At 40.1% G+C, this 288,358-nt stretch overlaps 1 protein-coding gene and 1 pseudogene across 3 annotated transcripts; one reads left to right on the plus strand and one right to left on the minus strand.

Moving 5' to 3' along the window:
- The first annotated feature begins 27,055 nt into the window (after positions 1-27,055).
- EPHA4 (EPH receptor A4) lies at positions 27,056-175,663 on the plus strand. 3 transcript variants are annotated; one of them, XM_071216105.1, is made up of 19 exons: positions 27,056-27,596; positions 29,146-29,269; positions 32,259-32,326; positions 36,583-37,246; positions 98,291-98,446; positions 113,609-113,947; positions 137,653-137,777; positions 138,738-138,897; positions 140,169-140,280; positions 148,538-148,596; positions 150,531-150,644; positions 151,166-151,351; positions 155,158-155,219; positions 155,671-155,880; positions 159,430-159,579; positions 163,072-163,268; positions 166,139-166,294; positions 166,625-167,623; positions 173,212-175,663. In XM_071216105.1, exons 2-18 carry the CDS (start codon positions 29,179-29,181, stop codon positions 166,737-166,739), a joined length of 2,964 nt encoding a protein of 987 aa, XP_071072206.1. In that variant the 5' UTR covers positions 27,056-27,596; positions 29,146-29,178; the 3' UTR covers positions 166,740-167,623; positions 173,212-175,663. The 3 variants fall into 3 exon arrangements, with proteins under 3 accessions (XP_071072206.1, XP_058156028.1, XP_071072205.1); XM_058300045.2 differs by lacking the exon at positions 27,056-27,596 and having other exon boundaries at positions 29,037-29,269; positions 166,139-166,323; XM_071216104.1 differs by lacking the exon at positions 27,056-27,596 and having other exon boundaries at positions 29,037-29,269.
- On the minus strand, positions 156,200-157,515 carry LOC139439334 (SUMO-activating enzyme subunit 2 pseudogene; annotated as a pseudogene).
- Positions 175,664-288,358: the final 112,695 nt, after the last annotated feature.

Genomic DNA, 288,358 nt, shown 5'->3' on the forward strand with positions numbered 1-288,358 from the left:
ACAGGATGTCGCAGAGAGAGGGAGAGTGAAATGGAGTGAAAGAGAGAACTGCAGGTAAGCAGATGATGATCAGAAATGCAAACTAATACCTGCAGAAAGAGGAAAAATAGCAAATTAATAATCCATGATTCTATTAGATTTCTAGAGTGAAGACAAGTTTCTGACTTAAGGTTAAGTTTAATTTGTTATGTTACCACTGCAAGTAAAATTTCTGAATTTAATTCTTTACAGTAAAAAAATGGAGGGGGGACAATAAATTTCTTAATGGTATTTAGCCTTAATGATTTACATTAACATACACAAATTTTTGTACCCTTAGAATATAGATATAATAATAGTGAATACTTTAAAAAAAAATAATATGAATTTGGAGTGATCTATTTCAGTACAAGTAATGACCCCAACAAATATACCTGAATTCATTTTTGGACTATTCCTTATATTGTGTTATGAAGAGGAATAGTTGTATTTTCAAATCATTCTAGATCCTGAGTATTTTCCTGACTTTTATTCTTACCAAATTTCTTTTCATGTTTAATAAGCTTCACCTGAAAGCAAAATACAGCCTTCACCTGCATGAAACAAAGAATTGTTCAAGGACATGGTTCCTTACTGCAGCAATTTCCATTGTGTAAGAAAGCAGAAGAAACTACTGCCACATCTAATGTAATATGCAAGGGACAGCATCATGCGGAAGAGGGATAAAAGCCGTTGTAAATAAACTCAGAGAGACACTAGGAGCTATACCCCCTTATTCCTAACCATACCCAGAAAAAAGGAGACACCTCCCAATAGCCAATATTTCCATATTGTTTGTCTGAAGCACATGCCTGGACCACTGAAGAAGCAAATCCACTTTGTGCAGCGTCCAGTTTCTAAAGGAAACACTCTTTTTCCCAATCCACCTGTTAGTGTTAATATCGCTATGGTCAGGCTACTTTAGGGGCTTCTGTTGATTCCATTTTCAGGGACTGTAGAAATGACAGGATGAGATAAAAATGGACACTGTCTCATAGCTAAAACAAAACAACAAAACAACAGAAGCTTTGCTCTAGGATTGATCACCAACAGGTTTGGGACCATTTTCTTGGCAATGAGTAAGTAGAGACTGGTAAAGTGGAATAGTCTCCTTCAAGTGATGGTCACAGTAGCGTAGTGAGTCTCAACCAGAGGGTGTTGGGCCACCCCTACTCCCCCAAATCCCTGTTGCACCCAATTCCCAACCCCTGGCCAGGGGCTTTTTTATTTTATTTTTTTAATTGTCATATCTGTGGGCAGTGGAGATGTGCTATTAGCATCTTGTGGGGAGAAAACTGGGAAGTTGCTGAACCTCTTACAATGCACAGGCTGGCCTTCCCAAGAAAGAATTATTCAGCCTCAAATGTCAATAGCGCTGAACTTGAGAAACTCTTCACTTTTCTCTCCATTTTTCCTGTGATTTCATGGAAGCATTTTTACCAAAAGATAAAGTTTGAATTTTCTTTAAAGGTAATTAAATCACAATTTTGCTTAGGGAAAAATCACATCCTCATAATCCAGTCACTGTAATGGCACTTTTGAAGTCTCAAATTCATGTATTGGAAAATTCAAAGATTAATATATGCTCCTAATTTTTGGACTTATAATTTAGGGTCTAGACTGAAGCACAAATCTTTGGTTGAAGTGAAGTAATTCTCCACGTACTTGTTTCACTTTGCATTCTTATTGTGTTTAGAGGTCAGGTGCCCAGAAATGTCTTGGCTTATCTACAGACTGTCCTCCGCATTCTTCTTGGCATGGAGAATTCTTTGAAAGCAAGATGTAGTACCGATAACATTTTGGAAATAATTTGATTTTCACAATTACTACCTCTACAAAGAAAGAAGCAATGATTTTCACCTTTCTACCCCATGCTTTCCTGTAGCAAAGAAGTAGCCTTCTGATCATTAACTCAGAGCTGAACAAGAGACTTTGTTCCACAAGAGACTTGCTGTGGTAGGAATTTCCGACAACTAGAGTCTTCTTTCCTAGTCTTTTTGACTCACAGGGTCCTGCTAATTCAAGTCAGTTGTTACATAATGGGAGTTGACAGGAAAGGGAGATGTTAACTTTGCCTGTGTAGTTTAATGGAGAAGCACTTTTGAATGCTATCATCCTCTTATGGAGGTTCAATGACAGAAATTCACTAGACATCAGCTTGGCCACAGAGAGCAGCCTTGATTCACTACACCATGAGCCGTGAGGTCATTTCTTAACATGCACGTTAGTAATTACTGAAAGTTCTACTTAAAGCCGATTAGGCAAAACTTTTACTTGAAAACTGCTTTTATCCATTGCCAAACTAATCCTGAATCTTAGACTGCATTTCTTTAGTAATATTCTATAATCTAAGGTTTCCATGGAATTGTTCAATGATATGTATTGAGTGTCTAATAAATGTAAATATATATATGTGAAATATAAACCTTGCTCTGCTTACCTCTGGCTGTGGAAGTAGTATCTTTAAAAAGCAAAAATTCTCAGAAGAGTTTTTCCCCTAAATGATCTGAGAATAAGAATTATCTGGATTGCTATGAAAAGAAGAGGCTCTGGAGCCCTACTAAGAACTCTGGGATAAGAACATAAGAATCTGCATTTTTAAACTAGATCTCAAGGATTCTAATGGTTTGGTAGTTTGGGAAACAATGCCTTAGGCAAGTGCATGAAAATGGGAGACCAGAACACCATTATAAACTATTGATTTAAAATTTATCCTCCAAAGGTTGTTGGACACATACTTAGAAAAGTGTCTGGCACATAACAATCTCTTAGTAAGTGTTAGAGGTTATTGCTATCCTTTGTGTACCTACTATAGATAAGGGTTATCATTTCACTAAGGCAGCCTCCAAAAACCATTAGCCTTCCTAGGTCAATGGGCTAGAGCCACAGTTGGAGTCTGTGTTTATTACATCCATGAATTCTTTTGTCTTCTACTTAGGTGCTTGCAACAGTCCCTTTTTTCATTAACTCCACTATTTTGGTTGCTTTCTTATCTCTCCTGTTAAACTGGTGTTTCTGCAGATACTGAATTATCTGAGAGTCTGTATCTATGCACACAAGGAGCACTTCCTGGGAATTCTCACATTCCATTGATTATCATCAAGGTATGCACCTTGATCCCACCGTCTAAACCCTATTTACCTGTACCCTGGAGTGTGAGTCTGATTATTTAAAATTATTCTGAGACTCCCTGAGATTCATGTGCCTAGTGCTGCTCCAACCCACACTACTTGGTGTTGATCACTGCTTCACATTGCCCCCTCTTTCTGTTATGAAGATCATCAAGAGTTTAAAGAGAAATCATGCAATGTCCTGTTAAAAAGCATATTATTCTGACATACTCAGTGGATTCTCAACTCTGGATTATGGCAACTAATTTCCACGGTTAGAGAGAAGAGTAAGTGAGTTCAAAACAAGCGCAGTATTTACTAGGTTCTTTAATTACTGCTCTGTAGTTGGGTTGTACCTGGAAACGTGTGCCTTACAATTTGTGAAAAGCATTCCCTCTAGATATATGCTAACTTAACTGTTATTGAGTTGTTATAGTGTAAGTGTAGATTTTCAGTCCAATAATTTAAAAAAGACTACTTTAAAGACAATTGTGGAAGAAAAAGGAAGTAGCTCTGTGGGTAAAATTCCTGGGTATTTGTTGGAATGCAGTACAGTAGAATCTCCCAGGTAAGACCTAGAGATCTAGATATTGATTAGGGAGAGAGATCTCCTCTACTCCCCTCCTCTTCTTTTCTCCATTCTCCTCCCCCCCCCCTTCCTATCCCTTCTCTTCTCTCCCACTTGGTGAGAAACATCTCTCTTCTTCTGCCCTCTCCCTTCCTCCTTTTCTGTCATCTCCTTCGCCTTCTCTTCCCTCTCCCTCTCCCAGTCCACCCCTCCCCATTCCCTCTCACTCTTCCTCTCTCTCACCTGAGGAGAAAGGCTTCATCAAGAATTGACCCACAGTCCACAGGCTGGAGGAATAGAGTATGGGCTAAAGTGGACTTACCTATAGTCTACTATGGAACTATTGTGATTAGTAATAGAAGAAATTGTAGCATTGACTTGGAGAAAGTGGCCATGGTAGCTGCTGAGGGTAGGGAGAGGGAAGAAGAAATATGATGTGGGGGCATTTTCAGGACTTGGAGTTTTCCTGCGTAGTACTGCAGGGACAGATGCTGGACACTATATGTCCTGCCATGGCCCACTGAATGGACGTGGGGAGAGCGTAAACTACAATGTAAACCATTATCCATGTGGTGCAGCAGTGCTCCAAAATACATTCTTCAAATGCAGTGAATGTCCCACGATGATGACAGAGGTTGTTGTTGTGGGAGGAGTGGGGTGAGGGGAGTGTGGGGTATATGGGGACCTCTTAAATTTTTTGAATGTAACATTAAAATAAATAAATAAAAAGACGGAAGGGAAAAAAAGAATGGACCCACAGCTATAAAATTCTCACAAATGAATTCTGTTGTGTGAAGTCAAAATGCCTGATGGTTTTTAGTATAACTTCTTTTAACTTGACAACATACAGTATTTTTTACCCAGTAAGTTGGTAATTATAAATAATATTTCATAAATTATTATACCCATCATTTGATTTGCTGTGTTGTACAAGCTGAAGGAATAATACCTGAGTCCAAGTTAGCCCAGGTCATCCCAACAGGAGCTTCCTCTGGAAGCAGTGTCTTTGTATGAATGCAAATCAAGTAAAGGTCCCCTGGCCCTGCTTGTGCTTTAAACACATATGATTATCATAATCTTGATTTATTCCAGAATGTAAAACTCAGCCAGAAGTGTGTTCTGTATCCTCATACTCCTCATCAGTGCAGAACATATTAATTACAGAATGAAAAATCAACTTCTGAAATGAGGGCAATAGAAAGAAAATTAACAAATATTTTCTGCTGCATTTTAGGGAAGGGTCTTTTATATTTGCAAATATTTAAGCAGTTATTTTGAGTTTGCTGTTTAAGCGGTCTCAGCCAGCCATAGGTTGCACATATCCAGCATATTGAACCTGGAGCTCCTGGGTAGCATTTTGCTTTTCTCCATAATTTAGAAGAAAATCTATGTACCCATCCACTGGTTTATCTATAACTATAGCTAATGTTCTATTTTCAGCATAATGCTTGGAAGAACCATAAGAAATGAACAGGAGAAGCTGTGTGTAGCCAGTCTGCTCCCTCCCACATTACTCATCATTGCAGCTTTTCCTAAGTAAAACATATTTGCTTCAAAAATCAGATTTGTCAAATCTGTCATGGAACTAAAGAGAGAGTGAAAGACAGAGCTTTAGCTTTGGCCTGCTATTAACTCATGTCTGTTTAACCTCTGTCCTTTATATGGATTATTATATTGCCAGGCTGAATTTTGCAATTGAGAGTTCATTTCACATTTTGTTAGGAATTCGTGTATGTATAGAAAAGGCTTTAGTTATAAAAAGAAGATGTTTTCTTTGTAAGAAAATCTAACTGAAGTGGTAGGAGAAATAACTGAATTTATTTTATCTACTAATTCTATCCTTTCCAAATCTTAATGAAATATATCAGTGACACCTCAGGAAATTCCTAAACGGCCGGAGTCACTACCATTGCTCCGTGTTAAAAGAGGTTAAACTGCCCAAAGCCATAATTTCAAGTCTTAATTGAATGCTAACAATTCAACCAAGAGCAGGATCCCAGAAGAATGGCAAAGTTCTCTGTAGGCTTCACACAATGGGAATGCGTGGGTAGATGCCATCTGCAGCTCAGTGGTGGGGGAACAAAAAGACATTTGAGGAAGAGGGAATTTCTTACAGATATGATATAATGGGAAAGATCTGAAAGTCATCCATCATGACGGTGACATACATCACAACCAACAACAGCCAAAAGCCATGGGATGTCACGTACCGCCTGCAGCGTGTCAGGCCTTCTGGCATCAGCACTTTTGTGCATCCTGCCACCTCTCCTTTGTCGCCCACTCTGCTGCACTGCATGGGGAGGTTCAAGAATGCCTCTGTCCACCCCTGCCCCCAACATTTGCTAATGCCGGCTTTATCATCACATAGCCCAAAAGGCACTCCGGACGCATTCATCCGGTGACACGGAGTGACACCGGGGCTGAACAAGGATGCCAACACCGCCAGATGTTGCTGGAGCTCGTAAATTGGGTTAGCGCCACAAGACTGTTGGAAAAAAAAGGTCAGGACACTGTAGGCTGGGCAAGGGCACATGGCCACTTGGAGGCTTTCATGTGGACAGCTGCTCAGAGACAGAGAATAGGCCACGGCTTCTAGCCACTTCTCTTTCCTTGCAGGTCTTAATTTTAAAGTGTTATCTCAAAAACTAAAATATAGGTTGGATTAAAATGAGCAGGAAAAAAAAACATACAAGCTATGTTTTTAGACCACTCTGTAATATCGACCTGTCACATATCCACGTGTTATTTGATTTCAAAGTACCACATAGCATACAGGCATACATATTTAACATTAGAAGAGTTATAATTAAATTTGCAGTACATTGTCTTGATTTGACATCTGAATGCTATTTGCTTTATCTCATCTTCTCAATGATATTTTAAGATCTCCAAGAGCTGGGTCCATGGCTAGTGGCTCCTTCTTGGTCCTCATAGGACCTAAGATAATATCGAACCCATATTAGTTGTCTGGTGGTCAATTTTTAAAATTGTTTTTTTTTTTTAATTTTTTTGAAAAGACTTTATAAGTAAAGAAAGAACCTACAGTGTGAAAAAATAGAGGTTTAAAAGTATTGGCTTGGACTATTGCAAAGAGGTATAAACTAAGCAGTTAAGTTTTGTCTCTTGAATTGAGTATATTAGTGGCTTGAAAGTCCCTTGATTGGCCGGAATGATTTTCTAGGTTAATGTCCTAAAAGTTGTGCCAACAATTCATGTCCCAAGCTTGTTAATAACCACAGTATAAACAGCCCCATTGCAGGTGTATGAAGGTGTATTTTTTCCTAACTCATAAGAATCCATAAACTCTACAAATAAAGGCACCACTCCCAGAGTGATAACCTGGTTGAGTGCAAAACGATTGGAACTCTTGCTTTAAAAACTCAACAAATTGTAGTGTTTGGAGACTACCCTGCAAAATGCTAACCACATTCTGAAGCTGGTACTTCAAATTAAATAGGGAATTCCATGTCATCTAGGCCTGTGTACGATGTTCAGTTCTATTCCAGCATCCTGTGTGTCTGTCCATAAATTGTCTTCTTATATATTAATTACTATTCATGTTTCCTCTGGCATTTTGTGAATTCCTGCCTACCCCCTCCACACACACGCAAATAGTTCATTTATACGGAGGTCAAGTTGTTGTATCCATTCCCGAATATATTCTCCTGTTTGAGTTCCGTAGGTTGCAACAACTTTAATATGGTGTTGCATCCTGAAGCAGCTTTCATTTGGGGCATTGAGGCAATAAAAATATTTCATATGTATCAGGTATGCTGGTGGAAATTATAAACTCTTACTCTGCTTGATGAGAAACTTCACATTAGGTTCCAATTTATAAACTGTGGGCAAAAATGTCAGTTGGGGGAGATAATAAAACAAAAACACATCATTATTAGTAACTATTAAGAACAAATTGTTATTTGTTAAGTGCTGCTGAAGGTACAGTGAAGATACTGTAGGGAACTGTGCACTTAAACTTGAAGTCAGAGAAAAAAACATGAATCTAAAGGCAGTAAAGATTTATTCTTTCGAGTTTTGTTTATTCTTTCCCATAAACAAAATTTTCTTGTTAGAATTAAACAATAATTTAAATATCTAGATTAAGTGTAAGCAAGGGATTATATTAAATTATATCAGCACTTGGAGATTGCTCTTCTAACTTGGATGAGCAAAGGGTCATTGGCATTTGCCCTACAGAAGTTTTTTTTAACTTGGCATCAAAAAATACATGAAACTGTAATTTACATGTTACATATATAAGCCCTGAGTGCACACAGGAGAACATATTACACATATGCAGGTATCACGTCTTCCAAATGACCTTTTCTGGCATTGTATCCCCATAGCAGTATCACTCCTCCACCTTAGCACAATTGCCCGTATCACTCTCTTACATTCTGCTGTTTGCTCATAACCCTGATTATTCCACTCTCATCCCCGTAGAACATTAGCTCCAAGAGGGCAGGGACATTGCTGCTTTGGTCTGTACAGCATTTCTAGCATCTAAGCAGTGCCTGGCACTCAAGAGATACGTGTGAATGTTTGAATATGTAAGGAATACATGTGTTCTTTTGTAAAACAATAAAAGAAAAAGAACACCAAGAAAACTTTATGTATGATAGAAGACTAGAGATTGTTTCTATCTTTAAATTCTGTGTGTGTGTGTTCATGTGCAAGGTTCAGTCACCTCATTTATCAGCACTTTTCTACACAGCTGTACCAAAGACCAGCATGTGGAAATACTACTGTCATCCTCATTAGGTTCATAAAGATGAGAATAAGTCCAGCTTAACTTTGAGATGTTAACACATGGGACGATGACAGTACAAACCATGAGATTAATAATTGGATAAGTGAATATATGAAAGGCAAATAACTGCAACAATAAAAGAAAGAAGAAAATAAAGAGCTTCACGTAAAATCCAGAAATGACATGATAAATAATATGTTGATTCATGTTTTCATTGTAAATATGTATCAGTAGACAGATGTTTCTGTACAAAGTCTGGGTATTATCCATAAAATCACAACTAATTTTATAAAGAGTTCACATAAATATCTGGAATCAAAAATGGTCTGATTATAGATCCTTTTAGAAAGTGGACATATCAAACTTGAGAGGTATTATTTCAAAATATGTCATTATGATCTTATTATGTCAGTTGTAATATAAAATAAAATATTCCACTCAAATTCAATGCTTTCCACAGAGTATTTTAGTATGCATTGCAAAAATAATCTCTTTCAGTAAGTGATTTTCAATAAGCATTTTTCCTTAGAGCAATTGAAAAAGGAATGTAAAAGAAAGTTATAGATAAAATACAATAAAGCTTTATAATGAAAATTTCTGAAACCCTCAAGGTATTATTTCATGATTTAGGAAATAAAAACTTACAAAAATTTTCTGAATTTTATAAAACCTTTGTTTGTCCCAAAGGTTGCATTATTCATGCCTACATTAGATCTCCTGATGATAAGAGATCAGTAGTGAATGGGGAGATTTTCTTGATCTCAGGGAGTATCAAGAAAGTATTCTTTTAAAAGGTTAAGCCAATGAGTATAATTTTAGAAGAACATAATAAATGTACAATAACCTGAAATTTTTGTGTGTAGCAAGCACCTGATCTAGCTAGCTTAGACAGATGGAATTGTTGATAAAAAAACAGAAAGTAAATTCCATGAGATGTTTTAGTTGTTGAAAGATCCTTCCTCTAGGGGTCTTAAGATTATGCTTTGGACAAACTAAAGAAAACTGGATGATCCCATAGTCTTAAGATCTACTTTTCTTACCAGTTGTCTAAAATATATCCCTTCAGCTGCACTTACTTATGACCATCACAGTCCTCTAGCTTCTATAACATTCAAATGACCCACTCAGGCAATTGGCAGAAGACCAATTTTATACAACCCAACATAAATGGATAATGTGTATTTTAAAAATTGCCCAATGTCATTTTAGAATTCTCCCTTTGAGAGAAGACCAAAAAAAGATACTTTATTCCTCAGCATTTGCATTCCTTTAAATAAAATTGTTTGATTTTTTTCATAAAATTAATATAAATTTATAAGAGTCAGACATCAAAAAGTACAAAAAAGCATGTAGTGAAATGTCTTCTTCCATTATAAAATGTTTTGGGCCCAGTTCCATCAAGTAAATTTGTGTATTTGCTTTCTGCTCTCCATATTGCTCTTGGGAGCTTCTAGAAAGAGGTGTTTACAGGATGATGTTCAGCCTGGAATTCCTGCCTGTTTGTTTGAAGGCTCAATCCTGGACCCTGATCTTTCTCCAAAGCCCTAGCCTCTTAATTGTCCCCCAATATCTCCCACCTGCCCCCTTGCCTGAACATTTGCTCTGGTATTTTATATCCTTAAAAAGGAAAATCCTTCCACTGACCTTGCCATTTTCTAAATTGCCCTAGTTTTCCTCAGGTTGTCAGGGTCAAATTCTTCAAAGAATAATCCAGAGTCACTGCCACCATCTCTTTTTCACCCTGGAGTCACTCCTCAACTCATTGAAACCTAGTTTCTACACTCCCTTCACTGACACACATACACACATGTGCCATCGTGGGCACACTTTAGTGTAATTTTCCCTCCTCCATGTAACTGTCTCCCTTCAGGATTATCATATCTCCCCTATTGGCTTCCTTCTTCCTCCTCAGAATACTGCCTCTCCGTTTCCTTCACTGGTGGTATTTCTTCTTTTTAACTTTTGTCTATTCCTGAGCTCTCAGCTTTTTTTTTCCTAAAGCCCCACTTCATACGTCTCATCCAACATTGTTTCTTGAAAGATAATACAAAGCCTACATATTCAACCCTTATCTCTCTCTGGAATTTAAGTTTTGGGCTTCCCACTGCCTGCTGGATATCTTTACCAGATAGTCCTAATCCTCTTTCGAAGCCTATTAAACTCAAGCTCTAACTTCCTAAAGTAGCTGTTGTCAAATGGGGACCATTTTGCCTCTACCCCCGGGGACATTTATTTGGTGATGTCTGGAGACATTTTTGGTTGTCACAGCTTGGGGGGTGTTACTAGCATGATGGGAGGAGGACAGCGATGCTGTGTCCGACAATGCACAGGACGTCCCCACAACAGAGAATTATCCAAATGTAATAGTGCCAAGGCTGAAAGTTTCCTCTAAACCAAATGACTGCAAACTTTTTCATTTCAGTTATCTTGTCACCTTGGCAGAAAGTCCTACATGTATTTCTGAACTGCTATCCTTCTTTTTGGTTTTTGGGTTTTTTTCTCCTTTTTCTTACTTCACTCAATATCCAGAGTCTCACTTGGGTTTTCCCCTTGGACATTTCTGTTTGTTAATTCACGCAGCACTTTATTATGAATTGCAGTTTAACAGTTTAACTAGTCTTAGGATCTCAAGCATCTCCCCCTCCCCCATCCTTACACTCTACTGCTAAAATAAATTTTCTCAAATACTGTTCTCATATCAGAACCTGAAATGGAGTTTTTCTGGAAGCTCCCTGTTCTAGGATTCCTTAGCAGTCAGGCGCTTACCAGAACCTTCAATATATGCCCTATTTGAACCTTCTGTTCCAGTCAAACTCTCCGACTCATTCTTCAATTATTTTATTCTAAGTGTGATAACAATATCAAATAATTTCACTCTATTAGTAATTCTATTAGATAGCAAAATAGTCGATTAGTTAGTCATTAACCAAAATTGGTTTATCTATTTGAAGGCTTTATCCTAGACATTTTGTAATTCACATCTGTTGATTTTACAACTGAGCCAACTGGGTTCAAATCTTGGCTTTGCCACTAACAAGTTTGGGAAAGTTGCTTTGTGTCCCAGTTTCCCCATCCGTAAAATGGGGATAGCAATTATGCCTACCTCACAGGGGTGTTGTACAGCTTAGAACAGGGCACAGCATATAGTGAGCACTAGCTAACAATTGGCCATTGGTATTCCAAAATGAAAGAGGCAAGCACTATATGTATTTTTATTTATTTATTTATTTATTGACTTTGTAATAATATTACATTAAAAATATATATGTGAGGTCCCATTCAACCCCACCCCCCCACCCCACCTCTCCCCCCCCCCCCCCAGCAACACTCGTTCCCATCATCATGACACATCCATTGGATTTGGTAAGTACATCTTTGGGCACCTCTGCACCTCATAGTCAATGGTCCACATCATGGCCCATACTCTCCTCCATTCCATCCAGTGGGCCCTGTGAGGATTTACAATGTCCGGTGATTGCCTCTGAAGCACCATCCAGGGCAGCTCCATGTCCCAAAGACGCCTCCACCTCTCATCTCTTCCTGCCTTTCCCCATATCCATCAGCCACCATGTCCATTTTTCCCAATCCAATGCCACCTCTTCTATGTGTACATTGGATTGGTTGTGTCCATTGCACCTCTATGTCAAGAGGAGGCTCAGATTCCACATGGATGCTGGATGCAATCCTCCCACTTTCAGTTGTAATCACTCTAGGCTCCATGGTGTGGTGGTTGTCCTTCTTCAACTCCATCTTAGCTGAGTGTGGTAAGTCCAATAAATCAGATTGTAGGTGCTTGAGTCTGTTGAGGCTCAGGACCTGGCTATCACATTGTCAGTCCAGAGATTCAAATCCCCTAAATATATCTTAAACCCCAACATTAACTGCACCTCCAGCACATTAGCATGAAAGTCTTATGAAGGAAGATCCCATCTGAGTCCAGATTCATCACACATAAACACCATTTCCAAAGAGGGGCCATCTGACCTGGTAGTTAACCCCATCGGCCATGACCATAACTCCCATGGGTCTCTTTAGCCCTCAAAGGAACTAATATCTGGGGGTTGTATCTGCTTTATCTGTCTCTCTGACTCTGCTCAGTTGTGCATGAGGGCAATCCTTCTGCCAGCCTCCAGACTCTTTTTTAGAAACTTGTAGCTATATAAACTCATTTCTCCTTTCCATTTCCCCCTTACTTTAGGTCAAACAGCATTTTAAAGTCATGTTATTTTATGTAGACAGGGATATTCTGCTGATCCGCATTGAACCTTCCATATAAGGTCATTTTCCAGTTGCATCATCAGTTGGTAGTTGATAGTGGTCCTTCGGTGCCAGGGAGGCTCATCCCCGGGTGTCATGTCCCACACTGGGGGGAAGGCATTGCATTTACATGCTGAGTTTGGCTTCGAGTATATGTATTTTTTTTAAACCCACATTTGGGGTTGTAAAAATGACATAAGAGCAGTAAATTACTGATATGTGATAGTAATAATGTTATTGTGTCCATCGATGCGGTAGCCAAACCAATGCTTTCTCCAAGTCATTGATCAAAACACACTGAGTATTTTCTGAACATATCATCAAAACGTTTATTTTGTTGTTGTTTTTTAGGAGGTACTGGGGATTGAACCCAGAACTTTGTATATGCAAAGCAGGCGCTCAACCACTGAACTACACCCGCTCTGCAACATTTTTCTTCATGTGTATATTTTTCCTGAGAGGCTGTACAAGATTCTGGAAACCTAACAACTCCTAAATACACAAAACCTCAGTGTGTATACATTATTCCCAGGTCAGCACAGTCCTCTAGGATTGCCAGGATTATTGAGCTTCTGAAGTTCAACATTCACCTTGCTCCCTGTGAATTACCATGAGGCTCCTATCTACTTGGGAAAACTGCAAAAAGCAATCAAGAGCAAATCAGATCCAAGAGTAAAGGATAGACTCTCATTCTGCTTTTTATTTTTTCCCAGAAAAAAATATTTTAAATTGTAATTCCCTTTTGGGGAGCAGGAGAGTGGAGAGGTGGAGCAATTCCTAGGTTATTTATTTTGAAATTGGGGATAGGAGGTGGGAGCTGCTTTTCTCCCTAAACCAGTGTTGCTGGTATTTCCCTGTTCTTCTCTCCCCTCTGGGTGGTCTCTGTCACCCTGGAGATGATAAGAGCAGAGAAAGCCTCTGAACAGCTGGGCCAACCTAGGTAAGTAACTACACGACTTTCTTGCCGGGTGTACAGGCTCCAGATAATCATCTTATTTCATAACTCAAATTCTTTCCTTTTGCAATCATCCTCCTTGCAGTATCAAACTCTCCCCAACTCCTCTTTCAGACACCGCCCCCCCCCCCCCCCCCCCCCGCCAAGTGGAGCTAGTAGAACAAGGGAAGTTCTGCCTGTAATTACTGCTTAATTCATTTGCATGTGGATGTTCTCATTATAATGTCATTAGCATGGGAAGGGAGTGTGGTTGCCGGGGCAACCAGGAATGGGGCAGGTGCAGTTTAGCCTCAGTTGGATTCTCTGCTCCTTTTGGTCAAACTCCACCTGCATTTCTGGCTTCTATCACTCTTGCGGTTGCCGGAATGAAAACATTCCACAGCTTTACCCTCTATATTTTGGCTGTGTCTCTGGAATTTCTCTTGGTAACCTGTATGGTTCAGCCTGATTTTACTAATAACTCCTTTTAGCTTAACTAGCCATGCTTGGAGCCTTTAGCTTCTAGCTCTGCACTATCCAATACAGTAGCCGCTTACCATTTGTGGTTCTTGAACACTTGAAATGGGAGTACTCTGAACTGAGATGTGCTGTGTGATGCACACAAAGGAATTCGAAGACTTTGCTGAAAAATAGAATCTAAAATGTCTCATAGATAATTTTCTCCATTCTGAGTATAGGTTGCAAAAATAATATTTCAATTTTTGAGGTTGAATAAAATATATTATTAAAGTTAATTTCACAGCTCGTTCTTTTTACTTTTTTAAGGTGGCTACTAAAGAAATGTAAAATTGTCCATACTCTATATTTATTGGGCAACACTGTCCCAGATAATGGGTTCCTCTTTCAAAATTCTCCTCTGATGAGTACTGTCTTCTTAGCCCTTATAGACATTTCTGAGAGCTGGTGGCCCATGCAGAATTTCTCACCTAATTCTTTCTGAATTGCCTAGCAATTTACTTGTTTTAGTCATCACTTCATAAACATTCTTAGAGGTCAAGGAATTCCATTTTCCTATCATCACAGGAATTCTCTCTCCCAGCAGTTCTGTAGATGGTTAACCAGGTTCTGCTTGCGGATTTCTGAAGGGACCACTAAATTGCAAAACAGCAGATACAGGAAAACTCCAATTAGAAGAAAGTTTTCCCTTAGATGTAGCAAAAATCTGCTTCCTTATGAGAGTTACCCTCAAATCTTAGTTTTGCTCTCTGGAACAGAGTAGAATAAGGTGCTCCTCTTCTACCTGAGAGCTCTCTACTTACTTGAAGAGAGCTGCCGTGGGCTGCTAGGCTCAGCTGCTCTTTGTTAAGCGGTACTCACTCCCCTCAACGGTTTCTCCTAAGTCATGGCCTTGAGTCCTCATTGCTCCCCCTGGGTTTTTTTTTGTTTTTTTTTGTTTTTTGCCATTTGTCAATGACCCTGTAAAAATGTGGAATCCTGAAGTGGACAGGCCACTGTGCAGAGGACAGTAAGGCTATTCCATCTCTTGATCTGGGCACTAAAATTTGATTTATTTTGCCTAAGACTGCCTTCATTTTGCCATCTCCCCTATCACATTGTATCACATTGTTGCCACATGTTGAGCTTTTCATCCACTAAGCATAGATCTTTTTTTCACATTAACTGGTATGAAGTTCATAGCGTCTTTATCCTGGACTTATATAACTGAGCTTTTAAAAATCTAAATCCAGGGTTGTATGTTTATTTCAGCAAGATTTCTTTTCTTTTCTTTTTTGGCTCTATTCCACTGTTTCAGTGTACCAAGATAAAGTTAAATTCTGATTCTTTCTCAGTGCGTGAGCTTTTCTTCCCAATTGTGTAGTAGTCAAAGATATAATAAATTTGCTTTTGGTGTCATCTTGATAACTGATAAACATATCGAACTAGATAGAGTCATCTTGCCCATTAAGGAATGAGAGACTTTGTCACCTGTCTGTAGAAAATCAAGATACACTATGGTGTTACTTGTTTAACTCACGATATACGATGGTGTTACCTGGTCAAGTCAGGAAACACTATGGTGTTATCTAATCCAACTATTCTACCAAAAAGAATAGCAGTCAACAACTGTATTGTATGCCTACTATATGCCAGGAATTTTCTAGGTGCTGAAATATGATTTGACTGTGGGGAAACAATTCTGGTGTTTAATGATCACTTTTTCCTCCTCAACGGGCTCTCAAGCTGTCCAATTAACAATCTGTTAAGATATTTTGCCAGACATAGTAATTAATCTTATTGATTTATAATTTCTGTGGTCCAACTTTTTCACTTTTCAAAAATTGGGACCACAATTGTCACTTACAATTTTTTTTTCAGATCCATTCATTCTCAAAGTGTCATTCCACAACGTAATCAACTGTTATTTCATTTTCCTGGGAAAGGATTAGTCATGCACTTGGAAATTGATAGTTATTTCAAGTTGCTTTCTATTCTCTTCTTTCTTTTCTCCCCTCCTGGGGAAATGGTATCTACCTCAATCACTACTGTAGCTGGGCACGTAAAGCAAGCCGATTGTTAAACCATGAAAATTTCAATCATTTTTTCCTTCCTTTCTCATTCCAGTGTGAAAAGGCTGTCTCATCTCAGTGGGGAGAAAAGAACTGGAGTTAAAACGTCTTATTCCTTCTTTTTTTTTATCAACTATTATTAAAGCATCTTTTCCCAACTATGATCAATAAATCTGTTCCTTATGAATTTTCTGAAGGCAAAATTTACACCTAGTATTATATACATTATTTTCATTGAGATAAGGAGAGCAGATTTCAGGGTAAGCTCTTGTTTTTTATACCTGAGTTTACTATTAGGTCATTTGAAGGCTTTGAGTGGCTGGCTTTTTTTGCCTCTGGTCTTTGTTTCTAATTTATAGTGATATGAAAATATTGTTATTTAACATTTTAAAAATGTATAAAAACTGCCATCAGATTTGCTCTAGAAACAATCTATTGAATTTACAGTTACTTTGTAGCTCCTGGAGAAGCAAGTGATATATTGACATTAACACATTTTATTAAATGGACTTGCAACGAATTGTTTAAAATCATTATTCATCTAATTCTTCACCCCATGTTTTTCATCTCTGCATGTGCCATAGTGACTGGCAATGAGTGTGTGGTTGTAAGGGATGAGTCTAGGGTCACACATGGAAACTTTTGTATAGTGACACTACGGTGTCCTAGAGGAAGTCTTCCAAATAGGGTGCTTTTGAAGAAGAGGATGACAAATTGTTACTACCCATGTTGCCAAAAGGTAACTGATTTTTATATGTAATTGGAAAAATCTTGAAAGGTACTGTAAGCTATGAGTTTAGTTTCTGCATTTACGAAAGTTACATCCGTACTTCGATTGTATCTACTCAAGTAATGAGAAGGCAAACTGTGAAAGAGTAATTTGACTAATTCAGTCAAAATTATCATATCAATCATTTGGATATTTCAGAAAAAAGTTTTAAGTGCCTGAATTATTGAAATAATTACCTCATTTCTCCATTCCCTTTACTCTGTGCATGTGAAGAGATAATCTGATAGACTTTTTTTTTTTTTCTTTATAGAGAAAGACAGTCATTTAAATTGGGAACAACCCAATATAATCACTGAAAACCTTTTCACATTTGGCTTCTTTTGATAAATATTATCTGCTCATTTTTATATAAGTTTTTCCAACACAAAGAGCATCTTCTTCCAAATTCATTTGACAGTATAATGCAAATTAAAAAGTGAAGCATAATATTGTATATTCTTCCTCTACAAGATTGCAAAAACAGCCTTGAATTGAATTGGATAATACTGATTTACTTAACTCCGTTGATATAAAAAATATAAAAGAAACTAGATATTGAAGGTAATTTTATTCATGTTTCAGATTTACAATAATCTCAAATTATTTGGCTTGATTTGATTTTCCATCAATAATTTAGTTTACTTTATGACTATACAAAATCTGAATAGGTTATCAAAGTATTGAAATGCCTAATTCTTTTAGGAAACCTGTGATTCTGAGACTGTACTTATTTTTCCACTCAGCAAAAGATTTTGTTGCAACCTGAAAAAGAGAATTTTCTAACCAAAAGATAGCAATGGATTGACTACTTTAAAATGCATCCATCTGTTGGTTTTCTTGTTGCTTTGTTATTTGAACATGCGGATTTAAGTAGGTTGCTTTATTTATGAAGCTCCTTTAGCTTTGAGACTTACGAATTCATAAGCTTGCATTCATAAACACAATAAAGGTTAACAATATAACAAAAGTATATGGCGTGGTTGATATATTTCTTAAATAGGTTCAAGTTTTTAAACATGTAATTTTGGAAAACAGACCTTTTTTATTATATAAAATGCAGAATAGATTTCAACTGTCCTCTTTACAGAATTTTTACAGAGGACATTTGCCTATAAAAACATCAGAATGCATTATGACCCACTTGAAGTTACTGAATATGAAGCTTCTCCCTTCTTCAAGAAAAACGTGGAAATTTCTAGAACTAGGCTTATAACATTTTAGAGTTGAAAGGGATCACCAAGTTGAACTTGATTGGGAACCGAGGCTCAGAGACATGAAATAGTCATCTAATATCAAACAATCCAGAATCTCAGACTCCTGCTTTCTAATATGATGATCTTTTCATTGTTTAAGGTATTTTTGTAGTACCCTGAGTTAAATGGTTTGCTTTCCATGCTCTGCTTTTATATTATAAACATTTATACTATAATTATAAACACTTTATATGATAAACATTTATATTATAAACATGCCCTGCTTTGTTATATTATAAACAGAATATACTTTCCATTAATTAAGATAGTATCATCTATGTTTAGGAAAGAGCAATTTTAGCTGATACCTATGTTTCAATGTCAATTTTAGATCTACAAAAGAAGTTGTGGCTCACACTTTGTGATAGTAGTCAAGTAAAAAAATATGTTGCTTGTAAAAACACACACACGTATTTTACAGCAAATTAAACCTAACATGTAAAGTGTCTAAATATAAAGACTGCTTCATCTCTGTGAGAGATAGTAGATGGGTCTGTGAACTAACAGTGCCTCTACCTCTGAGTTTAAAGCTAATGACAAATGGGAACAATGACCTTTGTTTCACAAAAAAAGTGCTTGTGAGACTCTTTAAAAGCAACTTTCAGACAATTTTATTAAATAATAGAAACATGTGGTCCAATTTAAAACAAAAATGGCATCCCATAGTCTTTTAGGGCCTCACCCCTTAAGCTCCAAATTAATATACAATAATATTAATAGCGAAAAATTATTTTCTGCCAGGTACTCTGCTCTAAGCTGTATACAGATTATCTCAATTAATTCTTATAACAATCCTTAGAGAGGCACTATTATTATTCCCATGTCACAATTGAGGAACCTAAGTCTCTCACTAGGGCATTCATTTCCCCCCCCCTAGAATATGATAAATAAGAGGAGAACTACTGTGCGTGACATAAAGGGGAGAACATGGGAGCTAAGATGAAGGTTGAACAGTGGGTGGTCACCAAGCGTCCTTTAATGAAATAATTTCCTCTGCTGCTTTAGTCTTCAAGCGCATAATTCAAATTTGGCTCTCTGTAAAGTTACAGGTTATGTGTCCTGGGCAAAGTCACTTTCAAATATCAAAACCTCCAACATAAAATCTGTATATGGATTTAGTATACCATACCCATAAAGAAATAGATTTTTATGCAATGCTTAATTCAGACAATATTTTTAAAATGTCATGCAATTTAAGATTATCTTCCATTCCTGGAAAAAGTGAAAATCAGAGAAAAGATTTAAAAACATTAATTTCTCTAAACCTCATTTTAATCACCAACTTAACTCTTCTAAACCAACAAGCTTTTGAGTACAGTCATTAACAAGTAGCTAAACCATTTGTATTTATTTGGGGTTTTATTCCTTTCCTCTGTTTGTGGCAGCCCAATAATCAGCTAGAAGCAGCAGCAAATGTCTGCTCCTGAAAAAAACATCAGCTGCAGAGATGATGGGAATTGGAATGAGATGCTCTGTTTACAGAAGTGGCACATTTGCCCAATATGCGGCAACACAAGGTCATTCATTTTGGTGTGGCAGGAAGCAAGAAACTGTGTGAAAATCTACATTTGTTCCCCAAATGGCTACAATGAATGGATCCCTTAGGGAGAGACAAATGCAAATCCTGTGCAGTCACAGAAAAGAAGTAATCCTTACAAAGTCTGAGTTAATTTTTTAACATCAGCTAATTCTATTTTAGTGCATAGATCACTTAATCTGATCATTTATGACTACTTATATATGAGAACAGCACTACACACATAGTAGGACTACCTGCTGAATTTAATTTTCTTTATGATTATTACTTACAAAATTAAATACACAATTTATGTGAGTAAACGTATGTTTTTCGCTATGAAGAAAGAAATAAAGAGAAAACCAATAATGCATTTTGAGGTTTAAAGAAGCTTTATACAGATGCTGATTTTTTTAGTTTATTTTTTTCCTAAAAATACAGCCATTCTTCCCTTACTACTCCCATATAAATTGTCTTTATTCAGAGTTAGAAAGCAGGTTGGCATTATTTGGAAGTCACATTCTTTGGAAGTAACAAACCTCAAGGGCTCGAAAAAAGTATTTCTGGGTTTGGTTGCGTTTTTGTGTGTTTGTGGGTGTAATGCATTCTTGTGTGGGATATTTAAACAGATAATCTCTGGGTACGCTTTGCATTGAAATACACCAAACCAACCCAAACTGAGTTCTAAAGACTAACATTATTCTTGGCATTATCTTACTAAGAAGACAATTTACTAAAAGTGAATTTCTATCCATACCCAAAAATAATTTATTGGGTGTTTCCAGAGCTTTAAAAATATTAATTACAAGCACTACTTTATTTGTGCTTATCAATTTCATCATTTTGAAAATAAATCATCAAAAAAAGTGTAAAGTGTAACTCTAAGTGATTTTAGATGTAAATTACATATGTGGTTTTTATCAGAACATGAATAACAAAACATTAGAGAAAATAAATTGGCAAATTATTTTTTAAGAACAATCTGTGTAAACTGAGACTATTCTATAATATGGCTTTAATTTTAAAAGTTAAAGTCTTTACTATTTTGCAATTTTTCAGTAAATAGAAAAGTATTCAAAAATAAAAAATTTATTTAACAAAAAGTGATTTTTGTCTCTTCTATTTTTTTAATACTTGGATTATGATCCAAATGGCTAAATACTAGACTGATCACTTCTTTCAAGAATTTCCCTTGACTACTTCACTTAGTTAAGGGGCTATGAGAATATTACATGCACACACATGCACATATACACAATTACCCAGAATCCTTTCAATTTTTTAGACTTGTTCTATTTTCATACTAAGTACAAAGAAGAAATACCATGTTTGAAGATTGTGTTCAGAAAAAAAAAATCATCCCCAAATTAATTTCTTGGTAGTTATGAGCCTTGCACTCAACAGGTTTAAGGCACTGATGAATCAGACATTTGCCAAACATGCCCCATGGATTTGCCAAGCATCTGTGTTAACATCCCAAATAAGCTCCAAGGTTATAAAGTTATTTGCACAGGTTTATTGGTTATACTCCTGCCCCTGAACAACTGCTGCTTGCCTTTTGCCTAGCTAGAATGAGAAGCCCAACTGTTACAAGAGACGGAGTTCCCAGACAGACAGCAGAGCTGACACTTCATCTAGGATGATAAACTATAATACTCAGATTGGTCATCTGCCATTTTCACTTCTTTATCTTCTTATTTCCAATAAACCAAAAATAAAAATAAAGACAACAGAAACCTTGAATATAACTACTACAAAAAGTAAAATCTAATACATTCCCACATCATGATGTAATAAACATTTTAGGTGACACGTACCTCAATGGAGACAGGTAAATATATTTCACGTCTTGTGTCAAGGTGAAACGCAACCTGTTTATTTTTAGAGACTGTTAGGGGCTCCTAGGGATTTTAGTGCAAACTTGGGACATTTTGTTTAAAGATCGTGTAACTTGGGCTGATCAGAAGTATGAAGTCAAATTTAAGAGACTCATAATCGTAATGCAGGTGACACAGAATAAAAACAGAGTAATTAAAATAAAGCCTGCATCTTAATTTGGGCTCTTTTTGTAGAGATCAACGTTCTAATTTATGCTAAGAACCTATCTGACTTTTCAGGAAAGTAATTTACTCTACAAATAGAAATGTCTCAGTGGTGTGGTTTCATATTATACGTTGCAACCTTCATCCAATATGAAGACATTAAATCATGCTGGATGAAATGGGTACAAAGACTTCAGCAGACAATCTCTCCAGCTACTCTCCAACTAGCAAAAACAAATGAACCCAGATAATCTTACGAGGAAATGTTAGTACTTACAGGTCAGCTAAGAATCAGACAATCCAAGAAAGGGAAAATTAGACAGATGTGAACACTTACCCTAGGAGAAAAACTAGAACTATACTTGGGCGCCAACCCTCCTTAAAATACAGCCAGTGTGTCTTATTCTTTGCATCAAGGAGCCTTGGAGTGTTTGATTTCCCAGGGTGCTTTGACATTACATTGGTGCCCGGCTGCAGATGTGGGAGTTTGGTATATGTGTTTGCATTTTTGCGTGTGTTTGAGAAAGTTTCTGAAGGCACTGTGCGCCAAAACCCTCCCACCGGTAGGCCCCCCCACCCCCGGCTTTCGAAGAATCAGTTGTTTGCCCCTTTTCCATCTAAATATAGAGTGAGCCTCAGGAGGCCTGGGCACACAAAGCTCCCATCCAAGGCTGTCACTTGACTGACAGTTAAAAGGTTGTGGGGAGATGGAAGGCTGTGTGTAGGTGGACATGGAAAAAAAAAAAAAAACAGAGATCTGAGCAGATTAAACCAGAATAGGGCAGGAGGAAGGTTCTAAATTGCAGACCTTTCCAAATTTAGAGCTAAACCACCGTGATTGTTAATCTTGCGAAGTACTCGGGCGTAGGAGCTTTAACGCCAGCTAATCTTATTTTTTTATCTAAGTCAGGTTTTTTTAAAACAAGTCTCCGAGTTTATAAATAGATGGCTATCCTAGGTTAAGATACTAAAAAAACAGAATTACATATTATAGAGTGGTGCAAGAAATGTGTTGCTAAAGAAAGCTGGAGGCTGGAAGACCTAAAGCATCCTGCATTTCCTCATTACCTTTGCAGTTCGCTGTGATTTCTGTGTCTCAAAGTTCGCTGAGTCCTTAACCTGGTGGATTTCTATGCACTGTGGATGCACTGGGCATCTATCAAAGTACTTTAAATTGTAACAATCCAAGTGAAAACTATAAAAGTTTCAGATGAGAACATAATGAGACACATAGAAGAAATGGGGCCCAGCTTCACTGAGCTTGCAGTAAACTGACCATTTAATGGAACCGACTTGATTAATTTCCTGCCGATGTTCAATTACCTCAGATAGGTGTCTAATGTAATATAAATAGGCAGTGATGGGACCTTACTCTTAAAAGTTAATGCGTGTTGGAATCCCTCTCCAACTCAACTGTGCATGTTTTAATTCAAATTTGTTTGAATTCCAAGCTGCATGTGATAAAGGTGATAGAGACCTGAAAGTGATTAGATAAATACTATCCTCCACGTTAATCTTGAAAGTCAAAGTGAAACCTCAAATCTCAGGAGAAAATCCTATAATCTTTATAGAGTACAAATATTCTATATAGAAGAAACATTTATCCCAAACTCGGACAACTTGGCTTCAGATTGTTTTTAAAAGGCTGCTTTTTACAGAGCCACAAGTTTAAATTTAAAAATGGCCTAGAGATAGCATTCTCTGCATTTTAATGCCTAATTTTAAACTCCTTTCATTGTCCAGCAGAAAGAGAACCTGGGGTGCATATGCAGAGAGAGTTGAATAAAAAGAAAAAAAATGGTTGGATTGATATACTTTAAATGTCAGTTTGAGACAAATGATCCGTTACTAACTGAATTTCTTTTTACCTCCTACTTCAAATAACTCATTGTTTGACCGAATTTAAGCCAATTTACTTGGGCAGATATAATGAAGGTCTAAGAAACAGTGATTCTACATATAACTCAAGTAAGATGGCTGCTTAGTCCATGTAAATTTGTAGAACTTATGTTTGCCCATAGACTTCTGAGTTAACAGTTCTTTCACGTGAATTCATTTTATTTTAAACATTACATGTCCAGAAAGTCCCCAAATAATGTCAATTTTCACCAAAGCATGTTTATGTAGCTCACTTTTGTCTTTCTTTATATAAGAAGTTTGCTTATGTTCAACTGATTTTGTTAAGGTTTCATTTACCATGGCGCCAAGAGGTATCTGATTCAGTAAAAAAGTCTATAGTATTTTTTGGAGTTTTGACTGAGTTTCCACTTTAGTTCTTTTGAATAAACAGTCAAAAGGCAAAAATCCTTTGCAGTGACAAAATCTTTCTTATTTGACTAATTGGTAAAAATTATTATGCTAAGGAAATACAGCATTTCAAAAGTTACATTTCCTCTATATAAAATTCCATTATCTAAACAAGCATTTAAAAGATTTATGTTGTACATAAAGAAATACATTATCTGTCATTTTAGACATCTTTAGAATATTCAGAGACATTTTAAAATTATAAAATAAATGTTTGGAACATAAGTGCTCTGTAAGGGCTTTAGACTACGGTGGGGGAAGCAAAAGTTAGGTTTACAAATATATTCTCATATGCCGTAAACCATAAATTACATTTGTCATATTTTTTTCTTACAGCATTTCATTGCAATTATATTGTTTTTCAGAAAGAAGAAAAAAAGACTGCTGCACTTCTCTAAATTGGTGTGCTGGCCAAATAACTATTTCCCTCAAACTTGGTTTAAAAAAAAAGTGCCAACTTTATGTTATTCATATGTATATTATCATTCATTTTTCACTATAAAACAACCTGTATTTCCAAAAGCTCTTCTAATAATCATAAATCAGCATAGTTTTACATTAAAGTATTTAATAGCTGTGACCTGCAACTTTATGTTAACATTGTGAGTTAGAGTACTGAGTGCCCCATACTACAATGGTCAACACAATTTTGCAGGTGTTGTATTTGAAGGGTTCCAAGAAAAAGCATTTTACATTTCTTTTGGGGCATGGCTTTCCTTCTCCCAAAGAGTAAATACATCTAATGCCTAACTCATGTTTCTAATGCAGTCTAAAATAGATGCAAATTATCTTCTCAGAGTTCTCTTCAAGAATGGCTCTTTGTCTCCCTTAGTTCTAGGGTTTTCAAAATTTTTCAGAACTGAACCATCTCAGTCTGTGTCATCTCTCTCTATCCATCTCCCTCCAGGTGCCCTGACAACGAAAGGTTCCTGGTAGCCTCCACTTAGCTGTCACCTCCCTAGGTGGCTGATGTCCAAGATTCAAAGCAAGGTCAGGCAGAAAAGGACCAGTTGGCAGGTTAATCTTCTCGCGTTTGGTCCACAGTAGGGATTCAAGACACGTTTGCTAGAATTGAACTAAAATTCAGGGACAGCACCAAACAAAGTTTGACAAGAGTCTTGTTCCCTTGAGGATGCAGTCCTACTCTCGGTCAGTGCCTCAGAATGCCTCTTGCTTCGTCTGCTCACTCCCCCTCCTGCCCCTTTAAGGCCTGAAGCAAGCGCTTAGGCCATCTTTCCTTCTCAGGTGTGAAAGGCTAATAGATTGATCCTGCTGTTAATTTGCATCCTTGACATCAAAGGATGAACGCCTCAGTCCTCCTGGGGACTTCAGGAGCTCACCGAATGTTTCAAGTTACTAAGTTTGAAGTGGTAGCTCGTGGTTGAAACTGTTTTTATTTCTGACAAAGGTTTACTGATGTCTTTACAGAATCCATTCATGTTTTAAGAAGAATCATATGATATAACTAGATACAATTTACAGAGGAGGAAATGGTATTTCAGAATGGTTCAATCACTTACTCAAAGCCACACAGCTAGAAAAAGGCCCAGCTGTAAAGTTAAGCCAGGGGTGGCTGACTTCAAACTCTGGTTCTCCCGACGACAGGGTGCTATCTGTTAGAGTGCACCAATTTACTGAAAAAAAGACTAAGAACTTGGAAAACTAGCTAAACTAACTGTTCTCTAGCTAAACTAGCCAGAAAATCTGGCATAGTGTCTAGAAAAAGACAGAGTGGATTTGTCTTTTCATTTTCACCCTCTCTCTAGTTTTCCATATTCTCTTTATCTTTGCTTATTTGTCCACAGGTCAAAGGCCTTCTTGACATTACTTTGGTGAAATTGGCCCTCCACTTAGAGACGGAAAACCCTGGGATGCTTGGGCCTATTTCAAAATGTCTTTTACAGACTAGAAATACCTTTGAAATTCAACCTCAATTCAACTGAGCATTTAAAGTGTACTTTGTAGCTCAAATCTTTGTGGTAGGTACTGTAGGAAAAAGTAAAAGTATATCCAAGCTTTAAAAGCATTTAATTACTAGTTTTATTAAGCTTACAAGTAGAAGTATTCTGACTTGTCTCTTAAAAAGGATTCAGAGTACCCAAATTCTTACAATAGTAGGAAGCTGGTTTTACTCAAAGGGGTTAAGCAAATTTATTTTAAAAGGAGGTGATTTTAGGTACTTCAAAAAGTATGATATTCTATTGTATGACGATGACTCCATTGGGCAAATTAATTTGTTGCAAACAGCTTGAAAATTCCTGGAGGGGGGCAGTTTCAGATAAAGCGGGGATTCTGCATTGATTGATGCTGCACTAGGGACACTTTTTTTTCTTCCACTTTTGCCCTGTTTTTAGAAGGAATCATGTCTGTTGATTGAAATACTGTTCCTCTGGATAGTCACAGTGAACCAAATTTTCTGCCGCTCATTTGTAATCTGCAACCCAGAAATGCTTTAAAGAGAAAGTTATAGTTCAGTTTTTCCAAATTAGCATGTCCTTCCCTTTTTGGTTCTACATATTATTTGGCTGCTATGGGGCCTAAAAATAAATAATAGGAAAAAAAGGGGAAGTGGCTGATTGTACCCTAGCTAATATAGCCTTGCTTTCAGGCAGCTGTGACTGGAAACACTTTGTTTAATATTCAGTGTGCATAGCCCAGAGAAGAAAATGATAAGTGTTATAGAAATTTTACTGTTTTTAAGGACTCAAGCCATTTCAACCATGCATACATGCAAAACTCAAGCCCCTGCAGAGAAGCAACCAACAACTATTGTATAAAAATGTTTTTAGAAGAATTCTGATTGTTCTTCTCCCTTTTTAGTCTTGTGCCAAATGACGAGAGAGCCAATATTCATTCCCTTCAGAAAAAGGAAAACACAACAAAAACAAATAGATGAAAGAACATAGAAATGCATTCCTTAAAGGGATTGGGTGAAGATATTTAAAGTAATTTATGCACACACGAGCCTGTATACCCCCGCCCCCGTGCGTTTTTTCCTCCCTTTTCTTCTTGTGTAAAATCAGTAGTTGCAATAACTAAAATCTGCTTTTTCGGACGGTAATGTTTCAGCAGATCTTTCGAGAAGCCAAAATACCCGGCGCCGCGCGCAGTCTGCCCCCTCGGCCACCTTTGATTGCCCAGCACCTCGCCCAGCGCACTTGAGTAAAAGTTGCCCTTCTTTTTAGCCTGGATCTGAGTTTGCAGGAAAAAACGAGCTCATCTCTTGTGCTACCGGGAAAACTCAATCTACCAATAACCCAAAATCGTGACCAGTACCGAGAGGAGGACTCGCGATCTGATCTCCCTCCACACCTCCCTTCATCCCTCCCGCTTTATCTAGGAATCCGCTTTTTAGGAAGAGCAGCTACTCCAGCAATCCCTGGGATGTTAACTATTACTACTGAGTTTCTCCTTGAAACGCTTTCCTACTCCATCTTCCTCAATCCAGCTGGCCAGAGGAGCGACAGGACTCCCGGGTCCTGTCCATCGCCACCCGTCACCAAGCCGCAGGTGTGGCCTGGCTGCGTCGGACTAGGGTTGGCAGGTAAAATTATATCCCATCTACACAACTGCCTGGGTGCAGACGGCTGGGTTGCGGTCTTTGTCCCCATTTGCTCACTTGTCTTTCCGCCGGGGCCGCGCACTCCCGCTTTTGGCCGGCAGGTGGCGTGGTTGGTTCATGATGGGCCCAGGCCGGGTAGGAGAGGAGCTTCCACCTCCCGGCGGTCGCCCTCCAAGTGGGACCCAGGCTCCCCAGGAAACCCCGCTGTGCCCCGGGGGAAGCCAGGGGACTGGCAGCCCAGGAGGAGGGAGGGAAGTCCCATCAGTCTCGCTCCAAACGTCCCCGGATATTGCACCGAGTCGTGTCGGGAGCTACCCCCAGGTCTCGCGGGCTGCGCTGCCGTCGCCGGGCAGCGTTCAGGTGGCTGCGACCACGGCGGGGACATCGGGGGACAGACCGCGGCCCGAAGTGCCCGAGCCCGCAGGAGGTGGACAATGACCCGCGGCACCCGGACAGGGGCAGCGCGCGGGTCTCTGCGAGCCCTGCAACCCCTGGTTGTCTCGGGGCAGCCGGGGCTGTCCCGACCCGCACAGAGAAGCGGTCGCAGCGCCCAGCGCCCGCCAATGCCCCGGGCCGCTTCGAGTCTGGCGGTGCGTGGTCTGTGCGGTTGCAGGTCCTGCATGCCTACGCAAACCCTGCTCTTCTCCACGCGACCTCAAATTGCCAGGCCGAGTTCCAGGGACTCCCCCCAGGAAAACACAGTTGGTGTCCTGCAGTCCAGGCCGTGTCCGGGCGTCCTGCAGCAGCGGGGAGCCGCGTCCCGGGGCGCGGGCGCGGGGTCCGCGGCCTAAGCGGGCCTCCCCGCCGCCAGAAAGGCATTCGTTCAGCCTCCGGGGACGGGGACGGAACCCCTGCGGCCAGGCAGGCGCTGCGCTCGACGTTGCGGACCCAATAGGACCCGCTTCTCCAAGCAGCTGGGCGACCTGGGAAGTAACTAGTAATCAATTCGCCAAATTCCCCCAAAAGAGCATCTCAGAGGGCGCAGCGCCATAAAGACGTAAAACGGGGCCAGATGTGAAGGTGGAGGAGGTGCCGGTGCAGCCCAAGCCCGGGCGCACCGGACCCGACCACGTCGACGCTCAGGAGCAAAAGGGGAAGGTCACATTCAGACTTAGTTTATTGCAATAAAAGAGCATTTTCCTCGATCTCCAACGGCCCGTGCGGAGGGGAGGAGCCTGCCCACCTTTTCTCGGGCTCCCGGGTCGATGCTGTCTTTCCAAGGTCCCTCCGCCGCCCTGGGGCCCGCCCGCGGGGTGACTTCCAAAGACCCGGCCTGCTCCCTCCGGCGGGAGCGGGGAGCGGGACGAGCTCGCCCCCTCGAGCCCCGGGAGACCTCGCGCCCCACCGAGCCCGGAGGGGCGGGGCGGGGGCGGGCCCTGCGGGGCGGGGCGGGCCCGGGGCCGCCCCGTCCGCGCTGCCATTGGCGGCGGGCCGCGGACTGGCGGGCGCGCGTCACGGGCCGAGCTCGCCCCCTTGGCAATGTCTTCAGCCTGCTGCTCCCCTAACTTAAGCATTTATTCCACTGGGATAGGAGCAGCAGGAGCTGCGCTGGCACCGGCGAACCATGGCTGGGATTTTCTATTTCGTCCTCTTTTCGTCTCTCTTTGGGATTTGCGACGCTGTCACCGGTTCCAGGGTGTACCCCGCGAATGAAGGTAAGAGCGGGGTGGCTTTTCTGGGGTCGAAGACAGAAGAGAGGATCCGTGGGCAAGGGGTCCCCGGGAGCGCGGAGCTGGTGGGACTGGGGGTGGGGGTGGGGGCGGAGCCGGGTGGACGCTGCGCGCCCCGACTCCGGAGAAGGGGGTCCGGGCAAGGGGATTCGCGATGGGGGAGGCGGGAAGTGGCGGCGCAGCCTGCCCCGGTGCGGGGACGGTGCCTGCGGCGGGGCTGCCCAAGTTTGTCGGGAAAGGCCAAAGTTGACCGGCATTCGCCCGCGACGCCCGCTCGGGTCGCCGGGAGGGATGCACCGGGAGCCGGCGACCGGATTAAGAAAAAAAGATTTTGTGGGCCAAGTGCCGTCTCCCTCCTCCCGCACCCGACCGCACCTCCCCGAGCCCTGGGCGAGAGGGAAGCGGAAGCCTGGAGCGCGGCGCGGGCTTGGGGCTCCCGGGCTCTAACGAAAGCCTTTTGAGGTCTGGTTTCTGCAAAGTTTCTCGAGCCCTGCGCTTCCCAGGATCTGGCTGCGGGGCTGCGGGGCCGCGGCGGCGCGGCGCTCTCGGCGCCGCTCGCCGGGCGCCAGGCGCCGGACACCTTTCTCCCCACCCGGCCCCGCGCTGCAGGGGGTGCGATTGCCGGCCTTGGGGGTCCCGGGCTCCACAGATGGACCCGAGACCTGGGGATACGGGCGGCAAGTGGAAGGCGGTCGACTTGTCGCTTTTTGCCGGAACCGAGCACGGGACGAGTTTAGAGGGGACGTGCGGTACCCATAGGTCCCGCCTTGGAGCTCGGTTTCCAGCGCGTCTGTGCAGGGGCCAAGCGTGCAGGGCGTAGGACCGTATATGCTTGTGTGTTTGTGTCGGGATGAGGGTGATCCTCCGATGAGCCCAGAGGCGAGCTGCGTGTGTGTCTGTATGTGTTCAGTCTCTCGCGCGCAAAAGCCTGTGTGTGGATAAGCGAGCGCCCGCGTGGACGCGGACGCCGGTGTGCCTGGGAGCGGGGGCCCTGAGTGTGCGCGCGTCCTGGCGTCCGTTCCGCTCCGGCCTGCGTGTATCTAGCCCCGAATCTGTATCGCCAACCCTCCCCGCCCCCCTCCATCCCTCTATCCCTCCCACCCTCCATCCAGACGTCTGTCCATCCAGACATCCGTCCGTCCATCCCTCCCCTCTTCCGAAGGAGGGAGCCAAAAACCAACTTAGTCTTGGCCCGGCTGCGGGTACCACACAGCTCCGCAGACCGCGGCCCTAAGAGATTCACACACCTGCCGCAGACACTGTTCGGGAGGACAGGGTGCCCCCTCGCTCCCTCCAGCCCCCACTTTCCCCTTCCCTCGGACGTGGCCGCCCGTGCCATCTCGGCGGTCGCCGCGCCTGGGTCTGCGGGCCTGAAGCGCGCATTCTGTGTTCACCCGGCTACTTCGCACACTTGTTCGGACGTCCCCTGAGACCTCTGTTGCCCCAGACGTAGAGGCTGTTTTCTTTCTTTGTACCCCTTTCTTGCTTATTCTTTTGGGAGCAAAACTTGGGGGCTCTAGACAAAAGGGCGCGGATGGAGCCGTAGGCTGAAGTAGAAAGAAGGGGGTGTGTGTCTGTCCCCCTCCCCTCCCCCCTAAAAATTAATTCATTTTGTTGCTTTTTATTCCCATCACGTTTCCTTTTCTCCCTTTACCCTCCCCTTCTACTCCCTCCCTTTTTTTGTAAATTGGGTCTCATTGTTCCCTTTGTGTCCCTAATCCACCTTACATAAATCCAAATGGATGTAGCGGGCTTTTCTCTAGGGACCCAGAAGAGGGCATGAGGAGGGGGCACAACTCTGGCCGGGAGCGACCCGGGAAGGCTCCACATTTTTAAATAATTAATGGGCCCTAGGAATTCTGGCTCCCCAAGAAAAGCTGGAGGAAGACGCTGATTTTAACTCCTGTGACTTCGGGGTGAAAGAGAAATGGACAGAATTCAGGGGCCCGGGGTGAGCTTGGGAGTTGGGGGGCACACGAGCAAGGGTGAAAGCCTCCCATTCCCACCCCTCCCCCAGCTTGAAAAGCCAGCCTCCCCGATCAAATTAAAAACCCTGTGGTTCCTTTGAGATGGGCCTTTCGACCCCCAGGCCTGCAGGATGTCGATGGGAAAGGGAATGTGGAGAGGTTGAGAATTCATTGCGTCCCTTTCAATGTCCTTCAGTGCCTAGGACTGTTCCAGCTGGGGCGGGTGCAGCCGCTCTAACCACCCTACCTTTTCCCTAGCTTTGACACACTCTTAGGTGTAGCAGCACAAGCAGACTAAATCCATTAGGCAGCACTCCTTACCTAAAATTCAAATGAGTGACTTCCTTAGGAGCAGGGTCCCCCATTGTCCTCAAAAAGACCTAGGAAAGAAAGAACACCCTAGGGCATTTGCATTCTAATTCCAAATGTCTGACACCCCCCTTTTTTGTAACTTTGATATTTTAAAAAGCAGCAGATACCAGATCCAGAGACCTTTTTTTTTTTTTGGTAGGAGAGAGTTAAAAATGGTGGGGAAGAGAGCCTTTTCGTGACCCCTGGGTACTCTGCTAGAATTCACTTGTGGCTCTGTTACCATGATGATAAGTTATGTGGTCGTCTGAAACTTGCAAAAACAAATAATTCTAGTAGATACCAGACAGAGATGAATGCAAATTTTGCTCTAGAGTGTAGCTGCCCTACATAGATATATTTATTTTTTGAATTGCACTTGAGATCCTTTATTCATCCTTTTTAGAAAATGAATCAACTGAATCCTGTGATGGAATTTTAAATGCTAAGCAAGTTAAATAAATAAAAACCTGCAGATTTAAAGAGGGGAGAAGATCAAGTGAGTAATGATTATTTACATAAGTGAGACCAAGTTTAGGTTTTGATCAGAGTTGGATATGTGCACCCTCGCCACATATGGAAACACTCAGGCAAATGGTTTTTGTAGTATTGGCTTTTTGTGATTGGAAATTAATCTATTTTTCTTTGTGTCTTTGCAGTTACCTTACTGGATTCCAGATCTGTTCAGGGAGAACTTGGTTGGATAGCAAGCCCTCTGGAAGGAGGGGTAAGTTCTGAGTTGCTCTCTGATGCAAAGGTAAAAAGGAGTGATTAGCAACTTTCTGAAAGTCCTAATGGCTTGATTCTTGTTGATTGTGGTGAGGGGTCAGATTTCCGCAGTGGCCTATAAAGTGAATTACGCTTTGTTGGAGAAATCCTATACTCCCTTTGGATAGCTCTGTCATGGAAGAACTGGAAACCGAAAGGGCAGAAAGGGGTTTCAAAATTAGGAGATTGGTGGAGGCATGGCCTTCGATGCCTATTTCAGACTAAATACCCACGAGAAATCTGATCTGAGGACCAAATTAGAATTTATGCCTATTACTGTGATGGCCGTGAAGACCTGACAGGGTTACTTTTAGAGCAATTATTTTGTTTCCAGATGCGGAAAACGAATAAATAAAGATACCAGCGAGCAAACAATTGTAATTGCACCAGGCGCAGGTTTAATTCTGCTCCTAGGTGGCAGGTTAGCGCGTGACCTCACCATCACAGCCCTAAATCAGCTGCTGTTCTCTTCTGCATGCTGAGAGAAATGTGAACTTGTGCCAGGGGCATGACATATAGAAAAAGGCCCAACCTTGTGCATGATTTGTGTTAAATGCAAAAATACTTGGATTGTTGGATCTTAAGAGAGCAGGGAGGCTGGATGCTGAATGAAGAGAGCACCCACTGTTCACTAATCACCTTCGTGGCACTTGCTCTCATTGCCTCCATTGAAGATTGAGAGAAAACAGCTAAGCCAATGGCCACACTCGCCCCCACCCCTCTAATAACTGGTGAGAATGGGTCAGCTTGGGAAAGCCATCCGGGCAACATGTAACTCTGTCTTCTGCCCAACTGAAATACTTCTCCAGTCCTTAAAAATGAAGCAAATCATTCCACCTTAGCATGCTTCCGGTCTGTGACTGAGTCAATTGATTAAAAACAATGGGGATGAAAGATGAAGAGTCCTTACCAGGCAAAAATTGTAATGCCGGCACCCAGTGTGGGACTACACGCCCAGCCATCCGGTAAAGGATTCAGAAAATAAAGAGAAGCAGACATTGTTACAGAAGACATGTTGCAAAATAAGACAAGACAAGAAAAATAGCCTTGAAAATGGGGGAAACTTTTAGGCTGACTCTTTCCAAAGCAGGTCTTTAATCCCGCTGAAATAAAATGGAGAGTACCCTGCCTTCCTGTTTTTCTGCCTGAACTTGACTGCAGGCACAACTTGGTTTAGTCTGAGCTGAAAAATTCTAGTCTGCCCTCAAAACCGTTTTTTTAAGGCGGGGAGGAGGGGGGAGGGTAGTGATTGGCAGGCCTCTGGCAGTGTAGACAGGCTGTATTCACCGCTGATTGCAGGCAATTGCCCTCATCCTTTGAATGTGAAGAAAGGTACAGCTTTATCTTGGTGAGAGTCAGACTCCTTGTTAATCCTATACCCTGGAAAGGTCACTGATGCAGGCTAGACTTTCCCATGCTACAGCAGGAGTATTGCTCTCTAGGTTAAAATGTATTAGAACTGCTGGCAACATTGAAGATGGAAGGTATCAGTAATTGTATTATTAATAGTAAATTCAATGAGCCTTATTTTTCTCCCTGCTGCTCTCAAGTTGGAAGACAGAATATTATGCAGTATCACTCTGGCCCTGACTTGTTTCACTAAATATACATGTGGCCTATTTAAAAGCAAGGAGTGACATATTTAGAGTCCAGACTATGGTCTATGGTCTATCTGGTTTCTGGAAAGCTTTTACTGCAATTTAATATGCTGCAGACGTATTTTTTTTCTCCAGAACTGCTGAAAGAACACCTGGTCACGTTTTCTAGACACAAAAACTTCATTTGGTTGTCTTGAAGTCTAAAACTAATAGGATGCATAGTTGGTTGTATACAACCCAGAACTTAAACATATTTTAACCTTTTTAAAAATATGAGGTATGTGACATTTTAAGTATTATTGTCAGAGGTTAGAAATGAAACTTTGTGAAGAAAAGAACTAGTCTTTCAAAATTACATGGTAGCCATTGAGGAATTATGTGCTGAATTATGAAGTTTAATTAATCCCTGCATTTTGTGATTGAAGAACCCTTTTCAGGTTTAGAGTGAAGGGCATGAATTGGCTATCTACCAGTAGGGATGGACTGGCTTTAAAAAGTTCTTTCTAGTGGGAGGAAGCATGTTGAGTCTTTTGATTATCCTGAAATCATTACGTGTAGTTACTCCTTGGGATAGTAATTTTGTCTGATAATGACATTATTGTTGTTGTTATTTAGAAAAAGGAAAATAGATATGATTTGACAATATGACCAAGCAAAATGTTCTCTCCTTTGCCGGTCAGAACACCTAAGCAGAATGTAGGGATAATGGAAAGTGATGGCTCCTGATGCTTCATCGTAGGAAAAAAACAAACAAAACACAACCTCTAATTTCTTGACAGTGTTCATTTAAAGGAGTATATTGAGTTGCTGACACTGTGATTATAAAATACAAAACTGAGGGAAGATTTGTCAACGTGGTTAGGCAATTACGTTCAGTCTGGAAAACGCACATTAGGCCTGTGTTTCTGCATGAGCTCTGTGGCGCTATCCCTGTGTGTTTTCCTTTACATTGATAAATGTGTGTTTCCATATCCCTTTGTTCTGAGATGGGGAACGTGTTGAGTAGGGTTTTTGGGGGAAGAAAGGGAAGATCTGTTTTTGGATTTACATGAATTTCCCCACATAAGTAAATTACTGGTGATTTATTGCTCACAGGGTAATAAGAAATTTAATCACCACAAGACACTATAACTCCCAGTTCCAACTTTCAAAATGGTAGCAGATGAAATGGATACAGAATTTTATGCATTGTGGCCCTTCACCTAGTAATATTTCTATCCTTTGATAGTTTTCCAATGTGCAGATGGAAAACCCGTTAAGAGGTACATTATGATTCTATATACTTCATTGGATGGAATGGAGCTTTAAGTAGAGCCATTATAGAATGCAAATTTAAAAAAAAATTTTTATCTAATAATTATATTCATGTGTTATATACTTAAACTGATTTATACCAGGTCTATATAAATGCACTACTGTACATGTTAATGAAGAATTGGACTGCCTCCTAGGCTAGTAGGAGTCACAGTGCTCTTTTTAAAAGCTGTGGCAAGAGCAAACCTCCTACTCTAGCCATAGGGAATTATAGGGAATTATGTGGCCTTCAGTCCTTTGCCTTAAGAAGTAAATTCTAACGGATGGGGTGGGGCTGGAGTTGGAAGGGGAGTTATTACTTGAGGGATAGAATTTCTAATTCGGGTGATGAAAAAGTTTTGTTAATGGATGATGGTGATGGTAGCACAATGTTGTCAAAGTAATTAATGCCATTAAATTGTACATTTAATAAAAATGTTTAAAATGCAAAATTTTATATATTATCACAATAAAATTTATTTTTAAAAAACTAGATTGCAAAGGAAATACTACCATCCTTATTTAATTTTTTTGGACATTGAATCCTAAATACTGCTTAGGATTTTGTTTTCAATATCTACAGAATAGTTTAGAAGCAGGGTTTGTCTAAATTCTTATTTTCTTTTGTATTTGTTTTTTTTTTTAAAAGATGCAAAGTTTTGAATTAAATGATCTTGGAAAGTGTTTTGCAATTATAAATGACTTGTGTATTTGAGAAATTCAACCATAAAATTTACTCTCTATCTTCCCAGAATTACTGAAACCAGAATAGTGGGACTTTCTTTTCCCTTTTAAAGAGTAGTGAGGGTGCCAAAAACATTGACTGACTTTCTTTTTTAGGTATTAGGGAGCAAAGTTCTGACAGGAGCACCACTAATTAACTGATAATTGTCTTCCTTTGGCAAGCTCTAGTCTTCCTGCCCTTAATTTGCAGGTCTCTGCTCAGTTGTTGAAACAAAATATATTCTTGTTTTTCATTTATGAGTAAATTTGAACAGTTGCCACTTCAAATTGTGGCTGTTTTTAGTAGGTGAATTTGAGGTTGTTAGACCATCACAATGAACTGCTGAGTATTCATCAACAATAAATCCACAACAATCTCTGGAATCTAGGCAAAAGAATGAAAGAATTAAAAATAAACAAACAGTTCCCAAATAAAATATTGCCATAGCTCCCATAAGGTGCTTTATTAGTGAGGTTTGTTGTTCAGTAGTTTTCTTTGCTATTGAAACAATAGTTGGTGGTCTTTGGGAGTAAAACAGCATTGACAAATCATTGTATGATGAAATTTTGTAATCGATGCATTTCCTTTGGATCTTTGCAGTGGGAGGAAGTGAGTATCATGGATGAAAAAAATACTCCCATCCGAACTTACCAAGTGTGCAATGTGATGGAACCCAGCCAGAATAACTGGCTACGAACTGACTGGATCACCCGAGAAGGGGCCCAGAGGGTGTACATTGAGATTAAGTTCACACTGAGGGACTGCAATAGTCTTCCAGGTGTCATGGGGACTTGCAAGGAGACATTTAACCTGTACTACTATGAATCGGACAATGACAAAGAGCGTTTCATCCGAGAGAGCCAGTTTGGTAAGATTGACACCATTGCCGCGGATGAGAGCTTCACCCAAGTGGACATTGGCGACAGGATCATGAAGCTGAACACTGAGATCCGGGATGTAGGGCCATTGAGCAAAAAAGGGTTTTACCTGGCCTTTCAGGATGTGGGAGCCTGCATCGCCCTCGTCTCAGTCCGCGTGTTCTATAAGAAGTGTCCGCTCACAGTTCGCAATCTGGCCCAGTTTCCAGACACCATCACAGGGGCTGATACATCTTCCTTGGTGGAAGTACGAGGCTCCTGCGTCAACAACTCAGAAGAGAAGGATGTGCCAAAAATGTACTGCGGGGCAGATGGTGAATGGCTGGTACCCATTGGCAACTGCCTATGCAATGCTGGCCACGAAGAGAGGAACGGAGAATGCCAAGGTAAGGAGAGCCATATTGTACTTTTCATTAGGGCTTAGTGCACGTAATTAAATCAGAGATGAGGCTAAATGGAGGAAAGCCAGTAATTAGCAGCCCCTGTGGGACATGGTGGGACAGAGGGGTCTAATGAGTAAGTGCTATAGCTCCAGGTGGCAAGGCTACGACGTTTCTAACACTGACAAAATAAATGATGCTGCCGTAATCAGCAGAAGGCCGAATATAACAGGCACTTAGATCTGAACTGGCTTGATGTGTCCTCTGAAATGTAAATGAACAAGCTGAAGAAATGGGGCTTGATTGATCCTGACTTGGAGAGGGCGGACACATTTTTGAACCATAGTTTTCCTGTCTCAAGGCTTGGCAAAATGATAATGGTGGCAAATATCTCTGGTCTATCTAGATGTGTGTGAATGACTCAGGTGGGAAATTTGGGTTATTCCAGTTCCCTCCTGCTGGTTGAGATCCAGCTGTCTGAAGAAAGTCCATCTTTCCCTGCCTTGTGGGTCTGTGTGGACATGAAGTGGCCCAGCAAAGTGGAGTGACAATGTTTTCAAGTACATTCTGTTCCACTGAGCACCCTTTGATAGAGTCTCCAAGCGAAATTAATCTTGACAAAAGACCTCTTTATTTCCCTTAGGAGGTGACATAGAGCTAGTAAGAGTCCTTTTATTTGATCTGTGGTCAGAGGCAGTGGTGAATTGCAATCCATCTGGTTACTTGAGTCTGAAGAAATCTAGGTATTTTTAATCAGGTTAATTACTATTTATCATATTAACAATTTTTTCTCTTCTTAAAATTCAGCGTATGCAATTCATTCCTACCTCTTTCTTCTTTCTGTTGGAATACCAGGGAGTTCATGTAATATTTTTCTTTAGAGCAGTTTTATATCTGGTTAAGGGATGACCTATGTAGAATACGGCTTTTGAAAAATCAGTTATTCCAAGTTTTTGCTTGTCTTGGAATTTATTTTACATGGTTATCAGTAGTCTGGTGCTGCTAACCTTATCATTGTTCCTATGAAACAGTTGTAGTGTAATTCTGGTCCCAATATATGAACCAGATCAGATTAATATTTTCTTAAGCTGGTTGTTGGGCTATAGACTGTATTGCCACGTGGTTCTTCTGAATTGACGATTAGAGAGTCCCAAATAACTGACTGCCATACAATTTGTCTGGCATTTCAACCATCTTAATGACGGGGTAGGATTAACTATGGGCCAAGCCACTTGAGTGACTGGAAATCCACAGTTATAACCTACAGAAAATCACATTTTTGGTAATTAGGTGTCACAGAGTTGAGGGTTTCAACTCCTTTCTAGTTTATAGTTTTCTAAAATGTCATTCCTGATTTGCTATAGCTAATTCTAGGAATAACATAGAAAGTTCTTTAATTTCATTATAACTATAATAGGTTAAAGACTGGCCACCTTTTCTACTGAGCCAGAGTCAACAAGTAAACTTGTAAATTAAAAAATTGGAATTAAATTGTTTTAAAAATATTAATTCCTTGGCTTTTAATTATTTTGCTCTTGACTTAGCAACTATTAGATACACTGTATTGAGTTGAAACCCCAAAGTATATTCTGGCATTAGCCCTAGAAAATATGCAAGTGCATTGTTATGGGCTACTAAATGACAATGGTTATAGCAGGAACAGTGAAATGAAAGGAGCAGTGACACCGTATTACATTTTAAAGTAAATTTTGCATTTTTCGGTTTTTGTAAGTTGGGACTTGCACATCTTTCACATGTCAAGATTTTTATATATGTATTAATGCAACAACAGGCTCCCATTTCCTGCTAAAATGTTCACTCTTCTAACATTAGTTCACCTCTGTGCATCTAATGTCATTTTCATTTGTCACAGAGCCCAGTAACTAATACATTGTGAAGCTCCTTGATATTTTTAGAACCCAAATTAGAAGAAAAAGAAAAAAAGATGGTGAGAGAAGTGAATATAAAGCTAACTGAACATTAAAATTGTTTGCTTTATGGAGATAATCTTGAATTCCATTCATCATGTGTTTCAGGCAAGGGGGAGCTACTCAGTGTTTCAGGTCCAGTCCATTTCCAAACAAACTGTTCCTAACACAAGGCCAGATATTTAATGGAAGGGGAAAATTGACTGAGCCATTTTTATAAATCCTCAGTGTTTTCAGACAGGTCACTCAGGTGTTTCTTGTTACTCATAAAATGATTCTTCAAAGAAGATACTTCTTGCACAAAGCCTTGCCCTTTGTTTGCTCTTAATGCTACCAGGTTAGCATCTCTGAATTTAGTAAAGAAGGAAAAAGTTGAATGACAGGATTCTTCAAGTTCCAAACTTGTGTGTAAGACTTTATAAAGATGACTCAAGACTCTAGTCTTGAAATCATCACTGGGGTATCAGAGAAGCATCCAGTATAGCAGAAAGAACATAGGGACAAGAAAATGTGTCTGTACGTGGTCTCTTAGGTGTATGACCTTTAGCACATTTCTTTTTTTTTTTTTTTTGAGGTACTGGGGACAAGGGATTGAACCAGGGACCTCGCATGTGGAAAGCTGGGGCTCAACCACTGAGCCACATTAGCTTCCCTGAGTTGGCTTTTTTTATTGTTTGTTTTGCTTGTTGTTTGCTTTCTTCTTTTCAGGAGGCATCAGGAACTGAACCTGGGACCTCCCATGTGGGAGGCAGGTGCTCAACTGCTCAAGCCATATCCTCTCCCTTCAGCACATTTCTTAAGCCCTCTGAACCTTGATTTGTTCATCTCTAAAATGGGAAGATAATACTTATCCTTAGCTTACAGATTTACTCTGAGACCTCAGTCATTTAAGATTAGTGAAGAACACATTGTAGATCCTGAAGTGTTAGGGTTAATGCTAGCATTTCCTTATTACTCTGCTCTTTCCAGGGTCAGAGCTGTTGACTTTTAAGGGCATTGAGCTGAAATAGTAAAAAGGAAATCCATCTCCTGGTTGGTCACTCCCTGAAGTCTGAAAGGCTGAAGACTGAAAGCGTTACCCTTGTCCTAACAGAGACATCTTCATATTGCCCATTTTTGTACCAAAAATATTTGGAGAGTTGATTTTTTTTTCCTCCCTTGTAGGAAAGAGAACGTTCTTTTGAGTGAGAGAAAAGTGATTTGGGGGTGGGACCAGAAAGAGAAGTGTGTTAAGAGAGCTTAAGAAGGGAGAACTGGCTTCTGGCAGCAGGTTCCTCCCTAATTGTCTTTTCAATGGGTCTACTGTGGCAGGTCCAATAGAAGAACAGGTGAAAGGTCACCTACTTCCTCATCCATCTTCCTTGGGGTCTGGGAGGTCAGAGCAAAGATTAAGATCTTAAATGTGTGACAAAGGATGCTTGGGTAGAAATGGCGGGGATGGTGGGGGCCTGGATGTGCTGTTGTTTGACTCTTCTAACCCTGGTCATCTGACTGAGTTGTCAAGGAACCTTGGGGACAAGAGTTACACTTCCTGCTGCGGTTCTTACCTCCAAGCAGTACGTGCTAATGGAGATGAAGGATGAAGGGCTGCGTCTAGAGTTCCAAGAGTGTCGAGGTGTCAGGGCAAGGGTGGGCCTGCCCTCCAAAGCAGCTGTAAGTGCATTCCAGCTGTAGCTCCTGAATAACATTTTCTGAAACGATTCCCTTCAGCCTCAGCAAGGACAAAAAGGTGTTAGCCACTCATCTTTCATCTCAAAGAGAACGTCTGAGGCAAGAGTTTGAACTTGCCTCATGAATGGGTACATGGGATTATGTAACTGTTCTACTGAGCCCTTGTCTGACACTGAAAAGGGAAACAAGCAAAATCTACGTAAGACCCCTCTACAACCCATTCCCCCAATACACGCTTCCAATGAGGAAATGTTCCACATATTTTCAGGGCTATTTTCATTGCCGCAAATATTAAGCAGAAGGAAGAGAGGAAAGGGTTCTTTAATAACTTATTTTTCACTTAATTTAAAAAGCTGAAAATTGAAAGGAAAGCCACAGATATACATTTTCTCTTTGTGAAATATTAATAAGCAATGTGTTCAGACTATATAAAAAATACCTAATAAAACAAAATATTCTTAGGGAACTTTTAAGGCCAAAATAATCACAATTGTGACAAAATTGAGCTAGGAAAGATTCAAATCTTGCTTAATAGACTTTTTTTTTTACTATAAATTGTTTGAGGTTTATCTAGGACCACTCATTTACCATCACATATCTAATGCCTTCATGTCAAAAAAGGATGTCATTAAAAAAATCTTTTAAGAAAGAACAAGATAGAAGTCTTTTTTTTTTTTCCTGGCTGTAAAATAGAAATAATTCAAATGTGTGCTCTTAAAAGAGGGACAGGGCAGTGTCAAGAAATGAATACTTTGTTTTTCTAAAATACATTATAGAAGGATCTTAGGAGAAAGAAATAATGGAAAGGAAGCATTTAAAATATAGTTTGGAGAGATGCTGTTTCATATCCTTTCCACTTTTGAAAATTGTCTTCTACCTTTGAATCATGTCTTTAAGAAGTAATTGCTTGAATCACATGGCTGCTTTTATCTCCAGCTTTGAAGCGTGACTGTGATCATTGAAAGACACAATTCTTTGTATAGAGAAGAGCAGGGTTTAATTATGGCCCTTTTTCTGTTATACTTTTTATTTTTCCTTCTTCGTGTGACCAGGTTTCTTTTGAAAGTCTGGATCGTGCCATGGTCTCTACTTTGGGATCACCAAAGCATGGCATAGGCATTTCATTATCTCAATTAGGTATGTTTGAATGAGATAGTTAAGATTCGATAACTTATTTTAATGTCTGAGTTTTCTGGTGCCTTTCAAAAATGAATTAAGACAATTATTCTGTTAAGACTTGTACTTTTAGGAGACTGATTAAATGGCTTTTCTGTTAGTATTGTGCAAGGCTGATGTGGTCATGACAGGTGTAACTTTCATGTCATTGAACTTCGCTACTTCATTTTATTTTCTTTGCATTCAATTGACAAATTTAGCATTACCAAAGAGCAGCCTGCTTGAGAAAAAATTTCAGATGTAAAATTGTATAAAGTAAAAAGTATAAACCCCTCCCCACATTTAAAACACCCACACATGCTCAGTTTCCAAACTTCAGCTTTTTATGACCCACCATTCTTTACAATTTGATAGGTAACCCAAATATATGTATATACATGTAATTAAAAAAAAAATCGAATCATCCTCTTAATTGTCATCTTGGGTTATTTTTGCCACTTGACTGTCTGTCATGGATATCATTCCATTTTGGAGAATGTAACTTTTTTCATTCTTCTTAAATGACAATTAAAATTCTACAATCTGAATATACCCTAATTTATCTAACCTTCCCCTTATGAGTAGATATTTAAGATGTTTCAGTTTGCCCAGATAATATTTTTAAATAAACACTTCAATGTCTAGGTTATATATGTACATTTTTCTTAAAAAGATTAAATATTAACCTTGCTTTTTGCTTTTCTGGTATTATCTTGAAAAGTACATGTGGCAAAACTTCCTTATCATGTAGATGTTAAGTGGAGGAATAGAGTCAGGTATAACCAGAACTAGGACACCAGCCATGAGTATGGAGCATAGTGGGGGCTCATTAAATGTTTATTGCACAAATGAATAAATAAATGCATAAGGAATTGGGACCTGCAATATTAAACATTTATTTGGTGGAGTTATGTTTCATGGAGACAGCGTGATGTGTCAAAATCTTTTTACGTGACTAAGGTATTAACGAGGTTCTTGTTTGTAAGTCCTGTTTTGCCGGGGCCCTAACTATTTTCATCATCATCATGAAAGAGTTAGTGTAAAATGGCTAAAACCTGCCTTTGGAGTTTGAGACTTAGGCTTAGGATCCTATCGTGCCACAGGTGTGTGATCATGGACATTGCCCTTACCGCCCTAACCTCAGTTGTGCATCTGCAATTTGGTGGTAGTGGTGTGATACACACATCCAAGCGTGTATGTATAGAGTAAAGGACATAGCGCAGTGCCTACAGTGCATTGAACACTTATTAAGTAGCAATTATTATTATCTTTAGTATAGTTTAGTTAGGTAGAAATAGGGGGACAATATAGGTTATTTGAACAGTACCTGTGAAATGAAAACAGTTTAGGGGTTAGAATTGAGGTGTTTTTTGGGGGTGGGGTGGTGGAGCAAGAGAGCAATGGTGACATAGATAGGGGAGGATGAACGGATGGAATGAAATGGCTAGTCTTGTCTATGCTGGTCCAATCCTCTACTCCTGAAGTCATTGCTCTAATGCAGTGGTTCTCAAAGCGTGGTTCAACTTGGAACCCCAAGATCTTTTTAGGGGCTCTGCAAGATCAAAACTATTTTCTTAATGTTATTGATAATAATGCCTTCCCTCTGTGTCTCATGAGTGTACAGTGGAGTTTTCCAGAGGGTTCTTGAAGTATGATATCGTAACAGACTGAATGCAAGAACAAATGTGACAGGAAGCGGACTTGGCCCAGTGGTTAGGGCGTCCGTCTACCACATGGGAGGTCCACGGTTCAAACCCCAGGCCTCCTTGACCCGTGTGGAGCTGGCCCACGTGCAGTGCTGATGCGCTCAAGGAGTGCCCTGCCACGCAGGGGTGCCCCCATGTAGGGGAGCCCCAAGAGCAAGGGGTGCGCCCCGTAAGGAAAGCCGCCCAGCGTGAAAGAAAGTGCAGCCTGCCCAGAATGGCGCTGCATACACGGAGAGCTGACACAGCAAGATGATGCAACAAAAAGAAACACAGATTCCCATGCTGCAGACAAAAGAAGAACATGCAGCAAATGGACACAGAGAACAGACAATTGGGGCGGGGGTGGGGGAAGGGGAGAGAAATAAAAATAATAATAAATCTTTAAAAAAAAGAACAAATGTGGGAATTCAGTTGTCCTCTATTAAGCCAGGAATTAAAGAGATTTGCAAAACATGTAAAATTCTCACTGATTTTTTTCTAATGGAAAATTTATTTTTTCATTAAAACATATTATTTGTGTTAACAGGTAATGGATTTATTGTTTTAAAATGAATTCACACAAAATTGCTTAAAAATTTCTCAGTTTCAATTTCTAGTATGTGTCCTGTGTTGTAAAATGGTGGCAAAGTGACCTGAGAAATGATTGCAAATCAAAAGATTCTGCACAACTATAGTTTGGATGCTTAGAGCACTTCATTTGCTTGCTTAGTTACAAGTATTGGATATGACCAATATGCCATAGCCAAGTCAAGGGCATGCAATACATTGAAAGGTGGAGGATACCAGAGCCTCCAAAGTCCATTGGTTCAAGTACCCACAGAAGATGGGCAGGTACCTGTCTCAAGAGCCGATCCAATGTGGTCAATGAATAGTCCAAAGCCATGGGCTGGAGACTGGTGGTGAGGGCAGCAGCAAGCCTTGCAGCTCCGGCGTTGGAAAGACTGGGCGTCAGTCTGCCTCTAACGTAAAGCCCGCAGGGGTGGCATCAGCAGTTTGCATTTATGCCTCAGGTCTGGTCTTCCATGTCCTTGTCAGGGAAGGTCCCTGGGCAGGCATGAAGTGAGTCCATGTCAGATCCTAGTACCAATATCTGATTATCACTTGTCACAAACCATGTTATTCTCAACTTGTTTACGTTCTAATTATGTTCAACATGTTTACAAGATTTTGGGGATTCAAGATCATTAATGTCATGTCAACACACAACCATAGAATAAGTACCAGTAGATGAAACTCATGCCAACAAAAGCTCTTTGGCATTCTCAGTAATCTTTTAAGCATATGAAACGGTCCTGAGACCAAAAAGTTTGGGATCCATTGCACTTGTGCACCAACCTTTGTTTGGCAGGTGCATAGAGTGGGCTTCTGCCTTGCTGCTCGTGATGTAAATGCTTTGAAAATTAAAATGAAAGAAGAAAGAAGCCTGGGAAACAGTTTCAGAATCTGGAAGATTTAGGTAGTTCAGAGGAATGAAGTTTTATTTATTCAGCCCTTTAGATGTTTCTATAAAATTAGACAGCAATTTATAGCTCTTGGCTTTTTAAAAATTGTTTATCTGTGTCTAATAACATGGCTCAGTGCTCTCTTTAGTTTTATTGTGCTTGTGAGCAGGAGTGATTAAAGTTGGCCTCAGCTGTCCCCTGGACCCTACGAGACTGTATCTTTTTCACTTAGGGCATAAAGCCTTTTTCATTGTATTCCGTTACAGCTGGTACCTCTGAACTGTTTTGGGGAGAAGAACAGGTGAGGTCACTTCGCTCCCTGATCTGAAGGGTAATTAATAGTCCCATGACTAAATGGACATTTTATGAATATTCAGGGTCTATTTCGCCTGCCTGGGAAACAAACATGTTGGTACCCCTGACAACTCCCTTTGGTGACAAGGGAGCGTTTTCTGGGTGAATGCAGGTTCGGCAGCTGTCTGCCCAGAGTTGCTTTTCCAGGCAGCAGATTCTTCATTTGCATATTTTGTATGGCTCCTCATGCAAAACAGCACACCCATTTCCCCCTTTCACAAAGGCAAAGAGGGCTTCCTTTGGAAACTCCAGCCAAAATCTCCTTCTGTTTATGCAGAAACCAGTGATTTAGACACCATGCAAATTAATTCGGTTTTGATTTGAATGCTTCCAGAGATTGGGGGTGGAGGCAGAGTCCACTATTTGCCCAGGGCTTTTTTCTGTTTTTTGTTTTTGGCTTTTTGTTCAGGGATTGTCTACCCCCACCCACCCCTTTTCCCCCATGTGGCTGATTATAGCTCCCCACCCCATGCCCCATGCCAAGCAACCAGTGCCCCTGCTGCTCATTTCATTTTGACCTCTGGAAAGGAAGTCAGCATTGGTGAATCCCTTGGTTTGACTGTTCAGTGACAGCTTCAGCTGGAATCTTGCTGCTCTTTCTGAGGTGGGAGGAGATAGCAAGCTATTCAGATTATGCTAGGAATGTTTAGAAGTGTCCCAACAAAGAACTCAAAAAAAATTGTAAAGGAAAAAGATAAAAATTCTTTGAAAAAGAATTGTCAGATCTCAGGAAGTTTCCAAAATAGTCCTGAGGTCACTAGTGGGGCTGGAATCCATTCATTCCTTCAGCAAGTAGATATTGAAAGCACGTAATATACAAATCACAGCTATTTTCCTCTATTCCTACACCTTTGAATGAATACATCTATCTTCATACCCTGTGTCACAATTAAAATCCCTTCTTTTTTGCTTTAGGTCGTCAGATGCAATTCTCTAAAAGGTGTATTGGCTATAATTTTCTTCCTTCTGACAAAGTGTGCTCATTTTAGGCTGAATGTTGCCTTTCAAATTCCTGTCTTCCCAGCCCCACCCAATGTCTCCAAATTTACTTACCCTTTGCTTTATTTCCCTTAGAATAGGAACACAGGCATTATTTTTTTTACCCAACAAACTTCCCTCCCCTTTGCTTGAAAGCACAAGGACTATCTTCAGAAGGCCATGGTCATATGCATTCTATAAACTAGAAGAAGAGGACTTTGCATGAAATGTTTTTGAAGTTCGATTAGTCTTGAGTTCAGACTAATTTCGCAGGACAGAAAACGGGCATAGCCAGACGTTGCCGTGCAATTAAGTGGAGGCAAGGTCAGTTAATACAACATCTAAATGTGGAAGAGCTTTGGTCTAGCTCCACATGGTCTGACAAAGTTTGATGATGCTGTTCTAAGTCCATTTGGGATGGATTATTAGGATTAAAGAACAGCAGAAGGCTCTGTACTTGGTGTGTTCTCTGGTATCATTAGTGGATGAGAAAATTCAGCTGCTTATCTGGCTCTTGTTTCTAAGGATGGATTTAAACAGACCCACACTTCTCAAAGGTGATCTTACTAACCTCTTCTTAATAAGTTACAGATCTCAAATTGCTCAAAATCCTTAAAATACCATTTGAAGTAAGTTGATTGATAATTATCATTTCCTCTAACGTGTGCAGATATTTTCTGCACCAAGTACAAAGCTGTGGTACAGTTTCTTAATTACCCAGATAATCCTGTTTGCTTGTATTTTTAAACTATGAAGTGCTGGGTAATTATTCAATTCTTAATAGAAGGCAAATGGCAATGTAAACAATAATTACGATGTTAGACAGACTAACGCGCTTCAAAGCAAATTGGATTTTTTTCATACTGTTCAGCATGAAGTCCCATAAAGCTAACAATTTAGAAGCCAGGCGAAAAAGGTTCCATTTTGTTCATATTTTATGGTGATATCTCTTCATGGCTTGTTTCTGTGAATAGCAGTTTGCCCCAATGAAGCTGGCTGCACCAAAGCCAACTGTTTCCTGAACAATCGCTTCCCTGCTGTTTGACATTTGGCTGTGTTCTCCCAGGGCTCCAGATTGGTCCTTTGTCCTCGTCAGATCCCAGGGGTCAGAGGTTAACAGAATACTGATTTCCTCCCATAATGCCATGGCAGGTAAATATGGTCCAACCTCATGATCAGTTAAGACCCAGATCAGTTAGGAATGCTTTTCTCTTGGGCTTTTGTCAAGAACTTCCTTGATGTAAGAAGCAGAGTTTCCCAGCTGTTGCTTCGAAGTGTATTCTTCATGAAGATCTCCGCATCTCTTTCATGGAACGTCTTCCACTTATAACCGTTCACTGCCAACAATACATCCCCGGACATACAGGCCCTGAAAAAGACTAGCAAATCGTTGCTTTTGGTGAATTAATTTTATAAACTTAATAGGGTAATACTTTGCACTCTAGACAATTATGTCTTGTAGTCTTATCTGTACTTTATGTTTCATTGGTGAAATAATAAGGTGATAAAAGCAGTAGGCAAAGATACTTTAATAATGCTATTCTCCTCTGCCCCCGCCCCTGCGCCCCAGGCATTTATTTTGTCTAGCCTTCGGAGTGTGTTGCCAGTTAAAGGTGTAAACCAGCAATCAGTTCTATTTTACACTTTCCATCATTTAAGGAGACCACTGAGCATTCATCAATATCAGTGTTATTAATGTTTTACATGAGTTTAATTATGTCAGACTTAATTTTTCTCCCAAAGAGGAATGTAACTCAATAGGTTACATCCTGTTTGGTTGTGATGCACAGACTTTAGCAGTTTAAAATATGTTTTAGACTTTCAAATTCCTTGTTACCATCAATTAACTTTAGGTCATCTTTCTATGTATTAACTATCCCGTTTCTACCCATCTGGCCTCCTTTACATTGCACTGTGAACTTGAAGCCTGGACTCATTTCTTTTCAGTTTTAAGTGTTTGAAAAAGACATCTCCACTTTGAAAAACAGTTTACTTTTGAAGTGTCTAGCTTGGCAATGACTGACGCAGCCCCGGGCAAATTAGCATGTTAAAAGAATGGATCAATATATTTGGGCTCCTCCACCCTGCTTGCTCTCTCCAGAGGGGGAAGAGTTTAGAAGACCCCTAGGAGGCTGTGGCAGATGTGCCAGGAGTCTTCAAGAGGAGTGTCGTGATCTCCAATTGGGGATCACTGGCAGCTTGATCGAGGGCCCAGAACGCCTCTTCCAGAGCCATTTGAAAATGGATGCAAGAGACACTGACAGCTTCAGGGAGGCTCTGCAGTTCGGGTAATTATGGAGAGGAAAGTGTTGGGAAAAGTAAGAGACCCATGCAAGGGCCACTAGTTGACTGAACTCACCTTGAGTTGTTAGAGTACTGGATTCTGTAACGTTTCGCCTGTGCATAGAGAATGTATTTTAAAGGTTTGTTTTTCTAAAGGTTGTGTAAATTTATGCATAAGAAAAAAAAGGTATAAGCAGCCACTGATTTTTGAGAGCGGGACTTGTAGGTAATTAACAGTATAATGCTTCCAGTACTTACGTGCAAAGGTGCTAATTAACTAATGGGAGAAATTGAGATTTCATTATTCTGTGTTCTCTAATGAGGTGCCAGCAAAGAAGTGCAGCTGAAAGTAATATTTGAACATTCATGTTTCCTTTATAAAACACTTGGTTTTGGCATTGGCTCTCTCTTTGTATCCTGAAGCTTAAAATTAGCACAAAGTTAAAATTAGCAGTGCTACTTTAAACCAAATATTAGAGTGTAATGTTTTTGTAAAAAGGAACCTCGTATTGATAGAAAAATGAGAAGTTATTTTGTATGAATAAAAAAAAAGCCTAAAAGGGAACAGATCACCAATGGTCTTTTAAGGAGTTCTCCTCGGTAGGGCAAAAATGGCTATTGTACTTAGCTAAAATAAATTCGAATATATCATTTATTTTAGCTTTCGAAAAGGATTTCCATTATGGTATTTTCTTGCACAGATTTTGTAGCTGTTAACTATTTTGGTAGTTTTCAAATAGATATTGGATAGTGTAAGAATCCTACATGGTAATTTTAGCAATTGTACTTAAACGTTTTAAAATGCACATTGTTAGGTCTTTCCTTTTCTTCTAGAGAAACAGAAAGTCATTTACTGAAGAAACAGTAATATCTGACCTTACAAAAATCACAACTATTATTGCAACTTTAGGAAATAGATATTCTAAAAGAACCCCTTCCCCTCCAAAAGGATTGTTGACTTCTACTACAGATAATGATTGAAAAGCAAACAAATTGAGTTTTTCCAGTATTTTCCATTTTATCCTCTAGCTGGCTATCACTGATCTACAGGAAAGCTATTGATTTTTGTATGTTTATCTTACATCCAATCTCCTTGAACTGGCTTGTGAATACTAATAGTTTTTCAGTTCATTCTCCTGGGTTTCCTGGAGAGCAAATAATTTTGTCTGCAAACAGTTATATATATTTTTCCTTCTTCCCCAACATTGGACCTCTCCTTATTTTTGTTTTACAACATTGGTCAGAATTTTCAGACCAATAATAAATAATGATGTTGGTTGTGGGCATCCTTATTTTTAGGTCCAGTTTTAGTGGGCATAATTTAAGACTCATAGCCGATATCTTTTCTGTATTAAATTTCATATTTCTAATTGTTAAACATTTCCAAGGGAGAGAGGGAATAAATGTTGACGTTTGTTAAATGATATCAAGCATCTCTTGGTTATGTAACTTTTTAAATATGTTGTACTTACAAGATCTAATATTGGTAGATATTTATGAGAATATACCATAAATTCTATTTCTGTTTCCCAGGTAAACACTACTAGACTCTGATGAATTTTGAAAAATAGTTTCTTGAATTCAGTTTGTTAATTGCTAGATTAAGCACTAAGATTTGAAATAGGGACTAAATTTAAATCTCAATTTTTCTACTCACTAACTGTGACTATCGGCTAGGTACTTAATTTTAGTACCTTGATTTTCTCTTCTGTAATATATAAATATAGATACATTCCCCCATGGGTGCTCTTATGATTAAATATGACAAGGTTTATCTTACCAAGAAGTGGGACCTATTAAGTGTTCAGTAAACAGTAAAAAATTTTAGTATTATTTTATTTTGGGTTTTTAATAAATAGGCAAGTGATATTTAGTTAACATACCCCATCCTCTCTTTCTTTCTCTGGTCTTCCCTGTCTCCATGAAATGAATTGGGATAGCTTTCCATTTTCTACTTAGCTAACATTCTAAAATTTAATGCTTACAGAAACTAGTTTGTTATTGTAAATTTGAAAGAATTAAAATTGGTTCTGGACACTAGACTTAGGATTTGTGCACTTTCCTGCATATTTGCTAAGCTTCAAATAACCAAAACGATGAGACTGGCTCTGGGACCTTGTTCAGTTGCTTTTTAAGTCATATGAAATCATCTTCAAACCCAACATGGTAGACATGTTCTTTGACATTGATTTGGTCTATTCCCAGCCTCCACTGCCTTTATAGTGAAAAACAAAGATGCCATATTGCTCTCATCCATGATAACATTATTGAAATTTCTCATTACCTATGTGGCTCTTGAACATTTAAGTTGAAGCTAATGGGACCATTAACACTAGAGTTAGTTCAGAGGCATGGCTGTTAATGAGGATCTAGTTGAGAAAATATAGCTCTACTGAGCTATGATGCTTTGCTTTCTTTTTTTTTTTTATTTAGAGAGAGCGACAGAGAGGAAGAACAGAGACACAGACAGGAATACAAACAAAGAAAACAGGAAATGAAGGATTTTTCTGGGTTGTAGAAACATTTGATATTAGAGCAACACATTTGATACCATAATTTGTCAATATTTTATATTGGTTTTGAGGATTAGCAAGTTTCATTCTTCACTTAATAGACAAAGTATTCAGTGGGCAGAACAAAGACCAGAGGACAGATATTGCCTTGATAGAAGGAAGGTCTTTCTAACATTCGGAGCTAGCCAAGAGTGGAGTGTTGTGACTTGAGGCTGTGAGCGCCACAGTGTTTGTTCATGCTCAGACTGGGTGAATGACCCCTGGGCTTCTAATAGTATCCCTGAAGGAAGAGATTTGAAGCCCTGTGTTTCTCAAAAGGGCAGGATGATTCTTGTGGTGGTTTGAAGTTGTATGTCCTCCAGAACAACATGTTCTTAAGTCTAATCCATTCCTGTGGGTGTCAACCCATTTAAATAGGACCTTTTGATGAGGCTACCTCAGTTAAGGTGTAACTCACCACATTCAGTAGATGGGTCTTGGTGCTGTTCCTGGAGTTCCTTATACATGGAATGAATATATAGATACAGAGGGAGAAACCATGGAAGCAAGAAGGGAGAGAAGGGGGCTACCAGCAGATGCTACGTGAGTTGCCATGTGGCAGAGGAGCCAAGGATTGCCAGCAGCCAGTTTTGGGGAAGAAAACACGGCCTTGACAGTGCTTTGATTTGGACATTTTCTCTGCCTCAAAACTGTAAGCTAATAAATTCCTGTTGTTCAAATCGAACCATTTAATTTGCTTTACGCAGCTTAGGAAATGAAAACAATTCTTCGTTGAGCAAGACGTTTCCAAGCATGTGGATTTGCTCTGTGTCTGTGCTCTGCAAAGCATTTAGCATCCCTAGGAATCTGTGGGCTCTAGATGCCCATAGCATCCCCCAGTCATGACAAGCTACAGCTTCCCCTCATACTTCCAAGTGCCCCAGGGAGTGATACTAATCTCAGTTGCAAACATCTCAACTAGGTATACAACTTTAAGATTATTTGATAGTAGAATATTTTATTTCCTGCTTCAAATATTTCTTATTTTACATGAGATAGGACACATCTTTTCTAGAACTGCGATCCTGCAGCCTAGAAAGATGGAGAAGATCTCCTTAAATCAAAGTGTACATTATAGCATCATAAAGTCAATATCGTATTTCTCCAATAAGCTTGAATGGAAAATAAATTTTGAAAGAAATTACAAACTTTTGACAAGCAAAATTTTATCTTCTAACATCATAGTAATGATGGCATTCAAAGAGCTCTACCATTTTTACTTATCCCAGTTTTGCAGATGAGGAAACTGAGGCCCAAAATATAGACTACTCAGATAGACTGGCTCCAGTCTCTGCACTTGGTAACTCTATATCATACTTCCCCCAGGTATGACCTAGAAGGAACCCTCTAAATAACAATTAAATAACAATGTGGGCTCTAACTACTATTAAGTAACAATGTGGGCTCTGACTACTCTTTGTACAAGGTAAGGAAAGTATGTGAAGTACCTGAGTTATATGCTTATGTAAATGGTTCCCTGGTTCCTGTATTTACTCCCAGCGTTTTTCAAACACTCATCTGCCAATTGGGTGGCCTTTGTGTAATTTCAAATGGCCTTCCAAAGAGCAAAATATGGCTTTGTAATTATTAAAGCTGAAGACCTGTCATAAGAGTGTATTTACTGAGGAAATTATTCTTATTTTGATTCTGTACCACAGCAGGAAGGATTGATGCATTTTACTTATACTTGATTAAATAATTGGAAGGTTACTTTTAGCATAGACCCAGTGTTACAAAAGACAGATCATCATCTCTTTTTAATAGTAGGACAGCCTAATCAAATGACAACTTTTTGATTTTTCAAATGTTAGACAGTAAATCTAGGGAGATTTAGAAGGAAAGCCATCTAAGAAGGAGGGCAAACTTCTAATAACCTAAATATTGAACATATGCTTTCAAGCTGACTCACTATTTATTTGCAAATATGTACAGAAAATAAAGAGAACGAAATGGCAATGAAAGCATTTGGAAGGGAATTCATTTGTATCACGGGCAGGGGGAAGGCGGGGTACATCATTGCGAATGGAGCTATGAGCTGCTTCTCTCCAAGGAGCTGCACATCCTTTCTGCCCTTTCTCCCTTGTAGCTTGGCTGGGAGGGAATGGCCTCACCTCTCAGCTCCTAAAGGCCAGTTATATCTCTGAATTAAGTTATGTCAACCACAAAAACTCCTTTTTTTTTTTTTTTCATCCCAAGCCATACCCGGTCAGATTTTTTTGCAACACAACTGTTAATTAATAAAGGTGCTCAAGTGACGTGACTTTACATGCAAACCGGTTTTCTATGCACAAATGATTCCTATATGAAACACAATGTGTTTGCCCAGGCGGAGTGGTTTCCTTCCAAAAGATTTCTTTATAGTTGGATAAACAGTGGACACGTCTTGGATGGTTATTTATCTTCCTACTCCGCTTTATGACAAGATGTACTAGTTTGCTTTCTGGAGCTACTTGAGGCACAGGGAAACCTGTTCTGTACTGTGGCTTAGCAAAGTGGAACATTTCTCTTCTTGGGAGTCCGAGAATATTCAAGGACCTTATTAGTTCTTCCATGCTTCTTATTTTACAGATGAGGAAACCCGCTCAGGTTAAAAAAGTGACTGGCATCTGAAGTCTGGAGTTTTTGAGTCTCATCTTCTTAGTGGTGCTAAAATGAGAGTAAGCCCAGAAGAGTCTGTGGGCAGCTAAGGCAAATTTCCATCTGCATATTTCATGGAAACATTGGGAAACTGCATCCTGTATACCTAAGCTAACTCCTCAAATATATAGGCTTCTGAATTGAGATCAAACTTGGTCCTGGATCTCAATCACTGGGTTCCAGTAAAATACCCCTGCCCACCCCCCAGCTCCCTTTTAGGATTGAAACCCCTGGACACACTGTACCTCTTTCTATTCACAGCAGTATATTCTGAGCTCGCCATGCCTTTCCACATTGTTCTATTGCCAAAGTGTTCCCAGTCTGAGGGGATGGGCAGGCCTGTAAAGATGTTAATAATAGGTGATAAGTAAAGTAAGCTCAGGTGAAGAAATGTTGAGTCCTGTGGGAGAGGAGATGTGAAGGAAGGAGTTTTGAAAAGTAATGAACTTCGACAATAAACATTTCTTGAGCATCTACTGTGACCAGACAATGGGGAGGCAAAAATGAATATGACGTGACTTTGAAGCATAGTGTCTTATGGATAAACAAGTGCTTTTGCTGTGAACAGAAGCAGAATACATTGTGGGGTTGGTGTCTATGTGTCTATCTGTTGAGGCGAGAAGTGACAGGGTGTGCTGTTTGATAGGTTTGGTGGGGCAGTGGGAATGCCAAGGAAGCACATGTGCCCTAAGCACATGTGTTTGGAAACTACTGAGCTTGGATTTTATTCTCCAGGTGATAGAGCATCGTTCATGAGACCATTTCTGTTTTACTACATAGATCTCTAGGTAGAGATAGGGAGAAAGTTGGAGCAAGGAATAAGACTGGAGGCAGGAAAACAAGGAAACAAGCCAAAAAGGAGGAAGACCTGAATTGGGGCAACTCAGGGGATAAACTTGATAGCTATTTTGGAGAAAGAAAATCACCAAGAGATGTAGAGACCAATAAGAGTTAGAGGATGAGTGAAAGGGGTAAAGTTTGAATAATTTCTCAGCTTCAAGCTTCGTTCCGCAGTTGCTCGATGATTCCCCTTTTAGATGCCAGAGATCACCGAGGAGGACTTTTAAGAGCGTGGTGTTCAGGGTGGCAAGATGGAAGATTAGTTTAGGTTATACTTGCTAAATGTAGAAAATATAAATGCATAAGATTGCTGTTCCAGGAAGGGAGGAATATCATATTTTTATTTGCTGATTCTGAATTTAACTTTCTAGGAAAGCAAGTTTTGAGGGGCTTTAGATGGGATATTCCTTGGGAGTTAAAAAATGTCTTTCTCGTTTTGTAAAAGGGATATGAACGTGTGGCAGATCTATTAGACCTATAGCCTTTGCGTTGATGTTTCTGTCCCAATGGCTTACCCTTTGTTTTACTTACATACATATGCCTGTGTGGATTTTATTTAAAAACAGTGTGACTTTTTGGCCAAGTGCTTCAGCTCCATGTCAGGGAGACCAGAGCTCTTCTAGGTGTGTGGACCTTATACAGATCATATAATGCCTCCAAGTCTTTATTTTCCTTATCTGTGAAATGGAAGTAATAGTACTTTAAAATTTATAATTCATACATATTATATTTATATATTTATTATGGCTTCTTTGGTTGAAGAAAAGAGCTTAATGTTTTATGGTCTGATTGATTAGTTGATGGCAGCTTATGAATATTTCACCAGATTATAACAGAGTCAGATTTCTCATTAATTATAACCTTGTTTTTGCTGTGTATATAACCGTTAAATGTAGTCTGGGAAATCTTATTTGCTGGGATGTCTAGGTAAGGTTTCAGCCATGTTCAAGGGAATTGATGAATCACACAGCTACCTGGTTTAAAAATAATCACAAGCAATTCATGTGTTTGTAGATAAATGTGGTAAGATACACACGTAAAAACAAGGTAAAATCATCCTTAATCACATGGCATAATGAAAGCCACTTTTCCCATTTTGATTTCTATGCTTCCAGACACTCTTCAATGTACTGCTTCCCACACTCCAAAAAATGGGTTAGCGATCATACAGTATCATCATAAAATCTTTCCATATCAATAAATGTAACTTTAGAACATAACTTTTAATGGCTGCAGAACTTGCTATTACTTGGACATACCAAAATTTATTCAGCTGTTGCCTATTGTTGGATATATAAAAGTTGTTTTCGGTTTGATGATTTTAATAACATTGCCCTGAAATCCTCACAGTGAAATCTTTAAACATAGCACTAATTCTTTTAAAAGAATTGTTGGGTTGAAATATATGCAATTTTTAAGGCTTCGATACATATTGAAAAAGAATTAGTTTTGAGAAATAGTCTTACTGAACCTTGAAACAAACATAATGAGAAATAGCATACCTACAGTGACACTATGTGTCAATTTCCACGCAGTACTCAGTAATGAAATGAACTCCAGTGTGGAGGCATTTCATTCATTACCACTTGCTTGTGAGAAAACTTCTTTTAGAGACTTATCTCCTAAAGGTTTTTTGCCAAAAAAAGCCTTTCTTTTCATTCTAAAAATCAAATTAAATTTTAAGCTTGTTTTAAACAAATTTAGGTTTCTTTGGCCACCTGTGTGAGATAGCCGCTGGAGCCACACTTTAATATAGACGATGGCATATTTTAATCACCTGGTGCAAATTACTGCTTGTAAATCTACTGTAACTTTTCCCTCCCGCTGTCTAGGGAGCATCGTTGTTCTTGAAGCCCAGAGAAAAGGTGCCTTTTCAAAAGACATTGTTAAAAAGAGCTTAATGAGGCTGCTTATTTTATGTAATCCCATGGACGTTGTCTTACAAACTCTGCAGAATGCTTTCAGGGTCTCACCAACTGGAAAGGAAAATGACTTCATGGACTGAGCATGAAGTTTAAGATACTTAAACATACTGAAACCAGGACTTCAAATCCCCATAGGTTGGGCTAATTCTCTTCTATGAGTTAAATGCGTCGGTTGCCGTATAATCAATTGTTTCTATGACCTTAAAAATCCATCTTGTTCGGAACCCTCCAGAACTTCACCACCTTCAGACTGGGTCAGCCAAGTGCCTGCTCTACCATTCCATGCATTTATTTCCCGGAACCCAAGTTATTCGTCATGGAGTATTAATCTCATTAGTTTTGCACCTTCTCCTTTTTAAGAAAACTTAAACTGTCTTTTAAATTACTTTTGTCCATTTCCTTGGAGAGAATGTGGAAAAATGTTTCATCTGTTTTCTTTCACCCTTTTGCTCTCCATTTGCCTCTCCTTTGCTTAGCAAGGCTGAATGATTCCTGCATACCCTGGGGGCCTGATCTGGAAGAAGTCTAGAAACAGGGTAGAGCTCCAAGGAAGGTGAAACTATGGGTGTATTTCCTTGAACCTAGTACAGTCTCCTTTCTGTGAATCATCTCTTAGCAATAAGCAAAACAGCAATATTCCTTTTTGAGTCTTTCCAATTAGATGAATTAACTCTTAAAAAAAAATAGAATTAATAGTGTTCATTGTAGAACATTTGATAAATACAGAGAAAGAAACATACATTTTCACATACCACGAAAATAACATTAACTTTCAAGCCCTCCACCTGCAGTCACCATTGGTAAATCCTGTTATCTATCCCTGCCTTTCTCTACATGCATGAGTACAGAATGTTTTCATCGTGTTTGGGTGGTGGGCTCTTCCTCTGTACTGCCAGTCCAGACCAAGGGAGATGATTTATTGGTAACCTCAGAATCACCCACTTACTTGGTTGGGAATTTGTTTTGCTGTTGTAGACTTCCTTTCTGCTTGTCTTGGGGTGAATATTGGCATCTACCTGCCTGTGAAGTTAAAACTTCCCACACTTTTATTGACCCAGAAACTACAATTACTTCTTTCTCTTTCCAGCTCATCATTCCAGTTCCCAGTGGGGCAAGCATCATTCACTGTAACCCTGAAATCCTCTTTGAGCTCTTGCCATTCCCTTCCTCTAGGGAGCTGCACCCTATTTCCCAATCCCATAGAATCTTGTTCTAAATCATCAGGAACTTGAGCATTGTTTGCTTACCTGGCTTCTACTGTGGTATTCTTAGGATTCCCAGCTGCTTCTGTTGAGAGTTTGATGTTGCAAATCAAGACTTGGCTCTCCACAACTCTTTGGACCTGAATTTGACCCTTTGGAGGTTCCTCCTATATCAGTTTCTTTGGATCCAGGTCCCTGGATTCCAGTTACTTCCCATTTCTCTCTGCTCACTTTGTCAGTGAGATTTCTACGTGCCTGAACAGTCAACCCATCAAAGATAAGCATAAGCTGTCATGGAAGTATTTAAGCAGAGATGAGAGGGAGTCTTTTTTCAGAGAAGCTTCAGCAGGGATCCCTCTCAGGAAAAGTGGAGCTAGAACAACTGCTTTGGTCCTTTGTGATTCTAAGATTATTATAATTCAACCTTAATTCCCTCTCCCCCTCTCAGAGTCAATAAAAATTCTCTTACTATATCCTTGATCCTGTTCTAAGAGTCCTAGTTGGTACAGAAGGCTTTGTTGTATGCTCTTGGAATATAAAATTCATATCTATAAAGGTCATATTGATACAAAAAGAGGGAAAAAATAAGTTAGCAAAAATGGCCTGCTTGTTCATTTAAATTGTATTGACCAAATTATTTGGGTGTAACAACCATCCTGTTTATTTTTGTTAGATGTTAAGACAACTGAGGAAATTATTTGATTCACTTGCTGTGATGAAAATCTGGCAGTCCAAGTAATGGATCACCAGTTGAATGTATTCTGTTTTGTGTTGCGTGTGGAAACTTGAGTCATCATAAAAGCAGCAACTATTCATGGATATTTTGCTTTGAATAAAGAGAACTTATTGAATTAAATAAGAAAACTGTCTTGTGAAAATGGGCAAGCGCTAGTAAATGGGCATAAGGACTATCTCCACTCATCTATCTCGCTGTTCCACCCCTCTCCCCACCAAACCCAACCAGCCTTCATTATAGAGCAGGGGAATCGATCTCCCTAAACCTGACTGTCCATCACATGGCACTCCTGCTCTGAAACTACTACTAGGCTTTTATTTTATTTTATTTTTTTAAGAGTTATTTATTTCTCTCCCCTTACCCGCCCCCCCCTCCAGTTGTCTGCTCTCTGTGTTCATTCGCTGTGTGTTCCTCTGTGTCTGCTTGTATTCTTGTTGGCATGGGTCTCTGTGTCTCTTTTTGTTGCGTCATCTGGCTGCATCAGCCTCCGTGTGTGCGGCACCACTCCTGGGCAGGTTGCACTTTTCTCGTGCAGGGCAGCTCTCCTTATGGGGCACACTCCTTGCATGTGGGGCGCCCCTATGTGGGGGACACCCCTGCATGGCACGACACTCTTTGTACGCATCGGCACTGTGCATGGGCCAGTTTGTCACACGGGTCAGGAGGCGCTAGTTTTGAACCCCGGACCTCCCATGTGGTGGGACCTCCCATGTGGTGGGCGGATGCTCTATCCCTTGAGCCAAATCCGCTTCCCCTTTGGCTTTTAAATATGGCTCAGCAGGGAAGATCATACAAACCCTCTCTTTACCTCTATTCTTTAACTGCTCTAAGAATCCAGCTGCCCCTAATCTTTCCTGCCTGTCACTATTTGGCACTCCCTTCAAGCCTGCTCAAGTAGCACCTTCTTTGAACTCTCACAGGCATTTTGAGGACATTTCTATATGTCACTTATGCTTTCTGAAGCACCTTTCAGGGCACAGAGTATTGTTTTGTAAACTGTTAACCATTATTAGCTGTTTGACTTTTGTCAAGTTGATCTCTCTGTGCTTTATTTACTCAAACAGAAAATGCAGATAGTAATAGCACCTACTTCAGGTTGTTGTGTGGATTAAATAAGTAAATATCTGTAGAGCATCTGAACCATACCTAGAACAGAGTAAGCACTCAATAAATATTAGCTCTTCCTACTACTGCTACTCTACTACTAATATTACTATTTCAACATTAAATGATCTCTAGATTAAATAGTTCATCTGGGTTGTTGCAGCCCTGTGTTGGGGCCCTAACCTTGGTGAGAGATGTTCAGGCTGCATTTTAGGCTCCATGTTCCCCTTTGGTTGGATATCCTTGTGCAGTGAATAACCTGTACAACTGTATATGGCAGCTCTGTAAGAATCTATGCTCTTCCGGGTCTGAGGCTATATTTTGGTTATCTCTCTATCTCCTATTTTGCTTAAAACAGTACAGTATACAGAATCCTATTCAGTCCTGGCACTCCCTATGTGGTTGCTGAAATGAATATGTGAATGCAAAAAGAATGACATAAAAATGTCGATACACTTTTGTTTATTTGTAAGTGCCCCATTGATTTTTGAAGCACACTCACAGAATGTATTGTGTATTTTCAGTTAGAAATCACTATTTGTCACCATCTTGTTACAATACTGGATATGTCATAAATTTAAAGAGTGTAACTGAGGCTGAATTTTTCTGTTGGTTTATTTACTACATCAAAGAGTAACTTCAACTTTCAGCACATATTATATTTGCCAGCATAAACTCATGGGTTTAGAAGTGCCAAGAACAGAAATTAATCATTTGAATTATGTGGATTCTAGCAAATCACTCTTTCTTTTGGGGGAAAGAATGCTTTTATATCTCCCTTCAGCAAATCCAACTGATTATAATAGAATAAAACTCTAATAATTAATCTGATAGCTCTAGGCTGCTAATCATTCCAGAGAAGTGACAGTACCCAGAATATATTGGGTTATCCTTATTGCGTGTCATTGATATATATATAGTTCAGTTGATTTTCACACTTTTTACATTCCAAAATGAAATACAACTTTTGTCATGTCACTAAATTGAAAGTCTTTGACAATACATTAACATGCCAAGAATAATATTACACACAAGAATAATGTAGAAATAAATTACAGGTAGACCTGTATCCTTAAGGAGATTTTCATTTGTGTCTTAGAATGGAAGACTTATAACCCTACTCTCACATCTATTCATCCCAGTTTGTTTTAGGCTCTTAGTTCAATCCAATAAATTACAAATCTTATGCTTGCACTCCATTGGTTTTGCTGGTCAATATACTTACACAAAAGTATTGTTTAACTCCAAAGTACAACGTACTTTTTTAAAAGAGCAAATACAAAGAAAGGTTTATGCAAATGAGTCCTTGAAAGAGGTCACCTTTTATTTTTGTGGGTTACTTTTATGCTATACTCCTCAAAATTTCAGAACTTTTTTTGGGAAATATTTTCCTCAAAATGCCTAGTGCCTTCTTTTCCAACTGTGCTCAGGACTGGACAGTTTTTATCTTTAATGCAGTCTTTGTTTTTTTGGAAGTCAGTTATTTCATAGGCCTGGTGGTTGATAAATGAAGGGGCTGACCATGCTGTGTAATACTGTTTTTAATATTAGTCAAGAATACTGACTGATGACAAAGTACCGTGGTCTGTTTTTTTTGAGTGACTTTAAATTTAGTTTTGAAAGAGGAGTTTTGAGCCCTGATGGCTTAAGCAGAATAAAGCTGTGGTAGATCTTTGTGGATTTGTGCATTTAGCTGTCAATTGCATAGAAACTCCATGAGGTGGGAGAAGGGGGATTTATTTGCACCTTGCTGAATCCTCAGAGCCTAGAACTGAACTTGGCACATACTAGCTGCTGAAATGAATAAATTAGTGAATGTAGGGTTTCACCATTTACCAATTCACCAATGAACTCAACAGACTGTGTCAACAGTGGTTTATCTTTTTGGTTTTGTTTCTTCTCTTTTTGGCATTGATTTAAATCACTTGTGTTGAGGTTTTGCAGGTCCTTACCTGGTGAGAATCTGGTTTTGTACTAAGCACTTTGTTCACTCTCATTGTAGCGTCACAGCAACTTGGTGAAGTAGTGACTGTCAACGTCCTTTTTTCATAGATGAGGAAATGAAGGCCCAGAGGAGCTAAGCAGCCTGCCCAAAGTCACATAGCTAGTAAATGAGGAGCCTGTAATCAGCCTGAGAAGTCTCACAACTGATCGTGCCTACCCGCTTAATTGTTGGTCCATGCTTCCTTTCAGTGCACCCTTGTTCTTACTGGATACGTGTTCTCACTTTATGCTTTCAACCCCTTCCTAAGCTGGGAGCATAATTCTTTTCTTTCAGAAGTAGGGACATGACCAAATTAGGTTCTGTAGAGGAATTTTCTACTTTGGGAATTAATGGAGATATTGGAGAATATTCAGGGTCCAGTACAGAGACTAATCTGAAGGTGAGCCTTCAGTGAAAGGATAAGCACTGAAGCATTTATTAAAAAATCATTTCTCATCTAAAGTCCAAGCTCCCCAAAGCCTATAATCTTGAGTAGAGAAGTACATTAAGGTTAAAAGATTGGTTCTGTAAAAATCTAGTAGTCTGATCCTGGACAAATTCTTTAGCCTTCACGTCATTTTCTTCATCTGGAAAATGATTAACTAAGATCATCTTAAGTGTCAGGATGTAGGCTATGATAAGAAGTGCTGTTCAGAAGGCGTGGAAGGAAGAACTTTATATTAACTGGAGTGATTTGGAAAGGCTTCTGAGGAGAAGAGGAACTTGATAAACTATAGAGATAAAGAAGGTAGAGGAGGTAACTCCAGGCCTCCAGGCAAAATGAGCTGTGGTAAGGAGGGGTGGGGGGTGAGGCGGACATCCCCTGAGCCTAGAATCTGGAGTTGTCTGCCTTCACTGGTGTTGAGGAGACTGAGGTAGGTAGGGTTGGATTTTGGAAGACTTTGAAGGAACAGGGAGGAGTCTGGTCTCTTCTGGCTGGGTTGTCAGATGTTGGCTGATGGCCTGCTGTTTACTGAGACCCACTGTTCCTAGAAGCAATTCTTATTGTCATTGGGTAGTAGAAATTTCAATCTAAAATTTCAAACTAAAGGGAGTATGCCATTGATATGTAGATTTGTAATGTTTACCAAAATCTTTGTTCAACCACTTTAGGCATGCAGGAGAAAGATAAGGAAAGCCTCAGAGTAAAGTTGACTTGAAGGTTATATTTGAAGGATGATTGGCTTTATTTAACCAAAAGGAGAAAATAACAAATCAGTGGTTTGAAAAAGGAAATAAAAGGTGCCTGTGATTTGACATAATTGATGCTTTATTACCTTGTGGATGGATAGTTTAGAGAAGTGAAGATTGGACTTGGGAACTGTTCTGAAAAGCCAATAACATAGTTGTTACTTTTTGTAGGTCTAAGAATGGTATATGGTAAGTTAATGGAAGGTGAATGCTTTCTGGGCTTATCTTTCTCATGGTAAACCCCAGTGGTTCAAAAAATGAACTTGTATGTTAGAATCATTTGGGTGTGTTTGTTACAAATATAAAATACTAAGGGCATTTCAAACATGATCTGAATTTCTAGCAAGTTCTCAGGTGGTTTTAATTAATTTAGTCTGAGGAATAGCATTTGGAAACCATTACTAACTCATCTGCTGCTAAGACCTAAGACTGACCAGAGATGGCACAGAACTGAAAGTGAGTTGCAGGTCCATTTTGTTAAGTACAAAGATCCAGGGGAGATAATAGTGATGCTTTTAACCTGGTAAGAATAGAAAGGCCTGTAGATCCAGTAGTGATGGAGAAAGTGCTGTGGAGCATGCGCTCTGATAGGTCAATCCTTAGATAGGTAGAACATAGCCAATTCTACATATGTTTAGATTGATTGCTGTCATGATATTCCTTCTGTTAATCAAAAATTAAATATATAGATGTGCAAGTGAAGAATAGTTCTGTCTATTGGTGAGATGTGAGTTATTTACTTCTATATCAAATTTTGGGGTAGGGAGGGGGCTAATTGAAAATATAACTACGCAGAAGTGAAAGGCTATTCGCTTAGGCATGAAAATACCTAATCAGTTAAAATGTGTTAGCCCAATAGAACAAAGAAGAATCACTCAAAAAGCTAATGACTCTAGAGACTTTTAGACAGAGCTAATAAATTGACCTTGGGTTCTAGGGATAATCACAGCTTAGAGGTTGTTTGCTCTTCTAAAAAGGTGAGGAAATTCCCACAACCCTATCCACTGCAGCTAAGCAAAGTGAAGAAGGATTTCCAGGCTTTTGCCAGCATCTGCAAGATGAAATTTTTCATTTGAGGAGAGATCCTTTCTAGTAGCTTCCATTGTTAGAATTTGGAACACTTATAGATAAGAGTCAGAATAATCTAGAGTTAACATAGTTTTCTAGTTAAAAGGAAAATTTGTTTAGAGCAGGGGTGGACATATAGATCGGTAAAGAAGACCAACAAATGGAAAGAGAATCAAGGCCATGGCCAGAGCTAGACCAGGACAGAGAACATTTCCAAAGCCACTTCTGGGTAACTAGAATGTTAAGGGCTTGTTTAATAGTGATAGATATGTTTTTGCACAAATTCATTCTTTAATAATCGAGATAGACTCTATTCCATATGTAGATCATTCTTAAATCATTCCTTTTGTTATCCTTATAAAGACCTCTGTTAAAATGATCCCCGTCTGTGTCTTTCAAGAGAAGGAATTGGCTTGACATTTGCAATTGAGCTTCTGCTTAACCAGATTGGACATACAAAATAAGAATTACCAGTAGAGAAAGGGTTCATACATGTATATCTCTAGTTCATACATGTATATCTTGTTTACTTAGGTGTGAAACCCACGGGGTGCCACGAATATTGAGAAGAAGTGATCTCAACAGGGTCTTTTGCCCTGAACTCTTATTTTGTGGCTCCACTGGGTACTGTATTACAATATGGCTTCTTAGTCTGCAAAGAATCTGCCTATCGATACTGCCAGAAAGTTAGAGTGTTTAAGTAAACTCTGCGATGGGCTGTTCTGATTTTCAGAGAGGAGAGAGACTATCTTCCCTTAGACTGTAAATCTGCATGTCTTATGATAACGAGGCATTTTTGAGCAGAGTAGTAAAAAAACAAAAAAACAAAACAAAACAAAAAACAAATGTCATAATGCATTTGACATCAAATTGATTTCCTCTGAAGAGGCACAGTCCCAGGTATCATCTTAATTATGTATTTACTTACTTATTTTTTGAAACTCTGTAAAATGGAGCAGTTTTAGTGTGTCTAGACCTGAATCTAGAAGTTGTGTTGATTTTAGGAGTCACAGATTAGTGTAGAAGAGGGTTGCAACATTTTTCTCTCAGCAATATACCTTTGAACTTTTGCTTTGAACACATTAGCTTTCCTCTTCCCTCAGAGCCATCAACCCTCTTAGTCAAACGTCTATATCCTTTATTGACACACAGTGGCAGGAGAGGAGTCACCTCCATTTCCTCATTCAAACATTAGCAAAGGGCCACCAAGAGAAATAGAGAAGTGAACCCAGAAACAACAGGCTATGCTTTGATTTATTGTAATATTTTAAACAACAACAAAAAGATACAGGTATTTAGGGTTGTAGAGCTGCCCTGCAGATAGAAAAAATAATGGGTTAAAAATCTTCTTGAACAGGAAGAAGTTATTAATGATAAGGAATTTAATTCTTGAGCGTATGCCTGGAACTGTGTTAAATCTCAACTGATTAGTTTGTCTCATCCTTCAATAGGATGAATTTAAATATCACTGTGACAACTGAATGGTGTTTGTCATTCCCCTTGTGTTAGGTTTGTCTGAGCCCATTCTCCTTTGAAAGAGCACAAGTCCCGCCTTTGATAGAGGAAAGGGGTCAATCAATCTGGCTTAGAGGTTCTTGCTCCTGACACTTTTTCACTTGGAAATTCTGCATAAGGTATCTCTTCCTTCATTGTCTTTTTGTTCGGCAAACATTTGTCGCTGAAAGTACTGCTTCTCTGAGAGGAAAATCACACAAAGGCAAAATTCTGTCTTGGGTTTGAATAACTGTAATGTGAAAATAAATAAAAATTAAGTAAATCTAGATACAATGTTGTATCTATACTTAGTCACATAGAAATATTTAGACCAGGTAAAGGTATGAAATAGATAGATGGATGATCGTTATCCTATTTATATTGGCTTTGTTTAAAAAAAAAAAAGTTTTTCACTTAACCAGTGAAGAAGCCTATTTATCCAGATTCAGTCCCGGAGGTGGAAGGCGAGTGAGTTTATTTGAACAGGAAGTAGATGTGCATATTATTCCTTACTGTCATAGTTCAAACTTGATTTAGAATATCTTTCGTTTTTCTACTTCTATTTGTGATTGCTATTAAATTCTTGCTTGGAATTTGGCAAAAGTATACAATACAAAAGATCTTTGAAAGAGGATTTTGATTCCCAGGCAAGCTTGACTCTTAAGCTCAAAAAGTACACATGGTCTTTGCAAGCAGAAACAGGACTAATGCTTTGAAGAATGTAAGAAAAGAGCAGTATTTCAGAGGCATTGAAGTGGTTAATCTATTAATCTTTACTACAGTAATAAACCCACCAGGAGAAACACTTTTTAACCAGAGTTTGGTCTTCTAAGCTTACCTTAGAGGGAAAGTTTAATAATGCTTTTCTAATTTTGCAGTTTCAGTACTATGTACTTGGAAAGGTAGAGAGAACACAATTTAGTATGGGTTAAAAACCTGGTTAGATTTTCTTCTTTTTTTTTTTAACCTTTTCATTTTGAAATACTTTCAAACTTAAAAGACACTTAAAAAATAATAGATGCCACACAGAGAACCCCATCATACCCCTAGCCCCTCACGCACAGCTCCATCAATTTTTAACATTTTGTCCCATTTGCTGCATCTTTCTTTCCTCCCTCCTTCCCTCCCTCCCTCCCTTCCATTTAGCATTGATATAAAGCTTGCAGTCTATTCCAATTTTTTAAAAAAATTGTGGGAACATATATACAGTGTAGACTTTCCCATCTCAAGCACTCCAAGTTTACCGTTCAGTGGGATTAATCACTTTCACAATGTTGTGGTACCCTCGCCACCTTCTGTTACTAAAACTTTCCCATCTCCCCAGACAGAAACCCCATACCCATTGTGCATTAAGTCCCCATTCCCCCTTTCCTCACAGCCCCTGGCAGCCTGGACTCTCATTTCTGTCACTATGAGCTTGTGTGTTACCTCTTGTCATTACCATGGGGCTTAATTTAACATCCTAAATCTATAGCAGTCTTGTTTACTTTGATACCATCTTAACTTCAATAGCATACCCCTATACCCCTCCATCCTCCCACCTTTATGTAGTTCTTGTCACAAATTACATGTTTATTGTAATTGGGAGGGGGTTCGGCCCTTATTCCTTTGAATGTTCTCTTTGCGCCTTTCTTCTCCTTCTGGGGCTCCCACAATGTGTATATTGGCACACTTGGTCGTTTCCCACAAAGTCTTTGTGTGGGATGTCCCAGGGCTGCTTCTCCTGGAAGGTTTCTAATGCTTTAATCTTCTTTAACTGGCCCATCACTTCCTGTTTCTTTTATGTTTTGTAACCTTTTGTTCAAACATGGGCATTTGGTATATTAGGGTGTTATCCCTGGAATTTAAACTCTGAAGCATCTGTTCCTTAAGTTTATATCCAGCTAATGCTATGGACAGAGCTTTCCTTGAATACCAGGAGCTAGCTAAGAAAAAGGAGGAAAAAGAGAAAACACCTTTCTCAGGCTTTGCAGATTGTCCTGGGCAAGTGCTCTCCTTCAGGGCTTCTCCATACAATGAGTTTAGAGATAGGTCTAGGCAAACGTTTAGGGACCTCCCTGACCCTTTCTGCTCCTTTGTCTTGTCATAGACATGTGCTTGTCTTGGGCATGCATATGTGGCCCTAAGGAATTCTCCCCTTTACAGGGCTCAGAAGGTCTCCCCCTGCCTCAGGAATCAGTTTCTTATGGTCTTGGTTACTGCACTGCATATCTCAACCAGCAGTCACTTCCCCAGGCAGCCACTTGACTGCATTGTAAGACTGTTCTGTAGGAGAGCTTGGTGAGCTTTTACACACAGGACAAGTTCAGGCCACCACCATATATACTCCAGAATGTGCACGAAGTTTACTCTGGGGCCAAGATCAGGGGTCCACATTGGGAGTGCAGGCTGCCGAGCCAGCAAGGGCTGGGAGGGTGGCCAGCCGGGGCACTGCAAGGTCCTACCGTTTTTAAGTAGCTTTATCTTCATTCAGCACTTGCCACACTACCACAGTCCTTTACCTGTTTTCTAGAGCTTAGAGAAAGATTTTCTGCCAGTTCTTGCTGGTTGTTCAAAGCTTCTGCTGGGGGGGTTGGAGCCCTGAAGTGCCTCACTCCACCATCTTGATCCTGCCCTTGCGTTCTGGAATAATCTTAGGACGCATTCATTTGCCTGCTGCTGATGAGTCAGTTGTACCTTAACTGATTATTTTCTTCCTAACCTGATTTTTACCTGGGTAGGTTGGGCGGGTTATATGACTTCCTGAAATAGCACTTTGAGGTGTGGACTTTGTCCTCAGTCACTCACAGCCGGTATGTGAAGGGTTTCCAGGGGTACAGGGAAAGTGGTGGTGGTGGTTGGACTTGTTGAAAAAAAAAACCAAACCAAAAAAACCCATACGGCAGGGAGTAATGGAATCTGGACTGGGTGTGGGACATGCTTTGGGGACCACAAAAAGATCTGACTTCCTGCAGACTGCAATGTCTTGCTGTAATTCATCCCTTTCTGGCTGAGCCGGGGCACAAATGCACCCTGTGGAGTTGGAGAACAGAATTCTCTCTCCCCCATTCCCAAATCATACACACAAAGCCCCCTTCCACATATTCAAGATTTCCTAGCCTAGCACTTTTTTTTTCTGGTGGTTTCTTTGTTCTGGAGAAGGATGCCCAGGGGTCCATATACCCCCAGGTACCTTCAGCAAAGTTCTGTTGTGTGCTAGAGCCACCTCTACTCCCATGCCTGACACAGGTGTCTGTCCGTCCTTAAGAATGTCCATCCACCGTGGTTACCACCTGCTGGTTTGTTCCATTCTAAAATTTGCTTCCTACTGTGCTCAGACTTGTCATGTTTGTGAATGTTAACTGCCATCTCCTGTATAATGGATGATTCTAAACATGACTGCTGATGAAAGTAACAGTGTGATCACTTCCTTTCCCTTCCTGTTCTACTGCGTGAGTCAGTCTCCTCACCTTTCTGTTTACACAGATCCTAATAACAAATAACAGCTGATGGCGACTTGCTGAGACATGTACAATAAGGAAAGAAATGACATCTTAAAGGATTTGGGCTTGGTCCCAACCATTTTTTAAAGTAGAAAAAAAAGAAAAGTGGAAGGAAAAGAGAAGCTTGCGCTAATAACCAGTTTGTACAAAAGTGTTCCTTGTTTCAAACCTAGTGAGGTCTGATTCCCACAAGTGTTATGATTTATTACCTGTCCATACTGGACTGTTTGCTTTTGGTGTTTATCATTTTGATATTCAGTTAACATAATATTTGAGATAATTTCATTCTCTTAATCTGATTTTCTCCCTTTTCCCTACTGGTTTTGTGGAAGATCAGACTTCCTCATGTTAAAACAACACTCGCATTAAAATACATTTTCTGCTACCAGTTTTCTCTCTCCATGTTAAGGAAAACAAAGTGGTGGGTTTCCTCAAATGCAGGGAAAAAAGGTTCTTTTGGGAAGCAGATGTGGCTCGAGCAGTTGGGCACTTGCCTACCACATGGGAGGTCCCGGGTTCAGTTTCCAGTACCTCTTAAAGAAGATGAGCAAGACAGCAAGCTGATGTGACAGGCTGGCAAGGTGAGATGATGCAATAAGATGGCTCGACAAGATGTCTCAACAAGATGATGCAAAGAAGAGACACAATGAGAGACAAAATAAGCAGGGAGTGGAGGTGGCTCAAGTGATTGGGAGGTCCTGGGTTTGGTTCCTGTGTGCCTCCTAAAAAGAAGAGGAGCAGACAGAGACCACACAACGAACAGACACAGAGAGCAGATAGCGAGCACTAACAATGCGGGGGAGGGGGTTAATAAATAAATCTTTATTAAAAATAAAATAAAGAAGAGGTTGTTTTATATTTGTCTAATAGTTCCATGGGGTAGTGCCTAGAAACCTGTATGGCTTAATGTTTGGAGCATCATACCCCACACCAGATAAAATCAATGAGGGTGTGTAGCTTTGGAACTATGAAAAGTTAAGAGTTACACCTCTCAGTGCTGTCTCCAGTTTTGTTTTAAAGCCATGTCTAGAGATAATCTATGGTGACCTCCCAGATGATTTTGCAGAGCAGATTTGATATGAGGGGAGATCAAAGCATTAGGTCGAAACAGTCAACTCTGTCTGCAGAATAATTGCCTCCCTCTCAAATCCAAAACAACTTTTAGATTTGTTTCAGGAGAGAATTCTCCATTGTTGCAAGTTAGCTTATGTAGGTGTGGAAAGGGCTTGTAGCTCCTAGGAAGGTGGAGGAGGGGTGTTTTCCAGAAGTTGGCAGTCCCTGCTGGAGAGAGGAAGCCTTGTGCTCGGTTTCCCACTTGTGTACCCCACCCTTCCCACACCTCTCCTCTGTACTGAGGAAAAGAGACCCCTGCCAGCTGATCACCACAACTGAGGCTCCTTCCTTACAAGACTCCAGCTGATCACCACAACTGAGGCTCCTTCCTTACAAGACTTCTCAGAGTTTTCAGTGCTTAACATTTTTGAATCTTTTTTTAAATTCTGATGTCAAATAGTATAATATGTACTAGTTATAGAAGATTTAGAAAATAAAGAATATTGTAGTGAAGAAAATGATCCCCAACCCATCACTCGGGGACCTGCATTTAATATATTGCATTTGTTTTTAAGATTTTATTTTCTGTTTTTGCTATTTTAGGGGGGCACATGGACAAAGTTTGTTTTTTGTTTTTCAGTGCCCTCTGCTTTTAGTTTATTTGAGACTGCAAATGCTAATTTATTATCTGGTTGTATCACAGCATATATGACAAGTTAAGAGCATTGCGTGAGCATTTGAAATATAATTCTGTGATATAGTTTATTTACTGATGGCACAGAAGAGCAGGACCCAAAAGGCTAGGATTTTAAAAAGGATACGGAGATAGCAGTCTGAGGGTTGGAAAATGGAATGAGAGTGCTGTTGGATTTGTAATCAGAAGATCAAGTCCCTGCTTCTGCTAGCTGGTAATCTCCCTGAAGCTCAGTTTCCTAATCAGGGAAATGGGACAACTCCTACTTTTCTGGGTTGTATTGATGATTCATTACCTTAAATGAGGTGTATGAAAATGCTCTGCAAGCAAACACTGCTTGGATATTAGATTATTATAATGAAAATGTGTTCTGATTTGGCCATGATGATTCAAAAGAAATAGGTAAAAAGTGAGCAGAAGGTAGCTAGGGGTTATAGGTGAGTGAGCACGTAAAATGTTTAATGAGCTGTGTTTTTTTTTTTAATGCATCTGATGTTAATGTGTACTCTCCGTTAAGGTGGGTTTCCACCCTGGAAATAGAATTATTTGTTTAGGAGATTTTGTAGTAAGGAGGCAGCTTAGCAAGGCAGCTATTTGTTACTTTGCTCTGGTCATCTTTCTCTTTTAGTCTGTGTATTTTTAACTCCGCGAATACTCCTGTAAGACTAATATGTTTGCTCTCTTTCCTAAGAGACTCTTATCAGACGTTTACTGTGGTCTTGATAGCAGGACTCATGCTACATTTACTCAAGGGAGAATAGGACAGTCATAAACAACAGATAAGGATTGTGTTGTATGTGTGGAAAAGGGAAGAGAGAAGGGGAAATGGGGTAACTTGGGGGTGGATGGAAAGATGTATAAATACCCTAATATGCGCAAAGAAATCTTGTTCTCTGCTTCTGAGCCTCGGACACTGGGGGGACATGGAAAGGAAGGGCTTTACAGGGCAGCGTCATGGGCTCTGGAGTCAAAAGGCATCAGCCTAAAAGCTGCCCAACCAGTTACCCAGCTGCGAGATGGACAAGTGACTTCTTTTTTTTTTGGCCTCAATTTCTTCATTTGTAAAATGATGATGATAATAGTATCTTCCTCAGAGTGTTGCTGAAAGATAAATATACGTCTTTAATATCTTCAGGACTGATAAACACCAACTAGTGTGGAATCCTGAGGGATCTGAGAAGCAGGCTCTGAGAAAGCTGGAGATCCAGGCCCTGCGACTCTGAACACCCTTGAGTGTTTGGCGTCTCCGTGGCTGGCCCCCAGGCCACCATAGCCTACCCTAAATGGCTGGGGGGCTCTGAGGGTGGAATCCCTGTGGCCTTTGAACCCTCAGCCTATGAACCCTCTGTCTTGTGGGGCCAAATCGTTGCCCTAAACCTGGAGGTTGAAATTTCACCTTTTCTGTTCCCTTCCTCTTCATGCTTTATGATGGGAGAATGGGCGGGAGGACTTGGGCTCATGAGCGTTAATCAGAGACGCTGGTCATTCTGAGGACGAACTCAAGAGTGGAACACATTTAGTAGTAAGAATCCTCTGAAGCAAGAGAGCAGCAGGACAAGTTGAATTTACCTGATTTCCGCACGATTCTAGTGTATTCTCTTACGCTGTTCTAAAACAAATTAGTAGGCTGAGGCTTGAATGCTGGTCGTTTTAAACTAGCGTGTGTGTGTGTTGGTGTGGGTATATTTCACTGTGTGTATTTGTGGATGTGTGTGTATTTCTCGGTGTACCTGTGGATGGATGTGTGTGTTGATTCGTGGATGTGTGGATGCATTTTCGGACATGTGACTTTTCCTTGACCCTGGACCATCTGGACTCTTATTCTCTAAGTACACAGGGAGAAACAGAGGCTTTTAAAGGCATTGTGTATTATGCCTCCAGTTTTGGAATTTAACAGCTTTGGTTCAAATCCCGACCCCTTCACTCCATCAGCTGTGTGTACTCCCGCAGTTGCTTTAACTCTTTATGCCACAGCTTCCTTATTTGCAAGAAGGGGCTAACATGCCTTCTTATTCAAGAGGTTGTCATTTGATAAGATCAGTTAGAGGATGTGCTGAGCCATAATCATTTAAGAAACATTAGTTAGGATTATTTTTAGAATGGGATACGCCTTGATTTGACTCCCATTCTGTCCACTTTACTAGTGGGAACCTTTTTTGTTCTTAAGTTTTCTCTTTTGGAAAATAAAATGGGGAAAACGGTATTTGATTCAGATAGTTATAAAGAAGAACACATGCTACATTTAGCATTGTGGGAACATAGCCCCTTAAAAGTACTCAAAAGTTCTTTTTTCTTCCTTTTCTACTCTTAGCCTCTTTTCTTAGCAATTTTTTTTTTCAGGGATTCTCAGTTTCAGGAAGAAACACTTCCAGATAGAGGATGTATGCTCTAAGTTTATGTTTCCTGGAGAGGACCTCAGGGCTTTCAATAGCAATATATTCTGAGTGCTCTGCCAAGTACTTTGTGGGCAGTTTCTCACGATTCCTCATTATAACACTGTCCTCATTTCACTGAGGAAGCTGCAGCTGAAAGAATTAAGTATTGTCTTCTGTCTCACTGCTCTCAAGTGGCAGCACCATCTTTTAATTCAAATCTGCCTGACCGTAGAACATGTGTCTAAACACTGAGAAATTCTGCCTCCACTGATGAAGCACGGGGAAGGTGTGAGTGTGAGATGCCCACTGCTGGAGCTAATGGAGCTTAGTAAAGGTACCTCCCTCCCACTTCCCTTATCTTGTTGAAGTGAAAGGTAATGGGGTTGGGGGTGGTACATGATGACTTATTTTCCTCCACAATTCTTAATACTCACATCATGAGTCAGAAAATTAACCTTCTAGCATAATATACACGTTGTGCATTGAGTCTAGTGCCGGTTTTCACTGGCCTAAGTGAAGGTTTCACGCAGCATCGTGGATGTCCTCTCCACATACACACTGCTAGGGAGAGAGGACCTGTGGCTGCTCTACCCTGAGGCCATTTTGAATGCCACAGTATTTGACAGATTGGTCTAGTTAATATCATCAATTTTTACCACATCCTTGAAACTTCTATCTTGGCATATAATTTGGTATTAAGAATAGTTAGTTCCCTCAGAAGGCCATAAAACTACATGTTTTTAGAATTTGTGAAATTTGCCTTTTTTTCCCTTCCCTCCAGACAAATAAACAAGAACATAGACAGGACACTTGAGTACATAGGGTGCTGTAAAAATCCGATCATTATTTGGAAACCTTAATTTTAAATCTCCAAATTAGGGAAACGTTTACCTTAAATATGAGCCATATTCATTTTAACTCATTGGCATATCCCATGAAATGCAATGAAATCAACTCAGGGTTTTTGATGTTGATAAAGATCAATTATGCAACTGATCCAGGTTGTGTTTAGCCATCTGAATTGACAACCTGATGTTGAAAATATTGAGAGGTACATGTACAGATTTCTTTTAAGTTGAACCTTTCTGATTTAAACCAAGCCATTAAAGTATATTAAAGTTTATATAGATGTTTAAGTGTTTGGAAAATTCTGAAAGGTCACTAAATAGACTATCTTTTTTTTTTCTAGTTTGGCTTTTCACTTGACGTAGGCTTGCTTCATTAGGAATTGTCAACTGTTTCCCACGTGACAGTCATCCTGATGTAAGACAGGCTAGAGAGCTAACTTGGTGAATTATGACTTATATGCCAAAATTTAGTGTAAACCAATCATTGCTCTGTATTCTCATTCTCATTTTAGCAAAAAGACCTAAAAAGATAGACAAACACTTACAATAAGATACATTTACCTTACGACTTGCCTTATTGATGGTCTGTAGAGGATTATACATTCTCAAGTTTCTCAAGTTTTGTTTTTCTTTCTTTCATCCAGAAGGTTGGCATTAAAGTGCACTCAGGCAGAGTATGATCTGTTTAATACTCATCTATTGTGGAGTACTTGTGCTAAGGACTGAAGTTAGCTTCTGGCAAGAGGCAGCACGCAGAAATGGCTGGAAGCTTTTGCTCTGGAGCCATTCTCTCTGTCTCTGGCCTCTGCTTCCCCACTTAATAAAACATTTTGTTACCCTGGGCAAGTAAGGAATTGTTTGGATGCCTCAGTTTTCTCACTCTAAACGTATTTTCTTATTCTTTTTTTTTTTTTCCTAGCCTTCAAAGCACTTATTACAACTGACATTTTATATGTGTTTATTTTTGTTTCTCTCCCACCCCAGTTTACAAAAGGTTTTTTTTTTTCCTATCCCTAGCACCTAGAACACTATCTGACACATTGTAGGTCTGAAAAGTATTTGTTGAATGAATAAACTAGTTAATCAATTAGTAATAGCCCCTACTTCTTAGGGTTGAGGCGAGGATCTACTGAAGTAGTAGACTTGCAGGTAGAAAGCCCAGGTAATTACTTGCTATTCATACCAGCTACAGACTAGTGTTTCTGCAAGTGTGGTTCTGGGGTTCTCTAGTTCTAAACTAATCATAGGCAGTTTTTAAATGTTTAAATAACTATGATTTTACTTTTATCATCACCTTCTATTTATGGCAAGGGATATTGGCTCTTGAGTAAAAATATTAGGAAAATGATTGGACTCTCAGAAGGTAAAAATCCTGAAAATGGAACTCAAGTTAATGAAATGTGGGAAACCTCTGCTCCAGCCATGTTCTGAAGTGACAGTGGGAGGATTATTGGGTATGCCAGTTTGGTTTAGGGGGCACGGTTTCACCAAAGGTTTGTTCAAATCCTTGTGAAGAGCTATGTTGTAACAGGAATCTTATTATTTATGTCATTTCTAGATTGGTCATTACATAGGTATTTTTAGTTAACTTCTTGATTCATTGTGATTTATCAACTGGACCAATGCTATCATTTTAGCTTCCAGCCAAATCACTCACTATACTGCTCTGAAAGGTTACAAACATCTTTGATAGTGATAAGCCAAAAGCCTCTTCTTGGATCTCCTCTTTCTTATTAAAGTGCCAGGCCTAGTCCCCAGGTAGTGCTCAGTAAATGCTAATTCCATATCCTTTTGCCTATCCTGCTTTTTCTTAGTCTTTCCTCCAATTGCCTTTGGAAATAGGTATTGCACAATTTTTTCCTGAACATTTTTTTCCAAACCTGCAGCTCATCCAGTCCTCTGACTTTTAAAATATATGTATACATTTTTAAAGATTTATTTATACACACAGCCCCATTATTTGCACTTGCTGTCTGCTCGTTGTATGCCGTCTGTATCTGCTTGTCTTCTTTTTTTAAGAAGGCACTGGGGGGGAGCAGACTTGGCCCAGTGGTTAAGGCTTCCTGTCTACTGCATGGGAGGTCCGCGGTTCAAACCCCAGGCCTCCTTGACGTGTGTAGAGCTGGCCCACACGCAGTGCTGATGTGCACAAGGAGTGCCGTGCCACGCAGGGGTGTCCCCCACATAGGGGAGCCCCACGCACAAGGAGTGCACCCGGTAAGGAGAGCCGCCCAGAACGAAAGAAAGTGCAGCCTGCCCAGGAATGGCGCTGCCCACACGGAGAGCTGACACAACAAGATGATGCAACAAAAAGAAACACAGATTGCTGTGCCACTGACAACAACAGAAGTGGACAAAGAAGAACACGCAGCAAATAGACACAGAGAACTGACAACTGGGGGAGGGGGAGGGGAGAGAGATAAATAAATAAATAAATCTTTAAAAAAAAAAAAAAAGACACTGGGAACTGAACCCGGAACTTCCCATGTGTGGGGGAGGCACCCAGTTGCTTGAGCCACCTCCACTCCCTGCTTTTGTGTCTCTTATTATGTTTCCTTGTTGTGTCATTTCATGGCTTCATCCTGTTGCATCAGCTCACTGTGCCAGCCCATTGCGTCGGGAACTGGACCGGAACCTCCCATGCTGTCGGGAGCCCTGTGGCTGCTTGAGCCATATCCACTTCCCAATTCTTTGACTCTTAACTTTGTCCCTGGTGGTCAGCACCATGACTTGTGTTTCCAAATTGCTTCCTTCCCATTTCAAACTTAAACATAGCAGATGTGTTGACTATTTGATCTCACGCACTCCTTCCAAAAACCAGCTCCTCTTCCTCTGTTCCTGGTTTTGGTTACGATATATCGTCACAGACATTTGGTCTGGAAAACTCAAGGCCAGTTTGGTTCTCACCTTTTGTCTATCCCTAACCAGTTTGGAGTAAGGTCTTATTGGTTCAATTTTGTATAGTTTTCTTCTTTTCCTTTGTCAAGGGCAGATTTGGAGTGAAGTTGGTTGCTTGAAATTTGACCAAACAATAGCTGCATTCACAACAGTAGGCCATAGAGTCTGAGGGGTGGAGAATAGGGAAAGAATTATTACAAAATGTCTCTGATTATCAGGATATGGACCAGCCTTGCCTTGAATGAAATACTTAGTCCCTCATAATCTCTATCCTTCAAATGTGTGTGCAGATGCTACTAGGGCCCATAAAATGCAAATATATTTTAAAGAGTAATGGATTGTGTAGTAATCTTGTCATTATAATTTCTTTGTGCAGCTGTCAAGGGGGATCATCAAAACGTTTTGATGTCCAAATGTGGAATGTGCAATTCAAATGTGATTGATAACTTTTTTCCATTTGTTCAGATGCACTAATTCATAGGGAAAAATCAATCAGAGATTACATGGGTTTTCAAAAATAAAATTTGTGTAGAGAGAAATTAAACCAAAAGTTTCAACACTTAAGTAGTGAGTTTAGAACTCCCACTTCCTAAAGGTACTTCTCTTATCTTCAAGGTAAGACATTAGGCCTCTGTGTGTGTAGCATGCACGTAGTGGGAAGGATGAGCCTTGTTCTTTGGGCCTGCCAGGCACTTTCTGGGTAATAAGGGAAATGAATATATGTGCAAATAAGCATATAGGAAGAAGTAGATTTGAGTTCTGATTCCTGGCTGTAGTATGCTTGATAGAAGAGGTGACTTTACTGAGTTAAGTAAGGCTTTGAAGAGTGGCTAAGATTTCATTATTCATAGGTAATTGGAAAGGTGTGAAGAATGGTCCACCTGAGAGCAAATGTTGTATAGTCTGATTTGGGTTTTATTTTTTTAGCAATTTTTTATTGTCTTTTTTTTTAAAAGATACATAGCTCACACAAAATGTAACATTAGAAAATATAAGAAGTCCCATATACCCCACTCCCCTCTGATTTGGTTTTGACATGTAAGATATTTGAAGGGAAAGAGAGACAAATTGGGGCTAGAAGTGAGGAAGTTTGAATTTTATGCTGTACAAAATGGGAACAATCAAAAGATTGTAGATGCAAGGATGACATGATCAGCATGAATAGCATATTTTCTTCCATAAATTAGGTATTTAAAAATTAACCTTAATTCTAGATAATGGCCAGGAAAGGAAGTGGGAGAGGAAGCAAAAAGGAAAAGGAGAGAGACAGAGAAACAGAAACTATAGAGAAAGAGAAAAGATCTTGGTCCAGAGAAATGGAAGGAGCCTGGCTGGGCTCTCGCGGGGGGGGGGGGGGCGCGCGTGTAAGGTGCCTGCTGGGGGTAGCCTGTATTTGTTTATTTGGGGTTTATTTGGGTTGTGAGTTTAGAATGCTATCTTTGCCTTAGATTTGAGATGCTGATTTTGTTGTTCTTCCTGGATTGACTCTGAGTGACCATGCCACCAGCACTGATGTAATCCAGGACCAGAAGAAAGCAGTTCTGTGCCTTTAGCCTGAAGAGCAGAAGGAAAGGAAATGGGTTTTCTCCCTATCAGTCAAACTTTCCTCTTCTCCACCTCTCTCCCTTGGATTCTTGCTTTGGAATCACCGTCTGTTTTCAGTGTTGGGATCAATGTCAGCTCTGTGGTCTCTGACTCAAAGTCCCATCACCACTTTTCAGAAACTGCATTTAAACTATAATTAGGAAACTTGGGATCTCTCTGTGACAGTAGGACTCTAGTAGGCTCAGAATTCCTTGTGGATCCTGCATTGTTAAAATCCCTTTGCGCTTTTATTAATATTACTATTATTATTAAGACTACATTTACAGGCACTCTAGCTGTTGCACTGTGTTGCCTTTTGGTTAAATCGGCTCCTGCTTTGTTAGTGAGGGAACTTGGCCAAGTGGATTGTAAGTGGGAGGGTGTGACTAGCTTAGGGGAGGGGCTTATCTCTTAACCTATCTGCCTGAACTCCTGAGCCTGCCTTTGATAGAACTTATTCTTTCCCCTACCAACTCCGCCCCCTCTAATCTTTACTGCTCTTTTTTCCCTCGAAAATGATTCCTATCTAAATATTTTAGATTTTCAAAACTAAGCTGCTCTCTGCACGCCTTTTTGTTGGGGGATCAGATTCATGGGGTTCCTGCCCCTCTGACAGGTGCTCACAAGAAAGAGAGCATTAAAATCCTACCCCCGCTACCCTTCAAACTTTAAGCTCTATCAGTAGACCTTCCTTGCCTGCCGAGGAAGGATTGTCCTCTTTCCCTTTTGGCAGCTTTCAGCCCAGCCAGTAATGTTGCTGAGCAGTTTGAAGGGAAATCCGAGTCACAGTGGCCAAGAAGACTTAGGAACAGGAAAGTGAGCCTGGACTGATTCTGATCCAGCTCGGTTCACAGCCTGGGATGGTCTGAGTCAGTGTCGATGTCCATACTTCCAGGGGTGCTAATCAAGGTTTAGGTGCTATGTGTGACTGTGTCATCATTCATTCATCCATTTATCCAGTCTGCAGACATTTAATGAGCTGCTACCTTACCAGATACGATGCTAACTGCTAAAGATAACAAATAAACAGGACGGACACATCTGCTGCTGCTGTTGAGCTAGCAATGTGTTCAGCAGCGGGCAGGGGAACGCTAATACAGTTACGGAACAGGAGGGCTCAAGAGAATGGGTCTGTAAGCTAGAGAGACTCCCTCATCCTTGATAGAGGCTTCAGAGCAGGTTTTTGGTTTCTTACAAGATGGAGAAGGGGAGGATCATTCTGAACTGGAGCATAAGGGCTGATCCCTAAGCTAGCAGAGACATCAGGAAAAAAAGGTGTGAACAGTACCAGATTGGGATAAATCCACTCACATTTCTCAATTTTCCTGGAAGCAAGCCAGCTGTCTGCTACTTGCCAATTAATTAGGTCAGATTCAGCTCTGTGAGCAAGCAGGAAAGCAGAGATCTCACTTCCAAAACATTCAGCTCTGCCCACACCAGCAGCCACCTAATGTCAACTAGAAACCTAATAGCTCATCATTTGCTTCTGTTGCCACTGAAAAGTCACCGTCTTCCTCTTCCAGCTGCGCTCTTAGTTCCGGTTTGCAACACACTCCTCGGGAATCTGGTCCCTCGGCTGCCCCGTTGGAGTCACTGGGTGCTGTCACGTAGCTGCGGTCAAGGCGTGGCCCACCTGTCCGTGGTCAGCACATGGGGCCTGGTTACCAGGCCTCGTAAAGGGTGTTGTGTTAGCAATCGTGGGAGGCAGTCTTGAGCTGTAATTAGCAGTGGCAGTGGTGTCCCTGTCTGCTCAGGTATGTACATCTAGACATGACTCATTCTGAAAGACAGATCCAAGGGGAAAATCAGAATTTACCCCATATGTCACTTGTTTGGAATCTTAAATCCATTTAGAGGAACATCTTGTGACCATGGGGAAGGACAGACAGTGCCTTATGTCAGTAACCCAACTGCTGGCCCCAGCTCTACTGCTGCACCCCCACCCACATCCAAGGCATCTTCTCTTCCTTGGACTAGCTCAAGGGCACCCTAAAGGGTTCCCTGCTCCTGACAGCACCTCCCACGGTCCATTTTCAACCAGCAACCAAAGTGATCTTTTAAAAATTCTCTAGCTAACCGCATTGCCATATTTAGGATAAAATCTAAAAGCCTCGTTGAGTTAAGGCCCTGTAATAAGGACCCTGCTGACCCCATCCCAATCTTAGCATTATTCTCCAAGCTCCACGACTCTTCTCTTTTTTCCTCTGACACCCTCTCACCTTAGGGTCCTTGCAACTTTCTCCTTTTTTCTTGAATACTATTCCCATTTAATCATCACATGTGGTGCCCTTTCTTATCTGGGGTCCCAACTGAAGGGCCTTTCCTAAACACCTTCTCTACTTTCCCCTCCCATAGCCCTATCAGCTTCTACGACATCACTGTTCTTATTCCCCTGTCCAGTTACATCCTTGCCACTAGACTCCGTCTGTCTCCTCCCTGAGCAGGGCATACGCAGGCATTCAACAATACATGCTGACTGAATGAACTTTGACACAGTAGAGGAAAGCCATCCCTAGTTTTCTTTTTTGACCTGTGCCCTAGTAAATGGCAAAACTACCCACAGGAACACTCCGCTATCTCCACTAAGAAAGTTAAGAGAAAATTCAATGGAAAGTTTCAATGAGTTAATTGGCAAAAGTTGTATATTACCCCTTAACTCAGTGCCTTGCTCATAGCCCCACAGCTGGCAAATGGCAGCGCTCAGATGCTGAGTTCCAAAGATGGGCCAGCAGCACTCCTGCAAAGGAAGGTGACTGTCCTGGGCTCATCGGAATCTGAATTTGAACCAAGTTATAGAGGATAATTGTTTATTAAAGCATCTTAGAGTATATCAGAACCATTGAACTATTGGATCATGGGAACAATATAGGTTTAAAAGAGGTTTAAAAGTTATTTCCTTTGGTGCCTTCAGGGGAAACTGAGGTGTGCTGCCCTTAAGCTACTACACCAGGACTGAAATCGAGGTCCACTTACTGCTGAGTTTGTCTTATCCCCAATCCTTTCAAGGTTCACTTCCTGCACATGCGTGGAAGAGATTCTTGTCTGCTTTTTTTTGAAATGCCAAGTGTAACCTTGACATAGCCTTGAGGCAAACAGTTTCATTTTGTTCACGGAGGTGATCATCCACCTGTCAAAAAAATTTTATGCTATTTTTTATCCCCTGGGAAAGTTTTATGACTTCATCTTTTTTATTTTTTATTTTTTTCCTTCTAATCTCTCCCAGAAAGATCCTGCCTCAGGGCTAGGAAAGAGAAGTTTCCTATTCTAATAAATAAAACAGAGGTCTTTTCATAGTGTCAGCTTTCCGGATGCAAAAGTGATCTACTTTGGAAGGGCTTCTTAATGATTTCCAAGGTCTTTGTGGTACACAGAAGGGAAGGCTAATCAACAAAGAAATGTTAAACCGTTTTCCTAGATCCAGGTAGACTGCGTCTTGGAAATAGAGTCCTAGAAAAAGTTTTCAACTTCCCATCCGGTTTACACTCATTTTTGGAGGTTGGTCTAGAGATATGATTTGGGAGAGTAAAAGTTTTGTACATTTGGTATGAATTTAGGTTATGTTTTAGGGATCAGGCAGCCTGATTTGTTTTCCTGCTGCTTGAAATGGGTCTGCTCTCACCATGGTCTCATCCATATTTTTCAGAGGGGCATTTATTCATTTTCCTTTCTTCATGACCCAGTACTGTGTGTGGGAATATGCCAGAATCATGGTCTTGTTTTTGTTATTATTAATGTCAAATGTTATCATTTAATATTTGGGGTGAAGTACTTACAAGCATACGAGCAGATTATGGCTTGATATTTCCTCTGGCATTCTTGTTTGTAATTTATAATTTAGACATGGAAAAGATCTGCTGACCTAATTTATAATCCTTCCAAACAAAAGATAAACACACTTAAAAGTCATCAGTGTAAGTCAGATGCACTTGAAAGGGACAAAGAATTCACCTGCAAGCACTTTTGGCACTTTGCCCTTTCCCATGAATTCAAACTGATGACAGAGAATGCTGACACTGCCAAAGCACTTTCCACAGGAGAACTTCCCAGAGTCCCTGGGGGGGGGGGGGGGGTTGGCACGGACAGTAAGACTTGCTATACTGTACTGGGGATCTAGAGACCAGCCCATTGTGGTTGAGAGGGGAGAACATGGAGACAAAAAACCAGTCCTAGTGTTTTGGAGTTAAGAATCATGAATGGGAAGCTCATCTCATTTCCCTTTTGTCCACCTCGTCCTATGGAAGGCTTCTAAGGAAGTCCAGACAAATTGCTAGATCATCTTTGCCAAGGAGGGCAAACGAAAGCCTGTGTCACAGTGCACATTTCTGCTGGCAGTGTAAACTAATTTCTTGGGACAGTCATCTGTTGACTTGATGAGTTCAGAACACATTAGATAAATTTACAAATTGCCCAACTTGCCTGAGTGCAATGAAGTTGGTGGGAAGGGGGTGAATTGGTACCAGAACCATTTGATATATTAGCAGGGTCATCTGATATATCAAATGGTCACCTAATATGTCAACTCTGTATATCTAATATTATCTACTACATCAGACGCTGGCCTGAGTGTTTTGGCTGCAGTACCCTGCTCTCATCCCTCCGGCTGCCTCTATACTGCACCAGAAACAGTGCATGTTCTCCATAAATTTCACTTGGTCTATTGTCTTCAGGGAGCTCCTTTAGAATATTTAATTTCTTCTCTGCAGAAATAAGCTATGTTGGAATAATTCAACACACAGAATATTAAATGCGGGTGCCGTGTGGGCTCGTGTAAACTTCCACCATGGTTTACTGTGGCCAGGGCCAAAAAGCGCAGAAGGTGATGGTGCAACCCATCAGCGTCATCTGCAGATATTTGCAAAATAGATCCTGGATTCAGGTGTGGCTCGTATGAGCAAGCAAATATGCAGCTAGAGGGGTGTTATTATTGGTTTTGATGAGTACATGAACCTTGTATTAGATGATGCAGAAGAAATTCATTCTAAAACAAAGCCAAGAAAACAACTGGATCGGATCATGCTAAAAGGAGATATTACTCTGCTACAAAGTGTTTCTACTAGAAATGAAGTGACAAGTTGTTTAGAAGTCATTACATTTTTTAGGTGTCCTTTGTTGAAAGTGTAGTCCTAAAACAATCGTTCATATTGTTTTTGATTATCCTTATACTATTACCAGATCACAGTAAATGCTGTGGAGTTGTTTTTATTAAAAAAAAAAAAAAAGAATATTAAATGCTGGCAAATAGTTAAATACAATTTTTAATTTTAATCTACTATGTATAATACCAAAAACGTTTTTAATCTGACTGCTTATCTGATCAAACATCAATCACTTTTATCATGTATGCTCAAAATTTTAAAATTCTCAGTACACTAATTTAAGAAAAGTAAACAACGAAGGGACCTATGAACACAAACCTCGACAGAGAATCAATGCATTTAATAACTAACATTGGGGATTTCAGTCATTTAAAAGACTGGGTTTTTTTTTTTTTTTTGAGAACCTTAGACATCATCAACATAACAAAAAGAAGAGGAGTCTGGAGCAGTTATTACTCAAGCCATTTCAGCAGCATACATCATGATTTGTGACAACTAGGGCTATAAAGTCGTTTGAATGACAATAACTAGCTGTGCAGCCGGAGTTAATCAAATAATTACTTAACACATGTTTCCCTTGGTCTGGCCTTGGCTTCAAAGCATATTTCATTCTTACCCAGTTTTTCTTACAACCTTTCATTGCAAATAGAAGAACTGAGCAAGTCTAGAATATACCCAGAGTTAGCAAGAGAACTACTCTCTCCAACTGGGCTTTGATCTCCCCAAAAAGAAGGTCCTTGTCCACACCAGCCTGGTGCCCACCAGAGTGATTTGCTCCTGGTTGGCAATAAATCACTGTTATTTCTGCTTCTTCTGGGTAGAACCAGCTTTTTGGCTAAAGTTTTTCTTCAGGTGTCAGGAATCACCCACCCTGAACCAATTCAGTTCCTTCTGTAAGCAGTCTGAGTTGGGTGCAAGGGTAAGACTCGCCCCCCAAAAGTCTACAGCCTGCTCTGCCTAGAGAGCACTCTTTACATTGTCATCATATTCTCAGCATCTTAGCACTTGGTATGCGCTCAATAAGTAGTCACTGTCATCATTATTATTACCATTATTTTATAAAGACATAATAAATGTTTGCTAAAACATGAATGGCTGAATGAACGAAAAACACACATACCTCATAAGGGATAAAAATTTCACATAATGATGCTAACTGCAGAGACTCAAGTATTAAATTCAGATGGGGTATTTTGAGGAGAAGAAAAGAACAGCTGCTTCTTTTATTCAGTGCTCTGACCTGTTATTTGCAATCAGTGGATATGTAATGAGCCACTAGTCTTTATGTACCCCAAATATTAAAGGGTAAAAAAGACAATAGCAACTCATCAAAAAGCCTGACCCTCTCTGAGATGTCATGGGTAATCAAGTTTGGTGTTAATGGCTTCTGATTTGCATGTCATCCCTGTGATTGATGTAGTATCCGTGATGAGGATTGATAGTTTATGTGGCAGCACTTATTTAAGTCTCAGAAGTATTTCTATATATTTTCAGTAATTTCATGTTCAAATTCAAGGAAGTCAGGGATTTTTAAAAAGTTGCTATTTGATTAATAATGCACTTTCTGCATTTAGCTCATCTTTTTTTTTTTTTTTAAGATTTATTTATTTTAATTTCCCCCCCTTCCCTGATTGTCTGTTCTTGGTGTCTGTTTGCTGCGTCTTGTTTCTTTGTCCGCTTCTGTTGTCGTCAGCTGCACGGGAAGTGTGGGTGGCGCCATTCCTGGGCAGGCTGCTCTTTCTTTTCATGCTGGGCGGCTTTCCTCACAGGCGCACTCCTTGCGCGTGGGGCTCCCCCACGCGGGGGACACCCTTGCGTGGCACGGCACTCCTTGCGCGCATCAGCACTGCACATGGCCAACTCCACACGGGGGCTTGAACCGCGGACCTCCCATGTGGTAGACGGACGCCCTAACCACTGGGCCAAAGTCCGTTTCCCCATTTAGCTCATCTTAATAAAGTATTTGTTTTTCTTAAAATTTTTACATTGTGGGTATTTATGATTTTTAGCATCTATTTCTAATATAATACACTTAATGTTAAGAAGATAAATAAGCTTAAATCTTTGTCATGACCTTCCCTAAATACATTATTATACACTTATTCAATTAATTTATGCTTGAATTTTACCTGAATTTGGTTCTTCAATATGATCAATAAGTTGAAAAAAAAATCAATGAATATTTTTCTTTTAAGATCTTATTTATTTAAAACCCCTCCTCCTCGTCGTGTTTGTGGTCACTGTCTGCTTTCTGTGTCCCATTTGCTGTGTGCTCTCTGTTTCTACCTGTCTTCTCTTTAGGAGGACCAGAAACTGAACCCAGGACCTCTCATGTGGAAGCGAGGCGCTCAGTCACCTGAGCCACCTCAGCTCCCTGGTTTGTTGTGTCTCTCATTCTCTTTCCTATTTGTGTCTCTTTTGTTGCGTCATCTTGTTGTGTCAGTTCTCCACACCAGCTTGCCTTCTCCAGGAGGCACTGGGAACTGAACCCAGGACCTCCCATGTGGTAGGAGGAAGCCCAATCGCATGAGCCACATTCACGTCCCAAACATTTCTTTAATATTAATCAAAGCTTACCAAAGAAAGTGAAAGTCACTTATGTATGTAATTTAGGTATAAGAACAAGGGAAAAAATAACCACAAAATTTGTAGAACTCTAGAGATTAGATGGTTTTGAAGACAATGTTGAAGACCATGATCACATTTTCTTTTTTTTAAATCCCCCCCCCACCCTGTGGCTTTTTGTGTGCTATCTGCTCTCTATATCCATTCGCTGTGCGTTCTTCTGTCTGTATTAATTATTTAATTTACCCTCCCCCCTTGCAGCTTGCTTGCTGTCTGCTCTCTGTGTTCATTTGCTGCGTAAGCCTCTGTGTTCTTGCTTGCCTCCCTCTTTTTGTTTTGTCCCCTTGCTGAGTCAGCTCTCCACGGTGCCTGTGGGCGGTCTGCATTGTGTGGGAGAGCCTGCCTTCACAAGGAGACCCTGGGGCGTGAACCAAGGGCCTCCCATGTGGTAGACAGGAGCCCAACTGATTGGGTAACAACTGCTTCCCAATATTTTCTTTTCATATAGCAAATGTTCCATACTTTATGTGGGAAAATTGGAGCAAATAGTAGAATGGAAATAAGGAATCTATCATACAATGTGTTTTTTTAAAAACCAGTGTGATTAGGAGTTGCTCTGCTACCTTCTATTTTTAAATTGTTTCCTCAAATTGAAATGCTTATCCAGCTATTTCTCACACAGCATAATGCTCTGTTGTGATTCATTACAAAGTTTTAATAGCAATGATGAAAATAAGCAAAAAATTCTAATGTATTGTTAAGCCTGGTAGCCACTTCTGGGTCTTTAAAATTAGGTCTTTTCCAAAACACTGAAGCCCTTCATTTGTCCTATCAGTCACTTACTCTAAATTTAGAAGCCTAATTGACTTAGTTGGGAGCCCTCAAATTCCCACATGGGAGAACCCTAAGCTTACCAGCCAAAGACTGAAACTAGCACTCTTCATTCCCTTTGCACAAGCACCATGGATGGCTGCCTTTAGGCAGAGCTTCTGACAATGGAATTAGGTCTTGTTAACATGCTGAGTCTACTAATTAACTTGATTCTGTTCAATGTTTAGTTGAACTTTGTCTCCTTTGGAACTTCTACTGGTCAAGTTCACTCTTTCCAAATTCACCAAAGAGAAATAGCTCCTCAAATGATTAGATGGTCTGTTTTTTGTTTTTTGTTTTTTGTTTTTAATTTTCTTTAATTCTTTGTCTTTTTTTTTTAAGATACATAGATCACAAAAAATGTTACATTAAAAAATATAAGAGGTTCCCATATACCCCACACCCCACCGTCCCCCCATTCCTCCCACATCAACAACCTCTTTCATCATTGTGGCACATTCATTGCGTTTTGAAGCACTGCTGCACCGCATGGATTATAGTTTACATTGTAGTTTACACTTTCCCCCAGTATATTCAGTAATTTATAGCAGGATATATAATGTCCAGCACCTGCTCTTGCAGGATCATTTAGGACATCTCCAAGTCCTGAAAATACCCCCACATCACATCTCTTCTTCCCTCTCCCTGCCCTCAGCAACTACCGTGGCCACTTTCTCCAGATCTATGCTACAGTTTCTTCCATTACTAGTCACAATAGTTCTATAGTAGAACACCAGTTTGTCCACTCTAATCCATATTTTATTCCTCCATCCTGTGGACCCTGGGATTGTGATGACCACTCCATCTCTCAATCAAAAGGGGGATTAGATCCCACATGGTTGATGGATGTGATTCTCCTGCTTGCAATTGTAGGCACTGTTGGTTCCCTGGTGTGGTGGTTAACCTAGACGATATGTTCTAACAGCAAGATGGAATAAATAATAATTATTTCTTTGCTACATTCCTCTTGTTTAGTTTTTTGGAGCTAAGTTCAGTCTAGCAGGCTTTATGTGATCTTGCTTCTAGAGAATTTACTGCACCTTATGTGAAAACCATTCATACCTGACATTTTAGAATTAGCTACCTATTTATGGGATTATAGTACATTCTGTTCTTGAAAGAGCAAGTCAAGTTTCAGCAGTTTTTTCCCCTCATCATTTAGTTCCCTTTGTTTTCCTGAGTCTTCTAACTGTGATGTAAGAGGGGAAAACAATGAGAGGCAGTGGGTAGAGAATGGTACAGAACTTTAGCTTGCTGGAACGGATGGTCTGGATCAAAATATTGGTGGAAAGAAGAAATCTCAAACTCAGTCTTATCATTTATTTAATTTTTATTTATTTGTTTGTTTTTACATACTTATTTAAGAATGAAAATAAATTTTGACCTGACACCTAGCTTGTCTATGGTAACTAAATAACCTACAGATGTTATGAGTCCGAATTCATCTCAGGTTTTCTACCTTCTATTGCTTATAGAAAAGAAACAATTATGGGGAAGTTATTCAGTAGTGTTTTAGAAATTAGATCTGATCCCATTAAACTTTTTTTTGAGATTTTTGTATATGGTTTATCCCTATTCTCTTTTTCAGCCAGATAGAATGTTGTATCGCTTATTGAGTAGTTAATACATGCCATGCACTATGCTTCATTCCCAGGTGTATTATCTCATTTCACCATCCCATCAGCTCTACAGATGAGAGAATTGAATTTCAGAGTAAATTAAATAGCTTGCTCATCCTCATGTAGAAGAACACCAAAAATGGTCCTCCCAACCCCCCTTTTCTTTGCTCTATTCTAATATCTTATTAGGTAGAACTTGTCATTCAGCTACTTACGTTTCTTTGCCTTAGATTTCCTTTAAATGTTTATTACTCTGCTGGATTACTTATGTGCATGTATGTGTGAACATACAGTGTTTCAAACGATGCTTCATTCTGAAGGATGCTCAAGTACTTTAGCCTGATAGACAAACTACCAATAAGGACAGCTGTGACTCACCATCAAACAGTTCAGGAAAGGAAGTGAAGGGACTGATAAACCCAAGTGAAACTTCAGGGAGAGTATAGATAGGTAGACCATATGTCTCTCCTGAAGTCATGTTTTATAAGAATTTATTATTAGCCCAAGCCTTCTAAAACTCTATATTAAAGGTTACTTTAATGGGAATGTGATAGCAGGAAGGTAGTCTGTAACATTTTATCATTAAATGGTCATCATTTAAAAATTAAAAAAAAAAGGTCATCACTTATATCTCATTGTTCAGCCTCATTGTAGTATTACTTTGATATTGACTTGTACAAAAGAATACCTGTGTCATCAGAACTGTTTTCTGATGTATTTAAACCACGTGATGTACTAGAAATATTATGTAAGCCACATTTATAATTTTAAACTTTCTGGTGGCCACATAAGAAAAGTAAAAATAAAAAGAGTAAAACTAAAGTGAAAAAAAAAAAAAAGCTTATTCATGTATCTAGTAAGTGGCAGGATGAAACCCAAAGGTAGTCTATAGGACCAAAGCTCAGGTTCTTCCCAGGCTGTCCCTGCCACCCTCGCTATAAGCTACCATGCAATGCAAAAGACAGGGGTGTGAAAGTTAAATAGAAAATAACTACTGAACAATTATGCTTATGTTAAGACTTTACCTTTTTTTTTTACTCTTTCTTGCTGTTGTCAATTATGAAACATCTCTGTTTTAAACATCCTAAATAGATGTCGAGTGAAAATATAATCCTTTATAAATTGGATTGATTAAAGTGACAAAAATGAAATCTTTCAGTGTTATCTGGACCCATTCCATCTCCACCATCAGCCCCAAAGCAATTTCAAAATAATGTACTGAGGACTTCAGAAAAAAGTAACCAATATCAAGCCAGAACCTTCAAAACAAGTAGGAATTTCTTTCAGAAATTATGGAGTTGCTCACTAGAGGAAGCAAACTTGTATGCGTGGGATAAACTTGAATTTCTAGTTTTTCAACTGTCTTTTGGAAAATATTTTCTCCAGAGGGCATCAAGAATTTTCAAAAATAATTAAGTTTAATTTTTAACAATTAAAAAAAAAACTGGTTTTATCATCCTGAACTTACTATTCATGACAGAAAGGTTTTGAAATCAAATAAGCAAGAATTAATTGTTAAAAAAAGAACACTAATTGTATTATTTAATTGGTGTACGTGTGTAAAAGATCCATTCAGTGTTGACATCAGAGGACAACTATTTATCTGAGATAGCACTAGGTTAGTAATTTTTCTTTGAATTTCACCATGTAACCTTTAGTATAGCAGTTCTGTATGTGAGCTTTGTCAGTTAACCTTTTTTCTTTTGGAGTAATCCAGTTTTATAAGGATGTTCTCCTGCAGGCTCTACTCTATAATTTTGTAGGCATTACAGAACATATTTATATTGGTTTGAAGGATAATTTAAATTTTGTAAAAAGGTGTCGTTCATTCTTTATATTTCAAAAATTTCAAATTTCTGATACCTCCCCTCCTTCCTGCCACCTTGAAAACCAGGTACTCTTCCCCTTGACACTAAACTGGAGCGATTTTAATTCCTTGCATAATTTGGCAACTGAAATAAAGGATGAGGTGCTTTAGCTAATTTGAGATGAGCTGTACTTTGGCATTTTTGTTTTGTTTTCAGATGGGTCTGTGGTTACTGTGGAGCAGTGGGTCTCAATGTGTGGTTCCCAGGTCTATCTCCATCAGCCTTGAAACTTGAAAGACATGCAAATTATCAGGCCGTGCCCCATCATCTTAAACTTGGGTTGGGGCCCAGCAGTTGGTGTTTTAACAAGTCCTCCAAGCCATTCTGGTGCATGTTAACATCTGACAAACACAGATGTTGAGACTAGAAGTTTGGTGTCCTAGTTGAATTTAGATCCTGCCATCTCCTGTCAAAGGCTCTTCTTTAGTCAACTAATTTTCCCAAACTAGAGTTTGGGCCACATAACAATGACCCAAAGAGACCAGTTTATTTTTCTCTCTATATATCTTTCTTTCTGTCTGTTATCTTCTCTGTCTATATATATATCTCAAGTTGGGGTTGGGGGTAAACCCATCTCTACTGGCAGAAGGTTAAGGCAGCATTTGTTTAGGTGACTTGTAAACACAAATCATTTCTACTGCTTTTTCTGATTATTCCATGACCTTAGTAGCACAGATACCAAAACTTAATGTGATTCTTTTTATTTCATAGGTGAAAATATTTAAGTTCAGGATTTCTCAGGAAAGAAAATTGCTAACACAATAGAAAGTAAAACTTAATCATAATTTATAGCTGGAGAAATTTGAAGTTCCTCAGAGAAATAGCCAAAGAAAAATGGCATTGGAATATCGCTGAAATCAGACTATATCATTTAATCAAGGGAAGCAGAAGTGGCTTTTCTTATTAACTGAGTAAAATTCTAGTATGATGCTTGATTGAGGGTTTACTATTTTGTAGCAATGGAAAGAAAGTGCTCTTTATTCAACTTTTTCATTCAAATCCCAGGGAGGCACTGCAGGGTAACAGATAAAGGAACCACAGATTTCAGATCTTTCCTGGCATGCTTCCAAGACAGACGTGTAGGCAAGACATTTGCCTCAAAAATGAATACATTGGACTAGATCAGGGATCGGTAAAGTATGACCCCATGAGCTAGATCTGATTCGCCACCTGTTTTTATATGGTCTGAGAGCTAAGAATGGTTTTTCTGAATGAACATTTATAATTGATTTGATGATAAGAAATGCTTGCCTTAAACTCCAATTAAGTGAAATGTAATCTCCACAGTAAGAATTCCATTATTCTCATTAGTAAAGCCTCATTACAAAAAAAAAAAAAAGTACTTAACTGTTAATATATTCAGGGTTACACCGTTGAAAAATTTATCAGTTTATTATTTGGTTACATAAGTACCTTCATAGTATCTTTGATCTTGCTCTTGGCCCACAAAGTCTGGAATATTTACTATCTGACATTTTACAGAAAATGTTTGCCAACCCCCCAATTACATGATCTCTTTCAAAAATCCAAATTTCAGTTTTTCTCAACACCTAGCAGTAAAACCAGACATGGAATGCAAGTGATTTGTATGTTGTGGACTTGCCGGTGTTTGGCTATATTTTTCCATTTGTGGGCTGAGTAGACTCCGGTTTCAGAGCCCCATTTCAGTGTGAAAACTGGGATCCATCTTGAGCCTATGGGTTTCAGAAACAAAGAACAGGTATATAGCAGAGCAGTTCAAGCCTCACTGCCTGGGTTAAAACCAACCCTGGGAAATGGGTGTAGTTCAGTGGTTGAGCACCTGTCTCCCATGTAGGAGTTCCCGGGTTTAATCCCCTGTACCTCCTAAAAAACAACAAACAAAAAAACCAACCCTTCTTTTGGCAAATCCTTACTTTCTCTACCTCAGTTTTCCCATCTATAGTATGAGAATTTGTTCATGTTCTTATCCTCCCCTAAGATGGCTGAGACTTGCACAGTTTTACAAAAATGTCAAAACAGAAACCCCTTTGGCAACCTCTAATTTAAGTCTTATAATAAAAGTCTAGCATGTGGACAATTACTCAGAAAACTGATTCAACAATGACTGTTAAATGATTCTGATTTTCCTAAGACACTAAATATGCTATGTATCTAGTAAATACAAGAAACAGAGCTCCCCATGGAACTTGTTTGGAAGCTTGTGAAAGTTTGTGCCAAGTGAAAATGACCCCAGGATGAGGTTGGGGGGACCTACAAACCTTCCTGGGAACCAGTTTGCATAAATGGTTCATATTCCCCCAAGGGGACCACTCCAGGAATTTCAGCTTTGACCTTCATGAGACCCCATATTAAAATGCAAATTTACTACCTGGGAAGGTAATTTTTAACTCATTAGTCTATTTGTTAGTACTTAAACCCAAATTAGGTCTTTCAAATTAGCTAGCTGGCTGAGAACAGTGCTTAAAGAAGTGAATCAGAGTCTCTGAAGTAGAGTCTGGGCTTATAGGTTTAAAAATACCCCCTCCCCACTTCCAGCATTCACCCTGTGCAAGAAGTGCCTATGCGTGTACAAACACACACACACACAAGACTCGATGCTCTAGAGCAACACTGTCCAGTAGAAATTTAATACATGTAATTTTAAATTTTCCAGTAGCCACGTTAGTAAGTGTAAGAAGAAGAGATGAAATTAACTTTAATAATACATTCTATTTAACCCAATATATGCAGAATATATCTTCAATATTTAATCAGCATAAACTATTGACAAGAAGTCTTACCTTTTGGGTAATGAGTCTTTGAAATCTGGTGTGTGTTTTATGCTTACCACATACCAGATGGGGCCAACCACTTTTCAAGTGCTCACGTGTCCATGTGTGAGATTACTAGAGAGCGCAGCTCTGGAGAGCCCTGTATTTTGGAAAGTGGATATTAGATGGCAAAAGTGCCAAGTGTGGCTGATGAAGGCAGCAACAGGATGGGGAACAAATAGAGTTGGGACCATACCCAGTTCCCCACTCCTTGATGATATCAAGGTCATAGGTTTTGCTCAGGTCAGTCCTAACCCTACCCAATGTAACTGCCTACAAACTTTTGTAAGAGCTTGAGTTCTGCTGTTCAACTCTTGACTCCACCTCCTAGCTGTGTCACCTGAAACAAGTTGCTTAGAACTCTTTCTTCATTGACAAAATAGGAAGCATTCATGCCGCCACCCCCCAGGGTTGTTGTCACATTTCAGTGAAAAATACATGTAAATGCTCATTAATTGACTATTATTAGTAGCTATTTTTTTCTATTTCTATTTTTAGAAATTAAATTAGTTAACAAATCAACTGTGAAGATAATCGGGTACATTTTTTTTTTTTTTCCTGAATTTCTCTCAGGAGAAGAAAAATGATCATTGCCTTCAACCTAGGATATTATATTGAAAGAGTAGAGGTAATCAGCTCATTAACTTGGACACTATGCCCTCATGGGCACATATCCATGCACCAAGAAAAACAACAAAAACAAAGATACTACCTTACCTTAAATTTAAAAAAAAAAAAGAATTTAAGTAGCTCACAAAGAAACTTTACAGAAGATTCTATCTTAAAATACAACCATGTTATGGTAGTGGGTGAGCCAATAAACTTAAGTTTTTCTTTCTAGTCTTTTATTTGAAGCCAACCAAAAAAACCTAACTTAGAAAGCAGATTTGGCTCAACGGATAGTGTCCGCCTACCACATGGGAGGCCCAGGGTTCAAACCCAGGGCTTCCTGACCTGTGTGGTGAGCTGGCCCACGCGCAGCGCTGATGTGCACAAGGAGTGCCGTGCCATGCAGGGGTGTCCCCCGTGTAGGGGAGCCCCATGCACAAGGATTGTGCCCTGTAAGGAGAGCCACCCCGTACAAAAAAAAGCACAGCCTGCCCAGGAGTGGTGTCGCACCCACAGAAAGCTGACGCAGCAAGATGACACAACAGAAAGAGACAGATTCCCAGTGCCACTAACAAGAATACAAGCGGACACAGAAGAACACACAGCGAATGGACACAGAGAGCAGACAATGCGGGGGGGGGGGGGGGGGGGGAGAAATAAATAAATCTTTAAAAGCAAAACCAAAACAAATCTAATTAAGGCAAAGCTAAAGGAATTGAATTCAAAGTTTTCCCTACACATGTGAACTAATTTCCCCACAAAGGCACATACGGAGGTAGTTTACTGAGCCCTTTCCTGCCATGTCCCACCTTGTGAACCTTTGCCAAAAATGGACAAGGGGAAGGTGTCACTTGAGTGTACACCTCGAACTCTCTACAGAACCTACTGACAAAGTCGGTAGGATCCCAAAAGGCAGTGGAATAGTTCTCACCTAAAAGAGAATGATCAGAAATCATAATACACGTCAGGGCTTGATATGCCAAGCACATCTTTCACAGTGGATCCGTTTGGAGTGAAAGCTCTAGTGAAAATTTTAAGTCACCAGTAAGAGGGGAGTAGATACAGGATGTACTCATTCATGGACCAGAATGCTGGAAGGCGGCGAGCCACGCAGAGTGAGGAAATGTACGGAGCCGTCAATTTAGCAGGCCTTGTTGACCACGGGCAGCAAAATGGCTGTGTGCCTGAAAAGCCACTGCCTTATTTATTCTGAGAGAGCCTTTCTAAGAATCCTGCAATATTAATAACATGGTCTTAATGTAGTCGAAGACAAAAGCATGTGTTAAGTGTGGCATGGGCCTCTGAAAATAGCACAGTGACAATTTTGTATTTTCTGCTTGCGCTTGTAAAAGCAAGAGGAAAAGAGAGTGAAAATAGTTCAGCATGTTTAAAGAACGGCAGCCTTTCAGTTTTCCAAACAGGTATAAAATCCTGTATTTCCCAACTGAGTTCACATATGTTTATTCTTAGTAACACCAGCTTCATCAGCTTCAGGGAAAAAATAGGAAAAATATAAAATTGCAAACTCATTTATTCCTTAAATTCACACAACATGACCACCTAGTTTTTGAATCTTCAGAAATTGAAGACACAACTTCCAATTTGATTTTTGTGAACTGTGAATTTAATTTTTAATGGCAACTAGTCTCATCAGAAGAGAAGTTGAGAAAATATACCTGATGTCTGCTTCGGACCATAGTTAGTGGGAATAGTCTGATGATGTTCTTTCATAATCTGCCACAAACGTTCCACAACAATGTAAGGTGTTGGAGAGGTGTTGTATAGGAATTCTGCACATTATTCATGCTTGTTTTGTAAGTTCACCACTTCTCTAAAAACATATATATATATTTTCTTGTGAGAAAACATTTTTCTTACAAGATTTTTAATGTGTTCCCTTTTCACATGGCGATGAAGGGGTCCTGAGCCAATTTTTAATCTTTGTCAACCTTCTCCTTGTACTGAGAGTTTTTAGAATTTAGTGTTTGATAAAATCGAAGTTCACAAGGATGTCAGGAATACACAGAATTTTCCTTGAACATTCAGACGTGAAAATATAAACATAATGTGGGCGCCCTCGGCAGACCTTCCAGCGCCGAGTGACCGTTCTTCCAGAAGCGCCTTTGCTGACTGACTGAGTGGCAGGCGGGGCGCAGTAGCTTGTGGCTGCGTTCACAGACCCATTGTGTGTGATGTGGGAGGAGCAGGCTTGCTCCCCAGTGCTTATTTCGGCCAAAGCTGTGGTGGTTTCTGATTTTAATAGAAACCACAGGACCCTTTTAGCCTGACCAAAAAACACCTTGCAAGTTTGCACCTTAGGTAATTTTGTGATGGGTATAAACTTGCGACGCATAAATCACAGTCATTGAAGCAACCTGTTTTTCTAAGATGCTCCGGTCGAGTGAAAGACTAAAGCAAATAAGGGAGAGATTGATCTCCCAGCACTTTTTATTGTTGGTGCTCCACACGTCATAAAGTTTGGGCTCGTTAAAGGAAATTCCATAAACAACTTTAGTTAATAAGAGTCAAGTAACTGTGTGCCTTGCCTGAACTCCGGCTAAACTCCCTTTCCACTTGCCGTTACAAGGGCATGATTAAGAAAATACCAACAGGATGTGCAAACGAGAGGAACAGACTTCAACTGGAAGCGTATACAGATGCGGGGCAGATGAATGATGGCCAAGGGATGGTGGCTATAGCTCTGCAGAGAGTCAAGCAGTTTTGTGGATTGCCTTTTTCTCCTCGTTTCAATAAGATCTGCTGGATTGCTGGCATGATTGGTCTCTTTTGGTTGTCAGGTGGATGGAGAATGCCTGATAGCTCTTTCTCCCAGCTGGTGTTTTTGCTGGTATAGAAACCTCCTAAAGATGTGATAAATGGAGAGCATCGATAGTGAATCATGCTGGAAAGATCTGGGTAACTGTCATACTTTTGCCTCTGGTCTTATGAAATAACTATTTTTTTTTTTTTTTTTTTTAAATTTCATTTATTTAATTTCCCCCCCTCCCCTGGTTGTCTGTTCTTGGTGTCTATTTGCTGCGTCTTGTTTCTTTGTCCGCTTCTGTTGTCGTCAGCGGCACGGGAAGTGTGGGCGGCGTCATTCCTGGGCAGGCTGCTCTTTCTTTTCACGCTGGGCGGCTCTCCTTACGGGGCGCACTCCTTGCGCGTGGGGCTCCCCCACGCGGGGGACACCCTTGCGTGGCACGGCACTCCTTGCGCGCATCAGCACTGCACATGGCCAGCTCCACACGGGTCAAGGAGGCCCGGGGTTTGAACCGCGAACCTCCCATATGGTAGACGGACGCCCTAACCACTGGGCCAAAGTCCGTTTCCCTGAAATAACTATTTTTAATGGCCTTTTCTCTGCAGGTTTTATGCTCATGGTGTTGGTCAGTTTTTATATTGGGTTGAGACAGGTTTGAGAGGTGATCATGAAGGGTCTAGAGGAAGGAGAAAAGCCAGGGAGGAGGCAAGGCCCTGTTAATTAGTTTTTATTATGAGACTTAACAGAATTATTGAGTTTTTCCACATTAGTAAACGTATTCCTCAGTGTCAGTATGATGTCTGTGAAGATGAAGTCATGGAAAGCCTGTCAGATGTATACAGAATTATGTGGCCCGTGCTCCCTGCCCTAGCCTCTTGGGGGGTGATTGCAAAGTGGGGGAAAGGCAAACATAGGCAGGTTGTATTAATTTGAGGCTAAACTAAAAAATATCTGCTGTTCTAAAAAAATAAAAAATATCCTAGCATATTCTATTCCAGAATCAACACTAGGAAGTGGTTTATATTACTTTCCCCTGAAACTGTGTGTCTTAGAAAAGCTATCTTTTACACCTGGACACTTTTATGATCTTTCCCTTTGGTTCTCTCTGTAGCTGTAATTAGGAAAGAATCACCAGCTAAGTTCTTGCTAGCACAAGGATACATTTCCAACTGGTTGGTTAGGGAAAGTGCTCCAGGATTCCATAGCCTGTGGCTAAGAGTACAGACTTTGCAGGCAGTTGACCATCCCTGACATTCACCAACTGCGTGGTCTTGTATCAGCAATTAACTGTTCGAAGCCAGTTATTCTCATTTGTAAGGTAAAGTTAATAACAGAGCTCCTGGAGAAGGAAAGCTTAAGAATTAAACAGAATGCACACAAAGTGCCAAGCAGGGGGCCTGGATGAGCTCAGGAAAGGTTAGCTATGCTTTTACTTGAGGATCACCCGTTTTAAGAACATCCTTCCATAGGCTCCTTGCCACTGACTAGGAATGTTAACAACCCCTCGGAAAGTGGTCATAATCAATTAATAGTTTCGGTTGCTTCATGCTCATCAGAGCCAGATGATCACTAGTGATTTGAAATCACATCATCACCTTTCCCTATCAAGGGGTGGGCTTTGCATTGAGCTTTGCTGTATTAGCTGTGGTTTATGTGTGTGTCTTTTATTTTCCTTCCCTGTAGCCTGCAAAATTGGATATTATAAGGCGCTCTCTGCAGATGCCTCCTGTGCCAAGTGCCCACCCCACAGCTACTCCGTCTGGGAAGGCGCCACCTCCTGCACCTGTGACCGAGGCTTTTTCAGAGCAGACAACGATGCTGCTTCCATGCCCTGCACCCGTAAGTTGACTGCTTTGTCTCAACGTTTCTGTAATGCCAGCAGGTTTCATTGCTACTAAGCAGGGTTGCTGGGTCTTCTAGGATAACCATGCCAGGGGCAAATTAGATCGAAGATGCATTTTCCTCAGTCCTAACCCGGCAAATGCTTACGAAAAGCAAAGGGTCTTTTTCACTGTACTGGTTGCCTTCAAAACACACAGCTGCCAACAGACTACTTTGTGGAGCACGGATTGAGTGTTCAGGGCTTGTCTGATAGTATAATTAGAGCTGAGACTGGAATTTGTAAAAGGCTTTCCCATTTCGTTGAGGACTCTTGGGGACTCTTGACAGCTGCGAGAGATCCAGGTAGAGGGCTGGGTGATGTGGATGGGACCGCCTGAGGGAAAGTCGTTTCAGTTCTGCAGAGAGGCAGCCAAATGTGCACTGAGGTCAAGCTTGCACTGTCATCACACCTCTTCCTTCGTCCCTCATGGTTTTGTATTCATAACAAAGGCCTGGGTCTTAAATGCTGGTTGAACAACAGGCACTTAATAAATGCTGTGCTAAAGAATAGACATGGTTAGCCAGGGTGGTGTGCAGGGCAGTAGAGAAATCTTTTCTCACAGTGTTCCTGAGCATCCCCATTCCTTCCATGGACGATCTTGGCCTTGCACAACCCACAATGGGCATGGCCTCAACCACAGTAAGGAGGTGGGGACTCTCATTCCGCCAGTGTCTGTGTATAGAGGAGCATGGTGTAGTTGCTAGGCATACAGCCTTTTGCTGTGTTTTTTAATTCCCCAGCCCCATCACTTAGTAGCTGAATGACTGACTCAGCCTTTTAAGCCTCAGTCTTCTCATCTGTAGAATGGAGTTAATAGTACCTACCTCATGCCTGTTGGTACTCAACAGCTGCATGTTGTTTACATACTGTGTAAATGCTTGAGATGGGGCTTCTTGAAATATTTTATCTTCACTGTCATTAGGATTATTATTATTTTGTTCTCTAACTACCATAAACTTCATCTGCCTTGAGCCAACATTACTGCAAAAAGTAGTGTTTTCTGGTTTTCAAGAGTAGTTGTGGGGAGCGGATGTAGCTCAGTGGTTAGGTGTCTGCTTCTTATATATAAGGCCTTGGGTTTGATACCTGGTACCTCCTAAAAACAAACCAAAAAAATGAACAAATGAAAAAACCACTTAGGGGAGCTGGTGTAGCTCAGTGGTTGATCACTGGCTTCTCATATAGGAGTCCGATTTTCGGCCCCAGGACCTAAAAAAAGATAAAAAATTAAAAAAAATTGAGCAGTTGGGGCTGCTGCAAGGTTCTTGTCTTGCCCAGTCAAGGACCCCTTTTAAAGGAGAGATGGAGAGAGATTTCAGATTTGCACTGAAATTGCCAAAACTCCTTTGTTTCTTTCATAAAAAGGGATAATAATAATTATGATGATGATGATAATTTTATAATTGTACCAGATAATATATTAGGCACTTTCTGTAAATTTATCATATGATTCTTGGAAAAAATCTGTAAGGAAGGAAGTATCTTCATTTTACAGACGTGGTAACTGCAAGCTCAGAGATTTTAAGGAACATGCCCAAGATCACATTCAGCTTGATGAGGGAGCTACACAATAAGAAGATTCACATAGTTTCTATTTACTGGGAGAGTCTCTGTCTTGCTCCCCCATTTTAATCATAAATGTCCAGAATTAAGTGGTGTAGTCTGACTGTTTCCAGGTGTAGCATTAAATAGGCAAAACGTCTTTGTCATCTTCTTTTTCTAGTTCCTCCATAGAATTACTTCAGATTACCCAGAAAGACAGTACTTTCTCAAGATGGTCACCATTTTGTTTGGCCTGCTCAAGACCCAACCATTTTCTCCCCAGATTTAATCCTTCTTAATCTACGTTCCATTTTGTGTGATTCATTTAAAAATAATCTCTCCCCCTCTATCCATCCTCACTACCTACAACACTCTTACTTTTGGAGATTTAAGGCAATATAGCAAACCTAAGGGGAAACATTTTAGGCTGACATTTTGATAATTGCCCTCAATTCACGTCATGCATACAAAGCCTTCTGGGGTAAAGGAATAAGTGTGTTGTAAACCTGAAAGTCATCTTTGGTGGCAGGAGGGCATGACATTTTCTCCCAGGTACCACATCTTGCTACTCTGGAGTTTAGGGAGACACCAAAGTTTGCCACATGCCTATGTTAGCCCAATGTTTGCCATATGAATCGTAAGACTGATAGCTGAGCCCTTAGAATTTTGTTTCTGTAGGAACATATTCTTAACCTTATCCTAGGAGACAAACAAACAAAAATGCAGGAAGAAATTACTAAGTTAGACCAGGAAGTTTAAAACAAAGTCCTTTTTTGCGATTTTCAGAGGTTGGTTGTTTTCAGCAATGTCAAGATGGTTGGCCTTATCTGTCACTGGTAAAAGATCCATGAAAAATACCATTGCAGTATTTGATTCTTTTCTCCTGCCACATGCTCTTGGAATTCCTTCTTCTACACTTCATTGATTCCAGATCTTGTGCTTTACTCTAATGTTTGTTGCATCTCCTTGAATTGACACACAGTGCTTCCATGAAGAGGAAATGCTGTGCTGGTCAGAACACCGCAACATGCCAGTCAGACAGCCTTGGCTGTAACCATGAACCAATTTGGCCAAGTGTTTAACCTCCCCAAGCCTCAGTTTTCTCATCTGTAAAATGGGGTTCTCATCACCTACCTCTGAGTTTAAGAATTAAATATGAGCTGCAAGGGTCTGGCACATGATTAGGATCTGATAAGTATTTGTTTTCCACCTCATTTATCATAGTTTGGGGAAGGAAGCAGGTCACCTCCTTCTGCAAACTACGTCCACAGCAGGTTTCCAATGAATATCATTGCCTTTCTATCAGGGATTTTTACCCTTGGTTGCACAGCTAAATCACCAGATGTCTGCAGTGCACCCCAGGGCCTCTAGGGGTTGAGACTCAGGCATCAGTATTTGCAAAAGTTCCTCAAGTGATTCGCAGCATGGTAGTGGTTGAGATCACTGCTCTACAGAGTTGAATTTAAAGTTCTTTTTAAAAACGTAATAAGCATTAACCACTTCAGCTTCTTAAACCTCCTTTAAGATAGGGATGATGAAGGAAGTGGCCATACTTTACCCTAGGAAGAGTGGCCAGTTAGGCGTCAGAATTAGAATCAGTTCCTAACCTAAGGTTCTCCCTCTGGATTTCTTTTTTCCTACTGAATATCACAGATCTTCACTATCCAATAGAAAAGGCTTCAGGCACAAGTGCCTATTTAAAATGAAAGTCTTTCTCATTAAATTCTAAAATTCAGTTTCTTGTTTGCAGTTGCCACATTTTAAACAATTCATAGCTATATGTGGCCAGTGACTACCATACTGTGCTGTGCAGCTAAAGAATTTTCATCGTGGCAGAAAGTTCTGTTGAGCAGCTCCACAGTAGGACAGTGGGAGTTTCTCAAAGAACCTCTTGTTCTGAATACAGCCTTCCCCACTTGCCCCGCCCCCATCTTTATCAGGGTCTCTAGATAAGACTGGGGAGGGAAAAGAACATAAACATCAGGGATCCTTTCAAACTGATTCCAGCATCTAATCAGTTCTTCCCAGTTGGTTAAGCCAGGTGACAAACCCAATTCCCTTGTGCTGACAGCCATGATAATCAGCCCCTTCTTTGTTCATTATGCTGTCTCTAACCCCAGCATTCTTATGCAGCTCTGCATTTAGGGATCACTCACTGTGACGGCACTCTAATGAAGAAATAAAACACGCCATCGGAGGCTCATTCTTCTAACCAAAGAGAAACTCTGCTCCACTGGCTTGTAAAATCAGGTTTTTGTCCACTTGGAGAACGATTAGACCAGGTGAATACAAGTAGCATTGGCTAATTTAGAAGGAGACTCCTAGGAAGTCCACACCTTCTACATTGCTTGAAGACTTGGGGAGATTTTAGTAGTAAGTACATTTTACTTTTGGGGAGGGCTTTTGGTGGAATCTCTGGTTAGGTTAATGAAAATGGCTGCAAGTGGGTCAGAGGAAGGTGTTTCAATGGACGTGTCATCTGAATATTTTTGAGAAAATAAGTATACCTGTGTAGAACGGTGCTTCTTAAATGTTACCGTGCAGAGAAATCACATGGACATCACCTGGGGCTTCAGTAGCACACAGGCCAAACCTGAAACTGCATCTCTAATAGGTTCCCAGGATTTAGGGACCAGCTTGATGGATGGCTGGATAAGGGTGACCCTCTCTTTTCACACTTGGGGCTTTCAGGCAGGCAAAGGGAAACCCTCTCTTCCACCTCTGTAGCTTTCAGGCCTCCTCTTCAGTTCAGTGGGGACTCTAGAAAGCTATTTCACGGGTTCCGAATATTCTCCCTTAATGGAAAATGAATGCTTCACTTGTCTCCCATATGAAGAAATCCAACCTGGTTTGGATAACTAAATACACTCTGGAGTATTTTCCTTCCAGAGTCCCCATTAGGTCACTTCAAGAGAGTGGAAATGTAAACAGAACATGTACCTCAGGTGGGAAGGACAGCAGGGTTTTCTGGTGATGTTGCCAGCAGAACTGGTCCCATCACAAAACCACATGAAGATGCTCTTCAAGCTCGTGAGGGAATTTCGATTTCAAGAATCATTTCTTAGCAGGAATTTTGGTGTTTTTTAAAATTAATGAAATTAATACCCTTTAACTCTGCAGATTACAACCCCTCCCCTTCCAAATCAAATATTCCATGAAACTTTTCAGAGCCCTATATCAGGGGGTGCTGTGTAAATGAGACATTATTTTTTTAGATTGCCAACTTGAAGGGCCTGCACAAATCTGTCTCCATGTAAACTGCCTTGAATAATTCAGTCAGCTGTGCCAAACAAACAAAGAGTGATTGATTGATACTTAGATATGGCCTGAAAAATTCCAAAATTGTAGCTTTTAAGACAGTTTATACTGGAGGAGCTGAGAGCTAATAAGGGCAAATTTACCAAAATCTGTGACGAAAGATCTTGATTTGAAAAAGCTTTCTGCAGGTTTAGATTATCAAGCAATTGAAAAAGCCTGACTCCAGACAACCAACATCACTTACTTTGTCTTTACATTTGCCTTTTCTAATTGAAATTAGTGTGCCACTTTATTTCCTCAGAAAGTATATTGTTTTAAAATGACCATTTCAGTTCTATTACTCAAAGCCCTCCTTTCTAATGCTTTGTGACAGTTATCAACATAATGAATCATAATGAAATGATGAGCAATCTTCAGTGGAAACCCAATGTGGATTCCACTGGAGCTGTGTGAATGTGTTGTTGAAATCTGAATGCAAATTAAAATAACATCAGCCTTACTTGTTTCCAAGGTCAGGAGAAAAGAGAGGGTTTTTTATTTATTTTTTAAGTGCTTTAACTTTGGGAATCTCAAATTCATTTTCAAACCAGCCCTTGATTAAGCCACTAATGTTCAGGTCAATCTTTACCTCCAAAGATTTACACACTCAACAGTCTAGCTAAGGGATTTGGGAGGATGTCTAGTGTGAGGCTTTGATGTGTAAGCTATAGGATAAAAGGCAACCTTCAGTTCCAAGCAAACTTCTTTTTTTTTTTTTTTTTTTTAACCTGATCGCATATTTCTTTGCTTTAGAAAGCTGCAAACAACTAATAATTTAATGATGGAATGGGGAGCACTCTGTGGAATAAGTCAGTGAGAGTACAGTTAGCACTAGTAAGAGACCACTTAATAAGAGAGTGAGAACGAAGACTAGAGATTTCCCCAAGTTTTGCTTCAGATGATGGGCCATTGATTGAACTCTGGCCATTTTATCATCCATGCAAGCAATGATTTTTGTGAATGCATATCTATAAAAACCTTGAATCCAACATTTCCAGTGGAAATCCTTAATTTCATGCCACTTACCAAATTTGTAATGTAATAGTGTAGCTTTATGTTGCATTCCATTTATTATGGGGGAAAACAAAAACTCCAATAGAGACACCAACTCCCTCATTGCCAGATTATGTGGCTTGGTTTTTAGTTCAGAATGTTCGGTCACTCTGCCTGTTAGCCAGTTGATAAGCCAACTAATGTGATTGGACCTGGATTGTACAAATGGGCCAAAGCAACTGAACACATTGAGATGCAGACAGATGGGAACTTCAATCCCTTCATTCCATTATTCTAGGCAGTTTCTCTAGTTAATTCTCAGCTGCTCAAGGACTGACTTCAACTCATGAGTAAACCACATCAGTTTCTTCCTTTCAGATTGCCTTTCAGCATGATTACTTGTAATAGAAAAAGTATGTCTAGGGAACTGAAGACAGTTAAAGATAGAGGGCAAAGGATCACCAGGTGTGCTTATAAAGGAAGGCACTAGATGGGCCACAAGTCAATTGCTTGTCATCTGGTTGTCTGTAAACTTTTCAGAGCTCCATGGTATTTTATAAAGGACGAATAACATTGAGTCTTCTTGAAAACAATGCTATTTTAGCCGCCTCTTCACTCTCTAACCTACTTCCCACTTTATAGGGATAAATGGTCCAATGTGGACATTTTGCAGGGATGAACAGGCCAATGTGGATTCAACTGGAAAATGCATAGATTTGAGGAATTCTGGTTTAATCCTCAGGGAAAGGTTTGAATAATCTGCCAATGTCACTTAGCCAGATTATTACACTTTTTTTACCACCATGAATAATTAAGAGTGGCTTTCCCATCAACTGAGCCCCATCATTTCTGGATGACACTTTTGACACCATTCACGAAAGACGTACAGTGGTTATGCACAGCGTGCTTCCCCGAAACAGGGTCAATTATACATTTTCCTGAGCTCCCCTGGGGTGAGAAGTGGATAGTATTTTCGCTATCAGCATTTTGATTTTCCTCTCATAGTTGACTCTTGTTCTATATGCTGTCTACAGCCCAGCAGAAGATGAGCTGAGGCAAAGATCTAATTGCCTTCCTTCCCTTGTGACCTCCTATGGAAAGAAAAAACTTTGAGACATTCCTAATGACTTTCTTGTGTGGAAGGTTAGGAACCAAGTAGAGAGGACAACTGTTAAGACAAGGCTCTCACCCAAGGAGTAATGCTATCCCTTGTCAGCATGAAGGGCAGGGAAGCTAGGAGATATTTAGCACTGTTAGATTGAGAAAGTTGGAGACCTTCCAGCTTGGTCCACAAGAAATTCATTGCTAAGTTTCATTATTTTCTGCCAATTGTTTATATCTCTATAATAAAGGAGTCGTTTTAAACCTTGGAACCAAGGTTTGTTTTCGTAAGTTTGTACATAAATGACTGATACAACCAAATGGTTCTGTTTTTTAATAATGGCCAGCTCTGCATTGGCCCTATTCACAGTTAAAACACTTCAACTGCTATGATAAAAGGTTATAGACTACTTGGATAGCTCAGAACAGGTGTCCCTGAGCTACAGTCTTTATGTAAACCAACCCACAGCAGCCAGCACTGAGAGAAAGCAATTAGTGGTGGCAGAATATACAACTGCCAGTGGGGGAAAGCATGGGCTTTATTTCAGCATCCAAACTTACATACCCCAACTGTTTACTCTGCCTTATAACCTGTCTTTCAGCCAGAGAGAGATTAACAACAAAGGCTTATCAGAAGGGTTCTCCAGCTAAGACACTGAAGTATTATTGACAGTCCAAAAGTTGTACATGATTAATGAAGCCTTATGAAATGGAACTCGAGACCTGAGGTGCTTCTTCCTCAGAAGAGATGTCTTGTCCTGGTTGCCTTGACATTTTAGTAGGGTGACAGTAGCGCTTAAAGGAATTGATCATTTAAGGTTTAATGTTTTCTGCCCACTCTCTGGGGGAATGTTTCTTTCCAGACCCAGAATTAATTTCAAGGCTGAGGCATTGAATTTCAAAATGGTGATTAAATATCAGTTAAGTTTTAAAAGTCTGTAAATCGCTCTGAAAACACTCTTATCACATGAGCTCAGCTCTCGCAGCTTCTTATGAACGAGGCCCTTGCCCCTGTGTCTTGGTTACAGACCTGATTATTTTCCCAACATTTTAACGTTCATTTGCCTTTCTGTTGGTCAGCTCGTGCAGCATGCGCAATTGCTATGGCAGTGACGATATCACCAGATACCACCAGCTATTTCTTGAGCATTGACTGTATGTCAGGCACCGTTCTTAGGGCTGGGGATACTCTCATAGGTTAGATAGAAAAGATCCCAGTCCTCATGGAGTTTGTGTTTTAATAGAAATATAAATAATAAACAGGATAGTAATTTAAGGTTCTCACAAGAAGGAAATAAAAAGGATGATGTGATAGGAATATAGAGTGGTCAGAAATGAGGAGGTGAGGTTTCAGCTGAGATCCAGCTATTCAAAAAGCCAGGACAGGGAAGAAGATGTGGCTCAAGTGTTAGAGTGTCTGCCTACCATGTGGGAGGAACTGGGTTCGATCTCTGGGGCCTCCTAGTGAAAAAGAAGAAAAGAAAGCATGCCCACACGCATGCCTGTGTAGTGAGCCAGGGCGCCGCACAAGTGAATCATGCAGCAAGATGATGATGCATCATGAGAGAGGCAAGGAGAGAGTCAAAGTGAAGTGCACCAGAAACCAGCAACTGAAGTGATGCAATTGACAGGGAACTTCTCTCCCCACCAGAGGTCTCCAGGATCGAATCCCAGTAAATCCTAGAGGAGGGAAAATGAGAAGAGAACACAACACAGACAGGAAAAACAGGAGGGCAGGGGGAGGGGAAGGGGGGAAAATAAATAAAGAAATAAATCTAAAAAAAAAAAAAAAAGCCAGGACAGGGAATTTCAAGCAGAGCTAATAAATTCAATGTCTTTGAGTTGCATGCGTAAGGTTTTGCTAACAATGTCAGTTTTAAACTTAATTTTTCTCCCTTCGTCCTGGGGTCTGTTAGCATGTTGAAATCCAGTTGTTATAAGAAGTAGAAATCACAAGTTTATATGGCACATTGCACCATGTGTTCATGTGGATTTAAACCCTTTGGCATACCCCACTTTAAAATGCAGTTATCGTGGCGAGTTTCCCTCTTTTGCTAAAGTTCCAGTCGTTTCCTCTAAGAATGAACAAGTGCAGTTTATGAGGCTTGTGGAGGTGGAGCAGAAGGTGCAAGTGTGCACCTGCCATGGCCTGGCCTTCCTGTGGAATGGTTCCTACCAAACTCCTAGTTCACATCAGAGATAATTATGACTCTAGAGTGTTGGCTGATGGTTTTTGAATGACCTTATCGAGGCTCATGCAGATTTCGCACAGGCATGGAAACATGAGAGTGCCCTAAAGGAGCTACTTTAAATCTTGGACATAAGCCAGGAAGTGTGTTTTCTATACTACTCAGAGATTAAACTTTAGTTCAGTATACGGGAGGGGAAAATTAACATTTGCAGAATAACTGGAATTTCCTTTTATGCTTACAAAATGTTATACTACTTATGTTTCATATCCACTTATTTCTCTAGATAGTGGTTCAAAGCTGGATGCTTGTCTTTTCCCCAAGTAGAGCACATGATTGATTAAGGAAGATTCCTTTTGTGATATAACACGCTATGATATAATACAATATGATTCAGTGTATGATATTCCTTTGCATCTGCTATAATCTGGCTGCAGTTTCTTTGCAACTTAATACTGTCAGACTCCTGTCAACTGAATGCAAGGTGACATCCCATGAGAGAATAGTAATTACCCATTGTAGCACCTTTCACCTGTACCTGCTGTGCAATGCAGAAAGTATTTCACACCAGTAAAGCACATGAATGTTCATTAAGTTTATCCACAATAGCAAGAAATGCAGTGCTCATTTCTTTCTGAACACTGAGGAACTCAAGAAATAGGCCGTATTATCTCACATACTTCATTCCTTTCTTAGTGGATGCGGTTAGGTGAAACTTGCACTTTTGAAGCCAGTGTTGTTACCTGGGCTGTATTATGTGCAAATTGGAGGTTCTTGAACCGAGCTAGGTAGGTGGGCTCAGGATGTCCCTGAAGTCCCTAGAATTATGTGCAAAATTATGAGGATGGCTGTGAGCATCTTTCTGGGAAGAGGATGCATTGTTCCCGTCAAATTCTATAAAGCAGGGCTTGGTAAACAACAGCCTGCAGGCCAGATTCAGCCTCAAATAAAGTTTTATTGGTACACAGAGAAGCTATGTGTTAGGAATTGTCTCTGGCAGCTCTCAGGGTACAATGGCAGAGCCAGTAGCTGCAGAGACCACAGGGCTCATAAAGTCTAAAATCTTTACTATCTGGCCCTTTATAGACGCCTGCTCAAAAGGTTTCATAAGCTAAGGATTTGGCTGTGGTTGGGGGAGTATAACTAATACCTGTGTCACTAAATTATATTGAAAATGTGAAGGACATCTGAATAAGGAAACATTAAAATAGCTTAACATGTTAACTATGGAGATAAGGAGAGAAATCTTAGTCTTGTGTATGAATTTCCCAGGGATTTTTAAATAAAACCAATAATATAAAGGGAGGACATTTATATTCCCTTTATACACTTCAATATTTGAAATAAAATCATTATAAAATGTGTTAATTTTACCAATAAAAATAAAGTTAAAATTAAAAGAAAAAAATGTAGTTCTATAAAGGTTTATAAGGAAAATGCCAGCCTGCCTTTAAAAGTGTTACAATTAATTTTCTTCAGAAATAACATTTTCTCTACATTCATGCCTGAATAAATAATTTCCCCAAATCAAGGTGGAGAAAGAAGTCATAATAACCCATCCCACAATATTAAAATTTTAAGACCTTTTTTTTTTTTAGTGAAATTGTGAGCTTATAAAATAATCATGCATAACATGCAGAATTCCCAAAACAGTACCCTACCACCAACACCTTGCTTTGTTGTGGAACATTTGTTACAGATTGTGAAAGAACATCATCAAAACATCATCGCTAACTATGGTCCTTAGCTTACATTTGGTATAGTTTTTCCATAAACCATTCTATAATTAGCATCATGTATTAGTATCATACATTTGTTATAGTTCAGGAAAGAATAGTGTCATATTTGGACTGTTAACCACATGGTTAACCCACATGGTTCGGTGTATTTTATAGTCCCATGCTTTGTATACTCCATACAAAGTGTACAGATAGAATCCCACAATTTAAATTGCCAGCCATACTGGCTGGTTACAGAGCGATAAAAACAAGGCAGAGAAGGTGCTTGCCCTTATATCCTTCCAATGCCCCACATAATCCATGTTCAGTTTTCTTCCTTTCCTTCTAGATTCCCTACCCCTTCTTTCAAATATCCAGGAAAGGATCAACATGTACTGGAATATTTTTTGTTTCCTCCAGTCTCAGAAGAGAGGAACCAGCTACACGGAGGCACTCCTATGCAGGGCTTAATGATAATGAATCATATGTGGAAAGGTGACTAGTACAGTTTTTAACTTTGACACCTGCATTCACAGACTTAAAATAACACTCTAAGTAGGTGGGCATAAGATGTATGGAAGGACTTTGGTAGTTTTCCATCCATTCATTTGCTCATTCATTAACTCATCGAACAGTTATTTAGCTTCCTCTGAAGTAGGAACCATAGTAGACACTGGGGGAAGAGGAAGACAACTGTTCTCTTGAGGAGAACATAAACTGGTGGTAGAAACAGGCATGCAATTTGTCTTGAGAGACAAGACATTGTTACAATTTCCAGACAAACTGGAAAACAGAAATAAGGAACTGACATCTGGAGCAATTCCACAAGCAGGATTACTGCCAATCCTACATGCAAGCTAGAAGCAGATAGTTTTGAGAAGTGTACAAGCAATCTCAATGCTCTGCAAGCTGAAGTCCAGGGATGTTCAGTAGATAGGATGCTATTACTGAAACTAGAAAAATTAAGACAATTGGTAAGGTCATCCCTCTGTTGTAAATCTCATATTTGTAATTGGAAATTTATCTACAAATTGACAAAGTCCCTCCCACCTCCCACCCCCCCATGCTTTGTATTTGCTGAAAGAGACCTCCTGTGACTCAGCATGCCTCTTTCCTCTGTAGCCATTCCTACAGGTGCCTGTTTTAAGGCGCTGCTGTTAAGCATGCCTGTCCAGTCCTGAAAGACGTTTGGTTTGGTGTTAAAGCCACTACTCTTTTCTCATTGCCTTGAAAAGAGTACTCTTTCTTTCCTAAGGAACAGATAGTCCCTTCCTATAAATGGGATCTATCATTTCCACCCCTCCCCCCCCACCTTGCGGCTTTTTTGCTTGCTGTCTGCTCTCTGTGTCCATTCGCTATATGCTCTTCTGTATATTTTGCTTGTCTCCCTTTTTGTTGCATCAGCTTGCTGAGTCAGCTTTCCACAGCACTTGTGGGCTCCATGGTGCTTGCGGGCTCCGCGGTGCTTGTGGGCGAGCCTGCCTTCACAAGGAGGCCCCGGGACACAAACCCAGGGCTTCCCATATGGTAGATGGGAGCCCAACTGATTGAGCCACAGCTGCTTCCCGGGATCTATCATTTTTTAATTGGCAAGAGTTAAAAAGAAAAGAAGAAGAAGAAAAACCACAACCCCACAAATGCAAGGCAACCACCGTTTTGACTTTAATTTGTGGAGCATGGATCTTTACCCAGGCCAACATAGATGTAACCATATTGGATGAACCTTTCTATATCTCATCTCCCCCTACCCCCAACAATTAGTTATAATCCAATTTCTCGGCTGCTACTATGTCCACATATAACCATCACTCTCTGTTGCTGCAAAACATAAAGTATATGTAGTGCTATTGACCAAACCATTCCTGCAGGCAAAGTTGAATGTGCCACGTTCTCTGTCTTCCCTCCAGGACCTACCCCAGGGCGTTCTTTACGAATTACTGCCTGAGGAAGAAGGTTGTTACAGGGTAGCCCTTGTTTTCACTGCCAGCCCTCCATTTTGAAAACCTGCAGCATCTTTGTATTTCCCCCACCCCCCAGCCCCCACGGGGCAGTGTTATATCTCCAAGCCCTGTGACCATTTAGTTTTCTGCTCCATTTCTTCTCTGTTTAGACACTGCCATGTCCCGTCCTACATACTAATTACTGACTTTTTGCTTCTGCGGTGCTTGATTCATTGTGTCACATTTTCCCATGTGAAAGTGGACCAAGAACCTTGGCAAAGAGGTTAATGGATTTCAGAGTCACTCTTCTTTAACCCTGGAAGGCACAACAAAATAAGAACAAGTGGCTGACCCATTTTATAAGACAAGCCATGGTCCTCTTTAGCTGCAGACTAGTAACAGTCCTCAATAGTGGCAAGAATCTGCATAATTTGAGCAGGGTTAAAGATACACTCTCCCTTTTCCTATCTTGACCTTTCAAACAATGGCCTCAGCAAGCTTTGGCTGAAACTTCTGATTTTGTTGTTCATTTCTTTGGTGGGGATTCCATGGTAGAAGGAAAAAGACCCAGGAGTGGGAGTCAGATTTTTGGAGGATTTTAGTCAGGCTCTGACACTAATGAGATTTCATAAACTTTCAGGATTATCAGATCCACTTTCAGGATCTCAGTTTCCTCATCTTTAAAAATGAGGATGTTTGCTCAGATCTGAAATATCCCATCCAGCTCTTAGAAGCTCTGATTTTTAAAGAACTCCATTAATTTATTCAGAAACCATTTATTTGTTCTTATTCTATTCCAGTCACTGCACTAAGGGCCCTAGATATAAATTTGAAATCAAAACAAGGTGGAAATTTATTTTTTCTTTCTAATGGCTCTTGTGGGGTAATCTTACCATTAACACGTTTCGTAACACCTTATTCCTTTCAGGGTCACAGGATGGGGAGCTTATCTTAATAAGATAGGTTGTCAATAATTAGTCCCTGGGGAGGGTTTGAGAGAGACTCTTCTTACCTTGTTAAGGTGAAGTCTTCAATTCAGCTGATTACCACCCCACCCCCCATCTTTGGCCATTCATAATGAGCTAGGGAATAAATAAATGATTCCTTATTTGTAGGTTTCCTCTTTCAATTTTCTCTCAGAGGATACTTTGGAATGCTCAAGTCCATGGTGGTTGGACTAGGGAAAACTTCTTCCAAGTTCTTGTGGGTCTCCAGTTAACTTTTCCTGAGGAACTGAACAAATTTCACTCAAAGCAAACATTCCAAATACACGATCTGCAGTCACAGAGATAGAAACTTCAAATTTTCTTTAAAACTTATTTTGGCTCTTCTCCTAGAAGACAGAAATGTGGTAGAAAGAGTAAGTTTTTCAACTGTCTCATCAAGTAAATACCTTTCATTAGAGTGTGGCAGGTGTTCTTTTAAACCTTTGTAACTTGCTCAGACCAAGAAAATGTCCTCTCTCTCCTCCTCCTGTTTCTCTTCCAGTTTTGTGTCACAACTTCTTGGCATATAAAGGATAATCTCCACCAGGAAGCAAGAGCGTTCATCATGGTTCCATAGTCTTAATCATTTCTTAAAGCCATCCACTTTGCTGTGAGTGATTAGTGACTTTTGAAAACAACAACTGCCACCATTCATAGTTCAGCAGCTCTTTGATATCGGTGAAAATGAACATGCTCATGAAGGGCCACTGGCAACCCTGGTAAACTGATGCGTGAGAAGAGGGGCCTGGGAGCTTTGAAAAGACCTTGCATAGCTTGAGATCTCTCAGCAGCTGTAGCTGCTGCATCTCTGCAACCAGGTTAAACCAGTTCCTACTAATTACCCATATGCAGCTCAACCCTCAACTGCAGAGGCATGCTATACAGTTCTTTAATTTTATCCCATACTGATGACAGGCTGTACTTGGGGATCTTCATTTAACTTCAGAAGTGGTGTATAAGTATTAATTTGCTGGAGTCCCACAGCAGCCCCAGGAGCTAGAATCAATTCATATACCCGTATTTCAGATGATAAGATTGAGACTAGATAAGTTGTGCTATTTCCTGGGACTTCAAAGGGAAAGCCTGGGCTCAGAGTCCATTTGATGTAGAATTGCTTCACATCTCAGAGCAGTAGTTGACATTTGTTTGCACAGGAATGAGGATGGCACTCCCGTGCACAGCCTTCATCATATTGTTCTTTGTAGGGCCTTTCTGTTTTGTTTTGCTTTTTGCTTTCTTTGCCACATGGGCCCTCCTTTCTTCCTCTAGCTGCAGAGAACTCGATAAGCTCTGAGAGATTCTGGAAGGATGCGTTCAGTTCTTGGTGTGATAGTAGATTTTCTGTTTCTCCAGGGCCGCCCTCTGCTCCCCTCAACTTGATTTCTAATGTCAATGAGACATCGGTGAACCTGGAATGGAGCAGTCCTCAGAACACAGGTGGCCGCCAGGACATCTCCTACAACGTGGTATGCAAGAAATGTGGAGCAGGTGACCCCAGCAAGTGCCGGCCCTGCGGAAGTGGTGTCCACTATACCCCGCAGCAGAACGGCCTGAAGACCACCAAAGTCTCCATCACCGACCTCCTCGCTCACACCAATTACACGTTTGAAATCTGGGCTGTGAATGGAGTGTCCAAGTATAACCCTAGCCCAGACCAGTCGGTTTCCGTCACTGTGACAACCAACCAAGCAGGTAAGAATTGGGTCCGCTTGATTGTGCGATCTGACTGTATCGAGAGAAAGGGCTTATGGTGGTATCCATGAATGATGGTGAAGTTCTTCAGTTGAAGTAGAATTGCGTGGCTTGTAATTCTTAACCTGTGGGCAGTGTTACACTACAAAAGATACTTAGAAGGATGTTTATTCATTCAGCAAATATTTTTTGGACACCAGCTGTATAACATGCTCTCTGTAATAAATGGTGGGGATACAAGGAAGACTAAGACAGTGCCCGACTGAAAGAAAATCATAGTCTAGTAAACTGGGTCACCCCATGTTTGACTTGTACGAGATTTATATCTGCTGTTTCAATCACAATGCCCATGGTTAGACATCAGGCATTTAGAGGTTATTAGGTATCCAAACTTAATGGTCTAATTAACTCTTTTTAATCAGTATAAATATACATCGTTCATGGGAAGCAGACACTCAATCACTGAGCTACATCTGCTCCCCAAGCAAGTTTAGTTTGATCTTCCTTTTTATTTTAAAATTTCAGAGATAATCTACATGGATCTATACTAGAATTGCCATGCCAAACTGTGAACAATAAATAGCTTACATGAGCAGTTTTATCTTTGTGGTTGACAAAGCTTGCTTTGAAACTCATACTCGTTCTGTAGCCACGGAACTATTCTATAGGTCAAGATAGATTTCCAGGCTCCAGATCCTGACCTCCTCATCCACACTTCTCCACACTTCTGAATGCCAATTTTCCATTCTGCATTTGCACCATGTGCTTTTACATTGCGGGCTCCCTGTTATTTTTGGAGAGTTAAAGGGGAGCAAGAAAAAGGCCTATAGTTTATCCTTCAGTAAGCCTCTCATGGGTAACAAACATCACATGAAAATGATTATAAGTTGCCAACAATCCTATCACCTCTTATGCACTTTCCTACTAAATGAATGTTTCAGTAAGTGCACTCGATAGTTTTCATAAAAGATCTGTGCTAATTGATGCTATTGTGAAAAGTATTCCAAATGTCCCAGTCCATAACCATTATTTTCCACTTCCCCCTGAACTCTCTAGAATAAATAAAATATTAAGACTTGGGAAGATTCGGAATTGGGACTAGAATGATGTATTTTACTGGAATATAGCTTCAGCTCTTTAAATGTGTAGCGTGAGCAGATCATCCAGTTGTGTTTTGTCTTTAATTCTGCACTTGTAGGTTGTGAACCTCATCAGTGGTAATTAGGTTTACTTTAATACAAAGAGTAATACGATTTAGGAGTACCCTGTAATTGCCAACTTTTTATCTGTCATCTTTTGGGAGAATGCAATGGAAATATTCCACACAGATCCTGGGAATGCGTGAACGTGCCTTGTTGCCGCTGGTATCTCTGAGTTAGAAAGAGCCAGGGTGTTCAGAATGGTCTCGGGCACCCTGAGGGACCTGGCGTATGAACTATTAATATTCTTATGTTCAGCCCGATGGATCCTTTTGACTACGCTGAAACACTTTGCTACTTCATGTCCTTAATTGAATTGAAACTAGGAATGGGACCTTTTCAGGCCCCAGCTATACAACGTGAAATCATTCTCTTTGGCAGAGATCAGCCTCTGCGAGACGTGCTGAGGGCAGGCTTCGCCCCCCTGGGTTTTCGTGGGAGATTTCTATGACTTTCTGTACTTGAGGATTCAAGCCAAGGGATTATGTCAACGCCAACCAGGCCAAAAGGCCCAAGGAGCACAGAGAAGACAGGAGAAAACTCCTCCAAAAGAAGTAAATGTGCAAAACCATTACGAGAACAGGAGGGAAAAAGTCAAAAGTAATTTTATTAAAAAATGAAGATGTAATTCTTTCAGATCTAGGAGAAAGGTGGACAGGGAATTCTGACACAATGGGGTTTTTTCTGCATGACAAACAGTGTTGCCAGGAGGTTTGCTGAGCAGGACAAAATTCCAGCCCCTTATTTTAATTTTCCTGAAGGGTAATGCTGGGAAGCTGTTCAAAATTAAAAATAAATCTTTCAGTAGGGAGACCTCCTATGTGGCCAGTCAGAAAGCATTCGCTTAACAGAGAATTGTATATGTGCACAGCACTGCCTCATTATCCTACCATAATTTGGAATTCAAGTAATTCAAAATCATCAGGATAGTTTATCTTTGATTAACAAACCCTTTCTCCATAGTAGGGCAAATTAATAACGTAGGCCAAAATTCTGGGTGAATGTCGCAATCATAAGCTCTATCAAAGCTCCCCTAAACATATTTATAGCCACACAATTATAAAATAATTGCAGTCCTATCATTTCATTAGATTAAATTCCTGAAGGACCCTCTGGGCAATGATGTCTCCCTCTAAGGAATACATACAATGAATGAATGTGGGCACTTAGCACCTGCAGGCCACAAAGTTTAGTGGCTCTCCACCTTTGCTCTGTTTTCACAGGATTCCTTCTGGCATAAGTAAAATGTTTGAAAAAGAAAACACAAAATCCAAACCATACTGCTGGATTTCCTGATCCTATCATCACCATTTTGAGTCTGTAAAGCCATTCACCTGAGATAATGACAGTCAGTGCTAGAACCAACCCCCCCCAACCAAATACACAAGTTTCTTCCCTTTACATTTTAAGATCATGGCTAGCATCCATTTCCTTGGCATGGCATTCTCACCTCATTAGTATATGGGCATATAGATGTAGGTTGAGCTGGGCCTTAATCATTTAATTGTAGAATGTAGTGGGAATGGGCTAGAGTTCTCACATGGTTATTTAAACCATTCTAACTCAACTTTTACTGTTGGGGTTTTAATAAATAATTTCCTCCTTCTCCTGAGTTCAAAACAGACTGACACTGAAGATAAGACAAAGGAAAATCAGAATTTATTATCTTTATTGCTGATGACTGGTTGGCAGGTGTGAGCTCTTATTTGCCCAAGGAAAGCCAAAGGCTTGGCTGCCTGCAGCCTTCCTGCAAGGGCAAAGACTGGCTTGCCAAGGTTACTGGAGTAGAGAACGGAGAGCTGCCCCAAAGGAAGCTCTGTGCAGGGAGTCAGGACCAAGAGAGCACAGAGGGACGTGGTTGGGGCTCAACAGACAGAGCATCCGCCTACCATATGGAGGGTCCAGGGTTCAATCCCCAGGGCCTCCTGACCCGTGTGGTGAGCTGACCCACGCACAGTGCTGATGCACACAAGGAGTGCCGTGCCATGCAGAGGTGTCCCCTGCACATAGGGGAGCCCCACGCACAAGGAGTGCACTCCTCAAGGAGAGCCACCCCATGTGAAAAACACGCAGCCTGCCCAGGAGTGGTGCCACACACACAGACAGCTGATGCAGCAAGATGACATAACAAAAAGAGACACAGATTCCCGGTGCCATGACAAGAATACAAGCGGACACAGAAGAGCATACAGTGAATGGACACAGACCGCAGACAAGGGGGCAGGGAGGGGGGAGGGGGAAGGAAGAAAAAAAAATACTGGCTAAAAAAAAAAATGGGGGCACAGAGAGTTGAGTTTAGGACATAGTAACTTCTCCCAAAATCTCTGATGAGATAAGTCACTCCTGCTCCCATCCCTGATGCCAGGAGCAGTGAAAAAGATGGAAAGGGGATGAAAACAAGGAATCTGGCGGTTCCCTACAGTTACTTTCTTACATTACAGGTTTTTAAAGGAATAAAATAAGACTCCCCTTGAAAACTCATTATTTCCTTTTCTCCACCTTCCATTCTCTAGCAACTGTTCTGTCTTTTGTTTAGCAGAAGATAGTCCTGGTGTTTATGGAAAATGGATAAGCAAACTGCTGGGTGATTTGTTTTTTAGTTAAGCTTTCCTTCAGTTTACTTTTACTTAAGTGGACCATCTCAGGCAAATGAATATAGGATGTGTCCATAAGAGAGAAATGTTTTGCAAATGAAGCAAGGTTTTCCTAGCGACACTAAACACTGTCAACAGTTTTGGCTGAAAATGTTCTGATGACACCAGCAGTAGCTCGTAATATCACTGAGCACCCCCTACCCAGGCCCCCCACCCTCCTGGTCTTTCAGTCATGGGCCTGGACCATACTCTAGGTGTGTGTGATTTAAACCATGTACCCTTATGGGTGGTGTTTGCCACTATCCCTGAGATTTACTGGAGGCCAGTGATAATCCATAGTCTATTTTATGTGAGACACTGTTCCAGATACTTTAGAGTTGCATAGATCTGCCCTTCTCCTTCTAGCATAGCTGTAGTGCCCAAATCCAAGGCTCCAAGTATAGAGCCATGAACTAGGAGCATGGGAAAGTGAGGCTTATTTCCTAAGGATGCTCAGAAACTGACTCAGAAGGCGATTCCAAGAATGGGGCGGAAAAATCCAAAAAGGCTTCCACAGAATTATCAGGATGCTTTTGGTTCCAGCCCTCCCCGCCCTGCTTCCTCCCACCTCCAGCCTGCCAAGGTATTTCCTCTGAAGGACAAAACTTAGTTAACTGTAACTCTTGTGTAATGGTTCCTAACTAGGAATGATTTTAGTCCCCCAGGGGACATTTGACAGTGTCTGGAGACATTTTTCTTGTCACAACTGGGAAATGCAACTGGTATATAGTGGGCAGAGGCCAGGGATTTGGCTAAATATCTTCCATCAAAATGCAGAGGACATCCCCCCCGCCACCAAGAGTTAACCAGTCCAAAATGTCCGGAGTGCCCAGGCAGGAACACCCTGCTCCAGTGATAGGCTTGTCTGAAACAGACCTCATGACTTTATAGCAGAACCAACCTAAGGAAACAGGGTTCCTGCTTGTCAAATTGGCATTGTTCTCTAGGATTGAACAATTAAGAAAACCCCAAGAAAAGACCACACCAATCATAAAGTGGTATTGCACCTCGTGATAATGCCACTGCACAGCTAATAGTAGATAGTCAATAGGTGTTTGTTGATGAATACATTTAATTTCAGCAAAAATACATGAGTTAACTCTCTTTTGTGCTAAATTTAATAAAACCCAAATAATGGGAAGAAAAAAAGAAAATAACTAAGTACAAGAGGCACTCTGTCTTTTATTACTCAACTGGTAAGTTCCCATTCTCTTTTCTCTGCCATCTTTTAATTAGACATATTATGTCGTTTGAGTGGGATAATGAAGAACAGTGGGAATTCTCATCCCCACTGAGTGTAATTGCTACCTGTCTTCCAGATAGTATGTGGAAGGCTTCAAGGAGATGGTGGGAGAAATGGAAAAATCTTAGCGCAATTGAGTTAGGTGATGTGCTCGAGACAAGGTGGAGCCAGATTGTGTGGGGCTGGAAGCTTGAAACTTACACAATTTTTATGTCATGTTTAAAAAAAAAAAAAAAAAAAAAGCTAAAATTACAAATAGCAATTAGGAACAGAGCTTTGAAAAGGGCCCAGACAAACTTCTTTAACCTTAGTATATAAAAATCTACCTCTGGCTAGATTAAAATGAATGAAGTTGTGAGATAAGGGAGCTAACTGCATAATTACATTGAAAGTAGACAGCAACAGGAGAAAAGAAGAGAGGTTGGCAAGTCTGGTTTGGCTTCCTATGAAGGGCGTTGAAATGCAAGGTCATCACTGAGTAGTTCCGGTCCAGAGTTAGGTGCGAGGGATTCTCTGGAATAGATCCTAAAGCATGGTTTGAGATCAAAGCAAAAAAAACCTGAAAACACCCTTCTGGTGATTTGATAAGTACAATGGAGTACTAAACCCAAATGAGATGTGACCAGAACCAAAGCTTTTCTGTAAGCTGGAGAAGGACGGGGGATGGGGAGCGATGGAGAGTCTATTGACATTTTTAAGGCACAAATGTCTGGGTTCTTTTAGTGCAAAAAGAGCAGAAGTCTGTAAAGTATGTACCAGGGGCCAAATGTGGCCCACCACCTCTCACTGTGAATGGTTTTTACTTTTTTAAGTGGTTGAAATAATCCATAAAAGAACAGTATTTTGTGACATGTGGGAATTATATAAAAGTTCACATTTTGGAACACATTCAACCTGCTCATTTACATATTGTCTAGTATTGCTTTCATGCCACAGTGGCAGAGTTGAGTGTTTTCAGTAGCGACTTTATGACTTGCAAGGCTGAAAGTACTTACTCTTTCACTCTTTATGGAAAAACTTTGCCAGCCCCTGCTCTGGACTACTAAATCAAGAAAGGGAATCAGGCAGAAAGCAGGATGAGTAAATGTTAAAATGCAGGTGTCTTTGACGGAAGTGGCTCAGACAAATGATGTGTGGTGGATTAACATTCAGACACTTTTTGTTTTTGGCAAGGCACCTTATTTTTCAAAGCTTTTGACTATGCAAACAAAAGTTAACTAAAATAAATTAGGATTTCAAACATGCCTTTGGTTTCTTGTACCACAAATCTTTTCCGAATGACACTTGAGTCTAAGTATAATGTGGAAAAGCATGACTCTGATAAGGCAGTGTTCTGGTTCTCTTTAAAGTATGTATTCTAATACTGTCGTATAGTGTAGTTTTTAGATCCTGGCAGCAATTTTCTTTTTAAAAATCCTATGTTCTCTCTCTTACATTGCTCTCCCATTAAGATTTCTTATTTGTCTTTGATCTCAACTAAATCATATTATTTTTCCTTACCCCCTAAGAATTTTAAAGGAAAAACAAAGGATGGGACAAGTGAAATCTAGAGATGTATTTTTAAATCTTTCAAACAAATTGTAAAACAATTCCATTAGGAGATCTTGTGGAAATGTTGTTTGGCGCAGCCTGTGCTGTTGGAATGTAATCATTCAGACCTCAAAAAGTGGAAGCTGGTTGGAGATGTTCTTGTCTTGCCTGGGTAATTATGGGCCCAAGAATGCACACAATGGACCTCAGAGGAGCCAGGCTGTGGTTTTCTCATTAACAGCTCCAATCCAGTCATGGGCTCCTGGTTGCATTCATAATACCTGTGAAATGTACATTGACAAAACACACAGTTCTCTTTTTTTTTTTTTTTTGAGGGAAGGCAGTCTCTTGAGTCTAACCATAATGAAAATAATTTTATTTCTATGGAATATAATTATTAAATCATAATTTAAAATTAAATAAGCATTCACTATACATTGGCCCAACCTCTTGTGTGTGCCACCGGGGTTCATGAATTTGTATTCAGGATGGGTGCTGCAAGTCCTGGAGAGGAGAAAAAAAATAAAAGCCTTCCAAAAGAACCCACTAAATTATCCAGCTTCAAGGTTGACTGAGCAGCATAGACAAATAGTATGTCTATAGAGCCTTGTGGTAATGATTACATATAAAGTAAAAGTTGGGTTACAATTTTTTTAAAAAACATGTAAATGTTTCACTCTAAGAAAATGAAGGTTTTATTTATATACCCAGGACTGAGAACACTGGGTTTCCTGACTTCTTTCCCTTCACTCCTACATAAATATACATACAGTGTGTAAAGGGGAAATCCATTCACCAGCATTCACCGTGAGCACTTGATAGTCTAATTCTGATTCATTTTTTTTTATTTCTCTATAAACACCACAAGCTTGTACCTCCCCCTAGAGAAGCCACCAAGAGATCTGAAAAATAAGTGCCTGGCTAAGATGAGAAATGAACACCACAGGGCTAGCAAAGATTTTCGGTGGGCTTCTAGATGAGCTAGTTGCCACTCCAAGTGGCTAAATTAATTACTAGCTCCTCAGAGTAGCCAGAAGAGACTAGATCTAGAGTCTAGTCTGCAGTTGAGCATCAATAAAAAGATCCAGAGAAACTTTCTCCAAGCCTCCAGTAACCCCTACTGATGTCTTTAAGCAGTTGTTTTCCTTTAAACACCATAAAAGAAAAAAAAAAAAAGCCATGTTGCTGGACTAACCCTGCAATGAGGGATCTTAAATCTCTAGTGACTAATTAAAATGCCAATCCATGCCACCCAGATATTCAGAGCCTTCCTCTGGATGTCTGCGTCGGTGTACTATTCTCATGAGGTGAGTGCACAACGTTACTGTCTGTGTCTAGGAGGATTCTTTAGAGTTTGAATTTTTTTAAAAAAGATTTATTTAGTTTATTTCTCCCCACCCCCTCGTTGTTTGCATTTGCTGTGTCTGTTTGTTGCATGCTCATCTTCCTTTTAGGAAGCACTGGGAACTGAACCCAGTGCCTCCTGTGTGGGAGGGAGGCGCCTCATCACTTGAGTCACCTCCGCTCCCTGGTTTGTTGTGTCTCTCATTATGTTTTCCATCTTGTGCCTCTTGTTGCATCACCTTGTTGTGTCAACTTGCCATGTCAGCTCGCTGTTGTGCTTGTCTTCTTTAGGAGACACCAGGAACCAAACCTGGGACCTCCCATGTGGTAGGTGGGGGCTCAATCATTCGAGCTACAAATACTTCTCAGGTTTTGAATTTTAATCTGTTAAGATGAGCAAACCTGAGTTCTGTCCATCCATAGTAAAATTCTCTTACTTAATGAGCCCACAGGCGTTCTGCTCCTTTGCTTATGCCAGCACTAAAGAATGGAGAAGGTTCCAGAGCTCCTCATAAACTGCAATAACAGAAGAGAAATGTTGCTGTATCAGTGTGGTCACATACCCAGTGAACCCTGTGGCTTTTAGTGGGAAATGTCTTTTCTGATCTGGTCCCACATGTGAACGTTGGTACCCAGAGTGCTGTGGGAATCTGGCAGTACAGTCAGGAAAATGGCTGCCCACACAGGCTCATATCTGCAGAAGCAACTCATATTAAATTCCTTCTTTTCTGTCTTCAAAAATGGGTAGCCTGACCTAAAGAAACGATATTGTGGCTCTCCCCAGAACCATCTGTTGTTCTTTCTTACCACTGTCTAAATGTAAGCATTCAAATATCTAATGGGTAAAGCTATAGTGACAATGTATTTATGCTATTTTGCTATCACTCTTGGAAGTGGGGCGTGGGGAAGGATTGACCACCCTTTTGGCCTCACATCTTCTGAGTGATAATCTATATACATGCATTTCTAAGGTAGACTGGTCCCCAGTTTCACAAAAGCCTCTTTGAAGGTGTGGCGTAGATAATTTTTTTTTTTTTTTAAGTAAAGTTTTTTGTTTAGGAACCCTTTAGTCCAAGATATGTGTTTTCGAATAAAACTTACATATGTAGCTTCAGCTTTTCCTGGGTGCTAAATTGGGACCAACCACTAACAAACAGATTCCCTGTGGGTAGCAAGCTTGGGTAGGAGCTGTCCATTAGAGGAACACTGAAAATGGCCAAGCTCAAATGGTTCCCTGGAGAATCTGTGTTTGTCTAGGTAACAAACTGCAAGCTGTAAATCTGCCTCCTGAATCAAGCTAATTTACCTTTCTCAGAACTAGGGGCACACATATAAACAAGCCAGGGATTTCAAATATGCAATTAGCAAAAACTTGGTCAAGTATTCCTTCCACTCCCCAAGATATTCTTTTTTTTTTCAAATCTGAAATTTTCCGATGATCTTAAGAGGTGTTCAAAGTACAACCCACTGCACATTATCTCATCCTACAGTTACCTGAACACCTACAGGGTTCCAAGAAGACTGTGATTTAATGAAACTTTCCAGGAAGGTTGACTTTTGGAGATCTGAGAATTCTGTGAGCTAACCTCTCTAAGGTTTTTTTCTCCCGGTTTAAAATAGGGGTGGGGTTGTCATACAGTATATCAGTGGGGTCCTTGTGACCTTGGTTAAAATTGAAAATGGGGAGAACAAACAGCAGAATTCTGTCCTGTGAAAACTCGAGTGTCTTCTTGTATCAGGCACAGTAGACGGAGAATTTCAAAAGCATAAATTGTGTTTACAGCCCTCAACTTACACACCCATGCAGAGAAGCCAGCCAAATCAGGTACGCCATAAAAGACTGGGAATGTATGTACAAGCTCTTCACATCAACGTGTGTTGTTTGGGGAGAATGATGAATGAGAACCTCTTTAAATCTCACGGATAACTCTTCAAGTCTATCCCTGAGCTGCACATATTCTCTGGACAATGGCTTTTTCTTTACCCTCCACTCCTTGCCCTTTTCCTATTTCAGAACACACACGAAATAACCCACATAACACTAGTGAGCTGGAGCCCCTCTCCAATGTCATTCTTAGGGCACATGCTGGGAGACTATTTCTGGGTGAGGTGCTGCTGTTCTAATGAGGTCCTTCCTGTATTTACAGGTTGACTTCTGGGTGGAGCCAGTGACACTGAATTTCACACTTCAGCAAGTTGTGTTAGAGTGTTAGAGTGAGAATCCAGGGAGGTGCTTTGAACCCCCTAGTTAGAAAAAAAAAAAAAAGCAAGTCCTAAAACAGTTATAGATTTCCTGATACATTCTTTGTTATTCTTTATGACTACAAAAGTCATCTTGAATTCTTAAACACTGATCCAGTTGGATACAACTACTGGCCTTAATAACATTTTAAAATTTAATAGCTCACTTGTTTCCGCCTTGGTCTTATAATGCCTGTAGGAGTTTAAGCTATCTGGCACTTGCAGTTTTGTTGCTGGCTGACACCCCAAAATAAAAAATTGAATTCTAAGGTTGCAAATTCCCAGGCTTAAAATCCCTTCTCATAAATTATGCTCCTATTCCTAACCTATATCCTAGCTTTTAAGAGAATTGCCAAAAAGATAGAGTTTCAAATATGAGGGCAACAAGATTTCCTTGCAATCTTTTTTGAGAGTATAACATGCGGTGACCATTTGTGTATGAAACATTTTCCAAATGTGCTGGGTGGTAATGTAACCCAGAGATTCTTCTCTGCACTCACCAGTCAACTCTGCTTCTCTGCATAGCAAGCAAGAAGCTGGACAGAAAGACTTGGCTACAAATAAAACAGGGGATTCCTTGGGTGGTGCTAAAACCCAGCTCCTCAGCATTCTATGGTTAATGAATATTGTCCCCTGAATATTTTCATTGCTTGTACAGTCCAGAACTCTCCCAGACTCCCAAGCAGTGAAACCAAATTAGGATGAGGAGAGACCTTCCCCTGTGACGACAGGTCTTCTTCGCGTTTCTTTTTCTTTTATCCACTTGTAACATTCCACTTTATCATCCGTGGCCCTCACTTCTCAAGTCATTGTTCTGTAAGCCAAGCAACTTTTCCAACTTGAAATGCTCTTTTCAGTAGAACGGAAGATGGAGATTTGCAACCAAGGCTTTACTGAAATGCTTTCCTCCTCTTCCTGTGCCTGGTCCTGCCAATGACAGTCTCTCTTCTATAATTTCATGTGCTAGTTTATTATTTGTCAGATGTTCTTTTTTTTTTTTTTTTAAGATGCAAGAAGAGAAGGAAGGGTGAGTTATTAAACAGTTATTTCAGAGATAAAAAGACAAGGGGTGGTAAAAATGTTAAGGAGCTTATGGCCTCAATCTTATGGTCACTGTAACTTTTATTTCAAGCAGCTCATGTGACCTTTTACAATGACCATTAAGAAAAATAGGTGTCCTGTTACAATTCTATTTGTGATGGAGAATTGGCTGGCTCAGGAGATGATTAATGGGACTCTGAGCCTTTCTGTCTTTAGGTCAACTCCATGAGTCAGTACTACATCAGAAGTGGTCCAAGGCCCCACCAGCTGGCAATTGTAGAGTGACTATGTTAATGGAATTGGTTGCAGTCCAGGTCTTAGTTGACAGGTATTCACATCATAAGTGACACTAATTGACTTCCTAGTCTTTCAACGTGGAAGAGCGTGGCCCTTCTTTGCAACAGTGATGGGGAAGGAGTTATCCTTGATATATGCAGGCTCCACCAAAAGCCAAAGAATTCGGCTCCTTGAGCTGGCACCAATCTGGCACCTTGCAAATATAGTATTTCTCTCTCATGAATTCCATTAGCCTGAGAAATAAAAAATAGGAATCTAATTTCAAAAGACTTCTATTAATTTAGAATGGCTAATGCTTTTTTTTTTTTTTTTTTTACCCTGAGATCAGGAAATCTGGTGAGGTGTTTCTATTATATTTTTGTATTATAGATATTAGATGCCTTCTGTGGAAATTATATTTGTGGAAGAAAAATGAAGATTGAATTCTAGGTGTTGGTGATAATGTCAGTCAGGTTAGCACCTTTTATATTTTGTTTTGGGGTTAGTTACCAGGGCACTTACTGATGATAAATCGGTGGATTATATTTTTGATGGAGAATAATACTTTCATTTTCCTGCCCTTAGGGAATGGAGACATACGTGAAAAAGGTAACTTTGAGGCCTTTTATTAACATACATTTCAAAGCATGGGATTCAAGGGGGCTTCATCCAACACATCCTTGTTTCTTTTGTTGCAAGTCTCTCAACCCAGAATGAGCTACCATTTATTCACTCTCTGGGTCATGACCTATGGGTGATTTGGCCTGAGTTGGAGGAAGGAGATTATTACATTTATTAGTAGTAATATTTTGTCCCCTGAATTTTCCTAGGTTCATCTACTGCCATTTTTTTTTTCAACTCTACAGATGATGTGCATGTTCCTGTAGCAAGTGGCAAAGCCACGCTCCTGAATTTCGTTATCACACTTAAAAAATCAAGATGACAACAGGCACAGTGGATCTATGTATTAGAGCAGACAGGATCTTTTAGCAGAGTGATCAATGTCTTACCTGCCTCTGAAAAGCTTTTCAGGGGTAGGAAATTGCCAAGCATCTGATATTATAAAGTAATGAACAGGCTTTTTATTGGTCAGTGTTTGGAGCAGGCTTTTAAGCATTTCTGCCTGTAACTGTAGAAAGTAAAGGCGAGAGCAAAGATTTACTGGGAGCATCTATCATCTTGGCTTTTAGAGTCTTTGTGATTAATACATCTTTAATTGCGGACTGATCTAGAAGCTTTGGATGTCAGCAAGCTAAATGTTACAGCATTGTCTCATTGGTTCCTAACACAGCAGGACGATTAGCAGCTGTCTGTGTAACAAAGAGAACCTGAAGCCCACGGCACAGCTTTTATTTGCCAGATTTGGAATGCCTGAAGCTCTCCAGTGGAGCTGACAGCTAAAGGAACAGAAGCCTTGATTCACGGCAGCTAATCCCTTCCCTTTTTCTTTACTGGATTTCTGCTCAAAAGAAGGAACACTTCCCTTACACCATTTTCCATATCCCATATTAATTGGGGGGGAGGCATTGTAGGTCATTGAGGGCTTCACTTTTGCCAGGATCTTCCATCCTTTCCCACCAAGACGCACATAAAATAATTCCAACGAAGAGTTTGTACTAGATATTTTTTTCCGACGTACTTTGGCCCATTTAGAGAGAAAAAATGTTGTCGCCAGCTTTACCCCATTTTGTTATCTTAAAACAGTTGTCTTGCTCAGGCGAATTCTTATAAATTGCCTTCCAGTGGAAAGACTGTTTTCTTATTTGCCTCTAACTGGCATTCTTACTTTACAGTACAGGAAATACACACACTGAATCCTGCCATGTTTCTGTTGGCAAATGTTGGACTATCCTTGTCAGAACCTGCCAACAAATTTCTTAGTAAGTGAGTAGAAAGTAAAACAAGCAGCTCTCAGACGAAACAGAGGGCATGCTCCAAATGCAGCAGAGACACTTGGATGCCCTTAAATAATTCCAAGTTAATTTTGGTAGATGTGAACCTTGGTTAAGAGTTGAACTGTCACCTACTTGTATTTCTACAATGAATTATGTAACTATACATGTAGTAGTGCAAATTCAAGGTAGTATTATCATTTTAAAAACTAAAAGAGGCATTTAAGTAATTTTTTTTCCCTGCAGAAAGCAGGGATTGCTGTCTGACTCAGGTGAAGCATAATGATTTAAGAGTTATAAATGCAAATTAGCAAAAACTTAGTTCTTTCATGACATCTTTGGATCTTACCCACAAAGTTAACTAAAGATTGTGGATGCGTCTTTCCTATAATAACTTTAACACTCATCATTAATATTCGTGGTTAATGGTTTGTATTTATTTTTTTAACCTTTCTATTGTGAAATATGTATACATACAGAAAAGTGGGTAAGGCCCAAATGTATAGTCATTGAATAACTGCAAAGCAAACAGCTGTGTTACCATCATCCAGGTCAAGGTCAAGAAATTGAACATGGTCATTCTGTCCAAAAGCTTGCCTTGTGCTCCCTAACCCAAATACCTTCGTTTTGCAATTCAGGTTTTCTGTTTTAGATTATTCTCTTCTCAGGTTGTTCTAATATGAAATGATTCACCTTCAAAACCCTTTCGGGTTTGTCTGTGGGTAGGGATCATGCCTAACTTACCTCTGGGTTTCTGGCAACCAATGCGCCCATAGTCCTGTACCCAGCACGTGGTACACCTCAGAAGATGCACTCTGTTGCTTCAGCAACTTAACCTCTGCGTCTCGAATTCCTGCCAGTAAAAGGAGGGGCAGAGAAGAGATGCTTTCTCTGGAGGGATGATTGAGAGTATGGGCTTGGAGACCAGACTTTTGAATTTACTACTTACAAGCTGTAAGTTGGGGCAAGTCATTCAAACTCTCTATACCTTAATTTCCTCATCCATAAATTAAGGATAATAATAGTACCTGCTTCATAGGGTTTTTTGTGAAGATCATGAGTTAATACATACAAAAGGTTTAGAACAATGCTTGGCATGTAGTAATTACTCAATAAATGCTAGTTGGGTATGTGTGTTATTTCTAGACATGTGGTATAGAGGAAAGAGCACATATTTTTGAGTCAGGCAGACTTGGGTTTTTAGTCTCATTTTATAGCGCCAGTCAATTTATTTAATTTCTCTTGGCCTAAGTTTCCAAATCTGAAATATAAAGGTGGTAATTATACCTACTTCAGAGAGGTGTGAGGATTAAAGCAGGTTAAGTGTGTGAAAGTGCCTTGCAGAGGAGGCCACAGGCATCACTATGCTTGTTTACCTGTTCTTCTCCATTTAGTTCTGATTTAAATGGCTCCAGTCTTCAACTGCTTAAGCTGTTAACTGTGCAAGGAAAACTAACTCTTTTCTAAAAAGAAAACTCAACAATCGTTTTGAGAACCCCACTGTCTTTTCCCATTTAACATTAAAATAAGCTGAGCCCAGTGCTTTGTGAGTCTGCAGAATCCATTCACTGTTAGAAGAGCTGCAACTTTTGATTGTATCCCTGAAAAGTTGCTTGGCCTCTGTTGCTGACATTGCTGATGTCAGGGTGGCACTCCACAGTTTCTCACAAATGAGTGATTATCTGTTCATCGTGCATGCCCAGGAGCTGGAGTTTCCAAGAGCGAATCTGAAGGCCATTCAGGCAGATTCAAATCTCAGCTAATATTTTGTAGGTCACAATACTACCACCTTTTTTTTTTTTTTTTTCCAACTAACTGACCCTGCTTTACCTGACTGGGTACTTGCTGTAATCTAAATGTCAGTTTGTGGGTTAACACAACAGAAAATTATTTCTTGCCAAGTCACATCCAGTTGGTGGAGAAGAGGGGAGGGTTGGTATGGGGCTTCCAAAATGGCCCTGGGCATCACCATCCCGCTGGCAAACTGGGGAGAAAGAAGATGGAGAACTGTGTATAGGTCACGTCTACAAGAGCGCCATTGCCCAAAACTCAGTCATACGCACCACCCTGGATGCAAAGGGTCTAGAAAATGTAGTCTTTCGATGTGCAGTTCCATCCCGGAAACAACTTTTTATGGAAAAAGGAGCACAAATCTTTGGCCAATTAGCTTCGGAGGCCAATCCCAACACCTGCTAATACCTTACGTAAAGGCATAAAGTAAAGGCTAAGAATTGCATCACATGCTATCGTTTAAAATTTCGTTGCTACTACTCTGCAAAAAATTTGTCTAAGATAACTTGTACCCATCTCTCTGGAAAAAGGAAAATGACCTGCTCTCCATCTATCTGGGAAAAAAAGTCTTATAAAATTTTGTTCCCATATTAAACCAAAAATAAAATAAGGCTCTGAGTTTAAAGTGTTTACGAAGTCTTACTCTTGAATTATTTAAAGAATTGTTAGTGTCCAAAAGCACATACTTAAAATGAGCTTATTGGAGACATGGGTCTATTGTATTCTTCAGTGTTATTGTGCACTGCTTTACTTTATAGTGTTTATTTAAAATAACTGTACTGACCTTGGAAATCACTTTGAGAAAAAAAAATGTGTCCCTCATACATTTTAAGTAAAAGCTTAATTAATATTAATACTTCCATATTTAAATATAAATGAGCTTCATTTAATTCAGAGTCTTCTCAAGGTTTGGGTTGAGAATTTGGTGCTGTGTTTCATGTTGGAGAGGGAAAAAAAATCCATTTCGATTTTGAAATGAATCAAGATTTTTCTATACCTTTTGTTTGTTTTTAAACCAATTTCACTTCTTGACTGTGGGAAAAAGATGCTTGTGTGGATTAATGGTGTAGCAGCTAAAAGCTGCGGACTGTGTGGCTGACTTACTGCATCTGCAGTGATGTGTCCAGGGAGCGCAGCCTTTTAATGATCTTAACCCCCCCCAAAAAAGCAGAGCACTAACTCTACTGGTTGAATGTGTTATCAAGAAGCCCATGTGTACATGAAAGGACTTTGTAAACTGTGGAGTACTATTAAATATTGCAATGGTAATAGCAACAAAACACATAGAAATTGCTCAGTGGTGTTCGGTGCCGTAGGTATTGCTAAGCTCATGATGGGAAATCCTTCCCTCCTTTTGGTGGAAAGTGTAAGAAAGCAATTAATATTAGCACCAGAGTTCTTAGCGTCTCTGCGATGTAAAACCCTTAATCACAAGGATATCATTAGTGCTCTCAAGCATTTAATTTTGATGCTTGACAGCATTTTAAAATGCACAAACCTTTGATAAAGAGCAAATCAGAGCTACGGTGTTGAAATGAGAAAGAAAGGGAACAAAAACCAACTTAAGCTCCAAGTAATTAAATTTAAATATGCTATTTGCATTAAGCAGGGGTATACGTATAAACTGTGGGTTTATTTTCCCTATCCGTGAAAGACCCCTTAAGTCAACATGATCCGTTTAAATTCAGATCCTGGGGAGAGAAAAGGTAACCCTGCTGTGGCTAAGAAGTCATCTTTCCCCCAAACACAGCCTTGCGTGCTATTGACATCCACTGTTCAGCTTTCCTGACTTTCATAAAGGGCTGTTTTCACTTTCCTATTGCCCACAGGCCGGGACCTTTCATTGCATCTGTTTATTTTCTAGCTCACTCTACCCTCTTACCCCTCACCCCCCTAATTTGAGCCAGTAAAGAAATGCAATCAGTCTGTTTCAGTTGTTTCCCCTTCTTTCCCCCAAGTGCCCCCCCAAACATTTTTAATTTAATGCTTTTGATGCTGGACTCCAGAAAACAGTTTTATAGCCCATGATGGTGAAGGTTTGCACTGACTCCTTCCTCATTTTCTTTATCTTTTTTTTTCTTTTCTCCAATCCATTCGGGTGTCAAAAGTACCAAACTGCTGCAGTAAAATGACTTGTAGGTGTTTAATGGCAAGTCATTGAGGAAGTGAATAAAAGAAAATAGCAGCATCTGCATCGGTGGGGAGCAAGGAGAACTGCTGAGCTTTGAACCAAAGAAAGTTCCATTTACCCTTTTCTTAAAGGGAGCCACCTCTTGTTTGACATCAAAGCATCTCTTGTAATTCTTCATTGTGAAACATACCACTGTTAGAGAGCCATGATAGATGATAGAGCCCCCTAATCTAAGCTGTTTCTGTTTATCAAACACGCACCCAGAGATAAACTCCACTTTTGTGTGCCTTATGGATGCATTGCTATCTATTTTCAAACCAAATGTAACCACAGGAACATTGCAAATGAGGATTCTACTCATAAAGCAGTCTCAATTTCTCAGGGAGATGTGGAATTCTGAATACAGGATTATTTGGGAGTGAAACTTTTCTTAGGTTTCTATTAGAACACACAGATATTCAACTTCCAAGCTTTGGTGAATTATTCCTTTTAACCTCTTCTGGGTTTTGCTCCCTCTTGAAAAACGAGATTTTACTACAATTTCCTTATTCCAAAGGATATGTGGAAAGATAGTCTATACCACATACTTAGTCTTGCTGTCTCTGCCTTGACTGCAGAGGGTTCTTTACTCTGTTACGCTCATATTTCACCCACAGTATCTTTTAGGAGGAAGTTCAGGGGAATAGGCAGTAACTAAAGGTTTCTCTTGACAGTGATGACTTTGTTTACACTGGTGTGTCTTTGGAGAATAACTTGGATCTTATAGAGCAAAGGGGGTGCCTGGGATCCTCTCTGGATTTAGACTTATGACTGGGTGGGTGGGGGAATCTCAGCCCCACTGCACTTCTGTCTTTAGGATGTCAGGAGCACTATTTGCATCATTCTACACATGCAGAGGAGAAATGATGAGCAAAATTGTCAACACCTTCATCAACCTAAAGAGCAGTCCCTCAAAATGGTGTTGAGACAGGTGTGGCAAAACTGAGTTTTAATGTTAACTTATGTTTGAATGACATTTTCCAACCTGTGCATTCAAAACTGTTCAGAGGCATTATGTATACTTTAGAAACAGAGACTCCATTTAAAATTAGAATCATCATTTACTCTCACCCCTGATTGTCAGTTAGTTAACTTGAATAGCAAAATCAAATCCACAAAAGGTCACCTAAAACAGGTACAGATAGAAAGTTGTTTTAGGGATGCCTTACATCAGGTACTTTATATTTGGAAAGCATTTCACTGTCTACAAAGATTTTTTTTTAGACGTATTTCAACACTTGGTTCACATTTATTCATTTGACATGTCCTTATTGAGCACGCACTATAAGCCAGGTGGGGTCCTGAATATGGGGACATAGAGATGGACAAGGTCAAATCCTGTTCTTCGGGGTGTTAACTAGTAAATATCAGACCTGGGATTTTATCCAGAAATCTTTCAGAAAATCCATTGCTTTGTCACCAGAATCATAAAGCAAAGAATATGTTAGCATTAGGTATGTGGGTCAATTTTTTTTTTTTTTTAAAGGGGGTATGGGGCAAGTAGGCACTGAACCACTGAGCTACACCTGTTCCCATTTTTTGGTCTTTACTTCATGTCACATGTCCTGGTTGAATCCGCTGCCCCCACAGAACATGGGTGCTATCAATCCCTGGAAATTCCATTCATATCTACAGCAGTGCACCTTTGCTTAGCCATCCTTTCTCCTTTCTGCGTCCCATTTAACCATGCAAATCTTAATACTTCACAAATTCTCCCGTGGTTCTTTTTGCAATCCAGAGTTAAATCCTCCCTATTCTGGTCTCTTGTCTCAGCCATTGCCTTTCTTGTGCCAAATTTTAACTTTAACCTTAGAAACATAAATGCTTATTTAGCTCTACTTTGAATGGCAAGGTCCTCAAGCAAAGGCCTAAAGAATGTTTGTTATATGATTGAGTGGCTATACTAGCATGACTTTAAGTAAGAAGAAGAAATGAAGGACGTATTTTGGGTTAAAAACTACTGACATACCCTTGAGAGTAAGAGGAAAATATGGTCTCAGGCATGGGCATCTCAGAAGAGGAAACTGACCATTTATTGGTCATAGTATATTCAGCTTCAAAAGTTTGACAATTAAGGACTTAATTGAATTATTAATAAATCACAAACATTTCTTAAAGGGTTACCTTTGTTACATCCATCATCTTTCTGCAGCCATCCTACTGCCAGCTAGCATTGCTGGATCTCCTTGTGTGTAATATCTAAATTCTGGCCATTAAACTTTCCAGGCACCGGGAACTCTCCTTGAAGCAAACATTTCCCCTTGGATTAAGGAAGTCAGTGAGTAGAGAGGAAAGCCTTTTTAATCTAAAGTCCATCTCTTTCTTTAGTAAGGAGATTTACATTAGCCACAGTTTCCTCTTGAGCATCTAAAGATACAGTATGATGAGAAAGTCCCCACTCTTAATCCGCTCCATTACCATGAGAAAACCTGGATAAGATGGGATTCAGCAGTAACTGTCTCCTTGAATTCTAGAAAAATGGGTCTTCTGATTTGACATAGGGAGTGATGTCTCTGTAAGGCTATTATAAAATGTCCCCATCTTTTTTTTTTTTCCCAGTTAAGAAGAGGCTAAAGTAGAAGGTGGTACTTAATCTGATTCCAAGGATTATATTTTATTCAGTTTTGTGACCTCTCCGCCCATCGATGCCTTGTTCTCTAGGTGCTCATTCAATATGCGTTGCATGAATGAGTCAGGATCAAGGAAGAACCATGCCTCTACAAGGCTCCAGAGTATAAATCAGAACTGAAAGACCAGCAGGGCCTTTTTTGTCTACTTGATCTTTTTGTGTTGACCAAAATTCCCATGAGGATGAGAAGTGTGCTTTTGAGCTTTCAGTTCAGGTAATAAATACATAGGCCTTGATTTGTCCAAACTCTTATTAAACCAGATAGTTGGGGGGCATATTCCATCTGTTATTTTATTAGTCTATTATCTCTTCTGCTAATTCTGTCAGCAATAGTCAGAGCCCTGGAGTATGGGAACTCAGGAGGCAAAACATTCCTAAAAGGGGTAGGGTTGGGCAATGTTTACCAAAGGGTGGAAATGTACCAGTTGTGGGGTCAGAGAAGCAGATGGGACATTGTATCACAATGAATTGTCCTTTGTGAAAGCTAGTCCCTTTTCAGTCCTCACTCATTCTTCTGATTACTTCAAGGGCAGAACTTTAAGTTAGTGCCAGGTATCATCAATGCCTATACAAAGCTTAAAGAGCAAAAATATCTGACAACTATTTGATAACATTGCTTCATTTATATTCTGTTCATTTTTATAGTTACCTTCCAGTAACTGCAAGTGAATACAGGATTTCATTTATGCCAGTAAGGAAAGTTTCTTTTCAGATAAAACTATTGAAATAAAAATAGTGAATTAAGAAAGTAATAATCAGTATAGTACAGGTTTCAAAAGAATGGGGCAGCAATTACATGGGTGGCATGAGAAGGCCATTGCTTGGGGACCGCTGGGGTAGGGGAAAGCACAAGAGTGCCGTTGCTTCTTCAAGGAAAGGCCCCATAAACAGGCACACCCAACAGAGCAAAGGCTTCCAGGTGTAGAGTTGGGGGTTGTATGGGGACTGGGTAGAAAAGGCAAGGAGACAACCCTCCAGAGTGGCATATGGTGTAGAAGACATCCAAGTTGCATCTTTTCTCTAAAGAGGCAAAGTGGCCAAGTTCAACTTTTCTCAAACTAATGTTCTCCTTAACAGAGAATGTAAAAATCTCACCTCCAGGGGTGAGGAATGGCCACCATATTGTATTACAGTGCAATTAGCATGTCTTCATTATGTTTCCCAACCTCAGTTGGTCATAGATTGCTTTCATCACTGTGCCTTCATAATACCCTGTTCTGTAGAAAATCTGTTCAAAGACTTCAGGCTTTATAGCCATACTACATAATACTCACTTTGTGAACCAGATCAATTCATTCTACTTTCCTCCAGTTGCCCTGCTAGAGAAGGTACTGAAGACAAATGTCAACTTAGCAGTTTTCTCATTGTCTCCATCCTAACATTCTATTTTCATTGCGTCCTTCCTCCTTCTCACTTGCAATTTCTCTTTAATCTCTGTTGTCCTCCATTTTTATGACAGCTGAGACAGGTATGCCCTGGTGCTTATTTTCAAAATTTGGCACAACAATTTCCCAAGTCGGGCTGCATTTAGAAATATTCCATTAGCTAACGTGATTATATTGTTAACTCCCTGCCTGAGATTTTTGAGCACCTTGGTTGAGCTCATATTCCCTTTGAATGGGCACTGGAACACTGCTGCTCAAACTTGTAAAATGGAAATAGGATTCATTTCCCACTTGCAGCAGTTTAGTGATAACCCAAGCCGAGTGAAGCCGGCTTAGTTAATCAGTGCACTCAGAGGTCAGCCTGGCAATTCTTTCCCAAGGAATCTGTCGATTTTCAGTATCTCACCCAGACCGTTACTGAGAGAAAGTTCATTTTATAATTTTACGATTTCCCCCCTGCCTGCTTTCTTTCGCTTTTCCATTTTATTTCCCAGTCCTGAACATCGCACTTTAAAAAGCCCCTTTTTATGGAGTGTATGCTAAAGTTCTCTGTTAGGCAATGTATTTATTACCTGGAGTGAAATGGCTTTTCACAGCCAGGCAGCCTTCTTGCTACCTCTATATTTAAGAAAGTTGCTCCTTGTGTTTTTCTGGACAATGGCTCTGTGTCAACCAGTAAAGAAAGGGATGGGGGGGGGTTGAAAATGTGTTTGTATGTACATGTTGGGGAAGGGAGTTCTTATTGCATCTAATGGGCACATTTCTGTGTTTCATTTTCCTCAGATGTTCAGTGGCTTCCATATGTCTGTCGCACTCCGCTTTGTTCATCCAGTTTGGTATTTCCAACCTTGCGGTTACCTTTGATAAGAGGCCACGTGTATCCACTGTAACTTTCCCTTGTGTTTATGCCTGAGATCCAATCTGGAATAGCTTTGGGATTGAGAGAGAGAGGAGAAACACAGAAATATAGGGAGGCCTGTGTGGTTTCACTATGCGGGGTGTGTGTGTGTGTGTGTGTGTATGACCATCCCAAAGCATCTCTAACAGAGGCCAGGCTGTGAAGTAGAGCATCCAGCTCCAGGAGATGCTCTCTAGTGGATTCCCTTCAGCTGCAAGACTCCCTTCTGTGGCTGTGGGTTGTGTTGGTTGGTTTCCTGCCACATCAGTATACCTGTCAGTTACAGTCAAATGGGTTTGAATCATTCTGTTTTCAGTAACAATTTTATTTTGCTTTTGCTCTGTGTCTTCAGAATTAGGGCCTAGCAGCCATGGTGTGTGCATTGGGGAATGGCAAGGGGATGAGCCAACGCTAAGATGTCCCTCAGCAGCCATTTTTTTCAAGTTTGATTTTGTCCCTGTAGATAAAATTTCACATATTTCTACAGTTGGGCACACACACACACAAAGAATATTGAGTCCATTTAGGAAGACCTCTAATCACTGGTTCTACAAACCAGTTTTGTTGGATATGATGAAACATTTCCTGGATACTCCCCCTTCTCTTTGGAGATCATGTGTTTGTTTTAGAAATTGTCAGTTCCAGCAGAACTTGGTAACAGCTGGCTGGGGATGCAACCACCAACTCATTGGGCAGTGGAGAAGTAAGAATTGGGCAGCCTGCACAGCCCCAATTCATGCCCAGTGGAGACCCTACTTTTGTGGCTTTCTGAGGCAGGTTTCCTACTGAGCAGGCACAAGCAATATTTCAACTCTGTTGTGAAAGAGCTGCAAAAGGCCATATATGTCCAGAGAGACCATTGTTGTTTTATTTGTGTTTTTCATTACTACTTGTTTATATTCAAACTGAAATCTTACTCTGATTAAGCAGTCATTTTATTTATATTGAGAAAGTATAGAAATTGTTTGCCTTCTACATTCCCTTCAGTGTCCAAGGATGAGTTGCCAATCTCTTGCTCTTTTAAAATTAAAGACCAGTGAGGTGACACTCATAATAATACTTCGGAGGTGGGATGAGATGGAGTTTTATCCAGCCTGAAAAGGAGGTCTTCCAAAGGCTTCCATGGCTGACAAAATGTCAAAAACCTGACAGCACTCTTTGTCCCTGGGGCCTTTTCTAAGTTCTGGCTCTTGGTACCGGGGACCATTAGGCTTTCACTTCAGAGATTGTTTTCTAAGGCAAACCAGGTAGAAAAATAGTATTGAAGAGGACCATAAACATAGTATGTTTTCCTATGGGGAAAGCACAAAAGGGGATGGGGAGAAGATAATCCTCCCCACGTTTCTTAAGTAGGATGAAATTATTGATGCCATTAAAAACATTTTTTTTTCCCCCTTAAGTAAAATGTTTTATCTTTTTTCTTTCCTCCATAGCACCATCATCCATTGCTTTGGTCCAGGCCAAAGAAGTAACGAGGTACAGTGTTGCACTGGCTTGGTTGGAACCAGATCGGCCCAATGGGGTGATCTTGGAGTATGAAGTCAAATATTACGAGAAGGTATTCCTCGAATGGGCAAGGTCTCCCTCCCTCTTTCCTCCTCCTTCCCTCCTTCTTTCCTTTCCTACCCTCATTCCTTCCTTTTTCTGTTTAGCTTTTGGCCAGTTATAAATTGCATCCTGGAATAATGGAGAATCCTAAAACACAAATTTATTTTGTATTTTAACAAATCTAATTATGAACTAATTTATTGCTAATTATGTTGAAAAGTAGGAAAAAATAAATAGCTTTGTAATATAGTGATACGTTTTTCTTTCTAGTAGTGAAAATCAGGATAGCTAAGTTCTAATCTGTAATTCTATCAGGGAGAGTGACTTGTAACAACTGCAGTAATGCTCTGTTTAAGTAGATCACTAATATTCAGAAAGAAGGTGTGGGTTTTGATGACTTTTCATTGAAAATCAGGGAAGGAAAATCACATTCTTCAACCTCTTGAATTTGTGGAAAGACATTATTTTTACAACTAACTTGTCTCTCTTAAAGGACAGAAATCTGAAGAGCGCTATTTGCATTCAGGCTTGTCTAGAAGGTGAACAATTGGCCTTCTCTTCCTTTTTAAAGAGAACCCCTTATTGGCTTCCTTATTAAAAGCAGAAAAGGGATAGGATTTTTTCATTGAAACCTAAATTACAACATTTTTGACATTATCGAGATAGGTTTCTAACGGTTATTTCTGTTAAGTTGCTGGGTGGAGAGTAAGAAAAGTCACCAGCCATCCTTTAATGTCCTGTTCAGAAAAGATGATGAGTAATCTCTGGATCGGATCGTACCTGAACCCCTCATCTCTTCTGATGTCTAAGAAGTAACAGTAGTACTTAGAATGTGGGGCCTAGAGAGTTTATCAATCTCCATTTACTTTCTACTTCTGAGTAGAATGGCTGGGCTGCTTTGATACTGCACCTAGCGTGAGCGGGGGATTTATTCTGCCACCTTCCTCAATTTCATCTTCTTCTAATACAGGACCAGAATGAGCGAAGCTATCGTATTGTCCGGACGGCTGCCAGGAACACGGATATCAAGGGCCTGAACCCCCTGACTTCCTATGTTTTCCACGTGCGAGCCCGGACCGCAGCCGGCTATGGGGACTTCAGCGAGCCCCTGGAGGTCACAACCAACACAGGTGACCAGGCCATCTGGCCCCGGTGGGGGGCTTCTGGGCTGCTCTTTACCTTACAGTGTGGCTCCCACTCCAGTGAAATTTAAGGAGCTGTATATAATTTTTGATTCTGAAGACATTCTATTGGAATGGACGTTGCTTGAAATAAGTAATAGCCAATGTCTGTAACTTAGAAAACCTCACGCTATTTAGAGATCATTTTTCATAATGGTATCCAACCTCTTCATAGGAATGAAAAATGTTGTCTATCTCTTGTTTTGAATCTTCTACAAACTTTGGAAAATGGGATTGCTTAATGGATTAATTGTAGGTTGCATAGCTGCCCTGCGTTATGGTAAGGAGCTTTCTTCCTGAGAAGATTAAGGAAGGGACCAGTTTTTTTTTTCCCCTTACTTATTTCTAGGAATCTGTTTAAATCAAGCCAGATGAGGTGTTTTTTTGTTGTGTTTTTGTTTTGGGTTTTATTTATTTATTCTTTTAAGCTGCCTTAGGAAAATATATCAAATCTTTCTATGTTGTGACTTGGATCAATTGGTTGATTGAGTCAAATGCTTGCAGAAGGCCTACCCATGGAAAATCAGTTTACCTAAGATATTTCAGCTTCCATAATTAACAAGCTAAATATGGCCACCTTGATATGGAGATGGTAAGACAGAATTTTGGACATTAGTTCTAGGAAGAGATTTTATTCACAATTTATTAAATAAAATACAATAAAGAAAAACAAAACAAAACAAAAACAAAAACCAGAAGACAAATTGCTCTAGAATTGAATACTGAAGGGGATTGACATCCCTTGAGATTATCCTGGAAGGCTTCAAGAAGGCAGTGGCTTTTGAGCTGGTCAATAATAAACAGGTGTTTAATCAATATAGAGGGAGTTCATTCCAAAACTGTTTGTCCTTCATGAACTTTTCAAGTCTCTTTCTCACTAAGGAATGCATCAGATCATTATGTCAGAGTTAAGGCTAGGGGGAAGAAAGGCAAAGAAGAAAGAAAAGGCTACAAGCATTAATGTTTACTGTAGGGTTTAATAAGAGATGAGAAGAAAGCAATCTTTTTCCTTCTGAGTGAAGTTCTTCATACAATTTATAAAAAGAATGTCTTCATCTCATTAAGGCTGTCTTAGAAAATGCTGTTGATGAATACTTAACGAAGGGCAAAAGAGGCTGTGAGTATTTCAGATGGCTTGAGAAAGTTGGAGATTGTGACTCGCTCGGAAGCTCTGCCTCCCAGAGCTTACCGGAGGTGACCCCTGCGTATCTGTCCTCCAGTGCCTTCCCGGATCATTGGAGACGGGGCCAACTCCACCGTCCTGCTGGTCTCGGTCTCGGGCAGCGTGGTGCTGGTGGTCATTCTGGTTGCCGCCTTCGTCATCAGCAGGAGGTAAGCACTGGAGGCACTCACTGCCCCACCCCACCCCCTACCCTCCAGCTTTTAGGCGGGAGCTTTTTGTCTTCTTCACACAAAGCTGAGGCTTTTGATTAGCATCATAAACGTGGTATTTGCATCGCCAGCTCCCTCCTCCTTGCTTTGATCTTCTCACATTCTTACTGGAGCTGCCTGCTGAATCCCTCAGGTCCTCACCCGGGAGACTCCTGGATAGGCCCAAGTGCTTGCAGGAAACCCAGCTGGAAGGCAGGCCAGTGTGAGATTCCTAGATATTCTAATCTCTGTGGTAAAGCTGGAACCCTTTTCCCTCTCTTAAGCTAGGCTGGACTGACTGCCAGAGGCAAGAAAGGTCCAGATACAATTTGAGTCCTTAGTTTGAGCTCTGCCATTGCCAGCTATAATGAGTCTGTTTCTGTTTTATAAAATAGGCATAATCATCTATGCCTCACCCGGGTACTGACAGGAGAATGATAATAAACAAAATAGGTTTTATGGCACTTAGTAAGTGCTTTACCATTAATTATAATCATAATCATTAATAACAATGGTAACCAAAGCAAAGAAATGGGAACTACAGTGTCAAGCTCCCCTCAGGCAAGGCCACTGTCATTTCCAAAGAATATCCACTGAGCACACTGTGGGTTTGAATCTAAAACAGCAGACTTATCCTATGAGAGCACATAATACTTGGGGAAAAAAAGGTCTAAAAGAGAGGGGTCGTGAAAATAGTTTGGCAGCCTATTCTTGAGTACTGTTTTTTTCCTACAGTTGTTGCTCCAGGAGAATCCCTGGATTCTTAGCATGTGCTTTACACCTAGGTCACTTTTATCTCCTTTATCTTAGTCAAACTTTGCCCTCATATACCTGTTTCCAGCCCCTGTTACAAGATGAGACTATTAGTGAAAAAAAGGCAGAACCTGGGGGTGTCAAGTTAATCCTCTTCAATATAAACCTCTCGTGTTATAGAAGAGGAAAATGATGCTCAGAAAGAGTGACTTGTCCAAGGTCATGGCACTGCCATAGTTGGAGAGCTGTGACTGGACCCCCAGTAACCATGCTTGGCTCCCAGGCCAGTGTCTCTTGCATTGTCCCTCTCTACTCTCTTCCTGGCAATCCCACCTATGTCACGACTTTGGCTCTGGCTGTTTTCATGGGCCTGGGCAAGCCACCATCCTTGTCCCTCACTGTGGTTTGTTATAATTAGAGTAATGATCATACCTCTGAGTGGTTTTGGTTGTCATATGTACTTATCAATAGCATACCCCTACCCTTCAAATGCCCTGCTTTATACAGATCAATTATGATCACTAATTGTGATATAGTATGAGATGCTGCATTTTTTTACAGGCATCTACATTTATCATCGTGTTCATTCTTTTTGGTACGAAGTTTCTAACTAGGTATTTTTGATTAGAGCAGTGAGTTCCATCTGGAAGAAGCCAAATCCACCATAAACCTTCACCATCATTGCTGTAGCACACACAAACATACATATAGATATACCTGCCATGCTCTGTATCGTAGTATAGCTCAGCCTTTGGAAACTTTAATTTTGCCTGAACAGAACCTGAATTCCTAGTGTTCATTCCTTCCCTGACATTTGATTTTGGAGGTCAGCCAAGATGGACCTCTTCCTTGTCCATTGCCATTTGATTTTATGTATGCACACTCCACTCACATGCACACATGGGGAATATGAAGAAATTGCATGGACTTTTGCCTTCATTATTACTCTGTTTTGGCATTTGAAAAGTTTACAGTGATTATAAACAACCTTTGTTATCAGAAAATAAAGATGCTTAAATACAGAAAAAAATCTGTTAATTCCCTCCACCTCAAAAGAAAGAAAGAAAGAAAGAAAAAAGACTAAAATCTAGCACCATGTGATCTCAGAGCCAGGCAGGAGAAACACTTCTTTCCAGAAAGTGCATCTCCTCTTATGTTTTGACCATCTCTTTGATATCGGTGGGAAGCATTCTCTAGTTGTAGTCAAGCTTTAATCTGTTCTACCATTTTAAGTGGCCCTAAATACAGCAGTCAAATCAGGGTAATTAGAAGTAAGTCATCCTCATAATAGTTTCTCCTTAAAACATCAGCTCTGACGAAAAGAACGGAAAAACACATGAGAATGTAATGCACGGAGACAGTTTATTAAAAGCCATGGCTATAGAAAATAGTGTCATCAAGCTTGATGGCTTAATTCCCTTTCTGCTTTTATTGATCACTTTATTATTTAAGGCAGGATTGATAGCAGGATGCTTTGGATTTCCAATTATGAGTCTCCCACCTTAGAGAATTGAGCCTGTCATGTTACCCAGCTATGATTCCTGTTCCTTCTCCCCATTAAAAAAAAATGTCACTTCCCCAGGCTGATAAACACTGCTCAGTGATTGGTCCTCAATGGATCACTTTTTAGAAAATGAAATGTCAACCCCTTGCCCCCATATTGATTCTTCTTTAGTGTCGGCCATAAAGCTGTCATGGGAAAGGCTGCCTGGAGCCAGGTAGCTGACAAGCTTCGCAGTGGCTGACGCACACTCGGCCGATTCTTCTCCCCACCCGGGCTGCCTGCTGCCTCATCTTGGACTAGAAATGTTTAAATGGGACAAGAACAGGGGACGAGATTGGAGACAGTAGTGGAGACCGAAGTCTGGCCTAGACTTTTCATGAGAGTACAATGGAAGGTAGTAAATGGTGTTGGTGAAACATCACCCAACCGTCTCTTGATAGCCTCAGCTTTAAAGACCCTCACCTGCAAAGTCCCAGTCCTGGCCTTTGCTGATGGGGGCTTCTCCTTTCTCTCACCTGCAGAATGTTGATTCTAGGAAGGATGTTAAAGACCCCTAGGGGAGACTCTTCAAACGGAATTCCACCCAACTGATGCCAGGGGAGATTTTTCAGCAGTAGATGAACAGAAACCCCCCAGCAAGAATAACATTTCCCTTTTAAACGTCTATTTCAGTCCTTCTGATTATCTCAGAGAGAAAGTCTGTTTGGTGCTAATTTGTCTTGTAAGAAACAGGAAACAGTCTCAGGCTCACAGTGGGTACCTTGCTCGATTTTTTTTCTAGTTATTGCTTCCTTTATTTCATTATATTTATTCAATACTGTATGAGCCTGAGTTGAAGGCAAGTCAGTGTAATCCCCAAGTTTTTCCATGAGAAAATTTGTTCTTTTCTTTTGGCTAACTTGGATATGTAGGCATCTGGGGATCTCTGAAAGAATCAAACGAATAAATTGATAAAATTCATGTATTTAAAATTATACATTATATAAAGTACATTGATTTAGATGTAGCATATGTTTTTTACCACTCACATTATGCTAAACAGATTTGCCTACATTTTTATAGGCATCTTTTCGATCAGTGTCCTGTCCCTTGAGTTATAATTTCAGTATTCTATCCTAGTTTTCCCAAGCACACCACAACTGCTTTCTAAGTTGTTTAAGGTACAGCACTTCTTGTAAATGTGTGATGCTGTTCCTAGAAATTGGGATAAACAAACCACATGTGCACACTCTCTTATCAACAAGGCACAATTTCCCCATTTTCCTACAGGTATATATTTGTGATCTTTGTACTGAAACCAGTTGACTGCTTCACCCCCCACACACTTTTTTTTTAATTAAAGAAATTGCAGGTTTATGGAATAGTCATGCATAAAATACAGGATTCCTATATACTGCCCTATTAACACCTTGCATTGCCAAGGTACATTAGTTTCAATTGATGAAAACACATTACAGTTTTATAACTGTACTATTAACTATAGTGCATGGTTTAACTTAGGATTCATTGTGTTGTGTAGTTCCATGGAATTTTTAAAACTTTTTACTCCAGTAACATTTATACAATCTAACATTTTTCCTTTTAACCACATTCGGATATGTATGTCAGTGCTGTTAAATATGCTCACAATTTTATGATACCATCACCACCATCTATTACCAAAACATCTCCATCATTCCAAATATAAACTGTACATTTTAAGCCTTAATTCCCTATTCCCTATTTCCTCACAGTCCCCTGGTAACCTGTAGATTGACTTTATGAGCTTGCTTATTCTAATTTTTTCATCAGTGAGATAGTACAATATTTGTTCTCTTGGGTCTGGCTTATTTCACTCAACATATTGTTGCATGTATCAGGACCTCATTCCTTTTTTGCAGCTGAATAATATTCCATTGTATACATTTTGTTTAACCATTCAGCTATTGATCGACACTGGTTGGCTTCCATCTTTTGGCAATTGTGAATAATGCCATTTTGAAATTGGTGTGCAAATATCTGCTTGAGCTCCTGCTTTCAAGGCTTTTGGTTATATACCAGTTTATTGGTTTTTAAAATGATCTTTAAAAGACCCTTAGAAATGACATATAATGGACAATTATAAGGTTATAATCTTTAGTACAAATGATTGAATGCGTGTTCAATTTCCCTGACACCTGCCTTTATGATTTAGACTAGGGTGTCTTTCCCTAATAGTACTTCATTGCTCAAGTCTGAGGAAAAATTTTAAGGACTAGAATTCAAGATGACTCCCATTTTTCTAAAGGACAATTTGGGGGTCCGGGACAAGTAGTACCTGATAACGGAGCATATGTGCCTCTTTTAAACTGACCTTTTGAAGTGTCTCCCCGGTGATTTTGGTAACATTTTTAGTGTGAATTAGTGTGCAAGTCTAATGTGCATTATAAAGCCAGACTTTGTAAGTTGGCTTGTCTTCTTATTGAAGGTTAAGATTTTACACTTTGGAGCTAACTGCTCACACAACGCTAAAACAGTTGCCATTCAGCCTGCGTCTATCTTCCCTGGTGTCCTAATTTTCTTCCCTGGAATATTATGATCACATAAGAATGAATACGCTTAAATGTTAGCCTAAATTGGCTCTGATGAAGTCATGTAAATTCATACAATTAGGGGGCAGATGGTACCACGGGAACATTTCTAAACAACTTGCTTGCAATCGTACGGTTCAATTCCAACCATTTCAAAATGTTGCTCGTGAAGAACGTTTAGACATCATTTGGAGCAAGAACAATGACAGCTTAAGGAAGGAGAAAAAGAAGGATGGCTTTTATGAATCTTCACGGGTAAAGCCGCTAAACGCTGGAAAGGGCCCTCCTGGAGCCGTTCTAGTTATTGCATTGCTTTATCTCCTTTAATCTGCACGTTAACTGAATAAATTACTTACCTTTTACTAATTAGTTTTGGAACAGTGAACCACATCAATCAAATCCATCCACTTGATGAGGGAAGTTAGTGTTTTAATAAAAGCAGGGCTGATGCTGGGGCTCCTGCCTCCTGCCCCCTCCCGGATTTTGTTTGTTTTATTGACTAGTCAAGGTGCCCGGAACAGCGCCTGGGTTGGGAGGGCAGCTTTGGAACTCCAGCTGTTCTTCAACAATGCTGGTTAAGACCCTTTATATGGGTTCCTTTGCCCAGGGGAGGGGAAGGGAAGGCCTGACTCTCTCTCTTTCAAAGTTTCACCTGCAGTCGGCCTTTTTCCCTGCCTCCTGGGGTTGAAAGTTTCCACGCTACCTTCTGGAGCATTCGACTAACCTACACCCCCCCCTTGCCTTCTCCTTTCTAATCAGCTTGCCTCCATTCTCAATAATTAGAAAGTCCAAACCTTCAACAAAGGTTTCTTTCTGCATTCAGGTGAGGTGAGCTCCTTGAATGCCAATTTAGATTTAGCACTTCTTTAGGCTGAGTGGTTTCCTCCTGGCTGCCAACCCAAAAATAAGCTTCAATGGGCTTTCTTTCCTGGGACAATAAAGGGCCAAGGAGAAAGGGTCATCAGGTGACAAAGGTAGAGTCAGGCCGGGTCAGTTTTTGTTTTCAAGGTATTATTAAAAAGCTAATAGGCTGCAATCAGCCTTTGAACAGTAATGCTGTGTTTCTTTTTCAGCATTCCTTGTGCTCTTCTAGAGGCCTCTCCTCCGAGAAACACTTGTAATAAAGAAGTTTCTTTAAAAATAATCACCTTCACCACTAATTTAATTCCTCCTTCTCTGTTTAGGAGTCTGAGTAATGGGTGGGCGGGTCAGCCTGATAATGAGTGATTCCCCGCCATTTTGCAGTTCCTCAGGCTCTGCCCATATATAATGAATGTGCTGGAAGTAAAACAGATAACCACACTGCAACTGAGGCCACTTATGTCTCTTGGTATATACCAGAGTTTTTACTCATGGACTCACCGTTTAAAGTGGGTACCAAAACTCTCTTGCTCTATGCATTTCTGTTTTTTACCTTTAAAGGAAAGAAATTCAAATCAGTATTTTAGATCTTAAGTGGTTTTAAAGATACACTTGTAATTTTCAATAATGCTTTTAGGAGCTCTGTTAAGATACAATCTGTCAAGGGAGCAGAACCCTGTCACACCCTTGGGGGACAGCCACGTGTTCCTCTGACAAAATGTTGTTTTAGTAGTTCCTGATCAAACATGCTTACATTTCCTTTAAGATGGGGGTGGGGAGAGGGAAGAGGAGGGCCAGAGGGGCTTCTATCATTCATAGAAAGTTGTTTGGTTCCAGTGTATTTATATTTAAACCTGTTTCCTTGATGAAGCAGTACATTTTGAGAACATTTCAATCCCATCTGCATTTAGATGCATTTGATTGATATGGAATATAATACTAAGTCTCATCAGATAGCCTTGTATACTATACCTCCCATATGAGAGGCACTGTGAAGTGGTTAGCTGGATCAGGACAGACACAAAATCCTGCCTTTGCAAAGAGGCGGCATGATTCATTTGCCCCCACGTCTTTGTCTGCCCAATAGAACTGTGCGTCCGCCCACCTGATTGGTTTCCTAGGGTTGTTGTGAAGATACAATTAAATAATGGCTGTGAAGACGCTTTGAAAGGTTAAATGCAAAGTGAAAAATGCAATCTATTATTTGTGATGGAATTATACACTTGGTGGTTATCTGTAGTATACGAGGGTCTCTGTTTGCTAAGCTGACTCCTGCTTTGCAAACACTTAGCGGAGGAGATAATATATGTGATGAGAGAACTTTGAAAAGTTAAATGCAGTGTAAAAGGGCAAGGTATTATTATTTGCCCGGGAATTATACACACGGAGGAACATCTGCAGTCTCAGAGGCTCAACTGATTGCTGGCTGGTTCCTGCCTTACTGACAATGAGGAGAGGAGTGGGGGTGAGCTTTGAACATGTGACCATGATCAGGCTGCCTTGCTGCCCGTTGCACTGCAAGGCTGGTTTAGGCTCACGGGAGTTTTTTTGTTTTTTCATGTGATCATCCTGTCCTTCTCTACTTGTTGCAAGTTCAGGAGTTTCAAGTACTTGGGTGCAGGATTCTGAGCAACTTCACAGCCAAGACACTGTGGCCTTGGGAGAATCTTTCTTCACCTGAGAGCCTCAGCTGCCCCATGTGTAAACCTCTTGACTGCCTCATCCTTCAAGTTATAAGAAAAGTCAAGAAGATTATACATTCTAACATACATTTTACATCTTTGACAGGAACATAAAAGCACACATTTCATTCACTAATGTGGTCTCAACTTCCCAAATTTGAGAGCTTTACTATCAACTGATTTGACTTTCTGATTCATTTAAGTGATGTGGTCTTTTGTGGTTTTATATACTATAGTGGTTCCAGATTTCAGATTCTCAAGGCTTTAAAACAAAGCCAGATCTCACTTCCATATGGCACAGGATGAGAAGGCTGACTGAGAGGTCACAGACTTATTTATTGAAAGATTGACAAAGCAAGCAAAAACTCTTTACTCTTGTCGTTTTTCTGCAAAATCTTAAGGAATTATAAAATAGAAAAAAAGCAAATATTAACATTTTTTAGTTTTTGCTAACTATTTAGAAGCTAATGACCAAAAAACGATTTGAGTTTCTTTTGGTGCGTTACTACGGTTACAGCAACAGGACTTGTATTACCTGTCACATACCAAACATTTTTGTCACTTTGTTTACCTCAACTGTATCTCTTCTTCAGAAGAATTAGTGAAGCTGTAATCCATTGCCATAATATAAATGCTTCATGGGGCTGTGAGATTATGTTTTTTATATATTTACTTTACCTGCTGAAGCAGGTACAACACCTCAGTCTGATATTGTTCTTCACCTTGTGCTTTCTGCCTCTCCTACGCCTGGTTTTCTCCTCTGTGAACTGTGCTTAGCGTCGCTACCTGGTCTACATTACCGTAGAGTTAGTATTACAGCTTTTGTGTGGAAGGACAATCATTTCCCTTTTTAAAACATTTTTTAACAGGCGAAGTAAATACAGCAAAGCAAAACAGGAAGCGGATGAAGAGAAACATTTGAATCAAGGTATGGAATAAAGTCATCTTTCCTGGTTTAGAAATTTCTAAGTGATATTCATGTGACTGTTATGATGTTTTCCACGAAACCACTCAACTATTCAGATAATAGCCAAACCATGCCCGTAAAGGGCAACAAACCCAGAAAAGGTGATTCAGGATTATTTCAAGTGAGACTAAAGTTGGGGGGCGGGGGAGTTTGGACAGGGAAATATCTTTAGAGTCTTCTTTTTCCTTATTCCCCTCCCCACCCACACACACTGAAAAAGGTCTTGTTCTAGCTGGATCATTCTTGCAGCTGTCTGGCAAATTTTAACATGTAACAATTTTTTTCATAAGCTAATTTTTGAAGAAGAGAATAAGGAACTAAATAATTGCTGCACTCCAAAGAAGGGGTATATGCAATATAAATCTAGGACCATCAGTAATTTTGTAATGGCTTCAAGTCATTTTGAGCCTCCAAATGGGGTCAACGAATAAATTTAAAGAAAGAACTCTAAAATAACTTAAGCAAGACAGTGGACTCTTAAATGGACAGTGGCCGCTGACTGTTCATGAGTGCTCTCCAATAGAACCTTCCAAGAGGATGTCAGTGTTCAGTTTCTGTGCTTTCCAATATGGTAGCCAGTGTATTGTGCTCTTGAGTGCCTGAAATGCAGCCAGTGTAAATGAGGAAGTGAATTTTAATTTTATTTAATTTAAGTTTAAATCATAACATGTGGTTTAGTGGCTACCAAAATTGACAGCCCAGGTAGGCAGAAGGTAGAGAAAAGACCTGGGGATTGGGAGAATAATCTTGAGGAAGATTTTCTTGACTGGAAGGATAGAGATGAGGGATATCGTGGTCTGACAACTTTCTGTTTGTTCACATTGTTTCCTGTCTAAAACTGTACTTTTTAATTGCCATGTGGTATATACTTTTAAAAATGAAAACAAGGTATTGAAAAGAAGCACCAGAACATGCCAATTAAAGAAAATTACACCTAATGGTGGGTGCTAAGATGAGGACAAAACTGGCGAATTAAAGGTGCTGGGCCTACCAGCATCCCAGGCAGGCCCTTGTGAAGACCCTTTGAAAAGTTAAATGCAAAGCAAAATATGCAAGTATTGTTATTTGTGACTGAATCACACACTTTGTGGCCCTCCTTGTGCCCCACAATGCCATGGGATCAGGCAAGGAGAAACGTTAGTGGAAAGCTACCAGTAGTTACTTCTGTGTCTTAGCCCAAACATCTCCGGGCTGCCTTCGAGCTCACATTCTGACTTCAATTTGTAAGCAAGTATGGTAGGCTTTCTGGTGTTCAAACCCTTTCATAATTCAGCTGTGGTGGCAACAGCTAGAGTGCCTAGGTGAACTTATCTGCATTTCGCATCTCCTTTCTGCAACAGAGTAAGAGTGAGGTCTACTACAGAGTCTATATTCTCAACTCAACTGATACTATCCCTTCTGTCCACTTTAACCGTAGTTTAATCGAAGTTTGTTCATTTTCAATCACATACCTGATTAGCTGAGATATTGAACAAAACATGACACCACGAGGACAGGACCAGTTGGGATGGAAAGTTCCTATTATCCTTCGTAAGGGAAGATGGGGGGAGGAGGTAGGACTTAGTGAAAGGAGAAGGGCGGAGGATATTCTGCTAACACATTCCAAATCTCCTTTTAGAGACTCTTTTCCTCCTCCGGACAGGTTGTAACGTTTTGTCCTTCAAGTGTGAAGGTATTCCAGGAAGTCAGAGCTGTAGCCTCTGAAGTAGCTACCAAGTCTTTGTTTACCCTGTAATGAGAAAACAGCAAGAATTTAAAAATTTTCTGATGTCAAGAACACAGAGCTAATCTGACTTTTTCTACATTAAGTATTTTCAGACCCATATAAGTTAAATCCTGTTCATTAGTGATTCCTGAGACGTGTTCAGCCGACCTATCACTTGTCTGTTACTCAGGTGTTAGAACTTATGTGGATCCCTTTACATATGAAGATCCCAACCAAGCGGTTCGAGAATTTGCCAAAGAAATTGATGCATCCTGCATTAAGATTGAAAAAGTCATAGGTGTTGGTAAGTGTCTGAGTGCCAGTCTATCTAATAAGTCTGTTTTCTTGGTGAATATTAAATACATTCCTGTGGATTATATAATTGTTTGTATGCATATGCATGTACTGCATGTCTATGTGTATATGTAAATATCTGTATACATGAAATTTCTTCATTTAATGTGTACAGTGTGGTGTGCTATAGAGAACTCTGGTGCAACTTGATTTTGTTCCTAGGAAAAAATTTAGCATAATAAATAAGTATGAGTTCTGAAGTCAGATGGACTGCATTCAAATTTTAACTTTACTTCATATTAACTATAACCCTTTGGGCAAGTTATGCATTAAGACTCTGTTTTCTCTGATAAAATGGAGTAATAATAACATCTCCCTTATAGGTTTAGGGGGATAGGACTAAATGAAATAACCCATGTAAAGCACTAACGCAGCGCCTGCCATGTAGCAAGTCCTCGACAAGTGTTAAGTATTCTGTTCCATCCTGAATGTGTTTCTGGTGTTCAGTAGACTCTTTTTTTTCTCCCAAAGGTGAATTTGGTGAAGTTTGCAGCGGGCGTCTCAAAGTGCCTGGCAAGAGAGAAATCTGTGTGGCCATCAAGACTCTGAAAGCTGGTTATACAGACAAACAGAGGAGAGACTTCCTGAGTGAGGCCAGCATCATGGGACAGTTTGACCACCCAAATATCATTCACTTGGAAGGCGTCGTCACTAAATGTATGCCGTCACTCCCTTTACAAAGCTAAGTTGAGAGTTACTGGGAAATTAAAGGCACATTTTTTTTTTTCCCAGGGAAATGACAGATGGAGCAGACCCAGTGATTGCTAATAGGAGGAAATCAGTGCAGGACAAGTCATTAATCTTGTAGTCAGCTCTAAATGGGTCCATGGTTTCATCTGATACCCAATCTCCAAGGCAGCTTGTGTGAAATTTTAGGGAAATTAATATTGCAGATTTTTGGTATGCCATGCCATCTTTCAAATCTTTGCTAGACCAAACTGATTGTTACAGGGTCGGCACGAGCAGATGGCGTGCAAAATAAATTTGAGTACTTTTCATCTAAAACACAATAACACCTCGCCACACCTTGTGCTTGAAGCTTCAGTTCCAGATGCAGAACGTGAATCTTGGGAATCTTTATTATATTGGGGGATTTGCTTGTCTGCTCTTCCTGATTTATGGCTGTTGCAGCTCAGCACCTATTTACAGTAACACCTGGTTGAACCTTCCTTTTTTAGCCCATTAGCATTCGCTTAAGCCCGTGAACCACGCTTCAGTTAAGATCCGACACAGCTCAACAGATGCATTTCACAAAGCAAACCCCGAATACATCTGTGAGGCTGGCTAAGACCAACGTATAAAATGCCACGTGGGCAGTGTGCTGGAGCGCTTATTGTGGGAGGTGGCCCGGTTCCAGGAGCCGCGGTACCTACTATATGTCCTACAAGTTAAGGACCTTGTAAGCCTTAGGCTCGGTCTCCAGGAAGATCAGGGCTTCTCTCATTTGATTGAGGGCGTGGGTTAAAAGCATCCTCAGTCGATGTGTCCAAAGTGGTGAGGCTAGAGCTGCCTCGGTGGGTGAAAGGCCGTATGTTAGAGTCCAGTAGAGACCGTCTGGAGCAGAGGGGCAGTAGGAGAATAAGTGCAAGAGCTCTTTCAGAAGAGAAGATGATGAGGTTACTAAAAAGCGAGAGGGGTCCTCACACTTAAACTTGCATTCGAATCTCCTGGCAAGCTTGGGAAAGGCTCATCCCCAGAGGTTCTGATGAAGTGGGCTGGGTAGAGCCCAGCAGTTTTCATTTATACTGATCCTCTTCTATTGTGTGTAAAGCTCTGTGACCTGGACTAGTTACCCAGCCTTTCTGTTTCAGATACCTCATCCCTAAGATGGAGGCAAAGGTAGAATTCGCTGTATGAGGTTATTTATAAAAGAAAATATTTAGAGTGCTTAGCATCATGTTTGGCAAATTAAAACAGGAAAACTCTAAATATTAGCTAATGTTATTATGCTCTAAGAAGTACATCTTTCAGACTTCTTCAAAAAGGAACTTGTTGGTAAAGATACAATTCCCCCCTTAAGGTGAAGGCTATAATTAGCATAGAATAGGTCTATTTGCTGTTTAAGGTTAGTTTAGTTTCACAGACAGGATATTTTTCTGTTCCGGTGGCCTTCAGGACTGCCTAGAGCCCTTCACTACTTTAATTAAAAGATAACATTGGGTTTAAATACTTCTGCAGGTCCATTTTCTAAAAAGGAGGCTCTGTTCAGCTCTGGGTATTTTTCCTGCTGCAGACAGTGATTTTCATAGCACCTCTGCAGAAGAGAGAAGAAACAGGGGATCTTTGTATTAAAGTCCCACCGTGCCTCTAAAACCCGTAGCTATTACAGCTGTAACTGTTATAAACGACTGGATGCATTTGCATAATGCAGTTGTCACGGAATTAAAATGATTTAAATTTTCTACCGCTGAAGCTGCCCCCTTCCCCACCTGGCACCTCCCTACTCTATCCCCCTCCTGTTCCAAGGAAGGATGCCGAGGCCCCTATGCCCAGCCGGTTCCTATTTTTAAAGCCCCTCTGCTTATGGAGACATTCATCTTCATTTCCCATGTAGCACTCATAAAGATTCTGGATACGTTTAATAAACAGAAAAAGGAGTGTAGACAAATTGTGAAGACTGCGCCAACGGTCAGTCTAGGGAGGTGTGAGGTGAAAAGGTGGCGGAGAAGAGGGTAAATTCATTACCAGCAGTAACTTGAGTCACTGTTCTAATTGACAGGAGGATCATAAATTCTCTCCACTGCCCTCTTGCTTTTGGGTCCCCTACTCTTCTCCACAACCCAAGAGAGGCCAGAAGATATGGAAGCAGGTGTTAATGCACCGCCCAGAGAGTCCTCTTTTTCCTTAGTTGACAAAGTATCTTTTGATTGAGGCAGGTTAATTAAAACTCATTTAGCTGCATTTGTTCTGTGGGAGGAATGTGCTCACAAATGTAGAGGATAAATGATGCTGAGAACCATTTATATTAATAGCTGATGGCCTGGCGGGCCTGCAGGGCACCCCCCACCACCGCCACTCTGGTACTTCAGCGATGTGCTGAGGGGAACGACTGGAAGTGTCTTTTCTCATCCTTTTGGGATAAACCAAGATGACTGGTTTTGTTGTTGTTGTTCTCTGCCAGCTCTCATTGATCACCTGCAAAGAAAGTGTTCACGGTGTTGTTTTCTGCCCCCCAGTTTTTGCTTCTGGAAGATTTCTTAGACATGGTGCCATGCTGCATGGTCAATAAAAGAAAAAGTTGATAAAATAGAACTGCATCAAAGTTGAAAACATCTGCTCTTTGAAATTTTTGCCCCTAAAATGAGGACATTTCCCCTTTCCCCACCCCAGAAAGTATAAGCACACAGGGTAGAAACTTTATTTGTTTAGAATAATGATGGATGCTTTTCAGCAGAGAAATATTCCAGCCCCTTCTCCCTGATTGAGAGTCTGAGCCCAAACAGATGGCAGGGGCAAGACAAAGAGCATAAACATTTCATTTTCCTGCAAAGCCATGTTTTATGGACTCTTAACTTCATTCCCTCCATCAAAAATTAAGGATTCTCCCCTCCCACCCCCGGTAATATCCTTTAGAAAAAGAAGGAATTTCAGTCCCTGAGTCCACTGACAGTGATTAAAAAACTGAAGAAGTTCCTCAGGATGGGAATAAAGTGGGAAAAAAATATTGATTCCTCCCACTCCCCAGTCTGTAAAATCTTTTTAATTTCTCTGTCAAAACGAAATAAAAAAGCCCAGAAAAAAAAAAAAAAAACCTCAGAAAATAACCTAGTACTGAATTTAAGTTGCTATCTTGGATGAAATAATTGGTTGACTCTTTTCTATGATTTTTTTTTTTTTTTTTGAGGTTGGCAGTTTAAGGAAGCAATAGAACAAGTTTCTTTTAGATAGGAAAAGGGAAATAAAGGATCCAATCTGAGTAGGCCAAGCAGGGAGAAGTTTATGTTGTGCATGCTTGGTTTTTAAGATGTTCTTGAGTAATGCAGTATTGACACAGCTACTGCTTCCCCAAAGCTTGGATTCTTCTACCTAAAGGGAAAGGTATTGTGTTTCTGTCCATTGACTCTTTTAGCATTGTCCAAGTGGCTCTTCTGGGGAGAAAGTAAATTAATTACCCTAAAGCTCTTTTCACATTTAAACAGGACTGCCCATTTATCTTTTTCCCCCTTTGCTTGAGAGAGCAATTATCCATTCGTGTGCTCCCTGGATACCTGAGGCCACTTTAGCTAAAGACCCTGTCAACAAGCCACCCAAAGGGTTAACCTTGTAGATGGAATTTAAACCTACTCCTCCTTTTAATATTTCATTCCTAGCGCCCCACAGCTGAGGCATAAGCTTCACTTGTTTTAATTAAATTAGATCACACAAGACAGGTGTCTTGGCAGTAAAATTGTGCACAGCCCATTTTTATCTCATTAACTGCAGTGCTCATCAAGGATTTGTGTTTTTCTTTCTGAACACTCTAGGTAAACCAGTAATGATCATAACAGAGTACATGGAGAATGGTTCCTTGGATGCATTCCTCAGGGTATGTGGCTACTTTATATTAAACCCAAGAATGTTGATACTGAGTAAACCCTAGCAGGCTCTTTGTATGAGTTTGGTTTTGTTGTATTTGTGCACTTATATGATGGTGCAAAGGAGAAAGAAGAGATCTAGAGAATAATGTGATTTTTAAGACTGTTAAATAATCCATGTTTAATAAGGGTAGCATTTGATTTATCGTTGTACAGTGGAGCTGTTTGAGCCTCAGATTCATTACACTTGGATAATTTCCATCTACCACAGGAAGCAAACCAGGCTCCCAGGATACACTCGACCAGTGAATTAGTGACTTTGGTCTGAAAGGCCCGGAAATAACACTGCGTTTTCTTGCACACCGGATAATGATATCAAAAGAGATCCAAGTAATAAATGCTTGGGGATAATTAATTTGGCCTAATGTTAATGATATTGTTCTTCATTCCTTTCCTATGCAGAAGAATGATGGCAGGTTTACAGTCATTCAGCTAGTGGGCATGCTCCGTGGCATTGGATCTGGCATGAAGTATTTATCTGATATGAGTTATGTACATCGAGATCTGGCTGCGCGGAACATCCTGGTGAATAGCAACTTGGTCTGCAAAGTGTCTGACTTCGGCATGTCCCGAGTTCTAGAGGATGACCCTGAAGCAGCTTATACCACCAGGGTAAGGAAGATTTGTGATCTCTAGGTCTTTGCTCTGATGAAACCATCCCTCTCTTCTCACCTTCATGTTCAAGCCTTTGTGATTTTCCATATCCATACATCCATTTTAAAACCATGTTCTGAAAGGATGGTGATTTCGAAGCAGATTCTAATACAATACGTGACCACTTTGCAAATCACAAACTAGAAGCAAAATGAATTATCTTCTTAGTGTTTTGGGTGAAATCCTAATGAACAGCAAGAGGGGGTCATTAAAAATGCAGGCAGCAAAAAGAGAATCAGAGATAAGTCAACTAAGAGGTGACCAACTGTTGAGAAAATCAGGTCACTTCATTTATTATTGTATTTTTTTGCATTTCCTCTTTCTTTAGTTCTTCCTCCCTTCCTCTTTCTTTCACTATCTTAGCTTGTAATGTGAGAACAGTCACTTTATGGGCATTCAACCTTACAGTCTCCTCTGGCTTGCTGGAACATACCTAACAGTTGGGGTGGAAGGATCTGGTGCACAAGGCACAAAGAGCTTCTTTCTTAGCTTTGGTAGTTTATTTTTAAAAATTGTTCTACACTGGTCTATTTTTCCTGATAGACTCTCCAGTTCTTCCAATACTATCAGCCCCACAACCACTGCTTTAGTAGTAGCAATAGCAGGAATAATTTATTTTATATCAGATCTTCCATTGATTTTATATCAAATCTGCTCTTCACATATTCCTATTGAAAGTATGTATCCTGAGTTGGCAGCAGAGATGACAAAACCCATTGCAGATGGGCCATCCTTGTCTTGTGTGAACTCAGCTCCATCCTCTCTTTCTGCTAAATGAACTGTCAAAGTCAATGCTCTTTGATAAGAAGACTTGCATGGCTTTTTATATCTAGAACCTGCTGGTCTTTCAGATCCAACAGTGGTTCATTTTGTTGATCCTGATGCATTGGTTTCTTTACCTTGACTTTGACTTCTGTCCAGTCTAATGGAACTGGAGCTTTCCTTTTCCACCAAAGTTTGTTTGCCATTGTCAACAGATACCTGATATCATCTTTAAAAAGCTTGGTAAATGTTTAACTGGATCATAGCCAGTTGACTTCACCCATTCCTTAGTGAAAATACATTTAATGTCACCATCTTCATTAGATGTTCTAGCTCTGGCTTCAGTTTCCATTGGTTTCCAGGCGGCTTTAGGATCAGCCCTGTCAGGAGACACTTCTTGATGAACATCTTCCTCCCCAAACAACTAACTGAACAAATGCTTTGCCCAAACAATGCAATTAATAGGGTCTTAAAGGTGTGTTATGAATTCTACAGCCAGGAAAAATTCTCTAGGTTGCTTTAGGATGACATTCGCAACACTCGGTTACACCCTTTTTAATAATAGTTACTTGTCCAAGGTAATCGGGAGTTCCATTCTCAGTAAGGGGAACATCAGCTGCTAGACATGTCCTATTTACATGGTTGCCAGCAGCTCTGTTATGGAAAGCATTCATAACCAATAGAAACTGTGGGTAAATGTCCACATTATAGTCAAGGTTCATGATGCTATCATGGTAGGCTATGATGATTAGCTTTTGGATAAAACTCAGTACACTTTCTTTGGCAATCTATGCCTTTGCTCTTCCAAACATGTTTCTTTTGAAACAAAAACTGTTGAGGTTGCTGGGAAACTGCTCTTAGGTGAAAAGGATTGTTCCACATCCCAGAGTTGCCACCCATTGGTGCTGCCCAGGTGGTGAGAAGGGGGTTGGGGGAAGGTACTCAGCATACTGAGGCCCATCCTGCCCTTGAGAGTCTTTTCTATTTAAAAAAAAAAAAAATTCTAAAACAAGACAAGGCAAGGTTTCTAGGTGGTAGGCTACCAAATCTGAGAATGTATATACAGGATTTATGAAACTTTTATACTATGCAAGGTTTTCCAGTGTCTAATGGTCATCGTTTTACTACTGGTCAATAAACAGGGGTTAGGGCATCATTAAAGAGTTATCAGTATGCAGGAATGGCTTTGCAATCTGAAAATACTAATGGAATAAACAATTATTGGCCATTAAGGCTGCCACTGATATAAATCAACATGAAGCCAGTAGTTTCCAGCCATTTGCTCACCATTTTGCATCTGCCATCCCAAGCACAGGGATTTTGCTTTGTTTTCTTTTGTTTTCTTGGTAGTATTTGATATCTTTGGCTCTAATTTTGATTCTTCTACCATCCTCTTTTGAATTCCAAGTCCATTCATCTTGGAAAGAATACTTCTTTTTGAGTGCTGAAGATCTTCTATTTTCTCCCAGGGGTTTGGAGAGGAAAGTTAAAGGAGGCTTCTAGAATGATATATTTATAGATAAAACCTTAGCCAGAAATTGAAGGAAGGCAGAAGACAACACAAGTGTCAATCTATAACAGGGGTTCTTCACTTTTTTTTTCCATGGACCCCTTTGCCATTCAGATGAAAACCATAAATCCCTTCTCAGAATGTAGCAGCAAATAGTTTTATGACACTCAACATTGGAGGTCAGAGAAAATAAAGATAATCAGTTGACTTTTTTCAATTCAAGCTCACAGACTCCCTGAAATCTTTCCACGGACCCCCAGTTAAGAACCCCTGGTCTGTATGTTACAAGTATGAATCCAATACCCTTGAGTTTTCAGATTAAGCTGCAGTGAATCAATGCCATTTCCAATACAATTTATTGTGCTGTGTAGCTGTCCTAATACAGCAAAGCAAACTTTAAATGAACACATTAAAGGACTGACTTAAAATTCAATTTCCCCAAATGGAACACCTTGGAAAGTTGAAACTTGATTAAAAACACCTTGCACATAAGCATAAACAAATAAACATTCAGGGCCTGTTGAAATAGAATCAGTTCAAATAGAAAAAAGTATATGCTTTTTAAACTTTTGCTGGATAATAGTCACTTTACCATTTTTGCAGGTGTCTTTTTAAAAATTAAATACCTCAAATCCTGCCTTCCCTTCAGTAAAGTCCATTATGACTCCAGCATCTGGAATTCTCTGGCTTCCTCTAAAAGCCTATTATCTTAGAAGATGTAGCTAGACCTATATTTTGCATGTTTCTTATACTATGTAAGAATACGGTGACATTGTGATGGACAGAAACTTTCATATTTAAGTTCCTTAATTCCTGATTTCTAAAGCAATGTTAAGCATTGGCCTTTGTATGGCTGGGTAAGAGAACCCAATAAGAAGTTGAGATGAATGTCAGTTGTTTATCCATTGGTATACCGTGGATGAATAGGTATTTTGTAAAACCTGAGAGTCCCTGTCTTCCACAATATTGTCTTAAGCAGAGCTCAAATAGTAGGTAGGCTTTTAAAAAATAATTAAACCGATTACTGGTTCACTTCCCTGTGACTAAAGAAAACAGATGAGGAGAAATGTCTCAACCTGGAAGACGTTAGTTAAAATAAACAAGTCTCTTATTATTGGTTTGAGAGCTATCTCAGGAATGCTGTTGTCCTGCTTGGCAAGCAGTAACAGCATTCAGAAACTAAAATGGTACATCAGTGAGTTACTTAGGGAATAACGTATGGCTCATGTTCACAGGGTGGCAAGATTCCTATCCGGTGGACTGCGCCAGAAGCAATTGCCTATCGTAAATTCACATCAGCAAGTGATGTATGGAGCTATGGAATCGTTATGTGGGAAGTGATGTCGTATGGAGAGAGGCCCTATTGGGACATGTCCAACCAAGACGTGAGTCTCTGTGTTCTGTAATATATGTCTTTGCATTGAGATTCAGGAAGTTCTGCATTACTGCATGATGTTTGAAATGATTAATTTAACCCAAGAATTTTAAATATAAATGTATCTAGTAATATAATTCAACATTATGGTTATGGATTTCAAGGACCAAAATTAGATCACCTAAATGGGATAGTATGGCAAATAGCTATAGAGGTGCATAGATGTATAGATAGATTATGTGGGGGTAATAGTACTTGGTTAACTTTCAAAACTATGATATGGTTTTTAAACTGCATATTTTAAGAAAATGCAAGGGTATGTGAAAACACACATTTCACTTGTGATAACATTGATATGAAAGGTTTATTGGTAGAAAACTAGTGAATATTTCAAAGCTGGCATAGTTGTAATTAGAGCTTGCCCCTTGAGGACTCTAAAATAAAGCTTCACTAAATGACCCTTTGTAAATTATGCACATCCCTTTAAATGTACCATCTGGACTACTTTGTAAGGAAGTATCTACAATGCCTGCAATTTGAGAAAAGCATTCAATAATGACACTAATAAGATTCCAGAGTAATAGAATTTAATTACAAACATCTCCAGTGAGGAAAAAAAAAAAAATTTAGACCTGGGGGTCTTCCTAGAACACTTAGCTAATTCTTGAAAGATTTTAGCTGGTTTTAGCTGAAAGGGTTAGAAATCAGATAAAAAATGGTTACCTGTACTTTTAAAACTTCCCTCAATTTTACCTATGAGGAAGAATACTAGCATAGAGTGTTTACAAATGTATGGTGTTCAGTCATCTATTACAGGTATACTTTTGAAAAAGTCTTCTTTTAAAAATTCTGGTATGGAAAGTTACCTGACTTTGGCCTTCTCCTCCTGAGTCAACAGGATGTTGCCAAGCCTTGACAATTAAACTAAAAACCAGGTGCACTTAAGAAAGGTGATTTGGTTGCCTTATCAAGGAAGGAATGTTCAGGGCAAAAGAGAAACGAATGTCCTCTGTGTCTAGAGGGGCAAGAATTCTCTACTCTGATTAACTAGATTAAGGGGCATGGCAATGTTGATATCTGTAAATTATAAAGGAAGATTCAGAGCAGATGGGGAGAAAGATGGCAGCTAGCATAACAGATAATTACAGGCTAGAAAGAGTCTGGAGAGATGAATGGTGTGTAATCTATTGTTTGATGCGATTATCCTGTGCACACACCTTCAAGTGGCTTCTTAGAAGCACATTTGGATTTAGGTGAGAGACTCTCAGAGGACAAAGACAAACCACCTCAGTGGGCAAGTAGCTCATGTATTTACCCATTGAATTATTTGATATTTATGCTCTCCTTTATTTTATTTGAGAGTCATAGCCAAATGCTTATAAGGGCAGAGTATTTAATGATGTTGTCAGTTTTCTTGCCTGAAATATTTTTAGACTGTAATTTTGACTTTATACATTATATTAAGACAATTTATACTTTAAACTTTCCAGTTGTCTGGTTTTATCCGTGAAATAGCATCTGAAGCCCTTTCTCTCCCACAGATAATATTGATCTATCATTCACATTTATTTGTATATGTGTTGGATTCTTTGTAGAAGCAGGAATCAATAGGAAACATAACTGGAGAATTTCTTTCATGAATAGCATTCATTTGGCATATGGCAAATGGAGTGAAAGTAACTAGAAAATATGTCAATTTCATCAAGTGTTTTGTTTGTTTTACTCCTGTCCCCCAAATATTCAGCAGTAAACAGGGAAAATATGCTTTATTAACCCATAAGCCATCTTCTAAGCTGGCAGTGGATAGGGAGCTTATGCAAAAGTATTCATCAGTTTGAGGGGCTATAACAAATTATGTTACCCTGGCATTAGCCCAGTGTTGTGTGCATTCTCATCCATTTTGCGCTCTTGTCAACTGAATGTAAAATGTCATCAAGTATAGAGTCCACACCATGTACCTGGAGAGATAAAGGAAAATCAGAAGATCAAACTGACCTTGTGTCATTGCCAGAAATAAGTAGAATAAAGCTCAGTAGGACAGTATAGGGAAGTCTACCCTACAAAGAGAAACAGATACTACTAATACAACAGGGTGTTGGCTAAATGCATGGGAGAAAAAGGCTCAGAGAAATAGACATTGCAAGATAATTGTTAGACTGAGGCAGAACACTGGTTAAGACAAGGGTCATATGGGGCATAGAAAGGGATTCAACTGAATTAACTATTTTCTGTTGAAGACCAGGTATTGAGCAGTCAGTAGAACCTACCACAGGGGGACTCTGATGTGGTTATTAAGATCTGTGGTCATCAAAATAGTTGTGGCCATTGGTTGTTCAGCTAGCAGTTCATCATTTTGGTAGGGTGGAGGGTAGGGGTGGGGGGACATGGTATTAAAACAAAGAAAACTTTTTATTTTGAACCCAAATTAACAAAACCTCCAGCTTGTCATAGGATACCCATAAACAAAGCTTATGACTAGTCCCAGAAACTCTGAAGTAATTTTCTCTTGAAATTCGGCATGAGTCATACCATATCTACACTACCGGGATTCGTACCCTCAAAGAGGAGGGTTGAGAGTAAAGCCAATAAGAAAAATACTGTAATGTCTGCAAAGGCAGCTTAGAAAAGTTAGAATTAGAAGAAAGACTCTTGAATGATTTGTTTATGTTTCATTAGGCAGGGAAGCTGCTCTGAGGTGATTGGGGCAGTAAAACAATCAGCATCTACCATTGTAACCTCCTTCCTGTGAGAAGGGAGGATGAAATGGAAATCCCCTAGAAGTAAAGTGTTGGTGTTGCCTTAAATCTACTTACTGACACCTGTAAAAGGGTCAGTTATAGCCAACTGAGGCCAAGAAAGGGATACAGAGTTAGTGCTTGAGGGAATAGTCATCCAAAACGAAAAATGGCAGGCACCCAGAGGGGCATGCAGAGTATGCTCTTTCAGGGAGGGACGGAGTCTTCTGAATGCGAGGTCTGAAACACGGGCTCTGGTGTGGACCCACTTTTGTCTGAGCAAGAGGACCCAGGCTTAAAACAGTGCAAAAGGAGTACCATTTGGTGACAACTATTAACTGCTTCCTAAGGGAGGTCTCTAACAATAGTAGGTCTTTTGCTGAGAGTGTTTAGGTGTGCTGATGCTGGATAGCGGAATGGGGACAGGGCCCTATGAATTCTGAGGGCTGGCTATGGCTAAGGCTGGTGACACCAGGTTGCTGATCTGATTGGGTTCTAACTGCTTGGGAACATTGATGCAGCTTCACTGTAGCATTGCAGATTGGCATTGTCTGCCTTCTGAGAACACCCCTAGCAACAGCTGCCTTCCCACTCCTGCTGCCAGTCAAAGCTCAGGTCCAGCCTTGGCTTCTGTGAAGGATTTGGAGCTGTTCCCACCCTCAAGCTTGCTGGCAGCTTAATGTACAAGGAACTTGCCTGTCGGGAGGGTAAGCCTCTAACAGTAGCTTGCCTTGCAGCTTAACGTACCATTCTGTTGTTTTCAACAGGTGATTAAAGCCATTGAGGAAGGCTATCGGCTGCCCCCTCCAATGGACTGCCCCATTGCCCTCCACCAGCTGATGCTAGACTGCTGGCAGAAGGAGAGAAGTGACAGGCCTAAATTTGGGCAGATTGTCAACATGTTGGACAAACTCATCCGAAACCCCAACAGCTTGAAGAGGACGGGGGGGACAGAGAGCTCCAGGTCAGCCATGCTTACTTAATAGTGATGTATGAGAGAATGCATCAGCGGTGGCAGGCAAGCGGTGACTCGCTTTAATGCCTACATTTTCATCAGAGGTCACTTCACAGCTTTCTGAAGCATGGGTGGCTTTTTTTCTCAATTACTGGAATATTTATGGTAGTTCTATTTACCATTTGGTACATCCTAATATCGTCAGGCCTCAAATAGTAGGAAATTTTTTAAAAAGCAACAGGAATAACTAAAGTGCTTAGTTAATGATATTAGACGTGAAAATTTAGGAAGGGATGAAATATACTTTTACTTTTGGAAGATGGTTTGGTATATTTTGAAAAGGGGAAGGAACATTAGATTAGTGAGAAATAGCAGTTAGAGGCCAGCTTTTTAGGCAAAGTGCAAAACAAAGATGCATACAAGTCCAGAGTGATGATAAAGGTGTACTGCAAGTCCTGTAATTCAATAGGAACTTTGCTACATGCAGACTGGGTTTGGATTCAGGCTTCTTAGGTATACACCACCCATATCAGTTAAATCAGTTAGGAAGAAAGGCAGAAGTTCATGTGACTCGGGCCTGTATGAAGCACCTACTCATCTTCACATCTGAGCTGCTCAACCCAGAGTTAAAGATAGGACATATTCCCCACGATAACCAAGCCCATTCTACTAGTCTTTTAAGCCATTCCCATGTTCTCCTCTGATCTTTCTCCTGAAAACTTAGCATGATCCTGGAAGAGAAGAATAAACTTACTATTTTTGCAATACTTGAAAAAGAGAATTGGGATCAACCGTAGAGCTCCCCTCTGTTCTCGTTCAGGGCTTTCGAATTCCTTTACATGGATCACTATACAAAGAGCTCAATGGTCAAGCGCTTCCTAAGTAACACTAGATTGAATTCACATCTTACCTCTGATACTTGCTAGCTCTGTGACTCTAAAAACCTCACGAAGGTTTCTGGGCTATTTTTGACTCTTCTATTTTCCATGAAAGTGAAAGTAGATGACTATTAGACCACTTTTCCAGGCTTAGCTGTCTTTGCTTCCAAGGAGTATACCTCTTCCACTTTTAGACTTTTAGCTCCAGATCCCATATGTTTTGGCTGAAGGTCCTCAGATCAGTTCTTTGGTGCTTTGGTGTTTTTGCTGCTAGCATAAGCTGTCCTGCGTCTGGCACTGCATACTGTTTGCTTTGCACCAACATGCAGAGCAAAGTTATCAGATAAAGTTTTCTCAATTCTGAATTTTTCCCACTGATAGTACTTAAATAGCTCTGATATTTATTACTGCTTGCTAATAATGGAATATAGTATAACATGGTATGTGATTCGGGACAAAATTAGGCAAATGTCATGGTGTTCCACAAAGAGCACAAAGATTTCCAGAACAAGCTTGAGCATGACCCTTAAAATTAATTGATGTCAGATAAGGACCTTTTCATCCTAAGGTCCTTTTGACTTTGCCAGGCACTTAGAACCTATGCCTTTGCAAAATAGTGCTCTTTGCTTAAAAGTTAAAAGTAGGTACAAACCATGTATCTTTGTCCAATAGTGAATCTTATTGGTAAATAATATTCTAACATTAAATTAAGTGTCTAGAATTTTATGTGGTAACATTTGTTATTGACTCAAAATTGGAGGAAGAATTAAATCTTGATCATTCTTGCAATAAAACCTGCAGAATTTTATTCTGAAAATTGGACTTAATTGTCCATTAGGACACAAAAGAAAGGTAACCCAGGCAAGCTATTATTGGGGTCCAAAACTGATTAATAAAAACAAGTCTTCATTAAAATAATTATGAAAAAAAAGAAATATAAATTGAAATAATTTACATAGAAAGAAAAGAAAAAAATGGAAGTAGCATATTCTAGGTAGAAAATTAATCAAGGCTTTATATTGATTTAATTAACAAGTATTGTTATATGGGTGATTATACTAAAGGTTATGTACAAATAGCCCTATGAAGGTCAACCCTATGGTTATTAAATAGTTTGATGAAAATGACTATGAATCTCTTAATAAATACTATCCATAGATAGTTGATATATTGCATAGTGATGTCATGAGAGATGGCAAAATTCCTGCCTTGAACTATAGCAGCTCTTAACAGCATGCTAATAATAAAACAAGTGGCCCGAGAAATTTGTAAACTAATAAATAAGTTAATAAGAAGCGCTTTGAATTGGTTGAAATCATTATTTAGGAGCCCCAGCCAGGGAACCCGAGAAGCACATTCCGCAGTGCAAATAATGATCAAAGCGGCCATTCTTCCTGCCAGCCTTGGCACACGTGCAGGTCAGGAATGGGTTGATTGAAGAGGGGATTAACTCCCTGCTGTCCCAAGTTTGTTTGAATGCACTGAGCCTGCCTGCAAACCTGGTTGGAAACATGGTGGACTTGAACTCTCACTGTGTTCTCTGCTCCCATCAAGTCTGCTAGGTTACAAGCTCACAGTTTTCCTTACTCATACTTCAGTAGGGTTTCTATAGATGCTGAACTCAAGTCTGTAATATGCAGCCCTGGCAGGGACCAGACACATTCCTCGAAGACTGAGCAGGTCTCAGCTGCAGGGGCTCCTCACTCTTTACCCCAGCCTAGGATGCTGAGCAGCTGGCATGAGCATTAATGCATTACCATGTCCACCTAAAACATGAGGGAGATGGAATTAAGGACAAATAGGGTAATCAGTACGTCCTTTGGCAGCTTTATGAAATTAAAAGCAAAAAAATAATGTGGTTTCATTCAACTGATAGATACCTCATCTAAAACCTGCCCTTGGTTGATCCTGTCCCCCTTGCCTCTCAGGCAGTCGGACCTCTGAGTCTTTCCATCTCATTGATACCTCTTGTCTGTCCACCCTTTCTTGGTTCATCTCCAGACCCAACACTGCCTTGTTGGATCCAAGCTCCCCCGAGTTCTCTGCCGTGGTTTCGGTGGGCGATTGGCTCCAGGCCATTAAAATGGACCGGTATAAGGATAACTTCACAGCTGCTGGTTACACCACACTAGAGGCTGTGGTGCACGTGAACCAGGAGTAAGTACTCAGCGATGTAACACAAAAGGGTAAATCTAGATTTAATAGTATTTTCCTTTTTTGCTTTGAGCTGCATAATCATCCTACTCATTTAAAAAAAAAATACAAAAACTGGAATGCCTCTCATTTTGATTGAATATAATTTTACACAGACTCGATGAAGCACCTACATTGCTGCCTTGAATTGCTTAATTAAACATTTTAATACACCTGCCTTGTTGTGCTGTATGAACTGTGGCTGATTCAAATGTGTGTCTGCATGAAGCCCAGAAGAGAGATTCTCAGCCCTCATGACTTTTCTCTCTCTCTTTTTCTTCCACTTACATACAGTGACCTGGCAAGAATTGGCATCACAGCCATCACACACCAGAATAAAATTTTGAACAGTGTCCAGGCGATGCGAACCCAAATGCAGCAGATGCACGGCAGAATGGTTCCTGTCTGAGCCAGTACTGAATAAACTCAAAACTCTTGAAATTAGTTTACCTCATCCATGCACTTTAATTGAAGAACTGCACTTTTTTTACTTCGTCTTCGCCCTTTGAAATTAAAGACAAAAATATCTGCAGCATTGCTTGGTGTAAAGATTGCTGACACTGTGGGGCTTACAGAAATGACGACCTGTCATTTGAATTAGACCTGGAACAAATTGTTTCTCCGAAGTACTTCTGTCCATCACTAGTCTGTAAAATACATGTACCTATATAAATAGAACATCACCTCTGAGTGTTGATGCTGTATTTGCTGCCAGAATCTTCTCTGAGATCTCTTTGATCCTCTCTCCATTTGGAATTACAACCATAGTATTTTGTTTGTGGAATAGATCACAGTCACCCCTCTTTCACTGGAGTGAAGATCATGCCCAGGAACATTGGGGAAGGACTCAGTTACAGCTTTTGGGGCTTGGTTCATAGAATGGCAAAAATCTACATGAAAACCATGTGGCTCATCAGCGTTGCTCCTTCAGTGCTCAGTTCAGGCTGCCTGGTGGATTACTATCACTATGGGAAGCAGGGTGAGGAAATGGATTTTATAAAAACATACCTGGTTGGGGAGCGGGTGTAGTTCAGTGGTTGAGTGCCTCCTTCACATGTATGAGGTCCTGGGTTCAATCCCCAGTACTTCCTAAAAAAAAAAAATACCCAAGAACCATACACCCCTAACTGGACAAATGAAGTTTATTTCTTTGGGCTGGAGGTTGTGCCATATAAAGTCTTATTTTGGGACTCTATAAACTTACTTGGAACTACCTTATGGATAGCAGGCTGTGACAATCTTGAGTAGGGAACTTTCACACTTCTTTTAAAGGAGCAACCCCAAGTTTAAAAGGTAAGTTGATTTAGGAGCAATGTTTCCATAACTTGTTGAACTGTCTTTTTCTGTTCTTTTATTTTCATGAATTTGAAATAAAGTTGTTAATAAAAAAATTTTTTTTAATTAAAAAAGTAAAAGGTAAGTTGAAAGAATCAGTAATGAATCTTTCGCCATTGCAAACTTAAAAATGACCTTATTTGAAATGCTGAGCAGTAAATATTCTTCATCTCTATCAGCTGGAGCACCCAAGATCAAGGTTAAATTTCTAAAACAACCCCACTGACTTGGCATTACCATTTTCCCTGTCCATCACTAGTCTGTAAAATACATGTGCCTATATAAATGTACCTATATAAATGAGTGTTGTACCATTCTAAAAGTACCATTCTCCCTTTCCTTCATCACTTTTATGTATATTATCCAGAAAACCCATCTTTATCTTGAATAAGACCAATCATATCTGACAACATCCTGAGAAACCTATAAGAGGAAGTATTGGCCAGCTCTGCTTCCGAAATAAACCTGTTGGTTACACAGTTTAGAAAGCAGCACTCCTCGTGACATATTCAAAATAGTAATTGGTAAAGTTTATATAGTTAATTAAAATATTTAATATTTAGAAAAGTTTTGTCACTTTGTAAGGTAGAAAATCTTCTCTTCCTAGTTAGAAGAAAGCATCCTAGAGGGAGTCCTGCATCAATGCTTTACATTCTGATAAGAAGAAGCAGGGTTGGACTTGGTGTAATAGAGAATACAAGGAGGGAGGGCAGGAACAAGTGATGGTAAAGACAAACCCATCCAGAATGTCATCATGGAGACTCTGCATGCCGTTGGTCCCACAGCTCTTCTGCCATCTCCTCATTTCATCAGCAGGTGCTTTCTTCATTCTTGACAGTTCTTCCCCACCCCCATCCCCTTGCCAAAACCTTGTTAACAGATGAGGTGACAAAATGAGACGGTGAGGTATACAGGCAAAAGTGGGTGTCAGAGGCTGTTTTAACTGCACAGGTGCTTTTAGGCAATTGCTCTATTCAAACTTCTCTTAGCCTTAATTTTCCTCACCCAGAAAATGGGGATAATGCAGATAGTTTTTGAGCATCTTATGGGTGCCAGGCATTTACCTTAGGAGCCTTTTGCCCTAATCTTATTGAGTGAGATTAATAAGTCTTTTGGAGAGTCTCCTTTGATTGAAAAGTATTAGGAGGTCTTTTCATTAGTCCAATTTTGTGGTCTGCTCCAGCAGCCTCTGTACCAAACAGTGACAGACAGGGAGGATTTTTCACTTTGTCAGTGATAGAACTTGCAGCTCACCTTGACTTCCTCATTATCGTAAAGGGACATACTGAAAAACAAGCTTTTCATCCATAAGACCCTTTGATGCTTCTGTTTTACATCCCCGAATTTTCTTCTTGAAGCAGATGAAGTAAATATGACTTTGTTCATTCCTAAAAGCAAAGAGCCTGACTTTTTGGCTGGACAAGTTTTAACTTTTTTAGCGGTGACATTTTTATCAAGCAATAGTTTGCCTGCTTTTAATGAGCCTTTTCTTCCACAGTTTTATCCTTAAAGCTGTTTCTTATAGAGCAAGGAATGTTAAATTTGATGCTGTCAAATCATGACAGTTAGTAAAAACCCTTTTTGCAACATTAGTTGTAAAAGCTTTTCTGTTCAGAAGGAATGTGAAATTTGTTTTTAAAACTACAACAATTTTTATTTTATCACCACTTTTACTGAAGTCTGCAAGTCTTGGATATTCATGTTAAAAGTTGACAAGTGTAGGTTGGCTTTTAACTTGCTTTTGTTAAATTTTATTTTATTTTTAATATTTTTTTTCATTCTGCAAAACTGGAGTATTTTGTTTTCATGGTCCAATTTCAAAGCATGACATTATGGCAGTACCTTATAAGTAAAAACAGTGTATGTAACCTTACATATATTGAATAATTAAAAGTTTTACTTTCTTAAAATCAACAACTGTAGCCTTGAGATATTTTTTCAAAATATTGAACATTCAAAGCAGAACATTTCAAAAGGGGGGAGATTATCAATTCTAACATATCCTAATAAGTTTTGTTATATACACTGAAGGCATCTTGCTACTGCTTAGGGGAGGTATCTCTATAAATGAAATAAACAGACAAGGTTGAAAGAAAGGTGGAATTTGAAATCTTACTTCTTTGAAAGGTTTCCTTCTCAGAACCTTAAGAATTTTAACACTGGCACAAGTAGAATGAAGGCCAATGGAAATGCCCATAAAAAGGACTTTACCTGTGTTTGAAGTAATATCCAGTAGTGTTAGAATTGTTAGCTATCTCCACAGCATCCATGAAGTTATCCATTTTAGAAGAGAAATGTGAGGACAATAGGAATATTTCATTGTGTCCTGGGGCATGGAAATAGACCCTGGCATCTGGACAGTTATGGACTCCAAAGCCAGACTAGATGTAGACACTGGGAAATTCACGTCACTTTTTTTTTAGGCTGAATTTCCATTTTATGTTATTTTTTATTATTTTTAAAGAAGCTTTAGGTTATATAAATGTTACATCAAAAATAGTAGATTCCCATATACCTCACTCCTTCCTCTTCCCACACTTTTCCCCATTAAGAACATCTTGCATTAGTGTGTTACATTTGTTACAAATTGCTGAACGCATTGGAGTATTGCGACTAACCATGCACAACTTTGTAAATGTATAATGGTCTGTATCCATCATTGTGATATCATGCAGAACAATTCCAATGTCCCAGAAACGTCCCATGTTCTACCTATTCTTTCCTCACCCTCCCCTCAGAAACTCTGGTAACCCCTCTCTTTATATCAATGTAACAAGTTCTTGCATTACTAGAATACTAAGTCTACTTTGGTCCATAGTTGCATTCCCCCTATTCATTTCTCAATCTTGAAGATTTGGGGATGGTGATGCCCACTCAGCATCCAATTGAGAGGGTGCTTAGATCCCATGGGACAGATGGGTGGAACTGTCTTGCTTGCAGTTGTAGATACTCTCTGGTTTTGGGGATGAGTGTTGTCCATCATCATCCCATCCTTTTATTAGTTGTCCTGTGTGAGTTCGATGAATTGGAGGGTAGGTGTTGGCTGCGACTTTGCTGAGATGCAGGGCTCAACCGATACATGAACAGCCTGAAGATTTAAGTCTCTGGGACACATATTTAATGCACACCACTTTTCTTTATACCCCAGTTCCTCCACCTGCAAGTTGGAGATAATGATACCTTAATAATAATACCTCTCCTAACTCATAGTGTAAGTGTATGTGAAATATTCTTAGATAAACACATTGAGAATCAAAGAAGAAAGGTCCACCCTTACTCCAAAGTTGTCAAAGTTTTGTTCATCCATCTTGCACTTGGAATTCCAGATGTTTTATTGAGATAGAGAGGGGTAAAATTAAGTTCGGTGATGGGAAGCCACGAAATGAAGCTTCTTCACTTCAAATGGATGTATGACTTGGGTGTAAATGGGTATCCGGAAAAAAGGTGGTAGATCTATCAAATTATTCCTTGCATGATAAGCATGCATTACTTAGCCTTGAGAGTCATGAAATCGTTATCTTGTGATTGGAAAGACAGCAAGAATACACAGGTAAAACCCATTACAATGAAAGGAATTAGAGTAATAAAGATATGCCCATGTCTTACATGTCTTCATGACCAAAACAAAGAACCAAATTTATTATTGATTTACTTAGAATGGATTCTCTTTAACTTATAATCCCATAGAGACCACATGCTTTGTCTGTTCTTGGTCCAAGCAATCCCCTGTGATAAAAAATTGCCTGAATTCAGAGGAGTGGAGAAGGCTTATTTTTCTCTTATTCCAGCATCAATTAGATATAAACCTTCACATTCCCATACTTCAAACATCCAGGCATTGTCACACATGCACATCCACACCAAGTCCCCAAATTGTTCACTTACTATTACAACCCTATTGACATCCAGGAATTTAGTGAAGAAGGGACTTGGCCAATTGAAAGGGGATAAATGTGTTTAGCAAAGCAAAGTTTGACTATCCATATAATATTGGTTATACTGCATCAGATTCTTAAGGCCATGATTTGCATTTTTCTCATCCTTCACATAAATACCTGCTGGCCTGATGAAATTTTTGTACATTCAGATGTCAAAACTACATTTAGTGGACCTACTGATTCCAGAGAGGAAACAGTTGGGAAAAACATAGCTGATCCCTTTTCTACCTTTTTGTCCCCTTAATTGTCAGAAGGAATGGTGTTGACAAGTGGCTTCTTGAAAACGGTGGTAGTTATAGCCTTGTACACATTTATAATCTCAAATTGCTTGAAAAGTAATTTCTGTTTGAATAATGTATGAGAAAACCTTTTATTTCTATCTGCTCAATTAGTCTAATGTGTTTTATACAAGTTTAAATAACAATAATTTACCTCAAGGAAACTAAATTTTATTTACCATTCCCCATAATAAATAAATGAAGGCATGCACACTATAGAACAGTCTTTCTTCTTTCTGTCTGCCTGTCTTCCTTTTTCCTTTTTTTTTGGAGGTACTGGGGATTGAACCTGGAACCACACATTCGAAGCAGGTGCACAACCACCGAGCTACACCCACTCTGCCAAAAGTCTTTGAAGGTGCATTTTGGCCTCATTCCCTGCTCTACATTTGAGGCCACCCATGGCCAAACACAGCCAGTGTGATTGGAGATCTTTTCCAGAAACAAGGGTCACTTGTCAGAAATGGAAAAAAAAAGGAGGAAGTGCTTCTTTTAGTTTGTGTTGATTATTTGATGAAAGAGGAAGTGAGCAGCCATGTTTGATCCCAGGCTGATGGGCAGCTATGGCCCATAGTCCCTGGAGTGTGCAGGGCGCCCCCTCCATCACTGGCACCGCAGGGCTAGAGGCCTCACCATGACCATGGCCCGAGGTTTCCTTTCTCTTTCTTCTATACCTGCAGACTGTATGGGTCCCTCACTAAATTAGACACTCCCACTCATTAGAAGTTGCTTTCTTCTTTTGGGAAAATAAAAATGTTTTTATTTCTAGATTTTGCACTTTTTCAATCATTTTTGTCAACAACCAGCTCAATGTGATGTTTCCAGATTTTTGCCTAAGAGACACAGTTTCCCTCTTTGGAAAGACTTGATGTATCCAGGGTGTTTAGCACAGTTGGCCTTCTGCATCCTCTCACCAACTCTAGGCCCTTGTCACCTTGCACAACTAAACAGTAAGTCAGAACTTGCATCTCAGGGACAGGCGGTGCTGCACAGCGGTCGGAAGCGTGGCTATGGACTCGTATTGCCTGTTCTATTCCCAGCTTTGCTAGTCAGATTGCTTGGCCTTGGGCAAATTACTTGGCTTCTCTATGCTCCAGTTTCCTCATCCATATAATTGGGATAAGACAACCTTACTGTAATTAAACTATTAACATTTTTTTATTGTTGTTATAGTGAAAATTCAAAAGTCCCCCACCCCCCCCCCCCAAACTATTCCTTCCTGAGCCATACCAACTTCTGTGCACATGTATTCTTCCTCAGAATATTGGCTGAGAACTGGCTAGCAATAGTGGTTGATGTTCTGCCTAAAGTCTTGTTCTATTCTCTACAGGGAGGAAATTCTGCTATCTTGGCCTCACAGCCCTTCCTGTCGATTACAAAGCCCATGGAAGAAAAAGAACACACCCTTCAGAGTTCCTTCTAAACGTGTTTCTTTGCTTCTACTATGCCAGTTCAGGGCAAAGACACTGGTGAAACCACACCCATCCCCCAAAAAAGAATAAATGTATGACTTTTGAATGCTGTTCACCTTGACTGAAGCAGTAACCATTCCAGGTTCAGCATCTGTTCTCTGCTTGCACTTGAGGAATGTACTGTCTCGCAGCACTAACTCTGCAGAGCTCCTGTTCCCAAACTCCTTGTGGATTTATTTATATGTACTTCCATATTTCATTCCTGTATGTCACTTGGCAGCAGGCTACAGGTTTTACTATGGACACCAGGTCAGGTGCCACTACACAAAACAAAGCCAGTTCCCATGAGCTGCCTATGATATGCATTGCTGAAGTAACATTTTACCCAGGGTGTGCCATTGCAGTGATATAAATATATTTTTCTCCTAGAATAAATATGAGCTGACTATCTCTTTCAATGTGTGTACATAGGTGTGAGTGCGTGTGTAATGCGCGCGCGCGTGTGTGTGTGTGTAAAACCCCATGCTTAGAACTGCCTGTGAATGTTGTGGAACGCTGCATCTGGAGAGTTCTGGTTTCCCACCAGTTCCAAGATAAAGAGCCACATAAGAGTGGGCCTGTAGACCATGCCCATTCCCTAGAGAGCACCCCAGAAATGTTAAATGTCCTATATCTGTAAGTGAATTTTGTAGCTGCCACACTAACCTTAATAAGTAAGTCTACAGCCTTGGACAGGCATTTTCACCTTAGTGGTGGAGTGATTTTAGAATATAAATCCATTCAGGTGACAACCCATCATCAAAGTCACAAATTCTGACTGATCTCCTCATCTGAATCACCAGTTCCTTGATGGAGAGAGAGATAAGGGGATGGAATTTGTCTGATAACCCCAAATGGAATACAAGTAGCCTTTGTTTTCCCGCATAAATGGATGTGTTGAATGCGAACAAATAAATATATGCAATTCATATACTTTTGGAGATGAACATAGACGTGTGTCAGCTTTGAAATAATGTGTCCTGGATTAATACTTTGTCTCCTGATGTCACAGAAAGTACATGCCAGTGGCTCTTGAGGTTAGTTAGCATAGTTAGGATTAAATGGCCTCAAGAAATTTCAGGTTCCCAATTTACATGGCAAATCACAGAGTAATTAATATGCAGCTAACTCCTATGGCCCTCAAAAGGGCATCAGCCTTCTAGAATCTGAGGTCCAGTGTGTGATGATTCAGTATCGACCTGATACGTATACCAAACTCCAGCCAACATACTGCCATTTTACATAACTTGAGTGGCTGCCTTGCTTATTCTAAGTTTTGGTTGCAGAAACTGTGGCCATTTTTATAAGCTATAACATCAGGGAAAAATGGGGGGGAAAATCTGAACTGTATATTGTTGAATAAGTTAAAAAAATCAATATTTATTACATTAAGACAGGGTGTGTGGCATTGTATTCTCATAACTATGCCAGAGTGACAAAGTTCATTCACCCCTTTTGGGGGACCTTAATAATTTTTAAAGGGATGTGCCTATGCATTGATGCCTGAAAATATGTTAAAAGAAATGAGGTTGGATCTCTGAGCAGGTCATCTTTCCCAGAGGGAGGAGGAGCAGGCCAAGTTCAGGGGCTATGTCAATCCCACGAGCAAGTGCAAGTGCGAGCTCACATGCTAAATCACACATCTTCTGTTAGGCAGCATTAAGCTGTTCCCTGCACCAAATTAAGTAGTTCCACCATGTATCTGCTGGCCCCAAATTATTTTTAACAATCTTGCAAGTGAAATGTTCTGGTGTGTTTTTAAAATGTCATTATTTTAAAGAAAACCCGTGCTCACTACAATGGTGGTGTGTTTTGAGACCTCTTGTAATCAATCTGTGAAGGATATGTGTATTAATCCATACACGCTTATAGCCTCAATATTTGTCTGAAGACACTTAAAATTTTGACTAGTAAAGTTCTAGAAGCAATATTTTCACTTATTTCATTCTCCAACATCAAGCATTGATACACACTGAAGAGTGTATTTATTTTTTGTATCACTCCAAGTACGTTGGAATATGCAAGGACTGTGGTTAAAATTAGAATGTAAAAGGCATATTATAATTTAGTTTATACTGAAAAAGAAATTAACAGAACATTGTGTGGCTCAAAAATGTTCCAAAATTTGAGCAATCTCTTGAGTTAGACATAGATTTTTTACTTTGTTTTAATATGTCAAAGTTTTTTTTTCTTCCCTTCATGAACTTTAGGTACACATAACTTATGTCATTTATTTATGGTCTTTTATACCTAGTTTGTAAAATTGTAAAATAGCAAACTAAATGCAAAGAGTTTGCATTTGCAAATAATAAAGTAGTTGCTGTATACAAACTTGGAATCCAGCTGTCTCTTCAATATTTTTTTTTGCCATAAATGTGATGTTTCTAAATTAATTGTTTCTTGTTATGAAAACAAAATCCTACATTCTAATTGAGTGCACTTACTTAGAGGATAAAAAGCATTAACTTCTAATACAGAAGAATTGAAAGCAGGGATTCAAACAGATACTTGTACACCAATGTTCACAGCAGCATTATTCACAAGAGCCTAAAGGTGGAAACAACCCCATTGTCCATCAACAAATGAACGGATAAACAAGAGGTCATGTATGTGTATGTGTGTATACACACACAATAATATTATTCAGCCATAAAAGGGAATGAAGTGCTGATACAGGCTCCAATATGAATGAACCTTGAAAGCATTATGCTAAATGAAATAAGCCAGACACAAAAGGAAAAAGACTGTATGATTCCACTTACATGAACTACTTAGAGTAAGCAAATTCATAGAGGCAGAAAGTAGATTAGAGGTTACCAGAGGGGAGGGGGAGGGGGGAGTAACAATGGATACAGAGTTTCAGTTTTGAATGATGAAAAAGTTGATAACGGATGGTGTGATGGTAGCCCAACATTGTGAATATAATGAATGCCACTGAACTGTACACTTAAAAACAGTTAAATGGCAAATTTTATGCTATATATATGTGTGTGTATATGTTACAATCAATTTTTTAGAAATCAAGAATCAAGGGAAACGGACTTGGCCCAGTGGTTAGGGTGTCCGTCTACCACATGGGAGGTCTGCGGTTCAAACCCCGGGCCTCCTTGACCCGTGTGCAGCTGGCCCATGCACAGTGCTGATGCGCGCAAGGAGTGCCTGCACCATGCAGGGGTGTCCCCCGCGTAGGGGAGCCCCACACGAGCCCCACGCTCAAGGAGTGCACCCGTAAGGAGAGCCGCCCAGCGCGCAGAAAGTGCAGCCTGCCCAGGAATGGCGCCGCCCACACTTCCGGTGCCGCTGACGACAACAGAAGCGGACAAAGAAACAAGACGCAGCAAATAGACCCAGAGAACAGACAACCGCGGGAGGGGGGGAATTTAAATAAAAAAATAAATAAAATCTAAAAAAAAAAAAAAAAGAATCAAAAGCATTGCTTCGAAATGGTCTCTCCCTTGAGAACAATGCCATTAGCAAATCTGACTTAGAGTCACGGAGATCTTGGATTCCATGGTATTTAACACTAGAATTCAGGCTCCACCACTTCTTAATAATGTAATAGAGGGCAAGTTTCTTAACTTCCCTGTACCCATTTCCTTGCTTGTTCAGTGGTGATTACAATGTTAATAGCTCTTGCAAACATTAAATATATTGAAATTCTTAGCACACTGTCTGGTCTCTAACCAGGATTCAACAAATGGCAGTTATTCTTAGTAGCTTTTCTGATGGTGTATACCGTCTTCTCTTACATCCCCAGTTCTATGCCCTCTTGAACATCTCTGTTACTGATCTAAGTGACCAGCTAGCTCCCAATCCTTACTAAGGCTACTAACCTGGAATCTATGGATCCTGGGGGGTGCATTGATGAGCTCCAAGAAATCCAAGAACTGCTTTCCTCGTGGTGCTGTGTCATTAGTACACTGTCAATTGACAAAGCCTCTGCCAATTGAAAATCAGGCTTAACATTTCTTATAATATATTTACCCAAATCCACTAAGAGCAGCTGGCTTCAGATATCAGAAGTGTCATAGAGTGTTCCCAGAGACATTTTATTATATAGGCCTTGAAGTGAAGAGAACTTCATAATCTGGATTACACATGGTTATTTTGTGATCATTTCCTTAAGCACCTCTCCAGAAATGTTTTATTAATATGTAGTTGGCAGCATATTTGTGATTTTGAGAGGGACTAGGCTTGCCATATTCAACTCCACCTATTCAAGACAGAAAGCCAACTAATATTTTCCCCTCCATTTTCTAGAACATGTCAGTGTTATCACACATAATCTTAATAATTCTGTGACTGATTTTGGTGTAGCACAATATGAGAGTTTTAACGATTGTTGTAAAGAAAGTTAGCTTCAGTAATAAGTGACCCCATATTTCAGTAGATTAACATAACAAAGTTTTATTTCCTTGCTCATATAACAGCTTGATGAAGAGCCACAAGATCTCCCTGGCAACTCTTCCAAGTAGTGACCAAGGGATCCAGGCTCTTTCGCTCCTGGGATGTTACCACACAAGGGGAACAGAATGGGACAATTCCAGGCTTGGAAAGGGCTTCTATTATTACTTCCCTATTTCACTGTCTAGAGCTGAGTCACATGGAACCGACATAATTGCTGGGATGCTGGGAACTGTAGTATTGTATGCATGGGAAGAGAAAATGAAACTGTGGAACAACTAGCCTGTCTCTGCCGCAAGTACAAAGGATGATACTCCTATAGGAGGTCAGGGGAAGTTTCTTGGAGAAAACTTGGCTACCTACTAGCTGTGTGCACTTGGGGAAGTTCCTTTACTTCCCAGAGCTCAGTTTACTCATCTTTCAGATGGGAGTAAGAGTTCCCTACTTTGGGAGGTGCAGTGAGAAATTCAGTGTAATTTATTCTACAGAGAAGTACTATGGAAAATCGGAATTGCAAAGACAGAAGTCCAGTGGGTCAGACAGGCAGGTGAATGAGTGAGGTTGTCCAAGTGTAAGACAATACAGAGTGAGTAGATAGTTAAGATAAAACATTAGGTTGAGATGTTGATGAGTTTTATTCAGTGGACATTGGGTTGTACGTGTATATGTGTGTGTGTGTATGTGGGGGGGTGTTATGGCCAAATAAGAATGGGAAGTGATGATGCATTCCACACCCCCTTTTTGGAGATGCATAAAGAACACTGATATAGTAAAGGCTCTGAGAAGTCCTGCAGTAAAGGAACAAATTTTGCCCATTTATCCTAGCATATTTGGAAATGAAAACCTTTGTCATCACCATGGAACTGAAGTTCTCTAAAACACATTCTGGAAAATGCTAATCTGATTAATCCATTCTTTGGGGTTCAGGTGAGAAACTGAAGGAGAGTACAGCAAACAGATGTGCTCCATGGGACCCAGCTTTTAGCTCTAGCGTCCGCACAAGTGCTCAAGTCTCCTGAACCCTAGCCCACTGTTCCTTCTGCCTCCACAAACCAAGGATTATTCCACACCCTTATCTAGGTTTTCAGCTGAATGGAGATTTGCTTTTTGTTCATTGTTGTCTAGTAGCTGCAGGACTGGGTGGAGAGGAGACAAGGTGAGGAGAAAGGGTGGGAGAGTGTGCTACTGGGCAGTATGAATGTGGACACCCTGCTTTTGGAACCTGTTTAAGAATGCTTTAAATCAGGAATTGTCCAGTGTGTGCCAAAGTCAGGACCTGGACTGAAATGTCTGAGTTTTTCTGGTCACAGAAAAGAACCAAATGGATTTTGACAATGAAGAGAATGTACCGCCCACTTAAATCAACAACCTAATTAAGACTTGTAGCTTTATCCTGGGCTTTGGCCTCAGTTATTTTACCCTTTCCCTTTGGAGGAAGTGCCTTGGGCTGTTGACTGCTCCCAGTTGAATGGGTAATAGACCTCTGATATATCTTATTTCTGGCAATCACCCTGGACATAATTCTTTGTTTACATCACTGCTGCAGAAAACTTAATGAATACTTAGAAGAAAATAGAATTAGGACCTAAGGACCGGGTTAAAATCAACTTAGTAGAACATAGACATTGCTTTGTGTAGAGTGGGAAACGATAGCCATGAAAGAGAGTGGCTTTAACATACACCCAGAGAAACTATATATTATACACATAATATATGAGGCAATTATGGCCTTGCAATCTGCAGTGTATCACTACCTAGCAATCAGATTGACATATTCTAATGAGACCCATGTTGTTTGTAATCAGAGTGGCATTGCTTATTCAGATCTCTATTCCATAAGATGCACTCTTAAATTGCTCAGATTGCACCAGATGCCATAAGAAAAAGCATTCCATTTTATTCCATTACCAGCATATTTCCCTCTTCCAATTAACATAATTCTAAAATCAGCCAGAGGCAAATGTGAGGGACTGAAAGTTGCAAAGAAGTTCAAGAAATACTTGATAGGAAAAGTCAAGAAGATACACACCCGACAGTTTTTCAATGGTCAGGGGAACATTGCAATTAATAGAGTTCTTATTCTTTAAATTGCTCAGAATTTATTTCTGTGGCTTTATTGAAACATTAGAATCTCTCAGGGAGCTAATTGCCCTGTAGGCTCTTCTTGCTTATGCATTATCTCGTGCATGACATAAGAGAATCACCACCTCGTTTACCATTCAGTTAAAGTTTAATTGAGATCACCTTTTCTCCCCTCAAAATGGCAAGGAACTTATAGAACCAAAGCACATTTGGATGGAATGTAAAATGAGAAGATCCTTGTAAATCACCCCTTCTTAAGTTTGGTCCTGGCTGTTTATAAAATATCTGAAGATAAGACCTGGGCTTACATAATAAACATTTTTGTAGCTGATGGAATCTACCTTGATGTTAGAAACAGTGCTTGCTTTTAAAATAAGGATGACCATCTGATAATGGGAGAGTAATTTTCCAATAATTTGCCTCCCCAATATTCCCTCCATTATCCTCAGAGTAATGCACAAACTCCTGAGCCTGTGTCTTGGACTTTAGTTGGTAACTAACCAGCATTCACTCCCCTATGGAGATTTTAAATGGGGAACCATGTTCTCTCTTTATGTCATTTGAGTGGGACTAACTCATAATCAGTTATAAAGTTACCTAATGGTTTTGAACAAGAGTAAATGCTTGACACAGTGACTGGCCCAATTGGTGCAAACATGGAACTTCTTTTCCATGGTTCTGGGAAGCAAATTTTCCTGCATTCTTCCTGCCCCTTGCCATATGAACAAAAAAGCATGATTTGTACTGGCAGCCATTTTGGAATCATGAGGAGAGCCATCCTGAAGAGAAAGCTGATACACAGAGATAAAGAGAATCTCAAAGAAACAGAGTTAGACCTATTGATGTACTAGAGCTGGCTTGTTCATAAAAGCTGACCATTAGGTTTTCAGAAATCTTCACATTGTGTTGGCAGCTTGAAATTAGCCATGGAAGGAATATTTACACTACAGAAATCTCAAAACACTAAAAATCAGAGTGGCAGCTGCTGCTCCTCCCCCTCCTCTCTTCCCTCTACTCTCCTTTCCCTCTCCCCCATTTTCTTCCCCCTCCTCCTCCTCCTTCTCCCTCTCCTTACAGAACTAGTTGTTAAACATTTATCAGCTCACCACTGCCATGTGTTCCTCAATGAACTGTGCCTGAAGGTTGGCCAACTCCTGAACTTTTCAGATTAGAAGTCCAGAAGTCTCCTTTCCTGTTCAAGCCATGGCCTACAAAGTTCTCTATGATAATAGCGAACACTGATGGAGCCATTTACTAAAGACTAGCACTGTGAACAGGACCAACGTGCTTTAGCTCAGACCCACATGCTTTAGTGCAAACCACCCACCCAAGGGAGAAGGTGCTTTTATTACTTCTCAATCACTGATGAAGAAACCAAGCCTTACAGTGTCAAGGTCACTTATCCAAGCCTCAAAGAGACCTACGTACAGTTTTGCAAAGGCACCAGGCCCTTTCATACCTCCGTGCCTGAGCTATGCAGTTCCCGCTCTCTTTTCAGACCACATTGACCTGATTAATGCCTACTCTTCCTTCCAGATCCCGAGTTTTTCTTTGGCCTCCCAGTCCGAGTTGGGTATGTACCCACATTGCTCTAAGCCTCCCTTATTTAGAGTGCTTTTACCAAAGCAGAGTACTACTGATTTGCTGGTTGGGCTCCCCATTGGGCCAAAAGATCCACACAGGGGCTTCCCCTTTTTCTTGTCCATATCTCAGCATCTAGCATCATACCTCCCACTTGGTAGGTGCTTAATCAATGCAGGCTGGATTACTTGAATGAATGAAAAGGTGAATGACAACTTGTGACTGATTTTTGCTGCATTGGAATTCAAAGAAAAAATAAAAACTATGTCATTACTGTCGACACATCTTTTTATATTCCATATGTGAATCATATAAGGCTATTGAAACCCCTTGTCCTCATCCTTCTACATTTTTCTCTGTTGTTCAGCTTCACCATCTTCATCATCATCATGTCTTCTCTGCCTAGGTATTGGGCAGATGGAAAAACGTGTGGAGGAATACTAGAAAGACCATGAGCTTTGGTGTCAAATAAGTTAGGCATAAATTCTGGTTCCACCATTTCTTGGCTGGGTCATTTGAGGTGAATTGCTTTGTCTCCTTGTGCATTACATGGGCATGATCTCTAACTTTTTGGGTTGCTGGTGTGGCAGTAGACAGTTGGGAAAGGCCAGGTGTATGGTAAACCCTTAAGAAATGGTAATTCTTTACCTTGATGACCTGCAAAATTATCTGTACTTTGCTGTTTTCAGGGACCTATCACCAAACATTTAGTATTTCATCTCCATTTACTTAGTCTATTACAAACTTCTACTATTAATCCTAACTTTAAAAATAAATTACAATAGCCACAAAAATTACTATATGTCATAATGGATTGAAGGTTAAAAATTTTACCTTTGTGTTTATTTGCTTGTTTTAAACTGAGACCCTAACATTATGGGATTATGAGACATTTCTTATTTCTAGGGTTGAAGTGGGAATTTTCCTTGGGGAATTCTTCTCTCCCTTATTAGATCATAAATTTAAGCATGCATGTGCCTAAAAATTATTCCTTGTTTTTAGGAAATGTGGGGAGTATGTGCACATGGGTTGCATGTGTACACATGAGTGCGTATGCATATGTGCATGTGTGTATCTCACCTGGGTCTTTCCTCACAGGAGAGCAGAACATGAGATCAGACTGTGTCACATACATTTTGTCATGCTTTCGTGCTTCATTCTAAAAGAAACACTTTGAAAAGAAATGGGCTGATTCTAGCCACCTGGATTGACTAGTCTACATATGGTCTTATTTAAAATTGAATTAGCCAGACTCTGGGAAATATCCTGTTGACTCTTGTGAATGTCAGGTCTATACCCCAATGGTGGCAATTTTGCACTGGATGGAAGGTAAATCACCACTGTCCATCATCCAGTTCTATGGCTGGACAGGAGCTGGTCCTTGACTGGTGGGAGAAGAACATTTTCTCTCATGGGGCCATGAGAGGAAAGGTGAAGTTGGTCACAGCCTCCAGGCACAGGGGGCTTGGGGTGTTTCAGGTGGTGAGAGTTAGTGGGAGCCTTGCAAGGAGATCGATTTGGGGATGGGTGGGGCATTGTCCTAATGTGGAGGTCTGAGGTAGAATTTGGGCATATGAGATGACAGCAGCTGTTAGTCACTTTTTGGATTCCTAAACAGCAATTGATTTGGGGGCAAACCTGCCCTAACTGTGATTTAGGGAACTTGATTGTGTAGTAAGCGCACCATAAGACTAGGCAGATGGCAGGAGGGACCTGTAGTGAAAGAGAGCCCCACTAGCCTAAGGGTTGTCAGCAGCACAGGGGAGCCAAGCGGAGGGGAAGACTCTGAGGCACTTGCTCTGCACCGCATAGGACGCTGGGAAACTCAGAAAACATCGAAGAGGCGATTTGCCAGCCGTTGGTATGTGAGAGTTCTGATCATAATAATCTGGGTGTGAAAAGAAAATGTAACATTATTTTGTAGTCACAGGCAGGTGAGGTTGTTGACTTATGGGTTACATACAGATTTTGTTTTTTTATCTTATTTAACTCTCACCACAATCAAGTTGCAGGTATTATTACTCCCATTTTACAGACATAGAAACCAAGAATTAAATTGATTAAGCCCTTGCCCAATTTTTAACTGCTTGTAAAATGGCTGCGCTGAGTGTTGCATCATATCTGTTTGGCACAAAAGACAATGCTTTTTCTATAATACTATGATGCCTCTTAGAGGGGGGAATATAGAACCGGGGGGGGGCAGGGGTGGGATGGGGGGTGTTGTCCACCGGTAAATTTCTTGCAGCATTTCCAAAAGTACTGCTCTCAGTTTGTCTCAGGACTTCTTTTGGTATAAGTCGACTGTTGCTATTGCTATCTGTTCAAATGCCTTGATGGAGGAGAGGGATATAGCAGGAATAGGGGAAATTTGTGTTTTCATAAGAAGCAGTAACATTCCACATCTTAAGTAAGACTTTTAATAGCTTGAAATTGATTTTCTCCCAGCTGTAGACCAATGTGATAGAAAATCTACTTAATGTAATAGGCACTGTATGCTCAATGTTGTTGAAAAAGAATATTGTCCAGTTTAGAATATACTCGATCTACCCTGAACTCTTCTATAAAAAGCTTTATGCTCAGGAGTATGTCATTATGACCCCTCACTGTAAAACCAGGGACTTGCGTTTCATAATCTCTAATAACTTCCAACTCTAAAATTCAACATATACTTTATGTTTCTTGGCTTCTAGGTGTGAGTTTCTGAATGCAAAAATGTTTAGGCAGCACTGGTATTTAGCAGGTATGCTCTGGTACTGCTGTAGAAGTTATTAAGCTATTTAAGTCCTCCCAAATATCAAACTATGTATGAGCTTAAGTTGTCAAATGGCTGCAGTCCTGAGGCATCCTGAGTGGCCCCCACTGTCCCAGCTTCCCTCCCTGAGGTATTTAATTGATGGTTGCTATTCCTTGAAGGGTGTGGCAGTTTGCGATTATTTTATGAATCCCCAAAAGAGAAAGATTATGTTTATAAACTAGTCTATTCTGGTGTGATACCCTTTGATTGTATTAAACTCAAAGGATTTAAGATTACTTGATAAAATCAATTTAGGGTTTTTGATTTGACCATGTCAGTAGGGCATGACTCAGGTTGAGTCCTCACCTCCTTAGTGGGCTGATATAAATGGACACTCACTCAAGAAGACACATGAGAAGAGAGAGAGCTCTGTCATGTTTGATCTTGGGGCCCCGGGGAGAGATGAGCCATTCACCTGATAGTTTGCAGCTGAAGAGAACTGAGCAGCTGAGCGGCTGAGAAGGCCAGGAAAGCAACAGCCCTATACCAGAGACTGATGTAGGAAGCCCTGAGAGAACAAGCAGAGATCGCCCACCATCTTGCTTCAACACAAGGCAGCTGATTTTGGTAAGAAAGTACTCTTATGGTGCCATGAGTTGGACTTTCCATGGAATTGGGACTGTAAACCTTTACCCGAAATTAGTACCCTTTATAAAAGATTAAGAAATCTTTATAAAAGATTTCTGGTACTTTGCATCAGCACCCCTTTGGCAGACTAATACAAAAGGCTTACATGGAACTTCATACACATAATATAACAATAATTCTGAATATAGACTTGCTCCATAAATCAAAAGGCAATGAAGTGAGAAAAAAGGGGGCAGAGCAAGGAAAACAATAGCTATGATTGGGTCAACATGAAAACTAAACTTTACACCATAGTGGGCATGGGCAGTCTCTGTGTCATTTTGTGTCTTTCACCTTTCTTCCCTTTATCCTTCTAATTTTTTTTTTTTTTTGCATCCACCAGTTAAAAGAAATTTCTGTTTTCAGATTTTCCTGTAACTTTTACCTGGGATTGTTAACAGGACAGAGCTTTTAATAGGTAGAAATTTGTCATTAAGAAATTGGACATCTAGTACTTTGGAGGTAGAAATAGATAAAAACAAAGAGAGAAAAAAATCTTGTGCAACTAAATGAACTCAACGTGCTTCTTTTATTCATTCCTGTATTCAGAAAGGCACAAAATGTTCTGAGGTGCTTTGGACAGTAAAGAGAGTGAGACGCTCACAATGAAAGGTCTTTGACTGATCGGCAGACAGCATTCCTTGCAAAAGGTAATCTAATAATCCTCTATTCCATTTAAGGACTATAGGAGCTTGTACATTTCTAGACATTTTAAATGATTTGCCCAATGACCCTTCAAGCCCCTCTGATCCAAGCATTGTTATTATTCTCGCTTGATGGGCATTTAGGTGGACTGAAGTGGAGTGAGATCCTGGATGTTAACAGACATTCCACTGGTATGCGGTTTTCTTTCTTATAGGTCTTATAAGCCATGTTGTCCGTAAAGGTCCTCCCAAATTACAAGCACATGGCCATGAGATTTTTCCTGCTGATTGACATAAGTAACTTTCAGAAAGCTCTCTGAAGTTCTTTGAGGATCTATTGCTATTCTTGACAGAGTTTTGTAGTTGATTGCTTTGAAGCCCACTTATCTTCCTTAGCTGATTGAAGATGTTGCTGATGTGCTTTTTTAATTAGTTTGTGAAGTGGGTGGAGTTGGAGCAAAGTCAATTCCATCTTGCTAAAATCCAATCAATGCTAGTAAACTGAATGACTTTAGTTTATTTAGCTGATTGACCCTGGGCTTCTTCAGAAGTTGTTTTCTCTTATTTCCAATTTTGATGATTAAAAAATGATTTAATTACAGAAGTCACTTCTATGTTGCTTAATATGTTTGCATGAGACTTGACTCCACTTTTCTGGCTTATGTATAACTCAAAAGGCACAGTGAAGTTCTGCTAAATATTTGCGGCTCCAAACTATAAATGAGACAGTATGATTTTCTCTTTTGACTTCCCATTTCCTTTGTCTGCTCAGACAAATATTTATAGAAAGAAAGGATGGTCCAAACCTCTGCAAAAGTATTTACCATGTACTAACTTTTGTTGTGATTTTCTGTAAGGTTTTTGTGAAGCAGTATTTTGCAAATCCTTTCACCAGTTAAATTTTTCTCCTTGAAGTAATGAATAGAAATACGGTGGTCTCATTTATTTGAAGAAGAATTACTGTGACTGCCTGCCTGGGCATCAAGCTGGAATTCTTACAAATCCATTTCACATCTTAAACAACAACCGATCAAATTTTGTTTCTGTCAAAATAATAGAAACAAATGCTTTTAAAGCAGAAATGCTGCTAGTAAACGTTTTATCAGAATTGAGTGCTATGGCCATTAAAATTCATCCAAATTAAATGTTTATTTCTGAAACAAATGCCTTCTTTGTAAAATATTTGCCAGCACAGAGTTCACTTATGTGAAAGACCTATGATTCATGAAAGCCCAATTAAACAGTGTAAACTTTAGTAAACTTTTCTCTAAAAGGAGATGCTAAGCCAGCATTTTAAAGGTGGTGGTGAAAACTTGTTCTGCAGTTTTATTTCCAAATGCCATTTTTTAAGAAATTCTAAAAGCTGACTCATGAAGAACATTGGCAGGTCATTAATAGTCAAATTCCTGGTTGAGTCCCACACTGAATTCTGGTCCTTGTTTCATTTTGATGATCTGGTGTTGAAGTGTCAGAGAGAGACAGAGAGGGTAGAAAATATTGGAATGGGTGGGATGGGGTCTATTCTCCTCTTGCAGCCTGAGGGACTGATTTTGAGACTAGAGGAAAAGAGTACTGAAAGAGTCAGCTATTGCCATGTAAAATCTGCATTTAAAATACCCTAAAAAGGCATTCAAACAGCAATAAGCATTTATTTCTTGTGCATATGCCTGCAGGTCAGCTGGGGTTCAGCTGATCTAGGCTTGTCTCATCTGGCTTGGCTCCAAGTTACAGGTTAGGTCCAGGTGTGCACCACGTGTCCCTTTTCCTTCTTGGACCAGATGCAACACGAGGCACGTTTTTCTTATGGCAAAAGTAGGAAAGCAAAAGATGAAGCTGATCTACACAAGCACATTTCAAGCTTCTGCACACATCACATACAAAAACAAATCAAATGGCCAAGCTCAAGGTCAAGGGGTAGGGAAACACATTGCACCCACCATGAGGTCAAACCAAATCACATGGCTAAGACCAACATTGATGGAGTGGGGAAGTGTTCTGTCAATGTGAAGGAGGGGCATGGAAGTAAAAATTTCCTGAAACATCTACCAGAAGGGGTAAAGTCAGAAAAAGTAAATGTGTTCATGAAATACTTCAAGAATTTCCAGGTCCAAATAATGCTGTGGACCACAACATAGCTTTTCATTGCCAGGGTTTAGAGTAACCATTAGTGGAGAACTGGTATGCATGGTGGAGCAAAGTCTTTCCAGAGGCTCCTTGCACTAGAGTTGGCAGCCAGGGACAAGTGTAAAGTAGATGGAAAATACATCTGGGTAGGCAAACAAAGAAAAAATAGTACACTGAGCATGTCTGTGGCGAGGAGTAGGGACACTGAGGGGACAGGGAGTGGTTTTGCCATTTCATCCTAAAAAACCACAAGACTTCCATTTCTGTCAGCAGCACACAATTCAACCTGCTTCTCCATCATCCCTCTCCCACCTACACATGCATAGGCACATTTTCACTTAACAGAGGCTCTGTGTGTGAGCATGGGCTGTGTGTGTGGCAGAGACCCCTGACTGATCTCCAAACCTGTTTCCTCTTCTAGCATCTATGGCTAGATTTTCCAACATCCTTGCAGGTAGTCTTGGTCATGTGAATGAGTTCCATGGAACATGAGAAGTAAAGTTATGTCTAAGACTGACCCATAAGAACCTGTTATAGTTGATTCTTCATAATCTTTCTCTTCTAGGACTTAACAAAGATAGGAGAAGCAACTTGGAAGCCATGTGTTAAAGATGGTGGAACCACAAAATGGAAGGACCCTGGGTCCTTGAATTACACTTGGAGGAGATATACCTACTGATCAGGACTTCATATGAGCAAGAAATTAAATTCTTTTGTGTTTAAGACCAGGGTCATAGGCTACTTACCTGACCCCTATGCTGATCACTTTCATCATCTGTAAAATGGTTGGTGGTTTTAAAACATGCACACAAACTCGTTGGCATTCCTCCCTTCAAAAGGTGGAAACAAATTTTCCTCCATTCGATTGTGCACAGGACTTGCTTTCCCACAAATATGGTGGCAATGACAGTGTCTGACTCCTGAGATGAGGTCATAAAAGGCACGGTGACTGCCTCCGGGCCTTTGCTCTTGGATCTCTTGCTGTGGGAGAAGCTCTCTGCCGTGTTGTGGGAAACCCAAGCAGCTCTAGGAAGAGGTTCATATGGGGAGGAACTGAAGATTCCTATCAACAGCCATGACATTGATTCAACTTGGAGCAGATACTCCAGCCCAGTCAAACTTTCAGGTGACTACAGTCCTGGCTGACTTCTTCATTGCAGCTTCATTAGACAGACCCAGAGCCAGAATTGCCCAACTAAGCCTCTCTCAGAATCTCATTCCATAGAAACTGTGTGAAATAATAAACGATCATTGTTGTTTAAAGCCACTAACTTTGGGGCTAATGTAGTATGTGGGAATAGATAGTAGTACAAATCAGGGTAACAATAAAAATTCCTAGGGGGCTGTGACAATCAAAACTGATAGTATAGGGAAGCGGACTTGGCCCAATGGATAGGGCGTCCGCCTACTACATGGGAGGTCCGCGGTTCGAACCCTGGGCCTCCTTGACCCGTGTGGTGCTGGCCCACGCGCAGTGCTGATGTGCGCAAGGAGTGCCCTGCCACGCAGGGGTGTCCCCCGCGTAGGGGAGCCCCACGCGCAAGGAGTGCGCCCTGTAAGGAGAGCTGCCCAGCGCGAAAGAAAGTGCAGCCTGCCCAAGAATCGCACTGCACGCACAGAGAGCTGACGTAGCAAGATAATTCAACAAAAAGAAACACAGATTCCCAGTGCCACTGATAAGGATAGAAGTGGTCACAGAAGAACACACAGTGAATGGACACAGAGAGCAGACAACTGGGGGGTAAGGGGGAAGGGGAGAGAAATAAATAAAAAATAAATCTTAAAACAAAAAAAAACTGATAGTATAAAGTATTTAACAGATTACTTTGGTAGCTACCAATAAGAAATCTTAAAGATAAGATCTTCTAAGCCTTATTCATGATTCTTTTCCTATAATGTTGGCTCCACACAGATGATTTTTTTGAGATCAACACTTACCCTAGATTTTTTTTTTTTTAAGGTACCAGGGCCAGGGACTGAACTCAGGACCTTGTATGTGGAAAGTCGGCACTCAGCCACTGAGCCACATTGGCTTCCCTGAGTTATTTTTTTCATTTGTTTTGCTTTTTGCTTGTCTTTTGTTTTTTTCAGGAGGCACCAGGAACCAAACCTAGGACCTCCTATGTGGGAGGCAGGCACTCAACCACTTGAGCCACACCCGCTCCCCCCCTCAGGTCTTGATGTATTCTTGGTCATTATTACTGTCACACAAACTCCTTATGGGTGTTATGGTGATTTTGCCAGTCTGCAGAGAAAACCAGTATCCCAGGATAAGGCTGACACTATTGTCCTATTCCTCTTCCAATGCCCCATAAAACCAGTTCAAGCCTTAGTGTACTCATCTAGAGAGCTGTTTTTCTAAACTGTTCTCCCCTTCACTTTAGCCTACTTTCATTCATTTGCAATATTTGAGGAGTTCCAGGCACCATTCTAGGGTCTGGAGTCACAGCAGTGAATGGGAGAGGCAAAGTCCCTGCCCTCATCAAGCTAACATTCTAGTGGGGGAGGCAGACAAGAAACAGACAGACAGCAGGTGAGTTCTATAAAGAAAAATCAAGCAGGGCCAGAGGAGAGAGAATAACAGAGGTGGAGTTGGGGAGTTATTGATGAGAGTGTGAACAGGGATGACATATGAACAGATAAGTGAGGGAAGCAGGAACCTGGAGGAAGTTCATGTCAGGCAAAAGCAGGCACAAAGGTGGGAACTAAACTTGGCTTATTCAAGCAACACCAAGAATGCCAGCATGGCTAAAGGGTAGTGAATGAGGTAGTGCCTGGAAGGAGGTTAGGCTGGAGAGACAGGCAGGGACCACATAGTGGAGGCCACTGAAGGCCATAATAGAAATCTGATTTTTATTCTGAGCATGATGGGAGCCAGTGTTGGCTTTTGAGCTAGTGAGTAATACAAAGATCAGTCCAAATGCTCTATAGAGAATGGATTCTACCGGGGCAAGAGTGGGAAAAGGGAGAATTTTGCAGCTGTTGTCTTTTTTTTTTTCCCAACCATGTTTAAGTGACTGATTGTGGGTCAAGGGTAGGAGGGTAGGTTGGTTTAATTAGGGCTAAAGTTTATTAAAGCATGTAAGTTGGAGTTGAAAATTAGGGCAAAGGAATGGGGGATGTATGCAAAGAAATTACAGAGAATTGATCCATGGAACCAAAGTTGAAAAAGGAGAAACATGGAAACATTAGGAGGACTGACAGGTATGATAAAGTCAATGATTGGAAGTCTTCATGAAAGTCAAAGAACTGGTGGAAGGTGGGTGATACCATAAGTGAACTGGAAACATTGAGGTGGTGGTCAGGAGTGGAATGCTTGAAACCAAGATAATGGGAGTAATAGAAGTGTGGGAATTAATAGATCTAGGTTAAGATCATGCGAATTGATGGTTAAAATACACGGATTGAAAGTTGCTGGGGGTGTTGAAGCCACCAAGAATGATGACAGGGGAGCCGATGTGGCTCAAGCAGTTGAGCACCTGGTTCCCACATGGAAGGTTCCAGGTTCGGTTCCCAGCACTTCTTACACAACAACAAAAACATAATAACAAGCAAAACAAATGAACAACCAACTCAGGAGAGCTGATGTGGCTCAGTGGTTGAGAGCTGACTTCCCACATATAAGGTCCCGGCTTCAATTCCCAGCCCTCATAACTGAAAAAAAAGACAGGATATGGGATTAATTTTGGCAAGAAAGGCAATGAAGTGAGCCAGGTGCTCACACTTTCAATGAATATGGAGGCCTGACTGGAAACTGTTAGAGAAACACAACAAGGATGGGGGGTAGGGGTGCAGCCTGAGGGATGTGCCTCAGAGAGGCCTGTGTGTTTGAAGGAGGGAAGAGATATTCCATGGGTGTAGCCAAGATGATCAAGGAAGATGTTGGCTCATGTCCAAACTCAGGGGTACCTGGGAGCAGTAGAAAACCTCCTTATGGTTGAAGGGAATTGGGGAAGTAGCGCTGTCAGACAATGGCCAGGTTCTAGTTAGAGCAAGGAGGACCGAGGCCCACCTGGAGGAAATATTTTTTTTTTTTAATTTTATTCATTTTGTAAAAATATTACATTAAAAAAATATGAGGTCCCATTCAACCCCACCCTGGAGGAAATATTGAGGCTAAAGGAATAAAGGAAGTTTGGCTGGTATAGACTCTTAATTCCAGATGGAAGAAGTGTGTTGGGAGGTAGGGGAGTGGGTGGAGACTGGGTCAGATTAGGTGCATATAGGGCTACAGAGGATAAAAATCTTAAGTGCTGGAAGTCTGGAACACCTGGAAGTGGCTGAGGAAAGCAGGGGCCGTAAGACATAATCGGGGGAGCTATAATGACCTTCTAAGTGTGTAATAAATCCTGCTGGTATCCTTTTCTTAGGAATGTTCTAGTCAGTTTGTACTGGTGAGGTGGGTGGTGGTGTGGCCTCAGGACCTCATGGAGCTTTGGGGGCCTCCCTTAATCCTGCAGAGGTGGGCTCAGCGTTGCAGGAAAGACTCTGGAGAGGGTAAGTGGTGCCACAGCTGGGGGGCCCACTGTGCCGGTCTCCAGAGGACTCTGGAAGTCTTCCTTAAATCCTCGGATGCTAAGCACTAACTGCCTACCCCTATTGAGAGATCAAAGCACATCAACATCGTAGGGTCCCTGTAACCTTGCTTCAGCCCCCGCCACCACTCCTAAGGAAAGGAAAATGGAGTCAAGTCTCAGCATTTCACGTGTAACTGCTGCTTTTTCCTCTTCACACTTTAAATGTGTTTCAAAAGTAGAAGTCATTCTTCCCGAAAGTCTTCAATTATCATTAAGCACTAGTAAGTGGATTCAACTCTTTGATGGCTTCTGGAAGCCAGGCAGTGCTTCTCCACCTCTCAGAGCTGATGAGAGGGCCTTGGGGACGGGAACGCAGAGTGGAAACCCTGAGGCCAGTCTCCACTCTCACCCAGACTCCACAGGCTGCAGAGGCCTCCTTCTGGCGCCGCACGGTTCCTCCTCCACGCCATCTCTCAGGAGCGCCTTGAGGAAATGGTAATTAACGGAAAGCCGGAGACCCCAAGTGCCGGGGAAACAGAAAAGCAACAAGACAGGGGCTCTTCTTGCTCAACTCCAGCACTTGACCGAGCAGCACCTGAAGCAGGACGCCGCCCAGGCTCCAGCCGGGACAGGTGGAGCAGCGAGCCGAGCTTCTCCAGGGCCCCGCGCTACTCCTACTGAACGCTGCCTAGACGCTGCCGTTCCCTCCCTGCCACCCGCCCATCCCCCTTTCTCTTTCCGCATCTGTCCGAGAGAAAAATAGATTTGATTAAACACCATCACTGGCGGTGTGGTTCAGTTTCATGCATTTCATTGCTGCGTTGTGCATTTGATGTTGAATGCTTGCTCTGTTTGGCATTTACTTGGTCTGGTGTTCCCAACACCGGAGGGTCTCGGTTTGAGCCAAGGGCGTGGGGACTGCTCACGTACGGAGGGGTGGACTCTTTAGGAGTCTGTACTAGAACCCGACGAAAGGGAGACTTTTAAAGGTAGGAGAGCCTCTGGACACTGGGGTTTCAGGAGTATTTAAAAACTCACTCTGAATTTGTAAGAAGTCATGGCCCAAGGAGCACTGTTTTCATGGAGTACCTAATGTATTCAACACTCAAAGCATATCGTTTTGTAATACTTCATTCCCCCACTACACAAAATTATTTTAAGTAATTATTTTCTTAATTTGTTCTTTCATTCAAAAACACGAGATTCAAAAAGAAGAAATTTCAATTTAGAGATAATGAAATTCAGCAAACTAAAAGTATGAACTAAAATTTGCACTTACCACATGAAACTTGCAATTTACAGTTTCACTGTTTTTATATTTTAAACACAAAAACTCCAAGGGTTCACAAAGAATGACAGCATTAACTAACTTGAGTTTTCCATTTTTGTCTTGATAATCATCATGCTATCATTATTTTAGAACAACTGTTTAAATGCAGGAATATACAGTACTTGGGTTGGAAATGCAAACTGCAACCAAAGTAAGCTGGACCAATACCAAAAAATTCCATACTGTCCCAAAAAATTTCGTAGCTGAGCCTTTGTGATTGGAGGCTGGCTGCATAACTGGGAGTTTTCTGAATTCACTTGCATATAGAATACCATGTTTATTTAAAAAGTTAACAAAACACTAACTGGCAGCCCATATTATTATTGTTATTATGTTATTAGAACTTAACAACAACTACAACAATGGTTTATAACATAGTTCGACTAAAGCTTTCTTTCGGGAAGGAGTAGTTTATCACCATCTTTGGTTAGAATTGCCGGTGCATTGTGATAATAAAAAGCAGACCCATTTTTAGTCAGTTTTATTATTTTCAGATCCTTTACAGACAATGCACTCCTTTTTTTGCCTGCACATGGGGCAAACTGCTCCCACTTTTCCCCATTAATATTCCACTACTACTTTGGGAAGCCCTAGACCAAAGCAAAACCTAAAAGAGGAAAAGAAAGATGCTTTGCCACTTGTTCACAGACCCCTGCTCAGTTTGGAAATCTGGGGTGTTCCAGTGGCAAGGTGAATGGGGCCAGGTGAGAGGAAACAGTGGAGGACGGGAGGGTCAGATGGAGTTGGGGGGGAGGTGCTGGAGGGGTCTCCCACACACCTCTGCAGGGTGTGGGGCCTGCCAGACAGAGTCCCACTGTTGGGGTCCCAGAAATACTTCGCAAGAAGGGATAGATTGCACCACTGGGACCCTGTGCCAGGAGCTTAGGGCATAAGCCATCACCCTAGATTTATCCAAAAAGGATAACAGAGAAAGAGTTTCTCCCCTCAGAGAGCACATAGCCTAAGTAGGACAAAAGTCAAATCAATGAAAGTCATAATATAATGGAATTTACTTCAATATAATGTATAATCGAATGAGCACAATGCTAGTCAAAAGTAGGGGACATCATGGGAGGTTTGAGAAAGCTTGGTTAACTTTTTTTTTCCCAAAACAAAAGGTCTCACATATTTATTACTGAACCAACTTATTTATGCCAAAACATAAAAAAAAAACACCACAGCATTTTCCTCCAATAAAGTCCAACTGTTCAGAAAGTGTCTTTTTCAACAAGATGTAAGTGAACTTGATACAGCGTAAACATGTGAGTTATCACATGTGGCATTCCTTACAGACCCAGCTTTGTTCTTCTCCAATGTCTTCTCTTGGAGTTGTACCTGATTTTATTGCCAGTTTTCATTCGAATCCATTGAGAAACGGATGATTCTGTTTTTGTTTCTTGGCTAGGAATCGCTTGATTCTACAAGTCTTACAAGAAGCCATGGCGAAGCTGGAAGTCCAATGCACACACGATGGTGGACGATTGGTTTACTCTTAAAAGGAGTTAGCGACTCTTAAGACTTAACTTTTCCTGTTATTTCAGGTGTGGTTCTTGGGTCAATAAGATATTTGAGGGCCTGGTATATGTGTGTATGTGTGTGTGTGGGGGGGTAGGGTGGTTCCCAAATATCCCCTTAAACAGCATAAAAATATCTATGATTTATTGACTATTCACAGTGTGCCAGATAGTGAGCTCAGTGAAATACACTTATTACCTAATTTTATCCTCAATGCCATCCTCCTGGTAAGTGCTATTATCATCCTCATTTTAGAGAGGGAAAAACGGAGATTGGAGCAGCTGAGCAATTTGCTCAAGGTCAGGGACTATAAAATGGCTGAGATGGGACATGAACATTAACAGTCTGATTTCAGAGTCTAAAATAATTCCTATAAAACAAAACAGGCAGATGTTTGGGTCTCCCATCATGTGAAATCCACAGTCCCTGCTCCCAGCTGACAGTGTGCAGGCTCACCAGTGACCACTCCCCCAGCCACCCTGCTGTGCTGTGGTTGGCAAAGACAAGGACTGCCACCAGCACCCGCCCAGAATGGGGAGGAGTCAGGCTTTGTGTTTTATTCTCATTTCTGCTACTTCTTGGCAAACTGACCTTGGAAGCGTCACTTATCCATTTTGAGTTCAGTGTCCTCATCCATAAAATGGGGCTACTAAGATCTACATCTCAGGATTTTCTGATGATTTCATGGAAGCAGGAGGAAAAAACCCTGGCACATAGTAGGCACTTCTTCACATGGTGCACAGACACATCCTGATGTAACTAAGCAGGGCATTTCAGAACTCATTTCCAAAGAAAAAAACTGGCATTCAATTTAGTTCTTCCACAGTGACATATTTTGAATCCTAAGTAAAAGACCCCAGGATTGCTATTTATTTTAAACAACAAACACCTGTCATTGCTCAAATTAGAAACACTTGCAGAACCATGCTACAAAATATTTATAAATTCACAAATGTGTTTTAATTGCTGCTAAGTAAAATGAATTCAGCTGTAGTTTTTCACTTTATGAAAAATATGCTTTCATTTCTTTCCCCCATCATAATTATAGCTGTTGAATATTGGATTAGCGCAACCAATTGTACAGTATTTGTGCTAACAGGAAGTCTGAGCGTTGGAAGGAAAGGAAAAAGAAGGTGGTGGAGAGAGATGGCTTATTGTGAAAGGAGGTTTTAGCATTTCAGAAGAAAATAAGGCCAAAGCAGTGTGCTCTGTTTTGGCTTATATCCCATCCACAGTGGGAAATTAACTTACCTAGATTGGTGAATTAGATAATGTTAAGTCTGAAGGTATCCATGCATTCACCTACCATAATTTTTGTTACTTTCTAGAGGCACAGGAGAAATAATATCAATTTTTATTTAAAAGAATAAATAATGCAGTTCAACTTCCACTGGTTATGGAAATTTTTTTTTTTTTTTGGTACCAGAGCCAGAGATTGATCCAGGACCTTGCATGTGGGAAGCCACTGCCACTAAGCCACATTGGCGCCCCTGAGTTGATTTTTTCATTTGTTTGCTTGTTATTAGTTTGTTTTTGCTTTTGTTTTCAGGAGGCACTGGAGATGGAACCTGGGATCTTCCATGTGGGAAGCAGGTCATTAACTGCTTGAGCCACATCTGCTCCCCTATGGATTGTTTTAATGGCCTCTCTGACCCAATTTTCTACTAGACTTATATATACATATTTCAGGAGGTACTGGGGATTGAACCCGGGACCTTATATATGGGAAGCAGGTGCTCAACCACTGAGCTACACCTGTTCCCTCCTACTAGACTTTTAAACATTAGGTTTCTGAGTGTATCTCCAACTAATTTTAAAAAAAAACAAATCAATTTTATTGCTACATATTAATACAGCATAAATCCATCCAAAGTGTACAATCAACAGTATTTGGTATAATCACATATCTCCATCTATTTGAAAATAATTTCTTTGTGGAAGAGTTATAAACTGAGGATCCACAAGTCAAATTTAATCGTCAAATATATTTTGTTTGGTGTTTAAACAGTGTTTCAAGCAAATTTTTCTAAAACTTGGAAGGCTGCACATAAAATCTGGATTTTTGCTTTCCCTTGAAAATTTTGTAGTATCAGGCAAGCTCTACCCTATGGCAGTGGTTCTCAGAGTGTGATCACCACATCAGCAGTGGCAGCAGCAGCTGGGAACTTTCTAGGAATGCAAATTCACAGGCTCCTCCCCAGACCTACTAGGTCAGCTACTTTGTGGGACAGATCCCACCACCTGGATTTTAATCAACCCCCAGGTCATTCTGATGCACACCAAGTTAGAGAACCACCGCCCCATGGCAGCAATCTGCAGAGGTGCCATAGAAGCAGGCATCTTTCTGCTGGTCTTTGATATCCCAGCTTTTCCCAGCCCTGCCATGGACACAATGTATGTGCACATACTGCCCTTGACCTTCTTAGGGACAATTACCTAACCAGTCCCGGTGGCCAGATGCATGACCTGGGCAGCTGCACAGGGCCTCACTCATTGAAAGGGTCCGTTCTTGGTCTAATGTTTGGCTGCTGCTGTTTTGAAATTCTTAATAACTTTATCTTTGAGTTTGCATTTTGGAAGTGAAGGCTGATGGAACCGTGCAGCAGTGTGTGAGCAGAGGAGATACATTGGGTGGCAGCATATGCAGCATATGCATGTCCCACTTGTACTGTGGGTAACAGGCAGCATGTGTGCTGAGCAGGTGACCTGGCCGCCCAGTGCACACCCACTTGCCTGGGGCATCCAGGGTACTGCAGAGCCCCAAAGGTGTGATAGACTGCATAAACAGGCATTTTGAATTATATACAACCAGGACAGGAGTGGCTGCTGCTCAGGCAGCAAGCTGCCAATAAATTACCACAAAATAATAGCATACACATGGACATTGCAATAAAGCATATCAGGAGGCTGTTAAAATTCTTCAAAGAGATTAGAACCTCTGATTTAGAAAATGGCTACAACGTTGCAGGGCACATATCCACAGGCTTAGAAAGAGAAAATAAATTTAAAGGTTGTTACATTTGACAGAAAAGAACACTATTTTCATAGTAACTTTCAGATGAACCAATTATTAAGGAGGAAAACAATTTTAACATTTATGTTTCTTTGTGATTAAAGATACAGCAGTAGAATGCATAAAAAAGGTATTTTGAATGATATACAAATTATAAAGCCATTACACGTTTCTTGTACAACCTCCAAAAGTTACAGCAAATGTCAGAAGTAATATTAAAATGATATTTTATAAATTTACATTTAAAATTCAATTCAGACATATATAACATTGATTTGTATAGAGTTAAATCTCTTTAGAAAAAATATTTCCCCAAAATCATCAGTTCTAGATGTACTAAAATTTTTATTTCAAGATAATTTATCAGAAATTTCTCCCAATATTGCCTCTCAAATGGCTGGGGTCAGGGGAAGAGAGAGAGAAAAGGAATAAGAAAATGTGGCAAAATGATAACAATAGATAATCTAGCTAAAAGGTACTTCCTGTGCTATTTCAATTTTTTTGAAGGCTTGGAATTTTTCATATTAAAAATTGGAGGCAAAAATGATGGGGCACAAGGAATCTTTCTGAGGAACTGGCAAGGCTTTGACATGGGTGCTGGTTGCAGACTATGCACTTATGATTGTGTACTCTTTTATATATGTGCTATAGGTCAATCAAAATGTTTTAAATTGGTGCTTTGTACACAAATATGATTTCTTGTACACAAATATGATTTCTTGTTTACCACTAACATATGCCAGTGGTCAGTGATTCCTGGGGTGCCAATTAATTGGACGATCACTTTTCTTGCGTTTGGTTTGCATATCAGATTCCAAATTCCACATTCAAAATTTAAACCAAAAGTTCAGTATTCATGAAAGGATCATGAATAATATGAGAACACATAATTAGGTACGTCTTGAGCAGAGGTGGATCCAGGTGTGGTGGGGCTTAAAACATACAATTTTGAAGGCCCTTCTGAAGGAGAAGGATGCAAAATATTGACAAAGGAGGGGTCTAGTAAGTGAGGGAGCTGAAACTGAGGCCTCTTTGTCTTTATGAGGAATCTGCCTCTGGTGTTTATTTTTCATTCATTTAAGTTGGGATCAAAGAAAAACTTAAAATATTCTTGCTTTGATTCCTCTTATTTGAATCAATATTATATTCACAATCTTTTTGTTGCGTCTCCTGGATACTTCTAATGGCAGTTTTTTGTTTTGTTGTTTTTTCATTTTTATGGGAATAATCCCCCTGTGTTTGCATCTACACAACAACTGGAAAAGAAGTGCTAGATCTATAAGCTAATGTTATGGAAAAGAAAGGATGTGAGGGGACGCAGATGTGGCTCAAGTGACAGGGCTTCTGTCTACCATATGGCAGGATCCAGGTTCGATCCCTGGGGTCTCCTGGTGAAAAAGAAGAAGAGAAAGCCTGCCTGCGCATTGAGGCAGTGCCCATGTGGCAAGCTGAGTGCCAGAGTGGTAAGCCAGTGCCCACGCAAGTGAGTCATGCAGTAAGATGATGACGCAACAAAAGAGGGATGAAGGGGAGAGTCAAGATGAAGTGCGATAGAAACCAGGAACTGATGTGGCACAGCTGACAGGGAACCTCTCTCCACTTCAGAGGTGCCCAGGATCAAGTTCCGGTGAATCCTAGAGGAGAAAAAGTGAAAAAGAGAAGTCACAAAGAAATAGACACAGAAGATCACACAGTGAATGGATACAGAGAGCAAAAACAGCAGGGTGGTGAAGGAGAGGAAGGGGGAGAAGGGGGGAAGGGGGAAAGGGAGGGAGTGAGGGGAAGGAGGATGAGGGGAAGGGGAGGGGGAAAGGGGAGGGGACAGGGGGAAGGGAGGGGGAAGTGGAGGGAAAGGGGAGGGGAGGGGAGGGGAGAAAGGGGAAAGGAAGGGGAGGGGGGAAGGGGAAATAAATAAATCTTTTAAAAAAAGGATGTGGGTATCTCTCTGACTTCCTCCTATCTAAAATAATATAAAACAACACTTTCTTCCCCATCGTTGTCAAATTCAGAGCCTACATTTGTAGGGAACCACATAGCAGAGCTCACAAGTGACCGCATCAAACTTTGTTGAGTCCTCCCATAGGCCTTCTGGGATAGGAATTATCATTCCCATTTTGCAGTGGAAAACCTTGTCCCAAGTTCAACCAGAATGTGGTGTCTGAGCTAAAATATAAACACTGGTTTTGTGCCTTCGAGGACTATGTTCTATGTTCTAGCCATTACATTCTAAGACCCTAGCTAACTGGAGCACCTTATTTCACAAAAGGGGGCATAAGCACAAGTGGTATCTCAATCTTAAGATTCTGAAGTCTGCTTTTCATCCCAGAGGACTTATATTTTAAAACAGAGACAGTCTAAAGGAAGAGGGCAGGAAGAATAGGCCCAGTGAGGTTACACGGCTTAGACTCTCTCTTCTAACAAGATCAGTCCTTCCTATGCCGAAGAATGCCAAAAGGGAAAACTAGAAAGCAGTCCATTTCATAAATAGAAAAATGCATCTAGCTGATGTACTTTTGTTTTTTTACCTTAATTTTTATACTTAAGTCACTAAATTAATGCAATTTCCTAGTTCCTTTTCCTAATTAAATTATTTTCCTCTTATACCAGTCAACTAACTTACCAAGACAGTATAGGGACATAAACATTCTGGCTTTGTGAAACAACTAATTTTGCTCTATTTTAGAGTGGTTTTATGCAACTAATGTTGCAAAGGCAATCAGTCTCCTGCTCCTTCTGTCTCTTTCTCTTTAAAGAACTGGCAAACATAAATAAAGAAACCTCAAGATTTTGCTTATAAATGAACATATGCAGGGTCAGATGTTTTTATGTAAAAATCATATGGAAAGCTTATGTATTCTCCCTGCTATGTATAAACCCCAAATCAGCATTAATCAGCCGGTCTTGATTTGGTATCAATCCCCGGAAATGTGATTGGCAAAACTGATGTAAACTGGGTCTCAGGGCCAGCTAAATGGGGACAATCACTGGTGGATAAAAAAACAGTTAATCTTTCGAGGGCCGGCATCTGAGAGCATTTGGTAAAGTCAGGTGACCCTGGAACGGCCGGCAATCTTGGTTCTCATTAGGCCTCTCTTTCCCGCACAAAAGGCCTCTCCTTTCATTTAGTAACACTGTCCATGGACCAGTTTTCTGCAATACACAAAACAGATATGTTTTCCTTATAGGTCTGGCAAACAAACCTTGTCTTTCATTATAAAAGGCTAGAGTTATTGATGTTGAGAACAGTCACATTCCCACTTCCACTTGTGTTTGAATTCCTGGGCTGCAGGTCAGTGCTGTCAACAAGGAAGCATGGACTTACTTGACTGCTAGTTCAGACCTGATTGGAGTTAAAATTTATTTCTAAGCACTCAAGACAAAGAGAAAATAGGAAGTCCTTCTACGCTTGGCAAAATGATTTCATAATTCTGGTGGTGAGATGCAGGGATGGATATCCAGCTATCAATGAACAGTAATGTGTAGTGTTATACACACACACACATACACACACGCATAGTGTTTATTTTCCTTTTTTCTCTCCCCTTCTGTCTAGGGAAATTCCTGCTTCATATTTTCTGGGAGTAAAGGGAACATTCCTTTTGGATTCCTACTTTGCTCATTTATGCTGAGCAGGGCTGACATTTCTTGAGAATCACCCTTCCTTGCACCTTTTAGGAGTCATCTTAACTAAACTGTTTTTGGGAAACTGAGCAAGGTCTCCCACATTCCAGCGAGCAGCCATGGACACTGCCATTTATGAGCCACACAGGCCAGGCTAGAACTCCTTGGAGAGGGATGGGGTAGGTTTTCTTCCAGGACAGAAATATTTTGAGGGTCAGGTTTGTAGTTTCCTCTCAGGCTGGGGAATTATTCACTCCCTGTTTGAGGCTGGGAAAAAATTCAAACCCAGGCATCCTCAAAGTGATGCCTTCTTCCCAAAGACCCGTGTTCTGGGTTTGACTGCCAGCAATCCTCAGTCCTGGGCTCCTCTGTCACATGGCAATGCACATGGCAACCTCTCCTGGCATCTCTGCTCTCCTCCGGGTTCTGCTGAATTTCACCTTCTTGCTTCTGTGGCTCTCTCTCACTCTGTCTGAATTTCACTCCACTTAGGAAGGCCTCCATAATAGGATTTAGACCCATCCTGATTGAGGTGGGCCACAGCTTAGCTGAAGTAAATTCCTCACAAGGTCCTGCTTTCAATGGTTTCACACCTACAGGAATGTACTAAATTTAAGAGCATGTTTTTCTGGGATACATGTAGCTTCAAGCCACCACAGGTCATGTTTTGTCATTGAGAAGGTGAAAGTTAGGGCCGAGCAACTGGCAGCCAATGGTAGTTGATTGTGAACTCTACGGAATACTGTATTATTGTTCTTTGCAACTATTAAGTCAATGCAATGGTAGTTAGGAACATAAACTTTATGGCAAATTCAGTATTAATCACGGATTGTATGTTAGCCCATGGTTTCTTTCTCCCTAATCAAATTCGGTGATTTATTTTAGAAAATATTTGTTGAGTGTGCCAACATGAAGAAAACTGACAAAATTCGGCTGAAAGTTTGCCCCAGTAACTGACTACCCTCATCAGAGGTAACGATGAGCAGTGATAGATGTGAAACACTGAGTACAAGAAGCAGATGTGAGCAGTAGAGAGGACTGAGGCTTACAAGTAAACAGTGACTAATTAATCCTAAGTGGTTTAGAAAAGGCCACCTGGCTATTTTCAAGGAGGCAGAGGGGAACCTCAAAGAGCTAAGCATGGGACTGAATTTAGTGAGCTGTCTTGTGGTTGATTTCTGCTTGGAAGTGATGCAGAGATACCAGAGATGGGGCACAAGTGAAAGAATGGGGCCATGAATCTATGATTGTGAGTTTCTTGAATTGTTTGCTAAACATATAAATAATCACAGAGTGATTGGTGGTGCTAAAAAATTTATCCTTGGAGTCCTAGGTAACTGCTGGTAGAAGGAACATGGAAGATTATCTAATAATTGCCTTCTTACCCAAGCATTTATAGACATAGGAAACCGGGATTCAAAAAGTGTTTTGTCTAAGGTTGTGTGTCAGGTGACCAGCAGACTCAGTTAAAAGCTATATCTCTTTAATTATTCTTTTAGAATCCAATAATCCAGACATTCCAAAAGTTGGCACAAAGGAAAATGATAAATGTCTACACCCATAGTCTTGGACACAAAGCCTAGAAATATGTGCCAAAGTACACTCACCAAGGCTTCTCCCAGAGTTATGTTCAATAATTTTTTGATGAATTATGCTCAGATACATGATTGTATGAAATGAATGAGGTAAAGAGTACAGGGAAATGCATGGGGTTGGTATAATTATTTGCAACTCTTCTGAAAATTCAAACAGATTCTGACATTGGAATCATAATAAATGATGTGTTCACTGGAAAGGGACTTTTTTTTTTTTCACCATACAAACAAAAAAACCCTGTAGTCATAACACTGAAAATAACGGAACTGATCCTGTTGAAGCTTTTTAAAATGTAGTCAATTAAAAACATACTCCCTAGTACATAGGAAAGCTAGATGTCTTTGCACACCTGGATTGGTCAAGTCAATCTGGTACTGGTTAGATAGCGTGTATGGAAGTGCCTCATGTGATATCCACTGTAGATGGAAAGATGTGTATAATATATTCCTTACTGTAATATCTTGCTCACTCATCTTGTATCATTTATTTTTAAAATAAATAAAGTCTGCCATCCTACCTCCGAAATGATGAGATTAATTTTACATTCAGATATTCTGAAAAGACCATACTAACACAAGTCTTATCAGATGCTAAAATATTGATTTTGGTTCCTTGGTTTGTAACCAGTAAGAGGGGCATTTTCATTCTGAAAATGCAGAAGGATTAAGTTATTGGTTGATGGAGTCACTGAATGGGCAAGGGCTAGGACTGTTAAGTGATACTTAGAAAGTAACATTAAGTTTATCTGACTTTTGCTGATTTTATTTAGTAAATTATTGACCAGGTGTATGTAATTAAGGAGGGTCTAAAAAGGTGGTTCAAAGATTTGTCCCCAAATGCTTCTTAGAGCTAGGAAATAAGGGTGAATGAAAAATTGACTTTGGCAATCAATCAGAAGACTTTCTGATGGAAAATTTCCCTCTGAACTTTAAATAAAGTGTGTTTGTATATCAACAAAGTTACCACCCACAGGATTCTATTCTCTAGGCATAGAATCATATGCTTTCATGGCAATTGTGTCTTGACAAGCCAAGAGTTTTATAGCCATTTGTAATTTCTATGTAAAATTTGTTAGTGTTTTTCTTTTGCAAAAACCTTTACCCCCATAACTGCTCATTTTTATATGGTTTATAGCAAGGAAGGAAATGGGCCAAGAAAAGATGTATCAGAAAAGATAGTGAAATCCAATTGAATTTAATAAGTATATAAAGTTATTACTACTTTCAAGATACTATGTTAAATTCTTGAATGAACCAGGAATTTAGAGTCAAGTCATTTTGTTTTTTGTTTGTTTTTAAAAGATTTGTTTATTTATTTATTTATTTTCCCCTCCCTCCACCTCTGCCTCATTGTCTGCTCTCTGTATCCATTCACTGTGCATTCTTCTGTGTCTGCTTGTCTTCTCTTTAGGCGGCACTGGGAACCAATCCTGGGACCTCCTGGAGTGGGAGAGAGGTGCTCAATCTCTTGTGCTACCTCAGCTCCCTGGTCTGCTGCATCTCTTATTGTCTCTCCTCTGCGTCTCTTTTGGTTGAGTCATCTTGGTGAGCCAGCTTTCCGCTTGGGCCAGCTTGCCACACAAGCCAGCTCACCCTTACCAGGAGGCCACAGGAATCTAACCCTGGACCTCCCATATAGTAGGCAGGAGCCCAGTTGCTTGAGCCACTTCAGCTTTCCTAGCCATGTCATTTTGACAGATTTTGTTTATGTGCTTCATGGAGTCCCATCCATGGGAGTGCCCAGATTAAGAAGCTTCCTCTTTCCAAATTCATCCAAAAAAGGGGGCTCTGAAAAGAATGGCAACCTGAGTTCTTCCTAAAGGTTTTTGGGGGCCTCATGTAATATTTTATGTCACCAACATCCTTCCTCCCCTGCAATGAAATGTGGTTGAGGAACTTGGACTATGCTGACTCAAATCACACTGAACTTGAATATCTCCTTTAGGAAATAAAGGATGAAAAAAAAAAAATCTACACTGAAAATACTGAGAAAAGACTTCTAAGCCAGCATCCCTTGTTATGTAAATGCTAATTGTAGTTGAAGCATTAAGGTATAGTTGAGGGATGAATCATGAGGAGGTAAAATAAGGACAAGTGGTAGAAATGGGAATTTGGGATTGATTGGTCTTGGGAAATAAAGCAGAGGACAAAGCAAAATTTACATTAAGATTTTAGGCCAAGATGATTTTAGGCCAACATGACTTTAAGAGTCTCTCAAGTAGTTTCCCTCATTTCTGTTTTATCATCCCCAAATTATCCTATGAAATGCTGTCTAATTATCCTCTTAAAAACTATTTTTTAAAATCTTATATTACCACAATCTTGAAAACTTTCAACGAATAAAATGCAAACAACCTTCTTTACAACACCCTATGTATGTACTCATAACATCAATTTTCTCATTCTCACTTCCACAATTTTGCAAAGCTCATCACTTCCCCATTATGCTATCCGTCCATCTGTATGTCACTTTAAGGTCAACTTCAAGGAAATGGAAAACCAAGGAACTGAATCCAGAGCAGGATTTAGTCATTTATTGGCATGTTCCCCAGTACCATCCTCGTCCCAACTCTTTTCCTCTCCACTCTCTCTGCCTTGGTAGTTTTCAGAATGAGTCCTTGAGCTGAAAGGTCCACTTATGTCTTTTCTTCATTACCATTGTTTATTAGCCCACAGAAAGTGGACCTCAAGGATGAGATATTTTAAAAAGATAGAGTTGGCTTCAGGAGTTTAGCTTCTTGTATAGCTACTTAGAGTGTGGATTGTCAACATGTATACAGATCTATTGTATTTCTTAGAACTCTCCGTCGGATGGTATATTAGTCAGCCAAAGGGGTGTTGGTGCAAAATACCAGAAATTGGATGGTTTTTTAAAGGGTATTTATTTGGGATAGGAGCTTATAGATACCAGGTCATAACGCATAAGTTTCTTCCCTCACCAAAGACTATTTTCCTGTGTTGAAGCAAGATGGCTGCCAATGTCTGCTAGGGTTCCTCCCTTCCAGGGTCTTGCTTCTCTCTGGGTTCAAGGTTCCTTCCTTCACAGGACTTGCTTCTTCCTGGGCTCAGGGTTCCTCTCTTGCTGGGGCTGGCTTCTCTTTCCTCTGTGAACTTACTTCCCAGGGCTCCAGCTTAAGGCTTCAGCGTCAAACTCCAACATCAAAACTCCAATATCAAAAACCATAGCATCAAAAGCTTCAACTCTGTCCCTTGCCATGCCTTTTATCTGTGAGTTCCCACCCACCAAGGGGTGGGGACTCAATGCCCTAATGACATGGCCCAATCAAATCCCTAATTGTAACTCAACCATGCCTAGTAATAAGCATGATTACAGATTACAAACATAATACAACATCTATATTTGGAATTCATAACTATATCAAACAGCTACAGATGGCAAGCCTGGATATGTACTGTAATATGTAGGTGCATTACCTTGCTAGAATAATCTAGTTCTACTCCTTAGAACACACCTCACACACTTGAATCAACATGGCCAATCCCTGGCCAATAGGGTGTTAGTCCAGAGAGAACGATTCACTCTCTATTAGCAACTTACTCACTGACTGGATCACAATAAATAAGTTTGTTCCTTCTGAAGTAGGAACCCTCTCTACCATTCACTTGGCCCAACCAAGAATGGAGAAAAAGAAACAAAGATGTTGAAGGAATGATTGTGATTTTCCCGAAGGCACAGATTCTCTAGCACGGAGAGCAGAGTAGAGGCCTGGCAGTTAAACATTTTAGCAAGAATTTAAAAATAGAGCCCAGGAAAGTAATATAATTATTATTTTGTTAAAAGAAGGAAGATGATGAGATACCACTATACCCGATTAGAATGACTGAAAAAACAGCAAACATCTGACAATGCCAGATGCTCGTGAGGATGTGGAATAGCTGGGACCCTCCCATACCGCTGCTGGGAAGGCAAAATGGTGCAACTTCTCTGGAAAACAGTTTTGCAGTGTCTTACAAAATTAAATGTACTCTTACCCCATGACTCAACATCTTACTCCAGGGTCTTTACCCAAGTGAAATTAAAACTTACGTGCACAAAAAAACCTGTTCATGAATGTTTGCAGCAGATCTATTCATAATCATAAAAAAATTGAAAAAAAGTTTAGACAGTGAATAGATAAACAAACTATTGTACATCTAAATAATGGAAAACTGTTAGACAAGATAAAGGACCGGACTACCGATACATCAAGCAACTTGGCTAGATCTCAAAGGCATTATGCTGAGTGAAAGAAGTCAATTGCAATAAATTATAGTCTGTGATTCTACTTATATGAAAGTCTCAAAAAAAAAAAAAAACAAGAACAGATTAGAGGTTGTCGGGAGTAAGGGTGGAGGGAGAACATGAGGGAATATTAACTGTTCTGTGTCCTCGTTGTCGAGCTGTCTACATTAATCTATATATGTTAAAATTCATAGAGCTCTATTTTCAAAGGCCAATTTCACCGCATATTGATTTAAAAGAGTTAAGAAGCATGGTCAAAAAAAAAGAATATCTGTCACAAACAACAAGCACAGTTTTTACAGTTTTTACAAAAGAAATCTGTGTCAAAGAGAACTTTCTAGTCTAGTCTAGTTGCACAAAGAAGTTACAGAAATTATTGAAACCTATCAGATAAACTGATAGGAATTATCATTTTATCTTTCAAGTTTAAACAGAACTATTTTCTGCTCTGTAAAATGGAGGATTATATGAGGAATTTATGTTTATGTTATGATAGAAACCAAAAGAAATCACATTTTTTTTTCTCCTTGCATGCTCACTGCTTGAAAAAGAAGTTTTATTTAACTGTGGGCCTATAAAGAATATTTTCTGAAGAAAGAAAATTTAGAGTTTAAATGAACATATTCTTTGGAAATGATATCTGCTAATGAAAAACCATTGGTTTCTCTAATGTGCAAGCCCTTTTATGGCTTTGAGAATGGTTGTCAGGGATAGAGACTCCAGCAAGCTCCATTTTTGCATGTGTGTTTCTCTTTTTGGCTTTTGCTGTTCATGCCTATCATTCTTGAGAATTTATGGGCTTAATCAGCAATCAAGAGACGCAGCTTTGTTGCTCACATGGTGAGATGTGACTTTATGTAGCTATGCATTTCAAATATTCATCAATCCACATAATAAGATAATTTTTTTATCATTTCTGTACAGCATCATCTTTTTCAATGTGTGTATGTGTATGGTTTTATAATTAGGCTACAAATTTGCCAGATCTTTTATTTTAAAACAATGCTAAGAGGTTACCTCAGTACATATTTTCCCCTTTGAGATTTTTCTTAAAATTTGGAGGAATATTTATTTACTAAAATAATTCAATTCATTTTTTTGTTTGATAATCTGATACTTTTGCACAGAGAGGCATTTCACAGTTCTAAGGCCTGTATCCCCATCTCCAGAAATCTATGATCTCTTCTCTTTTCAGAGAGAAGCCATAACTTCAAAGACAGCCACTGTTAAAAACACAACAGAACTGAACAAAACAAAACAAAACAAAAAGGTATCTGTGGCAAAATAGAAGGTCTTAGAACAAGGGTTGGCAAACTATGACCTGTGGACTCGCTGCCTGATTTTGTAAATAAAGTTTTATTGGACAGCCATGCCCATTCATTTTCATATTATCTACGGCTATTTTCAAGGTACAAGGCAGAACTGAGTAGTTGTGACAGAGACCCCCATGGCCTGTAAAGCCAATAATATTATTATCTAGCCATTTACAGAAAAAGTTTACCGACCCATGGCTAGAACATTTGTCTCAAACAGTGCTTCATTTTGTTATGACAAATTTTATTTTAAACATTTTAAAGTTCAAGTTATGTTTAAATGAAAACCCAGTTCATTCATTTTCAGAATACCATAAATGTTGGGCAAATCCATTGAGGTTTTGCTAATCCAAAGCCTGAATATGGACAGCATAAGACTGGATCTCCACAATGAGTTCTGCGTGTAATATTCACAAACTATTAAACATCAAAGCTCCCAGCCACACCTGGCCTTGTTGAAGTGATAGGAAAAGCATGACCAGAAGAATCAGCATTTGAATAATGAGAGCACATGCTAAGTAATTCTTAACCTGGAAGACGTGTATAGCTTTTTTTGCCCTAAATCCTAGCATATTAAAAACAAAACAAAACAAAACTCTCCTGTTAATAGAGGCATAAATTGGAGACTATTACCACAAGGCATGTGGGGCACTTTAAGTTACTACCTTGGCATCTCCAGCCTTTCCTTTGTTCAGTGGATTTGTGTAATAGTTAACAGGAAAAAAAACAAAACAAAATGGAACCAGTTTACCTGCCCTTCTCTATGTAGGAGTGTGAATGGGTTATGATGATATTAATACCTAATTCTCATTGTTCTAACCTCACCTGATTGATGTCAGGAAATCCAGTCTTTTTTAACATTTCTAAGGTTTACTGGGTTTGTTTATAGAGTCCATACATCAGTCCTGATCATTGCTGCCCACCAAACAGGAATACCCAGTGCTGGTACCCTAAAGCTCCAAACATGGATGGTGCATTAAAGCTGTCCTGGGGAGGCAGTACTTACCTTATGTTACCTTGTTGCTGCTGTTCTTGTTTATGTCAGATGTTTGGGAGAGGCATTACTGCGGTTTATGGGAGAATGGCTGGCTGCCATTGTTTGATCCTTCTCTGTAGTATGGTGCACATGCTGCTGGGGTGGCTGTGCCAGGCTGGTTTCCAGGACCAGCTGTAAAATGTACCAAGAGCATTGCTTTTCCCTAATACTTCCATGTATATTGCCTAAGAACAAGGACATTCACTGATGTAACCATTTTAAAGAACAATGATCAAGTTCAAGAAATTTAACTGTGATAATGAAGTTTAAATTCTTTTTTTGTATGTCCCAATAATGTACTTGATGACATTTTCTTCTCCATTATTGAATCTAGTCTAGGACCATATATTACATGTAATTGTCATTGTCTCTTTTCCCTTTTTTTAATTGTAGAAGCATATATATATATATAACATAAAATTTCCTATTTCAATCTCTGCCAAGCATACAATTTGGTGGGATTAATTGCTTTCATATTGGTTTTTTTTTTTTTAAGATTTATTTATTTATTTCTCTCCCCTTCCCCCCCCACCCTGGTTGTCTGTTCTGTGTCTATTCGCTGCGTCTTCTTTGTCTGCTTCTGTTGTTGTCAGCGGCACAGGAATCTGTTTCTTTTTGTTGCGTCATCTTGTTGTGTCAGCTCTCCGTGTGTGCGGTGCCATTCTTGGACAGGCTGCACTTTCTTTCGCGCTGGGCGGCTCTCCTTACGGAGGTGGGGCGCACTCCTTGCGTGTGGGGCTCCCCTACGTGGGGGACACCCCTGCATGGCAGGGCACTCCTTGTGCGCATCAGCACTGTGCATGGGCCAGCTCCACACAGGTCAAGGAGGCCCGGGTTTGAACCTCAGACCTCCCATGTGGTAGACGGACGCCCTAACCACTGGGCCAAGTCCGCCGCCTTCATATTGTTTTGCTACCATCACCATCATTCATAACCAAACTTTCCCATTGCTCCAAACAGAAGCCCTGCACCCATTATGCATTCCACATTTGGTTTTGATTTGCATTTCCCTAATGGCTAATGATTTTGAGCATCTTCTCATGTGCTTATTGACCATTTGTATATCTCCTTTAGAGAAATATCTATTCAAGTCCTTTTATCATTTAAAAGTAAAAAATTGGATTGTTTGTCTTTTTGGTTAAGGTCTAAGAACCCATGACCTAATAAAGTTTCTGAAGCTATTTCTCCATGATTTCTTCTAACAGTTTTGTAGTTTTAGCCCTTATATTTAGATTATTGATCCATTTTGAATTAATTTTTGTATATAATGTGAGGTAGGGATCCATTTTTTCCTTTCTTTCTTTCTTTTTTTTTTTTTTTTTGCATGTGGATATCCAGTTTTCCCAATAGCATTTGTTGAAGAGACTGTTCTTTCCTCAGTGAGTCATTGAGTGGACTTGGTGCCCTTGTGAAAAATTATTTGGGCATAGATGTATGGGTTAATTTCTGCACTCTCAATTCTATTCCAATGGTTGATATGTCTGTCCTTGTGCTAGTACCACACTGTTTTGATTACTGTAGTTTTGTAATAAGGTTTGAAATCAGGAAGTGTGAGTCCTTCAACTTCTTCTTTTTCAAGATGGTTTTGGCTATTTAGGGTCCCTTGCCCTTCCATTTGATTTTGAAGATTAATCTTTCCATTTCTGTGAAGAAGGCTGTTGGAATTTTCATTGGGATTTGTGTTATATCTGTAAATCATTTTGGGTCTTATTGACTTTTTTTTTTAAGATTTATTTTTATTTATTTCTTTCCCCTTCCCCCTCTGTCCCAGTTGTCTGTACTCTGTGTCCATTGCTGTGTGTTCATCTGTGTCCACTTGTATTCTTGTCAGCAGCACCAGGAATCTGTCTCTTTTTATTGTGTCATCTTGCTGTGTCACCTCTCTGTGTGTGCGGGGCCACTCCTGGGCAGGCTGAACTTTCTTTCACACTGGGTTTTCCTTACAGGGCACACTCCTTGTGCGTGGGGCTCCCCTGTGTGGGGGACACCCCTGCGTGGCATGGCACTCCTTGAGCACATCAGCACTGTGCGTGGGCCAGCTCCACATGGGTCAAGGAGGCCCTGGGTTTGAACTGTGGACCTCCCATGTGGTAGGCGGATGCTCTATCCATTGAGCCAAGTCTGCTTCTCATTATTGGCTTCTTCAGAACACTAAGTCTTCCAATCCATGAGCATCTCTTCCATTTATTTAGATCTTTTTTAATTTCTTTCAGTAATGATTTGTAGTTTTTTCTGCAGACAAGTCCTTGATATCTGTGATTAAATTTATTCCTGGATATTTTATTCATTTAGTTGCTATTGTAAATGCAATTGTTTTCTTGCTTTTCTTTTTAGATTGTTCTTGCTCATATATAGAAACACCACTGGTTTTTGTGTACTGATCTTGTACCCTGTACTTTGGTGAATTCATATCTTAGCTCTAGTAACTTTCTTGTAGGTTCTTCTGGATTTTCTATATAAAGGATCATGTCATCTCTGAATAAGGATGGTTTGATTTCTTCCTTTCATATTTGAATGGTTTTTATTTATATTTCTTGCATACATGCTCTGCCTAGCACTTCCAGTATGATTTTAAATATCAATGGTGATAGTGGGCATTCTTGTCTTGTTCCTGATCTTAGGGTGAAAGCTTTCAGTCTTTCATCATTGAGTATGATGCTAGCTAGCTGTGGGCTTTTCATATATGCCCTTTATCATGGTGAGAGAATTCCTTTCTATTCCTGGTTTTCTCAGTGTTAAAGAAATTGTGCTGGTTTTGTCAAATGTCTTTTCTGCATCTACTGAGATGATCTTTTTTTCCCCCCTTTTCATTCTATTACTATAGTGTATTATATTGGTTGATTTTCTTATATGGAATCACCCTTGAATTCCTGGGCTAAATCCCATTGATCTTGGTGTATAATCTGTGTTATATGCAGTTTGCTAATAATATGTTGAGTATTTTCACATCTACATTCATAAGGGATAATGGTCTGTAAATTTCTTTTTTGTGTAATATCTTTATCTGGCTTTGATGTTAGGCTGTTGCTCATAGAATGAATTAGGAAGGCTTCCCTCCACTTCAGTTTTTGGAAAGAGTTTGAGAAAGATTGATGTTAATTCTTCTTTGTATTTGTGGTAAAATTCACCAGTGAAGTCACCCGGTCCTGGACTTTTCCTTTTTGGGAGGTTTTTGATAATGGATTCAATCTCTTGACTTGTTTTTGAGATCTTCTATTTCTTCTTGAGTCAGTTTAAGTAATTTCTGTTTTTCTGAGAATTTGTTCAATTCTTCTACGTTATTTAATTTGTTGGCATACAATTGTTGATAACATTCTCCTGTAATTTTTTTTATTACTGTAAAGTTAGCAACAAAGTCACCCCTTCTATAGCTTTTTATTATTAGCATACTTTCTCTTATTTTCTTTGTCAGTCTAGATAAAACTTGTCAATTTTATTGATCTTCTCAAAGAATCAACTCTTAGTTTTGTTGATTCTTTCTACTGCTTGATTTTCCATTTCATTGATCTCTTCTCCAATTTTAATTATTTCCTTTCTTTTGCTTACTTTGGGTTTAGTTTGCACTTTTTTGTCTAGTTTCTCCAGGCATAAGGCTAGGTTACTGATTTGAGAGCTTTTTTTTTTTAATGTAAGCATTTAGAGCTATAAATTTCCTTCGCAGCACTGCCTTTGCTGCATCCCATAATGGATATGCCGTTTTCTCATTTTCATTAATTTCAAGATATTTCCTAGTTTCCCTTGTAATTACTTCTTTAACCCATTGGTTGTTTAAAAGTGTACTGTTTAATTTCCATGTATTTGTGAATTTTTTAGTTCTCCCTCTATCATAATTTCTAGCTTCATTCCATTGTGGACAGAGAAGATATATGATTTCAATCTTTTAACATTTATTGAGACTTGTTTTGTAGCCTAACATATGGCCTATCCAAGAGAATGACTATGTGTGCTTGAAAGGAATGGGTATTTTACTCTTGTTGAATGAAGTATCCTATTTATGTCTGTTAGGTCTAGTTGGTTTATGATATTTTTCAAGTCCTATTTCCTTATTGATCTTCTGTCTAGATGTCCTATCCATCACTGAAATTAGTACACTGAATTTCATTCTAAAGCATGGACCTGGTTCTTTTTAACCATTCCTGTAGTTATCTATAAAGCTACGCCTCTAGGGGTTCTCTCTTGAACTTAGATTGACTATTTTGGAGCATTCTGTCCAGCTTTATTCACACAAAGGGAAGTTCCTGAAATTGAAACCCCATATTGGATACATATTAATGAACACCTAAGTATTTCTGAAATACCCACTAAGAGTATATTCTTTAGATTCCATTCAATTGGTTGGTGCTACATAGATACAGTATTAGGCTAATCCATGCACAGAAAGATGATTTATAGTAATAAACAAAACTAGAAGTAGTGCTTTTCTGATAAACCACTCTTGGAAAGCAGTGGGGATCTGGGGTGAACTGAAACTAAAATACATATAGGATACTGGCTGTAGCCTGTGGGATAGTCTGCTTTCCCTTTCTTTTGGTTATTTTGGAAGCCATAATGTTGTTTCTGAACCCCAGAAACACTGAGAATGAAAAGGGAAGTTTGAGGTCATCTATTTTTCAAAAGAAATGAGTATATTTAAGAATATCCTCAATCAAATATCCACCTCAGCGTCTTAGAAATTTCATTGCCTATGTGATGTCAACCTATACATGAAGACAGAAAGTGATAAAGTTGAAAATGACAACAATAAAAACGTCAGTTATTTGAGATATCTAGTTGTGTTAGTCAGCCAAAGGGGTGCTGATGCAAATTATCAGAAGTTGGTTGGTTTTTTTTTAAAGGGTATTTATTTGGGATAGGAGCTTTCAGATACCAGGCCATAAACAAAAGTTACTTCCCTCACCAAAGTCTATTTTCACGTGTTGGAGCAAGATGGCTGCCGACATCTGCCAGGGTTCAGGCTGCCTGGGTTCCTCTGGGCTCAGTTCCTCTGTTTTCTCCACAAGGTCAGCTGTAGACTATCAGGTGAACAGCTCTGTCTCTCTCCCTGGGGTTTTGCCATGTCTAAGGAGCCATCTCTATTCCTCTGTGTTCTTCTCCTGGCTCAGGTCCTCTTTTCCTGGGGCTTGCTTCTCTTTTCTCTGTGTGCTTACTTCCTGGGGCTCTAGCTTAAGACTTCAGCATCAAACTCCAACATCAGAAAACTCCCAACTCTGTCCTTTGCCATGGCTTTTATCTGTGAGTCCCCAACCACCAAGGGTAGTAATCCACTATCTATTTTTGGAATTCGTAACTACATCAAACTCCTACATTGGTGTTAATCACCTAAATAGTTAGAAAAATTATTATAAAACTTCCACACACACCCCATGATGGTTAATTTTTTGAGTCAACTTGTCTAGACTATGGTGTCCAGTTGTCTGGTCAAACGCTAGTCTAGATGCAACTGTGAAGGTATTTTGTAGATGGGAGTAGCATCTACAATCAGTTGACTTTAAGTAAAGGAGATTACCCTTGAGAATATGGGTAGGCCTCATCCAATCGGTTGTCTTAATAGGGAAAACTGAGATTCTCTAGAGAAGAAATTTTGCCTTTAGACTGCAACATCAAGTTTTATCTGAACTTCCAGTGGCCAACCTGCCCTACAAATTGCCAGGCCCCACAATTGCATGAACCAGTTCCTTAAAAGAAATCTCCTTGTACGTACACATATGTCCCATTGGTTCAGTTACTATGGAGAACTCTGACTGACACACCCCCTTTCTTAATTTCCACCAATTTATTAAGTTTTAATAGAAAGAGCTTTGGTCTTCAGTGTATTGAAGTAAAAAATAAATTCAATTTATTGATCACCTACCAAAGAATCACTTTAAAGCAGGCAGCCTACCTGCTACATTCTGTTCTTGTGTTTCTTTCTTAATTGTTTTTCTGATTTTCCTTTTCCTCACTTCATCGCATCACCCTCTTTCCCTTTTTCTCTGGCTGCCTCTCCTCTTTTACCTCATTTGTCACTCTTGTATAGCTTTGTGCCTGAAACTAGGTCATGAGGCTGTCAAAATGTCAGCTTCAAATTTAGTTCTCAATTCCCTGTCTTTAAATCACTTTATACTTGGGGGGATGATTTGCTCTTCTTTGTGGTTAGATGGAGCAATTTGAATACCCTTTATATTGCACATGGAGAACTTCTTAAAAGTCGTTGTTTATTGGTATTCACTTATTATAGGATCCAAGTTAGCTTTAAAACCTTCAGATCTTGATAATTTTTTTAAAAAAGCACAACTTACAAAAGGATCATTAAGTTAATTTTTGTCATCACGTTTATAAAACAGTTCCACTAACTAAACACGGCCTACTTCTTAGAAATGCAATTATGGTTATGCCTCATTGAAGGAAAAGATTTTTCAATATTAAAAATAAAATGAGCCACAGAAAACTCAAATATCCTCCCCTAGGAACAAGTAGTAAAATCTGGTGTTCATTAAAATACTTGAAGGCTAATGGAAGAGAAAAATGTAAGCCCCGTGACTCCATTTCCTTGGACCAAGACAGTGTGGTTTCTCAGTTTTCTCACGGCCTGGCCAACTTAAGGTCTGGTGAGACTCTTTGGAGACAGGAAATGTGAGGTTGGATGTCGAGTACAAATGGGAGAAATGGTGTGGGCCTGCCTTGCACTGTACATCACCCATGGGGAGCCCACTCCCGTTGTTGGTACTGCCAGAGCCCTCCCTGTCTCCAACGTGGGCAAATTTTCTAAAACCCTAAACAAAACAGGGCAAGACAAAATGCGGAGATTTTAGAGCACCTGTCTTTGAAGTGTAGAAAAGGAAGAAACTGTGAAAAACAAGTGCATCCTAAAATGAAGGGGCCCGTCCCCCACTGCCTTACCACCCCGCCTCCACCCCTGCCTCCAGGAGGGTCTAAAGTCATCAGCCTGGATTTTTTCACTTAAGTTGGTCATACTAGTTAACATTCCTCCAGTAGAAGGCATTTGTCTTAGCAAGTTCCTTCCCCTTGTACATCTTCATTGTGTCTTCAGTGCATATAACTCCAGGGAGGTCAAAAGACTGTCAGCTATTTCATACTTCAGAATAAATTAATTAAATCACATTGCCTTTCCCTAATTCCTAGAATAGACCAGCTGTGCAAAGGAAAGAAGACTTCTCTTTGCTGGGTAAGGAGGATATTTGTTGAAGAGAACTCAGGGTGGGGGTAAAGGTCTGCGTGTGTCATAGAATTGGGGGCTCGAGGGGCTTGCTGAGCCTGGGTGTCTAAAGATGTCTGGAGTGGAACAAACAGGCAGATGGGAGGCTGTCAAAGGCAATACTGCATTATTTCAGTTGTTTGCCCCTGGCCACAAAAGGGAGGAAAACTCCCAGCCTGATAGCCTCCAGGAAAAGAGCTGGAACAGTTTTATGAAAGGCAGTCAACAGCCAACTTTCTGACTTGCCAATTAGGTGAAAGGCAGTGATAACTTCATCATGTTTTTGTTGAAATACCTGATGTTGAGCCTCTGCCCTTTAGAATGATGTACGCATGTGCCAAATTTTGGCACACATTAGGTGTTAAATAAATACTAGCCATCATTTTAGTAGAATCTAATTTTTAAAATCACAAAGACCTCTTTCGATGCATATAAAATTAATTAATTTCTTGAGTACGTAACTTATAAAGAGAAGACACAAATTCAAAAGTTAACTGGGAGATAAGATACACAAAAAAATGTTTGCTATTTCATGATAGAAATAGCATTAGAAAAAGAAATATGGTTTTTAATATATAGTGTTCCAAAAAGACAATCAGACCATCATGATAGTTTATCTTCCCTATTTTTTCACTAAATACTTAGTATTGGTGGTTCAGCAAATAGATACATAACAATTTTAATGGCTGACAAGCATCCTATTATGGAGATTGTCTCATATTTGACAAGTCGATTATTGATATAGTCTTAGACTCTTTCTAGTTTTTATAAAAATTATTATTACCAACAATGTTGCAAGCTCAATTCCAAGTGAAGGCTTCCCCTGACCATCTCATCTAAAATAGATTCACCCTGTGATTCTCTCTCATAGTGCCCTGCCTGTTTTCCTTCTCATAACTTATCAGTTTGTGTATATATGTATATATGTGTGTGTGTATATACACACACACACACACACACACACACACAAATCCTGAGACTCTAACCTCTGTGATGGCAGGGACAATGGCAGTATTTGGCTCATGGCCTCTTGGGCTTCCCAGGCAATGCAGTGTAAATTATAACCCAAGAAAGAAAGCAGAAGAGCAAAATCCTCACAGCTAATAATGATAGCATGTCTTGAAAACTTTCTTTGTGCCAGATTATGTGCCTTAAACGAAATAGTAAGTGGGAAATACCTAGAAATCAGGTATGGGATTAGAATTGTGCACTTGGTGAGCACGTAGTGATATTTATAACCGCATGTCATCTCGCGGGATCCTCACAATCACCCCACATGGAAGTCTCTACTTCTCATTCTGGATATGTAAAAACGGAGGTTCCAAGAGGTTTAGTAAGTGCCAACGCCTGGACCCAATTGCAAGTATGTCTTACCCAATGACCTCTCTTTTGTGTCCAGTGGGCGGAGGAGCCTCCGCTGGAGCTGGCCCTCTTGGAGCTGTATCACGCCCTGCTTTCTGGACTGCAGTTAGACGGGGAAGTGGGCATAGATATTCCTCAGGGAAAGGAGGGCAAATGTGAAGTCACTCCCATTTTCTTTCCTGACACTGTCCATAAAGAAAGTGAACCTACATCCTGGTTTGTCAGGGGTAGCCCCCCTTTGCTGTGGCCAGATGGACATACTTATTAATGGAAAATGTCCCCTTGTGGACAATCATGTTGTCCCTTGTTCATAACTTCCCTGGATGGCTGGTGGCTCATTTGCTTGCTTCCCCTGCCTGTCTTCCTCCTCATGCATCCTCAGGGACTTGCTCTCCCTCCTCTGTCTTGCTGGCTCTCTCAGATGGTGGTTGGCTCTTGCCAGGTCCCAGATTATTTGCCTTGCTAATCCATATTCTAGGTAAGTCACAGCCTAGCCATCACCAGTGATAACTGGGAGGCCTGGGGACTCAGTATCTGTTGCATGGCCCCAGTGAGCATGGATCTGGCCTTCTGTCCCCGCACTCAAGGGGAAGTGGGCACATCATGCTTACCAGTAGCCACTCCCATCCTGAGCATCTTTCATCTGGTTCCTCCTGCAGTTGACTAGCCTCAAAGATGCTTCAGAAACTTCAGGGAGAGCAAATATACTCCCCCACTTCCTTGCCAGTGGGGGCTACTTTGGGCCTTCAATGGAGCTGATTTATTTCACTCTGTCAAGCCCTTAAGGAGAGGGCATGTGTCCTTGAGCTCTCATCTCTGCTGCCTGTATTCCCTGCTGAAATCTCTGCTCAGTTTGCAGTTTTGAAACAATAATGAGCTGCTGGTTTGCTTCCCTGGTTTGTATATTGTGTTTCTAACAGAGTGAATATTTTGTCTCTTGATTCATCACTGAAGGAAGATGAATGCCACGTGTCGTAACTATGCAACATCTTCTTGCCTGCCTCTTTGCTCCGACATAACCACCAGCAGATAGATGCTGGGCAGCCTGCATTTATTTTCCAATGAATTCAATCAGGCACATGACACCGTGCAAGGAATGTCATTTTATTGCAGCTCAAGGTGAATTTCTTTCTCCTCAAGGCAATGACACAAAAGTTCCCCAGGGGGCAGTCCCTTGGAGGCCACTTGATTATATCTTTCCATAAATGAGCTTTCAGGACAGCGCCAGGCTCTGGAGAGAGAGCTGGCTGGACTGGTGATGGAATTGGATCATGTTGCCCACACTCTCTTCCAAGGCAGGGCTGGATTGATAGTTTTATTTAGAGTAAGCGAAGCCTGGATAAAAGGAAGTGCTTGCCTTTCAGGCCTTTCTTTCAAAAGGGGAATGTTGAAGGCAGTTTCATTTTAAGGTGGGAGAGTGACAACTGAATATTCCTCTTAAGGTCTGTTCTGATGAACAGATGAACCTCACTTTCTCTATTGTTTAGTCAGACTGCATTCACTAACAATGCCAACACTTTCACTTGCCAGAATCAGTGCCCTCTGTGGGGTGGGGAGGCTGGCTTCCTGTTGAGGAATTGAAAGCCAGAGCAGCAGTAGTTTGTGACTTGTGCTCAGGAATCCAAAGGCTTCCAGGAGGTCAGAAGAGGAGCCTGGAAAATAATTAGGAATGTCTAATATTTTACTTTTCTAGTCATTCCAGTTCTTTGTTGTTTTTTTATTTCCAACCCAGACTTGCCAATAGAAGGATCTCCTTAGGTTAATTAAATTACAAAGGGAGTCCAAACCTTCATAATTCAAATATAATTTTATTTTTCAAAACAAAATTTTATTGAAGTATATAATTCATACATGAACATGCATAAACAATAAGTGTATAATAAAAGTTGTGAACTTACAAAACAAACAGGCATATCATCATACAGGGCTCCTATACATCACCCATCACCAATACCTTGCATTGTTGTGAAACATTTGTTACAAACTATGAAATAGTATTGTGAAAATATTACTACTAATTATAACCCATGTCATACATTTGGTATATTTACCCTCCAATGCACCAGATTAGCACCCTGTGTTAGTATTATACATTTGTTAGAGTTCATGAGAGAACATTCTCATATTTGTCCTGTTAACTACAGTCCATCTTCCACTACTGTAGTCCCTTATATCTTATGTTCTTAAAAACTTTGACTACTTTTGATCCTCCAACTGCACAACTCTTCTCTGCCTCTTGCCTGTGCTCATATTGTCCCTTTCACAAGAACAATATCTCTCCCTCATACATTTATTCTACTCAACTGTCCTCCCATTTCTGTCTCTCAAATTTCTAGTTACCCTTCAATGATATATCAAGTTCCATTTCCTTCTTCAAGCCTTTTCTTTTCTCTCTAACTTCCTTTAACCCTTACATTTTTCTATACTTCTTTTATGGACTTAGCTGATCTGCCATTGAGGTTATTTGACCACTTCTGTTATTTCCATTGTTGGACTATAATCTTTTTGAGAGCATGCCCGGTCTAATTTCCATCATTGCATCCAACCCCATTCCACCTGGTATAATGCCCTTGCACAGAGAAAATATTCCATAAGTACTCTTTGAAGTGAAGTACATATACCAGGAGGCTTCTTACAAATCCATTTGCTTCCATGACAGCTTTACTAATCATGGAATTGTCATTCTCATACCTCATTTGGTATTGGTTACTGTGGCAGTTTGGCATTGTTTATGAATTCTAAGAACAGATATTGGATTATGTTTGTAAACAGGTCTGTACCTGGACAGGATTAAGTTATGATTAGGGCTTTGATTGGGGCACATCAGTGGGATGTTGAGTACTCGCCCCCTTCTCTGCATGGCAGAGAAGAGAGTTGGAGTTTTAAACTGGAGCCTGGAATTGAACAAACAGAAGAACATAGAGAAATGGGACTGCTCCTTAGATACAGCAGAAGCCCCAGGGAGAAAGAGCTGTTTGCCTGATAGTCTACAACTGGCTTGTGGAGTGAGCACAGCAGCTGAGCCCAGAGAGAAATGGAGCCCTGGGAAGAGAGGAACCCAAGAAGCCTAAACTCTTGGCAGATGTTGGCAACCATCTTGCCCCAACTCGTGGCAATAGAGACTTGGGTGAGGGATGTAACTTATGCTTTACGACCTGGTAACTGTAAGCTTCTACCCCAAATAAATACCCTTTATAAAAGCCAACCGATTTCTGGTATTTTGCATCAGCACCCCTTTGGCTGACTAATACAGTTACCAAAGTCAGCTGCCATGTGTTGAAGCAAGATGGCAGGCAATCTCTGCTGAGTTTCAGCCTTTCCCCTCTGGGATTCCTCTTCCTCTTGAGTCTTCATGGGCCCAAGATCCTCAATCTCAGCTGCAGGCTGGCATAGGGCTTGTCTCTCAGGGTTTCCTGTATAGTTTCTGCTCTTTCCCAAGGTTAGCTATAAGCTGTCAGGCAAATGGCCCATCTCTCTTCAGAGCTTTAGCTATTTGAGACTTCTCCTTTCTGCCACATGGCAAGATAAAAATGATAAAAACTGACAAAATGTTCTCCCTTTGTGTCAAATAGAATTTTTAAAGGAGAAACATTTCCAATACAGATTCATGGTATTTTAACTGGAAGCAATATATAATATTTAGGATATTTGTAGGAAAAAAATAGATTTCTAAAGTACCACTTACCAATATAGTTTACTAAGGAATCAAGAAGGCGGCTTTGGCCCACTATCGATGGCTCCTTCCCCCCACCTCCTCATCTGAGAAAACCTGGATGGCAGAAAGAGTTCCTTGGAGCCTGGCTACTTACTTCCTCATCCTACAGCATCAAAGAACAGATGGTAGCTGGGGCCTACCATTATGGGGTGGGATGAGGAAGGATAAGACTGGGGGTGGGGGTGGGTGATAGGACCAATCACTCTAAACTTTTTCTTCCCTGCTTCATTTCCATCCCAATTCCTTGACTTTGAGTCACCCACACAATTGCCCCCAGAGTGAGGGAGGGCATGTGAATGAATGAGGAGGGGCCCTACGGATCCTGGCATCCTGCTCTGCTCTTGGTGAAGGGCTGGTCCCGATGACCGAGGGAGTACCATGAGTGTTACCATGTAGTTCATGTAAAAATGCTCAGGAACAAATTTGAAAAGAAGAGATCCAAACTTCTTTGGAGGCTCCTTCACTTAAAGACTATGGTGGCTTTTTCTTGGCCGAAATTCAAAGTAACCTTCAAAATGAATGAGGAAGCATTTTAAATCTGTTTGCAATCCACAGCTTATCTCTACTGGTTGTATAAGTTTATTGCATTATTTTTAGAATGTTTACTTAAACTGTGAGGAGCTGGCTGAGCAGAATATCTGAATCTTTTATTAGAACACTTCCATGTCTTCTATCACTGGTGTCTACCGGCAGTGATCTAAAAATAGTCCGCTGGACCCCTTCCTCCTCCAGAAGGATTGCTTATTTGCCAGAAGAAGAGAGGAAACAGAAACTCCCCCTTCACTTCTCTCCCTCCCTTCTAAAACCAAGTGAATGTTTTGCTACAGAAATAAAATTTCTCTACCTTGTGATGGAGGCAAATGAGTAATCAGCATCTTCAAACTGTTTCTGTAAAGCTGGAGGTGGCATCAGGGCTCTGGTCATGTCACACACTTGCTTTGAAACTTCAGCAGCTAGTCATTGCCGGAATGACAGTGTTCTAACCTCCTGTATTTGAGGCTCTTTTAATCAGCTCCCCCACCCCCCACCCCCATTCCAGCTCTATCCTCCATTACTTGACCTTCAGCTCCAGACTGATCTCAATGTCACTCCAACACACCTAGTGTTTGGCTGCCCCTTGGATCATATTGCCCTCTCTATTAAACTGCAAGACTCTTCCGTCAAACTGATCTGGTCCTGTCCATCTTTCCAGGAATGATACCAATCTCCTCTACTAGCGACTGGTAAATAGTGGGTGCTTAATTGGTGTTTAATGGTCAATTTAGGGATTCTTGCTCTCATCTCTCAAGGTGAGTTGGGCTCTCCTATCATCCCTACTAGGACCATCCAACCCAGAGGCAGAGCCCTCCAGTGTTTGTGTAAAATAGTGTTGGGCAAACACTACTCCCTTGAAAATGCTTGCAGGGGGGAGGTGGTAGGGGTTGGGAGGATGAAAGTCACCTCTGTGGCTTAAAAAAAAAAATACAAGAAACTGCTTTGTACAATGTCCTTCCTACGGAGTCGCAAAATTCTTCAACATATTAAAGGTGCTGAGAAATCCTGCAGTGGAGAAAGCTCCTTCATTTTGTTGATCCTCCCATTTCCCAAATTACTTTAACCACAGAACCCTTTGTTTTCCCCTTCTGAGGTGTAGGAACATTTAGTGTTAGCAACACGAGGATTCTGTTGAATGCTGTTGAGATTATCTTCTTCATATTTGACTTTCCTCTCTCTAAGCCACACCTTCACTGAGGTCTTCTAATCTCTGACCGAGAGTATGATTTCTTTGGGATAATGGTATCCCAATACACTGTTAGGGTTTACTATTTTACCTAGTTTTCATGACTGACAAACGTATCCCTTGTCTGTTGCTCTGTTTTGCCTCCTTTTAGCTAAGTCCCAAGGAGGGTCAGGAAAATTAATCAGTATTTCTGGAGAAACAAGTAACCACAAGACTTAAATAACTAGGTAATTGCATGTGCCCCTGCCACTAGTTAGATGAACATAGTAGAAATTTTTGAGTTGAACCAGGTTTTTTTTAAACACATAAATAAACTGAACACTTAGACATTAAGCTGTATGCTCACAAGTCAGTGGCACATTTGGAGGTAAATCCAAGCCTTTTAGCTTCCAGGCAAGTGGGCTTCTCCATAAACCTCTCTTCTAGCTCTAAAAGTCAGCTGAGTGATCCCAAACAAAAGAAAGTTTAATCACATTTCTTGGCTTTTCTTTCTGGGTTGCACATAGCCAGGCACAATTCTTCCTTGCACGGTGTGCTGTTCATTTGCCTCTCCATTCTAGCCACTCTCCTCCAAGTGCTTTCTGAGTCCTTGACCTTTTAAAAAATGTGGCACTTGTGACAAAACCCAGTTCTCCAGATGTGGCCTGACTTGCTAAACTGCAGTGGGAAACTCCTCCCCTCTCAATCCGGGCACCGTTCTTCCACGGATGCCAAAGAAGGGTGCTAGGATTTTCAGTGGTCCTGGATATACTTTTGACCATGTCCTTGCCTGCATCCAGACCTGGATGCAGTCTCCTCGTCTGGGACCTTAAGCCCTTAGACCAGTTGGTTCCTCTTGTGGTTAATTCATCTCATTCCTTGTTACACCTTAAGCTTTTATCCTCCTGTCCGATAAACCTGCTTGGCATTTTCCTGCACATACTTCTGCTTCTGTTTCTTACATCTGACCTCTGGGCAGTGGCTCCTTCCCCCTCATCATCCTTCCCTCTTTCTGCATGCCAACTGATAACTCCCCTCTTCGGTTCTTTGTTCAAGTCTCTTCTCCATGAGAACTTTCTAGTCCAGGCTCATCAAGCTCTTACCCCTCTACAAGTGTGTGCTCTCTTCCTCATTTTCTCTCTAACTGGTAGCACTTGGAGAATATATTCTGTACATCCTTTTAATGCCTGATGTAGGTTGCTCCTGCTTGTCTCTCTGAGTCTTTCTTGCTTTCACAACAGTAATGATTGCAATGGCAAGCATTTGGGCATCGATTTACATGTCACAAACCACTTACAGATACAGTACATAATCTGATTCACCCCAAACCTTGTGCAGCGGTTAGGCAGGTATTACCAGCATCTTCATTTTCAGATGAGGAGGCACTTCAGCAAGGTTATATAACTGGCTCAAGGTCTAAAGGAGTGATTTCTGATTGAGAGCCGATGCTCCTTTGAGCTTTCAACATAGGCTGTAAAGATAAAGTTTGCTATGAGTAGAGAGCAAGATCAGAAAATGCCTAATCTTAGGTATTAAGCTTTTGATTTTGAAGTTTGCAGAAGGGAGTAACAGCACTCTTAGAGCTCCTCTCCAGTGGTCTTGTATGAAGAGGATTTGCTCTTCTTTGGAAAGGCTTAGATTTCGGATCATCTTTCTGTTATTGTCACCTCTCTCTCATTTTTCCATTTCCGCATTTTTAAATTCCATGTCCTTTCCATGACAAGTTGGTTAATATTATGTATAAGAACCCATGTGTAAAACATTACTTATGAGACATCATTGAAAATGCAAGTAATTTCACATCACTTGTATTCTAGTATTTTCCACCAGTGATAGGCCAGGCTAAGGCCTATGAAGGTAGAGAGAAATAATTTGAGCTCAAGATAAATAACTAGTTGATAATATTGGAGAAAACCATAAACATGAGGCCACACCATTTTGCTTCACTCTATTTCTGTAAATTGATGACTCAAATACAACAAATCCTTGTGAGTCCCTACTATGTGCTGGTGAATCATTCCAGGCACTATGAATAGTGCAGACCACAGTCCTGACCTCATGAAGCTCACATTCTAGTTAGGAAGATGGGCAGTGAAAAATACATGAGATAATTTCAGATATCAGTAAATACTAGAAGAAAACAGCCTAGTAAGATGTGACGGAGCCCAGTTTAATCAACAGGGCATTAGAGAGTGTGGTCGAGAAGAGCTCCCTCAGGGGGTAGAATTAGAATTGAGGTTTGGATGGCAAGAAGTAGGCAGCCAAGAAGTCCATGAGGTGGGAAGGAGCCATATTTGAGGCTTGGAAAGAAGCCAATGAGGCTGGTGTTCAGTGAATGGGGAGAACAGGGAGAGGAAGGGGGGAGTTCACACGGGAGCTTGAAGATCAAGGGAGCCTTCACAGTGTTTTGGGGGGTGTGGGGACATGAAGCAATCTGAAACATATTTTAGAAACATAATACTGGCATGCTCTGTGGAAAAAGGAAATAGTAGGAAGGTAGGACTAGAAGGAGAAAGGTTGTTATATTCATATTAATCCAGGCAAGGGATGATGATAATTTGTACCAAATTTTAATGATGAAAGAGAGAAATAGATTTGGGATGCATTTTAAAAGTGGAAAGGATACCATAGGGTAATGGATTGAGTATGAAGGTGAGTAAAAAAAAATGAAGTCAAGGATGATTCTAGATGCTGATGCTGAAGAGAAACCTCTGCTGCTACTGTGGAGAGTAGCTAGGAGGAATCTGCAGTGAAGCACAGCCTCCCGGCTGTAGCATGTATTACCCAACAAAGGTCCTTACTGCCCTGCTGGTTAGGTCTGTGAATGGGGGTGTCTTGGGCATTTTGGATACGTGCTTTCTAGTCCTTCCTTATAATTTTGCTTATTTTATTGCAAATCCTAAACCAGGAATGATCCAGAAGCACGTCGTTTTTAGTTTAAAAGCAGAAAAAATTTTTAATGATTGGAGAAGCTGAAATTTATAATGAATCATTCCCATCTGTGGTGGGGCCCAGTCAGAGGTGGAATATGCAGTTGTTTCCACTGGTGGGGTGATTGGGCTTGTTGCCTTTTAAATAGAGGCATAGCCAGGTTCCATCCTAGGTTGAGGAGGGAGCTGGACGCATGTCAGGGCCCCCTAGGAGTGGTTGGTGTCATGACCTAGAATGTTAAAAACTCCTCACCTTTCTCCAAGTGTCTGAGTGTTTAAGGGTCTTTTTTTTTTTTTTTAAGATTTATTTTATTTTTTCTCCTCATCCCCTCATTGTTTGCACTTGTGGTGTCTGTTCATTGTATGCTCATGTTCCTTTTAGAAGGCACTAGGAACTGAACTGGGGACTCCCAGGTGGGAGGGAGGTACCCAATCACATGAGTCACCTCTATCCCCTACTTTGTTGTGTCTCTCATTATGTTTTCCTCCTTGCATCTTTTGTGGCATCTTGTGGCATCACCTTGTTGTATCAGCTTATTGCACCAGCCCATCACGTCAGCTCGCTGTCTCTCTTCACTTTTTTCTGAGACACTGGGAAGTGAACCCAGGACCTCCCATGTGGTAGGTGAGAGTTGAGTCACTTGAGCCACATCTGCTTTCCTCAGAGTCTTGTTTTGACATGACTTTCTCTCAGGTTTTTTCATCATGGTTTTAGCAACTGTAGTGATGCCTTAAGAACAGGTGAGAAGGTTTTTCTTCTAGAGAACATACTAAGGGGAGCTGTCCTTTAGTTCCTTGTCTAACTATATCAGGCAGGGCCTTGGTGAAAAATAGCATGCCATCTGGGATTATTGAAAACTTTCAATACAGTGCCTATTGACAGGGTACCAAAAAAGGACACCAGAGCATTCAGAGACTTGCAGTGGTGGGAGATCTTATAGGTCTACAGGAACAAGGGATGGGAAAAGTGCTAACCAAGGCTTACAGATCAGGGAAATGAAAGAAAGATCTTTCCAAAGAAGTTATGGAAGGCCACAACCACCTCCAGAACTGGACTGATGCATGGAGGAGTAGAGGAAAAAAAACCCATAATTCTCTCCTGATTCTCTGCTGGGCTCTCCCTTTAACTGATCCCTTAAGAGAAGCCAGAGGATCAAGAATCCTGGCTCACCCTCCAAGGGAAATGGGCAGGGAAAAGAAGGGTAGAGAATGGATTTGGGGGTGAAACAGAGAATTGTCACTCTACTGTCTCTGTGGCACTATGATTTTATGTGATTTTTAAAAAATATATGTATATGTTAGTTGTTTCATGCAACGTCTTTTACTCTGAGCACAACACAATCTAAATATTATTTGTGGTCACTATAGAGATAGCAGTTGGCTATTGATTCTGAGGGCCCTGCAGCTACCACTCTGCCATAGATAATGTAAAAACTTGTTATTAAATGCACAGAGTGAAGGGAAAATAAGAACAAAAAGCAGATTAAATTCCAAATCATGTTGTCAGAGTATTTTTTTATCAGAGTTAGTGAGCAGGTCACATGAGAATACTTACAAAAAGGGTAGTGGAACCTGTTGCTGTATCTCACGTCTTTTCTACTTTTTGGTACTGGAGAAGTGTTTCAGGGATTGATTCAACAAAGACTAGGTGCCAGCAAAGAATGGGACCGAGTGGAATTTGGCCCAGCTCAAGAATTAAGAATTCCACCCCTCGTTGCTTTATCTTCATCCTTGCTTGGCTACTAGATGCAGGATAAATTCTCGCAGCTTCTTTCCTCTTATCTGAGCTGCACAGTGGTTACTAAACAAATTGTGGATCTGTTTCACATCCTCTCTAATACTTAGAAAACTATATAGTATAAGGCTTAATGATGGTGGCATGTCTCAGGATGACTTCGAACTGAAAATATGACTACATCAAAAGTCTTTAGCAGGCAAGATTTTAATGGCTGAATAATATGCTGGAACAGAGGAGTAATTTCTTCTCGAATGCTAGGATGAATTATTTATGCTTTGACAACATTATGTGTCTCTAAAGCAGCTTTTAGTTATTCGCCACTTCTGGGCTACAGCTGATCCTGCTGCCCATTCTTGTAATTACATTAACCTTTTGACTTTACATGACAAGCTTTTCCTGTGTGCTGCGATCAATAGCTCAAAACTGCACCTATTTAATAGGGCCGCACTTACACTTCAGTTCAGATACAATTAACTTTTGTTCCTCTTTTCTTTTGGTGGGACACGGAATAAAATTTCTCATTTGAACATCTGAAACAAAAGAAGTCATTTTGAAGGGAAAACACATGTGAAATATGCAGATCATATGGGAAGAAATGATTGCGATGATAAATAGGCCAGTTGAAAATACATTTCTGCAAGCACATGGGATTAGAAACCCTGGGAGAAGCAGCACACTTCAAAGCCCTAGATTTGGGGGGTGGCCTTTAAAGCTCTGCTTTGATAAACTTTTTAGGTATAGTAGGATTAAAGGCACCAAGGACCACCTACTTCCTTACTCAAACTATACCAATTAATTATGGTATGTATAGATGTAAATAGAGAAAAATGTGAGGTTAAAATGTAAAAACACCTTTGCTGTCCATTAGTTCAACCCTCTTCTTCAATCAAAGAAGAACTGGAAGAGGGTTATAGCAGTGGTGTGCTCGAAGCAGCTCCTGCTGACTCAGGACAGCTGGATGTGCATGCTCAGTTACTAGAGCTTGAAATCAGCCACGGTGAGAAGATCTACACCATAGAAATGGACAAACACAACAAACCAGGGCTTCCCCCCTTGAAGAACCAGTTAAGCATTTACCAGCATATCACTGTATCTGTGGATGTATGTGTACATACAACACATGCACATAAGTCATGTATTATATACACATTCCATTCATTCCACATAGAAGATAACCTCATGACACTTCCCCAGGTATTTTGGACTACATTTAATGTTATTACATTCGTGCACACACATGTGCACACACACACACACACATAAATATACACACCTGCATTAAGTGTCCACACAGACTTGCAAGAATCTGTATTTCAGATTGTATGCCAGATAGCTTGGAAGACTTTGGAGCCTGTGGATCACTTTGAGAAACTCAAAGGAAAGTTTTTGAGATTCAGTCCTGCAAAGAAAGGTATGATGGTCGGGGCAGTAGCCACATTTGTTGGAGACAAGGGGGGTTTCAGGTGGGAACTGCATTCATTTCCCCTCCAATTCTATAATTCTGTGTAAGAAAGTCTATTACTATCTTCTGTACTATATTATCAGAGCCATAGATCTTAGAAATAATAAAATAAAATTCTCCATTACTAATGGCAATAATTTAGGACCCATCCAATGTTTCCTATAGATAATGCATCTGGTTTAAAATCACGTTAAGAGATTACTGGTAGTTACTGAAATCCTGTAGAATATCTCTAATTTTCTTTTATGATTGTGTCAGACTTGCTATATTGCTGGAAAGTGATCTACAAAATACAGAGGGTTAGTACCTAGACACATCACATGATCAGTGAATTTAATGAGTAAAAAATAATATCTCAAGCAGGTGCACTATCAGTAGAAGGGAATTACATAAAGACCAAGAAGAGAAAGCAAGAAAAGAGAATTTGCACAGCCCCAGGGCATAAATAGGCCTGGAAAAAGAACCACATACATTGTTGTTGGGATTGCAGATAGTACAGCCCCTCTGCAGACAGTTTTGCAGTTTCTTATCAAGTTAAATATACACTTACTATATGACTTAAATCTCTGGGCCTTAGCCGTTGAATCAAATTTCATCGAGTAATTCTTTTTTTTTTTTTTTTTTTTGATTTATTTATTTCTCTCTCCTTTCCCCCCTCCTACCCCGGTTGTCTGTTCTGTGTCTATTTGCTGCGTCGTCTTTATCCACTTCTGTTGTTGTCAGTGGCACAGGAATCTGTGTTTCATTTTTGTTGTTGTTGCGTCATCTTGTTGTGTCAGCTCTCCGTGTGAGCAACACCATTTCTGGGCAGGCTGCATTTTCTTTCGCACTGGGTGGCTCTCCTTACGGGGCGCACTCCTTGTGCATGGGGCTCCCCTACACGGGGGACACCCCTGCGTGGCACGGCACTCCTTGTGCGCATCAGCACTGCACATGGGCCAACTTCACATGGGTCAAGGAGGCCCGGGGTTTGAACCACGGACCTCCCATGTAGTAGACAGACACCCCAACCACTGGGCCAAGTCCACCGCCCTTCAAGTGATTTTTATGCTTACTCAAAACTGGGAATTGCTACTACATGGCTATATTTCCCAAAGGAGGAAAGCCTAAGAAAAGCAAGTGCTGAGGTTAAACTAGAAAGCACGTATTTTATTCTTTGGTAAAGGAGGAAGACATTCTGAGACACCAAAACTTCCCAGAAACATGCAGGAGTCACCTCTTCTTCACATTCTTGACCCTCTGGGACCAGCTTGTCTGAGATTTACCAGTGGTCCAGTTTAGTGCGGGGACCAAGATTTTCAGATATGATTTCAACAGTGTAAGGTGATGGGAGGTGTGTAAGCCTCCACTCTCTTAACTGGCTTTGGGTAAGTTATTGACTTTCTATGAGCTTTGGTTCCTTCATTGGTAATACAGAGACAATCATTTTGGTTCTTTCTATATCATAGGGTTGTTATGAGAATTAGGGGAGATATATGGAATGTAAAAAGTCAAACCCAAATGGTTCGATCTTGTTATTTTATCTCTGGATACAGGACCCTGCCAAGGTTTTCATGTCTTAGCTTTGGGACCCCATCGTCAGCTCTGAAATCAGAGTAGAGCACAACCTTTGTCTAATGGTCAAGGATCCAAATGTCTGAGTGAGAGTTGCCAGAACTAGGAAGTAAAGGAAGGGAATGGGCTCATGGTACTAGAAAGGTGAGCTGGACCAACAACAGGAAGAATTAGCAATGGCCATTTTAAACACACACAATTATAACAATTTCTGCGCATTTACAATGGCAAGCACTTTGCATAAATAATCTTGTTTACTTCTTAAAGCAGCTCTTTGGGTACATACTATTATAACTTCCATTTTCTGATGAAGGAACCAAATGACTACATGACTCACTCAAAGTTGCACAGCTTCTAAACCGGAGAGTGATTTGAATCCTAAACCTTAACCATTAAAAGTAGCAAGGGAGTTAGGGCAGCAATGGGATTAGGTTAACTGCAGTGGTGGTAGTAAGAGCCATACAACTTGGGCTGCAGTACCAGATCAGCCTGAAGGTCAGGATAGACAGAGAGGAGCAATGTAACAACTTCCCTTGCTTCCATGGATACCCAGAAAACACTGTATAGGGAGCGAGGTGGTTAACACCAAGTAAATTCAATTTCCTTTCATTGGGACTTTGTAAGAACTAGCCTGGACTAGCAATAATGAATATAGAATCTGATCCTCTAGGAGGTTTTAAAATGTTGTATGTTTATTGGTTTGAGTTGTTGCAATATAATCTGTTTCAAAGGTGAGAAGGGAGATGTGATAGATCACTTGCTTGAGTCTTCTTGATTCATCTAAGTTTCTTTTGGTTTAGTTCAATGGGGAATAGCCAATTTCTGTGAGGGCATGATACCTAATAAAGTAGTAAATGTTTATGCCTTGCATTAAACTCCAGGGATGGTTATTTTTCTTTTCTTTTAATGGGTGGTCTGTAGGAGCCAGCAGAGCACTGGTCAGTCTCCAGACTCTTGAGTATGGAGGACACACATTACAAAAGCATTTTGCCTTTCCATTGGGTTTAAAGTACATAGAAACTAAATCTGGACACTTTCATGTAGATAGAACTGCAGGATCTGATATCAGTCTACAAAATAGCACTTTGCCAAAAGGATCCAGATCTTTCAGAGCCAATGCAACTTCACCTAAAACATCTGGATCCATTTCCAGATGAAAAACTTGTGGGTTAATGAAATTGCCAGATGTTACTACTTGCCAAAAATGTCGAGATGCTTTTGTTACTGAGTCCCTGACTTTAAGGGTGCACATGATAGGGGATGAATTTCCATTCTGATTTTATCTTTCTAAACAAATTTTCAAGCTTGGCAGGCAGCTATCACTATGGGACCAATGTACTCCAAAAGGGGTTCTCTGCTTCCCTGAAAGGTAAATAAAACCTCAATTGTGGAGCCTCTTTCTTACCTTCACAATTAATTACCCTGTGTTCTTTTAAAAAATCTATTTATGTCCTTCCCACCCTATCTTCAAACACACCTCTTATGCATTAATACATAGAAGCAAAATAAAAATCTTCTCCTTTCTAATCTCATTTCTGTGCTTTAGTTTCAATGGTGAACATTGTGAAACAATTTCTCTCTGCTCGGGAGAGGCAAATATTTCCTTCCTGGAGGGTGAATCACTTGGAAAATAATAAATCCTGCTTTGGTGCTCTTGTTTAATGTTACAATTCCTTCCCTAATGGGGCTACCTGACCCCATAACCCTTCTTCCCATTCCAAAGTACAACCTCAAACCCAAATAAATAACTTCTCCCATCAAAGAGCTCCTAGACAAAACGCTTTTGAACAACAATGGTGGCAGCGCCTTGAGGCTTACTGTACCAAATAACATTAACAGGATCCCTCTAAAGCCACAGCAAGATGGTAAGACAATGATGCAGTCAGATTAGCAGCAAGTGGGAAGTTAACCAAAGACTCTAAAAGCAGGTCCCTTAAAAGAGCCAAGAGCTATCCTGAATGGGCATTAGAGAGAGTGGAACAATACATGGATTTCAAGGGAAATTCCTTATTTTGGTCTCTAGTAAGAAAAAAGAAAGGGAAGACTAGAGTAGCAGATAATGACAGATAATGGCTGAAAGATGAGGGAAGGCAGCCCTGCCTGCTATGAGAAACAGGTTTGTCTGTCCTGGAAAACAGAGCAGCTACTTGCCTGCGGTGGGAGGAGTAGCCCTTTGTCACGCTAGGGAGGTTTACCACATCTTTGAAACAAATATGCATAAACTCTATCTTGTGGGTTAGATGACCTTCTACTTTTTTGGTGATAGGAGATTCTTCTTTTAGGATGAAGCTGATACCTGTATATGAAACAATAAAATCAGGAAAAGACTATTGTTGGGAAAGGAAGCTGGAGGGTTGGGATGTGAGCCAAAGTTTGGTAGTCTTGGCATCAAGGCCATGATTATTTGAGGTTTGCAGTACAAGGCTCTACTGAGATTCAGCCTTGCTTAATGGAGAGAGCACTGTCTAGGGAGTCAAGAAGCCAGTATTCTGTATGCAGTGGCTCTCAACTTCCCTAACTCTGAAATGTTACATTTTGATTCAGTAGTTCCTAAATTTGATTTTCTTACTCTTTATGCTACTCACCTTCTGTAAACCTTTTTTTTTTAAAGATTTATTTAATTGCCCCTCTCCCCCGGTTGTCTGTTCTCTGTGTCTGTTTGCTGCGTCTTGTTTCTTTGTCCGCTTCTGTTGTCGTCAGCAGCACGGGAAGTGTGGGCGGCGCCATTCCTGGGCAGGCTGCTCTTTCTTTCGCGCTGGGCGGCTCTCCTTACGGGTGCACTCCTTGCGCGTGGGGCTCGCGTGGGGCTCCCCTACGGGGGACACCCCTGCGCGCATCAGCACTGCGCATGGGCCAGCTGCACACGGGTCAAGGAGGCCCGGGGTTTGAACTGCGGACCTCCCATGTGGTAGACGGACGCCCTAACCACTGGGCCAAGTCCGTTTCCCCTGTAAACCTTTTTGACAGTTGTAGTTTTCTATTGTTATTATTAATATCAGCTACATTTGATGTGCTTCTGCCTTTTGTTATATCGTTGTTTTTTGTGTTTGAGTTGGAGGCTTTGACTAAAAGTATGTTTTTTTTAGATGAGGTCTCTACTGGCAATGTAGACTTGTTATATTCTGTTCTGCAGTTTCCCAACATAAAAGTCAGGGTGGTGTATGCATTTCCTGTTCTTGGTTAGATACTTTAAATCTCCATAGGATAGATTCTCCAGAATGAAAAAAAAATCTTGATATTTTTTTTGATTTGTCACTTGATTTGATTTGTCACTTACCCTAGTATTTAGTATTGCCACACTCAATCATTGATTCTAGCTTAAACAGAAGGTCCACATTTTTCTTCAATTCCCAGTCTGATATTCAAATAACAAAACAACAGTAGTTTCTTACATGCTCCTTTTTTATCTAAAGTATTGAGAGATTTTCAGACAAAAAGCATTCAAGACTAAATAATCCTGCATGCACACACCCACCTCCACCTCAGGTCAAAGCTGCTCATCCTTCCATTTATTTTCTCAGGATTTCCCTTTTTTGCATGGACACTTCTTATAGAGTTTGAGAATTGAAGTTTGGTCTTTTCATATTCTTAAAATGTTAAGCGCTTCTTGGGGGACTTCACATAAAGAACAAGTCATTTTTCTTTGGAAATGTGGATAATCATTTTCCGTTCAGACAGCTGTCTTAAAAGACCTTGCTATTACATACCTTGTAAGTTGAAGAAATAACATTTCTGGGAAAATAAATGACCAAAGCCACTTCGGAAAGCAGCAAACTTCAAACAGCTTGGTAATTTGTAGACCCCTCTGACATCCCAAGTGCATAATGGATTTGCCAAGACTATTGAAGATTAAGTAAATTGACTATGAAGTCACAACTCTATTTACACATTTTTCCTTTAAATTTTTTCAGTTTTTTAAAAATATATTTATCTTGGGGGATAAATAGTCCCCAAGAAACCACTGTGGTTTCATCTCTGGCTCATAGTCCATCTATCCAAAAGACGCAGTTGATAAAATCCACAGGCACAAGGCCCAAATTAGCCCTTGTTGATCGTATGGTCTTATTTAAAAACAAAACAAAACAAAACAAAAAACCCCAACAAAAACCAAAAAGAAAAACAAACAAAACTACATCAGTTAATCTGAGAGTTTCCTAGGAATAACATTCTGAATAGGATATTTTCTACTTGTGTTATAGGCATTGGAAAAAATCCATGGCATGTCCAAAAGTGAACCATTTGAGGCTTCTGTTCCGGTGATGGGGCTATTTTATTGAGCAGTGTCACCCACTTTGAATTTATGGGCACTAACAGAGAGCTGGGGACTGTAAATTCTGAGGCCTGCTTATTAAAACCAGAGAGCATTTGACAATGCACATAATTAATGATCATTTGCTAAAAGTATTTTTGGGGATTTTATTCAAACAAAGTAAAAAAGAAACACATTAAATATTAGTCCTGTTATATATTATGGGACATTATATCCATTTGTGTGCCCATAAATCATTTAGCTATGAATACTTAAGAAGAGCAAGAAAGTGATACCCTATGTGCACTCTGAGATAATATTGTCTTAGTATTTGATTACAGGCACGTTGTCCTTAATGGCTAGATTCAAGCTCCGTATCCAATGTCCAGTTGGAGCTGGGGCACCAAGAAATGGTAACGGGAGGCTGTTAGATCAGGATCAACCAGAGTTCAGCAGTGTGAAACTGGTGATGAAATGAGAGAATTTTACTGGCCTTGTCCGAATGCTCTTTGTCTCCTTTATTGTATTGCTTTCCAATGATCAGTTTTGTTGCCCAGGAGTGTAGGTGTGTATGTTCCTGTGTGTGTATGCACACGTGCATGTGTGTGTTTGTACTTTTTTGGTGGGGGAAGTATTAAAATATTTGGCTAGATTTGAGTATCTTTTTTTTAGGTTAATGAAAGAGAGGAGGGCAGTGTCTGCTTCTTTACAAGACTAGAGAAATAAACCTAACTATAAAAATAGATAGAAGATCTGTTCTTTTTGAATGGCTACAAGAAATCATTGTGACTTGCAGTCAAATGCTCTACCCCTGAGCTTTCCTGAGATTTGAATTAAACCAGAGCCAAAGCTTTGTCATCCATACATCAGGTAAAGTAAAAAAGTTTTTTTTTAAAAAAAAAAAAGGAAGAAGAAAATGGAAAGAAATGTTGCCTGGAAAATTCAGACGCTCAGTGCAGGTGCTGCGGAGTGATGGGTAGAGTCAAAAGGCTTGTTTTAAGGACAGACTGCCATGCTATTTTACAGTTCTATAAAATGAAGGGAAATTGATCAATAAGATCACTAAGTGTTTCCTAATTGCAAATATTTATCATTCCAAATGATACTTTTCAGGCATACACAATCACACATACAAAATTGTGGATTTTTGGTCCTAAGGACTCATATAATGTTTTTACGGCCTGGTTCAGTAGATGCAGGCATGCTGCGTCTCACTGCTGTTGTATATTATCCCTAGGTGCAAAGTCTAAACATTTACAGCCTACTTGGGATGGTAAGGGTCTAAAGGAAAATTATTTAAAGTCATAAAAGAAAACTGAGAGAGCTTTAAGAAAATCATCTAAAAATTTGAACCGAGAACAGAGTACAAATCTTTATAGTCTGAATAAAGAAAGCAAAGGACTTCAATTATTTCTTGAAACAGTTTGGTGAGTAAAACATTGACAAGCAAACTGACTTTTTTGCAAGGTTGTTGAAATTTCTTGTTAGTTTCTGGATGCCAATAGTGGGAGATTTGGAGCTCAGGACTGCTTACTCAAATACGAATTGCATCTCCTACAAATTCTTAAATTCATGGTGATTTAGACATAATAGTCCAAAGGAAAGTTATGAGAGTACAGCAATATCATTTTTCACTTAAATGCGGTAACAAATATAGTGACAAATAAACAGGTCATTTTGTTACAATTTCATAGAAATTATTTGAAGGGAGTCAGTACATATATATCTGTCAGTATCTGCCACGACTCTGCCCTCACTCTTCTGCCTGTCGTCTTAGTGTTAATTAAAGGGTGGGTTAAGGGATTGGCCAACTAAAGCTTTATTCTTTCTTATTCTTGAAATGTGCATTTTTTAGATCACCTTTCTTTAGAAAGTTTTTCTTTTTCTTTTTGTGGCTGTCCAGAGCCTGTAGTAAATTGGATATAGAAGAAAAGTGCATTTTAAATCAATCCATTTTCCATGATTATGAGATCTTGAATCCACTTTAACTTCTTGAATTAAAAATTTTGCCATTGAATTTAGATGAAAAGGTTCACTTTCCTAGAAAATGGCTCACTTGAGATAGATGTTCTCTCGACAAGGCATTCAGCCAAATGGAAAAGAAAAAATTGCCAGGGAGCAGATGTATACAGCTCAAGTGGTTGAGTGCCTGCTTCCCATATATGAGGTCCCCAGTTTGATCCTCCTAAAAACAAAACAAATGAACAAAAGAAAAAAACAACAACTCTCATCAGGGAGCATATGTTGCTCAGTGGTTGAGTGCCTGCTTCCCTTGTAAGAGGTCCTGGGTTCAATCCCTGGTACCTCCTAAAAAAAAAATTGCCTGATAGCAACACATTTATGTTTCTAATTGCAAAGGAATCCTTTGGAGGTGAGGATAACTGGCATTTTCCCTCCTCAGAAGTTGGCAGATGAACCAATAGCTAAGCCTTTCTTCTTCAGGAAGCATTAAGATTTTAGTTTCCAGTTGTGCCTGTATGCAAGCCAAAAAATAAACAAAAGAAAAGAAAAGAAAAAGAAAAAAAATTCTATGTGCTTAAAACAATGCAATCAAAGCCATATTGGCCAAAGACATTTATGGATTTATAAAACGAGCATTCAGGAATTCCCTGCTGGTGTGGTTGGAAGAAAGCAGTCTTCAAGTCTTTGTTAGTTACCATCTCTTAGACATTGAAGAAGCACTAACAGGAGGCGACTTGGTGTACTGACCGTAGCAGGGGGAAGTATTAGCTTTTGTCAAATCTGGATGGATGGTGGGTATGTGGCCATTTGTTACATTAATCTCTCTGTCTTTCTGAATGGTTGGAAAATCTCATTATCAAAAAAAAAATGACTATCTGTTTTCAGTTTCAATTTCTAATAACCGTACTTTCTAGTATGTGGACTTAAACCAGTAATTACCTTCTCAGAGCCTCAGCTTCCTTAGCTATGTAATCTGGATATTAACACCCACCATGAGGACTCCTGATAATGGACACAGTGCCTAGCACAGGGCCAGACAAGTGGCTGGTTTCTCGATTATTCAAAATTAAATATAAATTATTTATTTATAATTAAATCAATCAATTATTTATTTAACATTTGTCAGTTGGTAGTGATCGCTACCCAATTTTAAGCAAAAACTCAGCTGACAGAAGCAATCTCCAGGGAAAATTTCTTGGAAGTTTTGCACTGCATCTGTTGTTCCAGATCTTAATATTTACTCCTGGATTAAGTCTGATCAGCAGAGATCTGCGTATCTGCACCATGTCATTCACATCGAGAGCCCCGTCAAGATGATTACACTTCATTGTCTTTGGAAAAAATGCCATGGGCTTTCAGTGCAAGCACTTTTCAAAACAGCCATGTTCACCCTCTCCCCCCAAGCGTGCTGTGGGAACATGGCTCACTGCACCTCCAGGACTCTTTTCAAGGGTCCCCAGGGGAGACATTCCCATCTGCTCTTAACATCCCAAAAAATTGTTTTTCTTCTGAGTGGTTCCTTTTCTCCTCCTCCTCCTCTTCTTCTTCCTCTTACAAACACATGGATTGTTAAAGTGATTGTATTTTCCTTTGGGACCTGGTGGCTAAGAACTCCAAAGCCAAATTTCTGATCCATCTTGAACAGCTGAATGGGCTCTTATGGTGTGGAGGTTTGTATTAACTGACTTTTTCTTTTACTCATTTTATATCTTAAAAATTTTATTTCTCTTTCACTCATTTTAAATTTATGTCATATTACTATATTTTAAGCATTCTTATGTCTCCTTAAGTTCTTTTGTAGAAAAAGTACAAGGTGGTATATAAATAAGCTAATGAAGAAATAAAATACAGCAACCTTTATTATTGATAATAGCAATAGGTATGGGAGCTCCAGCTAGAAAGAGAGAAGTATGAAGGTGGTAAAATGTATGAAGAAGACCATTAATATTCACAACAAGGCAGAATGTTTTTAAGTGCCTGAAAATGATTCAATACCTTATATGTTAAGTCCATTAAAGAAAACAATACCTAATTCAAAAATAAAATACTTACAGAGTACATGATTTGTGCCAGGCATCAGTGTAAGCTATAGCAAGAAGACCTTAATGGCAATTATAGAATACTTTGCAGGGTGAAGGGAATTGGTTTTAGAAATTGGGATTTAGAAGTAGGCATGACATAGGGTCATGGGTGTGATAATTGGGAGAGAAGAGTTGCTGGATTGTCATGTGGTAGTGTAAAGAGAGTGGAAAAATGAAAACATAAAAGGAAAAGAGGCCATAATTTACATTGCTGTGCAAGAGAGGAATGGTGCAGGTCGGGTATGAATAGTAAACGACTAAGGAAAAGGCCATGTCTGCAGGGTGGCCAGAGAACTTGGCTAAGGATGGTGGTCTCTGTGATACAGTTTTGGGAAGGGAGCTGAGATGGGAATTGGAGGCTAAGAACTTGGCTACGAATGGAAATCTCTAGATCCCAAGGTCAAATCTCTTTCCTGGCCATACAGGAGATGGCAACCACTTTAGATGATAGGACAATGGTGTCCGTGGTATTGAGGACCTTCTCTACTATTTTCTACTATTTCTATGGGAATTAGGAAATTATTTCAAAGGCCTTAACATAGTCTTTACCATGTAAATTCAGAGCTGATTGACCTATGGTATTCCTTAATCCAAAGTTCTAGTCTCAAATACCTCTTATACTATTTCATTTCAGAGTCAAAGAGTTAGTTCAAAGCACGTCTCCGAAGGCTCTTTTTTATTCTAGATCTTGGCTGATCTCTGGAGCCCTTCAGACAAGTTAGGAAAACTTGGGAGTATATTGGGCCTCAGGAAAAGGTCACAGGGAATCCTTATATTTTATACAGAGTATTGTTAGTTACAAAACTTTTACAGAGCATGAACTCTTTCATTATTATAACTAATATGATCTCTACTGGCTTGAAATATATATGGTAGTTTGAGACTGTATGTACTTCAGAAAACCATATCCTTAAAGTTGATCCATTCTGTGGGTGTAAATCTATTGTGCATGGGACGTTTTGATTAGGTTACTTCAGTAAGGCATAGTCCAGGGTAGGTCTTAATCTTCTCCTTAGAGTCCTTTATAAGTGAATGAATTTCAGAGGAAGAGAGAGAAGCCACAGAAGCTGAAAGAGAAAGCTGTGGAAGCCAGAGCTAAAAGTAAGGAAACCTAGAAGAGAAGGGAGAAACCAGCAGACACTACCATGTGTCTTGCCATGTGACAGAAGAGTTCAGAATTTCTGGCAGCAATTTCTCATCAGGGAGAAAGCATGTCTTGATTTGGACACTTTTTTCTCAGTCTCACAACTGTGTAAACTTGTAAACCAGTAAATCTCCACTGTGAAAGCCAACCCATATCTGGTATACTACATTTTGACAGCCTAGCAGAATGAAACATAATCACATCTCTGTATTTTTATATTTTTACTTTATTGACCACTTGTTTTATTAGTAGACAATCCAGTACTTTCCTTATTGAGTCTACCACCTTAATATTGTTCAAGGGACCTATTTGGTCCAAAGGGAGTTTTTACTTCTTAAAGTGCCAAAGAGAGTAGGAGAGGGAGAAGGAGGAAGAAGTGGAGTTAAAGTACGAGGAGGAGAGAGAATGAGAATCTGATCAGTCTATTACTGTTGTTGCTTTTTGGACACCCAGAAGGTTTCTTTTGAAGATTAGCCATGTACATTCAAAGCTAAGGCTTGCTTACTGTTGCTGGGAAACACTTGCTCTCCACGTTCTTTCTCAGGGTAGAGTGGTGACCCAGTTTGGGTAATAAATTTGTAGCTCCTTAGCTTACACTCCTTTGCTCAGTTCTTCTCCACTACGCCAGCCTGACATCCTCACTCTTCCTTAGCACTGTCTTGAGTATTACCGGTATCACCTCAACAAGTCTCCTTGACATCATATCTTGGTGAGTAGGAATTGTGGGTCTTGGACTACCCTCTCCCAGAAGACCCAGAGCTCTTTATACAAATTGACCTACCCCTCCACCATGACAAGCTTTTAATATCAGAGTTCTCAAGGAAAGGAAGTCTTGATTGAGTCAGGCAAGATTTTCTTACTACTTTTGTCCCAGCCAGTGGGAATTTATTCATCCTATATTTGCATAACTACAAATGAGACAATTAGGAGATACTTCCTAAAACAAAGAAGGTCTGCTCCAGGGACATTTGCTCTCCATCCCTAGACATGAGAGAGGCTGGAATAAGTTTTCAGTATCTCTCTTACTAGGTACCTCCATACAGTTGCTGTGCAAGGCAGCTGGTACTATCTCTGTATATCTCATAGATAAGGAAACTGAAATTCAGGAAGCTTGAGAGAGCTGCTCAAGCTTATGTAGTCATACACTGTGATGCAATCATTCTGAGATCTGAACACAGCCGTGGAAGCTAAAGGGCAGAGGCCCCACCAGGCAAGGAATTGTAAAGCATATTAATGGTTTTGAGTAATCGAGACTGTATGTTTATGAGATACTTTTGTATTAATGGAATATTTAATGAATATGCATATATATTTTTATAGCACCGAGCTTTTACAGTGGTATTTTACAGCGGTAGAATATAAAAAAGAGAAGGGAGGATTTGTTTTAGAAACATTCTGTAAACAAGATCTTTCCTTTTATAGGAAACACAATGAGAAATTTTAACAAAAAGCAGTGGACTTTTCTAGATTCTTTTGAGTCAAGCTTTGCAGGCAGAATGATTAAGGGGAGAAGGCTCTCAGAAGCTCTCTGGATAGTAAAATGCTGAGTCCATGTGGCGTGAACTAGAGTGGACAGTTATAAGTGATCAGAGATGCCAAAAATATAGAAGGTAAAGACTCTCTGGAGAGCACCATCAACTGCTAGAAGTAATAGTCTCTCTCCCAGCACTCCCAATATCGACGGGGCCATTACTCAGCTTTTACTGCTGGATTACAGTTTCTTCCCCCTGAATACCAAGGGGAGCGAAAGCCTCATATACGTGAGGAGGAATTTTGCCGGCTTTGCTAAGTCACCTCCTGAAATTAGGCAGAGTTGGGCAGGGTTTGGTCACACCTCCACAAATCAAGGCTGCCTGCCAAGGCAACACTCTAGAGATGTGTTGGGAGGAGGGGGCAGGAAAGGGTGGCAAGAGAGACAGTGAGGTACTAGTCCCTGGGGCTGCGCTGAAGTAACCTTTGTTAGGTTCAAGCTGGTCACATCTGAAACGTAAAGAGCAAAATCAGTACACAAAAGGATCAGTCAAACTGTTCTCTAAGCCAAAAAAGTGAGAAGAGAAGTGCAGGCTGGAATGGATGGCCAGGGACATCCTGAGGAGGACCATATGTATTTGAAGGCTGAGTAAAGAGCTAATGAGGCAACTGTAACAGGTACATAATACATTCTTACCGGTCTCTTGGTACTTCTCTTGGAGCTAGGAGCACAGACTTAAAGGGAGCAAAGCATGAGCACAGTCTAACCATGACCCAACTTGAATTCTTTTGCTTGCCCTTTTCACCCTCCCAGGTGCCAGAAAAACTACATTGGTACTCCAAACACGAGATCTGCCTCTTCATTCTACAATTGGGGAAGGCCAGCATGTAGTTTTTGTGTGTTTTTTTTTCCTTTTTTTATATCACGTTTTATTTTTCAAACAAGCAAATAATGCATACTGATTGTAGAAAATTTGGAGAATAAAAAACCCTAAGCCGAGTTAATGTAGATACAGTGTAATCATTCAAATAAAACACTTATTTCCTTTTTTTTCAATTGTCTCTTTTTAAAAAGATAAATAGATCACACAAAAAACATGTAGTTTTAATGAACCACAGTAAGTCTTCAATTTCTGTTTGCTGATCAAGTGAAAACAAAAATGAATAATGATATTACACAGGCAAATCATTGCTTGTCACAGTTATCTGTAGTAGATGGCAAAGCTTTGACTCGGGAGCAAAGTAGCTCTTCAGCACACACAAAAAGGTCAGGGATCCAGTGGAGAGGAATTTAAAATGAAAAAGCATCCATTTTCTTGTGTTCTTTGCTTTATTCCCTCTCTAACCTCTAGTTTGCTCTTGTTCCCTCACATTGTTCCTGGTATACTGGGCGGCCACAGGCAAATTAAATGGCAAATAAAGGTTCTTATGCCAGGTTTCTCAGAGTTCATTAAATGAGAGTGTTAACGAACAATGCCATCTGCTTGAGTCCCAGTCTCCATAGCAAGTATTAACTCCATAAGCCTTAATAGAGTTCTCTTCTCATTTAAGAGCATCTCTGACAGCTGAAGTACATGCATTTATCTATGACCAAGAGATGAGGGCTGTGCTATCTTTGAAGTGCTCTTTTGCTATAGTAGCAAAAGCTCTGTAAGTCTTGATGAAATCCATTAGAATAGAGTTGTATAATTTCTGTAGCCTATGGGGTGGTATTTGCAAAATTGCTCCACAAAAACCAATTTTTTAAGGTTGGAAAGATGTAAATAGTGTGAAAATAAATTCAGAGGCTAAAAATGGAAATGTTGAGAGATTTGGAGTTAATACTCATAAGTGAATGTACTCAGGCATCCCAAACCCATTCAGAATAGATATAACCAGGACTTGGGATAAAGGTAGACTCTAAGTACCTGAGAGCAAATATATATAGACATTTGGAGCAAGGAAAACAAAATCTACCAAGGGATGGAAAAACATTTATGATTCCACTGAGAAAAATAATCAGCAGTCATCTGATGAGAACAGGACAATAAACACAATCTAAAACAATGATGGCCTGAATTACTGTGAAAATTAGCCACCGCCCTCTAATACTTCAGGGACAGCACAATTACTATGGCTGGCATCAGGCAAATAACATTTCAAACAAAGGATCTCAAAATGGTTTGGTTAAGAATCCTCTTGGCACCTAAAGTCCCTGGGCTACCTTCCATACTGTAAATGTAATAGTCCCTTTAGAGTAAACCCTTCCTTCTCTGAATAGATGGAGATTTAGAAAAGCCTTGGGGGAGCTATGCATGGAAGTTCTCCAGGGATTATGGAACATTTTTTTTTGGGGGGGGGGGAATATATATATATATATATATATATATATATATATATATATATATATATATGCAGAACAATTTGGGATATGCCTTCATGAAACTGGGAAAGAGAGTTTATATAAAATATGGTGATATCATGACTCAAAAATATTTTGGTGATTATAAGCAGTAGGTAAATACAAGATGAGAGAGGTTACTAGAAATTTTATGGGACCAGATGATATATATTGGTACTAATTTTTGGATGGCCCAGAAAAGAAGAAAAAGGGAAATTCACTCTGGAAATGGGAAATGGGGAAATCCTTGGATATCTCTGGTTTATTTAAAGCTCTAGAATGAATTGAGTGCAAAAGTAAAATTGAATAAGCTTTTCCTAGCACCCATGAAACATTCTTAATTCATCCTGATTTTCTACTCCTGATTTGTTGGCTAGCCTTCTCTCTCATCATGTTTTCACCTGTTCACATTTTATTCTTCCTTTAATGTCCTTTTTAAGAGCCAACACTTTCAACAAACTCCTTCTTTGCTTATGCCAGACTTTAATGATAACTCTATCCTTGAGCTCAAATACCTCTTGTTGATTAGTTTGTATCATCAAACTCATAACTTAAGTTGCCACTGGTATTGGCCTATACATGCATGTATTGTACCTTACACTGAAACTAAATTATAAGCTCCCTAGAAGGCCAAGAAGTATGCTTTACACTTTTTTGTGCTCCCCTTTCATGCCACTGGCCTATTCCAGTGTTTCTAATAGAGCAGCTACCTTGACCATGATGGTTGATGTATTGATTGAAGCTCTCCAGGCAAGTGAGTTTGTTCAGGAGAATCTCAATAATATAAAGGCTGGAAGAGAATATGTTTGCGATGAATGTGATTTATAGTTGGTGGTTTAAAAACCCAATAAAGTCAACCCTCCTCTGCACTGCCAGTTGAGAAGTGCTTAGGATAAAGAGGTGTGAGCAGAGTAGTCATAGGAGGAAACTGTGATGATTAATAGCTTATAACCACTAGATGTGTAAAGACACAATCCTACAAAAAGACAGTGAAACATTTAGAATAAATAAAGTTTACTATCCACCAGGCACAACTATATTTTGCCATCAGACATGTCTTGCCATGGTATAATTATTTCCAATTCCTAAATGAGGATCCTGGGTTCAGGGCAGAGAAGCCATATGAACAAAGTCCAGAAATTAAGTGGTAGAACATGGATTGGAAAACAGATTTCTTGGCTTCGGTTCCAGAGTGTCACAGCTCCCTGCTGGGGTCTGATTTTTTCAGGTTTCCAGGTTGCAATTCTTTGCCATATGGCACTGGCCACCAGAGTTGTAAAAGCGATCAAATAAGTGTTGGCATATTTAAAACAAACAAATGGAAAAACAAATTTATATACTTGGGAATTAAATAAGTTACTATCCATCTCCCTATGTTCTACTCAATCAAATAAACATCTATGAATTTTATTTACAATGAATAGAACCATCTGGAAGAGTCTTTGAAAGCTACTTGCAGCAGGCATTTGCCTTTTATTTATTTACTTGTTTATTTTTTTGGTTGCTCAAGAAAAGGACTGCTTCCTGGTTTTGCTGAGTTTGTTTAGAGAGAATCTCAATGATACAAAGGCTGGAGGAGAATCTGTTTGAGATGAATGTGATGTATGCTTTAAGTATGAGTCTTTGTGGGAGGCCTGATCTCCACTTTACTGCAGAATCCTAAGTGAAGAAAGATTCTTCTATCCAATTTCTCACCATCCCCTGGAGGCAGGTGGAGCACAAGTTGATGTAGACTCGGTCAGTCTGAGGCTGTCACTCAGAACTTGGGATGCCCACTGAATGACCGGCAGATAGGTTGGTATAGCCCAGCTGCCTTTAGTGGTGGGCCATGTGTCAACATAGTGGAGATGCTGTTTTCTTAGTTTGCCAGGACTGCTATAAAAATGTCACCACTGGTTGACTTAAACAACAGCAATTCATTGTCTCACAATTTTGGAGGCTGCAAGTCCAAAAAATCAGAGGGTGGGCAGAATTTTGCTTTCTCTGTAGTCTGTAGCACTCTGGTGGTAGCTTGCTGGTAATCCGTAACTCAATCTTTGCCTCCATCACGTGGCCATCTGTCTCCTTCTGTCTTCTGCTCTCTCCTACTACCTGCATTTAAACTTCCTCTGCTTGTAAAGACTCCAGGCATATTAGATTAAGGTCCACCTTGATTCATTTTGGCCTCATCTTAACTAATAATATCTTCAAAAATCCTATTTATAAATAGGCTTATATCCACTGGACTAGGGGTTGAGACTTGAACATGTCTTTGTGGGGGACATGGTTCAATCCATTACAATGTTCTTTCTAAATTCTCTCTCAAGCCTTGTCTCCCTTGTTTCCATCCTCTTCTTCTGATCCTGGTTCTTCAGCACCCTCATTCAATTTGTTTAGTAGTTACCCTTCCAAATCACTGGAGCTTAAATTAGTTCAAGTGGGTGTTTGTGCTTGCCATCAAAAACATTTTTGCATAATAAGCACAGTTGGGAAAATATATCATGTAAGTCATAATATTCGAATGATTAACATAATCTTTATGACTTTAATTTTTACCAGGGACATGTAGATGGTTTTCAAAACACAGTGATTCATCACCCAAACACATTCCTTTAGATGCTCAGGGTTAATGACCAATGTCAAAGTGGTTGAAGCACTTGATGTCTGGACTAATGTTTAGCCAGAGAGCTCAATTGTTTCCCAGGGTAGGATAGGTTAGCAGGAGGTGCCCAAAATTGGAAGGCAAAGAGGTGCAGCACAAAGAGCACAAGCTTTGAAGTCTCTTCGTGCAACATTTACCAGCTGTGCAAAGCCAAAAATTGCTCAGTTTCTCTAAGCTTTCATATCCTCATGTGTTTGACAGGGATAAGTATGTGTAGTCCTCTAGCTGTGATAAGGGTTCATGAGTCTAAAGCATCTGATAGATAAAGAATAAATGTTGGTGCCCAAGCCCTTTCCTCTTCCCTTACAACTGATGCTGATTTCTACCTGTAGTGGAAACCATTATACATAAAAAAGAGAATATAAAGGATTAGATGACTCAAGGAGTATCTGGCAAAAGACCCTGGGAAAAATTACATAGACATACATGTGTTTGTGTGTGCCTAAGAGGGTTCAGAGAAAAAATATTTTTATTTTGATTATTTAAGTATAATCCTAAGGTCCATGATACCCAATACTTTATAGTTTTGATAGTGTGTAAATGTTTAGACCATAATCTTCAGAGGGGAAAAAGAGCAAATCTCTAAGCTAGTGAGTAAAGCCAGCAGACTTCCAGCATCAGATTTTCAGCTCATCTTTGCTGTTTACTTCTAACTCCTCCTGTATACTATAACCCTCATGAGCTGATCAAATTACGATTTCTTCGTGGGAAAGGGAGTCCTTGTACAATAAGAGTGAAGGGTTGCAAGAAAAATTTTTAGCAAAAGCAGATACATTAAAGAGTTGCCTCTGAGCTCAGTGATGGCTTGGCTCTCAAGCAGGGAGAGTTCCACATATATTCCAAAGAGGAAGAAGACAGACAACAACACAAAAACATTTTAGCAGTCGCTTCGGCAGGCTCAAAATTGTTCCTCGCATGAGAGACTGTTAAGAGGCTGAGGGTCACTTAGAGCTTTTATTCACATTTCACTGTAGTTCACATCAGGAATCATTTGCCGTAGCAGTATTTGGGAATTTGTTGGTTTGTAAAAGTTTGTGACTAGCAGATTTTTTTTCTGTCTGTGAGTGAAATTTAGTACAGGGCTGAGGGAAGGCAGTCAGGGTTTTAAAATGAAAAAAAAAAGTCGAATTCTACAATATGATGTTGAAGAACTGATCATCCCCCAAGGGATTTCATGAATAATCTTTTCAATATGAGAATCATCAAATCCCAGAATCAGAGACAACCCCGAGCAGTGTTTCTAGGTATAGTAGATGATAATTTTAAACGAACATTCTAAATTGGGCTGATAATTCCATGGGCTCTTATGCACATGAGTTTTAGAAAAATTAGCTGTTTCCAAAGGAACAAACCAATATGCAAGCCTTGAGCTGGAGGGGGCAAGCTGGGCACACAGCTGGGCTGATGACCACTTGAAGAAATTCTCTAAGTTTGGAACCGTGAGAGTTAAGATAATGCATCTCGTCAATGTGCTTCTCTGCTGGGGGAGGCTCAGGTCTATAGGGTGATGTTTGGCAGAAAAATAAAGCAAGAAGAATTGTGAAGGCTCATTGGAAAATATCTGTCACTCTTCCTCAGTGAATTTCAGTTTGAACTGATAAGAACTGCTTGAAAATGTAGTTTCATCCCTTTCTGTAGGATTCCATGTGATCCTGTGTTTTATGGAATGGGAGACCATTACTCTGTCTCTTTTGATGGATGAAAAATGTTTCCTCCTTAGTCTCCACAATTAACGTTATATTGCTTTATTTCCTCTCTCTGAAGGACACATTATTTTTAAAGGTTATTTATGGTTCAGACAGGTCCTTGCTGTGATTCCTTCCTCTGATGAGGTTACTCAGAATATCATCCTCCAGACATGCAGTAAAGCTCAGTAGCAGAGAAAATAACAGTGTCGTTAACCTCCTTAACACTGGAGATAAATTAACACTAATAATATCGGTACTGGGGTAGCAGTTCCCTTGGCAGAATGAAACGCACCAGCCTAAGGAGATGGGAGCCAGTGTCACTCCGCTGTGCTCCCGGGTCCTGTGGGGCTCAACGGCAGGCGAGCCTCTTCCTCCTTCCTCCTCCGCGTTCAAGACACACTGCACTGAATTAAAGTCCAGCAGATCGAGGGGCCCCATCACCCAGGGCTGCCAGCCCTCCCGATGGAAACCAGCACGGCTGTTATTAAAGTCTCCACGGATCAAATAACTCATCTCATTTCATGACAGAATATCAGGGCAGCTTTGTGGTAGATAGACATGCCAGGACAGAGGGAGCTCTATCTCACTGGAAAACATTTTATCAAGATAGTCAAATGATGTGCTGTGAGGGGCAGAGGCCAGAGTGCGCTTTTAATAGAAGCGAGATGAGGGGCAGAGCAACGATCCGAAAGGTAGAAATAAAAGGATGTTGATTATTTAGGGGTCCCCCAGGTCACTTTTGGCCAGCCATGGAAATGCACTTTATGTGTTCATTTGTTAATTGAACACTAAATGATTATGGCAATAATTAATATTTTTACTGCCTATTAATTAGGAAATTGTATCCAACTAGAAAGATGATATATGAGGCATGACTCAGTTGGAGGGCCTCCGTGGATTGATTGTGCCCTCACGCATGGAAATAGGATGTGGTAGTTGTTTTGCCTCATCGTTTGAGGGGTTTTTAATAAATGTAGTTCTGCCGATTGTGTCTTTGTGTGCGAAGTTGGACTGCAGTTACACATGGGGGGAGACTTTTTTTTTTTCTATTATTTAACATTGCCAGCAGGCTGAGACAGGGTACAGCCTGAGGCTTACAGACAGTTTGTTTCTGAAGAGCCTTTGCCCCTGGCATGCGGAGCTTTTCAGGTCTGCGCCTTCATCCAGTTGCCAAAACATCTGGTTCAGTTTTGGGGAAATATTTGTAGTTATTATTCCATCAGGATTTAATTACTGCCACTGGAACATTAATGCGTGCCCTGCTGGCCTAATAGATTTTATCTGTGCACCCTCCTATCTATGAAGTGTAACTGACAAATCGGAGCTCGGGTTTGCCAAGACTTTAATACACCGGCTGCAACTTGAAGAACTGAACACTGAGGGATTGAAAGGATGAACAGACACCAGATTTGTGGGACTGGGATTCTAATTTGCAAAGAAGATTACTTTTGCTACATAAATAATTTAACATTCATTGAGAAAGCTGTCTACTATAGCCCAAAATTAATACCCTAAGTAAGATAGGTATGCGAATATCAGCCACAGGCGTGAGCGTGTGCTTCAGTGTTTAAGCTACTGCACTCTCTAGCCCATTTATCAGGCAAATGTTTTGTTTTTTTTTAACCTTTCAAAAATAGGTTATGTAGAAAAGCAAAGGGCAGGAGTTTGCTTTCTATTTATCAGGGACTGTACTTAATGCTTTAAATGATCTTATCTCATTTTAACCATTTCAACAATATGAGGTGGGTCTTATGATGCTTTGTGTTATGGACCGAGTCACTTGATCAAGGTCCGACTTTGAATAAAGTGCAGGTGGAACCAGGACGTGAACACAAATATGTTTGACTTGGAGCCCATTCTGTTAGCATAACGCTAATAAATTGCGTGGTGTTCATTCCTTTGTCAAGCATCCATTAAACACTTACTATATGCCAGGAGAGGTCATTGGTGCTAGAGGAACAAGACAAGGTTCCTGCTGTTGTCAGAGTGGATGAGAAGGCCAAAGAGTCTGCTTTGTATTGCATTATGTAAAAGCCGGAGTAACCCGTTTCCACCAGTGGAAAGCTTCATCCCCCCAAATGGCTTATCCTATTGTAATTATGATTATTAATATTGTTGAAACAAATGAAATAGATCCTTAAAAGAGAAGAGAGTCATAATTTATTACCACCCGATATTTAGCAGCAAAGCAGTACGTTTTAGCAGTGGAGATCACCGTTCTTGGAATCAGGAAGACATATCTGAGGCTCGGTTCTATTACTTAGAATCAGGAAGCTGTTTCAGCTTTTGAAGGCTCACATTTTTCATCTGTGAAATGGGGATGATTCTATCTTTTCCACTGGGTTTCTCTGATCATTAGATGACATAATTGTATTACAGAGTAGGCATCATACTTAGAGTTAAATCTCATAAAAAGCATGGCTGTTATTATTAGGAAAAGAAAAGAACAGCGCAGGAACTACCCTCTTCTCCAGCTGTCCACTCCAGCCAGGTGGGCCCCGTATGTTACCATGTGTGAAGGGCTCTTCACAGAAAGCATGGAAAAGCTCCAGGGATGAGGCAGAGTAGCTCAGCACCAAGCGCCTGACACCTCCCTTTGGGTTTGGGTGCTGTCCTCATCTTTCTCTGTTTCTGTTTGTTCCTAACTTGCTCATCTCCTGCTGTGCGTGGATATTTTGGTTCCTGATTCTTTGCTGTCTTCCAGACATGTCTTCCTAATTCCTTTACACCCTTCCATTCCCTCTCACAATATTTAGTTATGCCACCTTGAGGAAATCACATCTGTCTCTGAGAGCTTTTTTTTCTCTGCAAGCAAGTTACTATATCATACATGGTTGTGCAGATTAAATCAAATAGTGCAAAGTGGATGTCACAGTTCTCAGTACAATGGCTATTCTTACTCTTATTGCATTCATTGGCAGAGTCCAGGGCTCAGCTAAGGTAATTTTCACTTTGTTTTATGATAAAAAGTTTGATGAGTTCAGCAGTCTACATGAAGTGATGACTTCTGGGAGAAATTGGGGGAGGGGCGTGGCTCTTAGCCATCAACACCTGTTTCAGGCAGAGCAGTACCTTATTAGCAGTATATTTTAATGTTTAAAATTTTAAAAAGTGTTTGAGAATCCTTGGGTTAGGGAATCTTTGGAATTGCTGTCTCAAAGATTGGTGATGAATTTCATACTATTAGCTGCTATTTTTTCCCTTAGGTCTGGAACTATATTTCAACAAAATATATACTTTTTCCCCCCATTGTGTTCATTGGAAAACTAGAGTGAAACTGATGAGTTCTATCATTTAACTCCAATCTACTCCATGGTCAGTGAGGAATGGATGCCTTAGCTTTTTCTCAATTCTTCCATAATTACCAAGAATATCATAGAAAAATGTCAGGATTCCAAGTAGTTTCTGTGAACTATTCAAGGCAGCCAAATATAGTACATGGTGGCTAAAATGCAATGATTTTAAAGGATAAGAACCTTATCCCATTCCTGTCCTATGGGTCTACCCTGCCGTAGAGCACTGGGTAATTTTAGAGAGCAGTTCCAAGGCCAATGGAGATTCTGGAGATATAGTTGACCATGCAGCACAGAGGACATTGTACCATATTTTTTAGGAGGCAGGGAGTATGGAAAGGTCAGAATTACATTTAAAAAAAATAAGTCACAGTGAATTTTATCTCAGTGCATCACAAACTTTAATATGCATTTGAGTCACTTGGAGATTTTGCTAAACTGTGGATTCTGATTCAGTAACTCTAGGGTGGAGCCCAAGAGTCTGAGTTTCTAATTAGAGCCAACTTGTCTATTGGGCACATCACTATCTAGGGCTCACAGTACTGTTAGGGGCCCATGACATGTTTTAATTTCTTTTAAAATCAGATGAAAAACTCAACTTTTACAATGAAGATGTTTCAGTGTATAATATTAGTATATTTGTCTACATTAGTATAGTCATAAGATATTTTGAATATCCTTTATGGAGGAAGGAGGCCGTCATGGCAAAGTGCCTAGGGCCCACAGGAATCATGAGGCCCTGTTCTAACCAGCTCCCTGGTGACGTCAGTGTTGCTGCTCCAGGGATCACGCTTTGAGTGGTGAGATTGTAACAGGCTCCCTCTTTACGCAGATGATGGGAGAGGCATCTCTGAAGCAATGTGGCATTTCTGGGATTCTCTAATTATTAAATATTAAATAAAATGTTAAATAAAATCTATGTGTGCATTTAAGTATCTCTTACCTGAACATTTCAACAGAGATTACTGTTTTGCCAGTTCTCATGGCAATGACTTTCTTCAAGGTTGGTGTATTTTCTTTTGGCTGGAATCTTCATGTACTGGTCCAGGGTATATAATCAATTAACACTTGTGAGCGGTATTTTTGGCCTTGGTAAGTTTTCTTCAACTCAGGCATTCTCTGAACATACATTGGGAGATATGTTCAAAACAGCCTTTGAAATGTCTTTGCTATTTACTCAGGATTTCCTCCTGTTGCACTGAGAGAATAAAACCATTCTCCTTTCCTATTAGCTTTTGCCATGTCCTCAATTAAACAAATATTTGTTGAGAATTTACTCTATGCCTTCTTATGGTCCCTGCTCTCAAGTTGCTCTCTTCATTTTCTTTTACTTGGACCCTAGAAACTTCTAAGGTAAGGAAAAGACAAAACAAAGCAGAATACCAACTCATAGACCAACCAACCAAACTGAAATTCCAGCTAGAGGAAAGCTCCTACATGGATCAGTTTTCCATTCTTTATAACAATGATTTTCAAACTGCCGTCTCCATACCAGCATTAGCATGTTCTGGGAAATTATTAGAAATGTAAACGTTAGGGCCCCGCTCTGGACTCACTGAGTAGAAAATCTGGGAGGATGGGGGGCACCATTTTAACAAGCCTGCACTGCCAGGTGATTCTGATGCTCTCTAAAGTGTGAGAACCACAGCTCTAAAACATTCATCAAGCTGCAAAATAGACTCACCTGGGGGGCTTTCATGATCACAGATGCCGGAGTCCTGGGCCCAGACACTGGGAGTCAGGTGGTCTGGAGTGGGGCCTGAGCATGGGTAGTTTTAAAAGCTTTACAGGTGATCTTAATGTACGCAAGGATAGAGAACCTCTGTGCCCTGTTTCTTTTGACTGAACGCTCTGGCAGGTGTGTGAGTTGGTGAATGTGTACATGTATGTATGAGTCCTGAATTTTTGCACAAGTAAGCTTCATTCTTAGAAAACTGCCTGTTACAGAGATTATTCCTCAAAAACTTACAATCTCTCAATAAGCAAATTCATGTTGCACACTTACTACATGACACATTCTAGACCAGGGTTGGCAAATGAAGGCCTGTAGCCAAATTCAGCCCAAGGCCTATTTTCACATAGCCTGTGAGCTAAGTACAGTTTTTACATCTTTAATGAGTTGTTTAAAAATCAAAGTAGAATAAGCAACAGAGACCTTTTGTGGTCCACAAAACTGAAAATATTTGCTATCTGGATATTTATAGAAAAGTTTTGGTGACCCCTGCTACGAGATGCAGCCAGGATATCCACAAAAGTTTATAAACCAGCTGAAGAAGCAAGGGTAATGCACAAATTAGCTATAGTGTAAGACCATTGGAGCCTATTTAAGAGCAAGTCTGTGTTGCTCTATTTAAGATCAACACAGACTATAGAAGCTATAAAAACAGCAACAACAACAAAGAGTAAGGGAGTTGTTAACTAACCAGAGCTTTACAACATTTAGGTAGGTAAAGCAGGAAAATCATTTCAGATAAGGCCTTTGGGGAGAGAATGGTCAGATTTCAGGAAACCCAACTTAGAATATACCCACAAAGTTAGAGCAAAGGCTTCCTGACCTTGGGCCTCCTGTCATTCCTCAAAAATTCTGCCAACTCGATTTCCTTCACAGAAAATGCTTTCTATCCCCACTGAATCTAAGGGCTTTGCTGCCAGGACTATATATATATATATATATATATATATATATATATATATATATATATATATAGGACTATATGTATATACATATATATATATATAAATATATATATATATATATGTATGTATCTGGAACGTTATTTTTAGGTAGTTGACATAGTCTGTTCTATAGACTATTCCATGGTGGGTCACCTCTTAGAGAGGCCTTTCCTAAGGCAAACATTTGTCTCATTTTATGGGTTGAACTGTTTCTCTCAAAAAGACATGTTCAAGTCCTCCCCCTACCCCCAGCATCCCATGAATATGACCTTATTCTGAAATAGGGTCTTTGATGATGTGATGAGCTACGATGAAGCCAAAACTCAATTAGGGTGGGCTTTAATCCAATATGCCTAATGTTATCAGAAGGGGGGAAGAGAGACATAGAGGAAGATGCGAGGTGATGAGGAAGTGATATAGCTGCAAGCGAAGGAATGCCAAGGATGGCTAGCCAACCACCAAGGGCTGGGAGAGGCAAAGAAGGATTTCTCCATGCAGCTTTCAAAGGGAGCCCAGCCTTAATTGCAGTCCTTCAGCATCCAGAACAGTGAGATGACACATTTCTGATGATGTAAGCCACCAAGTTTGTGGTACTTTTTAATGGTAGTCCTGGGAAACCAAGTCACCCCACTGTCCCACTCCTTTTCATTCACCCTGTGCATATCATAGCAACAAGCACTACCTTAAAATTTCTGGCTTGTTTTTTTATTGCCCATCTCTCTCTCTTGGAATGCAAAACTCAGGAGTGTAGGAATCTTGTCTGTCTTACCCAATGCCACATCACCAGCCAGAGTACAGGGCTTGGAATAGAGTGGTGTCAGATGAAATGCTTCTAGAATGATGCCTCACAAATGCTATTTTCTTGAATGCAATAAAAATAAACAAGGGATTTCTAAGTTGAATGTGTTTGGGGACTGGGTGATACAAAGGAAAACAAACACGTTACTTAACGATACGAATTATCACTATCCTTATTATGCTAAAATTCTAGCTCAATAGGTAAATGTTTTATGGATTCTACAAGCAAGATTCTAAAATGTTTATAATGCTTTGATTAGAAGTAGATTACTAAAGGGCAGAATCATGGAGGAAAATATATAAGAAAATGGAAATGGTGAATTGCTTATCAACCCAGGCAGCTGTATGTTTATGAGACTTGGTATTATTTTCATTGGTGCCCTTGCAGTTTATGCAATTGATTGTGCATAATATATTCATGAAGATTTTTTACCACCACAGTCAACTGCATATTTTTACATTGTTTAAAAAGAGATAGAAGTTAAGCAATTTTCCAAGATTAATTCTTATCCCTGATTTACAGGTCTCCCAAAGTAGAACCTACTCTGTAGAGCCAATCACTACTCTGGGGTGGAGTAGCTGACTTATTCTCATATATACATATATTAAGATATGGTAGCTTGTAGTACCTTGAAGTCTTGCTGCTCTATTCTAACGGAATATGAGAGGTTTCTGGTGTCATTTCATTTGGGGAGAGTGATTCATTCCAGACAATCTTATTGTCACTCTTAAATGCTAGTCAATTAGCCGAACACAATGATTCTTACTTTTTAAATTAGGTGAAATTCTTTGTTGAAAAGCAGTCCAGATTGAAAATCCATCCAACCATTCAACAAAAATTGGCTTGAACTCTGGGTTCAAGGCGTTGTGTCAGACTCTGGGCATATGTGAGAAACGGTTTGGTTTCCCTAATACCCATAATCTAGCAGAGGAGCTTGGCCAAACCCCAAGCTTACAAGAGGTCTTGAAGCAAGAGACTCAAAACATGAACCCCAGAAAATGATAGCACAGATAGTTAATACTGGAAAATAAGAAAAACACTTAAGATATTTAATCATTTTACACTGCTGGGAGAAAACTTTCCATATAATGAAGGGGAAACTGAATAAAGTCCCACCCATCTATGAAAAGTTTTGTTAGAATCCTTGTTAAAAGGCACTGTCAATATGCTGCCTGAAATGGAAAACCATGCTGCACGCCTCACATTTTACAGAAGCAGGTACAGGGAAATTGAACTTGCCCTACGTGACACTGCTGAAGCAAATATTCTTTGGGGACTTTGGTCTACTTTCAGTTTTGATAACGGGTGATTGCTGAACAATTGGGGAGTCGTGTGGTTGAAAAAAATGGCCAAAATACCAATATTGATTTTTCATGTTTGGTTCCTGCTATTTCAGCTATCAAAACAGGAAAATCTAATCTATTTCATGGTAGGCAGCTATGACTATGTCCAAAATGTTTTTGATTGGGAAACATTAAACACAGTTGAAGCGTTGAGCTCATCTGATCTTGCCCATTAATGAAGGCTAGGAATAGGAGATCTTAGACCAGATCAAGGCATAACAACATTTTGATTCTCAAATACCTCCCAGTCTCCACTGGGAATGGCAAGTGGGTGACCCTTATCTTTACTTGGTTGTTTATTATTTTTTCCAACCTTGCTGACTTTTAATAGAAGTCTTTGCAAAGAGAATTTGACTTCAAGAAGCACCGTAAGGTTTTCTTTTGTTTATATTCTCAACATGATTTTTCCCATCATTATGTTTCAGATTATGCTTTTTATAGTCGAATTAAGGAAGAAAGGATGCTTTTGTTATCATTGAATACTGTGAATCCCCTGACAATGAGACACCCAACTGGTAGGGAACTGCACCTAGAAAATTAGAAAACTGTGTATTTTAATTTGCTCATTTCTATCACGTCTGAAAGTATCTTTGAAATTTTGACTCCTTAACTTAACCAAAAGTTCATCGTGGTCAATGTCTAGTTATAACAAATAATCAAAAGAGTCTGCCACCTGAAAATAATTTTAACAGGATGCAAACTAAGCACTGTTTTTCTTTACCTAGAGGGAATCAGAGAAGTGTGAGTCATGCCACCGTCCTGTTCTTTTCCTTGCTTTGGGGAGTTAATGTTTTACAGAAGTTCTAGGGATGGATTGATTTGCTTAGGTGTTGGTTTTTCTTTGATGTGCAGTAGACATATGCAGTCGACATTGGGGAAGACAAGGCAGCCTCCTCCATCTCCTAGGGAGCCTCGGAACTGATTTCACAACTCATTCATTAGAATACCAAGCCTGTCTCAAAGAGGCCAACAACAGTATTCCAGAGCCCTCAGAGGCAGAGAAAAGCAAACCTGTATCCCTGGAGGCAGATAAAACTCAACCTCTGAACCTCAAAGAAAGCTTTTGTGCTTGGAGGGAGCAAATTTATGACAGTTGGTGAACCAAAGAAGCTGTGGGCATTTGAAGGAACAAGGTTAAGTGAACATTGTCTTTTTGTTGGTGGGGATGGATTTGTTCTTTTTGTTCCTCCCCTTTTGAAGTGTTTCTAAAGGGAAGAAAGTCTCCAGCTCAATCATATTTTTAGAATAATATACAGCATATTCTAAAAAGCACTTTGGAAATCTCAAGCACACTAAGTACAGTTCCAGGACTACACTAGAGAGCAGAACTCCACTAGTTCAGCAGTAGATGGTCTTAGCTCGAGCCATGGTCAGTAGGTGAAGATACATGCTGATCCTTTGAAAGCTAGGGCAGTCTTCCACAGTCAAGGTCACGGCTTGATGTTAGCTCACTTAAGGCCTCTGCAGGGGAGTGCAAGCCAGCTCTATTCTTCCATCTCAGTCAAGAAGATGGTTGGAGACCTCCAGTTATCTGAATCCTGAAATGATTAACCAGACTCATATTAACAACAGCAGGCCCACAAAAATACACTAATGGAAACAATGGTTCATTCAGGAGGATGAATAACTTCTGATACCTGCTGTCTTAGAAGAACAACCTGGCAAAGAATTGTTATGTCCCTTATGGGCAGACTCAACTGAGAAAAATTTAGAGCATCTAAAAAACAAGTGTAGCATAAAAAGAGATGAAACAAAAGTTCATCCGAGAACCTGACTAGGCAATATTACTTAATTGTTGTCTTAGTTTACTAAGGCGGTTATAACAAACTACCACAAACCAGGTGACTTGAAACAACAGAAATATGTTGTCTTGTAATTCTGGCAGCTAGAAGTCCAAACAATATGTCCTGAAGGCCATGCCTCCTCTGAAGGCTGTAGGGATCTGGCAGAGGTTTGTCAGCAATCCACGGCATTTCGTGGTAGAACTCAATCATTGCCTCTATTAAATGGAATCTTTCTCTCTCTGTATCCAAATTTCCTCTCCTTATATGGGTACAAGACATACTGGATTAAGGCCCACCCTATTAGCTTAGCTTTATCTTACCAAATAAAACTTCAAGATCCTATCTACAAATATGGTGACATTTATGAGACTACTTCAACATATCTTTTTGGGGAACACAGTTCAATCCACAGCAACCTGCATCTTGAGTACATGGATTTCTGACTTCCTGCATGTTCTCAGCTTTGATAACCAGATATCCCTTAACAATCTTGCCCACTTTGAACCCTGAAATTATCTATGTTCCAACCACTCCTAATAGCTCCCTCAGTATTGAAAAGATGTTCATTGCCCAGCTCCCCCTAGTAACTTAAATTCTAACTTAAATTCTAGTGCCACCCATGTTGAGTCTGTTACGATAAATAGGATGGCATTTTATAATTACAAATGAAAACATTTAAAATCCACTTTACCCTGGCCTCTTTTTCTTAAAGTAAGAGTAATGAATAATAGAGTCTCACAATCTCAGGAATGTGAAATGTGTGAACTATGTGAATCAAATGAATGCCCAGGGTGAAAGTTTTATTTCTGAAATCCAATGGAGTCAAGCCTGTGGCCAGAGGTTTTTTTATTACAATCAGAACAAGATTCATATGTAATTTAAATAAGCAGGGGCCTGCATCAGGCAATAAGAATGGTGCTGGTATTTCAAGTCCATGAAATATTTCCCCCACCTGTATGGTGGTACCTGAATTCACTCCTGTTAACAACTTGTTCCGGGAAACGGACTTTGGCCCAGTGGTTAGGGCGTCAGTCTACCACATGGGAGGTCCGCGGTTCAAACCCCGGGCCTCCTTGACCCGTGTGGAGCTGGCCCATGCGCAGTGCTGATGCGCGCAAGGAGTGCTGCCCCACGCAAGGGTGTCCCCCGCTTTGGGGAGCCCCATGCGCAAGGAGTGCACCTGTAAGGAGAGCCGCCCAGAGCGGAAGAAAGGGCAGCCTGCCCAGGAATGGCGCCGCCCACACTTCCTGTGCTGCTGACAACAGAAGCGGACAAAGAAACAAGATGCAGCAAAAAGATACAGAAAACAGACAACCGGGGGAGTGGAGGGGAATTAAATAAATAAATAAATAAATCTTTAAAACAAAAAACTGTAGTTATCAAGACAGTAAGGTAAAGTCAAAAGGATAGATGTATAGATGAGTGGAATAGAGTTGAGAGTCCGAAATAAACCCCTTAAAAAAAAAAAAAACAACACAACAACAATTGTTCTGAGCTGACCAAGGCCCGTGAGAGTTCTGGTTTCTCCAAGTGGTTGACTTGGATTTGGGCTGATGCAGTGTTAAGAAATTCAAGACTCTAGGTTTTCGGCCTGACACTGCATGTATCCAGTGGTGCAGCCAAAGGCAGAGAATTGCATGCTCACACATTTGAGCCATCCAGGTCCATCAAAGTTGATATGAAAATTAGAGACCCCTGCTTTCTGCCCCAAAGGTACCCATATTTCACAGTCCAACCCATCCAAGCCAGAGAATCTACTAAGTTAAGTCAGGCACAAGATAGAAAGGTTACAAATGAAGAACTGTTAGGAAACAAAGGTTATAGCATCAAAGACAGCATCATCTGGACGAGAAGTTGCTCTGCCAGACGCTGGGCTTCTTCTGCCTTTGTGGTGAAATATTCCAGACCTATCTGCTCATGCAGACAGCATGATCTAGCACAAAGAATATGTGGCTTGGAGTCTGTACTGTGTGAATATTTAACTACTCTTGTTGAGCATTTGTTTTATTGTATTTTATTTGCTTTCTTTGTAATCTTCACAACCATCTTCCATGGCTTAAAAGGTTTTCCTTCCAAGCCAAGGATTATTATCTTAATTCTACAGGTACAAAAGTTGAGTCTCAGAGATTAAGTAAGCACATAGCTAGAACACAGTATTTGCATTCATATGTTTGTCAACAATCCGTGTAACTTTAAATTGTAAAGTGATAATTTTATAATTTGAGGTTGCTGTGAATACCCAGTAGAATAAGGCATGACAAAGCATTGTAGAGACAAGAACACTTGGTACAATTGTTCATCTTGGCTTTCAAGACTGCCTTGCTTGCATTGAGCTGCACCAGAGGGATTTGCTCTGTGCTTGGGATTGATGGGTAATAACCCGTAGGGTCTGGCTGACTGGGGAATGAATAAGATGCCAAGGGAAATCTAGACCTGTGCTGTTCAATATGTAGCCATCAGTCACAGGTGGCTTTTAAGAACTTAAACTTGAACTAGCCTGAATTGAGACATGCTGAAGTGTAAGATCCATGCTGAATTGTGAAGATGTGGTCTGATAAAGAATGAAAAATATCTCAACAATAATTTTTATATTGATTACATGTTGAATATATTTGGCTAAATAAAACTATTTTTGTTAAATAATTTTACTTTTTTTCTTTGTACAATTTTTTAATGTAGAAATCAGAAATGTTAAATTTATCTATATGGCTTGAGTTTGAGGTACACAATATTTCTATTGGATAGCATTGGCCCAGAAGCTTGGTAACGTGATTTCCCTATTTTTAAGGATATCTTCTAGTAATCTATGGGCAGGGTCCCTGATGTCCTTTAGATTAAGCCATTAATATTTCTTATACTAAAATATTCCTGATATCTATACATATCAGGTAAAAGCCTGTTTCCTTTATAAGTGTCAACTTTAAGTTTAGTTATCCTAGATAAAAAAGGAAAGTCTTTATGGGAAGAGGAAAAGGAACTGAGAAGCCCAGATGAGACTGACTAGCATGCTGGATGGAAGTAAGAACCCTGAATTGTGGGGAGCAAGAAGAACTCAAGAGAGAAGTGGAGTTCAGAGAGGAGATAGTATAGGCTGGGATTAATCCTGGAACTTGCTCTGACAGTCTCCATGTCTACACTGGCCATGAAGTTTTAATCCTGCAGGTACCTTCTACTTGTTATCTGCATATGTGGATTTCTTTTTTCACGTATACATATACATATACCCACTTGCATATATTAAGTGACAAGTAAAAGGCAGTTGTTATATTGTTATTACTATTATTTAGAAGAGTGAGGGGGAACTTGTATGAGTCAGGGTTCTTTTGGGGAACAGAATCAACAGGAGATACCTGTAACTAGTATGAGATGTGTAAGATTCTCTCACATGACTGTGGCAATGCACAAGTCCAGGCTCTGCAGGCAGGCTGCAAACCAGGTGCTTGGGGGAATGTCAATGAAGACCTTGATAAGTTTCCAGGAGATGCTGACTGTCCAAAGATGAGCTAGGAAATTCTCTCTGAATGCTGGAATCATTTCTTCTTTTAAGGCATTCAACTGATTAGATAAAACGTCACTCATTGCTGATGGCAATCTCCCAGGTTGATTCCAGATGTAATCAGCCATCTATGCAGTAATCCCACTGATGGCTAAAGCCTATACATGTCCTTTTATTATAATTAGCTCAGTGCTTGCTTGATCAAAAACTGGGCACAGTTACCTGGCCAGTTGACATATTAACCTAACTATTACAGCACTAAATTTTTTTTAGGGTCCTTTATATTGTACTTCACATAATACAACATTCTCAGAACAATACATTTGAGGCTCAGAGAGCTCAAATTCTTAGCCCAGGCTGGGGTAGTTTGTTCATAGGTGGCAGAGTTGGGATTTTCTCCCAGATCTTTTGAACCCCACAGCTAGGTTTTCCATGGGTCAGGAAATGAACTTGGTATTTCAGAACATGAGATCCAGGGTCAGAATATATGTCTGGCTTGACTGAGGAAGTTGTAAAATATCTTTGCCATTCAGTTTCCTCATCTGTAAAATGGGGATAAAATTATTAGTAACCTCAGAGAGTTGGTGTAAGTATTAAAATGAGAGAATACTGCATGTCAGATGCTTATGTGTTGCTTGATCTATAGCAAGCACCCAATACATAAGAACTATTGTTATGAATGTACCAAATAATGGCACATTTCAAATAATCTCTCCTTCTGACAATGATTGAGTCCTATCTGAATCACCTGCTGGCCTCTGCTCCAGAGCTTTGAATTACATTTTTTGCTTGATGAGCTTTCAGTATGCTTGTCTGGTATTTGCACACAGCAGTTTTGCCTACTACTTATACTCCCTTGGTCTTAGAAAGGTCCAGTTTTAATCTTTAGTAAATCTAGCTTGAAAATGCTGTGGTCTTGAATTTTTTTTTTTAACAAACCTCCTTTACTCTCTAACTAACTGCTCTAATGAAGAGAAAAATGGTAATTGAAATGAGACTAATTAGATTGTCAATTACCTGCCTCCTCGCATAGGTAATTGAAATCCTCCTAATTATGGTGTCTATGTGTCTAGAAGCTTTGTACTGAGGGATTATTAATGGAAAGCAGATTTAGATGAAGTAACAGGAAATCTTGAAAAATGATTTAGGGAAAATTTGTTCTAAAGCATCCATTCTTTCAAAACAAAGATGTTATATATCCAATCCAGCAATGAAGTCATCAACAAAGAAAGAAAATCATTCCAGTATTTTGCTGGGACTATGGAGTTCAGGTTTAAATGCAGGGAGATATTAACAGAACTTGACCTTGACCTTGGTTTTTATTTACTATTTGTCTCTTTTTGTGCAAATCTCCCTTTGGGTCCATGGTTTCTTTTTGCTTAGAAGGAATAGGTCTATATCTGCGGACCCTTAGAGGATCTTAGGATAAATATAGAAAGAGGGATTTGCAGATGAGGCACAAAAAAATACACAAAATTAAATATATACATCAAACAAATGACTTCCTTTAGGAAGAGCCTTTATTGAAGTGGCTTTAAGGGTAAGTAGGGAAGGCAAGTTTTGATTCTGGAAAAAAAAGGTTATAATGATGAAGTCCTTAGAGTTCTCATTGCTTGCTAGGAAGGTGTGTTATAACTTTAAGGATAATATGTTCTTAGAAATGTAGCCTCTTCCATGCCCATTCCAATTTTACAGGGGAAGAATTTCCTTAGAAAGCTATGTGATCACATTGATCATTATATATTTATGTCAAGAAAATTTTAAAAAATTCCAGCACTGTGACATCTAATATGACCTCATCAGTCTCATCATAAACTTAACTTGAAGTTTATTATGATCTCTGTTGGAGATGTGGAGAAAAAGCAATGCAGAAAGATGAAGGGATGTGACTAACGTGACCAGCTGACTGAATGAAACAAATGTGTGTCTTGGTCTCCTGTACTTCTTCATCCCACGTGGTACAATGCAGCAGGGGTGCTGATCAGTGACATTTATCATTATTCTTATTATTTAAATTGAAGACGCTTCAGTATAAAATGTGCCTACTTTTTTTTCTGTCTATGCAGAGATTACAAATGGGATTGATTGTCATTTTGTGAATTCGAGTGGCTTTCTTTGAGTTATGTAAATATTAGGAATGTCTGAACTCCTTGGAAGTTCAATATTATTTTGACTTTACTGGGGACATGAAAAGACTTCTATGGGCCCCTGAGGGGGAATTGACCATGAGGGAAGAGTAAATAGAATGTGAATTTAGACCTAGCCCCAGAGCCCAGACTGTTGTGAGGGCTTTGCTCAGTGCCTTACTGAAGCTAACAGCCTGACTGCTGTCCCCAACAAACCAGCCCCATGAGAATGGGGTTCATGCTTCAGAGATAATGTGCTCAAAGAGCTCTGTGGGAGTCTAAGGGTTGGAGCACTTGTACAGTCTCTGTGTCTTCTGGAAAGCGGTAGGTGTTGTCTTTGCGGTAGTTTGGCAAGGAGACACTGGATTCATTTTCAATAGCAACACCATGTGATAGCTGTAGCTGTAAAATGCATCTCCCTTCAAGAGCAATGGGAGGTATGGTAAAATTCTGGTAGTAGTTGTGATTAGTATATTTTTTGAATGAAATAGAATATAAGAGAAAATAGCAAGGTGCAAAGCATAAATAAAATAAAATTCTTACTGTGAGTTGCCTTAAAAAGAAAACTTTAAGAATCATTGACTTGTAGATTTATGGGACATTTAAAGATAGAACTGACCTCTTTTGATTAACTTTGTGATTCTTGGTTAAGTAGTGAGTGGAGATCCACAGAGAGATAGCCGTATTGGGGAGGGGGAAAAGGTAGAGGTTGAGCAATTAAATTTGGGGAAGCAAAGCAAAACTACTCTGTTTTTGTTGCCCAGGCTGGAGATATGGGTTATGCTGATTGCAATGATAATAGCTTTGTTTTAGGAACCAAGAATTTAACAAAAATGTCATTATATATGTATGTAGGTGGGATGGGGAGAAAGAAAAGGAGAGACAATAACACCCCAAAAGTGTTTTCAGAATGCCTGAAAACTGGTTTTAGAGTATTCCTACTGAGGATGATTCAAATTTCATAAAGGATTCAAGAACAGAATATATATTTTCAGATATTAAGATGTATCATCTTTTTTCTACATTAAGTGTAGGCCAGGAGTGATGTTTGGTGGCACAGCCTGCCCTGAGCAAAATCATGTCACGATGGAATTTGATCCAGGAAGCTTTCACTTCTCCTCTCAAATAACAATAACTTTCAGTGAGAACGTTAACCCTTGTTTTAGTTCGTTAAAGTCTGCCAATGCAATCTAACGGGAATGGGATGACTTTTACAATGGGGATTTATTGACTTATTAGCTTACAGTTCTGAGGCTATGAAATTGTCCAAATCAGGACACGAGCAGAGAGGCTCTCTCAGGGAGCTGCAGCTGGGGGGAATCAGGCACATGGAGCTGCAGCTCTGGGCAATCGGCTCCTGTCTCTCCTCTCCTCTGGGCCTTGTTGCTTTCAGCTTCTGCTAAAGTGGCTTCCTCTCAGGTTCTGTGTTCTGTTGATTTTCAGCTTCTGGTTCCCAGGGCCTTGTCTCTTAGCTTCTATTCCTCTCTGTCTCTTCAGCTTTTTTCTATATCTGTGGCTTTTTATTCCTCTATTTGTAAAGGACTCCAGTTAAAGTTATTCCTCTTAAGGATTCACCCTGGATCACACAATCTAATCAAAGGCCCTTAACTGAAGTAATCTAATCAAAAGGTCCCACCTACAATAGGTTTATGGGCACAGGAATGGATTAACTTTAAGAATAGGATTTTCTGGGGTCCACAAAAGCTTCAATCTGACACAGCTGTCAACCCCAGCTTACCTCTACTGCAAGTCCAGTTCCTCTCAGGCACTTATGCTGCATTTTCCCCAGTACTTGGCTCTATTTATCCATCTAATCTCTGATACACTATTTATTAAACTCCTGGTGTATGCTGAGGACACAGAGAAGAGAAAATCACAAGCATTCCCCTTCAGAAACTTAATGTCTTCTTTTTAAAATTAATTAATTTTTAAAATGTTACATTAAAAAAAATATGAGGTCCCCATATAGCACCCACCCTCCTCACCACACTCCTCCCACATCAACAACCTCTTTCATCATTGTGGCACATTCATTGCATTTGGTGAATACATTTTGGAGCACTGATGCACCACATGGATAGTGGTTTGCATTTTTGTTTACACTCTCACCCAGTCCATCCAGTGGGCCATGGCAGGACCTACAATGTCCAGCAACTGTTCCTGCAGTACCATCCAGGACAACTCCAACTCCTGAAAATGCCCCCACATCATATCTCCTCTTTCCTCTACCTACTCTCAGCAGCTACCATGGCCACTTTCTCCACATTAATGCTATATTTTCTTCCATTACTAATCATAATAATTCCAGAATAGAATATCAGTAAATCCACTCTAATCCATACTCTATTTCTCCATCCTGTGGACCCTGGGATGGTTATGTCCACTCCACCTCTATATCAAGAGGGGCTTAGATTCCACGTGGATGATGGATGCAATTCTCCTGCTTGCAGTTGTAGGCACTCTTGACTCCCTGATGTGGTGGTTGACCTTCTTCACCTCCCTGTCACCTGGCTGGAGTAAGTTCATTAAACCAGAGGGTAGGAGTTGCAGGTCTGTTGAGGCTCAGGGTCTGGCTATCACATGGACAGTCCAGAGATTCAGGTCCCCTGAGCATACACCAAACCCCAGAGCCAACCACAGGTCTGGTAAAAGTAATGGGAGAGGCTTGTGAACAAAGATCACATCTGAGTTCAACTCCATCACACTCAAGAACACAAACTCCAAAGTAGGGCCAACTGATGTGACACTGAACCCCGTCTGCCTTAATGTCTTCTTATGTATCGCCAGCATCAACATACTACTAGGAACCTATGGCAGCTACTGCTTGGTGGCAGTAGTACATCTTCTGCATGTAAGGCAGAAATACATCTTCCACTGTAAGGTTCTTGTGTTTTCTGCTTTCCATGTAGCCAGCAGTGACCTTGTGACACAGTTCTGACCAATGAGATATAAGAAGAAACTCGACTAGGGGCACAGTATCTTAGAAAGTTTTCCATTTCCTGATAAAAAGCACAAAAGTCTCCAGCACATTTCTTTCTCGATTCCTGTTTTGAGCAAGTTGATATACCTGGTGTTAGAGCAGTCAACTTGAGATCACAAAGTGATAAACATGAAGGAAAAGCCAAGAGAATCACAAATACACAGAATGTCTGAATTGACGACTATTGCCAACCATCTATAGACATCTTGTTAAGGCCCTGTGTGCCAGGGAAGCTGGAGGGGTGGAGTATCAGGGTCTACCTAGCTGTGTTTGACACTTCAACAGGTTTCACATCTCCATCGATTCCAGTTCCATCATTGTTCACCTAAATCTGTAGCAGGTTATCAGGCTATCACCACTTCTATTGACTATCCAGAGAACTTGGGACCCCCAAACTATTTTTGTCTAATTTCTTTGTTCTTCTCGTAACTATTTAAAAAGACCTTCACTAGGAAAGACGAGGAAAGACAAATCAAAATTTGCAGTAGTACAGAAATGACTTTAGTTGAGATAGTATGTGATAACTTCCTGGCACACAGCAGTTGCTCATAAATGTTGATTTCCTTTCCTCTCTTTCTACTGGAGAAAAAGTTGCTCAATCTTAAAAAGCAGAAGAGTCACAGGGTCATGTGACTGGAACAGGCTCTGGGGCAAAATCTCCTGTTCATTTTTATTAATTTAGCCCTAAGAAAACTGTTCAAAGACTTCCCTTCCAATTTATGGGCCTCCCAAAGCCTCCTTCATATAGAAGTGAGGAAAGAACCCAAGACCATGAGTTAGGGGAGCTGGGTCTTAGTCCTGGATCTCTTGTTGATTCACACCATAAATTAGCATAGTTCACATCAATTTCACAGACCCTGAAGGGGCCTATTATGTGTCAGTCCCTGCTGCAGGTGGAGAAACAGATGAACAAAGAGTTAGGGTTTCTGTCGTTAAAAAACTTCAGTGCACTTAGGGAAAAGAGAATCACAGGCACATTATTTCAGTTCATTATCATATATGCCCTGATGGACATATGTAAGGGAATATAGGAGACCAGCGCAGGGCATTTGGATTAGCCTTGGAGTTGGAGGAGTTGCCTGGGAGCAAGTATAGCCTGATGGCAAAGATTTAGTCTGGGAAGGACGGGAAGAACTGTGTCCTTGGAACTGAAGCAGCCTAGGCAAAGGTGTTTTTTCCCTATGTAAATGGAGAGTTTTGAATTGGTGACTCGCAAGATCTCTTCCAGCTTCAACATGTTATTCCGTATTTACTTGCCCTGTCTTTTGGGAAAATACACTGATATTTTCCAGAGAACTATCAGCCAAGAGTAGAAAGAGTGAAAAGAAAGAGTAGAAACAAAAAATCTATAGCCTAGCAAAATAAGTTATGTACCTCTTCACTTGTATTTGACTTCAGTGTAGTCAAATGACATTTTCATTCTCTTCCAAAATAAAAGTTTAGGGAAGCGGACTTGGCCCAATGGATAGGGTGTCTGCCTACCACAAGGGAGGTCTGCGGTTCAAACTCCGGGCCTCCTTGACCCATGTGGAGCTGGCCCATGCACAGTGCTGATGTGAGCAAGGAGTGCTGTGCCATGCAGGGTTGTCCCCTGCATAAGGGAGACCCACGCACAGGGAGTGCACCCTGTAGGGGGAGCCGCCCAGCGTGAAAGAAAGTACAGCCTGCCCAGGAATGGCGCGGCACACACAGAGAGCTGACACAGAAGATGATGCAACAAAAAGAAACACAGATTCCCGATGCCGCTGATAAGGATGGAAGTGGTCACAGAAGAACACAAAGTGAATGAATACAGAGAGCAGACAACTGGGAAGTGGGTGGGGGTGGGAAGGGGAGAGAAATAGATAAAAAATAAATCTTTAAAAAACAAACAAACGAAAATAAAATAAATCAAATACTTAGAGTATAATAATGACTTTGTGGTGGCCATTGGCCGTATTTAGAAAAAAAAAAGATTTGAGTACATTGTGGAATATGAATGGACTATAAACTTAAAAAAAATAAAGGAACCCTATCTGAATTGGAAAGAGTGAGGGCACTGGAAATGACAATATCAAAATTTTCTTCATTCTACTTCAGGCCAAGGAAGGGTCTGTGTCTTATTTAATTGCATTAGTGGGTCAGGAAGAAGACTGGACTTGATATCCATGAAAATAATGTCTTGTTCCATGTCATATCCTTGCAACCTGGAACCATGCTTTGTATCAGGTGCCTGGTAAATACCATCTTAATGAATGAATGACTGAGATGATCTGTTTCTATGACCAATGGCTTAGAATACCCTCACCTATTATAGATTCAGGTGGCAATGACAGATGCTAACCTAATTTTTACCTCCCAATATAAGGCAATTGGAGTTAGCTTTTCAACCTATGGATTCCCAAAAGTTATGAAAACTCTCTTGTTGAGTAAGAAGGATGGAATGGAATTCTTTCTTCAATTCATAATCCATCGAAGTCTTCTCCCCATTTGCCTTGGGCCTGTAGGTCAGAAAATTCAGGCTCAGTGCAGCCAGACACAATCAGCCTTGGTCAATGTTCAAAAGCATAAATCTAAAGATATATCATCCTGTCAAAGCGAGTCGCTGACAGAAAGCCTATAATATATTTCTTAACAAATAGAAGTTAGATTTTAAGTTTAAGTGTTCAAATGCCACCTTGTTGATTGGCTGACCTCTGGTTTAGGCAGGTATTTTTATGCATGAACTTCGTGTGAACCTGGAGAGACAAAAGAGTGATGTGCTACTGGTTGAGGGTTAAGAAAATGACCTTGCCTGGGTCATTGTGGAATTCCCTAGGGACATTGGAGAAGTCCCTGTCACACATTGTCTAATAAAAGTCCAATAAAAGAGAAAATTAGTCCTGGTGTAGTGTCAGCACAGCTATAAATTCTTATGCAATAATAAAATAATAGGATGTTATTAATTCAACCATTCTGGTTGCTCCTGAAATGGTTTTAAAGTAATAGCATTGATTCATATTTTTGATTGCTAATACATTATTTTCTAGAACTATTAACTGCTTTAAAACCAGTGTGCCATAATACATTTGGAAGAGATAGGGAAATATTTCAACTGATTCTAGCAATTAACTTAATTTAGGGCTACCCTGAACATTTTAGAATTAGGAACTATGCTTTGAAATAACTTAGAGAAAAAATTAAAATGAGACAATGACTGTTTTTGACCGTCATCACTCAGTCTTACAGGTGAAAGTTGGGTCACTTTTTTTTTCAAGAAAAGGAAATTGAGTACATACACAAGATGTTAATCTTCTATATATATTGTATACCTTTGAATCAGAGGAACATAAAACAGTGCATAAGTATTTTTTAAATTCCTACTATGACCAGTGCATTGTGTTAAGTACTTTCACATAAATTGGCTCATCAAATCATTGATCTAGATGGAACCCAAACAGGTTAGTTATCTTCTCTTAGTACAGACTTACAATCTTCAAGGAGAACGCGATTTAAAAGAGTTCCAAGATTAGGAAGGGGTGAAGGAGTTTGGGAGAGGGATAAACTTCCCCAGCTGGATGTTCTGGAATATAGAACATGCCAGCATTTTGTGTATATGTGTTAAATGACAATAGTAAGCTGTTAAACATAAAAACAACATCAGGACAAGCAACATGCATTAATATGTGCCTGATTAAAAGGCAATAAAGAAAAAAGCCTTCAAACTCAGAAAAAGCTGGACAACAGGGAATCCCTGAATTCTGCACAACCCAGAGGTATACTGTTTAGATGCAGCATAGAGAGTGGTTTGGACTATAACACAATTGAAAACAAACTGGAATAAGAAAGAAAAAAATAAACAGAGAAATAGATGTAGCAAGTTTCTGCTATTGTGACTGGACGTCTTACCCGGGGACCCCTCCCTGGTCACTAGGAGACCTGATGTGTTTTTTAATGCCGTTCTGAGATGCCAGAAGGTCATCATTGGGTGAATGTGTGTTGTGCTCTGTCAGATTGCCAGGAACAAAGAGTCTTGCTGGTCTCAGCAATAGGTGCCTTATGTAAGCATAATCAGAAGCTAATGTAGGGTAAACTGTAGGGCCCCTTCCTTGTATGGAGGGGCCCTAGCAACTTATTTATATGATTTTGTAAGATGTACTAAGGTAAGATATTTTAACTACGATATATAAAATCTTTGTCTTTTTCACTCCAACTTCTCCTAAATTACACTTCTCCTTGTGTTGGGTAGATTTGCAGCAGATACAGGCTTTTTCGGGATCCAACTAAACAGGTATTGGAAAGAAGGTACATTTGATTTGGGATAAGTGGGATGAATGTGTGCAGTCACTTTGGGAGGGTGTTAAGTTAATGCTGGCTGGAATGGATTCCAGAAATGTTCCCATGAATCCCTGTGGTGACTTACCTGAGGTCATGATATGGGACATCAGAGACAAATTAGTTAATGCCTGTGCCCATTTCAAAGGGTATTTAAAGCAAGTCCCTGCACCAAGAATCCTGAAATGTGCTAAAGTGTTAGAGCTCACATAGAAGTTTAACTTGATTATAGGTTTTCACAAATTTGATAATTCAAGCAATTTACATGACATTACTGATACTGAGTCATTATGCTGACATAAACATTTCTGTCAACTAAAAAAAAAATTCCAGTCAACTATTCTAGAGGAAAGAATTATTTTTCTATACTATTGTATTAGTCAGGGATTTCTAGGGAAACAGAACCGACAGGAGATATCTGTAAATAGTATGAGATTTTATAAAATTGTCTCATGTGACTGTGGGAATGCACAAGTCCAAATTTGATAGGGCAGGCTGCAAGCAAGGGACCCTGATGAAGGTCCTTGTTGATCTCCCCAGGAGATACTGGCTATTTGAAATAGAGATGGGAATTCTCTCTCAATGCTGAAATTACTTCTCCTTTTTAGGGCCTTCACCTGACTGGATGAGGTATCACTCATTGCTGCTGGCAATCTCAGTTGATTTTAGATGTAACCAGTCATCTATGCAATCAACTTAATGGTGACTAAAGTCCATGAATGCCCTTGTATTACAATTATCCCAGTGCTTGCTTAACCAAACAACTGGGCACCATTACCTGGCTGAGTTGAAATGTTAGCCTAACCATCACAGTTCATCCCTTGTCAACTTGGCAGCCATACACATCATCTTAAACCATACTTAGTCTCTAAATAAAAACAATAGCAGATATATATATATATATATATATATATATTGTTTTCTTTTCTGCCAAACAATATTCAACTGTCCTGTGTACAATCAGAAATGCACTAAATCCCTCCAGAATAGGCTGCAAGCCCTTGGGTAATACTCACTCTTAAACTTGACATCCTTAAATACTATGACATGAAACTAAGCAACTTATGTCATATAATAAGAGGAAAGGATAGAGAAGAAAGCAAAGATATTTATTTTATGTACATATGCAAACATACTTGTAAAAAAACAGGAAGAACCATGCATTGGACTCTTCTGGGCACAAGGCCAGGGAGCCTGTATTTGTAGCACGTCCATGCAGCTGGCCCCGACAGGAAGGTTGTTCACATAGCTCCACTCTCTGGCTCCCTTGTTCCCACCTCAGCAACAAGCACCCAAGCTTCCCACGCCCAGGACCAGCCTCTGTGGTGAGAACCTTTACTGTTCCTTGCCCCTATCATCAAATGGACTCAGCTGAGCTCTCTGCCTGGCTCTATGTGCATTTCAGCTTCTGTTGCCTACTGTTTCTCACTTTTAAATTCTCTGAGAGAGTGAGGAATTGTCTGGGTTCATTAATGGTTATCCAGCATGAAGCACCCCTGTTGGGTAGAATTCTCACATGCAGCTCTTTCACGGACCATTAGTTTATAGATGGCTGCTTGGAGTCAGGCGACAATCTGTGATCCTATCAACATGTAGCAAGGGTTGTCGTGCTGCACAGTGAAAAGCGTGATGACTTACTTCCTTGCTTCTAACTCTCTCACCTAGAGCTGAGGGCATAGTGACAATCGAAAGCTTCTCGGGTGGGTAGTGTGGCTGGAAGTCATTGGACCTGTCCTGTCTGGTACTGAAGGCATAAGGTGCAATGCTATGCACCTGGAAAAAAATATTTAGGCAGATTATACATTGTAGCACAAATGTCAACCTTTGAAAGTTGGCTGTGTTCTCAAAAAATATTGTGTTCTCAAATTGGGGTCAATTTGAACGTTGGAAAAGCAGAATGTGAGACCCCCTCCCTCTGGGCATTTCACCCTGCTTCCTTATCAGATTTCAGCCTTCTGCAAAGGCATTTTCAAGTGGGCTGTAATTGCCTGCTGGTAGACACTTTGTACCCTCATAAATCTTCACTAGCACAGAAAAGTAGGTTGTGTTGTGTTTGGGAATTCTTTGGAAATACATTGCTGTTGAACAGTGAGGGGGAGAAAGGGGTAAGGGAAGGGGCTGCTTTCTTAAGGTGAAAGCCATGAGTATGAGCAGAAAGGTCCAAGGCAATGGCAGTGAAGGCAGAAGAACCCAGTCAAGGAGGCGAGGAGTGGTGACTCCCTTCCTAGGTACAGCATGTTCTCAGCAGCTCCCAAAGATGATTAACTAGTGTCTGTCCAGAAGCGTTGTACATCTGTCTTAAGAGCAAGAATGGAGAGATGCCAGACCATGCATCTATTGTTTCTCTGGCTGAGCATCAGAATCACCTGGGTGCATTTTTACAAATGCAGAGCTAAAAAATAATTATAATAATTTCCATTAGGGCTATGTAGTGTGGTAGTTATGAGCCCAGGCCTGGAGTCAGACTTTTGGGTTCAAATCCCAGCTTTATGACGTGCTATTTGCGTGACCACTTTCTGTCCCTTTGTTTATTCATGTCTATAAAATGTAGACCATTATCTTACCTTTCCATAAGATCTCGTGAGATAAAATGAGAAGGTACGTATGTCAGCACAGTACACAAAATGTTAGGAGTGCACAATCAATCTGATTTCTTATTTTGCATATTCATAAGGTAAAAGGCAATTGTGATGGAGATGATCATACTTAGATCTATGCACACTCACACAGAAGTACAAGTAAATTACATTAAGGCTCCATGCACCATCAGAAAGGAGTGCTTTACTACAAAGTTTCTTTTCTAATAAGCTCTTGAAAGATGAGCAACACACATGCAAATGTGTTAAAAATCAAAGAAGAATTCAAATTAAAGTTCTTTAAAGGGAGGCATTGTTCTGTATAGTAGGACTTAAGATTTGACAAACAATCAAAAGGTAAATCTAATTTATTTGGGAAAATATTCAGAAGCTGAAGAGGTCAACTCTTGTATTCCCAAGCATAGGGAGGAAAACGTGCCAGTGTGACTTTATTTTGCATTGAAAAACTGTGCTCATCTGTGAGCTTTGAGGCAGACAGTGGAGAGTACAAGTGAAGCTCAATCTCTTCTCTCCCAGTTTATGAGAGTTCTCTGGATTGTCAGTTCCTGCAGGGCCTGGACGATGTCTGTTTCACTCCCTTGAGCTAGATCCTTGCCCATCACCATGTACAGATTAGCCTTTAATAAGTGTTTGTGAAGATGACTGATGATGTGGGCAGTGTGCTGGGTAATTTAGAAGAGGCTGTGTCAGTAGTATGAGACTTTATTTTCCTTCCTGTGGGAATCCCATCACTGCTTGACTTTTCTTGAGTTCTGAGCTTGTTTATTATAAGCTCCCTTGGGCAGGAAACTTGTTTGTCTGTATGTTTATTAAGAGGCATTGAGCAAATTGCAACCAACTACACAGTGATAACAGTGAGTAAAAATTTCATGAGATGCTATCAAATGATTCATTAAAAGAAAGATCCAGGATATTACCACCAACTGCTACATTAACTAGTCATGTCATAACACTATCAAAATGCTAATTAGGTTGTCTGGTATGATTTGTTATTAAAAAATAAACCCAAGTTTCTTGTATTTGAATTTGGATAGGTTTCCCTCTCAATATTTGCTCCAGGGTTTGTTGGGTACCATTTCCTTCTTTTCCTTCTGAGATAAAACTTTTGTCCATTCCTCTTGCCACCACATACACAAACCTGAGAATACTCTAAACTTTCAGACAGGGTCCAAGTCTATAGAACAGTTCACTGCAATGTCATTAAAAGAGAATAAAGCATCATTAGGCAGGTGTCAGAAGAAAGAGACTACTCATGTTGTCACATCTTGGGATTTGGCCAGGGCTGACCGGCTGACTGTTTGTAACAGGACAGGAGAGGTGGGAAGGACTAAGACCTAGAGCCTGAGCTATCCACTGGCATCCACATCCACAGAGCAGGCAGGGCATAATAAAGGCAGGCTTCTATAGAGGAGTTTCTGTCCGGCCAAATCTGGTATCTTGGGGCTGAGTTATAGAAGGTTTTAGAATCGATCAATGGGGGACAAAAATTTCAAGAGGAACAATAGAGATATACTAATAAGTAAGTGCTGCTCAGTAATGGGGAATCTGGGATGAGTGATATGCCAAAATTAAAAAGGAGAAATGGCTCAGCTTCAGTGAAGACTATCAAATTGTAATAATACTTCCGAGCTAAGATGTGGGGTCAGGGCTCCAGTTCCTGAGAGAAGGTACAATGAAAACAAGGGAGGATCCCAGCCTTGGAAAGGGCAGGTGTACTAACCACTTTACCCAAATGATCACCCAGAACAAGAGTCAAGGCAGAATACCAGCTATGGGGATGCTGGGGTCCACGGTGGACTGATGATGGAAGAGAAAATGAGGAAACACCCATCAGATCCAGCACACCAAATCATGGCTGAATTGACTGCAGGATAACTTGCTGAACCCTAAAACATTTTTATCAGAAGGGCTAAATTTATTTCTTTAGATTAGCAATGGGGAGCAGGGCTGAGCCGGCGGTTAGCCCAAGCTGTCCCAGTGGGAAGAAGAAGAGACAGAGCCTGGGAGACAGTATGGTCCCAACACATGGCAGCCAAATCTTCTGTCTTGATTCCTGTCCCCAAATCTCCAGAACCATTGAACTGGCCATTATGCCTGAAAGCAGAGACAGCAGAGCATAATGGCAAGAGCACATGTTCTGGAATTAGTCTGCTTGGCATTGACTCATAATTAGGTTAGGGTTGCCAGATTTAAAAAATAAAAATTCAGGACTTTCAGCTAAATTTGGTTTTCAGATAATGAATAATTTTTTAGCATAAGTACATCCTATGCAGTATTTGGGAAGAAGTTTTGCTCTTTTTTCTTCTTTTCTTTTCTTTTCTTTTTTTTAACTGTTCATGCTAAATTCAAATAGAACTGGGTGTCCTGTATTTTTTCTGGCAACCCTACTCTTAATTCTTCTACTCTCTAACTATAGGACTTGAGAAGGTTATTTAAAATCTCAATTTTCCCATCTATAGAATTGGAATTATATAGTCCATAGGGTTGTATTAATAAATAGAAACTGCTCAGAACAGTGTCTGGCACAGAGTAAGGACTCAAAAAGGATAACCTTATTGTTGTTAATTTTTATTAATACCGCTATCACCATCACTGCTATTACTCTGAGAATCAGCCAGAATTACTGATGATCAAGAGGATCTTTCCATTTTTATGAAATAATATACTCAAGGCCTCAGCAAAATTTTGAAATATTTTATCCATTCATTTCCCATTTTGTAAAGTTCTTAGGGGTCTTAGCAATAAATTAACAGGCAAAATAAACCCAAAGACAATTACCAGAAAATAAAAAGAAGTTAAGAAGGAGGCAAAGGGGAAAATATCAAAAGATTCTGACTGAGGATGTAGCTATGGCAGTTGAATACAAAATTGAGTTCTGAGCTTGTTAATAGCCCTGGAAAAAAAACGAGATGGAGAGAAATTGGGCAGTAGATAAAATGTATATTTGTGTCCCCAACCTCCCCTTTTCACCACTGTCCCCTCCTGATGCCCACTGTAGTTTTGCCTCTCAAAACTTGCTCCAAGGAAAGATTCTTTTATAGCCTAGGATCAACTTAAGGTAGTAACTTCTTTCAAGAGTCTTTCCATTTCTGCTTATTATAAAACTAAAGGGCTGGCTTTATGTTAGAAAGGACTTCTGATGTTACTGCTTTGTGGAGCTGAGAAAGTGTTGATTGTGTCTGTCGGGTAGATCTCCTGCCAGAGCAGTGGTCCTTGCATTGCATTAGAAACAACAGGAGTTTTAAATGCTCTGATACCCAGACTTTAAGGGATACCAGTTTCTTCTGAATCTTTGGGGGTAGCGCTCAGGCACAAGACTTTTTTCAAGCCCCCCAACTTTGAGGTTGAAAACTACTGAGCTGAGGAAGATACCCTTGCAAATTATTTGTATTGCAAGATTTAGAAAATAACCACATCTTCTAAGAAATAACCATGATTTTTGAAACCTCACTATATATTTGCCACATACATAAATTTCTAACCTTTACAACGCTGTGCAGTAGATATTTTTTTGCCACAACTTAGACATGGGGACATGGAAAATTGTAAATAACACAGTAAGTTAATGAGCCCCAAATCAAATTAAATGTTTGCCTCCCAAGCTCAGGGACCTTTCCAATAGACCATATTGCAGAGAAAGGTGGGGAATCTGTTCTTTTGGAGATGAGGCTGAGTAGCTTTGCCCTGGGTGTTATCTTCCTCAGTTCCTGGCTGTTCTCTTCTTTATCTGGGCCTGGTTGGCCATGCCCCAGCTGGTCATCCAGGCCCCTGTCTTGGGAACTTGTGGGGAGAGAGTGCTAAGGCTGGCCTTGGGTTGAACATCCTCAATTCTGCCACTGCAGAACAACCAGCCAGGGAAAATCTGGGTCCTGTTGGACAAACCTGTCTGAGGACAGACTTACGAATGGTGTGCCAGGGTTGTTTGGCTCTAATTAAATAGGGATTTGCCTGACAGGTTTAGCCAGCCGAGCAGGACTTGCCTGCGCTTGTGCCAATGACAAAGCCTGCATGAAAAGCAGGTGCCAAACCATGGGCTTACAGACCATTTCAGCCCTCTCAGCAGGCACTAGTTCACTATTTTACCAGGAAAGCCCTCTTTGCTATAACAGAAAACAACACCGTTATATTTTATTATTAGCCCATGCATGGAAGAAATTGCCAAGTAGATCCAGATCCTCTGCTCTTCAAGCTTTTGTGTATGTATATGTATATGCACTCACATCTTCATTCACTCACTGTTCATTTGCTCATTCATGTACTTATTCATTAATTCAATCACACAACCAATAGTCACTGAGTACCTCCTATGTAGCAGGCACTGTGCCAGGATCTGATTATTCATTAGTAAGTGTCATCATGGAACTTGTAATGAGGGGTGGCGGGAGGTAGTAAGCAAATAAAATATCTTTTACCCATATAATTACCCATTTTGATAGAGGCTACTAAGAGAAAAAGAAAATGGGTACTATGAGCAAGGAGAGAGAACATTTTTGATGGATAAAAGTTTGAGAGGTGGGGCTACTTCTGGAATGTCTTCTCTGAGAAAGTTCCATGTGAGCTAAGATATAATTTTCCACTTTGAAATATTTTTGGCATCATTTGTCATAGAATGTTTTCCTAAATTCTTTCATTTCCTTTTTTTACCAAGAATATCAACTGTACATGTATTTTTCTTAGGCTTCCTATTTACTTTTCTTAGGTAGATTAATGAATTAAGCATGACAGATTTACTATATTCAGAAAAATACAACCCCAGCATCACATAGAGGGACATTGTGAATTTAATCTCACTATTCATTTGTGTAAATCACCCTTTCATCATCATTATTTCCTTACTTTGTGATGGTTTTATCATTTGCAGAGCACTTTGACAGATATCCAGTTGATCTTCACTAACAGCCTTAGGGTACAAAGAACAACATCTCTCTGTTAAACAGTACAAAATGATGATTCCAAAGATTCAGTGTCTTGTATAAGGTCATACGCTAATCAATGCTGGAAACAAGAGAACCCAGGGTTGTTGCTCCTAAACCAGGGCTCTCTCATACGGAATGGGGAGTTCCAAAATTCTCTTCTTAATGGCCATCCATGTTTCCCACCCTGCTTCCCCAATACACACATTCCTCTCTTCAATTCAGAGCATGAAGGGAAAGAATGATTTAGAGACTAGGTTTCTCTGGTGCATTACCATGAATCCAGGAGAATCAACCCAGCCCCTCTCCTAGCCCCAGTTCTCCAACCTACAGTTAATATAAATGGACAAATAAATAATTAACTTCAACCAATATATTTTGGGTGCCTACTTTGTATCTGAGTACCACTTCAGGTGCTTGTGAGAAAACATAAGCTCTGTCTTCATTGAGGTGGCACTCCATGAATAAATAAGTAATTATGTGTAGCATGGCAGATGATACCTTATAGAGAACAATAAAGCAGAGAAGGGAATTAAGGAGCTTAAGGGAGGGTGTTGACAGTTAAATAAGATGATCAGGATGGTCTCCTCGAGAGTATATTTGTGGAAAGTCTTGGGGTCGTCTGGGGGAAGAACATTCTAGGCAGAGGGGATATGGGCTAGCAAGGGCCACAGCTCATTTGATGAATACCACCTTAGAACATGAGCTCTGTTTTTCCAAAGGTACAACGTTAAACATGCTGGTTAGAAACAATTGAAATCATATTTTTAAGGATTAGATTCTATATTCAATTTCATTTTGGACTAAATACCATATTGAGGGCTGTCCAGAAACCCAAATCATTATGAATAAAGTTTCCATGGGAAACAGTTTTCTGAGTTTCCACCCACTGACTTACAAGTGAACTTAAGGAACAGAGCTAGTGAGTAAGTTGAGAGCTGGCTGCATTAATTAAGGGGCAAGTTCTCTCTCTGTCTGCTAGGACAAAACAGTGTCTCGTGGGGCCCCCTTGAACCCTGAAATATATACTCTGACATTCTTTTGCTGTCCTTATCTTCCCCTCTTGGCTCTTTGGTTCCAACCTGTATTTTCCATTTCCCCTGCAGGGCTTCTCTTTTGCCCTTAGATCTTTGAATAATCCTTCATGAAGCCATATAGAAAGCCCTTGGTTCCCCTTAGTCTTCACTTTCAGAAGAGCTGCTGTCTACCTTGCCTTAATTGTTGTGTCTCAGAGATCTCCCAAGGCTTTTTTTTCCCATGCACATGGCTTTACTTGTATTATTTCACTGTCTGCTTCTGGTAATTGCAGTGTGTTTAATGCCTGTAATGAGCATTGCACCTGGAAAATTCAGAGCACTTCACAAATAGATTAATGAATATAGGTTGCATGTTTTATATAAAGAATGACTATCTTCTCTGCATTAAATGATGAACTCTAAAGATCCTTTTCTCTGTAGGAATACTGTACAGTCTGCTTGAAATTGACTCTGTGTGTTCATAAAATTAATCAGCTTAGGCATTATTTTTCTCCTTCAACTCTGCCTCCCCTTCTCTAAAGGTGGTATTTCTAACAGTCTCATATCTACAGAGAAGCACAATGGACATTTATAAATCTGTGGCAACAGAGTAACAGTGGAAAGGGATGTAGGGTTTGGGGCACTTGTATACTAAGGGAACTATTTGGGATTATTTGCCTTTGGGGTTTGCCTGGGTCTGCATAGAAGACCCATTTCTATACCCCAAACGGAATGTACATTTTCTTTTTTTCATTTTACTTGTACAATCAGAAAACTATTTAAGACAAATATACTATTGTGGGCTGGCCAGAAACTCAAACCTAGAGACTAACAAGAGTTAACATGTTTTGAGCACTTGCTATATTCCAGGCACCTTGTTTCATATGAATTAGCTCATTTACTTCGCAATATCCTCAGGTGAGCCCCGAAGACCCAGAGGTTGAGTCACTTGCTAGTAAAGCCAAAATCTTGGCCATTCTGATCACAGAGCACAAAACTTGACCCACTATGCACCACTGCTGCCCGGGAAGATAAAAGAAGAGACTTTCCACTTCTCTTTTCCCTCCCTGGGCCCTAGACCCTTTTCATTATGACTCTTGATGGGGAATCCAATCCAAAACTATTATGTAATGTAATGTATGAATGTATGTGATACTTTCACACACTACAGACACAGGCTGGGTCACTGGTTCTCAAACTTCAGCGTGTGCCAGAATTATTCTGGAGGGCTTGTTGAAATACAGCATGCTGGGCATGCCCTAGAGTTTCTGGTGGTGATGCTGACGCTGTGGTCCAGGGAGCACCCTCTGAGAACCCTGGGTCTAGATGCTTCCACCAAATCCTGGTAAATTCACAATGCTAATAATTATATTTTTGCATTTTTCAGCATTTCGCCGTATTGAAAACACCATGTCTATATAGTCCCAGTTCTTCACCACAGGGCTGGGCTTGACCTGGTGCAAATGTTACCTGCATTAGATGGGCGTTAAAATGGAAGTTCTGTGGCTTTAAATGACACATTCAGCACGGTAAAGCCAGCCAGTGGCAGAGCTGGTGCTCAGACATTTTATTTTTCATTACAACCTATTATTGTCCAACAACTGTCCATCCCCAGCACACCGTTCACAAACCAGCTTGTTCACTTTCCCTTTTAACCTAAGCTTATTATAGGAACAAATGGTCTGGGGGAAATCATCTGCTTGCTTAAAAGAAGAAACTGTGTTCCAAGAAGCACATATCTGAGCACAAAGGAGGGTGGGCCTGCTGGGTCTCCAAAATAAGATTCCGCCACTTACATCCAAATTAAAGGTCTCTGAACTTCAATTGGGATGGCTAATATTTCTCTTCCTTTCCAGGTCTGCTGAGTTTATAAATATCAATTATAAGTCTGAGTAAATTACAGGGATGTTGAACTTTGAATCATTGTAGCACTTTAAAGTGTCTATATAGGGATAATAAGGAGATTGTGAAAATCTGCTGAAGGAAATCTCACACATATTTATAGATAATTAATACAGTGAGCGGAAACTGGAAATCAGTACTGAATTTTTTAAAGCAGTAATTTAAAAATGCATTATGGCAACACATTAAGTTAGCAGTTATTCAACAAGGAAATGTGCAGATTATTAAGCTAATTAAAGGTAATAAAAACAAGGTAAGGTATTCTGCATATAAGTTTGAAATTAAAAAGAAAAAAATTCTTCATTTAATCTTGCCACTTCTAGGCAAGGCACAGATGGCAATTAATACATTGTTTTATGTAATAGGAAGAGCTTTCTGTATAAAAGTATATTCCCTGGAGAAGCACAAGGACATGAGTCTGCTTGACCCCAGACCCTTTATAAAGCCTCTTTGAGCACATGTGCTTTGTCTCTCTCACCACGGGATGAATGATTGCCATTTCAGGTACTCTAGCTTGGAAAACTTTCTCCACTGTATCTGATCCCACTCAGCTTTCAGATCCCATGGCCGCTTTCCCGATGGTTGGACTCCCTCCCACTTCAAGTTATGTGGCAGTCATTGGAGGGATAGTTTCTTTCGCTTCTCCTCACTTTTAGATCTTGCTCTCCACATGGAAACATGATTGATGTAAAATGGAACTGGGCACAAGAAACTGCTGGTGAGGACAGAAACAGACCCCTCTGTTGTGGTGCTTCAGCTAAGTGTGTAGTGTTTATAGGTTTCCTTAGGGAAGGATAAAGAAGGAGAAGGGAAGAAAAAATGTCATAGGTAATAATTAGAGAATAAAAATTAGCACTCAACACATTTCATAGAATAATAATATTTATTTCCAGAGGGTTTTTTTTTTTCCCCAACTGATTATTTGGAAGGGGGTAGGTGGGCAGCTGGAGGGAATGGCCCAACTCCAAATTAACCATACCTGTGTCTGTCAGCACAATCAAACAGATTATTAAATGCTTCTGGAGGAAATCTTGGGAGTGTTTATTGTAGCACAGGACTTAGCAATTTCCAATTAAAGCAAGTTCACGATTTACTACTTCTGGTGGAGGACCCTTATAAAATTTGCCACTGAGCAAATACAGGTATGCCAAGGTTAAATGGGGCAATGGGTGTGGCTTATCACAGGGAGAATTGTCCAGCGTATCAGAAAATAAGGAATTGGAAATAGTATATCAAATAGAATTCCAATTTGTCTGTAATCCTACACAATTTCAGAAAGAATTGATTATAGGTATACAGGCAAGCCCCAAAATAGTTTATTTTGGTTCACTAGATTTTGTTGCAAGCTATTTATGACTTAATCTTTCCTAAAAAAAATAAATAAAAATGGGGAGAAAAATCATCCTAAAAAAAGCAATGTAATCTAACAAATTAAGAGGAGAATTTAATGTTGCAAGGTATTTGGTCTATGATTATTCAAATTGTATCTACAATTTCTACAACCTTTGTTCTAAGATTTTTAAATAAGAGAGCATTTCTTTGGAAAGCGAGCACACTTTTATCAGCAAGGTCACACTAGGAATTTAAGGAGGACAAATAAAAAATGACTTCCTCAAGCAAAAGGGATCATTTTAGGTCATCAGAATGAATTGTTTGAAAGTTTCAAAGCAGCCTTGGTTCTCATTACTGGAGCCTGCCTTTACAAGAAATGCCTTTTTTCAATTATTTTCACTTTTCATTAGAAGTCTTTGCAGTTGTTCACCTCATTAAGCCCACTAAGATGCTGTGCATTTAATTTCCATGTTATAACTTGTAGGCAATTGTTTGACATTAAACCTGGCTTTTTGAGTCTATGATTTCTGAAGGTTTCACTGCTCTTCCCCCTTTGGAACATTACCTTTTTTAAGATTGAACAAATTAAAGTAATTAATGTAATTTATAATTTAACGAGTCTCAGTTATTGGAATTTTCACCTGGTGGGTTGGTTACCCAGGCCATGACGCCTTTCCACCTGCAGAAGTACTTGTGACCATGTGTCTTCTGTATTTATATTCTGCCTGTTTGTAAAATGCCCTCATGATCTAGCTCCCACTTTCATTACTTAGTCATCAGTTGGCTGATTGAGCCCTTTCTCTCAGAAGAGTTTTCTAATTCGTAGCCAAAATCTCTCCTCTGCTAATTTTTATCAAGGGCTCTTTGCCTGATCTGGGGTTTGTGCATTCCAGGTATTTGTAGCTTTTACCAGTTTGCCCCTCAGCTATTGCTTAGTCAGCTTCCTTGACTGAACGTCTTTAATCTTTTCCCATCAGTCAATCACTTCCAATCCCTTTGTTCCTTTAATCATCTTCTTTGAACTCAGTCCAAGTTTTTGGGAGCTCAGGTACCCAAGATGCAGTGCAGTAGGCTAGGTGTGTTCTCCCCACAATCATGCCGGGAGAAGAGCAAAAGAATCTCAAATGCACCTTAAACATGTTCTAACTTCCATTTCAAAAATAAGTCTACTTTCCTAGCCTCTTTCAGCATGCCTCTGTCTTTTCCTCCTTCTCAGGCTTTTGTCTCTCAAGGAGAAGCAGGAAGTCAGATTTCCCCATCACCATCCGTCTCACCACCAAGGGCCCCTTCCCACCGTTACTGCCCTGGAGGCAGTCAGTGAATCACCACAAAAATGCCTCGAGAGCCAGCCCCTTCTGACTCCGAATTTTCAGATAAATTTGTCTATATTCTTCCTGCCTTTCTATCAGCCTAAAAAGCCAGGACATTTACACGTGATGTAATGCGTGTAAACATCAAAATGCGGTTGAACATTGTTGTGAGACCCTGGCGTTTTCCGGCTGCGTGAGTCAATGTTCAAAATGCCATCTCTGTCTCAGACTGAGGCGAAGCCCAGGTCTGTCAGCGGAGCTAAGCGCCCAGGAACAGGAAGGGGCAGCGGGAATGGTGCGATGGGAGGGAGGGGGAGCCCGGCACTCCATCACCTTTGACCCCACATCACCAGGGGCCATGACCTTACATGTAAGGTTAGCAAAGGTAAAAACTGTCATTCCAGCGAAAGACGCGGCTTCACACGAGGGTCCTTTGGATGAAGTCTGAGAAACCTCAACTCATTAGAATTGAAAATCGGGCTTGCATTGGGGGCGGGAGAAGATCCCTGAGCTGTCCTTCCTAAGATTCTATTAAATCCATCGAAGTTCCCCAGGGAAGGAAAGCTGTGGCTGCTGAGGGACTGAGCTTTTCATTTTCACTGCTCGACCTCTTTCCTGGTAATAAATTGACCTGAATTGGAGTCTCTAAGACTATCCGTTTGCACCTTCTTCCCCTTTTTCCTCTTCACTCCTCTTACAAATGTGTATCACCATGGCGAGAGATTAATATTGAAAGAGAACCCCCCCCCCCCACTACATTTTACCTTCCCACATCTGCCTTTTATTTCTTTCTCCAAGACTTATTCTAGGGCAGCAAAAGCCTCCAGGTTAATTTAACAATGGATTCCTCCCTGAGTTTACCCTAGTTTCCTGCCCGTGGGTGACCTGTGCTTCTACCAATTGATATTTGTCACTAAGTGATTCTGAATGTTGATCTTGCTTCTTTTAGTTAAGAGGAAAGAGTGTACCTTCAGGTCAATATCCCTTCTAACCACAACAGAATGTAAGCCTCATTCTCAGACAGAAAGCAATGTATTTGTTCAAAGATGAAGAAAACATAAAAGGGGATGAGGCTAAGGATGGAGACAGTTTCTGGGCGTTCACAGGTAAGCTGATACTTTGAGATTCTTGGAGATTAGTGTTCTATCAAACAGCAGAACATCTTTGGCAAGAAGAAACCCAAGGGATTAATGGGAGGGGGCTAACTGCAGGAGTATGGGGGACAGATGTGTACAGAGGGTGTAAAAGTCATTCTTCTCAGAGCTGGGAAAAGTTTAGACATTCTGGGGACTGAGCCAGCTAAATTTTATTTTTAAACCTTCCAGATCACAAGATTACAGCATGCATGGACAAGTTCAATTACAGTAGATGGAAGGTTAAAATGCACATACATTTACACCCAAGTGTGCATACATATACACACAAGCATAGCAGATCTGTGTTGTTGTTACTGTTTTTGTTTTTGTTTCCCTTTGGCTGGTAAACTCACATTACTGGTGATTGCTTAGGTATGAGATCTGTTGGAGCAATAACAGAATTCACTGGCATATATGATAAACAATTTGAAAATTATTAAGAGAGAAGTTCTTTGACACTTAACTGACTCCATAAGAAAGCATATGAGAAAACTGGTGAGAATAAGTGAACAGCAGCATTAGAAAGTACATATGGATTCTGCTGATTCTAAGTATTACTGAGAGAGACCCTGTGTGTGTGTGTGTGTGTGTGTGCATGCGTGCGCATGTGTGCAAATTGAGAAATTCAGTCATGAGTTAGAATAAATGAAGCTTCAACACAATGTGCTAGAATTAATGCAAGGGATAGATTTTAGAAATAAAATAGAGGCAGCAATGAAAAGGCAAACTGCAAATTTGAAATAGGGTGATGTTCTTTTATTAGTTCCTTGTCTACAACTTACTGGTTGATTGGTCGATTTTTGTTATTTCTCACAATTATCTCATTGACTGGGTTAGTTGAGCAGCTCTTCCACTCCACATGTTATCAGCTGTGGCCAAAGGAGAGGAGGCAGGAATCTGAACTCAGCTCCAGTTTTCAAATAAGTACATTCTTCAAGCAAGACATGGAGTCATAGTTTCAATGCAACTCGTGATCATCAAATTTTTCATTTCAGGTTTGAGCTGAGAAGTGAAATTAGACACTCATCCAGGTTAACACTTTGTTGCGACCTGAATGTTTCCTTAAACATAAGAAAGTCAGTAATTTTGGGTCATGGGAATGCAGTTGTCTTGACAGCCCAGCCTTGTGCCTATTGACAAGTGGTCAGAGCGATTCAAATAATTTTAATTCTTTTTTTTTTCATTTTTACTCAATTTGTGACATCCTAGATTAACCAGCTAATTTAGGAAGACAAAATACTATAAGGACAATGATTGCATTTTCAGTGATTTATTAATCATAATTCCATTGAAATATGAAATATTATACCATAATTTGAGTTAGTTTTATCCTTATACTTTATTTTATTCTGTATACACTTATATCTTTAGTTGGAAATATAAAATTAAATAAGACTTCTGGCTTTTAAGATGAAGTTATTAGGTCTTTGGCTATATCCCACCTATGACTAACTTAATGTTGATTTGAGGAACTTATCTTCCACTAACACAATATGTATTTATTGAATATTTGCTATGTCCTAGACTTAAGAGTGCATTTGTTACAATGGCACAAATGTTTATCAAAAAGTTATTGTATCATTTGGACAGGTCTTTAGGATGCCAACCATGTAGGAATCATGATCCTATACATTTATCAAAATAGATAGAGAAATACATATCCTGAAAAACTAGAATCAGTTGCTAAGAATGAATTGTCCCCAAATAGTATATTCTATGGAAAATACAAATGTTGTCTTTGTGTCATCTCAGCAGTTAAAAATTAATTTTATTGCATGGAAGACAACATACTTTTCTAGAGAGTAAATCCAGAAAATAAAAGATCCTCAAGGGGTAGATTAAAAATAATGGAGATATTTAGAAACCACAGTTCTAAAACAGCGAGTTCTTTAATAGTTGATCTTTTGATACATAATTTTGATGTGAGATATTTAGTGGCAGGTTACTGTTGTCAGATAGAACATTAATTTTTAAAAATATTTATAACAATCAACATTATTTTAAGCCATTCCAGAATTTTAACAAAATGTGTGTTGGGGCAAATTAAAGAAAGAATGGACCTAAAAATTTTTTTTAATTATTTTTATTTCACTAACTTTCACAAAAAGTAAAGTAAATTCAATTATAAAACAACCTTTTCTATAATAATTTTTAAAAATCTTTATACATTCTGAATAATTTTCTTTAACATGCACACATACCTTAACATTTTAACGGGTAAATTATTTCATCTCTATCAGAGATCAGTGAACTACGGCCAGTGGCTACCAGGCCCTTAATTTAGATATTGTGCATGGCTGCTTTAGTGTCATAATGGTGGA

This window comes from Dasypus novemcinctus, chromosome 7 (genome assembly GCF_030445035.2).
Source record: "Dasypus novemcinctus isolate mDasNov1 chromosome 7, mDasNov1.1.hap2, whole genome shotgun sequence".
NCBI lineage: Eukaryota > Metazoa > Chordata > Mammalia > Cingulata > Dasypodidae > Dasypus > Dasypus novemcinctus.

What these genes read in the sequence shown, in the direction of transcription:
- EPHA4 (XM_071216105.1), top strand. Translation starts at nt 29,179, where the DNA reads ATGGCTGGGATTTTCTATTTCGTCCTCTTTTCGTCTCTCTTTGGGATT. An exon ending in GCCTTCGTCATCAGCAGGAG is followed by an intron (nt 140,281 to 148,537) that starts GTAAGCACTGGA and finishes ATTTTTTAACAG; the next exon opens with GCGAAGTAAATACAGCAAAG. An exon ending in GGGGGGACAGAGAGCTCCAG is followed by an intron (nt 163,269 to 166,138) that starts GTCAGCCATGCT and finishes GTTCATCTCCAG; the next exon opens with ACCCAACACTGCCTTGTTGG.